The sequence below is a fragment of the Pseudorasbora parva genome, chromosome 21, assembly GCF_024679245.1.
Source record: "Pseudorasbora parva isolate DD20220531a chromosome 21, ASM2467924v1, whole genome shotgun sequence".
Classification (NCBI taxonomy): domain Eukaryota; kingdom Metazoa; phylum Chordata; class Actinopteri; order Cypriniformes; family Gobionidae; genus Pseudorasbora; species Pseudorasbora parva.
The window spans coordinates 29,608,163-29,896,520 of NC_090192.1; the positions used below are offsets into that span (position 1 = coordinate 29,608,163).

The following is a 288,358-nucleotide window of genomic DNA, read 5'->3' on the forward strand; positions in this document are numbered from 1 at the left end:
CGGGAAGAAGCTCGTTGTAGTCCAAACCGGCCATTTTGTAGGCAATAAACTGTCATAACTTTACAAGATAATATCTCAGTTCGCATTGAACTTTCAGCGCTGTAACTTTGCAGATACTGTTTATGCTCAAGCAGACACATTACACACTAACTAAATTTAAAAAAGTGAAATCGCATGCAACAACCCTTTTAACATTAGGCTATTTTGCTTTAGGCTATATGCTGTTTTTGTTGATTATCACATTATTTTTACACATGAGATCGCTCGTTTCTGCTTCTTTTTTCTTTTTTTTGATCTGGAGATACTGCATTTGTTCAGCAGATGCAAAATAGTGCTCTATATAACAGTAATAACACAGATAGCCGTAAACACTTGGCAAGAGTTCAAATGGGAAAATGCAACATAGAAGCAATTTTAGACCCTCACTGTTTAGAGTGCACTGTAAAAAATGAAATTGCCATTTGTCCAGTAAACAGTGCTTTTTGAATCCCATATATTAAGAATTGTTAATAACTGTGACTCTACATAAAAATACATGTTAGCTCAACAAAATTCTCCAAAATGTCACGCTACATATTAAACAAAGTTTTCTGGACAAACATTTTTGTGTTGAGCAGAAAACCTACGATCTAAATAGTTTGCGCATGCGTGATGAGCCAGAAAATCGCGCCGAAATGCACGGGGTTTCCTTCTCCATTTTGCAGGGGTAGCTCCTGGCTCGTTTTGAAGTTCGCTCGATCCTCCTGCCTTTTCAAGGATCTAATATTGCCATACTTCAGTTGGTAAGTATTAATATTACTTTTCATTTCATGCATGCAATGAATTGCATATTCTCAAGCGGACAGTGTTATTGTTAGACATACGATTGGTTGTGTATTGTTAAAAGGCGTGTGGCCTAACATTTTTAATGTTTGCCACTGCTCAGATAAAGATTAGCTCATTAAAGTTCTTAATGCAATAACGTTTCAATACAATAGCCAAGATAAAAAAAAACTGAAATTAGCGAGTAATATGTTTGTTTAGCACGAGTATTCAAGTCTTTTATTGTTAGTTGAGGTTCTTTTCTTTTTTTGTCTCTAGGTGGCGCTGATAAACTGATATACGTTGAACCGCGTTTGTGAGAGAGGAAGACAGCGGAGGGTGAGGTAAGAACGTGTTATGTGTTAATGTTTAATTTGTAAGCCGGGCACACAATGTATGGATATATAAACTATTATGTAATGTTAAATGTATTTTAGCCGTTTCAATGTGCATTTTCATCGTTACAAATCACACGCAGATGTATGTTTATGAGTGTGTTTAGAACGAAATATTTATTTATTTTTTAAACATTGAGAGCTATACATCATATGATTTTAAATATGGGGACAAAGAAAAAAAGTGTAGAATAAGACTATGCATAGCATTTTTTTGTTTATTTTATAATAATTTTAAATAATATAAGGTTGTGATGTTTACAATAGGTTCGAACTGATAATTTTCTATTTTCCAGAATGATCCAAATTGGATGTTGTTAGCATATTGTTGGATGCAACACTGAGGTATGCTGTATAAAGAAAGTTTCCACATTTGCACACTGTCTCACTGTCCACATATGTTTGTCTGCATGGAACTCAATTCTAAGAACATCCTTTATGCAGGACACTGCAATGGACAGCCTGAGTTCAAGATAGCATGTTGCTCTGCTCTGCCAAAGTGTCCTTTATATCAAAACGACTCTCCACCTGGTAAATAGTGCATTTAAGATCTTGAACAAACAAACTTGTTGAGAGCATCTATGCTGACATGTTTGTCTTTTATGCTGTTGACTTAACTGATTATCACCCTTTGATTCCATACAGTTTTGGAGAGCCTGTGTTTGTAACCCTGAGGACATATCTGCAGCACTGAATGCATATTTAATGGTATGTGGCAACTTTGTTTTTTAACTTATTTTTAATTTATTAATTAGATAATTGAAATTGATTCTTTTTGATAAACAGCCTTTTCTATTGTGAGTTGTCATATCCTCCACTGAAGCCCGGCGAGTCAGGCTTCCGGAAGTGCCTGAATCAGTAGACTCTCAACAATATACTTCAAGTGAAGCTACTAAGAGGACTTTGCAACCTGTCGGAGATCTCAGAACTGCCCAATGAAAGAGCAGTCTTGGATATTCAGTGGTCCAACTCCTGTGGTCACTTGATGAAACCAACAGCCTACCATCTCATCGTTTGGTACTAATAGTCTCAACACTTCTGAAGGGTCCTCCTGTAACAACAACGACTCATGAGTTTAATGTCTCGGGGAATAATTAACTCAAAAGGGATTTAATATTCAATATTCATGAATTTATGAATATGATTTGCCAGTTGTTCATTACGTATTAAAATTTTCCGATAGGGAAAATTGTTTAATTAAATACAAGTAACCCTTTATGAAATTGCTTGAAATTATCCTACTAAGTTTGTCCTGCAAATTAGTTATAGACTTTTCAAATCAATTCTCAATAATGGATTACTGCTTTACGAGCGCATGAGAAACATTAACTTTACTGATCAGGACAAGTTCAATATTTCAAATGGTCATACAGTTTACTTTACTAACATAGTAGCATAAGCAGTTAGGTAACGTTTAGATCGCAAGTTTCATTGACTTCGTGTATGTGGCAGAATAACAGATTCAACTCATTAAATGTCTTTTGAAGGTTTAATAAACACAGACTAAAAATAACACTACAATTCACACCGGAAGTACATACTAAATATGCATCAAGAGAGTAGAAGTATAGATATTAACGAAAGAATACATAAAAGAGAATAATGAATAGACTGAAGTTAGAGAGAGATAAAAGAGAGAGAGAGAGACAAAGAGAGAGGGAGAGAGAGAGACAAAGAGAGTGAGAGAGACAAAGAGAGTGGGGGAGGGTAAGAAACAGCTTTCCTTCAGTTCAACCAAATACGACCTTCACGGAGTTAATTTATCCCAACGGGAGAATAACACACCCTCTTTACAGCAGTAAGAAATAGAATACTTGCATTCTTTTTGGTTTCGTTTTGGCTTCTCGCTTGTGTGCATGTGTGTCTGCGTGTCCGGCGGTCCGGCGGTCCTTTCCGAGGTTGGGAGGGAAGCGGCTGTTTGCTTTAGCGATGCTTCGTGTTCTTGAAGATCGGATTGTAGAAGAGAAGATTTTTGGAAGAGATGAGGCCTGCTTGGAGGGCCTGCATTGGTGGCCTGGCTTGAGTGCCAGCCCCCCCCCCCCGTGGGTGTTGGCTCCCACAGGAGAGAGAGGAGAAGTGAACAGAGCGGAGTAAGAGAACAAGAAGAAGGAAGAGGCTGTCTTCACTGGTCTTTTAAGGTCTGGAAATAGTCCCACCCTCCAGGGTTAGACTTAACCAATGAGAGTGTTGGGATTTCCCGGCGGGAAATTCCTCAGCAGACTTTATTGCTCTTTGTTTGAAGGTTCGACTCAGTGGGTCTCTGAGTCTTCATACTATAATTAATGCAACAAACACACACTGCATTTTCTGAATAAGTGATATACATGGAAGTGTAAGTCGTGAAGTGAGCATTAATTTGATAGGAGACATGACATATATGAGGTTATCTGAACTAGTACTTTGTTAAGACACAGACAAAAAGATGCAAAATACCATACAGAAGAAACATTTTACAAAACAATTATGTGTTTACATATAATGTCCTGGGGTGCATGTTCATCTATAGATGGTTTGTCTATAATTTGAGGCAAAAGCTCTGTGTCTTAAGCTCTTTGTGTATAAGACTTTCTCCACATTCTTTCCGGTCGTAAAACATCTTATCAGATGGTTTCCAGGGTAGCTGTTGTGTTGGGGGAAGGTCTGTCCATCAGCACAACTTTCAAAGCATATTTGTTAAATGTAACTGGCGATTGTGTGTTTGATTCGCCTGAGTCGCTACATAATCCCCCCTTTCGCTAGTTGTTGTCCCTCCTATGGACAACAACGAGCGATATCAAAAGTTCAGGAAGATCAGACACACCATAGCCATGTTAGGCTCCAGTTGTTTGTGTCTCCTGAAGTGATGTTCGTTCCACGGCAGATAAGGCAGACAGTAGCCAGTTCAGGTCTCTGTGCTTGTGCAGCAGGTGTCGAGGCAGCAGGTGCCCTGACGGTGCGTCACCTGTCATCCAGAAGTCCGTTTGTGTGGTGCAGGTGTGCTGTGGGCTTTCTGCAGCCCTGGGTGGAACCATGTTCCTCGCAATGGCAAGTCAGTCCTTTAGGTCTCCTGCCTAGGAAGATGGACTGTGCATCTTGACACTTTTATGTCCTATGCTGACTAGGAACTTTTTAGAGGGTGCCTCGCATTGTGGCCAGGCTGGGTGCCTTCTGGTGATCCACTTTGGTTTCTCTGTTTCAAAGTTCAAAGTCATTGGGGTTTTGAGAATCCCTTCAGAGGCGGCCTTGTGTTCGTTTAAGGCCTTCTTTCTCAAATCACATGCATGACATAGTGTGGGGCTTGGCAGTATTGCCTACAAGGTGACTAACTGGTGTTGGAGGAGAAGGTTCTTGAAGCTGGTGTAAGGTTAGGCAGAGGGCTTGGGCTCCTCCCCCCCTTTGCGTTTGTGTGCAGGGCTGGAGGAGCTTGCGCTGCTGATGTGAAGTTCAGGAGAGTACGTCTTTCTTTTGAGGATTCATTTGCAGTTGGTGATCAGCAGTCCAGGTTGCTCTCTCAGTGCGATGCCCGAGGTTGGACCCGGTGTGATGATGTCTGGTGGTGGCTGGCCTCTGATTGTCTGGAGGCACAGGAGCATGATCACGGCCGCGTTTCTTAGGCATTTCCAGATCTGTTGCATGGCCTCAGTAGTGAAGTGGATGCCTCTGTCTGAGTTGATTCTCAGTGGCAATCTTGACAGGAAAAAGATGTGATTCATCAGGTGGTATGCCGTGGTCTGGGCGGTGTCGTTGGGTGCTGGTTGACACTCCACCCACTTGGTAAACTGGCACACCACTGTGAGAAAGTACTTTTTGCCTTTTGTGGACCTGGGCAGGGGTTCTACCCGGTCGATTTGTAGGTTTGACCATGGGAACGTGGTCCCTCTGTGTTGCAGTGGGGCTCTGTGGTTCGGGTTTGCTGGTTGGAACCGGCAGCGAACTAGCCCTTCTCTAACATACTCTGCCGCATCTTGATGCATCCCAGGCCCATATGCCACCTGTTTCAGTGTGTCATACGTGGCTCTGGTGCCGTGGTGTCCCGCACATGGTGTGTTGTGGGCGTACATTAGCATCACCCCCCTTTGCGACCGTGGCACTACAAGCTGTGGCGCTGTGTTGCCATCGGGTGCACACCAGAGAATGTTGTCCATAATACGCATCATGTGTCTGGAGTTATGTAGATGCTTGTGGCTAGAGTCATCAATGAGCTCATAGTCGGTGATAGGGTGGTTGGAGGGGTCTGAGAGGTGGTCAAGAATTGTCTTTATTGCAGTGTCAGAGGTTTGCATATCCGCAATATCGTTGTTGGAAATTTGCGGAGTTAGCGATAGCAGCTGCAAGGCCGGCATTGTAGCCGGTGTCGATCGCTTGCTGTGGGTTAGCACTGCAACAATGGGGCTGGATGTGGGGTTCGGGGGTGCCCACATGTCGCCGTGTGTTGTGTTTTTACTGATTGCATTGCACAGTGGTAGACTTTTGGTTGAGTTGTCTGCCCACAGTGCAGGGATACTGTTCGTTGTGATAACGTCATTCAGCTGTAGGTCATTCATGACCTGGGGGCAGACGGCATCAGAGTCTTTGGATAGCTGAAATGTGCAAAGTAGCGAACTTGAACTTGGCTTTGGGGCTGAGGCTGTGTTGTCACAGTGTGCCGCAGGGGGTCCCGTGGCCTTTGTGACCTGGCAGTTTGGCTCTGTGGGAGTTCCCGTGACCTCTGTGACTTGACAGTCTTGCTCAGACGGTGTGTGTGTCTGAAGGGGCAGAGGGTCACGCACCTGAGCCCAGACTTTCAGCTGTTTGAAGTCCAGTACGGGTTCGAAGCGGTCCAGCAGGTCTTTTCCGATGAGAAACGGATAAGTGTTCATAGGGGAGATATAGACTGGGTGTATCAGCCTCATAGGTCTAATTGTCAGGTGGATGGAAGCTACGTGCTTGAGCTGGATGTCGTTTTGGCTATACGACTGCACATTTAGCTTACAAGTGTGAAGGTTAAGGGTGCGATTTTTCCTCTGTGCTTCAAATCTGAGTCTTTCAAACAGTTGGGCGGATATAAGCGTGAGGTCGGAGCCAGTGTCAACTAGGGCTTCGAGCTTAAATTCCCTTTCCATAGTGATAGTCAGATAGAGTTTTCGAGCCATCCCCTTCTCGATTAGGTTTCCCAGGAGTCTTGGTGTGGGGACCTGTGTGTTGCTTGATAAGCCGTCTGGATATGTGTCAAGTGTCTCATTATGCGTGCAAACAATCAAAACAGCGCTTTTTGGTACATTGGGCTGCGCCATGATACTGTCTTGATTAGAGGCTGTTGCTGTCAGCTGTCGTGTGGGTGTGCTGCTGACATGTGGGGGTGCAACAGTTAGTACATTAGTCCGTGGTTGGGGAACAGTGTTCAGGATGGATGATTCAGTTGCAGGAAGGGCGGGAAGGTTGATTTCAGGTATCATGTCTAGTCGTGCTGTACCTGGTACGTCCTTCTTGTCTTCCTTGTGAGGTTTCTGTCGGAGGAGCTCTTTTAGGATCTTTATGAGCTCTGTAACTTCAGAAGCAGCTACACTTTCTTTGCCAGACGTGGGTTCAGGTCTGGGCCTACCATTGTCCCGTCGAGAGTGGCCTCTTCGCTGGCTTTTTGGGCGAGGCGGGTCCCAGGATCCTTCAGAGCGATCGCTCTGGTACCGTGGACGGTCGCCATTATAACCACGCTGCCCTCTGCTGGCTTGGAGTGGTTTGGACTCTCTGTTGACGGGTCGGTAACTGTGGTTCTGTTTGGCGCCCTCTAGGGTTAGCTCTGGGTGGTGCTCAGAGACAGAGCAGATGGTGGGCTGTTTTACAGTCTTTTCAGAAATGGTTTTCTGTTTGACGTAAGCTTTGTGAGCCAAGTCTCTTAACTGTTGCGTGCCCATGCTGCGCGGACACGCCAGCACCCCCAGGTGGTAACTGATGGTAGGGTGCAGGTTTCGGAGGAAAAGAGTTTTGAAGTTGATGTCCTCCTCCATGCCTGGGTCGTTACGTGCCCCGAAGTAGGCACGTCGCAGTCTGTTATAAAAGTTCTGTGAGGTCTCACGTCGAGCTTGCTTGAGGTCCATGGCAGTGATGAACCCCTGGTCTGACTCGGGATCGGAGTACTCACGAATTAGAGCTTGTCGTAGATGCCAGTAGTCCGCTTTGATGGCTTCTGGTTGTCGATCCAGAAAGCACCGTACGTCACGATTAGACGTTGCCCTGAGCAGGTACAGTCTGTCCCAGTTGTTCGCGTGAGCGACAGTTTGCAAGTAAAAGTCTATGTCTTTTAAGTATGCGTGGACGTCGTGTCCTCCTGCCGGGTCTGGGCTGAAGGTAGGAATATTTCTGGCCAGCTTGTCAAGGTTCTTTGAAGCTTCGTGGCTGTTGACCTTGACTTCCTGGAAGGGCGTCCTTTCCTTTGCTGCTGACGGGGATTCGTGGAGACTGGCGGGTGATCTTTTAAACAGGGGGCTGTCGTCCCCCCTCGTAGCTCTTGCTTCGTGGCTAAAATGTGCGGAGTAACTGGTCAGGGGAAACTGTGTGTTGTGTGTTTCCCCCTTCCGGTAACGTTGCACTATATATGATTGTCTCAGTTCTCTTTGCACCATGTCAAGTTCATTTTTGAGCTCGTGTCTTTGCTGGACGAGCTCGTCGATCTCGGCTTGTGCCGACTGCAAATGTTTTGCATAGACTTTAGCTTTAATGTCTCTGTCTTTAAGTTCATCAGTGGCTCTCTCCAGGAGGGATTCGCCACGCCGAAGCTTTTCGTCGAGGTGTTTCCTGGCGTCTTTCTCTGACTGTATTCGTCGGTCGGTGTCACGACGGAGCTCCTTCAGGGTCTTTTGAAGTCTTTCTATTTCTTTTCTTTGTTCTTTGTCTGTTTCGTCGTCTTTCTCTGTGTCTAGAAGCTGATCTAGACGAAGCTGGGTGAGGGCTTGGTCTCTCCGGGCCTCCCTGGCTTGAAGCTTTAGCGTTGCTGCCTCCTGTTCCAGGTTGTCGTAGCTCCCTTCGCTTAGACGTGCCTGTGCGATGAGGACGTGGGCGAGGCTTCCGAGGATCTTGGCCACTTCCTTGTTGGAGTAGCTCTGCGTGGGGTCGTGTGTCATCAGCTGGTCTAGCTCTGTGTCCAGTTGTCCCTGGTTCAGCTGCCCCAGACTTCCTTGACTGGTGGCCGTTAGCGCTTCCAGCCATGTCGTTAGGCGGTCCCACGGGACGGCAGGGCTGGGGGCACGGGACATTACTGCGAACGAGAGAAACACAGCACACACACACACACAGAGAGAGAGAGCCAATGCAAGCTTGTTCTAAGCTAACGGGCTATCGTATGGATAGCTGGGAATTTTGGCTAACTGATGTAGACAGTTAGATAATTAGACAATTCAGACAATTAGGTGGGCGGTAGCCCTGGTTGTCACTTGGTGAACTGCTGCTCGGTCGTCCCGGGACTATTTAATTCTCCTTGGGGTCTCTTGGTGAACTGAAAGAAACACAAACGTGATAGTCCAACAGTGAGGATAGGAAAGAGCACAGTGGAGACAAACACAAGATGAATTGGTCTGTAATGAAAGGAATGTCAGCGTGCGCGCCGGGAGTGTTAGGGAAATTAATTGGCTAAATGCTCAAGATATACTAAAATTCGGCTTGTACTATGGGTTATCCCATTTAGCTCATCCGGGGTGAATTGAGGTCGCTTAAGTGGAAGATTAAATATCAAGAGCGATTTAGAAAAAGGCAAAAGTTTCTGTCAAGTAGTGATAAAACAAAAAGCACCTTTGATACTGTTTGTAATTACCAGACTGAACTTTGTTCCCGATGGGAGGGGAAAAGAAAACTTTTGCAGAGAGAGAAAAAAAAAATTAATAATAATAAAAATAAAATAAAAAAATTAAAAAAAAATTAATAATAATAATTTTTAATTAAAAATTAATTAAAATTAAAAATTAAGATTAAAAATTGAAAATTAAAATTAAAATAAAGTTATAAATTAAATAAAAAAAAAATTGAGATAAAAAAATAAAAATTAGAAGCTCAACTTAATTCAAATTAAATTCAAAGCAAGTTTAAATGAAATTTAACTAAGCCTGTAAGGAAAATCAAATAAAAGAAAGCCAATCAAAAATCCTACCCTATAACGATTAATCTCTAAATGGGAGTTATCCAAATAAAAGAATTAATCAGGAAGGGCGTAGGGATTTAGTGTTGCGCTGACTTAACAGGGTATAGCCACACGGTGGCGTCCTTCCTTCCAATTGGACTGTCTGTGACTTAAACCTAATTTCACTTTGGGTTAGAGGAAGTTATGTTTCTTTTTAAACTTCAAATTCGAATAAGGGTGTTTAATCAGCGAGAAAAGAGATTTGGTTGTTGCTAGAAAAATTGTATAAATGAAACTGTGTACAACAGTAAGCAATAAACAATTTATAGGCTCAAACTTATTTTGTTAAGGCAGAATGAAATACGGAGAGTGAAACTATCCGAATTTATCCACACGATGGCGCTATTGCGCCCGCCCTAGACTAGAGTTAGTTAGGCGGAAATGCTCACCAGATGGCTTTGTCTGGTTCTAGAGTCGCCCTCTGGCGGGTTGCAAGCGGCGTTGCAATTCTTGAGTCGCCCTCTGGCGGTTTGCAAGCGGCGTTGCAATTCTTGAGTCGCCCTCTGGCGGTTTGCAAGCGGCGTTGCAATTCTTGAGTCGCCCTCTGGCGGTTTGCAAGCGGCGTTGCAATTTCTGGGTCGCCCTGGCGTTCTTCGCTTTACTGGCTCTTGCAAATCATTTACAAATGACTGGTGCTCTAGATGCACGTAACAAGACGGGTGAATGCAGGAATTTTCCGTCTGCCTATTCACGCATTTTACATGGACTCCAATAGACATTTATCAATATGGCTGACGGTTTTCAGCATCTCTGATTCAAATGTTTTAGGTCTCAAGTCTTTGGTTAGCTAAGCCAGACTTAAACCAGGAGTTATCGTTTATCTTAACGATATCATAATTATTCTGAGGCCCCTTATATTGTACAGGAGAGTCTCGTCCTGTCCCAATCTTCCGCACAGATAGAAACTTTTGTAGTTCAGATCAAGCGGGATAACGCAACGTACGTGTCTACAGACATCATCAAAATCTCATTATTTTGATGGAACACATAATATATTGCTCGAGTCAAATGTATGGATTTCCTACAATACATTCGTTTGGGAATCACGCGGATAACCCTATTGCGCCCACGGCTGCAGTTTTTTCGTTTCAAAATTGGATTTTTGTACCGTTCATATTTCCTTTAATATAATCCGGCTACTTCAACATTTCTCAGCATCTGTTTATGCCTGGGTTCGCTTTGCGCGTACCGTTCATAATTCACAAAACAAAACGAAACAAAAACGCGCGTGCAGGTTATTAATACCTCAAAAATACACAATGAATAGAATATGAATATCATTCACACATACACAAACGTTTGAAACTTGCCCGCATTCTCCACCAAATACATGTAACAACAACGACTCATGAGTTTAATGTCTCGGGGAATAATTAACTCAAAAGGGATTTAATATTCAATATTCATGAATTTATGAATATGATTTGCCAGTTGTTCATTACGTATTAAAATTTTCCGATAGGGAAAATTGTTTAATTAAATACAAGTAACCCTTTATGAAATTGCTTGAAATTATCCTACTAAGTTTGTCCTGCAAATTAGTTATAGACTTTTCAAATCAATTCTCAATAATGGATTACTGCTTTACGAGCGCATGAGAAACATTAACTTTACTGATCAGGACAAGTTCAATATTTCAAATGGTCATACAGTTTACTTTACTAACATAGTAGCATAAGCAGTTAGGTAACGTTTAGATCGCAAGTTTCATTGACTTCGTGTATGTGGCAGAATAACAGATTCAACTCATTAAATGTCTTTTGAAGGTTTAATAAACACAGACTAAAAATAACACTACAATTCACACCGGAAGTACATACTAAATATGCATCAAGAGAGTAGAAGTATAGATATTAACGAAAGAATACATAAAAGAGAATAATGAATAGACTGAAGTTAGAGAGAGATAAAAGAGAGAGAGAGAGACAAAGAGAGAGGGAGAGAGAGAGACAAAGAGAGTGAGAGAGACAAAGAGAGTGGGGGAGGGTAAGAAACAGCTTTCCTTCAGTTCAACCAAATACGACCTTCACGGAGTTAATTTATCCCAACGGGAGAATAACACACCCTCTTTACAGCAGTAAGAAATAGAATACTTGCATTCTTTTTGGTTTCGTTTTGGCTTCTCGCTTGTGTGCATGTGTGTCTGCGTGTCCGGCGGTCCGGCGGTCCTTTCCGAGGTTGGGAGGGAAGCGGCTGTTTGCTTTAGCGATGCTTCGTGTTCTTGAAGATCGGATTGTAGAAGAGAAGATTTTTGGAAGAGATGAGGCCTGCTTGGAGGGCCTGCATTGGTGGCCTGGCTTGAGTGCCAGCCCCCCCCCCCCCCCCCCGTGGGTGTTGGCTCCCACAGGAGAGAGAGGAGAAGTGAACAGAGCGGAGTAAGAGAACAAGAAGAAGGAAGAGGCTGTCTTCACTGGTCTTTTAAGGTCTGGAAATAGTCCCACCCTCCAGGGTTAGACTTAACCAATGAGAGTGTTGGGATTTCCCGGCGGGAAATTCCTCAGCAGACTTTATTGCTCTTTGTTTGAAGGTTCGACTCAGTGGGTCTCTGAGTCTTCATACTATAATTAATGCAACAAACACACACTGCATTTTCTGAATAAGTGATATACATGGAAGTGTAAGTCGTGAAGTGAGCATTAATTTGATAGGAGACATGACATATATGAGGTTATCTGAACTAGTACTTTGTTAAGACACAGACAAAAAGATGCAAAATACCATACAGAAGAAACATTTTACAAAACAATTATGTGTTTACATATAATGTCCTGGGGTGCATGTTCATCTATAGATGGTTTGTCTATAATTTGAGGCAAAAGCTCTGTGTCTTAAGCTCTTTGTGTATAAGACTTTCTCCACATTCTTTCCGGTCGTAAAACATCTTATCAGATGGTTTCCAGGGTAGCTGTTGTGTTGGGGGAAGGTCTGTCCATCAGCACAACTTTCAAAGCATATTTGTTAAATGTAACTGGCGATTGTGTGTTTGATTCGCCTGAGTCGCTACACTCCCACAACCCCACATTCTCTGTACAAAGGTATTATTTACAAACTGCTTAGAAATTGGCCTTTAACATTCCCCATACCAATTCTCTCATTTGATTTGAATTGTATTATTTATTGCATTAATACAAATGAATTGTTTATGAACAGGTTTTTGAGGAGTTTTTCCGAATCACCAACAAAGACCTTCTGGGAGACTTCATGGCAGCCATTGGCATGTACACACCAAAGCTCCTGAAACTTTACAGAGACAGAAAAGAGCTTTCGGACAGGACATGGATGCACTCCTAGAAATACTTCATGACAGGGTAAGTTCAATTTCAATGTTTTGATAGCTTGATCTGTGTTACTTTGGCTGATGATGAATAACATTTTTATACCTAAGCTATTTGGTTGTTTCTTTTGTATGTTTTTCTAGACAACAGACATAGATGATCACAGGAGGACTCCTGCTCTACAAGGCCTGCCTGTATTTCTTTGCGAGAACCCAGCCGAGCTATTCAAGAAGTGTAATGTACGTATCAGTCTTCAAAAGGCTTAAAGGGTTATTCCAAACATGTAAAGTCTGTCATAAATTACTTATCCTCTTGTCATTCCAAACCTGTAAGACTGTCATTAATTTTCAGAACACCAATGAAGATATTTGAAATGAAACCTGAGAGATTTCTGTCCCTCTATTGACAGTCTATGCAACTGTCACTTTTCAAGCCCCAAAAGGTAGTAAAAACATTGAAGTAGAGTAGACCATGTGACTCCAGGTGTTTAACCTCAGTTTTGTGAAGTGACATGAATAAGTGAAAAAAAAGTAATTTTTTTTTTTACATGCAGAGCAATTGCATCGCTAATCAAATTGAGGTTACGCCTCTGGAGTCAAATGGATTATTTTTATGTCTTTAATACCTTTCTGGGCCTTAAAAGTGGTTGTTGTATTGGCTGTCAATGGAGGGACAGAAATCATTCAGATTTCATTAAAAATATCTTAATTGCTGTTTTCAAGATAATGGAAAGTCTTACGGTTTGGATCAAACTAAAGGTGAGTAAATAATGACAGAATTTAATTTTTTGGGTGAATTAACCATTTAAAGTAGGGATGTCCAAACCTGCTCTTCTATGGCTCCTACCTACCTGGAAGTTTCTAGTAATCCTGTGGACCTTGATTATCTGGTTCAGATAAGTGTAGTTGGAGTTAAAGCTAAACTCATCAGCACAGTGACCCATAGAACAGGATTGGACACCCCTAGTTTAAACTCTCTCTCTTTGGTGTTTTCTGCTTATTTACTTGGTCATGCCATTCTTTGTGTTATCTGTCATATTATAATCTCCACTTGTGAATAAGGATTTCACATTATAAAACTATTTACCAATACAAAGTTTACAATTAGTGCATACAATTTATGTATTGCCAACCCCTCATCCCCACCCCCATCTTAATTAATTTTTTACAAAATTAACTAATTAAATTCTAAACTAAAATATATTTCTTATTGTGTTTGTGTCACAGGAAACAAAAGCGGTCTCTGTTGACATTTTCTATGTGCTGGACGATAACACCCAAACAACATCACCATTTATCAAGACTTTTGCTGTTGTACTGGAGGGGTTTGTTCTGGAAGAAGTTTTCCTATCCTAAGACGATCCAAAGACTGGTAACAAAATGGTTGTGCGTGAGGCAGAGTTGGACCAGTGTTTCCAGTTCTTTTAATGTTTTAAAAAAAAGTTTCATTTGAGACATTCAAAATAAAAAACAAGCATTGAAGTTTTGTACGGACTGTTTAAATGGACAGTTTTACTCAAAAGACACTGTATGAAAACTGTGCATTGCAGTGTTGTGGATACGTTTTTTTTATGTTTTTAATTACAGATTGCAAGCTCATTTACAATGAAACACTGCACTCATATTGATAAGCCATAAAATAGTGAAACTGTTTAGTGTAAAAAAAAAAAAAAAAGCATTTGTGTGAATATTATTTATGGATCTGGCATTGAGTGACCTGTTTATCTTTGCTTTGTCCTAAAGATATTTTAAGCAAATTTGGACAAGTGTTAATTAAAGGGTAAGTTTGGCCAAAAATAAAAACCCAAAAAGTCATTTACTCAACCTAGGTTGTTCCTGACTTGAATGTGTCTGTATTCTGTTGAACACAAATGAAGATATTTAGAAGAATGTTGGTAACCAGACAGTTAACAGTAGCCATTGACTGTACTCTACATAGTATTTCCCCCCCCCCTACTATGTAAGCCAATGGGTGCCGTCAACTGTCTGGTTACTAACATTCTTCAAAATATCTTCCTTTGTGTTCAACAGAAAACAGACACTTGCAAGTTTGGAACGACCTGCGTGTGGGTAAATGACAATTTTTTTCAATTTTGGGTGAACTATCCCTTTAGGAATTATTCTTTCCTGTAGCTTAAACAGTAAAGCGTGGCACTAGCAACGCCAATGCCATGGGTTCGATTCCCAGGGAAAGCAAGAACTGACAAAAATGTAAAATGTGTACCTTAAAATGCAATGTAAGTCGCTTTGGATAAAAGCGTCTGCCAAATGCATAAATGTAAATGTAAATTATATAACATTTCACTACATTCTTTTCAAATGTATGTACATGCATGTGCTTACAACTGAAATAAACGGATCAAAATAACTACATTTCTGTCATTTGTAAATAGATGTAAAGTCACTAAAATAATTATAGGAAGGATAGTGTGGTGACACTTTATTTTGCGTTCAGGAAACAGAAAAATATAAATTACCTCAACAACAGTAATTGTTGTTTCAGTTGCTGTGACAAGAATATTTTTATTAGCAAAATACGACTATCAATATTGCGTGAACAAACAAATTTATGTTGGCTGAACAAATGATCTTTACTGGGAAGAATTAAAAAATAATTGTTGGGACAACTCAAAAGTCTTACTGCATCAAGTTGCCTTACATTTTTACGTTTTCTCAACTATTTTTTTTTTACAGTGTGGTGCAAGGATGTCATCAAAACCCAGAAGACTAATTTGCCACTTTTTCCTGAGATTTTCCTATGGTTTTTTTAGAATTGGGTTTTCAATTTATGAGCAAAATAAAACGTGTGGTAAACATAACTTGACGATACCCACGAAACCAAAAAAATAATACAAAAATAGATTGAATCAGATATATTTTTGAAAATCGACTTGCTTTATTTTACTCATTAAAAAAGAAAATTCATTATAAAGCCCCATAAGAAAATCTTGAAGGAACCAGTGGTTATTCTGATGTTATACCTGCACCACTCTGTTTACCCAGCATGCTTCCTTCCACTAGTAAGACACTTAAAAAAAAAATGTTCCAGGAAGAACCAAAAAGGGGTTTTCAAAGCGCTGCCATAGAAAAACCCATTTTTGGTTCCCTGAACAACCATTTTGTAAAAGGTTCATTAAAGAACCATTTTTTTTCTAGCCATTATTGTCTAAAGAACCTTTCTGCACTACAAAGAACCTTTTGAGCAGTGGAAAGGTTCTTTAGATATTAAAAGATTAGTTTACTTCCAAATGAAAAATTCCTGATATTTTACTCACCCCCATCTCATCCAAGATGTTCATGTCTTTCTTTCTTCAGTCGAAAATAAATTACGTTTTATGAGGAAAACATCCCAGGATTTTTCTTCACATAATGGTTGTCAATGGCAACCAACTGTTTGAAGGTCCAAATCAATGCAGTTTCAAAGGGATTCAGAGTTTCTGCTCGATCCCAGACGAGGAATAGGGTCTTATCTAGCAAAACGATCGGCCATTTTACATTTAAAAATAAATAAATAAATAAATAAATATATATATATATATATATATATATATATATATATATATATATATATATATATATACTTTTTTAAACTAAATTGTTAATCTTGCGCTGCTTTGAGTTAGCCAGTGATTACGCAATCACTGAAATTTTTTTTTTTGAAGTGATCCTTTAAAGGTTCTCCATGGAACATACACCCCACCAAAGAACCTTTATTTTTAAGAGTGTAGAACAGATCAGATTACAAACAATGTCAAAAATAAATCCAATAAGAACTAGAGAATATTAGTTACTGGGGCCAACAGGTGTCATATGGATCCATTCCCCATGGTCTCATTTAAGCAGAATGAAATCTCTCTGTAGCAGGACATCTTTGGGGCGATTTTATGCATCATAGATTCAATTAACTGCTCATTCGAGACCTAATTCATTAGAAACATCCCCCTGACCAGCTGATAAGATGAGACAGCGGCAACACATTTCAATGCTTTGAATAATAAATTTAAATTATTTTACAGGAACTGCATGGGTTTCTTAGACTTTCATCAGACTACAAGATGATAATTCTTGACAAATAAGAGCATTAGAACGTCATGTATTTTGGTGCAGAGCTTGATGCAGGCACATGTAAACAAATGTAAACAAATCCGTTGTAATATCTTGCCTTCAGCAACAAATTTACTTTAAATTGCTAGATCTATAGCCAGAAGCAGTTACTCACATATACGGTAGTTAAAAATCCTCAACTTTGTTTGGACTTTGAAACAGTATTTTTTTGTCCTGAGTTTAATACTTATAAGTATCAAGATTAATTGCAGTTGCTATGGTGAGGAAATGACCCTACATATATTAATATGATTCATTCAGGCCACAACAGGACATTGTGATCCTAATTTAAAAAAGCATAGCAAAATCCATTACAGCCTTCTGTTACTGGAGAGATGGATATGTATGGACCAAGGGTTATACTGCCTTTGTTCTGTCAAGGACATGGATGACCTGCCTTGATTTCATAGATAATTTCTACAATAGGCGGTGCTGGACACTATAATGGATCCAGCCTCCAAAACTGATTTCCTTTAGGACAGCCGAGTCGTCTCTGTGACTCTAGAAATTAAGATCCTCTCAATAGATGTGCTCTGTGGTTTTCTTGTTTCCACTCCTAGTGTTTCGCGTTTTATTATTTAGTATTTCAGTCACTCATTTCTTCTTCTAGCCACAAGGTTTAAATTAAGAGTGAAATAAATGTATCCTCATATTAGACAGAGCTGTCTGGCATTTCTTTTTTGTTTTAAATATATCAACAACAAAGTGACCACTGTTTGTATTGTAAATCAATGGAGGGGGAAGATTACAAGTGAATAATGATTTAAATTTAGGTCTGTTCATGATACAAAAATATGTAAAATGCAAGCATTTGCAACAGCAAAAACGATATCATAGTGATATCATGCACATGGGCATTTGTATTACATGATGATCTATGCTCATGGTCTAAAGCGCATGGAGCAACTGTACTTAGGTCATGTACGAATTCACTATTCGCTATTTACATGATGGAATATAGACACCCTCAACCTAACTTAAGTAAATGTGATTATTGTCACGATTGGACAAATACGTATCCAATTTCATTCGTCATTACTGCAAATAGGTAATTCTGATACATGCAATGACTATTCATTATGACTTGTAGGTATTTTTATATTTACAGTGAGGCAAAAAAGCATTTAGTCAGCCACCAATTGTGCAAGTTCTCCCACTTAAAAAGATAAGAGAGGCCTGTCATTTTCATAGGTACACTTAAACTATGAGAGACCAGAATGAGAGAAAAAATCCAGAAAATCACATAAATAAAGATAATAAATATTTGGTCAAAAACAAAAGTTCAGGTCAATACTTTGTTATATACCCTTTGTTGGCAATGACAGGTTAAATGTTTTCTTTAAGTCTCCACAAGGTTTTTACACATTGTTGCTGGTAGTTTGGCCCATTCCTCCATGCAAATCTCCTCTAGAGCAGTGATGTTTTGGGGCTGTCGCTGGGAAACACGGATTTTCAAAGATTTTCTATGGGGTTGAGATCTGGAGCCTGCTAGGCCATTCCAGGACCTTGAAATGCTTCTTACGAAGCCACTCCTTTGTTGCCCAGGTGGAGTGTTTGGGATTATTGTCATGCTGAAAGACCCAGCCACAATGCAATCCAAATGCAGTAGCAAACTTCAGAAAGGGCCCAGACATGTACTGGCTTAATCAGGGGGACACATTGGGCACTGCAGTATTTGAGTCCCTGGTGGCATAGTGTTTTACTAATGGTAGCCTTTGTTACTTTGGTCCCAGCTCTCTGCAGGTCATTCACTAGGTCCCACCATGTGGTTCTGGGATTTTTGCTCACCGTTCTTGTGAACATTTTGATCCCACGAGTGGAGATCTTGCGATCCTCCCCAGATCGAGGGAGATTATCAGTGGTCTTGTTATCAGGTTGTGGACAGGTGTCTTTAATACTGATAACGAGTTCAAGCAGGTGCCATTAATACAGATAATGAGCTGTGGACAGAGGAGCCTCTTAAAGAAGAAGATGCAGGTCTGTGAGAGCCAGAAATATCGCTTTTTTGTAGGTGACCAAATACTTATTTTCCAGCATAATATGCAAATAAATTCTGTAAAAATCAGATTTTCTATCTCTCATAGCTGAAGTGTATCTATGATGAAAATTACAGGCCTCTCATCTTTTTTTAAGTGGGAGAACAGTTGGTGGCTGACTAAATACTTTTTTGCCCCACTGTGTGTACGCAATAATAATCTTTTACATAAATGTAAAATCCTTTAATTTTTCATGTCTGGCATGTTTGTGTGCTGCTGCGTGTCCCTGTATGTATACGATTATAGGCACATATTAATGCACCCTTGAGCATTAATGCGGCATTGACTTTTGTTGGTTTTTGTTGCATGTTTTTGTTGGTCAATGGCCAAAATCAGAAATCAGTCGATTTCAGTTGCCAAACAATGCACCTGAACACATTTCATTTTCAAACCAGCAGGCCCAAGGGCGTAGATAGGCACAAATGCATTTGCTATTCAAACAACGTGTCACAGGATGTGAAAATAATAACTGCGTCAGGCTGAAACTAGCAAAAAACACTTGCATTGCACATGGCATACACATCGGATTTGTGCCAGGTATATAATAAGGCCCATGGTGTTTCTTGACAAAGCAAAATCTCCAAAAATTTATTCGCTGGGTCGTGGACCAACATTTCCAACTACTAGCCTGGCATGCATAATACAGCCTTTTTAGTAATTTTCACTGATTTGTGTAAACAGGGATCATTTTGACACTGTTTTTAGTACATCATTATCGTGTAAACATACACTTATTCGCTTGATTTTACTACTTCAGATGTTGCGTCCAGATGTTGTGTCCCTACCATAACAGTTAAAACATGGATTGGAGGAAAAACTTGTAAATGGTGGGAAAAGAGTTGCCAGGATACTTTACAATATTTCTCATTATTTGTTTCACTGAGGAAAGAAAGTCACATGAGGTTTGGGACAGCATGAGGGTCAGTAAATGCGTTAGCTGCTTAAAGAAAGGCTTTTATTGTAAACTCAGTCGGTGGTTCAAACTCAAGCCCTTCTTAATTAGAAATGAATATGTATCCAAGTGCTCACTGGCAAGCTGCTAAAGTGTAGTCTCACTCAAACCGCGGGGCTATGGCATGGCAACCTAGGGGATGTTAATTTGCTGCCATGTTATGAGCCATGGCCAACTGCTGGGGCTGTCACCTTGGAAGGACAAAATGAACGATGATAAACAATGCAGGATTTATTCAGGTCAGTTTTACTTTAACCTTTTGACAGGAATACACACTGACATTTGTCTGTCATAATTTGAAACAGTTTTTTGTTTTGCTTTTTTTTCATTTAGCTGAATTCTAAAATAAAAAAATAATTATTATTTTAACACATTTTTTAAATATTTTAACAAGTAGAATGGGTTTCACTTTAACACATTTCAAAACATTACTTTTGCGTGTACAATTCTACTTTCATCAGTAAAATTTATGACGTTTAGAAGGAAAATGAAAAAAGTTTCAGAGTTCGCTGTTCATCCATATGTCCATGTCCAGAGGCAAAAACACAAGTATATCCATTTCTTACATCCTATATTGCTTCATTCTCTGCTGCCCATATACAGATGATCTATTGCTTATATATGGCCCTACTCATGCCGTTCCTGACACAAGGTGAAATTGGTCTTTGCCAACACATTTTGAACTCCATCTAAAGATAGAACCTCTGGCAATTTCAGAATGGTTGCAAACAGTAGAACTGAAATATCATTTTACAGTTTTCACCCCTATCAACATTCTCATTTTAAACCATATTTATGTTGTTCAGGCCATAGCATACTTTAGTTAAATAGGTCAATCTACATCTGAAACATATCTATTTTTCTGTGTTGTTAGATTATCTCAAAGTTTCTGCCCTTTAAAGGAATAGTTTATCCAAAAATGAAAATTACCCCATGATTTAATCACCATCATGCCATTCTAGTGACTTTCTTCTACTGCTCTTCCAAGCTTTATAATGCAGTGAAAGGGATTTTGAAGCCCCAAAAAGTGTATCCATCCATCCATCCATCCATCCATCCATCCATCCATCCATCCATCCATCCATCCATCCATCCATCCATCATAAAAGTACTCCATGTGACTCCAGCGAGTTAATAAAGGCCTTCTAAAGTGAAGTGATGCATTTTTTGTAAGAAAATATCCATATTTAAAACTAAAATAACTAGCTTCCGACAGACGGTTGTACGCATCGATTCATGGCCAAAGTGTAACCTCTGACCTGAGCAAAACAAAACACAGAATTAGAAATCTAAAATTAGATTTTTAATAGAGAAATGTCGGAGGATTTCGATTTAGAAGCTTGCAGCTTTAGTTTCTTGAAGCTTGAGTTTGTTGCCCATTGAACAACGAGGCGTGTCAAAGTGCTATTCCTACATTGGGTCAGGGGTTACTCTTTTCAACTTGCGTAGGCCTAGTTGCGGAAGCTAGTTATTTTAGTTTTTAAAAGTTTTAAATATGGTTAATTTTCTTACACAAATGCATCACTTTGCTTGAGAAGACCTTTATTAACCCCCTGGAGTGTGTGGATATCTTTTAGCATGGATGGAAGCACTTTTTTTAACTTCAAAATATCATCCTCTGTTCACTGCCATAATAAGTTCAGAAGAGCCAGGATATTATTTAATATATCTCATATTGTATTTGTCTGAAGGAATAAAGTCATATACACCTAGGATGGCTTGATGGGGAGTGAATAATGGGGTAATTTTCCTTTTTTGGGTGAACTATCCCTTTAAGATCAGCCACAGTCTGTCTAATTACAGAGAGACAAAGATAACCACCCTCCAATGACAAGAACATCCCTTTATTATCCCAGAGCTGTCCTTTGAAACACAGCTTTTAAATAATTAGACAGTGGCAAGTGCCTTTGATTCGACGGGAGCCGTCTCAAATGGGATAGTTAACCAAAGCTAATAACCCCACAACCTCTCCCGCGAGCCCGGGCTGAAGTCTCGGCAGGATTGGGGTGAAAAGGCAGCGAATCAAGTCGGTTAGAAATGAACAATTTTGACCCGCTGTCGTATCATGAGATCCCTTTGAGCAGAGACGAGAGCTAGAACAGATGATAAGCACAAAGGTTGGGAACTATCAATTCACACAGCACAGGGTTCCTTCAATTAAAAGTGTGTGCACTAGGTCTCTCCATGATATGACAGTCAGAAGACAACATTTGTAGAGCTAGACCAATTTAAAATGGACAGATGTAAACTTCTACATGTAACAACGATGTAAACATTGAAATAACCAGCAACCAGTTCAAAACAAAACAAATCCTTATTGGTTATATAGGAACCCATTTCCAAGTAGTGATTAAAATTAACAACAATGTATTTCTGTTTTAATAATTCTCTTTAATGTGCAACGTTTAGTTACAGCTCTTTAATTATAGATTTGATAGATTAGGGTAGACCCTGGATTCCTGATATCACTGCTACTCTTCGATGAGATAAAACACACAGAACAGCATTGTACACGTATTACTCATATAGGTTAATTAACATTGTGCTAGCAACTTGATAAAAATCACCTCATTTGATTTGGATACGCTCAGTGCAGACACCGTGATTGTGTGGTAACCTACATTAACTTACATCATTCATGTTGTAACCACATTCAATACCGTTAGGTATGCAACAGAACACAGAGTATAAAAAGTATGTATGTTTTCAGTTGTTCATTGTTGTTTGCGGGCAGTGAGTTATTCTCATTTATTAGCCTGTTCAGTTGTTAATTGATGGAATTTCAGACTGCCAGGCTCTCTGCGGTGTCTTTCTCCATCGCCTTTCCCCTCTCCCGCCAGGCTGTGAAGCCCTTGGCTCAAGGTGACCAGCAGCATCTGGGACAATTCACAGCCCTGAAATGACGCTTCAGAGAAATGCAATGATATGAAGGCGTGACACTTGGAGATGTGAGTAATTGTTGTATTGTTGCATGTCTGTAATTGCGTGCATTTCCTTTCCTCCTTCTGACTAGTCCATTCCATTTCTCTTTCTTTCCATAATGGCACTGTTACAATACACTGTAAAACATTTACAGTAAATAAGACGATTACTAAGAGTGTTTGCAAGAAAAAAAAAACCTTCTAAATCTCATGTTTGATTCAATGTTGTAATTATTTGTGAAATTTACTAGCATTTTCTGAGTGAAAATTGTTTTTACACCAGTGTTAAGTCTATGATAAAAAAATCTTACAAATACAGCTCTTTTTACTCTTCGCCCTGGGCGATTCTGAGGGGCTGAATTGCAAGCAAATCTTTAAAATGGTGAGACAGATTCAAATGAACACGTGAATTATTAATGTTTCGAATACACACGTCTGCCTCGTCATTCCATTGCATCTTTCTTAAAGCTGGATGAAGACTAGGCCCTCTTGACTTCTAAATGCATTTCATTTTTCACCACAGCTACCTGTGGCGTTGATATATTGCTGCTTATTTCTTCCAGGGGACGATACCCAGCCTCCCTTGATGTTTTTATATGCATGTATTGAATCATTTATCAACTCACAAGATCATTCAATAATACGCTTTTCAGAAACAGAGAAATAAGACTTTGCTGGGGTGATGATGATGATGATGATGATGACGATGATGGCTTTAGCCTGCCTCTCCTCATGCTTGGTTTTTTATGAAAATGAAATGTGTTGTTCTGCAGCAGGCCTCTTTTTTGATGTCAGTCACGGAACTGGGAGAAACATTATGAAAAAGTACAATTATCCTGTGGTACATAAATCTATCTGTGCACGCTGGCGGTATTGAAGATTAAATCACTGCTTCTGTGCTATGAACTGTAATATGGCAATAACAAACAAAAAAAGCTTGTGATGAAAAAATTTAAAGTTTCTCGATGTTTAGATTCTGAAATGCTCCTCACTCACCGCTTGAAAAGAGGGCTCCTTATCGGGAGATAACAAAAGCCTTACAGCATAATTACCCCAGCCTAGGTCACCTTGGGCGTTGCGAGAACACCGTGCGGTGGAGACAGCCGACATAATGAAATCCTAGAGTAAAGGACACTTTTTGGTAACACGTCCTCCCGTATAATCACTCCAGAGTTGCTTTAATGAGACGCTCATGACAACCCCAAATGAGCCTCATGAGCTCATAAACATTCAGATATTGTAGCTTAAATCCCAGTTGAAGGAAGTGTGGTTTCTCATTTCCTAGTTTCTTTTCTTTTCCATCCGTTGCACCATCCTTCTCTCGCTCTTTCACACTCTGGAGCATCACAAGTTTATTTTGAGGCACAGACAGATTTCCTCGTGGGTATGTGAGGTTCAGTATGCAGGTCAACAGACTTGATAGCAGTTGTCCAATGGCAACAGCAAAACTCTACCCTAAACCTGATCTTATGGGTGTCGGCAGACATTTTTTGGAAATTATTAAGGTAATGCTTCTTTCCGTCGTGTCGCAACTGCACACAGACAATCCCTGTTAAAAGCGGTCTAAAATATGCTGTGGGTCTGCATATAAAAGGCAGTGTTCAAAGAGTTATATCCGTCAGCCATCTAAAGAAGACAGCGGTTACAAAGGATTAACTGATGGTCCTTTGTAATTTATTAAAGTGTGAAGATCCTTGATGATGCTAATATTAGAGTATCATTCAGTTTGCTCTTCTTCAAAAGCCCGCTCATAGCAGCGAGAGGAGATTGGACATTAAACGACAGACAGAAGGGAATGTTAGAGCCTGAAAACCTCACTTATATAGCCCTGCTGTTTAAAATAAAAAATACCGGACAATATGTCTTAAGTGTTTACAAAATTGAGTATCATTGAGAATTACATAGTGTATAATACCAAATGTACTTCAAAATGAACACTTTGTATAGTTTAGTGTCTCAGTTTGACTTCTCTACTACAATCTTTGAAGAAAAAAAATCTTTCGTCCAATCCAATACATATAGTAATGTATTGCATTTTGTGGACTAAAGAGATAAGAGCGGCTAATCATTTACAGTTCTACATGTCCATTAATTCACTCATTCAAAATTTAGGATGGCATTTGACGGTTTCCCTCAATTACATTATTGCACTTAAAAAAATAAAAAATAAATTAAATACATTTTAAATAAATACAAAAAACGAAAAGAAATGAAACCCAGTAACATGGTTTGTGTTTCTGCTCGTGTTAAAGGCGTAGTAATTTTGTTGGTCAGTAGAAGCTTGTGGGCCAAATAGTTCATAATTGGCACATGGAAGGACAAGTTCACACCTCTGATTCCAAACTGGAAATTCGGCCCCATGTCATAGGTACAATAGGGCTGCTATGAACCACCCTGCTGCCTGGAACATGCACTAGATGGTCATCCTGTAGGTGTGTGGGGGCCCTATACCCACCATATACACTGTCACTTGGATGTCCCATACAGGGGAAGATGTTGCATAATTCAGCTGGTCCATATGACAGTGGGCTCTGGTAGACTGGCAGCTCAGGGTAGGAGTAGGGTCTATGCACCAAGCTGGACGCCCTCCTGACAGCTGCCACGTTTTGGAAAATCGCCTCCTTGTAGGTAGGAAGCCTAGTGGACTGGCTGTGTCTCAGCTTCTGACTTTTCCTGGTGTTTCGCCGGAAGGCGTGAAGGTAGGTGTGATCCATCGGTTGGGCGTAACACATGGTGTTCCTCACCCGTCCGTGTACATCCACACAAGGGAACAGGTCAGGTATAGCTACTCGTGAAGAGCCTGCGGCAGAGGGTCTGTCCCCCGGGAATCGGACTCTGTCGGGGCCCCAAGTGGCTTTCAGGAACGACGGTCTGCGATGAAGCTTCCTTTTCCCTATTAACGGTATGTCATCGAATGCAGGGTCAAAGTACGTTTTGACACAGGAATTACAAGCTGTGTCTGCCGCTACAAAAGGATTTTCACCGAAGGAAGAGGACAGGTGGTTTTCAGCAAAACTGTTTGCCTGGGTATGACACATTGATTGGTCTTTATAATCATGAAGCCCTCTCAGATCCATGGACTCCACTAAAATATTTTGAGGTCTCTTTTTCCTCCTGACAGCATCTGACAAATCATTGTGACAAGACATGTGTTGTTCGGTGTAGATGTCTCTATATGGAACAAAGGAAGATCTAGGATGGGCCAGGTCAGCTGGAGGATCATGCATGGCTAGATGAGGTGTGCTCAGACTGGATACAGGAAGCATACCGTCGTAGAGACCCCTGGTCCTGGCGGGAAGTGTGTAGCGCAGAGGAGTGGGCCGTGTTAAGACTCTGTGGTTTACCATCGGTGGTGGGCTAGTGGTTTTGGTGTGTTGCGTGAAAGGGGGAGTTATGGAACGCTGCATGTGAGGTATGTGGTTCTCTGTGATGTTAGTAATATATGAGAAGTGACCAGGGACTTTTTCAGTTGTGGTCACCAGTGGGATACGTGCTGGGAGGCTGCCGCCATGTCTGCTCCAGTTCTCAATGGTCTTGGTAGCGTTATCCAGTGAGTTCTCCACTTTGGCTGAGGAGACAATGTCCTTGGCTGTCTGCAGCATTTTCAGCATGTTGGCCTGGGCGTAATTGGCGGTGATATCTGGATTTTGTATGCTGGTAGATCTGCCAATGTCTTCGACTCCATTAAAGCAGCTGTATATGCCCTGAAATGTAAAGTGAATATGACTGTGTATTCCTACAGAGAAATGTTATTTTGTGGGTGTTTCACTATATTTATCTGCAGTATTTTTTTCCATTACAATGATTAATGTACCAGATTAAGTTTTTTTTTGTAAGAGACAAATATCAGTTCTTTGTTTCATGTCAAAGTTTATTGTGCCTCCTTATGGTGAATTATTTAATTATTTTTTACTAAAATAAGATGCTACCCAAATACCCATTTTAGTAAACAAGAAGCCTAAATACAACAGACTGTGCATTATGAATTGGGCTAGGTAAAAAAATATTTTACCATTGTAAAATGGTAAGATACGTAGCCCTAATTATCATTGCACTGTCTGAATCTAAAAAAAGACTTAATTAACAAGGCAAACTTACCCTGCTAATGGCCAGTAGAAAGTCCAAGTGATCAGACTTATGGACAGAGTGCCTCAATTTCCAGTAAAGTAGATGTTCCCAAGCAAAGACCAGCAGGCTGAGGCCCATGGCCACGAGCAACATGTAGAAAACACCTGCCATGTTGTCTATGTCTAGTTTAGAGCTCATGACCTCGTTTTTCTCATTCTGACATATTCCAGACAGCCATACTGTTTCCAGTCTCTGTGTGTCCCCTGCATGAAAGGAAACCAGGTCAGGAACAATGCCAGAAACAGTGGCAGTCAAAGACTACTCAACTATGACAGAAACAAATGGTTCTATACTAAGCAGATACTAACCACAAATGTGCTCTGCTCCAAAACCAAGTAATATCCTACCTGCTCGAAAACCGAATAATATCCTATCTAGGCATCATTTTAAGGCATCATCTGTGTACTCTCGATGTGAAAGCTGTTTCGAAAAATAACTACTTAGTTTGGGCAATATTGCATATATCAGGCTTAAGCATACAGTGCATATCGAAAATCATCATACCCTGTGAACATTTTCATCTTTTGTCATATTACACCCTTGAAAATAAAATAAATTAAGTCTAACTTTTTTTGAGCTGTAGGTACACATTATAACCCTCTGTGTCAAAGTGAAAATAACATTTTAAAACATTCTGGATTATTGAAAATGGAAAAAATAGAATAACAGAGTTGGAAATGTCATCAGTCCCCGATTTAATACTCTGTAGAGCCACATTTTGCTTTAATTACAGCTATTAAACTTTTTGGAAATGTCTTTACTAGCATAGCACACCTAGGTTGGGGAATATTTGCCCATTCTTCCTCGCAGAATTGCTTAGGTTAAGTTAAATTCTGTGGTAAGCAGCAATGGACTGCTCTCTTCAAGTCCATCCACAGATTTTCTATCAGATTTAAGCCTTGGCCACTCAAGGACATTCACCTTAATATCCTTAAGCCATTACGTGTTTGTGTTGGAAGGTGAAAAACCTGCCCATGTTTAACTGTCTAGCAGAGGGACGCAGGTTTTCCTCAAGAATTTGGACGTACTTGGCAACATCCACATTCCCATCAATCCTGACCAATCCGCTGAAGAGAAACACCCCCACAACATCATGCTGCCACCACCATGCTTCACAGTAGGTATGTGTTTTGGATGGTGTGCTGTGTTTCCTTTTCGCCAAACATAGAAAGAAAGAAGTCTTTCCTGAAAAAGCACCACACTCAGTCTCATTTGCACTATGCAAAAACACACCTGGAAGACTCTGATGCCATCTGGCATAAGGTGCTATGGTCTGATGAGACTAAAATTTACCTTTTTGCCTGAACTTCAAGCTCAAAGTTTGACGAAAAGCAAACACAGCACACCATCCAAAACACACCATATGTGAAGCATGGTGGTGGCAGAATGATGTTGTGGGGTGTTTCTATGTTTACAAAGCTATTAAAGACGTATCCAAAAATTTTAATGGCTGTGATTAAAGCAAAATGTGGCACTACAAAGCATTAAAGGGGGGTGAAATGCTGTTTCATGCATACTGAGCTTTTTACACTGTTAAAGACTTGGATTCCCATCCTAAACATAGACACAGTTTCAAAAACTAATGTTGGACGTTTGATGGAGTATTTCTGTGTCAAAAATACTCATTCCGGTTTCTCACAAATTTCGGAGAGTTTTATTCGAGTATGGCTCGACTTGACGTTAATAAGAGCGGAAGGTCCTTGTATGGGCCGTACGGGCTCTTCTCCCGGAAGGGTGCGTGCGCGTGACTAGAGGCGAGAGAGCAGATGCACACCCATAAACACTTTCTCAGCTGCAGATCCACTCGTCCGTGAACACTTATGTCGTTATAGTCCGGCCCGCGCTCCACTTTATTCCTATGGGTGACATCAAGCGACTTCTACGATTCAGCACAGCATTCTGGGAAGGCAGCGCTGCATTTGAACCGATTTGAACGCAGAAATGTCGATTTTGTGACGCGCTTCAGTCGCGTCACAAAAGTGGATCTCTATGGTCACTCCTGTCACAGGACTTCACCAAATCATACCAAAGAAGTGTGTTTTTGACGGAGCGGTTCCAGCGATAAAGGTTCGGTCCTGCTTTGGAAGCAGGCGGTGAGTAAAACTGCTTCAAATGTCTATGCTGTTGATCGTGTATAACGTTAGTTAATTTATTAATGGAGCATGCGATCTATGGTGTGTGTTTAAATACATTTGTTTAGCTGACCAATATAGGTGTCCGTTTGTTTATTGTAAAACCACCCAAACATAAACCTAGCGTTCTCACAAAGCGTGCCTCGTCATTCAAACGTGCTAACGGTTACTCCATTGTTGTTTTATGTATAACGTTACACTAGTCTGACGTGCAAAACCGTTTTGCTTGCTACTGCTAAGGTTAAGTCGCATACAATAGTCCATAAACCAAATCATATCCTCATAAACTGTGAGTAAACACACACAAATGTTGACAGGCCACTAAATACAGTACATACCACAGAGACGGACGTCCTGCTGTTGTTGCTTCTCCTGTTCAATTTATTTCAGCCTCCGGATCTGATTCTGGATCATATCTGTATTAGTTGTATCTGATTGAAAGCTATGGTTTATATAGGGTAGCGTTTTCTTCTCCACGCTTGAGGACGTCACCGCTTTGTTCGCGATCGTCATTCTTTAGCTCCGCCCACACGATACGCCTCCAGCCGCTCGTTTTTTTTCCGGAAAGACTTGGTACAGCCTATATTTCTTTTATAAATATAATAAAACTAAAGACTTTTCGGAGATATGAAGGATGCAATAATACTCTATAGGTACTCAAGATTGACTGAAACTGAGTGTTTCACCCCCCCTTTAAATCAGGGGAGTGATGACTTTTCAACCCTGTTATTCTAGGTTTTAAATAAAACTCCGGAATGTTTTAAAATGTTATTTTCACTTTGAGGATGAGCATTATGATTTGTACATAGCTCAAAAAAATTTTTTTCAAGGTTTAATGTGACAAAAGGTCAAGATTTCCACAGGGTATGATGACTTTCTATAGGCACTCTACATTGTGTCAAGCTTTTAAAAAATAAGTAGGAAAAGTAACAAATAAATAAATAAAATGCCACTAGCCATTAGTGTCTACTGTTCATTTGAGGTTTTCTTATGCCTGTAGTTTGTGCTGATATTTCATACCCTGTCAATTCTCAGCACACTGAGTTTTTTTTACAGTAAGAAGACAATGTTATAGCTTCCATGCTGGGGCAGAGGATATTAAGTGTGGACCAGTTCCGGTCCCCCAAGTGCAATTTACCATCTCCCAGGAACTGGAGGAGAGCCAGGTCTATGGGGCGCTTCCAGCGGGAGTCCTTCTGCAGAGCAATGCCGTAGCCTGTGGTAGCAAACACCTTCCCACTACCAATGGTGACCAGCTTGCAGCCCTCATCCTTGCCAGCCATATAATTAAGAACTGCTGCATCATATATGAAGGCATCCAACTTCCTACACAGAGGAGAGAGATGACCCCAAGGCAAATGGTTTAGTAATTACACGTAATTATGTCAAGTAAATAATTAGCTCTTGTTAATTTATACTCCCTTTTTTTCTTGACAAATGGTGGACTATACATTATTTATGCTTTACTGTTTCTCACCAGTGACCCTTAGATCTAACAAAATTGCTTCTAAATGATGCATATAATGACCAATGTAGTAAATCTCATTATACATAATTAACCAAACATTTCACTAACAGAAAAGTATATATTTTTTGGACATGTACTATGGTAGTACTTAGTATAATTTACAATACCATGTAAATTATACCACCATAGTGCCTTTTTGTTAGTGTTCAGAGCTCTTTCACATAACCAACCAACCACACACACACACACACACACACACACACACACACACACACACACACACACACACACACACAAAATGTTATTGCTGAAACTCACCCTGTCTTAAGGCTGTTGAGAGCTTCTTCCACACCCTTCTGGTTGTATTTTACCATGTGGGTGTGCATGTCAGGGTAATTGCTTCGAATGTTCCTCTCGGTGCTGCCGTTTGGGACTGTCCCAAAGCGAAAAGGAGGATAATGCTCTTGTGGTTTTTGAAACTGAAACAAAAATGAATAAATGGCATTTCAATTTTTTAGCTGAGGCAAATTGTGCGTTAACCTTAATAGTGTAGATCAACATAGATTACATGGACTTTACAAAGAATCACCTACTGCCTGGGTAGTTACTGACCTTGGAAAAGTAAATTGAAGTACAGATTTTTGTTTTTTATCCTTACTGATTCTTGCATTTGAAGATTTGGCAAGAGTTGACAATTTTTTTTATGAACATAAGGAATAAATCAATTTGCTGTGACCAAATTAGACCTAGACTTCAAACCTAGGCCCATTTATGTTCGATCTTGTTTTATTTATTTTTTTGTAAAAAAATTAAAACATAAGTAATAAACATCACAAAGTCAAACAAAAGCAAGAGCACCCTTGGTTGATATTAACATATTGGTGGAACAGATTTGGCAAATGTTCAAGAGCATATTTGTGTTTGCGCTCTGGAGAACGTCAAATATTCATACTGTTTTTGCAGCAGTGAGAAATTTAGCCAAACACTGAAATGTTTGTTGATCTCTTGAATGCAATGGCCAATCAGAATTGTTTAATTTAGTCAGTTTTGTTCAAGTGACATCTACATAAAAAATGTGAGATTCGAGATCACTCTCGAAATTGCAGAGATTGACAGTAGTGATAACCATACTACAAGACAAAGTTCAGGTAAATGCTCAAGTAAATTTCTCATTTGCATACTTTTATGGATTTCTATCACTTATAGTGTTTACTTATGAAAAATAATAAATCAATTAGTAAATATTAGTAATCACATGATTGTCTTTGAGACATGTGTCAGTAAACTTTGAAAGGTGCACATTTTCTAAAATTTAAATTAAACTTTTGTTGTGATGCAGAATTTTCTTCATTCATTGATGAGAAAAAAATTATTGGCCTATGAAAGACAATTGCCTAGTACCTGTAAAAAAAATAAAAAAAGTTGACAGATCTTCCCAGTATGATATTTCAAGTTTCATTTTAAAATCTTCTTGAATATTCAACATTCTAAATATATGTATTGGGTGTGACAAGGCCTTTCATTTCAACTCTCTCCCAGAACTCACTTTGTTTCTGCCATATATGCTCTTCTTACACAAAGAAAAACACATCAAAAGGTATCAAAATACAGCTCCACTGTCATACAGCTCATTTACAATTACATATAACTCACTTTTTTGTCACTAAGTCCAGACACGGTGTCAATGTACTGCTCTTGGATCATGAAGGCAGCTAAATTGGCTGTGTAGCTAGCGAGGAAGATGACGGCAAAGAAAGCCCAAACCAGGACCATAATTTTGCTAGTTGTGCCTTTGGGGTTTTCAATAGGAACAGAGTTGTTGAAGACGATTCCCCACAGGAGCCAGACAGACTTCCCAATGGTGAAGGTTGGACCCCCAGGGGCTATAAAAGAGATATAATATAAATTATAAAAATAAATAATAATTTATTTCTAATGATTTATATCGTCATTCAAATGCGCTAACGTTACTCTATTGTTGTTCTATGTATAACGTTACACTAGACTGACGTGCAAAACCATTTTGCTTGCTACTGCTAAGGTTAAGTCGCATACAATAGTCCATAAACCAAATCATGTATAGGCTTAGGAACAGCACTTAAAAATAAATAAAAATAATAATACTTTAATGCAAGCAGGTTTTAAATTGATCAATGCTGACCACAGGACATGTGTGAGTCCACCTATATGCTGTTCTGATAAATGCTGTTCTTTTGAACTTTCTATTCATCAAAGAATCCTAAATAAAATAAAAACTAAGCAACAAATCAAGATATTACAATGATTTATGAAGGATCATGTGATACTGAAGACTGGAAATATCATGCTGAAAATTCAGATTTTCATTGATAGGAATAATTTACATTTTAAATTATAAAACAGTAATTTTTAATATTGTAATTGTGAAAATATTTCACAATATTAGTGTTTTACTGTAATAAATGCAGCCTAGGTGGCATAAGATATTCACTCAAAAACTTTTGACTCATTCACTATTCTCATTTTCACTCACTCATTCACAAATATATATATATATATATATATATATATAATATATATATATATATATATATATATATATATATATTATATATATTTCTATAATACACAGTGTACATCATATATAACATGTTTTTTCGGCCATTTTGATTCAATTAGTCATAGATTAGTCTAAATGGGCAAAGAAATTATTTTCTAGCTCCACCTTGACATCAGTTCTTAATGTGGTTCTTGTATCTCTCACACAGCCACAGAAAAGCCAAGCAATCAATCAAAGTCAAATTAGCAAAGCGACAAACGTTAATTAAACCTCAGAAAAATGACCTTTTACACTAGAAGACAAGTACACACCCTGTCAGCCTGGTTTATGTGGATTGATTAGGCTGGTTCCACAACCATTCTTCCTCTCCTAGCTTTGTGCCTGATAGAGAAAAGACGTTTGAAAAACCAAGGCTGACCTTTGGCACTGACAAGGCTCCGGTTGTACCCAACAGGGCTGAAGTACTCAAAGACGAACACGGTGACTGCCACAACAGTCAGGCACATTACGAACATCATAACCCACACGGCTGGACTGTAAGGCTCTGTAAGACAGAAAGACCAAAACTCATCTGATTATCTGATTGAGGTCTTTTGTTGTTGTTTGTGATGTAAATGCTGTGCAATTAGCATAAATAATGAACAAATTAAAGTTCATCCAAGTCAAAATGCCTGTTTGTGTGGAGAGCTGGTGATTCAGTAGAAAATGTTTCTCCTGTCTAGGATTATTCTTGATTTAATCCAACAAAGGCATACAATTTTAATCTAATCACATTCTAATCAAATTCACCACTGGTAGGAAATATTTAACACCGCCTGCAAGGATCTCATAGACTGTGTAAGAATGTCCTTGGAAATAGATGGATAATGATGACTTCTCACCCAGGAAGGCAGAAGGTGAGACTGTTCCATTGCTTCTGGCCACCATAACACTAATCCCAGTCTCCACAAATGGCACTGAAAAGTCAACAATCTCTGACCGCTCCTCATTGATGGTAAGAGAGCCGATTGCCATATCTGCACGCTTGTAGAAGACCTTGAACAAGGAGAAAATGAGTGAAAACTTTAGAGCAGTCATCAGAAGCAAAGCAAAATAATGGAGGCCCAGAACTGCCCACAAATGAACATCATGCAATTTCAAGGTGAACATTCAAAATTTTGTTCTACGCTCAATAAAGAAACGACTTCTATGTCATTAAGAATCTAATTTCTATAAGTATGCAATATGCATGTGTGTAGCATGAATACAATCCTGGCATACTATATGCCATGCTGATGTTGTCTTGTACAGCTTTGCGGTTTTCATATGGGATAGATGTGCTTCAGAATTTCAGAGTAGGCTAAATGGGTATTTTTGCATATGCTTACTTACTACACATGGGACATACTACTTTTCGCATACTACATCCTAGAGAAGTAGACATATTTAGTCACACCTTTTTAGAGTTAGGGTCCAATTCTCGTTATTAACTAACTATTAACTGCGAAATCTGCCTCAATAAACTAGTTACTGCTTATTAATAGTTAGTAAGATTAGGTATTGGGTAGGATTAAGGGATGTAGAATATGGTCATGCAGAATAAGGCATCACTTTAAGTACTAATAAACAGCCAAAGCAACTAGTTAATCATGAGAATTGGACCATAAACTAAAGTGTTAACAGTGGGTTAATGCAAACTATAAACCTGACATAGTTTGAACTTTAAACAAAATTTGATTTCACAATTAAGACTTGTTGTTATTAGCCTCTGGTTTCCAGATTCCAATTTCGTCAAGGAATGGAAATGGCCATGAATCACCAGGTCTCATTATACATCTTTGCAAATAGCTAACATCGCAAATCATTGACAGATTTGTTTTGCCGCCACCCGCAATCAGGCTTATGAATGAAAATTCCTTATATCACACTCACGTCAGCCCGGAATTTCTGTCTTGCTATTATATAATAATTATTTATCTCATTTAATGATCTATTTCTCTCGCAATATGAAAAGCACTCAAGTCTTGTATGCGGAGCGTGGGTTCGCTATCTTTAAACTCATCAGCGTGTGAGCAGATGCAGGTGATGAGAACCGATCAGCAGCTGTGGAAGACACTAAACCACCGGATTAAGTGACACTACACGCAGCAGGAGGTCACAGGATGGAATGTGTCGAGATCGCTTTTAAAGCCAGTTATGCTCCCATGAATGCTCTTAACAACTTTAGCTGCAATATTTGGAGGTTTAAGGAGATCTGTTAAATACAGAAAGAAAACAGGGTGTGAGTAATTCTAGGAAAAACGCGTTGACACTGTCATAGGAAGCTGATTTATTTTTTTGTATCACACTGTAAGCCGTTTTATTTTTATATTCTCAGATGTTAATTTAGCTCATTTCCCATGAGCTCTGAACTGTTGACATGTTTGAAGTGTGAGTGCGTTTATGTGAGAAAAAGAGAGAAAGAGAGAATGTGCCATTTCATACCTCTCCAATCATCCCATTCCAGACGCCACGAACCATCTTGCCATGTTTCCCATTGGTGACCAGATAAAGGTCGTATGAAAACTTGATGGTGCGTGAGAGCTTCTTTAGTATGTCTATGCAGAAGCCTTTGCAGCAGAGTTTGGTGTAAGGCTCAGTGTGACCGGTTATACTGCACAAAAGATATATATATACACAAGTTAAACATTTAGTCAAATTTTTAATCTTTTTTTTTTTTGAGGTAATAGTTCACTTCGAAGTGAAAAATTGTTCCAAGCAAGTTGTATGCTATATTTCAAGCATTCAGAAGCCAAACGATAGTTTTATGTGAGAATTTATGTCAAAAAATTGTTACTACTAACATAAATAATAGTGCTTTAATGTCCTATTTGAAATTTGAATGAAAACTCAAAATCCAAATACCTGCAGAAGATCATATAGGTTTAAATAATGGCAAAACTTTATTTTGCGGTAACTAAATTTCCTTTAACCCATTTAGGAACCATAGTTTAAAAAGGTTAAGATTGACATGCTCCCACTGAACATTTGGTGAAGACAATCAAACACATGGTTCTAGGGCAAAACATATGGTGTGACACACATCTGAAAGAAAGATTACTGACAGAAAGAATAATTAATTATAACTGGAATAATATAGACACAGAGGTAAAATGGCATCTACAGTAGTGGCCAAAAGGAATATTTGTTTTTAATAACCCTACAAGTTTGATTAAACCATCAAAATAAGAGGACAATATTTCATATTTGTATGATATTTTAAATATGAGGGAAGAGCCAAACATTAAACTTGGTTATGGTATTTTATGGTATATATGATTTGGCAAAAAAGGCAACTATCACAGGTTTTATTATACCATGCAAAAAAAGCATACATCAACTACAGCATAATCAGTTATTAATATTATCTTGTTTCTCTGCATGTTTTAATAATTTCTTTGTATGACAGCCCAGTCAAAATTGTCCGTACAATTTGGCATGTTTCAATGTGTTATCACACATTAAAAACAAAAAAGAAAAGAAAAAATGACTTCAATATGCTTACAAAAAGCAAATAAACACTGCTCTCTTCAGCAAACTGCTGTGATTTAAAAACCCATAGCCCAGAATCTAAAGTAATGCTTGGTTGTGAGCATTCACAATAAAATGTTCAAAAAAAGCGATGGCCTCCATTAACCGTTAGATGCTGGAGGCACTGAGCAGAGAAACTCTGAGAGCAATAATGATACATCACCTCTAACCTCCCCCAGACCTCCTGCGTAATGAGCTGTACGGGGAGTGGATTTGGGGCGGAGGGCCGGCAATGCAGGGTGTGCAGCACTGGCAGCAACCATAACAAAGAAAGACAAATGAAGTGTTTGGAAAGATGAGAGTCTGCCTCTGCAAGCGATCTGGACATAACATAAACAAGCCTGTCTCTTTTCTAGCCTGTCTCACCACCTACAAACGGAGCTGGCGGTTTGGGTTAAGTGGGCTGTGAATTAAGGTTGAGACATTTAATCAGTCAAACAAACACAAACACACACGAAGCACAAGGGACAGAAGGACAAAGTGCATTAGTTTGGTGGTATAATGGACACAAACACCTCTGCTGGCTATGGAGCGCCAATCAATTATTTTTTCTTTAAACAAAGTTAATTACAGTACATTGAGTCCTATGGATCTTTCTTATTATTGTCAGTTATTGTAAAACCGCTGGATGAGAGATGTACAGTGGCTTGACCTATCTATTTCAGAAATGGGTGTAGCACATTGATCTGGTTGTGGTAGACTAATGCATTTCATATCCAAACACAGCGCCACATTAGTGCCACAGTCTGCTGACCTTGATATACATGGCATCATAAATGCCAGTGACTGCTGGTGCTCTGAGCTTTAGAAAGAGTATACCATATATAGAGGAGACCTAGTTCACACTACACCACCAAGTTTGGGTTCTGTACGTTTTTGAAAGAAGTCTCTTATGCTCAACATGGCTACTTTTTTTGTTTTCAAAAATACTGAATTTTTTAAAACATTTATTATTACCATTTAAAATATTTTGTCCTTTTTTTTAAAATGTAAATGAACATTTTATTTTTTACATGTAATTTATTCAAAAAATGAAGGTAACATTAACTCTCTCCCCGCCAGTGTTTAAAAAAAAAGTTGCCAGTCACTGGCAGTTTATTTTCTTTCATTTTCACAAAAATGTAATGGCCCATAGAATATTTTGTTTTATGAATATCTAAGCATGCAATATATCAAATGAAAGAGCTGACCCTCTTCTTTAAAAAAAAAAAAACTTTTATTCTAGGTTCATGCATTCATTTTTTTTAACCAACACTTTAGTACACTCAACACTCATAAAATAGCAACATTTTGAACAAAAATCTGAGAAAAACAAGTTTTTGTAAAAGACTGAATTTAGATCAGATTCAGAGCCATGATCGAAAACAGATGGAGTAGGTTTGGCGGGGAAAGAGTTAAATATTGATTTTGCGACCAGATTAATTCTATAAAACAACATCATGTAGGACGGTAGTATGTGCTGGATCTTGTCTTAAAGGGCACCTATTATGCCCTTTTTTACAAGATGTAAAATAAGTCTCAGGTGTTCCCTGTGAGGTTTTAGCTCAAAATAACCCACAGATAATTTTTTACAGCATTAAACGGTATCCCTTTCAATGCAAATGAGCTGGTGCCTCCGGCCCCCTTTTCAAGAAGAGGGCGGAGCTTCAAGAGCTCATGCTTCAGTGTCAAGACAATGTCACAACAGAAACAGTCAGTAGCGGTGTACAGTTCGAACCAGAGTCACAATAATGCCTTCTGAACAGATAGTTTTGTTTCATTACGGTTATAACTTATTTGTCATCTTGCTTTTATCCACTATTAGTACAAGCATGTTGTAGAGGACCCTGTCTGAATGATGGCCAAAACTTTACTGATGAGTTTTATTGTACTTCACACAAAAGATGATGAGGCATATCGTTCTGGAGACTGTAAGCTGGATCACGAACAGTTGGTACAAATCCATCCTTGAGAAAAAACTTTTTAGCAAAGCCTGCCTTGTATTGCCCCTCGTCCACAAAGCAGTCTGGAGTGTATGAAGCAGTAGCAGCATATCAAAGTGAAATATTGATATGAGTTTAGGTACATTTTGAGGTGCACTGCCTTCAAAAACAAAAGTAATCCACTGTGTCTTCGGTGGCTCAGATTTTGGGAGTAAATGATGACTGCTATGTACATTCTTATATCCAAAAACAAAACACTTAATTCGCTTGTGGGTTCTGAACTAAATTAAATCCACTGATTTATGTGGATTTAAAAAAAAAAACACTGGGTAGATTTTTATCATTATAGGGTGGTTATGTTCACATATTGCCAACACACATTTATGTTTAAAAGTGAATTTTACATAATAGGTGACCTTTAATGTATGGAAGTGATACATTAAGACAAAATTATGTAAAAATGTATGGAATAGTTGACCTGAAAATGAAAATTCTGTCATCATTTACTCACCCTCACGTTGTTGAACACAAAAGAAGATATTTTTAAGAATTTTGGTTACTAAACAGTAGCCATTGAACTCTATAGTAGGGAGAAAAATACTAGGTTAATGGACGTGAACTGTCTGGTTACCAACATTCTTTAAAACCTTTTATCAGGTTTGGAACAACTTGGGGGTGAGTAAATGTTGAAAACATTTTCATTTTGCATGAACTATCCCTTCAAGGAGAGAATTCTCAATATGCAAAGCCAGTGCTAGAGAAAACATGTGTTTGTGTAATTGGACTTTTGACGCGAAACCTCTGTGTTTGTCAAAATAAACCCTGGTCTCCCAAACCATATTTTGGTATAAACTTACTTTTAAATCCTTAGAAATAGTTTTCCCATTTGTATAAATGTCTAATTAACGTGTATAAAACACATTGGTAGACAAGACTTGGGAATCATTGTATAATAAATCCATAAATTCATTCCAACATAAAATTTACATTGTTAACTCAGGTCCAATTAAAAGCAGTTGTCACACTTTCCAGAACTTTCTGAACATGGGTGCCAATTAGCATGAAGGTGTGTGATGGGCCCAGAGCAGAACGTCACCATTACGGTTATTGATCATTGTTTCCCCTTCAGCCATCACACGCTCCCCAAGGGGTGATTACTCTGCTTTATGATTTATTTACACTCTCTCCTCTCAGCATGGAGCCATAATGAGCCTGTCATCTCTCTCTCTCTCTCTCTCTCTCTCTCTCTCTCTCTCTCTCTCTCTCTCTCTCTCTCTCTCTCTCTCTCTCTCTCTCTCTCTGCATGACACACTCCTCACTCATCATGTGTTACCACCAATTGAAGGAATCTGCTTTCATTTACCTGGAGGAACCAACTTTTGGAATTACACTATTTTACTGTTCATGTCTAGGAATTCTACCGACAAAGGAAAGCAAATTACTGTGATCAAGGATCACAAATGGCAAGTTTATGCCTAGGGCAAGGAGGGTTGAGGGATTAATTGCTGGAATGAGCAAAACAATTCCTAATAATAGGTTTGGGTCTTCAATCCATTGAGCTTCTGTTTAAATCATTAAGCCCTCTGGTAAATGAAGATGAGACTTGCTGGCATTCAATGAGAGCATGGAAATTAAGTAGCTGAGTTTGGGAGCCTCCAAGGTGCTTAAGTTGTTTCTCATTTCCATTTTTAGAAAGACTAAAAAAATTCAAGTAAGACTTTTTAACAGTCTTCTTTGCTATAAGGGGATGTTCTCATAAAAGAGGTAGAGTGCATCGCTGCTAGACAGGACTAAACCATTTTAAAGCCAACATATGTAACTAATCCAGTCTCAGCTTGACAGTAAATATATAGTGGATCTCATATGTATGTGTATGTATGTATACATTCATAGGTCTATGACAAATTACTCCAACTACCGCTTAAAGGGTTACTTCAGCGATTAGCATATGGCTTTGTATCAGTAGAAATCCTGGAGTATATGCAAATGATTGTGCTTTCCCCCCTCATATCCCCCTGAGACAAGAGATTTATGCATTATATTTCTGGAAAAATTCCTGCTATGATGGAAATTGATGATATTTGCATCGTAGGAGGAATGTTTGGCCAAAGGCTGAAGACTACAGCCAGCAGAGGGAGCCATTTCCGCATGTTTTGAACCCGCGCATGGGGGATGGAGATCACACTCAGAGCTCAGCTCAGCTACAGGCACTCATTTAAACGGAGCTATGGTGAGCAATGTAAGTCTTTTAACTTCTCAAATTAATTTCTATGAAAGTTAAAGGGATACTTCACCGTTTTTTCATATTAAACTATGTTATTCCCTTAACTAAGATGAGTTGATACATACCTCTGTCGTCTAAGTGCGTGCACTTAATCTCTCTGAGGCGGGGTGACATTCTGATAGCATTTAGCTTAGCACACTAATCACAGTTCATTCCTATGGAACCAAACAGAGATCAAGTTAGAAGCAACCAATCAACTCCACGTTTCCCCTATTTAAATACAGTTACACGAATAGTTGGACGATCAAGTATGGTGACACAAAATAAAACGTGGCGCTTTTTTAACCGAGTTAAAAAGGAGAACTATAATGTATGGCGGAATAGCACTTCTGAGAGTACTTCAACTCGGCGCAGTAAAAAGTCCCGGCCGAAACATCTTCCCTCACATCTCCCCCCTCCCTCTCTCATTTCCGTAAATAGAACCAACGTGACCTGCACGCCTGCATCAGTAGTAGTTTGAGCAGAGTTGACGAAGTACCAGTTTGTAGGAAGATAGTTTGAACAATCATGGTTATAATGTGCGTAGTAAGGGTTGTGAGAACAAGGCGAAGGTATTTAGTGCCGTCATGTTTCACCGATTTCGGCGGAAAGCTTGGTTAGCTGATTTGAACATTAATGCAACAACATCGCTGGAGATTCTGAAGAAATGGCGTGTTTGCTCCAAGCATGTCACACAGGCGGACTATACCTCCACAGGATTACGCCTAAAGGATTCTGCCACACCGACAATAATCAAAGCAAGAACACAACAAAGTGGATCATCACCTAACACTGTAAGTGTCCGTTTGCATGGTATTTGGTTGTCCTGAAGTGCAGGTGGCAGTAACCTTAGCTTATCAAACTGTTGTTTAACCTAGTAAACACAAGTAACTTTGCTGCGAAATCAGTGCGCTTGTGAGACAGGCAATACAGAGTTTTTGACTGTTTGATGCACTTGAGAAGTGAGCTCAGAAATAAAAATGAAGTATAAGCCTAAGCCCGTAGTGTAACGTTATAACTTAGTGTCACCAAATCAACAGGCACTGTGTCAGCTTTCCAAGTGATCTTAAGTAAAAGACAAAAGCCAATATTAGTATACTTTAACATAGCAACGTTTAATATTACAGATGGAACATTCACGAGAACATCATAAAAACAAACAAACAGATTTTATGAGATGAACCTCTCAATATAGAAACCTGCAACCGCAGTGAGAAAATAAACATAAAAACTCCCCTTACACTATAAGCTTTAATGTCAATATGGTAATATGTGAAATGCTCGGAGCAAACACGCCATTTCTTCAGAATCTCCAGCGATGTTGTTGCATTAATGTTCAAATCAGCTAACCAAGCTTTCTGCCGAAATCGGTGAAACATGACGGCACTAAATACCTTCGCCTTGTTCTCACAACCCTTTACTACGCACATTATAACCATGATTGTTCAAACTATCTTCCTACAAACTGGTACTTCGTCAACTCTGCTCAAACTACTACTGATGCAGGCGTGCAGGTCACGTTGGTTCTATTTACGGAAATGAGAGAGGGAGGGGGAGATGTGAGGGAAGATGTTTCGGCCGGGACTTTTTACTGCGCCGAGTTGAAGTACTCTCAGAAGTGCTATTCCGCCATACATTATAGTTCTCCTTTTTAACTCGGTTAAAAAAGCGCCACGTATTATTTTGTGTCACCATACTTGATCGTCCAACTATTCGTGTAACTGTATTTAAATAGGGGAAACGTGGAGTTGATTGGTTGCTTCTAACTTGATCTCTGTTTGGTTCCATAGGAATGAACTGTGATTAGTGTGCTAAGCTAAATGCTATCAGAATGTCACCCCGCCTCAGAGAGATTAAGTGCACGCACTCAGACGACAGAGGTATGTATCAACTCATCTTAGTTAAGGGAATAACATAGTTTAATATGAAAAAACGGTGAAGTATCCCTTTAAGCTTGCAAAGGCATGAACTGAAACGCGCCGGACTGAACTCGCGTTGTGAATGTATGCCGCGAGTGTAGTCGCGATTACCTCAGCTCTCATCATGAGATCTCATTCAGCTCATTTATCTCACTCCTGCAGTTAGTGCTCAGTGCTGTGATACTCGCGCGGTGACTCCCTCATTATACTGAACAGACACATTCAGTTTTTAATTGTAGTGGCTTCTCCAACTCAGTCACAGTAATCCAGTAGGTGGCTTTGGGATGGCCTCACAGGGCAGCGAAGCATTCTGGGAATTGTAGTCTTTCATCCCCATGAGACAAAATACCTTTTCTGTCTTTTCTCAGTCTAGAAGGCACCAAATTCAAAAATAATTTCACATTTCTACTACATTGATGACCCAGTTTAAATACAGATTCATCTTCCCAGTGCTGAAGTACCCCTTTAATTTCAGCACCTTTCTATTTCATGGCAGGGTTTTGTAGGTTCATTAAGCATCTGGGAACACTTCCAAACTTCTTTTTTTTTTGACGTGGATCACAAAAGGAAAACATCTGAAGAACCATTGCAATTTTACCACATAACAATGGTTCTATTACTAAAAAAATTTAGTTATTTATTTTTTAAAAAACACCAAAGAAGGCAGTTCTTTGGTGTTTTTTATCAGATCTTATAGCTTTGTACAAAGAATTTATTGTGTTATTCTCTGATAATCTTCAACATTAGTGAGCTGTTAACTTGAGAACTGCTACGACCAGTTCATTAAGTCAACGAGTTGCACTCAAGAATTTTTCCCTATTTCCTATTTCGGGTGAACTATCCCTTTAAATACTCCATTAAGATACTGTAATTAGCTTCATCTTAAACTCTCTACAAGCTCACAGACGCAACATCCCAATAAAGTGTGTAATATGCTTGCTGAACTATAACAAGTTGCATATGCTAAGTGAATCTGATGGCATATTGCTAAATGGGGATGTTTGCCAGGTTTGTGTAGGCTATATTAGACTTTTCTTTTTAATTAGCAATCTGTTCCTCCCCCCAGCTCTGCCGTCTAATATAAAAATATCAGGCAAATATTATATAAATCAGTGGTATGTACTATAGTTATAGAATGGACTGGATATTGTAGTATACTATTAAACGGTAGACGTTTGCAACTAAAGTTTAGTAAACCTCTTTCTCGGTTTCAAATGTTCTTGTTTGTGTTTTATATGGTGACTCATTCTTGAAAGTGAAAAGGTTGCTGCTGCTTTTTCTTATAATTATTAATGGGCACCTATTATCCTTGTACTAGGTACAATCCATCCAGTGGACACTCTTTATTGCTCACCTTAATAAGAGACAATTCATTTTAAAGATCAATGTAATCAAATAGAACATTTGCATGTGCAGCAGAAAGAGGATGATGTACTGTGGAGAGAGACTATGCTCTTTATGAAATTTTCTAGATCTCTCATAAACAACCCCATTTGATGAATACCTTCATAAACAACAGCAACAGATGTTGACCTTTTGAAGTCACATTCACAGGGGTACCTTTCAGTCCGGTTGGACTGCCGACGGCATGGCACAGTATTGCGCACACAAGTCCCTGTGGCAGGATCAACACTCTCCACAATGACGAAAGGCCTTTCCTCCAGCGTGGCCACGGTCAGATGGCGGTTGTCAGACACAGGCTCCAGGAAGCTGCCATAACGAGGCCATACAGGGTAGCGGACCTGTAGAATCCCTCCCTCGTAGTTTCCTACCTGTGGAGGGTTTCAGAAGAGGCTTAAATATGGATAAAACCTCATGAAATGAACAAAGGAAAGGTTAAAACACATACACAAGTCTGGTTTACTATCTTTGTGGAGACTCTCCATAGAAGTAATGTTTTTTATACTGTACAAACTGTATATTCTATCTCCTAACACTAACCCTACCCCTAAACCTACCCATCACAGGAAAGTTTCTGCATTTTTACATAAAAAAAAGAGAAAAAAAAGTTCTGTATGATTTATAAGCTTGTTTCCTCATGGGGACCTTAATTTAGGTAATATATAAAGTCAGAATTGTGAGTCATAAAGTCAGAATTGTGAGATATAAAGTCAGAATTGTGAGATATAAAGTCAGAATTGTGAGTCATAAAGTCAGAATTGTGAGATATAAAGTCAGAATTGTGAGTCATAAAGTCAGAATTGTGAGATATAAAGTCAGAATTGTGAGTCATAAAGCCTGAATTGTGAGATATAAAGTCAGAATTGTGAGATATAAAGTCAGAATTGTGAAATATAAAGTCAGAATTGCGTTATATAAAGTCAGAATTGTGAGTCATAAAGTCTGAATTGTGAGTCATAAAGTCAGAATTGTGAGATATAAAGTCAGAATTGTGAGTCATAAAGTCAGAATTGTGAGATATAAACTCAGAATTGTGAGTCATAAAGTCCGAATTGTGAGTCATAAAGTCAGAATTGTGAGATGTAAAGCCTGAATTGTGAGATATAAAGCCTGAATTGTGAGATATAAAGTCAGAATTGTGAGATATATATAGTCAGAATTGTGAGATTAAAAAGTCAGAATTGTGAGTCATAAAGTCAGAATTGTGAGATGTAAAGCCTGAATTGTGAGATATAAAGCCTGAATTGTGAGATATAAAGCCTGAATTGTGAGATATAAAGTCAGAATTGTGAGATATAAAGTCAGAATTGCGAGATATAAAGTCAGAATTGTGAGATATAAAGTCAGAATTGTGAGATATAAAGCCTGAATTGTGAGATATAAAGTCAGAATTGTGAGATATAAAGTCAGAATTGCGAGATATAAAGTCAGAATTGTGAGATATAAAGTCAGAATTGTGAGATATAAAGCCTGAATTGTGAGATATAAAGCCTGAATTGTGAGATATAAAGCCTGAATTGTGAGATGTAAAGCCTGAATTGTGAGATATAAAGCCTGAATTGTGAGATATAAAGCCTGAATTGTGAGATATAAAGCCTGAATTGTGAGATATAAAGTCAGAATTGTGAGTCATAAAGTCTGAATTGTGAGATATAAAGTCAGAATTGTGAGATGTAAAGCCTGAATTGTGAGATATAAAGCCTGAATTGTGAGATATAAAGCCTGAATTGTGAGATATAAAGTCAGAATTGTGAGATATAAAGCCTGAATTGTGAGATATAAAGCCTGAATTGTGAGATATAAAGCCTGAATTGTGAGATATAAAGCCTGAATTGTGAGATATAAAGCCTGAATTGTGAGATATAAAGCCTGAATTGTGAGATATAAAGTCTGAATTGTGAGATATAAAGTCAGAATTGTGAGATATAAAGTCTGAATTGTGAGATTTAAAGCCTGAATTGTGAGATATAAAGCCTGAATTGTGAGATATAAAGCCTGAATTGTGATATATAAAGCCTGAATTGTGAGATATAAAGCCTGAATTGTGAGATATAAAGTCTGAATTGTGAGATATAAAGCCTGAATTGTGAGATATAAAGCCTGAATTGTGAGATATAAAGCCTGAATTGTGAGATATAAAGTCAGAATTGTGAGATATAAAGTCAGAATTGTGAGATATAAAGTCAGAATTGTGAGATATAAAGTCTGAATTGTGAGATTTAAAGCCTGAATTGTGAGATATAAAGTCTGAATTGTGAGATATAAAGCCTGAATTGTGATATATAAAGCCTGAATTGTGAGATATAAAGCCTGAATTGTGAGATATAAAGCCTAAATTGTGAGATATAAAGCCTGAATTGTGAGATATAAAGTCAGAATTGTGAGATATAAAGCCTAAATTGTGAGATATAAAGTCAGAATTGTGAGATATAAAGCCTGAATTGTGAGATATAAAGTCAGAATTGTGAGATATAAAGCCTGAATTGTGAGATATAAAGTCAGAATTGCGAGATATAAAGTCAGAATTGTGAGATATAAAGTCAGAATTGCGAGATATAAAGTCAGAATTGTGAGATATAAAGTCAGAATTGTGAGATATAAAGTCTGAATTGTGAGATATAAAGCCTGAATTGTGAGATATAAAGCCTGAATTGTGAGATATAAAGCCTGAATTGTGAGATATAAAGCCTAAATTGTGAGATATAAAGCCTGAATTGTGAGATATAAAGCCTGAATTGTGAGATATAAAGCCTAAATTGTGAGATATAAAGCCTGAATTGTGAGATATAAAGTCAGAATTGCGAGATATAAAGTCAGAATTGTGAGATATAAAGTCAGAATTGCGAGATATAAAGTCAGAATTGTGAGATATAAAGTCAGAATTGTGAGATATAAAGTCTGAATTGTGAGAAATAAAGCCTGAATTGTGAGATATAAAGTCAGAATTGTGAGATATAAAGTCAGAATTGTGAGATATAAAGTCTGAATTGTGAGATATAAAGCCTGAATTGTGAGATATAAAGTCTGAATTGTGAGATATAAAGCCTGAATTGTGAGATATAAAGCCTGAATTGTGAGAAATAAAGCCTGAATTGTGAGATATAAAGCCTGAATTGTGAGATATAAAGCCTGAATTGTGAGATATAAAGTCAGAATTGCGAGATATAAAGTCAGAATTGTGAGATATAAAGTCAGAATTGCGAGATATAAAGTCAGAATTGTGAGATATAAAGTCAGAATTGTGAGATATAAAGCCTGAATTGTGAGATATAAAGCCTGAATTGTGAGAAATAAAGCCTGAATTGTGAGATATAAAGTTAAAATTGCGTGATATACAAATGACAGGAGTTATAATGGTGTCCTCACGGGTATGTTGTATTTATCATCTGCTGTTCAATACAATAATTTGTTTGTCGCACCATCATTGTGATGTATAATCAAATATCCCAAAGCTGTCTTATGTTTTTCTCATTTATGCCCTTATTTTTTAGATTTTCCCTCAGAAGATGAAATGAATTTGTAATAATGGTTAGAATTTATCCTACTTCAGTAATGAAGGTGTTGCAGAAAGCCGTAAATCTCCCAGGGCTCAGAGGCTCTTGGGGAATCTTTACGGAGCTGTTTGTAGACTGTGGAAAAGCCCTATTATCCAGAGAGAGCTCAAACCACTGGTCCAGCTCAGCTTAAAAGAGACTATGGAGAGTCTGTCTCAGGGCTGCCTCTGCAAAAAATTTCCAAGAATCCATGTGTCACACCCAATACCAAGGGGGGAGAAGTACGAACCTGCTGTCGACCTCTGTGACCCTCTTTTAAAGTTACATGAGAGAAGAACATACACTCCTCCATTTAAAATCTGCAGTCCATTAGCTAGGGTTATTATTACCTGACTGCTTCTTCAAGGTGTAACCTCTGCTACAAATTTTGAGCAACAATTTTAAGAAAAATGTAAAAGAGCTAAAGATGGATGCACTGTTGCATATCCTTTTAAGGCAAAAGACAGGAAAGCTCAGGAAAGTGTTGCCACTAATTGTGCAGCAGCTGTTTGACAGCCTTTCCCAAATGCAGCAGAGGCTTTTCAGCTTGGGAATTGTAATCCATGTTTGGTTATGGTATTAGCTGTGAGGGGAAGTGAGCGTGATAAGCCTCAGCAACAGGGATTTATTGAAGAATCATTCATAAACTTCAGCAGAACAAATAGATTCAATCTCTAGACTCCAGGTGTGGATAACATGACAGCCTGTTGGCACATCACATCTGATCATTAGCAATGACGACAAAAGCATTAAAGAACATTTTATTCGCACATTAAATGAAGACAGTGTCATAGAAATTGTTCTTTATGTATAAAGAATGAATCCAGACAAAGCCCAGCAGTTATTTCTGTCTATACCTGTTTTAGTGAGCACTTTCAGACCAGCAACTGAAATAGGCTGTGTAGTGAAAGTGAGAGGTATAGTAATTCAGCAGACTATAATGGTTGTAATAACAGGGTATTCTATTCTCGTTCTGAGGCGCAAACCAGATTTCGGTTGGAGTAGATATATGTTATTTGGAATAGCCTATTATGTTTTGCTGCCTAGCATATCTGGGATTCTTCAGCTGAGATTTTCAAAAGTCAATGTCTGTCCAAACCACTGATCCATATGAATAAAACCACTGGATAGATTTGCTACTGTTGTTGCTGTTATTTCTGCTTCTGCGCCTGAGCAAGTATGGGACTTGCTACTACCAATACATACACAACATGCTGCTGTGAGCAAGTAAGACATGCTGCTGCTGTAAAAAATAGCATACATGAATTACCCATAACAGATCTATAGAGGTGGAGCTGGGGAAGGTGAAGGGTTTCTTAAAGTGCCCCTATTATGGTTTTTTGAATATTCCCTTACATGCACGATAAATAAATAAAGTTATTGTCTCCCAAAAGAAAGAATCGACTCTGAACCGCCTAAACGAGTCTCTCACTGCATGATGTTCTGCATCACAGCATTTGACAATGCTATTCATTTTGTAAAAATATATATATTTATATTTTTGAGAATGTAAGTATGATGTTTTTGCATGCTTGCATTTAAGAGTACATCAAAGTCACTGCGTAGCCTACATTGTGACTAACGTTATATAAACATGCAATATTGTTGACGAAAAAAGACGAGTCTAAAATCACTGGTTTTGGTTTGGAAAAGAAGAGCGGTCGTGCGGTTTCACTAATTTAAATCCCCCAAACAGAGCTTTTCTGTGAAAAGAACCCGTACACTATCCGGTGTTTTACCTAAACATGTACAATCTGGCAACCGTATGCACGTGAGCTCTCTCTCGTGCGCGGATGATCTGAAAACACCAATAAACAAGAATCAATAAACAAGTAAGCTGCATTTCAGCAATCTCCATTTGAGATGTTTTGCTTAAAGTGTCATTCAGTCGGTCTGTGTTCTGTCAGGACGGTCAGAACTCACGAGCTGCTTCACTGAGCAACTGAACTTCTGTGAGCTGTGAACTGCTGAAATAAGCCAATCAGAGCAGAGCTCAACATTAATATTCATGACGCTTCCAAATAAGGCAAAAACATTACATCCTTGGGACAATTTCTAGGGTTGTAAATGGACCTGTAAAACTGTATCTGGACAATTTTTGGCCTTAAATAAACCACATATCCTCTATGTAGATATCAGAGAACAATTTAACATATTGTTTCAAATCATTCTAGGGCACCTTTAAGGACTTGGATCAGCCAGCACCATCTAGAGTTTCATGACAAAATTTTGTATTTGTTGACGTCAAAGGCGAGTGTTCTATCAAACTCTATATTTGTCAGAACCTAGCCAAATTAGACAGAAGATGCCATTGTTTTTGTTTACTTTTGGACAATAAATGCGTGTGATGTCCAATGCAAAACATCTCGGTCCTGAAGCAAAACCAATTTCCTTACATTTCCTTCAAAACGCACTAATAGCACAGATGCACAAGGAAGTTTTCCGAAAGCACTGTTTCCCAGTCTGATCTGTGTCATTTGGGCTTTGTCTGTCTTGGAGATACTATCATGGTACCAGCAGAGAAAAACAGTCTCTGTGCTGTCAGTATGCCTGCACTTTAAAAAAGGGAAGCAATGATTCATCTCGCTAATGACTTCAGCACACAACATGAGCAGGGTGTGCACAGCATGGGAAAGTGAGGTGGTGCAGAGAGTGTCAATGGGAGCGTGAGAGGGGCTACAGAGCAAGGTGACCAGATATAGATAAACTGTTATGTCACACAGAGGGGGGTCAGGTGAGCCATGAAGGCCAGAGGCGGGAGTTAAAACTAAAGACTAAAGAAAAAAAAATCTATCAAAACTTTTCAAAAATAACAAGCTCTTTGCGGCTCCTTCACACACAAATCTACTTGTCATGCACTTGTTGATTTGCTCCCACTAATTGTGCAGTTTATTTGCACACACTGTCTGTATTGTTTTAGTGCTTAATTTACTAAAGGAATTATGCAAATCAGCAATTGCACCTGCAAAAACACTATTTGCATGTCATGCTTAATAGAGCAAAAGCCAGCATACTATGCTGGAACTGCACAGTATTGCTCCACCAGTGCGATCCAGACACACGCAAAAGCACATGTTGACACAGTATGGCTGGATATATGCCCAATTATAATGGTTTTCTCCATCATTTGATCGTAATTTGATGAATTACTAGCTGCTGTCATTTCAATAGAAAATGTACCTAAACACCTCTTTTAAATTAAATTCCTACAAACAACAGCACAATGCTATTTTTGCCTGGCAAAAAGCAATGTTTTTTGTGAATAAGGCACAAAATGTACAATGAGCCTAATTTACATTTTACAATTTACACAAAGGAGTCTTGTTTGGGCTACCTAATTTAAATATTACATTTACATCGTAGCACATTTAACATCTGGATTTTTTAAATACCACACACAAGTGCCACAAAAAAGTTAATATAATCAAGCCCCTGAAATTTGCAGAAAACATTTACACCCTACTGTCAAAATGAGGTAACAAAATCTCTTTCAATTTAGTTGTCATCTACTAGCCATCAACAGTGAATTTTTTTAGTGCAGCTTTAGATGACAACACACATCTTCTAATATCCGTATCCTCTAATCCACCTAGAAGAGGGCATGATGACCGGATGTAAATTTGGATGTCATTTTGATCTCTGTTTATTCCTCTAATCTCTTTTTGTAGTCAGGTGGTGTTCACACATTGCCAGGTGGCCTACACATGTCCCTATCACAGAGGCCAAAGTGCTGGAGGGCTGGCCATGTGAGGAAGAAAGTGCTGTTTCAGAAAGCCAAGTGTAATTGCATCATGACCTGGTGTGGATGGTAATAAATGTTAAGGGATGAAGGAGTCTGTGAGGCAGGCGTTTCTGATCCTTTTTGTATAATAATTATTGTAAAATATTTGCTATTTATGTATAATTTTATAATAAGATATTTGCTGCCAATATCTTAAAAAAGTCATAAAATTATACATAATAATAATCATATGGTATTGTGTATGTGTGGTACTCTATGTGGTACTCTAATTCTAACTTTATTTGCCAGGAAATACAAAATTTTATGTTGACTTGACCTGTTCTGACTTGGATTACTATACCTTTTCTAACTGATCTGGCATTCGTTAAACATAACCTAAAATTCATAACTATGAAAAGTCTTAAACTTTCATTGAGAGGATAAAAACCACTGTACAATAAGACTTATAGAGTATTTAAGCTGTCCATCATTAGCAAAGCTTAATGACTATCCTAGGAAAACATGCTAAAACATGCTAGCAACAAGCTAATCATGATAACAACATCTTAATTCATGCTAGCAACATGGTAAAAAAATGTATAAACTTGCCAGCAATGTGTTAAAATAACATGTATGAAACATGCTTATCATTTTAGCCATGTGCCAAGTCATGTTAAAAACATGCTAATAATTTGAGCCATGTGCTAAGTCAGGGTTGCCAACTTTTATGTTCAGGTTGGAGTGAGATTTTTTTGGGGGGTGGGTGGGGAGTCTATTTCAAACTTAATTTAGTATCAATTCATATGTAGTATAGCTTACTGTACATAATAATAAGAAAAAAAATTGTTTGTTTTAGCACTATTTTAAACGTTTCTATTTGATACGGTCAAATTATATGTGCTTGCATTCATTAATATTCACTTGTGCGTGCTTATATTTATATTAGGATACCAAGTCCTAATATGATGCATAAGTTATTAAAGTTTTAAAATTGCACATTTAAAGAAATCTAGTGTTTGATCACATCTAAATATTTATTCAAATGCAAGACTGTTTTTGAGCAACTAGATTAGATACATGTATATTTATTAAAGAGCCATAAGGCACCTACTGGGTAATGGCATTTCAAATTAACATTATTATTTTTTAAGCAACAAAATGACTCTAATTTACCTCTTTGAATTAGAATTCTCTATTTTAACCTTAATTACTACACAAATTGAAATATAAATAATAAAAATATTACAAGAAATATATTTTAAGTGGTCATTAATTGACTATAATTATTGCACAAGTAGTATTTAATAGCCTACCAAAAGATCTCTTCAAAATATTCAATAAACATTATTGAACTAAAATATAGAACACTTATTTGATTGAAAAATAGTTACGGAGTATGGTCGCATTTGACCATCAATGAGTATTAGTTTGACCAATTAGTAATGAATACCTGAGGGCTAAATACAAGAATAACAATGTCAACAATGTTGCATCTCTATCACTCTCCATAATAAAACGAGCCAATGAATATGGCTGACTTAATAATCAATGCACACTAAGCAATCAATGTACTGCTTAACAAAACTTGCTGAAAACATCTGTAGAGTGAAACTGTTGTGTACCTTGTTGTTGTGTGTTAAGCCATTCAAATGCATTGACACCACGCTAGAAGTATTGAGCGCTCCATGTATCATGGGACTGTGAGCGCCGCCGGTAGATGAGAGCATGTTGCCACTCTGCTTTTCAATGCCTCTGACTTTAATTAGTGCATTAAAACTGAATAATAATAATAATAAAATCTATAGGCCTAACTTTGTTTAATATAAAAAGCAGATTTGGCAATTTAAGTTGGGCAGCGTGAGAGCGTGACACAGAGCCCGAAAGCGTGTGTCACGGCAAATGCGTGAGAGTTGGCAACCCTGGCTAAGTCATGTTAAAAACATACTTATCATGCTAACAGTATGTTAGCATTGTGTGAAATAATGATAAAACGTTATGGTGCGTTAAAGTCATGCTGTAAAGATCGTATTTTCAAGTTGCACGCACATGAGCGCCACCACAATATCATAAATATGAGTGGGAAGCTCTGGATTTTTTTTAAGCCCTGACCTTTATGAGTTGGAGGCATGTCAGTGAAAACCATGGTGTAGGGCAGTGGTTCTCAAACCTGTCCTAGGGACCCCTCACCATTGCACATTTTGCATGTTCCCTCATCAAACAAACCCAATTCAAGTCTTGCAGTCTCTACTAATGAGCTGATGATTTGAATCAGGTGTGTTAGATGAGGGAGACATGCAAAATGTGCACTGGTTGGGGGTCCCCAGGACAGGTTTGAGAACCACTGGTGTAGGGTACAACGGGGCTAAAGGCTCCACGGGGTAAAAGGCTCCTTTGATTTTATTTTGCTCTAAACCATTAGTGCACAAAATCTTGCCTCAGCCCTTTCAAAACATCCGCTTTTCCAAGATGCACGTGGAAATGTGTCTGATCTTTGATGGATCTCAGGCAGCAGTGCAAAGTTCTGCTAAATTCAGCAATTCTGCTAAAACAGTTGATGTGCTAAAACATGCTAGCATGTTAAAACATGTTAGCATGTTAAAACATACTAGCAACAAGCTACATAATGCAAGCAATATGCTAATTCATGCAAGCAGAACACAAATCAATGCTAGCAACATGTTCATTCATGTTAACAACATGCTAATTCATTCTAGCAAACTGTTAAAACATGCTATCAAAACATGCTAATTCATGCTACCAATGTGCTAAAACATGTTAGTTCATACTAGCAATGTTTTTCTTTCTCTTTTCACTTCACTAAATTTAAAGCGTATAAAACTTTTATACGGCTTTGTCAAGCCAACATCAAAGTTTGTCCCAACGATTTTTACTCTACTCTACTTTTTATTCTACTCTACGCTTTACTCTTTACACTAACACTCAAAAGTTTGGGTTCAGTAAGATTTTTTGTTTTTGGAAAAGAAAGTCTCTATGCTCACCAAGGTTGCATTTATTTGATTACAGATCTAGAAATCATTATTAAAACATGTTATCATGCTGTTCAAGAAACATTTCTTCTTATTATAAAAGCTGAAAACAGTTATGCATCTCTGAAAAAAAAGTTGTGTATTCCCTGGTATCTCGGCGTTACTAGCGCTTTGCTAGTGTCACTAAAGTTCAATGTAGTCACTTGACATGATTTATTATTATTATTATCCAGTCTTTATATTATGTGTTGTTACTCTAATGGGTGTCCAGCTAGACCGATATGCTTTCCAACCACTTACTTCTATAAGGAATAGATAAAACACTTTAGGAAACTGTATCTCTAGCTCTGTGTGTGTTCCCTATTCCAGCTTTGTATCTTAAACTCAAAAATGTTCAACATTATTACTATTATTGTTCCTTCTAATAATAAGACTAACCTTGTCCCAGTGTCTCTCTCGATCCAAAGCAATGATCACCATGGAAGGATTAGTGAGATAGCCATCAGCGTTGAAGGAGAGGTCCTTATGCTCCCATGACACATTTAACATATGTCTGTAAAACAAATTAGTAGCTTTAAATTAGTAAACCAAAAAAAGTAGATTAGAATTTTAAGTGACTGTACAATTGTCTGGATTTTATCCATCTCTGAAATGAGACAGAAGACTATTAGGCAGATAAAGGAAGACATTTCAAATACAAGCCTATAATTTTTTTCCCCCACAAATGAATATAAATCAAAGAGTACAGACACTAATACATTTACAGTATTCATTCTCTCTCTCTTTTAATCCTCTTTGTCTCATAGACCTGAACATTTTACTAAACGAATTGTTCACTTATAGAACCAGCCACTGGTGGAGCAGAACATGAGGCAGGATTTAACAATGTCATTCAATTTTACTTATGCACAGACTGCAGCAGCAGTTATCATTATATAGACATCATTGATAATTCATGATAATGGCTAAAATCATGACATGACTAACAACTATCAATAACAAAATCCTCAGAGGAACTTGAATACACCACTCTATATCCATCTTATCCACCTTCTCTGCGATTTATTGCTCCTTTGCAAAAAACAAAGCTCATAAAGAACTATTCAATTTCAGTTAGCCAAGAGATTGTATTGTATTAGACAAATATGCACACATTCTGAACATTCTGTTGCCATTAATTCACACTCTTGTCATTTCAAATGACTGTCAGTAAATAAAAACAACTCCACATCTATATTTTCATATAATGGCAGTGCAAAGTTCACCTGTCTGAAAATATGAAAAATTACCCATAAACCAATACATGACAAAAAGATGGAAACTCAAGATTATTAACCAATAATCTTCCTTTCCTGTGAATTTGACAACTGCTGAGATTTAATTATTGAGTCAATGAGTTGAACTCTGATTTTATGAAAATGAATTGATTCATTCAATGATCTGGTTCTCAAGTTCAACTCACTATTCACAACATGTAACAGTGATTCATGAGTTAACAACTTACATTAATTGCTCTTTTTTCATTATCGGTTTTCATTGTGAATTGAAAAGAACCATGTGAAAATACATGAAATAGCATGAGGGTAAACAAATGCAGTATGCCTTCTATTCAATCTTCATCCCCATCTTAACTCATCACCTCAGACCATCTTTCTAATATAGCGTTTTTCCAAGAAGAATACCTTCCTTCTTGCCATGCACCTGATGAATCCTTTGATACTGCCCAACTACTCACACGTCTGAAAAGCCAGTTCTTTAAAGATTTATAAACTGTCTTACGACAGACGTTTCTTTTTATGCCAGAGAAACAGGCAGACACCTGAACACCACCGAAGCCTGGGAACATTCCGGATGGAGAACCCAGTCACTCATGTGTCTCTGATACGCTTGATCACAGAAAGCTTGGAGAGGCAATTGGAACACTATTTAATGAGGACGGTGACTCCCAGGTGAACGGTAGATTTAACAAGGAAATCTGGAGAATCTCCTAGTCTCATTACAAGGGAGATAGACCACAAGAAAAAGCGCAAGAATGCAATGTTTTGTCTGGAAAGCTGTTTATGATGAAATCTCCAGCGGCCAGCTAAGCTGTGAGAATTAAAATTGTCAGGATTTTGAGGATTTTGGGAATTTGCCACCCACACTTTCCTGTTGAATTTGATGTGATCAACACATTTGACAAAAAATAGGGCAATTCTGGCCAAGGGAGGACTAAATATATGACAGCTTTATAAAACATTACTGGCAGTCAGAGTACTCCAGATATTCCAAAGGGATATCTATGATATGATATGATACAGTATAGTATATATATATATATATATATATATATATATATATATATATATATATATATATATATATATATATATATATATATATATATATATGATATTGATAAAGATTAATAAACCATAAACCATAACATTATTTATATATATATGACATGATATTGATAAAGATTAATAAACCATAATATTAGGAGATAATATAATATTAAATAAATAAAGGTCCATAAGTGAATACACTTTCAATGCATAACAAAGTAAATAACTTAAACTTTATCATTAGAAATGTGTAATTACAAATATATTTAAACACATGTACAACTGCAGTTCATTACACTTTATTTTAGTGTCCTTGTTACATGTACTTACATAGTAAATACAGTAAATGCATAATTAATTACATGCAACTAACTCTAAACCAAACCCTAATCCTGCCCTAAGCCTATAGCAAGAACATAAATATGACTCAGTACTGTCGAAAATCACTGTAACAATGACACCTTAAAATAAAGTGTAACCCCATATTCCAACAGAAGTAATTACTAAATTAGTTTACATATAAAGATGTACTCTAAAATCTAGAGTACTGTTCTTAAACTGCTTTTAAACTAAAAATAATTTTCACTTAATTGCAATTGACATGCAATTAAGTGTCTGAAACCATTCTGTACACACTCAAGTATATTATTTTAAAGTATATTATTTCTGTAAAAATAAGTTCTCTTTTTATATGCTAAAGTGCGAGAGACATGAGTTTTAAATCCTTATTTTAACAAACAATCTAAAGGTGCTTTTTCATTTACTAAACTTATCAATCTTAAAAAGTCTTACCTGAAGAGGGAATTGTTAGCATACGATTTGGCAGGACTATTGCAGTCACTGTGGCCATCAGGAAGGAATCCTCTGTTCTTGTGGAAACTGTACACCCCTTTTACTATGACCGCTACTCCTTCCCGAACCCTCTGGCGCAGTGTTTTCCTCCAGCGGTCTGTGATAATACTGATGACGCCCACTGGGAAACTGTCAGGAGGGGACGTTTCAGGGTTCCCCACAGCCAGACTGGGGATAACCCAGATGTATCCAGGCCCCAGAAGCCCCACATCAGAGGCCATCCTGAACAAGTACTGTGCCTCCTCGTGTGAACAGTACACTAGATATACCTGCGAGTCCACCTGCTGTAGTAGTCTACGTGTGCGGATGTCATTGGCCCCCACGGACATCTCAAAGCTCAGCACATCCTGCAGCTCCCACAGGAAGTAGCTGGTGTCCGTGAAGGAGCGAATGTAGTCCACAAAGTTCTCATAGCCAGGATACAAACTGGTGATCACCACAAAGTTACCCCAGTTGTACTCCTCCATCACTTTGAACATTGCATTTATTTGCTGCTCTATAGAAGCTCCCATCTGGAGAAAGGTAGAGCCATCAGCCTGCAGAATCAAGACAGAAGATAAAGGAAATAATTAATATGGGTACCACAAAGATATTACTTAAGGACACTACGGTTAAATGGACCTACGAAAATAACCAAACCCGAAGACATGTTACAATTAACATGCTAATAACTGAGGTAAAATATAAAACTATACATTCATACTGTATAATTTAACTAAATAATTTAAGCATTTTGGCAGTGTTGTGGAAGAATTAAAACATGCAAGTTCCCTTTTAGTCCAGTGTCATAGTAAAAAAAATACCATTACCAAGGTGATAAAAGTACCAAATTTTGCATGGTGTTTCCTTAGGATGTATGATGTAATTTTTGCCTAGGAGCCCTCGGAAAAAAAACTTTGTAACATGTCATATTATCATCATCAATTAAATATGCTTTAAAATACAGCGATTTTCAAGTTTCTGCACAAGATAAAGTGTCCAAATGAAGCAAATGAAACTTCCAATTAAGTTAAAATTGTATGTTTATTTATGTTTATGAACTTTTACATAACTAAACTAGGGTTGGGTGATGTCCCCTAAATTGGCAGTTGAAAATGTTTACAGTAAAACATCGTGATGGACGATAATATCTTCAAGACACTATATCTCTTAACATAAATACTATTTTCTACTTAAAAAATATAATTTTGTTATTTTATCAACCCAACTAATGATGCAGCCGCACATTCCAATAGGTTGCACGTAAGGGGGACAAAAGTAAAAGCTGGTGTTCAGCACAGCGGGTAGTGTAATTACTCCAATCCGCAGATTATTAAAACCAGATTAAGTGAATATGTTGATATTTCTGGCCAAAACATCACATTTTTAACATGGTCTATGGTTAAATATATTAGTCTTCTTTACGCACTCTTTGCAATCCGTTACAGAGCTATTACATTTTGATTTAGCATATTATTATTATTATTATTATACATTTTTATTTATAGGTGGCTTTCATGGCACTCAAGGACACCTTACAAAATCCACAAAAAACAATAAAGCTACAATATAGCAACAGACGACATTAAAATCACATAAAAGCCTGCCTAAACAAGTTGTCTGAGTGCGAGGAAGAACAAATGTAAGGGCAGAAGCTGATCTTAGAGTGCGGGGAGGTTTGTATAAATTACAGCAATTACAGCAATTACAGCAAAAAATTACAGACGGCAGCTTTAAACATTTGTGCTGCTTTTTTAATAATTCTGCCTTTACAGGGCTTTTTGAGGTTTTTTTTAGGTTTAAGGTGTCGTGGTACTCTATTTTACACATATCATTTTGAAGAGCTACTGGCCTGAGCACAAATGAACAAAAGTAAGCTTATTCAGTGGTTTTAAAAGGTCATTACCCTGAAAGTTTTATTTGAGAGAAAAAAAAAAGAAAAAAAAAACGTTTTTCATGAATTTTTTTTTAAACTAAATTTCCATATTTCAGCTGGGCTCCTAGGCTGAAATCATTTAGGAGGTCCTAAAGAAGCTTCATGTAAAATTTGGTGCTTTTATCACCTCGGTAACAGTATTATTTAATATGCGCACTACCCAACTGGAAAATTTAGCTCTTGTCTACTGACGTGCCATTAGCTCAGCTGTTTCTAAAGTGAAACTTTTCAATAACAAGCTTCATTTTCCTACGAAGTATAGTGCTGGATAGTTTTTCTATTCACATTATACTGCTTTAAGCTTTTAATACATCCTCTCTCATATTTATTGTTGGAAAGTTTGATTCATTACTGTGATTCATTTTTAACTAACCACTTTGATAGACTTTCCAAAACTACATAAAGAGGACGTTTTAAAGTCAATGTACAACACTGTGAAAAAATTGCTGCCTTCCATTTTAAAGTACAGTCAACTTAGATTTTTAATTTTAAAGTCATTTTAGATTTTTAAGTCATTTTCATTTCAAGTCAATAAATTACATTAAACGTATAAAAAAATATAAAATAACTTGCAAATAAGCCATGTGGAGCAGTTTTATGATGGATAGATGCACTTTTATGGACTTCAAAACAGACACAGCCGTTCACTACCATTATAATGCCTGGAAGAGCCAGGACATTTTTAATATAACGCTGATTGTATTCGTCTAAAAGAAGAATTTCATATACACCTATAGGATGACTTGAGTGAGTAAATCATGGGGTAATTTTAATTTGTTCAACTATTCATTTAACTTCTTTTGATGAGTTAAAGCAATGTAAAATAATGTTATTATAACTTACAGTCAGTTGAAATATTCACCATTTCTCTGAAAGAGCTGTTGAGCCAGGTAAATACAGATGTGATTGATTTATAAAATTAAATATTATATATAATAGGTATTTTTAAAATTTCATTAATATGTAAAATGTAGTCAATGTAGTTAGCAACTTTTTACAGATAAATGCAGCATTGGTAAGCAAAATACTTTTTCCAAAAAGATTAAAAAAACAAAACAAAAAACCTACTCTAAACTTTTGAACTGTAGAGTATGTACGTTTTAAATTGGCCAATGAATGAGCTTCTGATGGGAGCCATAACTCAGGCTGCACTATAATTGCTCTGCATTTCAGCTTTTATGGGTTGTACACACATACAGGAGATCCATAGTAACTCAATCATGGTACATGGGACTTTCTCATACCATTGAAATAACATGTATTACTGAGCAACATTAACCTTGAATACGTTCCAAAGTATGAGATACGAGAATTGGATTTTCAACGCAAAGACAATTCACTAGACTATTGATCCTATCTGTACCACAGCCACGCGTAGAAGACTTGATTTATTGCCTGACTTTCAACCATAATTTCTCTTTCTGTAATCCTATTGAATAGATTTACACTTGACACCTAATACTCGTTTATCCACGCAGCTGTTCAATATCATGCCGGTGTGATGTGCTCTTTGAAAAAAAAAAAAAATGCAATATTACATTTGCATATAAAAACGTGTGAATCACTACACTTAGCGTCAATATCAAGCCACGGTTTTGCACATAAAAAACTAAATGATCTATTATGTGTGTTTTTAATTTAACTTGCACTTAGTTAAATTCAAACAAGCAAGTGTCCTAATGCCCTACACTGCCAACCGCATTTACTTCCACCGCACAGCATGAGATGACTCAAAGGTACCGGAGGAGGTGGTGTCCAATTAAGTTCCAAAGTGAGAAAAATGGGTGTGGAGGTCTGGGAGTGTCAGGAGCCGAGAGACATTCTCCCAAGACTCCTGTCTGACTAAGAGCTTTCCCCTTCCCTGACAGACTGATCCGGTGTCCTTCAAATAACTTCTGTGGTTAAAGTAGGCTACCTCTTGGAGAGATAGAGGGCTTTCGGATGTCAGGTGAACTGGGACTCACCGGTCCTCCTCTGCAAGTTTTTTTTCCTTTAAGAAGTTATACAATCAACCAGACTCAGCTCAGCTCTCCTGCGATTAGCACTCAAGAGCCTCGGCAACACCATTTTGAAGTTATGCCATAGCAGTCAAAACATGCATTCAGTAAAATGGGACTATAGTAATAGGCCTTATGTGTGAACTTTGGGCATGAACTTTCCTTTGGCAAGTCACATGAGTTTCCATAGGTGCCATGCACCCTCAGTCACTTACGCAGACATGACCTTAAACCAGGGATTTCAACTCTGGCCCTCGAGGTCCACTTTCCTGAGTTTTGCTCCAATCCTAATCAAACACACCTGAACATGCTAATAAAGGTCTTTAGGATTTCTAGAAAGTAAAACTGCTTTAAGGCAATTCTCCATGTTTAACAACAACAACAACAACAACAAAAAAGGCAAAAAAGAAAAAACAATGGACAGAAAGGTGCAACTTCACGATATGCAAGGAATGGAGGAGAGGTTTCACTACACTGAATAAACTGCTTTTGCAGGAAAACAGCTTAGAATTTAATGACTCGACAGCCAATCACCAAATCTTCAACATGTTTGCCATTCTACATTAATTTAACCAGAAAAAAATGCTGTTTTATACGAAAAGTGACAGACAATTTAGTGACAGGGTAGGATTCAGTTTGAGGAACTTCTTATTGATTTCTATGGTATCCGCAAACAGTGATTGACTGTCCCACAAAAATTTAATGACGCCAAGGTTGTAATGTGATTGGCTATTAAGGCACACATGATCCAAGTTTGCTGTTACTCATTCTCCAATGGTAGAGCCACGGACCATCATATCTCCCAATAATAATAATACCATCTCTGCTAAAAAGTTATTGGCAGGTTAGTTTGATAAAGGTTGGAGCTGAGCAGGTAAGTGGACCACGTGGGCCAGAGTTAAGAACCACTGCCTTAAAGGTAATTTCTTTCAAGCAAAACTAAAGTCAATATTCTAAAAAATGTTTTTTTTTTTTTTTTTGTCCCTTCAATGAAAGTCAATTCTTCTGAATATCTTCTTTAGTGTTCCGCAGAAAAAAAGAAAGACATACAGGTTTGGAACGAGTAAATGATGAAAAAAGTATAATTTTGACTGACTTAACCCTTTAAAATATATTATAATATTATTTAATGTTTTCTGGAAGAAAAAAAAATCTAAATAAATGAATACATAAAATTTCATGCAATGTTCTTTATCCAGTGTCTGGAGCTGGCACACATTCACCAAAAAGGGAAGCTCTACCCCGATTGTAACGTGATATTTTAAGCTCACTTTATATATTTGACAAGGCACTTGGCCATTGACCATGTCCAATGCTACTGGGAATTCATGAAAAAATCCCATACCAGATGTTTGTGACCTACAGTCCAATCCCTAGAGCTAGAAAAAAATAATCAGCAACAGCTTATTCAATTGCATAGGATTTACATGTGCAATATACATTGGTTTGTCTTGCTGTAGCATGACCAGATTCAAGGAAAGTAGAACAGGATGTTGCATATCTCTGCCTCCGCCCTCCGAATGCCTATACAACAGGAATTGTATAATCACATTACATTTATATGATATGATATGCACGCAGTTCTCAAAGAAGCTTAAACAGATAATCCACAATCTGGAAATGTGGTATTAAATATGGTTCATTGCATTATGCAAATATTTCTTTGTGGCAATTTTTCTAATTTGATTGATATTTTATATGTTGAACCCTTACTTTGAAGTCTATTACTGAAGTCAGAATTAATCATTTTTTGTATTATAGTGTGCTGTCCAAAATATTAAACCTTTATTACATGAATGACAATTGGAAAAGATAAATATGAAGGATGCATGAGATTATTTTTAGGTTTTCCCTCAGTGCTCTTTAATAAAAATAAGAACATGGTCATTGGGCTGTTCAAAAGATTTGGAAAATTATTGCTCTATGGTTAAACTCCTGAAAAATGATTCCCTGCTTCATTTTATTCCAGTTCTTATACAATTATCTGACATTGGAGAAAAACGCATATTTTTGGCTTTCTGTTCCACTTTATACATCTTATCATCCATTTTTTCTGCACACCGTGCGAGTCTGAAAGGCATTTGTAAATGACAGCTGGGCGGGAAGGAGTAACTGGCATTGAAGATACTCATCTGTCCCATTAAATCAAGGGCTATTGTGTTTCTCATTTAAAGATATACATCTTTTGCCGGTCTGAAAGCGTAATGATTGTTTTACTGTACTTTTTTTCTTTGTGGATTTCAGATATCAGATGCTGCAAAATCCACACAGCGTGCACTAATAGAGAAAAAGCGAAACAACTGCACATGCCTTTAGTAATGCTTGTTCAAATTAATGGATTAGTCAACTAAAAATGTAGAGTTGAAAAGCAAACAATCTATGCGACCGTTTAGACCGCATTCTGTTTTTTCCTTAAACTTTTCCAATAGAGACTATTGGAATTTTTACTTTGTCATTTTTACTTCATTCAAACAAAGCTTAAGCTGCCACTAGACACTCAATAAACGTACACAAAATGCCTTCCCTGTAAAATTACAGTCATCATGAAAGTCTTTCGACCGGGAATGCACGTTCCCTTAAAATGTGCATTGATCAGCTGTAATTTTATATAATTTTATATTGATGTTATTCAGAAGTTTCCACACCTCAGTAATCAGTGGAAAATGGGACACAACTGTTGGGTGCCAGTTATACATCATAACACATATTGATTTTCACACCTCACAAAATCACTTTTCCACACATCTATTCAATAGCATATCAGTGCAGGGGACTCACTGGAAAACACAAACCACATGCACATGCTAACGTTTGTCACCCTCACAGCAGTTATTATAGACTCTCTGTGTCTAATAAGAACTGTGAGAACAACGTTCCTGAAATGACTTCACAGATACCCCTGATTAAATCTTGATTTGATATTTGAAATAAATATACAATGTTTTTATTTCATGCTGAGTTTTAACTGTACTCAGAGTGAAGCACAGGGGTGTCTGTTGCATTATCATAATTTTAATACATTTCTTGTTTATGCAAATGAATGAATGCTAATGTTATTGAGACTAACCACACGCCAGCATACAACTTAAGCTCAATAACATTACTGAACAGAATCTAATTCATGAAACACAATCAAAAAGTTGATTTTGCACGCATAATTACAGCATTTAATTACATTTTAATTACGTAACAAACACATTTCGGTGTAAATCATTACATTTTTGTGGGTAAATTGGTGCAATTTAGTTCAATGTGACCATTTTAATTCAAAAAGTTTTAGAAACAAATAAACAAACAAGCAAACAAACAAACACCTTTTGGTGTAAATCATTCACATTTTTTGGTGTATAAACGGAATGCAACAACGAATGATTTTGTTTTGTTTTTCAATAGGATTGTGTTTGTCAAAATTAAAATTATTTGTACAATTTATCCAATATAAGTTGTTGCACTGTAAAAATCATAAAAAGTTACACAAACATTACTTGTAAAATTGAATTGTGGCTGAAAAGATGTATGAATTATTTTCTGTGTAACAATTACACAATTTTCCATTGCATTGAATGTTTTATGTTTAAAAAGCTTTAAGGTAAAGTAAAAAAAAAAAAAAAAAGTACTTTTAGGTGATCCAAAGGTTCTTTATCTAGTTGCAAGGATAATCCTAACGTAGTAGATTAAGTGTTGAATTGTGATCTCAGGAAATTCCCATTTCTTATTAAACCTTGTTCCTTTCAACTAAAAGATCCCTAAGATCTCCCACTGCCACCTTTTCAATGCCAATCTTTACACTTACTTTATGTGGGATGACAACGGCAGAACCTCCACTGATGCCTACGATGGGGATGGACGTCTGAGAGGAGACAAAGTCTAAGATTTGTGCCACAGCTTCTGAGTCCACGTCATCTTCAAACACCACTCCGTGGAGGCTCTCTGCTGCCATAGTCTGACAGAGACGTGTGAGTAAAGCCCTGGGGTTAGTGTCATTCACCAGCACAGTGATGGGGTTCACTTCCAGGGGCATGTCTAGGAAGTTTTCCGGACTCAAACGGCCCTTGATCTCACTGTGGTGGGCCAAACCACTGAAAACCACAGCCACGTTGACCGAAGGAGGGCCAAAGAATGGACGTCCCCGGCAGGGAGGCACAACATTGAGTAACAGATGAAAGAAGAAGAGGAGTTGAAGAGAGGGACCCCAACACCCTTGAGGAGTGGCCATTTCAGCCTCCTAGAGCCTGAGAGACAGAAAGAGAACAAACACATAGTATTTCAGAAGTGTTACTTGTTTGCCAGTTTGTAAAATGTCAGACCTGTGTTCTCTCAAGGTTTACGTATCATTTAAAATATACACGGATTACACAGTTTTCTCAAATATATTAAGCAGAGCAACTGTTTTCAGCAGAAATGAGCACCAAATCAGCATATTAGAATGATTTCTGAAGGATCATGTGACACTGAAGACTAGAATAATTGCTGCTTAAAATTCAGCTTTGCCGTCACAGGAAGAAAGTTACCTTTAAAATATATTAAAAAGAAAACTACTATTATATTTCACAATATTACTGTATTTTTTATCAAATAAATGCAACCTAGATGAGCATAAGATACTTAAAAAATATTACAGACCCCAAACTTTTTAATCGTACAGTTACATTTTTATAGAGTAAGACTTGAAAATGAGCGACAGGCAGCAGTGATTATTTTGCAATATTGATTTCTGTGTGTTGGTCATGAGATGAAAATAGGACATGGGGTTGCACTGTTGTGAACAAGAGTGACATATAAAAAGTACTGCTGCAGAAATTCTTTGTGAAGAGGCAAATAAACACAAGAAGTAGGGAGTGATTAAAGAAAATAGATTTTTTTAATGATATTGAGGTTATAGGTTCATGGAAGAGATGAGTTTTCAGCCATCTTTTGAATATTGTCAGGGATTCTGCATTCTGGATGAAGGCTATTAAAATACAGTATATCCTGGCTCTTTCCAGTTTTACATTTTTTAACTGAGATTTATAAAACCGGCAAAAAAATCACATCCATTGGGGGTTAATAAAGTTTGAAGTGAAGCAATGCGTTTTTGTAAGAACACTATCCATAATTATAACTTTATAAGCACACACACAAAAAAAAAGATACAGTGTGGTCGTACATTTTTGTTACCTTACTCACACCTAAATGGTACATATTAGAACTTTAAAAGGTACATATCATAACTTTAAGAGTGTGTATTAGTAACTTAATGGTACATATTAGAACCCTTTTTGGTTTTGGGTACCGCCCCCAGTGAAAGCAACATACCATTTTTTCTGAACTTTAATCACTAGCTTCCAGTAACATCCCTCCATATGTTCACTAGAGAGAGAACCCCCTGGAGCCGTATGGACTACCTTTATGATGGATAGATGCGCTTGTTTGGGGCTTCAAAATCTCAGTTACTATTCAATCCCATTATAAAGCTTGGAAGAGCCAGGATATTTTTAAATATAACTCCGATTGTGTTTGGCTGAAAGAAGAAAGTCATGTACACCTAGGATGGCTTGAGGGTAAGTAAATTATGGGATCATTTTAATTTTGGGGTGAACTAACCCTTTAAATAAGTTAGGGTAATCTCAAAAACTTGTGGAATCACAGGTTAAATTTTAACATAAATGTAAGTTCATTCTAATTCATTTTATCGTACTGAAGACAAATGACAGGTATGCGATATGAAATTGTTGCCTCATGTAACATAAATAAAGAACAAGTGTGCTTTAATGTATAGTAATCCTCTGTTTAAAAACCATTCACGTGGTCTGAATGTCTATTTCTGTCACTCATAATCTCAGATTGCATGTGTTCTGGTTACAGTGTGCATGTGCCTTTGTGACAAAACAGGCCATTAGCAGGCTGAGTGGGAGGTTTACAATGAATCCAGCAGGGAATCACATCTAAACTCAGCTCTCAACACTTCACAGGGGCCCGTCCCTGATCTCCCAACCCACAGATGGTGTGGGTCATTGAAAGCTCACCTTTAGTGAATAAAAACAACAACTGATGAATGCTTGTTTATTTCAATTCACACCACTGCAAGTTTATGAACCACTGATATATTTACAGTGCACAGGTCTATAGCATATGTTGTTTGTCTTAATCTTAAATGACCGTAAAACCTTATAGTCTAGTAATTTCAAGGACAGGCCCCTTGGAGCGACCTCGGGTCAAGTGCATTACTGGTAACCATGGTGATAGAGCATGATAGTGACCTCAGTAACTCTCTAGTTTCTGGGTCGCAGCTACTTGGAAATGAACCAGCAACCTTTGGGCTGCCAGTGCTGAACTTTAACCATTAGGTTGCCGCCACACATCTAAGTGTGTTACAGTACACACAAATTAAACTGGCTTGTAAGAAAGAGCTAGGACTTTCTTTTCAACACAAAACTAAACCAGAATCTGATGAGATGCACTTGAATTAGAATCTTAAAGGTTAGCCCCATCCATCCATGCCAGCATCTTACAACTGTGACACCGCAGCCTATTAAACGATCAGAGCTCGCTGCTGGACCATGGACTATAATTACTATGCATGATAAATGCAACACACACTGTGATAACTATCATGTTCCTTAAAATGCTCCCATGAATACATCTGGCTGCTAATAAATCTAATTGCTACGTTAATGGTATATAATATGTTAAGAATGTGTGAGGATTTGCTTGTCCGCTTGTATGATTTTTACTGCATTGTTTTGCTCCTGACTTCATTAGCAGTGCTCCTCTCCCAATGTGGGACTTTCTGTACAAGTAGAAGACAGATGGTGAAGTTAAAATGGAGATACGCATCCCAATTGCAAAAATTGCATGAGAAACCAAACACTCAAAAAGAGTTAAAGCTGTCATGGTCTCTGTCCTCTCTCTTTCTTTCCCTCACTGTTTGCTTTTTTTTTTTTTTAAATCCTCATTAAAAAGACACTGTTCAAACTTCCCTTAATATTGGCAAAGCATCAATGAGCATATTTGTATGCTCGTAACTCAATGAAATCCTCACACTTACCCAAGCAGTGGAGTTAACATAGCAACAGCTGGGCGAGTTTCTAGGGAACACGACAGAGAGGAGTAAAAAAAAAAAAAAGTCTTTCATTTAAAAAATATACATAAGGTGTTTCTTCAACTAGGCACTTCTGGTCTTGTGGATTTGGTTAAAACACACTTTGCAAAAGCTCACTAGTTTATCTGTTTACTAACCATGTTAAAAAGTTAAAGGTGTCATGAACTGGCTTTTTTTCTTTATTTTATACTGTTGTCTGAGGTCAACTAATGATGTTCTTGTGGTTTTTACATTCAAAAACATCATAACTAATAAGTAATACGCTATTTTCTACACTAGTTTTGAGGCTGTTTGAACGCTGGGGTTTGATAGGTGTGCCGAAATGGAGACTTGAAAGTAAACGCCCAGGGCTAGGATTGGACAAGTTTTTCTTTTGTGTCTGCAAATCCAGCACCTGAGACTTGTTTATAAACGAGTCCACAGTGAAATGAGGCGAACACACGTATACGGTCTTCCCCACGTGAGGTGGAACTTAATTAAAAATAAATGAAGTTTCCCACATTCCTATTATTATAATCTGAAGGAAGCTTATGCAGTGACTGTGTTCTTCCACAATATCTTGCTATCTTCTTCCACATTGTTATTGCTGCTAGTGATCCGAACAGCTCCATGAGTCGGTGGGCGGGGTTACCGAATTAGATGTTCTGTAGAGGTGTGTTTCGTCGCGCAATGACGTAAGGATGAAGCACACCATCGTTTTCTGTGCCTGGTGTCTATAAAAGCTTTTCTTTGACAAAAAAAGGAAGTTTTTATATTTAAACTAAATAATATATTCTATATTTTCAAACTTAATTTGACAAAATAACATCATGACTGGAAATGATGCACAATAAAAAAATTCTGTTTACAATTACCTTCATTTTTCTTTGCTTTCATATTTCATCAAGGGTTATTATAGTTAAAGGTGCAATAGAGGGCATGCATGTGATGTCACCGTCGGAGGGAATGGCTGTGGTTACACCGACTGAGTGGCAAAAAGACTTTTAGTGTGAATAAAGCAGGAAAACAACACATCTAAAATGAGAGAGAAATCTGAGGTATATTTTTACAGACTGCCAAAAGCTACAGATAAAGAGAAGAAAATAGATCGCGATGGCAAGCAAAATGGCAAAACGTGGATTTATGGTTATCATTTTGTGTCAATATGTTGAATTTTGGGGTAAAATCATACCCTATATATGGTATTGTTATATATTGTATTGACAACTATTTACAATCTTGTCAATCAAATATTCTGCATGATTTGATGCTTTTAAATAAGCACCGACAAAAATGATATACGTTTTATGGATGGATGGATGGATGGATGGATGGATGGATGGATGGATGGATGGATGGATGGATGGATGGATGGATGGGTGGATGGATGGATGGGTGGATGGGTGGATGGGTGGATGGGTGGATGGGTGGTTAGGTGATAGATAGATAGATGATAGATAGATAGATAGATAGATAGATAGATAGATAGATAGATAGATAGATAGATAGATAGATAGATAGATAGATAGATAGATAGATAGATAGATAGATAGATAGATAAATAGATAGATAGATAGATAGATAGATAGATAGATAGATAAATAGATAGATAGATAGATAGATAGATAGATAGATAGATAGATAGATAGATAGATAGATAGATAGATAGATAGATAGATAGATAGATAGATAGATAGATAGATAGATAGATAGAAGTGATCACCTGGATTTTGATCTACCTATATTGTATTTTTATAAAGAGTTCACATGCGAAATTTCTTAATGTATTTCCCCGGCGTTGAAATCAGGCACATTTGAATGTCATGAAACACGATACCTGGTGCATATCAATATCCATGGATCACTGGATGTTGGGTAAGTTGTAAGGAACAGTATATGGAGTCCAAACTTTAGTTTTAACTGATAATCGTTTGTTTTACTCTAGTTTTCACAGTTTCCCCAATTCCATTCGTACAGCAGCTCTTCTGCCACCCAGTCCGTCTAACTTTACCCAGCTAGCTTTGAAAGTATACGATCTACCTGCAAATCGCCATCTAAAGCCACGCCTCCTCCAAAACACATGAACACTCTCACAAAACAGAAGCGAGACAACCAGAGACAATGTTACTAGATTACATCATGCATACAGAACATTTTACAGCACTACAATAACGAACATAAACTGTTAAACTGTTTGCCTGCCTGCTTTCTGCAGAGCATACGTGAACGTGCGGATGATGTATGTTGTCTGCGCGAACAGGCTGTGCAGTGTTAATCCTCATTTAATCATCATTTGACTTTTTTGTAAAAATGTAACAATTCATATTTTAGCATATCTTTTCATATTTTATAATGAAAAGAAAATGTAGGTCTTGGACTGAGACATTTGCAAAATAAGTAGCCTGGTGAAAAGTTTCCAAGACCCTTTTAATTGACCTTAATATAAGAAAGAGGAAAAAAAGTTTATCTGTATTAAATCTGTAAGTTTTAATAACAATCAACCTCTGGGACATAAGTGCCAATAGATGAAGAAACACCCCTATATTGGATGTCTTCAGTGAGGATGTGTGTGTTTGTTGGCCTGCTGCACGTGACACTGTGAACAGCAGTGAGACACCTGCAGCCTCGCTTTGATGACAGCAAATGGAACACACACACTCTCACTGACACACACAGTCAGGCTGCTGCACGATAATATATTCGCACTCTCGTTTTGAATCTGTTAGATCTGCTGTTGATGTGATCTTCTCATGTCCTTTTCAAGTCTTCAGATGTCTTTCAAAATGGACACTTTGATATGTGTTTGACCATAGAGCCCATGGACAATCACATCACACAGCTAGAGCATGTGTTCTTATTTCAAACAACTCAATAAAAGAAAGAAAATGAAAGAGTTCATCAATGTCAGACAAAAAAACAGCTATCAACCATTCGATTTAATGCCATTATTGGACTGGATTGGTTTCCTATTCTTAGCATTTGACTAAATATAAATACGTTTCCAGCATTCTATTACGAAATTATACAAAGACACAGAGTGTATATTTTTTTAGGATAGTGATCATGAGGTCTGTGATAATGCACAAGAGTGCCTGTGTTACTGTAAGGCACTTCCCAGGATTCACAGCATTACACGTAAACACGACTCATCGCAAAATTTAATCTGCACCTTCCATGAAGATAATCGCAGATAGAAATATTTTCAAAGTAAAACACCAGCTGTGGGTGCCAGCTGGCCACACGGCGTCTGATGAGTGAAGCTGATTAAAGCACAATGGCTTTTAATACATTTTACATCTACAACTACAACCTTAACATCCACCATTCTAGTTGAGTTTATTCACCATTATAGTTTAGACTATAAAACAAACTGAAGTGAATTTAACAAAAATGTAAGTCAACCTCCGCAACAAGAATGGACAAAAAAAAAAAATATTTTTTTGAATGCATCAAAACTATTTGTTTGGGCAGAAAAGTATAACAAAATAATGTTACAGTCACGTTTCCTGACAAAACAACTGCATAAAAAAAATCATCTGAAAATATTTAAATGACTGGGAAAAAAAACTGTTTATGTCCCATCCGGCACAACTTCAAACGGTTGTAGAGTGGGCTTCACTCCAACTACAAACTAGACATTTACTGAACTGAGCGCATTTGTAGTTAGACTGACATCTGCAACCATCAAAACTGACAACCAAAGAGCCGTGAAACATACATGGATTGTCATGCACAGCAGCCAGATGGTGTGTTATATTAGCACCGAATTAACATCTTGTGTTTTTTGTCGACGTATGTGTCTCGGAGGAAAAAATTCCACCACAAACAAGAGAGTTGTTAGCAAGTTTAAAGCTGAATTACATTTGGAGTTACACTATTGCTGCTATTTATAGCGAAGATCCCAAACACATTCTCACTTGAGTGATGTTAACTCACACAAAGCTAATTCCTAGTCTCAACGTGGCTTTCGATGATTGCTATGCCTGCTTTCTGGTCTTCAATCACACAGGAGAAGTGTAAGTTTCCCTTTTAAGCTACGACCACAAAGGTTGCGACAGAATCCCTCGTGTCCAGGCGTTACCATCTGCTTTAACTACCGTGTGATCAACCACTAAGAGACAAACTCAATGGACCGGAGACACATTCACACACAAACCTTATGAGGGAAATATTTAAGAAGTTACAAATCTTGCCTACACAAACCTCAAATTTAATCACAAATAAAGTTCCTTAAAACCTACAAAGGTACACCGCAACTGAATGTATCATTTTTACAGTGACGCGTATAGCGACTCTTTTAAAAACAGATCACATGCTTATTTAGTATTCCACACAAATCCACCGCATGCATACATTTTTAACAGTGATCCAAGGTGAGAGCTTGAAATGTCACGGTCGGAGCACGCATTAGTGTTTCCCCAAATCTGCATGTATCACATATCAGCTGACTTTTCCAAAACTCTGTGATCTCACCTGTTCATAATCACACAGGTTTCAGCAAGCCTGCTATAAAACAAAAACAGATTCTGACACTGAAATACAGATGGTAGTATCATCATTGCCAGCATTTGTAACCTGTGTGGCGGCGCAGACAGAATCGAATGTTAATAGTGATGTATTAGTCACACTCCAAACAGTTGTGATTGGACATTAACGGATGTGCTTTTCGGCAACAATCACTGGTTCAGTCTTATGAATGCTAAGAGAGGCCGGAGTGTCTGTAATAGATAAATCACAATAACATGTCAGACCTTTCGAGTAGGCTCTCGTTTTCTCTTGAGACAAAGCCACACACAACAAAAGATGATACTTGAGTGATAAATGGCTCACAATGTTTATGAATGTACATACTTTGAATCTATCTCGCTTTCTATCACTTCTAATCTATTTTGCATTATGACAACAAATTGAAATGTATGAATAAATAAATACGCACATACTGTACATATGTCAATGGTAAGCCTCATTTGGTCACTGTCACACACACACTTTACAGAACGTCACATTCCATTTGTGAGGAAAATAAATCATTGGAAAAACATCAAGACAGCCAGAAAATCAATTTCCCTTCTTTGACCTTGGCCAATCTCCTGTCTCCAATATGTATATTTGTTAAAACTTTAGAATACCGTTCCATCATTAATATATAGCTACACAGGAATAAATTAGCAATGCAATATTAACATTCTAGTAACCGCTATGAACTAACAAGGCACTCTGATTAATGAATTAGTAAGCAATAGCGCTCAGTTGAAGGAGCCAGTTCACTATTAGCCAATCAATATATTTTTTCCCATACATCCCAGAGTTCTACTAAGAACTACTATAGGGATTTATAATTAATGTGAATAATGCATAAATGTTTAATAACTCAAGCGTTACCACATCCTTCTAAAGCAATTACCAAATATTTGGAACAAAATTCTAAAGTGAAAATCATGGTAACCCACTAGTAATGACTGTAAGCTTTTGAGGTTTTTGTAAGGTATTAGATAGCAATTACATCTGATGGATTTGGTAACACTTGAGTCATTACTAGTGGGTTATAATGATCTTCACGTTAGAATATTGTTCAAATAATTGGTAATTGCTTTAGAAGGATGTAGTAACACTTGAGTAATTACTACCCAAAACCTAACAAAAACCTCAAAAGCTTACAGTGGCATAAGTCATTACTAGGGAGTTATCAAGCTTTTCATTTTGAATACTAAATAATCCAATTATTTAGTCATTCCTTTAGAAGGATGTCGAAACACCTGAGTCATTACTGAAAGGTTCAAATGATTTTAACTTTAGAATGAAGTATACATTAGGTATTATTGACATTAATTATGAACTTGTGTATATTAGCTATCTGGAAGGTATGAAAAAGGTAGTTATTGATTATCTAATAGCAAACAGAGTATTACTTACTAATTCATTAATCAGAGTTTCGTGTTAGTTAATAGTAGCTACTAGAATGTTAATATTGCGTTACTCATGTGTTCCTGTATAGTTATTCATTAATGATGGAACAGTATTTCTAAATACTTTATATACATTTATATCTTTTATATGTTAGCATGATTACTGAGTTTTGAAAAAAGCCTTCAATCCACCTTTGCTATAATTTTACTACAAATGTAGAGTTTGTAAAAAACAGGTGTTTTTTAACCCAATTCATCATGAATGACCCAGTTTCTCCCATTTTAATTGTGCGTTAATGAGTCCAGCATCAGACACAGACTGCAAGCTGATAGATGCACGCCTCTGACATTCCCAAAGCCAGTGCAGGTATGTGTGTCAGAAAGCATTCAGGTCTCCAAAACCTCATTCACTCTGTCGGTTACGCTTTCGAGGACTGTTTCTGCACTCCGTGAGCGAGCAGCCACAAGAAAGAGCTGCGCTCCACCTGTTAACTGTGGCAGCTTTAGCCCCGCAGGCATTCCCCCCGCCACGCACACAAGACCCAGAGACGGAAAGCTGCTCTTCATGCACAAAGGTCGAGCTACGCTGTACATTAGCTGTCAAAAGTGGATTGAATGAAAGGGAGTTTCCTTACCTGTGCCGTCTGGATGCATCCGAGCCCGACCCCAAGCTGTACATTTTTCAGCTGTGCGTCTCCTCCTCCTCTTGTTTCCTCTTCTCGCCTTTGCTTCCTCCTTTTGGCCTTTTCTATCTTTCGCACCGTCTCTCTCTCCTTCTCTCAACACTTGTGTGAGTCTACTTGTGTGGCAGCTGAAGACCCTGCTGTGGTGATGGCATTTCTCTCCCTCTCTCTCGCTCTTCCTGGCAAAGAGGGTCAAACTGAAGATGGTGTCAGTGACACGGTGAGGAAAGAGATGGAGAGAATTAGCGAGATATAGAGAGACAAGTGTCCAAAAAAAGAGGAGAAACAGCTGTTTGCAGCTTCGCCGGCTCGTGACGCCGATGAGAGACAGCTGGAGAGTTGCAGTTGTGATCTCTAACTGAGGAAAGGTGCGAGAGCAGGTGGGGAGCCGCGTGCGTGGCGGTGACTCCCTGCGCTCACGGATTTGCGTGCGAATGAGAGTTGGTGTCTTACTCTATAAATCTTGAATACATCTCACGTGGGTCTTGTTTACCTATGCTTAAAGTTGTGATATGCCTGTAGAATGTGAACTGGAAGCTGAAAAAAGTAAGTTTAAAAGTGCATCAGTCAAAAAAAGGGGAGTTTTTGGCATGGACTAACCCTTCATCCTCAATCAAACCGCTCATCCATAGCCTCCGTCCGCTCCATTGCGACCAACCTAGTTCTCCAACCTTGGGGAATAATCATGATGAAATGAGAAGGATGCTGGGAAGAGAGCACAGCTGATTAAAATAGATTCGAATGAAAGATTGGAGCCGTGTACGTGACCTTTTCCGTCTCTGGAGTTGTAGTCTGCTGATTTTTGGGAAGGAAGTCCATGAAGATGCTTCTTAATTAGTCGAAATGTGTTGCCTATCTTCAGAATCTTTTATATCCGCAGGTGCCGCCTTTAGATTTAGTCCGGTTTCCAAAAAGTTTGCAGCTCTTGTAGTGTTGGCTGAAAAAAGCATGAAAGCAATCCAGAATAAATACATGAATAAATACAAATTCACAAATGATGTTTGTCCAGTTTGTAGAGCAGATGTGCTGAGCGTCTCATCTGTTTGATGTGATCTGCCTTCTGCTCTCCAGACCACAGAACAAGCTTCTGATACCTAATCATGATGCTGTACAGATTTATCCTGCCACCCCCCCCTCCTTATTCTCTCATGCTTTTATTCTCTCTCTCTCTCTCTCTCTCTCTCTCTCTCTCTCTCTCCATCCCGAGCCCCTTTACACCATGTCTGTTTTTTACGTCCCTGTCCTGTTTGTTCTCTCTAACTCTATTACCCCTGCTTCTGTCTGTCTTTCCCACCGTCTTTGCCATTATCCTCCTGTCGCAATTTAAATGCTCTTTCTTTCAAGCTTCCCTGTCGTTCAGAGATGAGCAGGTCCAACAGGCAAGTTTCCTTGTCCTGTTGATTCTCTCTCTCTCTCTCTCTCTCTGTCTCTGACACTTCTAGTTGTCCTTCCACATCCTTCAACCTTGCCTGTCCTTCAGATCTGAGCTTTTTGCGAATGCTGTTTTATCCTATTTGTCAGACGGCTATTACCAAATCTATGCACGTTCTCCACACAAATGTTTGTTTTTCAATATCATTTGTTTAAATGTGAAGCAAATGACATTCCTATCCCCTAATCCTAGTAAACATACCTTTATGCAAACCTTCTCATAATATTAATATAATTTATTTTATAACACTTGTTTACCTGCAGAACTCCCGACAGCTGCCCAGTTCCGCCTGACAATGAACATTGGCTGGCATGCAAATGTTGGGGGCGTACATATTAATGATCCCAGCGATTGCCTCACAGTTGGCGTTATGTTGAGAATCGCTTGTTTTTCCGTGCCACGGCGTGGTGTTTTTCACAAACAAGATTTACATATGAAGAAGGAGGCAATGGTGTTTGAGACTCACTGTGACATGATTAATGAAAAAATTAATTCTAGGGCACCTTTAAATTGATCATAATAAGAAATGTTTCTTGAACACCAAATCAGCATATTAAAATTATTTGTGTATGATCATGTGACACTGAAGACTGGAGTAATGATGATGAAAATGCAACGTTCCAAACACATTAAATTACATTTTAAAAAATATATTCATTACGTTGTTTTAAATTGCAATGTTTCAAAATATTAATGACTTCACTATATATATATATATATATATATATATATATATATATATATATATATATATCTCATTTGTTTTTTTTAAATGCAGATTTTATGAGCATAAGACACTTCTTTCAAAAACATTTTAAATCGTACTGAACCCAGTGTGTTTGTGGTCCTGTTGTGGGGTTTCCCCAGAAAGATATAATACCAGTCATTTTTAACCTTGTGGGGACATTTATTTGGCCCCCATAATGTTCTCTGTGATGGGTAGGTTTAGGGGTAGGATTAGGGTAAAGGGATAGAGTGCACAGTGTGTACAGTATAAAAATCATTATGTCTATGGAAAGTTTGTACAGTATAAAAATCATTATGTCTATGATTGTCCCCATAAAACATGGAAAGTGTGTGCGTGGGGGCATGTTTTTGTGACACATGAGGACACAAATGTGTATAATGACATGGGTATGACATAGGTATTACAAGGAGAGGGTGAAATGAGGACATGGGCCATGTCCCCACTTTTCAAAATGCTTATAAATCATACAGGATGAGGTTTTTTTAGAAAGTAAAAATGCTGAATGTTTCCTGTGATGGGTAGGGGTAGGGGCAGTGTAAGGGGATAGAAAATACGGTTTGTACAGTATACAAACCATTACGGCTATGGAATGTCCCCATGTCACAAAAACAAAAGTGTGTGTGTGTGTGTTTGGACCCATGTGACTATTTACAGTGATTTCTTTAGCAGACAAAAGACTTAAAGATTAGGAATAAAACATAAGTGATTCACCCTGAGGCGAAAAGAACAAAGATGAAAGTGAGAAATAGTTAAATCAACTTTTTCTTACTTTCTTAGGAGTTAGCATATTAAAAAGATTCAATCTATTGGTTACGGAAGAGATATATCTTTAGAAATAACTGCAAGGGACTTGCTGCTTGGGTAGGTAGCAAGGAAAGACCTATGTCGGTCTAAAGAACATAATGTCTAAACGGAAAATGATCATTTTAAATTTTAAATTAGTTGAAAGATGAAAGCGGAAAGTTAATTTAAAAATTTGATTTGGTTTCATTTCATTAGTTAAAACTTTTGCTCACCTGACACCGCAAATTAAAGTTTCCAGAGACAGAACATTTCCACATATCTCATCTCTGCTGTAACCCATTCCAGGATTTGGTTTACCCATTCATGAGGGCCTTAAATGGCAGAACCCGTGTTTCAGTTGAAGTAGACTAAAAATATACATGTTCATCAGTGCTAAAAACACAGCCTCTCGTTCTTTGATTTTGACATATTTTAAACATGATGTCTTTTGCACCTGTACACCATGTGCAAAACTAAATATATACTACTCTGTTCATAAAAGATCAGCCGGGATGCTGTCATGTAACACAAATGTGTTTTTTTCACCACTAGAATGTTTTTTTTCCCTCCCTTTTTTGTCCCAGCTTTAAAGATCTCCTGTCTCCTCTCATTTTCCGTCTGCTCAAAAGGAACTCTCTAAATTGTCTAAATCACTTTGTGCACATTGCAGCTTTTAAGAAACTATAAATACCATGGTGCTATTTTAGACCAGGCCAGGTGATGAGGCATATGACAGGAGGAGAAACCAGTGTGACTCTTTAAACATGCTCCACCTAAACTGTGCAGAACATTGCAAGTGGCAAACTCATGCCACTTACAATGCATGATGGTCAGTCTTTAAGGGAAGCAAATGGATATACACACAGAGAGAACATTTTAGTTAAAATAGTACCTGGTGTATAATGTTTTTTGAAAGTGTATGACAGCAGTAGTACTTCTGGATGCTCATTTCTGCCTGGGACTCAAAAGTAACATATAAATTGTTAAATAAATTTACATAAAGAAATAAAGTTATATTGTGACATATTTACATTGTAAGATTTATAGTAGTCACATTTAGGGTAATAAAATTGCAATCCCAAGAAGAAGAAAAGAAATTGCAATTGCAAGATACAAAGTCCCACTACGAGATATAAAGTCACATTGTAAGATTTAAAGTCATTTTGTGAGATATAAAGTTTGTGAGGCTGAAAAATGGCGGGGAAAAAAATGTTTTTTTTTCCATTACACAACATAAAACAAACACTGCTCTCCCAAAAATGACTTTATGTGCTTTTTCTCAACTAAGCTTCTGATTGTCTATTCCAAAAAGAGAATATAAATTTGTCCTAGTTTGTCAATGTGACAACCAACGAGAGACAAAGAAGATAAGAGACAGCAGGTCACAGTTCTAGCACAAATCAACTAAAAGAGACAAAAAGAATGTCATTGGCATTTAAATCTAAAAACTCCAAAACTTGTTTCAAAAGCGTTTGAAAATCTTTTGTTGAAAAGTTTTCTTTAATGTGAAACATAAGATTGATTAAATTATCTTTACATTTTAAGATAATATATTCAGTCCTGTCTTATTAGTTATATCTCAAATTCTTAAATTATGTTTATCTTTATTGTGCTCATATATTTGTAGCCTATATAGTATAGTAATATAGTAAAGAAATATTGTGTAAGTGTGTGGCACTGAGTTGTAATTGGAACAACAGACTTTGTTGTAAAATTCATCTGCACTAGAAAGCTTTACTTGAATGTCAATACTGTTGATTGTTCACCTATAATGCATCCTGACAGCGTCTGAGAGAAATTAAACTCAGGCGAGTTATACTGTTCTTATCACAATATAGGGCTTTTTTTTAAAGCAATTTAATCAGCTATATGAGATAAATAATGTCCCTACAGAATAACTGCCTGAACTGTAATTGTGGTGAAATGGGTTATTGAGTTGTTTTGTGAATTACAACAGATAATGTGTGTAACAACACAAAATCTTTTGTTCAGTCACTTGTCAAAATAGGGGTTTTTCTCTGAGGAGTAAATTGAAATGCAGATGCTTTAGGTTCCCCAGGTTCAGCTGGTATTGTGCCAGATCCTGGGAAGAAAATGCTGTGCAGTCAAGTGTCCCCTTTGGGCTCAGGTGGAGGCTGCCTGTCCATCAGGTGTCTTGGCATCAGCAGCTAACGTGCCAAAGGCAGAAAACTGCCAGATTTACACTGCATCAGATGGACTGAAAGTGGAAAATAGCAACATTGTGGAAATATATAAATATTGCCTTGCATATAAATAAATCCAATCTTTCGTCTTTCATCTATGAAATGTGACATTTTAGATACTTTTTTGCTGCGCTGCTGGCTATTTTTAGATAGACTCACAAAAAATAGGAACGAAACGTGCAGCAGGGTTAACTTTGTTGTACTACTCCCCTGAGAAGCAACTGAAAGAAATCAAAAGAGTCTTGATTCTGACCGTAACTTTGCTTAAAGAGTTTAACATATGACATCTTATAAACAATATTAACAGATTAGATGGGTTTTAATCAGGTATACATTTGGATACGATCTCCTCATGATCTTCTCAAGTCTCAAATGCTCCATATGACAGCATAATATTTCAGTAACAACGAGAAAGTTATTTATAGTATGTAAATAAGCAATTGGACTAAGTCAAAAGTGTGATTTGACAAAAATGATACACACAGGACATAAATAGAGCTGATAAATTAGTCCAGGTCTGAAATTATAAACCATGTTTTGTATGGTGTACAAGGTTAGTAATTAGGGATAGTTCACCAAACTCATGCCATTCCAAAACTATTACATTCTTTATTTTGAGGCACACAAATCTTGATAAATGTCTTAAGTGCTTTATTTGTCCACACATTGGAAGTCATTGGGATCCAATTTTTTTTGGTTTCCAACAATACTTATACAGGTTTGGAACTTGAGTAAATTTATAAAGATATTTTTTGGGGTGAAGTATAAAAGTATGCAAAAAAGCACCACAAGTAGTCCATACAGCTTGAGCAGAGCACTGTATTTGATGCATGAACTAGCTACAGGGATCACATTTTGTTTTTGAAAAAACAAACGTACTTGCTGTTATACATGCCTTATCATACTTAGGGGGCTTCAACCTCCTGTTTTCATTTCAGACACATTGAAGTCCCCCTGAAATCAAACTGACTTTTACCAGTTTGTTAGTCTTACTGTTATCTATAAGCTAGTGTGCTCCAAAACAATGACAAACTTCGCATTTAGAAGATATAAGCATTACAGTCTCTCACTTCCATCAATACTGATCAACAATTTTGATGACATCATGCTGTGTTTCTCATCAGATTTTCTGTCCAATTGCTCTTTAGAATCCGAAGTATCCTACCCCCTGCATTATTATAGATGCTGAAGCTGCGGCTGAAATCGGTCATTTTTTCACACATTTACTATTTTCTGTGGTAAATGGCATATAGTGCACTATATAGGGATAGGGAACGATTCAGACAGTGCAAATATGTTTTCTGTTGAGGCGAACAAAGTTTCGCACATCCACAGCTCACACACAGTCTACTCCAGTCCAGAGACACGATAGTACAGAGCAGATCATACGCGTGAGACGGCACAGACCACAAAACTAAATAAAAAAACGCATAGGAACCAATTTAATTTTGCACAGAATGCTGTATTTCAAAGCAATATGGAGGAGATTAGGAGGAAATGCAGCTTTAGCAAGCTGAAAGGCTTTAGTCAAACTGTGATATAAATAAAATGCTATTGGCTGTTTTAAAAAGGGGGAGGAGCTGTTTGATAGCCCCACCCTGCCTTCCTGTTTCTGGGGAAATTATGCCAACAAACACTGAATAAGGCTGTGTGCTTCAAGGCACTTCAGTGGGCCTTTAAAGACAAAATTTAGATTTGTTTGTCAGACAGAACTTAAATTTGATATGTGATCTGTGATACATCTGTAATAGCTATCTGAAATTACTTTACTCAAAATCCTGTTTACTTCCTTTTACCTCCTTTTTAATTTCTGAGCAAGAATTAAAGGGTTAGTTCACCCAAAAATGAAAATTGTCATTAATTACATAACCTCATGTCTGTCGACACCCGTAAAACCTTTGTTCATCTTCGGAACACAAATGAAGATATTTTTGTTGAAATCCGATTAAAGGTCTCAATTGGCAGCAAGGACATTTCCTCTCTCAGGAGCCATAAAAGATGTTGTCAAAAAGTCAATCTCACTACATCTACAATAATTTTATGAAGCTACGAGAATATTTTTTGTGCAATTTTTTTTCTTTTCTTCTAAATAACAATGTAACGCAGTTCGTAGATGGGAACAAAGGAGGCGGGAACCAGCAAACATTCAACAACTTTTATTAAAACAAACAAAATGAAAGTAAACCACGGGCAGCCCCTACGGACGACTGCCCGCACACACATAAAACATAAACAAAACTCAACGTAAAGTCCAGGCCTGGTCCTCTCGTCCTTGACTGGTGTCACTCATCCTTATATGCCTCAGAGCTCCCTCATGAGAGGACTCGAGACCGGTGTGATTTGCAGGCGATGCTCCCTCCTCCTATGTCTCTCGCTCGTTCACCTACTCCCCCCCCCCCCCCCCCCCCCCCCCCGGCGGCCCAATCTTCGCGTCTCATGCGTCTGGTGTATGGACAGACGAGACGAGAGAAGCGAGAGACGGAGACCAAGCGAGAAAACTCTTTTCCGGTTCCCTGACACACTGCCGCTCGGTCCTCACTAGCCAAGAGGCTCTTTTTTGAGGTGCCATGGGATGGTGCTGGACGGCCTGATCCTCTTCCGCCCCCTGGCAGCCGGCGGTGTCTCCTCCGCTTGAGGGAGCCGGCAGCGAGCTCCACGATCCCTGCTCCTCCCCATTACGGCATAGGCAGCAGGCTCCAGCCCACGGTGAAAACTCCTCCGCTCCCTCCAGGACGGCTGCCACCCCACCTCAACCCAGGGGCACGGCAGCGAGCTCTCCATCCCACTGGTCTTCGCTTGCTCCAGCACCATCGCCTCGGGCAGCCACTCGTGGTCTTTCCTCATCCGCGCTGCCCGAATTCCTCAGCACCACGATCTCCCTCAGCCGTGAGGGCTCTTCGACAGCATGTCCCTGCTTGCTCCCGGGTTTCAGCACCAATGTAACGCAGTTCGTAGATGGGAAGAAAGGAGGCGGGAACCAGCGAACATTAAACAACTTTTATCAAACAAACAAAAAACTAAAGTAAACCTAGGCAGCCCCTAACGTATGACTGCCCGCACACACATAAAAAAACATACACAAAATTCCTTATATGTCTCCGAGCTCCCTCATGAGAGGACTAGAGACCGGTGTGACTCGCAGGTGATGCTCTTTCGCAATCAAGTCAGTCTCGCTAGCTCCTCCCATGTCTCTCGCTCGTTCACCTCGCCACAAACGACTTTACTCAATAAGTTCTTGTCTTCCTTCTGGGCCTCTAACTTGAACTCAAAATACCTCGCATGTGTGAGAATATGGCGTTTCTCATGGTTTCGGGCATCCAGGAAATGTGCACTTGAGCACCATTTTGGGCACTATGCCAAGACCAATAATTAATATAGAATTCAACAGCTTAGATTTTACAAGTCATCCTCTGCTTGTAAACAAAGTTCCTCGCTTCCAGGTCATGTGTGAGAACGCCAGCTCTACGTCTTATTACATGCACCAAAAACTATTCTTGTTGCTTCATAAAATGATTGTAGAACCACTGTAGTGAGATGGGCTTAACAACGTCTTTAGTGCCTTTGTGGGTCTTGAGAGAGAAAATGTCATTGCTGCCAAAGGAGGCCTTTCTGAGCCAACAAATTTCAACAAAAATATCTTAATTTGTGTTCCGAAGACGAACAAAGGTCTTATGGGTGGTGAAAACATGAGGGTAATTAATGACAAAATTTTCATTTTTGGGTGAACTAACCCTTTAAGATCACACACAAGACAAAATATATTCTTCTGAGCCAATTTAGCTCATGCTCTTTTAGGAGACTGATCCTAAAAGAAATCCTTAAAATTGTACCTGTCATCAATCAAATAACCCCAGGAAAACCAGCTGATCATCAGTGGAATTATCTTTCTGCCACCTATAGGCTTTGTCCTTTATGAAAATCATAAATGAAGATACATGACAATGAGTGACTTAAATGTACTATTCTTGATGTGAGTGCATATAGCCTCATTATTATCCAGAGATTCATTATAGTCATTACCCACACCTCTTCAGACAAAAGCACTACAAACAAACCTCATTTTCCCAGATTCTCATCATTAGTAGGGAACAGCTTACTAATAGATGCAAAATTATTATAGACATGTATTAGTTGTGTTCTTTGCAGTTTTTGAAGGACACTCAAGATTTACAGGGAACTTTTTATATTTTTATATCCACTCTAAAGCTCTGCCTTGCACTGTATGGTACAGGGGGAAAAAGGGTTTACATGTCAACACAAGTGCTCTTCTGTCTGTGAGAGAGAAATTCATTTGAGTACTCAATTCAGATTCAACCAGCTTCTCTAGAGACTGAAGCACATATTTCATGATCATCCTGTCTGAAAGAATTTGCACACACTGTATTGCCGCTCTGAGATGACATACAGGAGAAGAAAGAGCAGTATTCACCTGGGAGATAAAAGGAAAATCGACATCTTCAAGTGGTCTGCAAAGTAAGGAAACAAAGATCCCCAGCGGGACAAAATAACATGTAGGGTTGATCTGAACAGGAAAAAGAAGCATGAATGTATCTTTTGTCCTTATAAATATTAAATAGTCATGACTGTTCTGCACTCTGTACACACGCACTACCTGCTGGTCTAGTTTCCAAAAATAGGCCCTTAACGTGGTTTGACAAGTCCATTAAAACACAGCTGAATTAATTGCGAATTAATTATTAACAGCCAACTGTAACAGAGTTGATACTCTGACTTTAACACAGACAGAGGTTTTCACAGGGATTGGAAGGACAGAGGGATGGACAACTGAATAAGCTTAATGACCATAACGTTTGAAGTAGATCTTTCAGTGCTGGCCAGATGGCTGTCTGCAAGGTGGGATGAGTTTGACTCCATATGCGCAGCCACACCTGTGGACTATCTGTCTGATTTCTTTGGCTCAACACACTCTCAGCCAGAGATATAGTATCTAAACACCACGGCTTAGTGTGACATGTCTTATCTAACCGTTTGGACAATGTAGCTTGGTGTGAAGGGATATGCAAATGTGTCTGATAGGTCTAATATTTATCAAAGGACGAAATTTATGTTTTTAACATGAGCTATACTGGAGCACCATTTAAAGTAAAGAAAGAGACTCATGATGAATATTTCATTAGGGTATAAATATTATCTATGAAACAAAACATGAGAACACAGCTAATAAAATAATGGCCTGTTCCAGCTTTCATGGCAGTTACAAGATAAGCGGAAATACAGGATGCATGGAACAGTTGCATTCAGTTCATGAATAAAAGTTAACTTTTAAGTTAGCCTTTTTGTAAATGGACTGCATTTATATAGCGCTTTTATCCAAAGCGCTTTACATTTTTGCCTCACATTCACCCATTCATACACCGACGGCGATGTCAGCCATGCAAGGCGCCATCCAGCTCATCGGGAGCATGCTGGGGTTAGGTGTCTTGCTCATGGACACTTCGACACTTGGTCAGGTGGAACCGGGGATCGAACCACCAACCTTTCGGTTTGTAGACAATCTACATGAACCACTGAGCCACTGCCGCCCCTGAGCCACTTTTGTTGTTGCTCTTGCCAATATATTGTGTAAAACTATACACTGACTAAATTTAATTGTCAGAAGGTAGCATAAATTAGCCTAGAAATCTAGACTCACCCTAGCGGCAGCAAATCTAATTTGCCGTGAGTGTAGTCTAGCAACTCTCAATAGACTTCTGAGCTGGAAAAAACTAACTCTGGTCAGGCCAGTCACATCGTGTATAGAGTCGGTAGGCGGGCTTAACAATGACAGCAGAGTTGCGTGCTACTTGTAAACAAAGAAGCTGGCGAACGGCTGTCTTTCGAATCGGCTTTGGCTGTGACTCTGGAAGACTTGGAGTTAAGTTTTTTTTGAGAAAAGAACGGCACTGAAATCATTCTTAAGAAGGGAAGATGTGTTTTTGAGTTTTGCCGACCGGATACGGCGAAAGTTTAATCTATCAACTAGCTCTGCTTGTATTTTCTCTGGTTGGTTGTAGCGCTATCGAATTGCGTGCAGAGGGCGTTTGAAAGACAACCGTTTATCCCAGTGAGTTCCTAGACCCAACATCTTGATGTGGGTCTGATTTGTCAGGCTAAGTCTAAATGACTAAATTTGGCAAACCTTAAAAGTACAGAGTATGTTATTTCTGCAGCATTATCATGTTTTAAACAAGTTTCCCAATCACTGCTCCTCATCTGCCATTGGTTGACAAAAAGATAGTCCTGCCCCCAACACATGCCATTGGTTGAGCCAATTTTGCTATAAAAAAAAAAAACATGCACAGCACCAGTGCTTACACTTAGGGCGTTTTCACACCTGAAAGTCTGCACCAAGGTCCGAACCAAAGTTTGTGTTTTGATACATTGTACACAATTGGTTAGTTTTGGTTTGCTTTCACATTGCAGTTTTGCAAGCACACCAAAGAACTTTACATGACGCACTTGCGTCCTGTCGTCATCATCTATGTGGCCTGCATCTTAACATTGATTGGTTTGTTAGCGGACGTGGAGTAAGAAATCCACGTATGTGTTGTGGTGCTCACATGCACAGGCTAGAATGAAATTGTTGAATAAAGTCATTATTTTTGTTTGTTTTTTTGCACAAAAAGTATTCTTGTCTCTTCATAAAATTAAGACTGAACCACTGGAGTTGCATGGACTATTTCAACAATGTTTTTACTATACCTTTCTGGGCCTTGAAAGTGGTAATTAAATAGCTGTCTATGGAGGGTCAGAGAGCTCTTGGATTTCATCAAAAATATCTTAATTTGTGTTCCGAAGATGAACAAAGGTCCTACTACCCTAATGAATGACACGAGGGTGAGTAATTAATGAAAGAATTTTCATTTTGGGGTGAAGTATCCCTTTAAAATCTGCAAAGGTCATGATGCCACATGTAAAGTGCTGTAAAAATGGCTGTGCTTTTAAAAAGAGGAATATAAAGAGACATCTTCTCTGATAGGGTTTTACTGTGCAAACCGTTTTATAGCTAAAGCACAGCATACTGTCAGAACTGTACTCGGATGTTGGATGTCTAGTCAACCATTATACCCATCCCTAATGTGCGTGAGAGCAAAATACATTTTATTTCTAAGTTACCTAATTTTGTTTTGGAGGTCTCCTACAAAATGGTGTCTCCTGCAACAACATGCATCAAAGGTAATAAAAAAACAAAAACACTTTCATTTTCTCATAATATACATTGCACATCACCACAATTTTTAGTCTTTCTCAAATGAATTGTCAGGGGAATCAGTCTCTCTAAATCTCTCTTTTCTGCTTTGATTGGCCAGATGGCCATTTTTGAGCTGATGGGTTCATATTAATCATATTAATTCATATTAATTCCTATTAATATTAATCACGTTGTCAGCGTTCACTCAAACTGATTTGCTGAAATAAAACAGGGACAGTAATAGATGAACACCAGCCAATAAGATTGCCATTTGTGCATTAGTCCCGCCCCCCTACCGGAGAAACCACATATCTTCTGCTTGTTCTTAAAGCAGAACTAGGTAACTTTTCAACCTTCATAATATATTTTTTAAGACTCGTGATGATAAATCGACTTACAATAGGTTGAATGACACGTCTGCCATAGCCTGATGGGGTCTGTATCGTTTTTAATCGTACTTTTAAACTTCGGGTTTCGGGTAGTAACCCGAGAACAAAAAGAACTACAAAATTCGACTGCTTTACAGCATATACGTCACTTCCACCAACACCCACACTTCCTTACATTCAGACGTGCGAGCCCAACTTTGTTCGTCGGATAATTTAGTCATGTCCGAAGCAGCACAGACACATAAGAAATAAAAGGTTTTGTTGGAGGAAAGCAATAAGAGGAAACGAAAAAGTGATGGGATTAAAGGCAGGACGAGGATCAAAATGTGACCAGCGTTTGCTCGTCGGCGTGAGCTGAAGGAGGCGTGCCCGACCGATGCTGTCATGTTTGTTACGGTGAGCTACCACTCAAACATTGAACTGAAGTATCATATAGATTCTGTAAAACGGTAACCAATAGACTACTATACGCTGGCTTGTAAACGTGAGCATCGTGATTATTTGGCGTTTGAAAAAAATAAAACCCATGAAATTATATTCATATGACATGCTGAAGCATAAGCCACTGACTGTAACGTTACCTGGGATGAAGACATTTCACACGCGACGCCAGAAGAACTCGAAATCCTCTTGCAGTGTTCAGGGGAACTGTTAGTGCTTCACCGACCCGCGGGACGCTTTTATGAAGTTATTTGGCCCGCACCGCACCACTGTATATATTTTTACAACCCGCCCCGCACCCGCGACCATTAAATAGACATACGGGGTCCGCAGGTTATGAGACGAGCCACGCATCACTAGTTCAGGGCTATCAGGGTTGTCATGTCAACAAATGCACGCGCGATGGCATCCCCTGTTGTAGGATTACAGAGCTTACGACAGTAGTTGAGGACATTATTTTTTCCAAACTGTAGGGGGACCCCGAGAGCAAAAGTAGCCAAGTGGGGCTTTAAAAGCTGAATAATTCCAAAAAAACACTGTTATTTTGACAGGAAAATAGAACAAAGAATATTGTTTACATCATGTAGCGCATTGATTCCGTGTGGTATGAGAAACATATTGTGCGTCTTCACACTAGTAAAGTTATGGTATGTCAAATACAGGTACGCTGTGCATCCGTTGAGCTGAACTGAAATAGACAGATCGCTTGATGTAGAGCGAAACTCTGTTTCTCTGAGTGTTCAGTGAGTGAAATCTATATCATTAACTTATTCTTAGACTCTAACACACACTGGCGAGCAAAAAACCCAAGCATTTATTAGTCAATGGCTAAGATATTATTTAGTCGCCCAGAGTGAAGATTTACTCGCATTGTGGAGGGTTGTAGTGGGCCCACAGATGATTTGCAAAAGTATTTCAGTAAGATAGTAATAACATGAGTTAGCAGGTTAGCCAGTAACTTACACAATGTAAAACACAAAACTACGTATTTTGAAAATCCTCTAGATAATATAAAAAATTATTCATACTGCAGGTTATGATTCTGAGCAACAAGCTGGTTCAATTAAAATGGGTACTGACCCATCTTTTAAAATCAAGCATTTTGCGAATCCCCTGTTGAAGTCTTTGACTTTGACAAAAAAAGATTTTGAGAAGCAGTTGTCAATAAAATGACGTGTTTTTGGGTGAATAACGTACAACATAGACGAGCACCGAGTGACATAAAACCGTCACCCAGTGGGATTCGAAATACAGATGACTTGTTTTGGTAGTTCTGAGTCAATTCTTTAGCCTAGAAATCTAGACGCCCCCTAACGGCAGCAAATCTAATCTGCCGCGAGTCTAGCAAATCTCTCTCAATACCCTTCTGAGCTGTAAAAACCAAACTCTGGTCAGGCCAATCACATCGTGTATAGAGTCGGTGGGTGGGGCTTAACATTATGACGGCCGAGTTGCGCTTGTGTGCTGCTAGTAAACGCAGAAACTGGCAAACAGCGGTCTTTCGAATCAGCTTTGACTGCGACTCTGGAAGACTTGGAGTTAAGTTTTTCTATGAGAAAAGAACAAAGAACGGCACTGAAGTCATTCTTAAGAAGATCAGATGTATTTAGTTTTGCCGACCGGATACGCTGAAAGTTTAATCTACTAGCTCTGCTTCACGTTGGTTGTTTGTAGCTCTATCTAATTGCGTGCAGAGGGACTTTGAAAGACAACCGTTTATCCCGCCCCTCGGATTGAGCCCTGACAATGGTGAGTTTCCAGACCAAATATCTTGATGTGGGTCTGGCTTGTCAGGCTATCAATTCTTTACAACACAAGACAATAACTTTACAACTTTGCAGAATGTTTACATTCAAAAACAGCTAGCCTATATTAAATACTGCATGAAATGGAATTTTCAAAAAATAATGGGGCACTCTGATACATTTTTGACCTTTTTGACAGCAAACCCTGTTTAAGCTTATTATTATGAGGCAGGACACAACTAAAGGCCAACTGACCAGTCCAGAGGGAACTTCTGGTTACATCTGGTTCATGCATAAAATAATAATAAAAATAATAATAACTCATAACTCCTGTCTGACAGGTCCACTAATCCAGTATGTCGAGCATGTGTGCACATGCCTGTTCGCGACATTCTATTAGCTGCAAGGGTCCGCCATTTGTCTTAAAGTGACAGGGTCATTCACCCAGTACCTCGAAGAAAGGTGTGTCCTTATCATTCCGTATCAGAATGATGCTAGGAACAATACATGTGCAAGTCTGACAGTGTCACCAGAAGACACCATATCCATCCCCCCACGATACTGCATCTCATATCGTATGACAACATTTTGAGTTGTCAACACTTTAAGTTAACAATTAATTTGAAATAGGCAATGCTAAATGTAAAAAAAAACGCAAGGCAAGACTGGAACTGGACAGACTGTCCACATTTTTATAGAACTGTCAAATATAGATCCAAAGCAGTGGTCAGTTGCATAAACTGCATTTACATGTAATCATTAAACATAAGAATGATTACTTGGTTAACTGCTAGTTGGTCAAACTAGCTCTTAAGACACGGTCTTAACATAGTGGATATGTATGAAATTGGCCCCAGACATTCAGCCAGTTTAAAAAGCTGCGCTTTTATTTTGTTCTAAGCATAGATGTGTGAAGTATGCCCTCTGCAGTTCATGTTCAGTTCCATTTTTCAGAAAAATTAAATCCTAATTTTAAACCAAGATTATTCATAACATTGAAGGAAAATATGTACCATTAGCATTATTTTTAAAATGTTTTAAAGTGTACGTCACTTACATGACTATAACAACTTTTTGTCTGAAATAGTTAAATGTTTAGATTTGTTGAAAAAAAAAAAAAAAAAAAAACTATAACTTTACTGGATCTTTTTCTAGTTTTTATCTGATGTTGGCAGGCTCAAAATACCCAAATACTGAGTGTACCATCAATTTGGTTTCTTTCCAAATCAAGTAAAGGGCCTAGTTCAAATGAAATGTGATCAGATTTTAAATATTGGATTGGATAAATTCTTAAAAATTAGATGTTTTTCTTTAAAAAGGATTATGTAATCAAATTAGATCACATAATCCAGTCTTGGTTTTGATCTAAATCAAACATTCAGTATGTGTATTTCAGCTTTTTAGTAGGATTGGGATACCTAAGTAAGCTAAGCCTTTTAGCCTAAAGTAAAATAGCCCCCAAAACAGTAGTAGTCAATATAACAAAATAATATTACTTTTACTTATGTATCACTGTATATTAATTACGAGACACAATCATCAGATATGACCGGTCAAAATAGTTTCTAACAACTACATGTCTTGGGCCCTACTGTATTTGTTTGTATTTATTAATCGTAGTCAGATGAGGGTGTCTGACTGTTAAAAATGGAGGGAAAAAAAAGAAAAGAAAAAAAGTAGTGTTATTTACAAACACCAAACATGTGGCAACCAAACATGTAAAGTGTCCCAAATCTGACTGTACTTGTTCTTTACATAGTAGCCTGCATTGTGATATTAAGTTTACGGTAGATGGTAACCCAGATATGGCAAGTCTGGATCTCGATCAGGGTGATCAAATCTATTGTTCTGAAAAAACAGAACAAAAATCAAATGAAACTCATCTTGGATAGCAAAACATAGTTTCAACTTAATTCTGATCCACATTAAACTTTTTTGAACAACTGGCCCAGAGCTAAAGGGAAAGTGGTGGTGTAAGAATTTTATTTATTTATTTATTTTTTATGCTCGCGCATTCACTCTATCGCTATTTTAAATACACAGGGTTTTGAAAGCACACACAACCTAAAACCTATACATATTAACATGAAACAAGTGTCATAAATTTCTACTAACCTTATCCGTGCAAAGTTACAACTAATTTATCCTCAGCTTCTCTTGACGGCGTTAAACGCGACAACTTTCGCTAAATACGCGGAAGGATATGGGACCATTTTAAATAAAGATACGCCAGAAGAACCTCTTAAGATAGTCCTACAATTAAACTACGTGTTTGTATCTTTTTATTTATCTGATCTTTTTGGATGTCTTGTTAAATATCTCATTGTTATGTTAAATGTTCTAATAAAAAAAAAAAAAAAAAAAAAAAATTAAACTACGATTTAGACAATATCGCTCAAATACCACACATTTCTATGGAATAATTGTTAATAAAACACTTAAAATATATATATATATATTTTTTTTAAAATAAGAGGTTCTCATTCGGCATACTTTAAAATAGCCTACTCCGCTAGACTTGCATTAATTGTACTGCATTACACTATTTTACTGATGTATTTCACAAACCTGATTTATTTAAACTCTAACGTCAGTAATTAAAAGCTTTGTTTTAAAATGTTTCCTTATTTTGGATTTTTTTTTATTATTTATCTAAGAATTAATCTATCTCGTCCACAATAGCAAACCTCAGTGTGAGATTTTCAAGACCTAAAAGACAACAAACATTTCCCTCTAGTGGACATATAAAGAAAACACAACCTCTTGATTTCTCACTGATCTTTATTTAAAACCTGATGTGACAGCATGTTAGAAATGTCTGTTTGCTTGCAGTGTAAATCTGAAATATTACCATTATTTTTAATGTGACAAATTAAGCCACATTTTAATCTCCCATGTCTTTGGTGTTTGTCCCATATAAACGTAGTTTAATAACAATATTGGTCACAGATCAAGTGTATCACAATAATTAAGAATTCTAACAATGTAGTATCAAACTAAACAAATTATATACACAATACAAAGAGCTGTGTGTCTCAACCTTGACTTCTCTCTTAGCCCCTGAAAGTGTCTGAATAAAAGTATTAAAGAAAATTAAGCTGGTATTATTATCATTAAAGTCCATTTTGAAAGTGATCACAAAACAGGAAAGCTGTCTGTTTCTCCTGCTGGCTTGGTCCAAGTTCAGTAGCAAAAAGAGTCCTCCACGGGAAAATGCAGTACCATCAATACATTTACAAGACAGAAGAACTTGTACATATTTAAACAATGCAGAGCATTATAAAGGCTTAGCAACACTTAGAAACCTCTCTTGTACTTCTGCCCAGCAATCACAATTAGATATGGCCAGGATAGGAGGATGTGTTTTAAACAAACCAACATGGTGAACAAGTTTGGTCAAACACATAATATATCAAAGACTTCATGAGCCACAGTTCTTTAGCTTGTTCTAGTTTATTGTAAGACTGTGGTGGCTTTGAACACTAGCTCCTTGTTTAAATTGCATTGTGAGTGTGTATTGTAAGTACAGTAACTGCATTGATCTATGAAATCTTGCAGCTCGTCCGTGCGCAGTTCTGGGATGGGCTCAGTGGTGGATAGATGATTTTGGATTTTTTGGTTCCATTCCTTTTTTTAGCACTGCTTGCTATGACCGAGTAGGAACGTCCATGCATCATCCTGGCGTTGAGGCCGTTGGCCATGGAGAAGGACTTCAGATGGCTCTTTAAGGCAACAGGAAGTGGAAGTTTGTCCACAAGGTGCACTGGAGTGCAGGAAACAATAGAACGACAGCACAGGTCCTGCAGACTCAACACTAAGCAGAAAAAAGCAACATATTAAGGGCTGTAAAAATATCCCCAGTTTACAGGCATGGCAAAATAAAAGGCTAAAGGTAAATAAAATACTGCTCAAATTCAAAATTCATATGTAGAATTAGCAAGCAATCTATCATCATATGGTCTAAAAACTCTTTGTTTTACAAGGAAGAAGTAATGTAATAGAGACAAGAAGCTGTTTTATCAAATTGCTAGCCTTTTAAATAATCTGCAGTTAAAATAAACATGATGCTTTTATTCCATAAATGTTTTCATATCGCTTGACCTTGTTCCTGCAAGCATATTTCTAGCATAGACCAAAGCTATGATTATTAAAAAGAAATGTGCTGTGGGGGCGGCAGGCCGCTACACTGATATTTGAACATTGGGTGTCTCCGTTATGAGCAGTATAAAGTCTCTAAGCTTTGCATACTTCAGCTCTCTTAAGTGTTCATTTGGCCTATACATAATTGCAGCATTGGTCTGAGGAAAAAAAAACAAAAACATATGGCTGTTGCTTATGTGGTCATTCTCAGAAAAGGCTCTACTAAAGGGTCTGCGTTAATCTAAGACATGCATCATTTCATGACAAAAGCATTTATGGTAAAGCTTGTTTTAATTCCCTGAAAGAACATTTCCAACCTCAGCAACATAATGAGTCATAGATATGTTGATGAAAGTGGAGTGAAACGGTATTGTATTGGTATTGTAAAACGGTATCGTATTGCTATGAACCATTGACAGCTGTAGAGATTTAGTTGCATTTATGTTATTGTAAATGTAACTGACATTTATATAAGTGACATTTTTACTACAATAGTTATTAAGACATACATGCTCACTGTTTTTGGGTAATAGAAAAATAGAAAGTTCATATAATATTATATGATATAATATTATTATTTTTATTTGGGGCTAAATTGTAAACTATAAAACTATAAACATACTGTAATAATGAAAATGTTAACAGTTTCGTGGATATTCATAAAATGTATTGTCTTTTTAACCTTTACACCTGTAGTGTCTCCCCAAAATTACAAAAGTCCTTATGCCTCCTACAGAGGTCATACAAAATAAGTTTTGTAAACTCAGTGAAATTGTCCTGAATTTTTTATTAACAAGAAACAGAATACTTTTAAATACATCTGATAATTACAAAATATTGTCCCCTTTCGTCACCCTTTTGCTACCAAAACACCCCTGACACACCAAGCCATGGACTCCACTAGACCCCTGAATGTGTTAGCAGCAGATCCTTTAAGTCCTGTAAGTTGCGAGGTGGGGTCTCCATGGATCGGACTTGTTTGTTCAGCACATCTCACAGATGCTCGACTGGATTGAGATCGGGGGAATTTGGAGGGCAAGTGAACACCTCAAACTCATAATTGTGCTCCTCAAACCTTTTGTGGCAGGGCATATTATCCTGCTGAAAGAGGCCACAGCCACCAGAGAATACCGTTATCATGCGTGTACGTGGTCTGCAACAATGCTTAGGTAGGTGGTATGTTCGTGTCAAAGTAACATCCACATGGATGGCAGGACCCAAGGTTTCCCAGCAGAACATTACCCAAAGCATCAAACTGCCTCCACTGGATTGCCTTCTTCCCATAGTGCATCCTGGTGCCATGCATTCCCTAGTTAAGCGACACACAAGTACCCAGCCATGCACGTGATATAAAAGAAAACATAATTCATCAGACCAAGACACCTTCTTCCATTGCTCCGGGGTCTAGTTCTGATGCTCATGTGGCCACTGTTGGCGCTTTTGGCAGTGAACAGGAGTCAGCATGAGCACCCCGACTGGTCTGCGGCTATGCAGCCTCATATGCAACAAACTGCAAAGCACTGTGTATTCTGACACCTTTCTATCAGAACCAGCATTAACTTCGAGCAATTTGAGCTACAGTAGCTCGTCTGTTTGATCGGACCACACGGGCCAGCCTTCGCTCCCAAAATGCATCAATGAGCACCCATGACCCTGTCGCTGGTTCTCCACTGTTCCTTCCTTGGACACTTTTGATACATACTGACCACAGCAGACCGTGAACACCCCACCAAGAGCTGCAGTTTTGGAGATGCTCCTACCCAGTTTTCTAGCCGTCACAATTTGGCCTTTGTCAAACTTTTTTTTAATGCTTCTAACACATAAACTTTAAGGACAAAATATTCACTTGCTGCCTAATATATTATGTTAATAGCCATGTTAAATGGTCTCTTAATTTGAGTTGTATACAAATCCTGGGATGTCATTTTTAGCATGCACCAGGACTTAACTGTGAGAAATTCATATGAAACAAATGTCATAGTGACCAATTTCTGAGACACAGCTGAATAATGACCATATCATATATGTCTGAATGTAAATAAAAGCCCTATTATAAACAAATTATCTATTTTGTTTGTATGAAGCCTGACAATAGAGGCTTACCTTTATTGGGTTTCCAAAGTCTTTCCATACCATGCCTCATGAGCACAATTCGAGCCAGCTCAGTGAAGGATTCAGTAATGTTGAAGTTACAGAGAGGGCTGACCTCGAAGAATGTGACACCTAGTCGTTCTGCAAAGGCCTGGGCGTGTTCAGTTGTCACCTGCCGCTTATAGGCCAGGTGAAGCCTGTTTCCCACCAGGATCTTGGGAACACCTGGCGCATGCTAGGTAAAAATAACACAGTACATCAATTGTTATAAACAATGTCTTCACAACATTAATGGTTTCCTGATTTGTTTTATATTTATGTCAAGACAATCGCTATAATAATGAAGCAATTTTGAAACAATAGGCAGTGCACATCATCAGCTCCTTGTTATTGACACAGATTAGTTACAAAGCCTCTGTTATTATCAGTTATAATTGCACCAACAATAAGAATCATAACTGAGTTGCATAAATCAGCACATTTTCTAAACTCTATCTTAGCATCTTCTCAAGATGATTATCTTATGTTTTATTCAGATCTTCAATGAAATTCCAAAACCACTAGTATAACCTCATGTCTGTTTATATTCAATTCAGATTTAACAGGCTTATTACTATAGTAGTTTTCAGATTTGATTGATCTGATTTTACCTCATCAATCTCTTTAATCCATCTGTCGATGCCATCAAAAGACCACCGGTTTGAGATGTCATATACAAGGATAACACCCTGTTTGGAACAAAATGTATTAGTTAGACAGCACTGCATGGAATGGAAATCACGGTCAGTGAACACAATCCACAATCCTTCCTATTCACCGTGTCCAGCTAAAAATCTATAGGTCAAAAAAGAATCCATATCTAAACATGATCCAGAAGTGTAGGTGTTTTCTCTGGGCCAAGGCTCATTTAAAATGGACTGTGGCAAAGTATAAAACTGTTCTGTGGTCAGACGAATCAAAATTTGAAGTTCTTGGAACTTTTCTTCTTGGAAAACTGGGATGCCATGTCATCCGGACTAAAGAGGACAAGGACGACCCAAGTTGTTATCAGCGCTCAGTTCAGAAGCCTGCATCTCTGATGCTATTGGGCTGCATGGGTGTGTGTGGAATGGGCAGCGTACACATCTGGAAAGGCACCATCAATGCTGAAAGGTATCCAGGTTCTAGAACGAGATATGCTCCCATCCAGTTTTCTCTTTCCTTGCATTTTCCAACATGACAATGCCAGACCACATACTGCATCAATTACAACATCATGGCTGCATATAAGAAGGATCCGGGTACTGAAATGGCCAGCCTGCGGCGCATCATAAAGAGGAAATTGCGACAAAGAAGACCTAAGACAGTTGAGCAACTAGAAGCTTGTATTAGACTAGAATGGGGACAACATCCCTATTCCTAAATTTGAGCAACTTGTCTCCTCAGTCCCCAGACGTTTGCAGACTATTATAAAAAGAAGAGGGCATACCACACAGTGGTAAACAGGGCCTTGTCCCAACTTTTTTGAGGTGTGTTGATGCTGTGAAATTTAAAATCGACTTATTTTCCCCTTAAAATTATACATTTTCTCAGTTTAAACATTTTATATGTCATCTATGTCACATATTTCACATCATTGCATTCCGGTTCTATTCACAATTTGTAGTGTCCCGACTTTTTTGGAATCGGGTTTGTACCTAAACTTAAATGCACTTTCAATTAATAATGTAGAATTTGTTTAAGCTTTTGAGTTTGAATTAAATAAACATCTTCATCTGAGATGATGAGAAAAAAAAATGTTTTTCAAAGTCAATGTGGTACTGGAAGTACTATTAATTACCATCTGATATTGTATGTGACCAAAGTTGTTGGCAAAGAAGTTTATTATGTAATGTCAATAAAGAGTATGGCATTTCTCCAAGAGTTGCTGTTCTTAGGATATCTGTGTTTGCCAGAACAAGGAAATGTCATGTCAACAATACCAGTCTACCCCAATTTATATCATACCACACTTTCAACAGGAACTGCTGATCTTTGGGTGTGGTGTTTAACAACTGTCTGGGTACACTGGGATCTCAGAGATATTTAAAAGCCCATTTTCGAAAGTCTATTTATCCCTTGTATACAATGGGCTCCCATTTAACCTCGAGAACGGTGTCTGATAAAAAAAAAAACATTTTAAAATAAATAATTATTAATACTATAATTTAAAAAGGTACATTCAAATCTCAAACTCAAAAAAATGGTGACTGATAAAATAATTTCCAAATATATACCATTTAACAAATAATAATTATGAATGATATATTTTTAAAAGGATCAACAAATTATATTAAAATATATATATATATATATATATATATATATATATATATATATATATATATATATATATATATATTTTTTTTTAAATAAATAATTTTAAATAAATAAACACGTATAACATTTAAAAAATCTATATATATATATATATATATATATATTTTTTTTTTTTTTTTTTAACAAATTTTCCAAAGTGCTTTTTAATAATTTGTTTTGCGGTTATACCTGTGCTCCTCTGGAATATGAGCGGAATATGGTGCAGAATCTGCCTTGTCCTGAGGTGTCCCTGTAAAAACCACACAACACAGAGTGTCTGCATCACAAAGAACACATTCATCTTACTTCTGTTCATCAATACATCTGTAGCTATTGTCTTTCCCTTCGCCTGGTGACATGAGGAGCTTTCTGTGATTGGTGCCAGGGCAGCAGACTTTGAGTAGGAGCAGTGAAATGAATCATTCACCATCCAGGGCTGAGCGCAGCACCAAGATGTGCCAGTCATGTAGCAGCGGGTAGGACTGGTGTATCACAAACACTCCGCTCTAAAATGCTTCGTCTGTCAAGGCCAGATTATCAATAATTGATTCCAGACTCTTGCTCAGTTGTCTTGAAATGTGCCAGAATTTATAAAAAACTTGTAGGCATGGCTAGTGGGATTGGCTTGGCTGAATTTTTCACTGGAAGTGTATTGAGGAGCGCTGTTATTAACATAGCCAGACGTTCGGCATGTTCACTTCATATTTTGGAAACCAAAAGGACCTTATTGAGAGTACACAGGCATGATGGAATGGAAAGGGAAAACTTTAATCTCTCTTCATGCTCGGTTTGAGTTCAAGAAGATAACAGGAAGAAATCAAGCTGAAACCTAAATTTTGAACATTTTACCAGGAAAAATAACTGTGATGTAAAGCTACTCACCAAAGCTGGAGCTTGACTCTGCGTCCATCGAGAAGTATGGTGGTTGTCTTGTAGTCAATGCCTACAAGTGAAAAATAAATAAAATTACTTAAAGGTGAAGTGTGTAATTTATGCAACACTAGCATCACCAAGTGTAATTGTAAAAGTCACAGTTTCCTAAACACAATAAACAAGAAGAAAGCAATTTTAGAAAAGAAAACTCAGATTTCACCTTAAACTGTCAGAACAATTCTTATTCAATTATTCATTTTACACTACCATTCATGTTTTTGAAAGAAATTAATACTTTTAATAAGACAGGAAGCATTGCACTGATAAAAAGGGACAGTAAAGACATCAAAAGTAAAGACTTTTATAATATTTTAAAAAATGTATTGAACTTTCTATTCATCAAAGAATCCTGATAAAAAGGTTTCAGAAAATATTAAGCAGAACAACTGTTTTCAACATTGATAATAAGAAATGTTCTAAAATTTGCAAATTAGAATTTATGTAACACTGTAGACTGGGTACTGAAAAGGAATAAATGTACAAGAATAAATAATATTTTAAAATATATTAACATTAAAAACAGCTATTTTTAAATTAATATAAAATAATATTTCACAATAGTACTGTTTTTAGTGTATGATATTTTATTTTTAAATATGGCCTTTGTGTGTAAAAGTCTTCCTTCAAAAACAAACAAACAAAAATCTAACCAACAGTAGTGTACGTTCAACTGCCAAAGTGAAATGAAAGTACCACAAAGAGTGAAATTTTCTGCAAAGAAAAAAACATTGATGATGTAATTTTTAGTCCATGCAAAACTAATTTGCTGTGTCCGAAATCGTATACTTCCCTACTATGTTGTACGAAAAATAGTATGCCATTGCCAACAGAGTATATGTCAGAATACATTGTATGTAGGCCTATATGAGGACACTAACATTTTGATCAGAGTTATTCAACTAAATATGCAAATAAAATTAATTTATTAAGTCTTAATTAATTCCACAAACTATAATACTGGGCTGCATTTCCCGATAACGTTGTCTCTTAGCACGCTACGAAGACTCTAAAGGTATAACTTAATTGTGTATGTTAAGTTAAGTTATACCTTTAGAGTCTTTGTAGCTTTGTAGCGCGCTAAGAGACAACGTTATCTGGAAATGCAGCCCAGGGCAGTTACTTAGTTGTCCAAGTGAAAAGATGCCACTAAGATCCCATCTAAGATTCTACATAAAATTTAGATATTGATAACAGAGCAGAACAGGTTATAAAACATAGTTTGTTCAAATTCCTAGTATGAGTAAAAGTATGAGCAATAGGAATAACCTAACACCACTGCCCCACTTTAACTATACTTGGCCTTAACTGCTACATAACAAGATACTTATTGTGTTCATATTGTATTGCGAAACACTTTTGCTGACATTGAGGTGGGACCTGGGTAAAGTTAGGGACAGGTGTGGTGGTATATGAGTCAGTTTAAGATTAGGGTTAGGTGTAAGGGAAGAGTCAGCAGTGCAATTGTAAATGTAACTACACAAGTGAATTACAGATCTAATTACATTCAGGTATTTTTAAAAATGTAAGTACAATGTAAAAACATTTATGTACACAATAAGTGCATCGTATCATATGATTAATTAAAATATTTGTAGTTAAGGCCACCTAATATAAAGTGGGTCCAAAACCTCTAATAATCGAATAACTGCAAAAGGGAAAAGCAAGTGGTGAGAACAACTGTAGAGTGTTCCAGAGAGAGTTTGCATATTATGTTCAAATATAGACTGCATTCTTTTAGTCTTCAGCAATATTTCAGTTACTATGCCCCTCTTTTGATCATGAATTTGGGTGACAGCAACTATGATTAAGTGATTTCTGTTGTTATGAACATAACACTTGAGGAGGATGTCTGGGCTGAGATTGGAAAGCTTTAGTGTCACCTCCACAGGGGTTCCAGGTTCTACACACTGGCATTCTCAACACTCTTTCTCCTAGGGAATTTCAAAGCCTATCACACATTCCACTGCGATGAGAATGAAATCCAACACTGTGAAAATATACATGGAACAACTGGGAGATTCCATTAAGGTGACAGAAAGAGGTTTTAAAAACACCATGGCTGTCACTAAAGAATGGAATCAAATGAACCAAACACAATTCTAAGTCACCCTATGAACTGTGAGGTCACTCTTAGGGAATTAGAGCATATCAAAATGGTGAGGTACAACCCCCATGTTCTGTACATTAAAAATAAAGTATCAGGTATCAAGTCCTCCATGAAAATTGATGCATTCATTCTGTTTAAAATCAAAGGGACTATATCTATAAAATAGGGTCTTTTTTATGAACCGATTAAATCACAAGAAACAATCTTTTAGTCTATCCCCAGATTCGTTTCACATCTGATACACATGGAATCCAAATGTACCAGATGTAGCCTGGGTCTAGGCCGACATTGCTGTCGGAGTGCCGTTTTCAGTTGTTGATGAATAAACAGAACATTGTAGTGTGCATCCTATCCAATAAAGCGCAATGCGCTTTTTGCTTTGTTACTTTTGATATGAAACAAATTTTCAGATTAAAAGTTATGTCACTTTAATTAAGAAATTAAAATAATACCATTTTGGCACTCTTTAATGTGGCGTGAGATCGCTGTTGCTGCCGCTTCAGATCAAACAAAGGGGAAACGTGAAAACTGAACTAACCAGTAAGGTGAGTTAGCCACAACACAAAACAGAAGCAGAATATTAAAGCCAAAAAATATGGATCAATGCAACTTTTGATACTTTAACATGAAGTAAAACCACTAAAAGCTGTCCTTCTGCTGGAAAAAAGTCCTTGACTGCAAACAGCAACAGAAGTTATCTTATTATGCCATTAGATGGTGGCAAAGACTGTCTTTCATTACTTTTATATTGAAATGACTGAAACTTGTCAACACGGAGCAAGACACAACTGACAAATGCCTTGACTGGCACTGTCAGTGTCATTTATAAATATATGCACCATTTTTCATTTATTGTATTTTTTACTGTTCTTTAATTTTATGACAGACACCATTTAAATGTATGTTTTTAAAAAAAAGTAAAAATATAGTCATGTAATTATGATGTTAGTATTGTAACTTTATATAGTATTATAAAAAAAATCTGTTAATTTTAACCTTCAATATTATAGTAATGTAGTACCAAATAGTTTACAGCATTAGTTGAGTTTTTTTCTTTGAGAAAATCCACTACCTGATATCTAAAATAATTGATATTGAAATGAATCACAAGCTTGTGAATTAAAATCTAATTAGACCATGCAATTTGTATCAATACCCAGCCCTACTATATAAAACATAATAAATGCTTAGATTTATTGATTTGTGATGTATCAGCCTATTATTAATATGCTTCAAATATATCAATATCTCTGTCTACTGGTTTTTGATTAGGTCAGAGAAACATTCACTATATCATTTAATAAATGGTATCAGTTCTTTTTTTTTAAATGTTTTTGAAAGGCATTTTTATGCTCAACAAGACTGCAATTATTTTATTAAATATACAGTAAAATAATATTGTGAAATATTACAATTTAAAATAATTGTAATAATATTTTAATAATGTCATTTATTTATGTGATGGCAAAGCTGAATTTCAAATAGTAATTACTCCAGGGGTCACATGATCCTTCAGAAAACAATGGTATGCTGATTTAGTGGTCAAGAAACATTTATAATAATTATCAATGTTGAATAGAATAGGAAGGTAAAAAAAATGACAGCATCTAATAACAGTTATTGTAAAAACTTCACAGTCTTCACAGTCACTTTTGATTAATTTAATGTCTTTGCTGAATAAAAGTATTAATTAGCTGATTCTTCAACTAAAATACAAACATCAAATAAACATGATCAGCGCTTACATCTTATTTTCCACCACTAAATAAATCTTTTATCAAGCTTTTGATAAAAAGGCATATTGTGAATTATTTAATTCAATGTGATACAGTTAGATAAATATTGTATAACACCAGCTAGTACAATTTTTTTTCTTTATAAAAATGTCTGCCTGTAGGATGCAGTCTTCCTGTTTGTGTGGGCAAGCTCTGATTCATCCTGACAGATTTTTTCACACTAACTCTTTCTGTCTCCCCGCGCAATTACCCTGCTCTGCACCTCTCCTCACCTCCCTCACAACAACCAGCAGTGAGCCACAGACCTTTTCTGACGGGATGACACATACGCCAGATCAACGGGGAGTAAGTGGATGAGGATGAAGCCTCTGTGGATAATGGTGTTCAAAATCTAGAGCTCAGGAAGAAACAGTTATGCTAAGACTTACTGATCCATCCCCATGAAATCTGAAGTCATGAAATTATACACAAACCAAAAATACTGCGAGCTGCTTAGTGGCCTGTGGAGAGTGGAGAGAGACGTTGTGGCTGACCTGAAAATAACATCAAACAGATCGGCCAGAAATGAAAACAGCATAATTAAACTTGCATAGACCTTGGTTAGGGTAGACACCACATAGGGTAGACACCACATGAACAATCTTTTTACAAAATAGATCCACATGAGGTAAAGACTTAAGTCATATACCAATACATTTATATGAAATTATATTAAAATGTTTTATTATATTATGTAAATTAAAAATAAAATACTAAGTCATTGTAAATGCTGTAAGTGAATTTATGCATCACAACAGTAGGCCTACGATATATGTCGCAATGTAAAAATGTGACCATTTTGTGACGATATGTATTGTTGATGGAAGCGATATGATTTGCGATAGAGTTGTTTCATCCAAGGCTCAACCTGCAGTAGGCCTATAAAGTATAATTCACCCAAACACAAATTTACAAATGTACCAAAATGTAAACTCATCAAGTAGCTACTCACCATAATGTGGTTTATTGTTTAACTTCCAAACACAAATGATGATATTCTCTATGAAACCTGAGGGATTTCTGTCCATTAAGTCGATTATTTCTCTCAAACTTTTAAGGGGTAGTTCACCCAAAAATGAAATTTATGTCATTAATGACTCACCCTAATGTCGTTCCTCACCCATAAGACCATCTTCGGAACACAGTTTAAGATATTTTATATTTTTGTCCCAGAGCATATGCAGTCAATGCCCACTTTACTGTCAATGTCCAGAAAGCTAATAAAAACATCATCAAAGTAGTCCATATGGGACATCAGTTGGTTGATTAAAATCTCTTGAAGCATCGGAAATACATTTTGGTCCAAAAATATTAAAAATTGATCAATTGATTGAGTGAATTGATCAATGATTTGGATCGCCAATGTCACGTGATTTCAGCAGTTCGGATCGCGTGTCGAACTGCCAAACTGCTGAAAACACGTTACATTGGTGATCCAAATCATTGATCAATTCACTGATTCATGAACCGTTTTAATCTTTTTTGAGGAATACGGAAGAGAAGACCATGCTGAATAAAGTCAGTTTTTGATATTTTTGGACCAAAATTTATTTTTGATGCTTCACGAGATTCTAACCAACCAACTGATGTCACATATGCAGTGTTGGAGGAAGTACTGAATCTCAGTACTTAAGTAAAAGTACAAATAACCAGAGCCATATTTACTTAAGTAAAAGTAGAAGTACTACAACAACAATCCTACTTAAGTAAAAGTAAAAAAATACTTGATTTTAAATGTACTTTTAGTATTAAAAGTAAAAGTACTTGTATAACAATTTATTCTCTTAATGTCTATATTCTAATAATTAAAAAGAAGAAAACAGAATGGGCTGTGGCATTTTAATTAAGTTAGTTTTGGGTTAATGTAGGCTAATTGTGCGTATCATCTGTTGCCCAGTTTACATTCTGACTCACAATATCAGGGCGGTCTGCAGAGTTAAATATCAATGTTCAGAAGTAACATTTTCATCAGCTTTGATGTATTTAAATATTTATGAGGATTCATCTGAAATATAGGATATGCTTCAGCTTTCCTTTTATATTCTTAAATTTGATCAATAAATTAAATTAGAATAACGCTATATGGTTGTTAAATTAAATAATTTACACTGACAAATTACAACTGCATTTAAAAATGTTATGAGATTGTTTTAACTATATATTTTTAATACAATAAGAAACGTTGGAAAGAATGTTTAAACATGAAACTAAACCACCAGTAGGTGGCGGCAGGTCTTAATGAGTGAGTCATTGAGTCGGTTCGTTCAAACGGCTGATTCGTTCATGAATGAGGCAGTCATTTACGAACAGGTCATTGAATCTTTGATTCAACCGATTCATTCAAACGCTGAATCATACATTAACACACTATTGCTGTGAGATGCGTTGTGGTTCTGATCTTGGAAATATTTTCGCTGCTGTAATAGAACAAAAGCAGTTTATATTGCATCTAAAATGTAAGTGATTAATTTGAAGTCGGCGTTGGTTTGTTTCCATTTCTCCTCGAGAGGCTGCGCGATTGTCAACAACGCAACCGTCAGTTCATACATTAGCCTATTATTATCCATGAATTATCATGAACAAACCTTAATCTCGAGCCCTGGAACTGATCAGAAAATGTAATGAAAATGTAACGAAACGTAGAAATGTAGTGGAGTAGAAAGTAAAATATTTGCTGTAAAATGTAACGAAGTAAAATTAAAAAGTATGCACAATTGATTCTACTTAAGTAAAGTACAGATACATGAAAAATGTACTTAAGTAAAGTAAAGAAGTATTTGTACTTCGTTACATTCCACCACTGCACATATGGACTACTTTGATGATGTTTTTATTAGCTTTCTGGACATGGACAGTAAAGTGGGCATTGATTGCATATGCTCTGGGACTAAAATATAAAATATCTTAAACTGTGTTCCGATGATGAACGGAGGTCTTACGGGTGAGGAATGACATTATGGTGAGTCATTAATGACATAAATTTCATTTTTGGGTGAATTAACCCTTTAAAGATTAAAAAAAAAAAGTCAAAGGCGTCGTAAAAATAACTAATGGAGTGTCTAATTCAAATATAATTCTTCTAAAGAGACACGAACGATGGTTTATGGTGAACAGATTTACAACGACGCACATACCGTAGTAAACACGGACGTTCAAATGATTGTGTGATTCGCGAAAACAACATGACAATGAGTAAATTCAGAATTAAAATTCTTGTTTGAGCTAAACATTTACAGTTTGATAATAGTCAAAACGCTTTAGGCAAGTGACTCGTAGTCAAAACGCTTTGACTATTTTAAAACGCTTACTTGCGATTAGAACTGTGATGGTTTGCATAACGTGGGAGAGGCAGGACACCATGAGCACCAGTGAAGATCCTGACTGTATTGGAAGGAGTAATGTGTGAGGGGAAAAATGAAAGTTTACGGAGTTTCAGTGACTTTAAACGACGATATAATGTTGAATATAATGTATAATGATGCAGTGTGGGAATATTTATGGGTCCTAATAATAACAATACACAAATAATAATAATATTAGTATTTTAATAATAAGTTTAAAAAAATAGCCTAGTATAATATCCTAGTATTATATAGACCGGGTAATACCCTAACCCTAACCCTCTTGTCCAGGTATCATCAAGCTACGCCTTTGTTTTGAACAAGCGACCTCTAGCGCCGGAAAATGCATATTGTGGCTTTAAAATTAGATGTGATGTAAGACAATAAAACACAGAGACTCGACTGTTCTTCTTCCCCTCACAGCCTCATTTTCAATTGAGCAAAATTAAATATGCCGTCTACCCTGATTAAACTCCGCAGGCATTACATAACCTAAAACACATTGAGCAATACATCAGCCTGTATGTTATTTATAAGACGGTGGGATAAATGTTTCAGTGGCACACAGCTGATTTCTCTCCTGGTGAAGAACAGCTGCAAGGCTTCAATTGTCATTGTTCCTTTAAAACCAAGAGTCAACGCTCCCCTTTCATCGTTCAAACAAACAAATGGCTTGAGAGGTTCATGCAAGTGTTTAGATAAACATCAGAATGTTCCACTCCTTTATCGCCAGCAAAGCCTGGCTGCATCCTCATTCCCTTCAGCCGCATTTCGCTTAGCAGTCAGAGAGCAGAGTTACGTAAGAGCATTGGCTAGTAGTAATAATCTCTATAAACAGAAATTCCAACAGAGACTTCTGCTGGCAAGACTATTAGGCAAGAGCTCTCCCTGTCGAATCATAATGCAGTTTATCGACCGTGTACATGTATGCACTTATAAGGAATTTAGAGAGTTGCTCCCAAGGTTATGGTATTAAATAAAAACAAAAGTTATAGAATATGACAGAATAGGATGTAGAAAATGTTCTGAATCTGGTTCGCAACCAAAACAGCAAAAACCTCCAGCACTGGTCTATTAATTGCTTGCATAGTCAATGTCTTGGAATCTGTTTTCTAAGTATTACCACCCTGGCACGGCTATTTACTAGCCCTAAGGGATAATATTTTTTCTTGAGAGTATTGAAATAAATGTAGGATGAAGTCACTTTCACAGGCCTATGGTGGGGTATAAAATTTTCATCACTGTTGAGCTAGAAATTAGCAACTAGAAAAGAGTTTAAAGACAACATGAAAACTATTTGCTTAATGCACATCCCTGACCTTGTCGTGAATCAGTAATCAATGCACCTTATTTTTTATCAAAATCCTTATTTGTTGACATCAATTGTGAGGTTGTCCATTCTGGTTTAGAAAGTCAGCTTTTCACAATCCACAAAAGTTCTGCATGTTTGGAAATGTGACATTACAGAGGTAAAATGGGTTGCAAATGGCAAGTCATGTTGACTTAAAGATTATGTAGCAATAGTCCTGCTATTCAAGTTATTCAAAGGTTATTTAAAGACTTTTGTTCTAAAGATTTTAGTATTTTTTGTTCCTATAACCTGTTGCCCCTCTTCTAAAAGTGGCTGGCATTCCTTCCTCAGCTGCTTGGATAAATGAGTACACAACTGTGCAAGCCACCCAGATCTCAGTCAGCCTCTGACCCTAAATGAACAGGTTGGCCAGTTTTGCCAAGTCCACGTTTTCCACCGCAGAATTGGGCTACTTTGACAGTTTTTGTAGGCCGCAGGTTGGAGCAACCCCTCGTGACGTGACTTTAAACCCCACACTGTAAAAAATGTTGGTTGTTTTTTGTTGGTTTAACTTAAAAAAGTAAGTAACCTGGTTGCCTTAAAATTTTGAGTTTATTAAAAATTTAAAATTTGAGTTGATACAATGAAGGAAATTTGTTTAATAAATAGAAACTCAAAATATTATTGTATCTGAACCACATAAAAAAGTTTATTGAAATTAAAAATTTGGGTTGATACAATGAAGGAAATTTGTTTAATAAATAGAAACTCAAAATATTATAAAAAATGGATAAATCATGAAAATCATGAATCATGAAAATTTGGCATGTTTCACTCTATCATCAGAAATAAAACACACACAATTACCCAATATGCTTAAAAAATCTTTTAATAATATTTTAATAAAGGTTGTCGAATCTCAAAAAATGTTCATTGTATTAACTCAAAATTTCAATTTCAACGAACTCAAAATTTTAAGGCAACCAGGTAACTTTTTTTCTAAATAATTTTTTACAGTGGCAGGAAAACGGTTTATACTGGGGTATGCAAAGGGATAGTTTTCATTAGCAATCTGGTTTTGTTGTGAAGAATAGGCAACCCTGAAGTTAGCTGTTAATTTGGCTGTCAATTTACTCGCTTAAATCAGTCCAGTGTAATCTAAGCTGTTAAATGAGTCATTGTTCATCAGACCTGACTTTGACCAAATGCTTGCTGTGACAATAAAAATTGTGTACATGAAGCATATTGTTCCTCATATTCAAGCATGCATGGTGAAATAACAATAAAACCATTTTGGGTGGGCCTGTGATAGCATTGTGGAGAAGATATGAAAATTACCAAGAATCAATAAACCTAAAGGACCATTAAACTGAGCTGATTGCTAAGTGACATGCATGTCATTACATATGTGTAACTAAAGATGTTATGATTTGTTACTTATGTGATAGCAGGAACTCGCTTGTGTCACATAAAACAATGTTGTTGGTCTTTTAAACAAGATGCATGAAAATATGTTATTTAGCTGTGAAAGCCCAAGGGGGGATTCACTACAGTTGATTTTGTCCCCTGGGAAGAGTGTTCCAAAACAGGGAGGAACTCATAACTACAACTACTGAGCTGCAAATAAGAGCTGGGCAAGCCAGGGCTAGATGAGCAATGTGGTTTTAATGTTTAAAATATGTGACGTATTTACTGTAATAATACATTAAACATTTTAAATAAATGTAGAACAGGTGTACTTTAGTGGACTGTTGTTTTTAATTTGTATTATATTGACAAGATTTCTCGCAACAAAACATTTACAACAATTGATGCAGACATTGTAAGTACATGAACATTATGATATATGATAAAACATTTTGACAATCCTACAATCCAATGTGTCCAAGATAATAGATTCATCCGAAAATGCACAAACTGTCCAAGTTAGTCTCATTTGTACAGTACAGTGATTATAACTTACCCATGTTGTATCCATAGGGTGATTCACTGGACCCATCCTGTAGACTGGCCAGTATTTCCCCTTTCCCCACATCACTGTCTCCAACCAGCAGGAATTTTAGGAGGAAATCATAAGCTTTTGCTGGGCTACTCCTGTGGTTCATCTTCACATCAGCCCGATGACCCATTCTGGTACATCATGTAACTGTCCCTTGATGGACTTGCGTTAAATATCTCAAACCACCAGGTCCAAAACGGAACAAAATAGCTGTTAAAAAAACAGCCCTGCGTACTCTTTACTAGTCTTTTCTGCGTTTAAAATGTCATGTCCAGTACATCAATAAAGCTGTCCTATTGTTCAAAGATTCTGGTTGTGGATCCACTGATGCTGGTGCGTCACATTAGTAGGTAAATAAAGACCCTCGTATGTTTACAGTATTGTTAACATAAGGCAAGTGACTCGTAATATAAGCTGTTTATACTTGTAAAATAAATGTTAATCTTAATAAAGCACTCGTAATGTTTTTTTTTTTTTTTATCTTTCTATTTCAAGCAAACCTGGTCCATTGAGCTCTCTGGCACGATCCATCTCTTCTATCAGCCTCCCTAAACAGAAAAATGTAAGTTCATCCTTAGATTTTCCTTGATTGGTTCCCGTGTGGAGTTGCTAGGGCAGCTCTACTCCTTCATTGGACATTATGCGCGTCCGTTAAATCCCGTACACGCCCATTTAGTGTTGGAGAGTGTGTGGCCAATCTGCTGTTTTGATCCCATACGCGCTGATGGCAGATCAGCCCCCGTAAATTCACCCATTTAGGTTCTGTGGCGCGGACGGTGGCTCCGCTGATTCTGCGTCAGCTCTCCAGCGCGCTTCAAGCGCGTGCTCGGGTTTGTTGTTTTCCGGGGCACGAAGAATTACGTAGTGTTTTAAATGACGTAATTTTATTATTGTAGTTTCTTCAACTACAGGTTATTGTAGTTTATATCTTCTCCTTTTACAATCGCAGTACTTTATAATTAACATTATCTTTAAGATTGAGAATAAAGCAAAATAGCATTAATGCATGTTAATTTTTTTGTATATTTTTTACCATGATTTTATTTTTGCATCACCACTGTCCTTTGTTTTTTTTCTTGGATCTATTAGGTTTTCAGCCTTTACAAACACCTCATACAACACTATTATATATCTCACTATAACAAGCACGTTTATAATAAATCCACTATCATAACTACCTTATATATCCAAATGCTTACACATCAATATTTAGACAATTTAAAAAATAAATGTTTGTTTGTTTTATACATCCTCTCTATGGACCCCTGCATAAATATTATCTTATTTTATGACTTGTATCTGCTTGATGATGTATAATCCATACTAAAGAGAAAAACATGTTTCAGCATTGTGTTCTTGAGCAATATTGTGGAGCTGGAGCTCCACTGAGAACACATGCAATTTTCACCTTCCTAAAATAAAAATAAATAAATAAAAAAAGTCATTAATTATTTTAGATGATGATATATTAAACATGTATGTTACAGCTGTATATCTGATATCTAGCACATGCTAATGTTTTTTTATGCTGCAACAATACCAGTCATGTAATATGAATTCCACCATAAGCAAAAAGTGGCACAACACATTATTGTTTTCACTCCAATGCAATTAGCATTCAAAGCTTGCCACAAACTAAAATATACATGCACAAATGCTGCCCTCTAGTGTCCTAAAGACTATATTGACACAAATTCATAAATATTGCATATACAGTTTAGTTGTTGATCAAAATGGGTAATAACTTGTCTCTAAAGGTTTATAAAAATAAGAACTTATATTTTATTGTCTCAACCATAAAATTCACAGACAGATGATCACTTGATCACCATTATATTTTTGTTATAATTATTTGATTCTTCAGACAATTCAGACATTATCATGTGCAGTAATCATTATCAAAATGATTGCAGAACACAATCTCCTGAAGATAATTCTGATTAAAAGTCTCTGAATAATACATAATTAACTATAACCAGGGATTGGTATCCGCTGTCCTTCCTTGGCTTCAAAAAAGGTATATGAGAGTATAATATTGTCTACTCTTGCCATCCTGGGGTCTTCATCAAACTCTGGATCAATGTAGAAGAATACAGGCATGTCTACCTCCTCATGTGGGTTTAACCTCTGTTCCTCGAAACAGAAACACTGGTGGAAAAACAAAGCAATGTTTTAGAATTTATCACACTATTCAGTGAGCCAAGAAGGTAATACACAAATAGCCATACATTTCTGCATACAGATGTCAACCCTAACAAATAAATTGTTACATAAATGCACAGATTATTACAGTAATTTTAACATTGTTCCATTTAAATGCATCACATATTTACCTGTATCTTATTAAAATATTGTCCAGCTTCAAAAGGTACAACATTGTAGGTTGAAATGCCTATCACTGGTTTGTTTGTGGGATTCCGTGCCTTATAAAAAGCCAGCGCAGTTTCCCCTGGTACGACCTGGGAAAACATTCAATGTATTCAAACCCCTTTTTCACATCAATCCACACTCCATACACTATAATGACAAAGCATAAAAGAGATCTGGGACAACTTTGCAAATGTAATAAAAAGTAAAGACTTGAACAAGTACATTGCATAAGTATTCAAATCCTTAACTCAGTACTTAAAGCACCTGTACAGCCTCAAGTCTTTTTGGGTTTGATGGACAAGCATTGCACATATACATTTGCCGATTTTCTGCCATTCTTCTCATCAGATCCTCTCAAGCTCTGTCAGGTTGGAAGAGGATCCTTGTGGACAAACATTTTAAGGTTTCTCCGGAGATGTTCGATTGGGTTGAAGCCCAGGTTCTGGCAGGGCCATTCCATAAGTTGTCCATAAGCCACCATTGCATTGTCTTAGCTGTGTGCTTAGAGTCACTGTCCTATTGGAAGTTGACCTTCTGCCCAGTACAAGATTCTGAATGATCTGGATTAGGATTTCATTAAAATTTACTCTATATTTTGCTGCATTGAGCTTTCCTTCTACCCGAAGAGTCCCCCAGTCCCTATAACTGAAAAACACCCCCACAGCATGATGCTGCTACCACCACACTTTACTGCTGGGATGGCATTGTGCAGGTGATGAGCAGTGCCTGGTTTCCTCCATAAATTATGCTTAGAACTGAGGTTCATCAGACCAGATAATATTGTTTCTAACAGTTTGAGAGCCCTTTAGGTGCTTTTTTTGTGCTAATTCTAAATGGGTTTTACAGTGTCTACATCAGGGGTGTCCAACCCTGCTCCTGGAGAGCTACCATCCTGAAGATTTCAGTTCCAACTCACCTGTCGGTAATTATTTAGCACCCTGAACACCATGATTAGCTGGTTCAGGTGTGTTTGATTCAGGTTGGAGCTAAAATATGCAGGACGGTAGCTTTCCAGGACCAGGGTTGGACACCCCTGGTCTACATGGTTCTGTGAACCTACAATACAGCAGCTTTTGTTTGCAGTTTTCCCTAGATCTGTGTCCTGATGTAATCCTCTCTTTGAGCTCTACAGGCAGTTCCTTTGTCTTCATGGCTTGGTTTTTGAAAAAAATTAAAAAATAGTAATGTTTCCTAACTTTTGACCGGTACTGTATGCTGCATATAACAAAATTGATGTGTACATTTTAAAACAGAATAAAAAGTTGGTCATAAAAAAAAACTTAAATATACATAAAAATATCTTACGTAAATCTCTGACTGCTGTGGACGGAAGTTCCATTGCATGCTGGCGTGAGTGTCTGCATTGAAGGTTACTTTAATAATACGCTCCCTAATTGCCTTCATTGTCTCCACTTGCTCTGTGTCATGTCCAGCTACTGCTGTGCCTCCCAGCCCTGTTGCCTGAAGTAAGAGAGGAACATGTTATTGCAAGACAATTACTTTTGCTTGTCTTGTAAATACTTCTTGTTTTAAGATTTTTTAGAAATTTTGACTAGAAACAAGACAAAAATACAAAGTGAGAAAAGCATTTTTTTGCAGTGTAACACTTTAGAATAATGGTCATTAGTTAACATTAGTTAATGTATTAACTAACATGAAAAAACCATGAGCAGTTCATTTTTACTGTATTCGGATCGCCAATGTCACGTGATTTCAGCAGTTTTGCAGTTTGACACGCGATCCGAAACGTGAATCAAAATGCTGATTTATAACCATTTGAATCTTTATTTAAGGACTGAAAACAAGCACGGAAGAGAAGACAATGCTGAATAAAGTTGTAGTTTTTGTTATTTTTGGAATAAAATGTATTTTCGATGCTTCAAGAGATGGTAAATAACTAACTGATGTCACATCTGGACTTTGATGTTGTTTTTATTAGCTTTTGGACATGGCCAGTATAGTGTGCCTACACTTGCATTCGCTCTCAGACTAAATATAAAATATCTAAAGCCCTATTCGGACTGGATTAGTTTAACATGGGGACGTGGGGGTAAAGTAATTATTACCAGAGGTTCTCTGTGATTTTAGTCCCGTCCGAATGTGCAATCTCGGTAGTCATTACGGACAACGTCAGTAAAGATTACCGAGACTTTACCTTCTGTAAAAAGGTCTGGAAAAATGACCTTGGGTAATACTAATCCTGTTCGAATAGACCTGCTGTAAAAACGTATGGTAAAATTCCGTCATTTCCTGTTTAAAAGTAAAAAAAAGCGCATTTTGCGACCTTGGAGGCGCTTGAAGCATTCGGTTGCGTTGTAGGTGGTGGGACAAATCTGTGGAAAATGTCCAGTATTTTCCGCATATCATTTAAAGCAAAAAGAAGATCAAAAGCACTTATTAGAGGCACAACACATTTTAGCTCTAGGAAAGTGTCTATTACCAACATAATCCAATCAGAATCGTTAGACTGGACCTAACTGTTTATTAAAACACACATATATATTGGAGACGGAGTTCAGACTGGCGCTCAGGTTGTGTGTTTGCTCACGTTATAACGGTATAACGTCATACGCACATGACGTCAAGGAGGTGCGTAAAGCGAGTTACTCCTCCCATTTCTGCTAGTTTTACTGAGATGTCTTATCCCGTGCGAATTGGCCATTAATATTACAGACGTCCTGAGGTAAAATGACTTTACCCCCATGTCCCCATGTTAATCTAATCCCGTCCAAATAGGGCTTTAAAGTGTGTTCCGAAGATGAACGGAGGTCTTACGGGTGTGGAACCACATTAGGGTAAGTCGTTAATTACATACATTTCATTTTTAATTTAATTTCAAAAACCCTTTAACATTAACAAAGATAATTATAAGTGCAGTTCATTATTTGTTCATGTTGCCTAATGTAGTTAAGTAATGTTAACTAATGACCATTATTCTAAAGTGTTACCTAATACTATAAATCCACCAAAATGGCTTAGAGATTATCAATCTAATACTGACCTGACAGTACAGTCTGTAGAGTGGAACAGCAGCATATGACATGCCAATCATTCCCACTCCAGCGGCCGCAATATATGTCAGGATGGTTTTATTCCTATTCTTCCAGTCATCTTCCTGGCTCTGCTGTTTCCTCTTGTGAGTTTTAGCTCCTCGTGACTGGTTGAGGAATCGCTGTGGGGATCTTCTGAGGAAGAGCTGGCCGCTGGATGTGGCTAGTCCTCTGATGTAGCAGCAATCAATGCATAACCGGGTGCTAGAAAGCACTTGCTGTATATAGTGCTTTGCAGTGGACCCACGAAATAGTAATGGAAACAGCATAATCCTAGAATTGCAAGTGAAAACCCTTTAAGACAGGTGTCACCTGAAACACAAAACAAAGACAGACATGATCACTAAATGATGGATTACATTAGACAGACCATGTGAGTCAGTTCATAACTCAAATAAAGAAAGCCTTGGCCCTATCTGAATAGGTATCTTAATGAAAATAAAACACTATATTTAACAGACATATTTTAAGTAAATCAGTCTACCGTTCAAACTTTGGAATCTTTTTATTTTTTATTATACTTTTTTTTTTTATAACACTTTTAAAAAACTTAAAGTGAAGACTTGTATATTTGTTTTTCATATCATCAAAGTATGCAGAAAAACATCACGATTTCCACAGAAGTTTTACGCAGCAGCTCAACTGTTTTCAACATTGATAATCATAATAAATATTTCCTAAACACCAAATCATAATATTAGAATGATTTCTGAAGGATCGTGTGTGACTGAAGACTGGAGTAATGATGCTGAAAATTCAGTTTTGCCATCACACGAATACATTACATTTTAAAATACATTTAAATATAGTTTATTAGTTTATAATATAATAATTCATATTATTAATTATATTATATTAATTTATATAAATTTAAATTCCAGTAACGTTGCAATCATTATTTTATTTGCTACATTTGTTACATAAACTGACAATCAGTATTGTCGATCTAACAACACAAATATTTTTCTTAAATTATAATAGAATTTAAACCGACTGCTAACAAATTACACAGCATAGAGTTGTTACAGTACAACTTAAAACCATGCCGAATGGCGCATGCTAACATGCTCATCCATTCTGTTAAGCCAGCAATCAAGACATTCCCATTTCTGTGTATGATGATCCCTTAACTAAATATCTAATTAAAACGGCTTTAAAACATGCATTTCATACAGAAGATTCTAAAGCCTTACCTGACTCAAATGATGAAGGTAAGTGCATGAACACCCTTCAAAACCATGTTACAAAACATTCAACACTAACCTATTGGTGCAACAGATTCAAGTTCCCCGGGTACAGGTCGCTACTGCTAAAGTTCCGGCGGGTTCTGCAGAAAATGACTGTTGATTGAGGTAGGTAGGAGCATAGGTAGGAGTACTTGCTTGTTGCTAAGTGAAAATTTGATTATCACATTATACATATTATAATAACCATTTTAAATGCACCAGTTAAATTGTGGTACATTTTCAAAAAGCGTCGTAATCTCCTATTAAAAAGTTTCTTGGCGGTGCGAAGCGCAATCTCACGATGGACAGTCTTACATATATTTAAAAGTTACGTTTTTTCATCTTTAATGAGCAGAAATTTCTTAGTTTCTTGTGGCAATAATAACAACCAGTAGTGTTTTGTTCTGCCAAAAGTCTGCGGGTAATGTTAGATTTTGTACAGTATAAAAATGAATGTGGGTTGCTTGATCGTGATGCAATTATATTTTTCAGTTGAATTAAAAATATTTTCAAATGCTTGAAGTATTTTGTCTTGCTATGTGTTTGCAGCCTGTGCTTCATAGCCTGAGGATCTGTATGGTATTTGAACATGTTGTGTATTATTGACTAACACTAGGAATTGAAATATAATGTATTGATTAGTATTGATGACTATAAATGTAACACTGACGTCTGTGAAATTGTATGGGGTAAAAGGTCTTAACTGTCGGCCAATTTTTTTCTTTCATTTTTCTAAAAAAGAAAAAGAAAAGTCTAGTAGTATGGGTAGTATGGCCAGCAATGTTTCTGTGATGTTTCTCTCACTGTGAGTGTGACTGTGACAAAGCGCCTCCTCCTGGCCACTAGCTGAATGGCAGTGTTTAATCTTACTTCGCCTTTGATGGCATTCAAGGACCTGCATGGCTTTTGTATCCCTTAAAACTAATCCTTGGTAAGCACAATAACATATTTAAAAAAAAAAAAAAAAAAAAATCCCTGTAAAAATAATTTCAAAATGCCTTGCATATTTCTCTGCACCCTTGCTTCGTTTAGTATACCAGGATGCATGGATATGCAAATTGGTCCCCGTCTCCACTCAGTCGCACACCATCTCGGATTCTCGGACTATCAACTAGTAAACGCTACACAATAACACGTGGAAATATTAGTTTAATTCAGCAATACGAACAGATCTTTGTTACTTAGCATTGGTGTTGATTTATGAATTTGCACATGTTTGTCGTAAAGCATATTTTAAACAGCACACAGACATATAAATGACTTGACATTAAAAACTTGATTTTCACCCCAGGGCTTTAAGGCTTAGGGTCATTAAAGACACAATCCCCAGATTTCACAGAGAAGGTTTGATCCTAGTTCCAGTTTAAAAGGTATGTTTGAACTGTTTTAACTGAAAACAACTTGCACTAACATATTTTAAAGAATGCCAGTGCCTTTGTTTTGTCTCAAGAAGTACCTCAGGAATGTTTTTTTTTTTTTTTTTGTGAGGCATTTTTATTAAAGCTATTTAAATGTCTTGATTGAACTAAGGCTTAATCCTGGCTTTATCTAAGCCCTGTCTGTGAAACCAGGCCAATATGTAAGATTTTGGATTAAAATATCCAAAAAACACTAAAACAATGTTATATATTTTGTTGGCTTGTGCACTTAGATTATCCCAAATGTTTCTAACTATGTTAAAATCCAGAGAAAGCTGCTATTTTAACCAGTGTAACAGCCCGTGTCATTGTGTTGCATGTTAATGACATCATATCCGCTCTACTTTTGAATTAATTCATTTATTTAATTTTTGTCAAAAGACTGCTATTTTTTTTAAGTGGCTAACATAGCATGATCAGAAAGAGCTTTATTTGTAGTAACAGTAATACAGCATTTTCTCCACCATACATTATATTTTGTAATTAATTGCACGTCATTTAGTAACACAAGTCACCCAGCTTTTATTTATATAATATTCTATCTATTTTACTGCAGTGTGCAACAAGTGTCTCATACCAGCCATTATAGTAACGTTATATCTTTCAACACGCTCAAATTTATTTTTAGTATGGTTGTTTGTCAAGTATAACAGTAAAACAGCGCTGAGTTGCCCCACAATTTTAATTTGTCAAATAAATTGACCTGTATGAGTAGTAATTTAGCACTTGCGGCTGTTTCATTAGAATTAAATAGAATAATATGAATTTAAGTGCCCAAACATAACTGTAACAACGTTCAGGGAAGAAGGAGGTGGACATTAAATGTAACTTTAATCGCAAAATATGCATAAACAACAAAGTTAAAGTAGCAGTGACGTCCGACTGCGGTATATAAGCATAATCATTTATACCACAGTAACATTAATACAACTTTAATACATTAGCACACCCATTAATACTCCCATGATTCCACGCTCATTCACTCCGTCACCTTTGTTATTGGTTAAAATATTCTATAATTTAAAAATTGTGTGGGGGTTTTAGGCTGTGTGATCATTGATTTTTTTAATTTTATCTTTGAGTGTTTAAAACACAAACTGTTCTCAGTGACATATTAAAATGGGAATTTGTGAGTGGTGGTAAAAAAACATGTTTTTGTTCTCCGGACATTCAGACATTTCGTTTTTTATGGGCTTCTGTTTGTGTTATTTGTAATTTATATTTATATAGTTATACAAATCTAATTGATGTCTCATTTTTCTTTTCAGTTTTACATAGAGAGAGGACAGTGCTAGTCATTCAGTATCCCTGCATCAGAAATCATGCAGTCAGACTGACGTCCCCTCGTTCCACATCAGCCCGGTGTCAAGTTTTGAGCCTTCCTGCCTCAGGAGAGGCAGAATCATCATCAGCTGTGACAGCGCCGAGAGAGGTGAGGCAAACCATGTGACTGTGGGGTATCAGGACAGATTAGTGGATAGGTAGGAGTGTGTCTGTTACTGTCTGGGTAGATTGCTGTCTCTCGGTCATCGAGACTGACCTGATTTGAACCACCGTTCTCCCCAACCCAGTGATAACGTGGACTTTACAATACATCATCAGTTGCTTGTGGACCTGCAATGGCACTGCTTCCAGTGGAGGCAGAACACTTTGACGGGCTATCACTCCTCTACTGGTAGGAAATGCAATTATCTGGTTGTTATCTGGCTGAGTGACTTTAGATTAAGCAAATACTAATGCTTTTAAAGCTTATTTGTTGTCCGTTGTAGCCTCATTTGCTGCGCTTCTGTAGTTTGTGTTTCTGCTTGTTCGTCTGTGTTTAAAGCATGGGCATGGATGTTACATTTGCGTTGTAACATTTCAGCATATCCTACAATTCTGTTTACTAGTTTGTGCTGCTTTAATAATGCATATAAAATAGTTTTCAATGCTGAAGAGCTCATTAAAAATTGACTGTACCTTTCATAGTAAATACGGTCATTTAGAGTTCATCATCATCGTCATGGTTATGAACCGGCAGGAAGTGGAAAGTTAGAGCAAGACAGATAGGATGCACCCTGCCTGCATGTTTACGCTGTAGTCACTTGAGTGCACATCCTTACATGGCTTGAGCAAGGTAAGACAGATTAGGTAGAATTAAGTGATCAGTTTAATGCTGGATCTTTTGTAACACAATCGCACGCACGAACATCTGAGCTCTGTTTGTTCAGGGTGACTCGTTAAAGACAAATCCTTTTATTTCCCATAATGCTGTATAATTGCGTATATGAAAGTATGTGTAGGACAAAAGCATGCATAACCCTTCTGATAAACATGGCATATCCCGCGACCTGCCTTTTACAGTAAAGGACAGATCATCATTACACTGAATTAAGTCTAATTCTCATTTGTTGCTCTTAATGTTATCGTGATTAAAGTGCATTGTTTACAGTGCAGCAGAGGAGATAACAATTAAAACTAATTGCGGAAATGAGAATCAGGTTAAAAACAACACTAGTAAGAAGCATAAGAGTTTGTCCTTGACATCTTGTTCGGTTCACCGTGACCGCCACATGAACTCAACAAAACAAAAACAGCACTTTTGTCTGATATTACAAATGCTCGAGTTGAACTATCATCTGTTTAGTCTTGTAATGTTTCTCGTTTAGTACTGTATCAAAAAGAAGTACTGAAACATGACATATTTGACACCAAATACAAAAAATGTTTTTTGTATATATTATATTATATTGATTTTATACATTTATTGCACTCTAAAATCATAACTTGTATACTATGCCGCCCTATCTAATGCAGAACATAACAAATAATTATGAACCTGCTGTTTTAAAACTCAAAAACATACTTTTTTTCTGCAGTGTGTTTTTGCAGGGGTCTGACTGACCTCAAACAAACCCAACATTGGTACTGAACAGCAATCGCCTTTTCAAAAGAGCGTATGCATACTTAGTCCAACAGAAGGATAAAGCTTCAGTAATATCTGTTTACTTGGTTTTGATGATGTCAGATTCACATATCACATGATGCAAATTATAGGTCTGTTTTGTAAGTACTATTATTATATTTACACGTAGTTGTACATTATGTATGAAAAAAATTATATTTAAAGTAAATTTTAGCAACATTAGGGTTAAAAAGAATATAATTTGATGAGTATTTGTTTTATAAAAGAAATATATGTTTTACAGCTTTATTAACATCTCACTCAATGTCCTAGTTAGAGTCAAAACGTTATATTCTGTTGCATTGTCTGTTATGGGGATTAAATGCAATAGAGATCAGAAAGTCGTTTACCAGATTGGATACATACCCTCTTTCTATAAAGGATTTATCATTTGGCGCTTTCATTGTTTACCTACATGCTTGAGTGATTTTAATATAAACCCAAGCACAGTAACCTACTTCCTGTATAAGCATTATTATTATTATTATTTATTTTTTTGTGCCTGATACTGTGCCAATATTTCAACCGCTATTCTATTTACTGTAATACAAAAACAATGGTTTTCTTAGAAAAATTCCCTATGGTTTTGTCTGGGATTAATTCTATGTAAGGAGAAATGTCTTGACTGCATAATAATTTGTTTAATGAGTTACATTTTTTTCCTAGGGATAAAGTATGTTGATGAGATGTTAAAAAATGTAAATTCAAAGCTCACTTTGAATTTATACATATTCTATTTTTTGACGGATTTAACCATCTGAAGCCTGTGTCCATTACAGTACAGATTTAAAAATCCATTTTAACCATTACATCTAAACCCACTTTGGTAATATTTCCTTTATTCTTCCTTTATTTCTATATATGGATGTCCATTTTTTTGTTGCAATATTTACTCTTATCTTCTCCTGTAATGGACAGATGTGCAACTCTCTCTTGATATGCAACATTTCAGGGAAGAAAAGATTGGGAATGATTATATTCTTTTCTTTGGGATTTAATAGTTAATGCATCAGAGGGTCAACCGCATTATTACCATCCATTCAATAATCTGTATTTTTAAAACCAGTATGAAACAAAATGTGTGTGTGTGTGTGTTTGTGTGTGTTTGTGTGTGTGTGTTTGTGTGTGTGTGTTTTGTGATAATAGCTCTTGCACTGAAATTTAAGGGAATTTTTTTTCAGGACAATAATGGGGCCCCATGGCATCAACCGTGCCGTGGAGAGACTAGACTTCACAGACTGTAAAAAAGGACTTGGTGAGAACCACTGCACAATTTCTTTCAGTTTATAATACTATTCCTAATAAACTGGTTTATACTGCTTAATTTTTCAAGGCATTTAATGCACAATTTAATTTTTTTTGTTCTTTCACCCCCATATAAAGAATTAATCCAAAAAAATCTTGTTCTCAATTTGATAGGTGTGAAGATTATTGGGGGCTACAGGGAACAGAGCAGTGAAGAGTTTGGTATTTTCATTAAACGGGTTTTGCCAGGTGGTGTGGCGGCACAGGACGGTATGTTCTTTCTCCCAAAATCTCCAATGAATGTATTTACTTTGATTCTGGGAATGATGAATTATGATCCTTTCTGTCTTTCAGGGCGTCTTAAAGCAGGGGACCTCATTTTAGATGTTAACAACATGAATTTAGGAGGTGTTACAAATGAAAAGTAATGTATTGTGTGTTGGTTATTGATACGCTATATATTATAAGATGCCTTAAGTGTATATAAACAACTAACTCATGAGAAATGTGTGTTATTTTTATTTTATTATTATTAGGGCAGTGGAGGTTCTTCGCATGGCATCATCTACAAATCACATGTCTTTACTGATAGTACGTGACGACGCTTCCAGGTAAGATTTCTTTTAAAGTGGTCATGAACTGCATTTTTTCAACTTGTTATCAAAGTTTTTGACCCTCGTTCGAACACTCCATTTTGATAGTCGTGCTGCATTCAAGAATTGTAAGTCAACGCCCGCTACTATGATTAGGTAACCGTTTTGCATATTAAAATAATTTTCCAATGTTCCCAGTATTACACACATGGAATTTTTAAAAAATTTCCGCTGTTGAAAAATATATTGTTGCCAACAGTGTGAAACATTTATGCATATTACATAAACTTTATACAATTTGTTTGTGGTAAATAAAGTTTAAGTACCTAAAAGTTATCCCATTATTTATGACCAAGGATGACTTTTGGTGTTGGTGTTGTGTAAACGTAATTATGAATTAATGTATCATTGTTTGTTGCACTGTCCTTCCTGCTCACTGAAGCTTTTATTCTGGATTTCAGAGAATAGTTGAGATCAAAGCAATAACAAAAGCTGCATTCTATGTACTTTCTTCTGTATCCGATAATACAATGTATTAACTCCATAAATGCTGAAGCCAAGGAAAGCCGATCACAACTAACAACTATTCAGTTCGACTGCGACTCAAACGATATGTGAAAAGCAATAGTGACACATGGTAAAAACATTTTTACTCATGCTTGTGTGTTTTATTTTTAGTCTCTCTGAAAAGTCTCTTGTTTAAAAATGAATCTGCAGTAAAAAAAAAAAATAAAAAATAAATCCACGCTTTGTTAAAGGCTTACTGAAGTGCTTTGAAACGTGCAGCATTATTCAATGTGCCAACGTAATTTCCCCTGAAATGGCTTCAGCTGTTAGCAGCGCCTCCAATTTTTTGAAACAGCCAATAGCGTTTCGTTAATATACAGTTTAACTAGAGCCTTTCTGTTTGGTAAAGCCAGTTTCCGCTAACTGTTTATCATCATAATCTCCTCCATATCTCTTTGAAATGCAGAATTCTGTGCAGAATTCAAAGTAGTCCGATATGTTTTGTTGTCAGCGCCGACTTGTGCATATGATACGTGCTGCGCTCGTGTGTCTGTAGTCTAAATTTAGACCAGAGCCGTTGGTGTGTGTGCGCTGCTGCGGTGCGTGAAACTAATGTGAAAACAGACTTCATTCGCCTCAACTGAAAGCGTATTTACACTGAATTGTTTCATATCGCATATACAGTATAGTGTGCTATGTGCTTTTCGCCATGTAGCAATTAGTAATTGTGTGAACAACTGACCATTTCAGCCGCAGCTTCAGCAGCGTAGGGGGCGGGCTTTAGATTCTCGAGAGCATTTTGATTAGACAGAAGATTTGAAGAGAAGCTGAAGTCTGCGATGATGTCATCAAAATCTGTAATTAGTTTTAACGGAAGTTAGAGACTGTAAGTTTTGAATGCTTATATATCCTAAGTGCAAATTTTGTCATTGTTTTGGATCACATCAGCTTATTCATAACTTTAAGGCTAACATAGTCATACTCAAATCTAAAAAACTTCCATTTTGATTTCAGTGGGCCTTTAATGTTAGGATCACTAGGATATTCAAAGAGTCTCATTTTGTTGCTGGAGTAATCCTGTGTTTGTGTTTTTCTCATATTTACTACTACATGACGTGCAAAACGATGGGCAGGGCTAAAGAGTCAAAGCTGTAGAAGTAGGCATTGATCTTCTGCAGAGGCGGTCTTTCGTCACACTGACTTAATTATGTGACAAAATCTGAAACTAGTCTTTTTTTTGAGCTTGGTTTCAATAAAAACTGATTTTGGACTAACAAGGACACTGAGTTCTGAAACTTACGGGATATTTTTTATAGTACAATTACATTTGTGACAAGGAAATATGACAAGGAAAATGGGATTTTTCAATTCATGACCCCTTTAACAATTTTTAATGCATTTTTTTCTGATATTGATCTGTTTTATCAGTATTTGCATGTGTGTATTATGATCTGTTTTGTATTCAAAGATTTTAATTATATGGAGACAGAATATTGCTTACCAATGCCAAGTACACAATGTGCACTGTTGTACATCATATTCTTAATCCTATAAATGGATGAGTACAGATGAGTGTCTTGATTTTAAAAAATATCTAAAAATAGTCTTAATGCACTTAAGTACATTAAAGTCTTTAGCACTTTATTTACTTTATTTTGGGCACTTGTTGTAGTGTGGTGGCATTTTTCCCAGCACTAATTTCTTGTCTTTCTTATTTTTAATGAACTCCAAACATCAGTCAAGCTATTTAAAAAAGTTCTAATCAGGGTCATTAAAGCTGCTGTCCGTAACTTTTTCTGTACTCAAGATTTACAAAAAACGAATGAGAATGTACAACATGAATCAATTTTCCAAACCGTGTTTTTGTCTTAGCCTAAATAATTATGGTACACTTATAATAAGTGTTTATATTGGGACTATTTCAGACCGGTCTGGTAGGAACCACTGCGCAGGAGCACAGTCCCTGCGTCACTCACCATAGACATGAACAAAGAGAAGTAGCTCCGGCTACAATGTTCTGTTTGTTAACCTCTAGAGCGCAAAAAGTTACGGACTGCTTTACCTAAAACCAAAATAGTACATTTTAATAATGTTTCAATTGTTAACATTAGTTAACTTGAGCTATCAACAACTAATAGGCTATTTTTAACGCATTTAATAAATGTAATGTTAATTTCCACATTTACTAATACATTATAAATAATAAAAAAGGTTTTTATCATGAATAGAACTATATTGTATAGCTATATACTGTAACTAACATTGACTATTATTGACAATATTTTGCTCATTTTTTGTTTATGTTAGTTAATGCATTAAAACTATGTTAACAAATGAGACCTTATTGTTACCACTAAAACTATTAAAAACATTTCTGTTAATTGAAAAAAATTAAACTTAAAAAAAGCAAATGTCAAAAAATAATAACATAAAGCACATCATAAAATTATGAATAATTAAACAAAAATGAACATGAACATTTACCAAAAATTAAACTAAAGTTAACATGAAAACAAACAAAGTCAATACAACTAATTTTAAAACTAAAGTACACTACTTCTTAGGAGACTTGATCTATAACGTATAGAGTAATTCTGTACTAACATCAAGCTGCCACTCTGTGCTAAATATTTTTTGGAGGATACACGCTGAGTTTTGTTTTGTTTTGGCACTGTCTGTTTAGCCAGAGGTCTTGGTTTTGGGCAGTTGTCAAGTTCTTTCTTGTCTGTCTTAGTTTTAATCGAGCTGGCATTTTGCTGGTCACAGTGACTTCCTGATGAGCACTTTTGTACTCCCGACTGAACAGCTGTTGACGTATTTGGGCCGCAAGACTGTCATATGTGGCCTGAGTTAAACCAGCTGGGGTCAGGTTTAAATCTGTAACGGTGTTAAAGGATTACCCTCATAATTAATGGACAATCAATCACCTCAAACAAACTGTACAGTACACTGATTTTGGGAACATAATGTCAAGAATTTAAAGATTACTGCCTAGATCACATTTCTGGCTTGGAAACAGTCTGGCTCTTAACTTTGATTCCAATTTATCGGTGATTACTTCCGTAATCTAATTAAGTGCTTCTAAGCTGCTTTGTTGACTAATGAGGAAGTTGCATTTAATGGGAGTTGTCATATGAAATAACAAGCGACTGTCTTGTAAAATGTAGCTTGAGGGTTTAATAGGGGAGTGCTCATTGTTTAGTTTTTTTGGTGTATTTTAAAAACTAAAAATAATATCCTTCATCACTTTCCTTTAGAACAAGTACATTCATAAAAATGTAATGCATGATTTCACAGAAAGGAAAACCCACATAATGTTTACTCTCTGAACACCACAGTGAAATAAAAAAAAAAGTCTGTACAAAGGCCTCCTATTATGTACCACTGGAAAGTTACAGCTCCAGGAAAGGTGAATTTATATATGATTTTGTGTGTCTTTATGTGTTTATCATTAGGAGGGAATTTGCTGAACTCATGGAAAAATATGGCTCGAGCAATAGTACCAGTTCTGGATCAGACATCTCTGTTTCCACAGGTATTTTCCATTACGTCTATTACTATACTGCATTTCAGGAGTGAATGACTAATGTCTGACTTTGAGAGAATATTGAAATGGTGGACAAAAACAGCCTACAGTGTGCCAACTTGAAAAAAAAAAGTTTACAAGCATGCATCAGAATATTTACTATATTGTCAAAAGTGTTGGGACGCCTGAGGCTTTGGGCTTGCAGTCTCCACTCTAATTCAGGAGAGGTCAGGACTCTGTGCAGGCCAGTCAAGTTCCTCCACACCAAACTCACTCATTCATGTCTTTATGGACCTTGCTTTGTGCACTGATGCGCAGTCATGTTGGAACAGGAAAGGGCTATCACCAAACTGTTTCCACAAAGTTGGGAGCATGAAATTGTCCAAAATGTCTTAGTATGCTAAAGAAGCATTAAAAGTTCATTTCACTAGAACTAAGGGGCCAAGCCCAACCCCTAATAAACAACCCCACACCATATTCCACCAAACTTTACACTTGGCACAGTGCAGTCAGGCATGTACTATTCTCCTGGCAACCGGCAAACCCAGATTTGTCCATCGGATTGCCAAACAGAGAAGTGTGATTTGTCACACTAGAGTCCATAGTCCAGTGGCAGTGTTCTTTTCACCACTGCATCCGCCGCTTTGCATTGCACTTGGTGATATATAGCTTCGACGTAGCTCTCTACACACTGTTCTTGAGCCAATCTGAAAGCCACACAAAGTTTGGAGGCCTGTAGCTATTAACTCTATTAGCTATTGAAAGTTGCCGACTTTTGCACACTGCGCACCTCAGCAAGCGCTGACCCTGCTCATTTTTACTTTGCCTACCACTTTGTGGCTGAGTTGCTGTTGTTCCCAATTGCTTTACTTTGTTAAAATACCACTGTGGAATATTGAGTTGTAAGGAAATTTCACGAATGGGCTTATTGCACAGGTGGCAACCTATCACTATATCACACTTGAATTCACTGAGCTCCTGAGAGTTACCCATCCGTCACAATTTTTTGTAGAAGCGTCTGCATGCCTAGTTGCTTGATTTTATACACCTGCGGCCATGGAAGTAATTGAAAAACCTAAATTCATTGATTTGGAGGGGTGTCGCAATACTGTTGGCAATATAGTGTACTTGAACCAAAATGTATGGGTATGTACACTACTGTTCAAAAGTCAGTAATATTTCTTTAAAAGAAGTAAATGCCAAACAAATGCAGTTAAAAAAAAAAAAAACTTTCTATCCTAAGAAACCATTCCACAAAAATAGTGAGGAGCAAAACCTTTTTCAACTGTAATAATAAAGAATGTTACATGAGCAACAAATAAGACTAGAGTATTGGCTGCTGAAAATCCAGCTTTGACATCACAGTAATAAATTTAAAATATATTAAAATATATCAGTTATATTTAATTCTAATAACATGTTGTAATATTACTGTTTTTTACAGCCTTTGTGAGTATAAGAGACTTTTTTCAAAAACAATCTTTTCGACCCCAATCTTTTGAACAGTAGTGTCAAAATAAATAGATAAGAAAAATAAATGTGTTGGTTTTTTTTATTCTGAGTGCACTGGCATTGCTATTCTAGCATTCATTTGTTTCATTTTTAAGTGAAAGAGTAGCAGAAGTTAAGATTGAGAGTATTACAAATCAAATCTCTTGTCTTCAGGAAAGATGACCGACACTGCCTCCTCCTCATCATCTTCCAGGTCAACCAGTCCTCTGCTTCTGAGTCCTAAAGACCCAAACCCAGTATACACCACAGCCTGCATTACCTCCCAATCTCCACAAGTCTGCACGTGAGAACCAACAGACACACTGTAGATTTTATTTGGTGCTTTTGTGGGATCCTTTCAGATTTACTTAAAGGATCAGTTCCCTTCAAAATGAAAAAAATAATCCTGAAATTTTACTCACCCCCATCTCATCCAAGGTGTTCATGTCTTTCTTTCTTCAGTTGAAAAGATATTACGTATTTTGAGAAAAACATTTTTGGATCAATGGCAACCAAAATGTTGAAGGTCCAAATCAATGCAGTTTCAAAGGCCTTTTTTTAAATATCAGAACATTTTCATTTTCAAGTAAACTAATCCTTTAAAATAATTCTAGTAAACAAAACATATGACCAAATCCAGCAGCTTTTTCACACTATTTCAATTAATAGTGTCCTGATTGAAGAGTTTGAGCCTGAAAACACCTGACCTAGCTTGAGTGAAATCCCACAAAAGATTAATTTATGGTTATTGAAAAAAATAAATCACCTCAGGAGTCATTATTTCTGCTGTTGATCCAAGCCATTATGTTTACCTCAATTTCTCCAGAGACTGCATGATTCAGTTGATATGTGTTGCCAAAGGGACGGGATTAGGCTTGGTCATCAGGGGTGGAGCTAACCGTGCAGAGGGGCCAATGGTGTTCGTTCAGGAAATAATGCAAGGAAGCGACTGCCAAAAAGTATGTTTATTTATTATTATTGCTAAATTTAATAGCAATATTTTTTAATATTATAATATTGTTTGAGTTTAAGAAGAACCAAGTTAATGACAAAACTTAAAAAAAGAAAGAAAAAAAGTTTGATTCTTGGTTTGTGAAACTAGTAGGTGAAGTGAGATATATATATATATATATATATATATATATATATATATATATATATATATATATATATATATTTTTTTTTTTCATACTGATGATAAATAAAAAAAGTCACTTAAGAAAATATGAAGTTGTTCAACTTCATATTTTCTTAAGTGACATTTATGTGATAAAAGTCGAGCTACCCATCATTTCTCCTATATAACAGACTATTTTTATACTTTCTGTATAAATGTTTTTCTTTTTTACTTAAGGTTGTTATATTTCTCACAGATTCTGCTTGTTCTAAATCAGATACAGATAAAGTAAAACAGGAAAGATTATATATAGACTATATTATTATAGATATATATATATATATATATATATATATATATATATATATATATATATATATATATATATATATATATATATATATATATATATATATATATATATATATATATATATATATATATTCAGTATATATACATTTTTTGCTAAATAAAGTATATATATATATAAACTTTATTTAGCAAAAAATGCTGGGGGAAAAAAATCACATTTTCCACAAAAATAAAACAGTTTTTAACTTTGACAAAAGGAAATGTTTAATGAGCACAAATCTGCATTAAAAAATGATTTCTAATGAAGGATCATGAGACTGAAAATGGGGGTAATGATGCTAAAATTAATTGCCATCACAGGAATAAATTATTTTTAAAAATATATTACAATTTTAAAATTAAATATTTTTTTAAAATATTGCTGTTTTTACTATATTACCAAACATATGTCGCTTTAGTGAGCATATAGGAGAATTTTGAATATTAAAAGACAACTGTTTTGAATTGTCACCTTATTAATGTAAGGTGAAAGTAAAGTAAAATTAAGTAAAATGTTTTTCTTTGTGTGATTCTAGGATGGGAGACTAAAGGCCGGGGATCAGCTCATATCCATCAATAAGGAGTCACTCGTTGGAGTAACGCATGAAGAAGCCAAAACCATACTCACTCGAACGAAACTCAGGTTAAAACTCAGATTATGTCTATATGAACTCAGGGTTGAACAACTTCATATTTTCTTAAGTGACATTTATGTGATGAAAGTCGAGCTGCCCATCATTTCTCCTATATAACAGACTATTTTTATACTTTCTGTATTTTACTTAAGGTTGTTATATTTCTCACAGATTCTGCTCGTTCTAAATCAGATACAGATAAAGTAAAACAGTAAAGATTACATTTATATAAATGCATTCTATCTGGCTGCGTCTCTATTAATAGTGAAGCTGTGGGTTTTTAGTTACTAAGGCATATATGCTAGAACGTTTCAGTTTGTAAGCCACAGAACAGTGTTGACAGTACATTTCTGTGGAAATTAATGTTTCTGTGTGCACACAATCAGCACTTGATGGGCAAGCTTCTGCGTATGTGCATGTTACAGTGCAGCAGCGTATTAGTTTAGAACAGTGATTCACTTCTGTGTACAAGAAGCTGTTTAAAACATGCATTCACCCGATCAATTTTGAGCATCCAGATGTTATAATTAATCATATCTTGTGGAATTCTTTCTGAGTATGCATTTATTCATCATTTTTATTGTTTGGAAACAAAGTAAAAGTGGACTTCAAAGGTAATGTCAAGCTTAACGTGATAGTTTTATGGGATAGTTCACCCAAAATTGTTGTCTTTATTTACTCACCCTGAAGTTATTCCAAACCTGTATGAATTTCTTTCTTCTGCTGAACACAAAACATATTGTAAAGAATGTTGGTAACCAGACAGTTGATGGACCCCATTGACTTCCATAGTATTTTTATTCCTTCTATGGAAATCAATGGGGTCCATCAACTGTCTGATTACCAAAATTCTTCAAAATATCTTCTTTTGAAAAACACGTATACAGGTTTGGAACAACTTGAAGATGAGTAAGTAATGACCAAATTTAAATGTTTTTTTTTTGTTGGATGAACTATCCCTTTAAAGTCTACTAGTCTGTGCAACCCTTAAAGGGTTAGTGCACCCAAAAATTAAATTTATGTCATTAATGACTCACCCTTATGTCGTTCTACACCCGTAAGACCTCCGTTCATCTTCGGAACATACTTTAAGATATTTTATATTTAGTTCGAGAGATTCTGCCTCTCCATTGAAAACGTATGCACAGTATACTCTCCCTTTCCAGAAGGACCAGAAAGGGAATAAAAACATCAAGTAGTCCATATGTGGCATCTGTGGGTTAGTTAGAATCTCTTGAAGCATCAAAAATACATTTTGGTCCCAAAATAACAAAAACTACGACTTTATTCAGCATTGTCTTCACTTCCATGTTTGTTTTCAATCCTCAAACAAAGATTAGAACGGTAATGAATCAGCGTATGATTCATAACTGTTCAAATATTTGTTTGAGGATTAATTCAGCCTTTCCTGAATGACAATATAAGAAAAATATACATAATACATTATGAGAGTTTAGTTCTGTCCAAGAAGCATGCAGCTGGATGGTGAGAGACTGTAAGGTCATATGTTTACACGTGTCACTGTTTGTCCCTGCAGACCAGACCCTACAGTAGAGATAGCGTTTATCAGACGAAGGTCTTCATCAGGCTCCAGCAATGGACCACACAGCCCTATCTCCCTTCAACCTCCTTCCAGTACAGCCCCCCAACTCAGGCCCATTGGACTTGGGGGAGCAACTCTACCTGGAGGTCTTGTTCCCAAGATAGCCAACACCCCCAACTCTGGAAGTGAGACGTTGCCTTCTGTAGAACTTACTAAGGTAAGACATTAAACTGTGGCTCATTACAGTCTGGTAACAGAGACTTATTTCAGATCTGCTTCAGATAGTGTGGTCGATGTTTTCTTAAAGGCTTCAATTTCCTTTCAGGTACGACCAACAACAGGAAAACCTAATCTCACCCCTATGTCCTCACTTGAGAGTGCCTGCACCACAGTGGCCAACTCTGGTACTGCAACCTTGCATTCCCTCTTAAATTTAATACAAGATTGTGTCATAATGTAGATTATTCTAGAAAATTATCCAGAAGTAGTAGTTACAAATAGTAGTTAAAGTAAGTGGAAACACATGTCTGTGCAGTCTTTCACATTCTGATGCACTATGAATAGATCTAAAACTCATAAATAAGAAACATTCTGGCATAACCTGGATTAGGCTACCTGTTCAGCAGAAGTTTACAGTCATGTGCTGATGAGATGCTGTGTTTGTAACTCAAAATAATCCAGCTGGCATGGTTCTAAAAATGGATATTACCATCAACATGACATAACTCCAGGTGAAATCGAGGATACTGAACTCTGTTCAGGACAGAGTTTCATTTCATTGACGAGAACCTTAGATAAAGCTCCTCTCGGCTGCGATTTAGGGCAGATTTAACCAGCTGTACTGAACGACAAATATAAAATGAAGTACATTACTGTTTCCAAATGTTTCGGTATGTGCTTGGACTGACCTGAGAAGAGAGAAAAGAAAATGGTCTCTGATCTTTTGTCAGCTGTTTTCCACACTCATTGGGCATTATAGTAGAAGATTCAGAGCTGTTATCTTGGGAAAAGGACATTGCAGTAATTGGGTGCCAACAATTGTGCCCAACATAAACTAGAGAAAAACTTGTATTTTATAGTAATTGATGGTCCACCACTTTCAATTGTTCTACTTTAACCTGTTAACTGTCATCCCCCTTTTTGAAAATATACATGAAAATTCACTATCCAAACTTAAATGGTTACAATTCAAGAACGCTTTGAAATATAGCCATAAGTCTGGTCTCATTTTAAAGAAGACAGCCAGCAGAGTATTGCTCAAGTGAAATCAATCAGCGTATCGATTCATGATTGGGAGTCATCCAAATTTGTGAGGGCAACTGTCTGATATTTTTTTTAAAAGGGCTTTGAATTTTCAAGAAATCATTGTCAGGAAATAAATCCCTCTTCAAAAAAGATAAACAAATATGCGGATAATGAATGAGTGAACAATAAATAATAATGATAATGAGTTCCTGGTCAGAGCACATACCCATGAGCTCAGTAACACACCGTTATTCATCGTAAGAGGATTTGACAAGAGTGGCACAATTTTGAGAAAAGCATTGTGCTTTCTCTCCAGATCTGGTTGTGGTGGAGTTTATGGAGGGGAAAAAAACATCCTGTTCAAACAATATTAATTCCTGCTTGTACACAAAGCATTTATACAAGCCATCATTAGAGATAAATATAATGCCGCAATATTTGAATGAGTGTTTAACTGCTGAGTGCCTCAAAAATTATTTAGACTTTTTGGGCAATTAAGTAACACTTAGGCTACCATTAAAATGTTTATAATGTTTATATTAATGTGTCTTATGCTCACCAAGGCTGCATTTATTTAATGAAAATACAGTAAAATGGATATTGAGAAATAATATTATTATAATTTAAATAATTGTTTTGTATTTAATTTTTTTTAATGTAATTTATTAATTTTCAAAGTCTTCAATGTCACAATCCCTCAGAAATCATTTTAATATGCTGATATAATATGCTTGCTGAGGGTGCTCAAGAAAAACTTCTTGCTTAATATTTTTACTGATTTTAAATATATATTTAGTTGAAATATAACATTTTAAAATATTTTGTAATAGTATAAATGTCTTTACCTTATTTAATCTTTAATGCATATTTGTTGAATGGAATAAATCATTTCTTTTCTTTTTTTAAGTTCTTTCTTTTTTCTTTTCTTTTTTTTCTTTTCTTTTTTTTTTTAACTTACTGAACCTTAAATTTTATATATATATATATATATATATATATATATATATATATATATATATATATATATATATATATATATATATATATATATATATATATATATATATATATATATATATATATATATATATATATATATATATATATATGGGTATATATATATATACCCAAATACTTTTTTGGGCCACCACTGTGAGGAATCTACTCACATAAATTATACTCTCTTTGAGTTACATAAGAGTCTTACTAAAACATGTGATGTGCTTTACCAAAATCACAAACAGATGTTTTGCCAAAAAGCTTTTTTTGTGCAGTTTATCTTATTTGGATTCTCTTTCTCTTTACCCAGATGCAACCGCTGCCTGTAATCCCAGCAATACCTGCAGACCCTCGAAACCTCCAACCTCAACTCCCAGCTTTGAACTCAAGTCCGAGAAAATAGAGCAGGTCTCCATAATTTATATCCACTCAATTAGAGAATGACAGTATCTGTCAAAGTACAGAGTTACAGAAACATCTCATGTTTACGGCAAGGTCAAACGCTGGTCAACCCCCCGGCGGGCTTTAATGATTAGTTATCCATCAGTCTCAGTACTGTATTGATCTTTTTTGGTTTTACTATCATGTGTGGAGGGAGTTAATCCCACTGTTGAACAATATGTGCAGTTAGCGTGAAATCCCATATCCTCTTCTACTGTGGTATGCTGGGAAAATCAATAAAGACTGTGCCACAGCTTCAGTACAATACAGCACAGTCTGTAGATCTGTTGATATGGAAAACAGTCTAAAGCAATGGCAATTTTTAGAAAGCGTTCTACTTCAGAAGGTCATTTAAAATTAATATATATATATATATATATATATATATATATATATATATATATATATATATATATAAATATATTAGCATAAATGTGTGTGTGCGTGTGTGTGCGTGTGTGTGCGTGTGTGTGTGTGTGTGTGTATTAATACAAAGACATTGATGTGTGTGTGTGTGTGTGTGTGTGTGTGTGTGAGAGAGAGAGAGAGAGAGAGAGAGAGAGAGAGAGAGAGAGAGAGAGAGAGAGAGAGAGAGAGAGAGAGAGAGAGAGAGAGAGAGGCAGTGAGCACATGCTGGTGTAATGACATGCTCTAAAAGGCCAGTTGTTCTGTCCACAGACACTGGAGGTGCTGGGATTGAAGCCTACTGACTCTCAGGTCCTGACTTTGAGAGAAAGACTGCGTTTAAACCCAGGAGGGATAGTGGCTCATGGCGGTGAGAATAATTTCTGTCAGTCCTCATTATGTTGTAGTGGTTTATAGACTGATATCTTCTTTACTCTCCCTACTTGTGCAGTCCATTATTTCAAGTTTATTTTTATATATATGTTGTGTAACTGAACATATCTTCATAAGATTTTTTCCTACTGTTAGATTTTGAAACCGTGGCAAAGGAACTCTTTAAACTACCGTCTAAGTCTGACTCGGAACAGGAAGTAGCTAGATTGACATCAGATGATCTCACAGATTGTCCATCAAACCCTACAGTAAGTGCAAACCTTTTTTATTTCTTATTGCTGCAGAAACATGCATACTAAATAACTGATGAATTATAATTTATAATTTTCATTTGATTTAATATAATGTTTCATATATATGAAACATAGTGGGAAGGAAAACTTCCCAGAGATTCTCTATGGGGTTCAGGTCAGGAGAGTTGGCAGGCCAATCGAGCACAGTAATACCATGGTCAGTAAACCATTTACCAGTGGTTTTGGCACTGTGAGCAGGTGCCAGGTCGTGCTGAAAAAACAAATCTTCATCTCCATAAATCTCTTCATTCATCATTCATCTGAAAAGACATTCATCTCTTTTCAGCAGATGGAAGCATGAAGTGCTCCAAAATGTTCTGATCGCTATCTGCATTGACCCTGCCCTTGATAAAATACAGTGGACCAACACCAGCAGCTGACATGGCACCCCATCACTGACTGTGGGTACTTGACACTGGACTTCAGATATTTTGGCATTCTTCCTCCAGACTCTGGCACTTTGATTTCTGAATGACATGCAAAATTTGCTTTCATCCGAAAAAAGTACTTTGGACCACTGAGCAATAGTCCAGTGCTGCTTCTCTGTAGCCCAAAGTGGCTTGACCTGGGGAATGCGGCACCTGTAGCCCATTTCCTGGACACGCCTGTGCAAGGTGGCTCGGGATGTTTCTACTCCAGACTCAGTCCACTGCTTCCACAGGTCCCCCAAGGTCTGGATTCGGCCCTTCTCCACAATCTTCCTCAGGGTCCGGTCACCTCTTCTCGTTGTGCAGCGTTTTTTGCCACACTTTTTCCTTCCCACAGACTTCCCACTGAGGTGCCTTGATACAGCACTCTGGGAACAGCCTATTCGTTCAGAAATTTCTTTCTGTGTCTTACCCTCTCGCTTGAGGGTGTCAATGATGGCCTTCTGGACAGCAGTCAGGTCGGCAGTCTTACCCATGATTGCGGTTTTGAGTAATGAACCAGAATGGGAGTTTTTAAAAGCCTCAGGAATCTTTTGCAGGTGTTTAGAGTTAATTAGTTGATTCAGATGATTAGGTTAATAGCTCGTTTAGAGAACCTTTTGATGATATGCTTATTTTTTGAGATAGGAATTTTGGGTTTTCATGAGCTGAATGCCAAAATCATCAGTATTAAAACAATAAAAGACCTGAAGTATTTCAGTTGGTGTGCAATGAATCTAAAATATATGATTTAATTTTTATCATTACATTATGGAAAATAATGAACTTTATCACAATATGCAATTTTCTATGAATGATCATGTTTCATTATATAATAGAAAATAAAATACAAGAGAATAGAATAGATAAATGTCATGGCTGAATTATCACATTGTGGTAACAATTATTAAAACATTATTTATTATTTTACAAGCCATCATTATCAGACTCTGATGATCTGGATGAGATGGAGAGACTAAGAAAAGACCACATTGAGGCCTTGAGAGAGCTCCAGAGAATGCAGGTACCACTATGACAACAGTTTTAAACATTGTCACATGCTGGAATGTGTGACATTCAATCATGTGTTATTGAGTGAGGCTCTCATTAATCCTATTTGCTAGAATGAGTGAGCTAACTCTAATGCTGACTCATGCGAAGATCTCTGTTCTAACAGGATAAGCTTGCAGAATCCGAGAGCCTTAATCATAAGATGCAGCAGGAACTGACAAAAGTTAAACAGGTACGCAACTCATTCTTAGGCTTGTTTCGCACCGCAAGCAGCGCGTAAATGGCACACATTTATTTTAGTGCCCATATTAGCAGGTCACAGCATTAACACTGTATATGTGCACAGTGCAGTGCAAAAGCTTAGCTGCTAGAAGAGTTTGCAACTTAATTATCAACACAATCATTTTGCATTATAGACTTTTATGAGGCAATGTAAAATAATTAAGCAAGCTACTCGCCTATTTTTTTTTTTTTTTTTTTTTTTTTTAAATTGGTAGAGGTTTCACTTGTAACAACAGGCTCAACAGCACTTTCTATTCTAAAATCTAACAAAATCTTGTCAATTTAAGCAGTTTACAGCTACAACAAGTGTGAAACCGGCCTTTAACCTTATGTTTCTGAATTTCCATACATTCCATTGTTGTTGTTTTTTGACATTGTTCTTTATTCCATTGTCACTATACTGTGTTAGATTTGCCACAAGGGGGAGCTCTAGCCACATGTGCCATTATAGATGAAGAAGGTGCTCTGTACATAAAATGCTAAATGCTGAAACGGCATTATTTTCTCAGCAGCACTGTACAGAACTATAAAAATATATTCTATGAGCAATATCCAAATATCTATTTTCAGTGCATTGTGCTCACTACAGGAAGCTTAAAAACACCCACATTAGAACATCATGTGGGAGATGAAGTATGTAGGGCATTGAGGGATGGCAATCGGTGTTTGGAAATCGTTTTTTTTCCTATTAGTTATAAAGAAACAGGCTCCCGCTAGCCCTTTTGAGTTGTGTCTCAGAGCCTCAGAAGTGCCTGTTACGTAAACCCAAATCTAAAGAGCTCCAGGATTCTATGCATGATTAATTGGACTTTAATTGATTGAGAAGAGGTGTGCTTTTACCTTTCTAAGCAAACAGATTTTCATCTGTTCAAAAGTTTAGAGTCAGTAAGAAATTCATTATTTTATTCAGCACAGACCCATTCATTTGATCAAAAATGACAGCATGTATGTTACAAAAGATTTCTATTTCAAATAAATGCTGTTCTTTCCAACTTTCTTTTTAATCCTGCAAAAATGTATCATGATTTCAACGAAAATATTAAGCAACACAACTGTTATTGACATTGATAATAATAAGAAATTATTCTTGAGCGCCAAATCAGCATATTATAATTATTTCTGAAGGATCATGGGACATGAAGACTGTATTGGCTGCTAAAAATAATAAATTACATTTTAAAATATACAAAAATGCAAAACTGTTATTTTAAATGGTAAATGTATTACAGTTTTACTGTAGTTTTGATCGTGCAGTCTTGGTGTGCATAAGAAAGTTCTTTAAAAAGCATTCAAAATTGTATGAACCCCAGCTTTTGATAAAATGGGCAACAAATATCCACCTAACTGGCATTGAAAGAGGGACCGGAGTCATATCTATAGATCAGAATATCAGCTATATGGCTATTTTTTACTTCGGCCATTAAGCAACCACATAGCAACATTTGAAAAACACCTAAAACACGTGATGGATGTTTTGGGCAGGAGGCACCCCTCACATTTTCTTATAAAATGTAAAAACTAGTTTATAAGTATGGTATATGGTTTTTGGTGAACTATTAATGCCCCCGTATGGACCCTGCTGCTTTTCTCTTGCAAAGCCATTCAACTGCAATTTCACTTGTGGCTGACCTTATGAGATGATCTAAATAAAGAGGAAAATGCCATTATACTCTTTATCAAAGAGACACACTGAATGTTTGGTCAGCTGTTCGAGGCCCTGTGGCGTTTCAATTGGCGTCAGGGTCAATGCAACTTCTGTCTCCCCTTCCCAGAGTGCTTTGCTCCAGTCTGCGGAGTCAGTGCAGCTGCTCCCTCCTGGAGCACTACAGAGGGCTCAGTTCGTATCCAGTTCATCACGTTGGCGCGCTAATAGATATACTACGCTGCCCATGGTGTGAAACCAAGGCTTTTTAAAGCCCTCCATGTAACTTTGTTCGGTATTGCTGAATCCTTTCTGCTCTTTTCACCTCCACCCACACTTTACCTTCTATAGCTGCCATTAGAGTAACAGGTAGGCTGACGGGCTTTTCAGCATCGAAGCTGTGGGCTTTTAAGCCTCCTCTCTTGCAAGAAATGTGCAGGCAACATCACCGTCCACGCAGAGCACACTCGGCTACATTACAGTAAAACGTGCGGGGGCAGCCGTGACCAGTGTGAGGCGTGACTTGTCCATGTGGCCAATAACCATTTAAATCTTATCTATGAATCGTGCACTAGGGTTATAGATACGATAAAGAAATTGTTTTGGTTTTTAAAGAGCCCTGCTCTGCAAAAAAAAAAAATCTATAGGTACATCTCAGTCAGCTCCCTAGTTCAGTAGTCAAGGCACTGATCAAGGATTCAGCCATTTTAAAGGGATAGTTCATCTAATGATTGAATTAATCATGAAAATTAACCCAAGACTTACTCATCTCCAAGCCATCCTAGGTGTATATGACATTATTCTTTCAGACAAATACAATCAGAGTTTTATTAAAAAATGTCCTGTCTCATCTGAGCATTATGAGGGCAATGAATGGCAGCATAATACAAGCACAATCAGGCAGCACAATCTATATTGATTTTCCAAAATCTGAAGACCAAAAAAATGCATCCATCCATTATAAAAGTAATCCACGTGGCTCCGGGAGGTTAACAAAGATCTTTTGAAGCAAATCGATGGGTTTGTGTAAGAAAAATATCCATATTTAAAACTTTATCAAGTAAAATATATAGCTTTCACCAGACCTCCTTCCGTGTTCAACTTGCGAAGAAAGTGTAACGCCCCTCACAGTTCAAAATGTCCGACACCATCGTTGCGGCAGTTACACTTTTTCCGTAAGTTCGCTTCAGAAGGCTTTATTAACCCCCTGGAACTGTATGGTTTACTTTTATAATGAATGGATGCACTTTTTTGGTCTTCAAAGCTGCCATTCACTGCCATTATAATACTTGGAAGAGACAGGAAATTTTTTAACTGTATCAACTATATTCGTACAATAAAAGAAGAATGACATTCATATATAAAATTTTGGGTGAACTTTATAGCCCTTTAAGGGCTATCTCATTCCTAAAATCATACCAGTGCACTGGTAGTGACATGTTCGCTCCCTAAAAAGCATAGACGCTCACTGTCATAAATCACGTAAGCCAACTCACTACACTTTATAAAAAAAAAAAAAAAAAAAAAACATTATTTAAATATATTTTAGCATAAACATACATCGCTAGACAGGCAATGAACATAATCTAGCTAACATTTATAATTTATCCGTGGCTTAAATGTTTCTTATATGTAGAAAGCAAATTATTTACCATAATGTACTTTAAATAACATTAAAACATAACACGTATTAACATATTTATACATACACACAAATAAAATATAATATACACATTGGTGCAGACTAAAACTTTCAAATATAATATGGGAAACAACACTTTAGTTTATCATCTAAAGCTCTCACAAGTTACTTATTAGCTTGCATATTACTAGGATATTGGCTGTTTATTAGTATTTATAAAGCACATATTAATGCCTTATTCTGCATGACCTTATTCTACATCCCTTAGTCCTACCCAATTCCTGTTTTATTTAACTTTTATATAACTTTATTTTGAACTTTCAAAGCAGCACAACTGTTTTCAACATTGATAATAAGAAATGTTTCTTGAGCTCCAAATCAGCATAATAAATGATTTGTGTGTGTGTGTGTGTGTGTGTGTGTGTGTGTGTGTGTGTGTGTGTGTGTGTGTGTGTGTGTGTGTGTGTGTGTGTGTGTGTGTGTGTGTGTGTGTGTGTGTGTGTGTGTGTGTGTGTGTGTGTGTGTGTGTGTGTGTGTGTGTGTGTGTGTGTGTGAATATAATCATTTGGCACTATGGAAATATTTCTAACACTAGCTTCCGTTGTTCTTTGAATTCTTATTTTTTCCCAGCCTTGTTTTTTTTTCTGTTTCTCAGGGTTTCCGGGACATATTTATATGTCCCTTTGAATTCCACATTCTTTGAAAATTGCATTAACTGTAACCAATGCATACTCACTATAATAAGCTTCAGCTATTCTCCATAACTAATTGACGTTAAATGGATGTAAGTGCTCATTTATAATATGCCTCTCTGCTGGAAAAGAGTCAATGTAAGATTCATCATGTCTATTAAGTAAAATTCTTCTTTCAGTGGGCAATTATCTGTTAATATAAGTTATTCCTGGTGTTTGAAATAAGGTAATAGTGCTCATGATGAGTAAAATGTGTTTTCTAGTCTTACTCTAATAGGTCTGCAATATAAAAGTAACTCAGACATTTAAATCTTTGAGATTTAATTGTGAACTACCACACACTGTTCATTTTTAGAACCTCACAGTGTGATTTCCACATATTTCGTGTCACCTGTTCATTCTGATCATATCCCACAGCTTTATAATTACAATGGCCTGGTTACCTTTGCTTTGTCTGATGGCTATTGACCGATGGCATGCTGATAAGTATCCAATGTTGTTGTTTTTTTCATTAATAACAAAACATCTTTTTGATACCTGTATTATATAACAGCTTGTTTTACTGGTTCTCTTCTGCCAGTACCGATAGAAACTTGTTTGCACATGTCTTGTTTTTTTAACCCTCTTTCAACAAAACCAAATGTATAGGTTAAAAAAAGCAGAGCTGTGCTTTGTCATGCCGTGCGAAGTCATGGGGGAAGGAGGGGGGATGAGACTGTACAGGCATTTCTCTTCAAGTGCAATGAGTTTGTAATGTTAGGGGGAAGAGCCCCTGAGCATTGTAACGTCCTACTGTACATGCACTCTCAGCACTGCCGCTCTAAGTGGAACTTCACTGTTGCAGGAAGCAAAATCTGCAATGGAGGAGAGCCGATCCCTGCGGACCCGGATCCATCTGGCAGAGGCAGCTCAGAAACAAGCCAGAGGAATGGAGATGGACTACGAGGAGGTTATCCACCTCCTGGAGGCTGAGATAGCTGAAATGAAGTCTCAGAAAGCTGAGCAACCTGGCCGGGGCAAGGTATTCCTCTTTGAGAGTTTTATCCTTACCTTCTCCTTCACAATCCACATCCCCTGCACTGTCCCACTCCGGGTTTTTCCTCTCTCGTGTACTACAAAAAGTAGGTCACTGTTTGCTTTGTATTATTCAGTAACTGTGCTGATGTGCTGCGAAGGCTTTAACATGATCTTGCAGGGTGACGTGGGCTGATGAGGTTATTTTTGAAATCTCTGGCTAGCAACCTTGCATGTCTCCAGGATAAACTTTTATTTTATCACATCATTTATGTGTTTATTTTTGATTAAGTAGGATTATATTTTAGTTTTCTTCGTTTTTCAGTTGTTTGTGAAAAATATACGACTCTGTTTTTCTTACTTTAGCACACCCACTTTCAAGAATACGTTTAAAAGTATAAATAGCCCACTGTATAAAACACTGTACTGGCAACGCAGTTTACCATGCCCAGTAGTACATCTCCAAAGCGTGATTTTTTTTGTTTTTTTTGTTGTTGTTGCATTTTTAATTACAAATTTATGTTAGACAATTTCTGAATCCATGAATTTAAATATACAAAAACATTTTTTTAATATAACAACTCTAATGTTCACACAGGATGATCTACAAGATCTGAGAAAAAGGGTTCAAGTCCTTGAATGCCAGCTACGGAAGACTGAAACTGTAAAGAAGGACTTTGAAACCACTACGGGTAAACTCCTGCAGTTTGTGGAGGTGATGTATATTAATTTTCAATCAAGTTTGAAGGGATAGTTCACCCAAAAATGAAAATTAGCCCATGATTTACTCACCCTCAAGTCACCCTAGGTGTATATGAGATTCTTCTTTCAGACGGATACAGTCAGACTTAAATTTAAAAAAAGTCCTGGCTCTTATATATATAGTATTATAATGTGAATGAATGGCTGTTTCTGTATTAAAGTCCATAAAAGTATATCTATCCATCATGAAAATGATCCACAAGGTTCCAGGGGGTTAATTAAAGCCTTCTGAAGCAAAGCGATGAGTTTAAAATATCCATATTTAAAACTTTACAAACTGAAAAAATCTAGCGTAGGACGCAGGCGTAGCATAAGTTTTGGTTACAAACGCGGAAACGTAGAGCAAAACAAACCGTGGTTCTTGCGAGAACTAGTATATTCTCACCGAAGAGACCTACGTCATACTGGTGAGTATGGGATAATTTTCATTTTTGGTTTAACTATCCCTTTAACCAACTGCACTGCATAAATTTATACTCTATTATCCTAAAGATGTTTCACCATACAAATTGCTCATGTTGTTAAATTAATTAAATTAAATGACTTATATTAGAATATAACTTTATATGCTGATTTGTCAAAGAGCATCCACACCATGTCCAAATATAGTTTTTTCATTAAACCCAAAAAAGCTTGAGTGTCTGGAATGCTCTTCTGATGACAACCATCAATTTAGGCTTATATGAAGCGGGCAAATCTAGTCTAGGGTGACCAAACGGGACATGTCCTGTTTTCACGTCCTGCCCTGGCCCTAATGTAAAAAAGTTATATCAATACAGAGGAGGCATACTTTAAATGTATTGAAATTCATAAGGAATCTGAATAAACTTTGAGTATCTCATTGCCGGGAAGAGCGTCCTTGTTTTTGGTAATCAAAATATGGTCACCCTAATCTAGTCTCACAATCATAGTGCATCTACTTCATCAATCCAAGCATTTTTGCAAACAACACAGGCATTTAAAAAAAAGAATTCATATTGTTAACATAGAATGTGTAGTAGCCATTTCATTAGAGCACCTATGGGGAAAAAGAAAAATTCCCATAAATCAATTAGCACTCTGTTGGGCTGTGTAAATCATCCATTTGTCACAGAACTGTCCTAACGAAACCTGTGCTTTACATATTTTCACTGCTTAAGAATTTAATGGTACATATTCCAGAAGTAAATGAGGCGTAACCACCTGAGTCAGCCACACTGGATTTATTTAGTCATAAAACAAACAATACAATGACATTTATAGAAGACAGTAATATATAATTATGGGCTTGGACGTTGCATTGCACTTTTTATGGTTAATGGTACTTCAGTAACTCTTCGCCAGTGTAAAAGGACAATGGGCTTGTGCTGCTTCCACTCTGTACACATACAGCTTCTGCGCTGCCTTTTTTGCTTGTGCGTCCAGTTTAATTGTCTAATTCCATAATGGAAAGTAATTCGTTTAAAATAAATTAATAATTTTATTCTGCAACGGCACACTAAATTGATCAGAAGTTACTGTAAAGACTTGTAAAGATCTGTTTACTGTATAGTGGACATCATGCATCAGCTATGATTTTGATAGAGATTTTACTTTTATGGGAATGTGTTTGTATACCTATATACTGTATGATATCTGTAAAGCACTATTTATGAATATTAATATTAATAATAATATTAATTATTATTATTATTTTCTATTATTATTTCTATAAATAAGCATTATTATTATTACTGATTTAAAATATTTAACTTTGTGCTAGCCTAGTAATTATAATAATGATAATAATCATTTATAAATAGTTTGTTATTATCATAATTGCTATAAATAACCATTATAACTGTATTATTAAGTTATTACTATATTTTATATACATTATTATTATATTACTTTCAATTATGCACTAGTCTAATCACCTATATTTTTAAAACCCTTACAGGCTGTCCAAGGCTTCCTGTCTGAAAACCAAAGCGGTCCAAGAGGCTACAGGTAAGAACATTATTCTTGTACTTTAATACAGTCTTTTGTTAGGGCAGACCTAATGATTCAACCGAATCCTAATCTAATTTGGAGTATTCCCTACAGAAACCCTATACTTCGCTAGCAACAGGTGTGTAGAAAAGAATGATCTGATAATAAAGACCCTTTTGCTTTAGGGACCTTTACACAGTCATTAAAGTTTGCCTTTGATATTCTAGGAGGCTGTGTATTCACAAGTGTGTAAATGGTAACTTTTTTCCAGAGTGAGTTTTCTGCCTTCTTTTCTATTATAAGAGAGACTTTGGGGGCACAGACAGAAAGGGATAGTTAATGACTAGAGGTCAGTACAACACCTTCCTGTGGCAGTGATGTTGATTTGGTCCAATCAACATGGCCCCCTGCATGTTCAGCCCTTTTTTTTCCCCTAATGATCATCCCCACCAACCGAAGAGGCCACTGTGCCTTCGTCTATTAGGGCTAGAAAATTACACATGTCCTCATAAATCAAAATGAAGGCTGTCAGCAATTTGCAGCCCACAGTGTGTATAGGGTTTTCCTTTTTTTGAGAGAGGGTGCATGATGTTAAATGACCTGTTGAGCTTATACTGTACGTCACCTTGAATGCATCAGGCGAATAATTATATTAAGATAAATAAAATAAAGTACATTCGCATGTGTTTTCTCCGGCTGTTTCTTTTGTTTTGTTTTCAGTGCTCATGTTAACGAATTAGAACATTTAAGCTGCACACCAAGGCAGCAGAAGCGGAAGTGCCACGATTGTCTGCTTTTGCTGTGCTGTTCATGCCAAATTAAAGCCACAGCTCATTGTTCTTGGTCAAAATACATGTCAAGTTAACGAGAAAAAAAAAAAGTCACCATAAAATCATATAAGAAAGATGTGCTTCTCAGTCACCATATAAATGTGAGAAAAACATTACACAAAAACACTAGCCTGGATGCCAGCCAAACTTAGACCCCCCCACAATTTTTTTAGGTCGGGCAGTTCGGTCTGGCCTTGCTCCATAGAGGAGTGATTATCCCCGAACAGAAACTGTTCGGACCAATGAAATCATCAGGGTAGGCTTTAGACGATGATGGACAGAAAGGGGCTTGGATTATATTTGTTCAAATCTTAAACGGAGAGCTTGTTTGTATACAAATTCACCTTCACAATTTCTCTCAGAAATGATGATCATGTTGGGTAAGTACTCTGTGTATCATTAAATTATTTTATTTATTTACAACACTGGCAAAGATTGTGTATTCCAGCGCGTGCAGACAGGGTTGCCAACTACTAGCCCTAAACAATAGCTTCTCGGGGGGTTCTCCAGGGAAAAAATGGCGTTTGGGGGGTAAATGTGTGTTATTTTGGAAAGGTTGCCAGCTAAAATTCGCACTCATGAGTCTATATATCACATAATAGTCGCTTCAACACGCGGACATAAAAAACAACCCGCGGAAAAAACGCGGACTTGGCAACACAGCGCAGTGCAATGTGTCGCTTCGCTGCTCTGATTGGTTGTTCGTCTATCCAATTGATGTCTTTCCTGGTTCGGTTGAAACACGCCCCATAATCACAGCCCAATGGAGCAGTTTCAGACTCATATTCTGACTAGAATTGAGTATGACCACGTCAGGCTACAAAAACACATTACTATCAGGCAAAATTTGTATTCAAATTGTATTTTGTCCAAACCTCAAAAGCCTGTTGATCACACCTGGAGGTACAGTATTAACTTTAAAATTATTTGTATCATACAAGCTTCAAATATACAGCTTGTACACCGGTCAGGAATAACATGTGCTGTGGTATCTGGCACCAAGAACCTTAGCAACAGAACCTTAAAAGTTCTGTAAGTTGTGAGGCAGGGCCTCCATGGATCAGACTTGTTTGTTCAGCACATCCCACAGATACGCGATTGGATTGAGATCTGGGGAATTTGGAGGCCAACACATCAAAAATCATTGTCGACTCCTCAAACCATTCCTAAACCATTTTTTCTTTGTGGCGGGGCGCATTATCCTGCTAAAAGAGGCAACAGCCAACAGAGAATACTCTTTTCATTAAGGGTGTAGTGTACAAGTGTACATGGTCTGCAACGATGCTTAGGTAGGTAGTACATGTGTAACATCCACATGGATGGCAGGACCCAAGGTTTCCCAGCAGAACATTGCCCAAAGCATCACATTGCCTCTGCCAGCTTGCTTTCTTCCCATAGTGCATCCTGGTGCCATGTGTTACCCAGGTAAGCAACGCGCACACACCCGGCCATCCACGTGATGTAAAAGAAAACGTGATTCATCAGACCAGGCCACCTTCTTCCAATGCTCCATGGTCCAGTTCTGATGCTCAAGTGTCCACTGCTGGTGCTTTCAGCAGTGGACAGGGGTCAGCATGACTGGTATGCAGCTATGCAGCCCCACATGCAACAAACTGTGATGCACTGTGTATTCTGACACCTTTCTATCAGAACCAGCATTAACTTCTTAATTTGAGCTTAGATCGGTTATCTCATTGGTTAGATCGGACCACACGGGCCAGCCTTCGCTCCCCACGTGTATCAATGTGTATCCTTGGCCGCCCATCTTACCCATGCTCTGGTCATCTGGCCATCACACTTTGGCCCTTGTCATACTTACTCAAATCCTTCAAATACTGCCAAATATATCGCACCCACTAAAAGGTACCGTGATTTAGAGATAATCAGTGTTAATAAAGTGAAAATAAAGTAAAATAATTCTGTCAGAAGATCAGGATTATTGAGCTACACTAACAAACAGCTAATAAATTGCAATATTTCTAACAAAATATAACGTATTACTATGAAATGGCGTTCTACATGAATTAATGACACATTAATGTCTTTTTGTGTAATATATTTTCATTGAGTTTCTTTGTTTTCCAAGCAATTCATTACATTTCAATCAGACTGTAGCAAATCTTAAATGTTTTAAACAGTATAGTCCAATTCTTTGTAGTTCATGGCCCTTGTCAAACTTACTCAAATCCTTTCACTTGCCAATTTTTTCCTGCTTTTAACTTCTATCAACTTTGAGGACAAAATGTTCACTTGCTACCAAATATATCGCACCCACTAGCCGTGATGAAGAGATAATCAGTGTTATTCACTTTACTTGTTATGCCTGATTGGTGTGTATATATATGGTATGTGTGAGAGGGGAACACGGTCGCATCATAAATCAAAACATGTTACAGAAAGTATTTGCAGTACTCAAGTCGCTGTACAGCTGTGCGCTACAAGTGCTGCCAGTGTAAAAGAACAATCGGCTTGTGCTGCGTCCAACAGTTTCACAATATTATGATTATTACATTATTTTTTTATAAAATAAATGCAGCATTGGTGAGCATAAAAAAAAAAAACGTTTTTAAAAACATTTTAAAAAATCTTACTACCCCAAACTTTTGAACGGCAGTGAAAATAAAGTAAAATAGAGAAGATCATGATTATTGGGCTACACTAACAAACAGCTAATGCATTACAATATTTCTAACAAAATATAACATATTAAATGTCGTTCTACATGAATTAATCACACATTTATGCCTTTTTGTGTAATATATTTTCAATTAGTTTTTTTGTTTTCCAAGCAATTCATTAAGTTTCAACTCAGACTGTAGCAAATCTTAAATGTTTTAAACAGTCTAGTCCAATTCTTTGTAGTTCATGAACCGAAAGTGTGGTAGTTTCATAATATGTTTTCATAACACTGGTCCATTCATGTCAGTGGGTCTGAATCCCCTTCCCCAAAAATCCACCCTTCACTAGATGTCCTGCTGGGCTCTTCTTTTACACCAGTCTGCCCAGCATGCTCTGTTCATTTCAGGTCAAATGGAGTGCACTTTTCTACAGCTTTTATAACAAGTCGGCTGAAAATCACACAAGACTGACACAGTTTTCAACCTGAGATGTTTTTAAAAAAACAACAAAAAAACAATACACCATAAAATAAAATAAAAATGTATATATACACTGATCAAAAACATAAAAGCAATACTTTTTTTTGCCCCCAATTTTCATGAGCTGAACTAACAGATCTAAGACTGGTTCTATGTAAACAAAAGGCCTATTTCTCTTAAATATTTTTCACAAATTTGTCTAAATTTGTGTTCGTGAGCATTTCTCCTTTGCTGAGATAATCCATCCACCTCACAGGTGTGGCATATCAAGATGCTGATTAGACAGCATGATTATTGCACAGGTGTGCCTTAGGTTGGCCACAATAAAAGGCCACTCTAAAAAGTGTATTTATATCACACCTCACAATGCCACAGATGTCAAAAGTTTTAAGTGAGCATGCAATTGGCATGCTGACTGCAAGAATGTCCATGTGAATTAAATGTTCATTTCTCTACCATAAGCCGTCTCCAAAGGTGTTTTCAGAGAATTTGGCTGTACATCCAAACGGCCTCACAACCGCAGACCACATGTAACCACACCAGCCCAGGACCTCCACTTCCAGGACGACGGGCAAAAACAAAAGTGTTGCGTTTAGTTGCAGGATTAGTCTAGTAGTGTGTTAGGAGTAAGGTTAGGGTTAGTAAATAAAGTTGACATGCACTTGCAAAGCTACTCAGTAGAATGTCTGTTGGTGGATCATCAAAATCAAGTGTTTGCAGATATTAAACAGACAGTCTAATAGGTAGGTGCCGTGCTACTTATAGTCAACAGAATGTCTAAAGGGGACCATCAAAATAAAGTGTTTAGCGTAAGTTAGGTTAACGTTAATGTTAGTTTGTCAAAACGTCTGAAATGGCTTACAGCATCTTTATTTAAGCATTGCGGTCTTTGTCTTTCAGTTCTCCCAGCGATCTGAAGTTGGCCACACAGTCTCAGGCATCTCGAGGTGGGAAGAAACCACCCTGGACTGCATCTGCTCTTGCTGTGGAAGCTAAAGAACTAACTCATGCTGTCAGAAGCATTCTAAAGCTGGACTGTAAGTATACGGGCTTCTAATTTGTCAAACTGTCCAAATTAAAAACTTCTCCTTGTGTCCTTTTGTCTGACCCTCGTGTTGTTATCTGACCCTTAACCCACTCTGTCGCAGGGATGCAAACATGTCACCTCTCGTCGAAATTCGCCGTCATTATTATGATTCGTCTAGTTTTTGAAAATGGAAAGGGGGAGGTAACAGGGCTGAGTAAAAGTGAATGAGATCAACAGACTCGCGCCTTCTGAAGTTACTCATTCACGTGAGGTTGCTGTGCTGTGTGGTCATAAACGTTTTATTTGCATGCAATTGTATGCATTGCAGTGTAAAACAAGTCTTTTTATGCCTGAAACGCAGTCAGCAGCGAAGAGGCTGTTTCTGACTCATCCGCTTCTCCTTCTTGGGTTATATTTGGCGCTTTATTGGCCATGAACGGTTAAATATATTTGTATGTGTCAAAATGCCCATCTTTACAAGTATCTGTTAACAGTCATTTTTGGCTTAAATGAAAGTAAACGTAAACTGAGAAGGAAAATGCAAGTTACAGTATAATGAACCCAGAGCCATAGAGAAACATTAGACAGTCTCATTTTCCTGCTGTCTGTCATTCATATTAAACAAACAACAAAAGAGAGAAAATCTCTGTGCCCTTGACTAATCCACTTTTGTAACTTTAATCAGAGTAAATATATATTTAATTTTCACAATGAATACGATGCAGTGTTTTTTTTATATTGTTTTGTTTACTTTTTTGTCCTATTGCTTGTAATTACTTTCTAATCCTTCTAGTCTTCAGTGAGCTTGAGTTATTTTTTATTTAGGCTAGTAGTTTTTTTTTTTTGTGATACTGACATTGGTGACAAGAATTATGAAAGGTATGTGATATCAAAAATTATGATATCATAAAATCCTTATTTAAAGCAAAAAATAAATATATCATGATAAATAGCCTATTGTTCTCATTTATTGTGATTTCAATTCTGGTCATATCGCCCACTCCTAGCATCGCCATGACCTAAGCATCTGTTAAAGAAATGTTATGATATACTTTCAATATTTCAGTAATATGTCAAGCTTGGAAGGTTAATTAGCCTGACCCGGTCAGCTTTTATTTTGGTTTAAAGCTGTTGGTGTTATTTTCACTACTAACATTACTATTTTGCCAACCAATGCCACTTTTAACCACAACATAATAATAAAAACGTTTTTTTATGTACTTTTACACACAATATTTTGATTTGAAATTAACACCATCCTGTTTTTGTCACCTTTTTCACCCCTAATAAGTTCGAAGCCCTGCTGTCATGTATAAATGTATCTCTTCATTTAACAATTTGAGCTAAACTGTACTACTTGATGAGATGTTATCATTTATTATTGAAAAGTGGAAGCATAACTATTGTTGGGTATCGAACTCTGTACTTTTAAAGGATTAGTTCACCCAAAAATGAAATCGATGTCATTAATGACTCACCCTAATGTCGCTCGTTCCACACCCGTAAGACCTCCGTTCATCTTCAGAACACAGTTTAAAATATTTTATATTTAGTCCGACAGCGTATCTAAGTGTAGGCACACTATACTATACTGTCCAGCGTATTGATTCATGATTCGGATCACCAATGTCACGTGATTTCAGCAGATTGACACGCGATCCGAATCATGAATCAATACGCTGATTCATGACCGTTTTAATCTTTATTTGTGGTTTGAAAGGCAATGCTGAATAGTTTTTGTTATTTTTGGACCAAAATGTATTTTCGATGCTTCAAGTGTTTCTAACTAACTAACTAACTAACTAACTGATGTTACAGATGGACTTGATGTTTTTTCTTTGTATGATCTCATTTTTAACATGGCTTCTTGACTTGACTGGTTTACCTTAGGAGCCACATTCAGTCTGCTCATTTAGCCTTACACAAATGCATCTAATGACCTGTAGAGGTCAAAACATTGCCAGTCTTTCCATAATTCCGTCTCATTATGAGCCTCTTAAACCAAACACATTATATCGTCATTATGGCCAAGACACTGCTTATAGTTCAAATTTATAGAACCTATTCAGATCGCATTTATTATGGAACATCTTTCTCCTTTTCAGCAAACAGCCTAGTGGTCTACATTTAAGTTCATTTAATCTGCTTGTTTGTTGCTTTTATTTTCATATCCTGTCTCTTCAATTACATGTCATGTAAATGTTTTACATCTTATATATTATGTAATATTATATAACCTTCTTAATCATGAAATCTAAACCATTTAGAAGTGTATGAAAAAAATAGGTCAATCCGATAAGAAAACACAATACAAGGTGTATTTGCTGCTAATACAAACATTTTAGATCCGATTCACCTCACTGATGCAAACGTTGCCTGGATACAAAGCTGCTGGAAAACAATTGTCTATGTGTTTTGTCGCAATTGTATATAATTTTACTGGCTACACAACGATATACACGTTTAGAAATGTGTCCTTAGTAAAATTAAAGCTAAAATGTATTTTAGCTTTAATTTTATGTTGAAAGTTGATTTTTTTTTTCTTCTACACAACAATGATTGTTCATCTTGATTTGACTGACAGTGAATACTATCTTGTTGGCCTAGTTAAACTGATCCAGCTTGTCAAAACATTACTGATAGCAGTCCATCCAATGCGCAGTTCCTTAACAACAACAAGAGGCTGCCTTTTCTTTCTCAGGATTTTTTCCTGTGTCCAATACAGCTTCAAAAAACTCTGAGTCATAAAGTAGAATGTCAAGTATTGAAAAAGACCTGATATAGTGAGATTTAATAATAATACAGTCGGATAGTAATATTAACTGAAGTATCCTGTTCTTTGTATTTCAAGAAAGCTTGCTGATCGTATTCCTGTTTGCAGACCGGCATCATTTTCTTGCATTTTAAAGGAAACAGACTCGCTTCACAGACTCGCTGCAACTCAGACAAAACAGCATCTCTGGCCTCCTCGCATTTACTGAATGCATGGTCTTAATAATGAGGTGAATCAATAATGGACTTGTTTTTGCCTAAGCGCTTTTGAATTAATATTTTGTGCGGGGAATATTTTTGTGTATTTGAATAGTGAAATTGATTACATTATATACCTGAGAGTTCCACATTTTCAGGAATGAGGGCTCCAAATGTAATAATAATTAATCTGTGTGAATTTTAGTGCATGACACATCTTTCTTGATAGTGATACTGATAGTTCATCCAAAAATTCTGTCACCATTTACACGCCATTTTGTTCTAAACCTGTATTACTCAAGCCCCTTTCACACAGCATGTTCATCCCGGAAAATTACCAGAGTGCCTTCTGTGTGAACACAAACATGTCCCGGCATTTTGATCCTGGAATGGGGACCTAGTAACATTTCCGGGATCGGTCCCTGTTTAAACAAAAGCCTTATTCAATGGCATAAGGGGCAACTGTATGCGTTGTGCTAGTTTATGATAGAATCAAGAAAAAATTTCACAAGCATTATTTCTCAAGAGAGGAATGGTAGATCACAAGCAAACTTAAAGGGGTACTTCAGCGCTGGGAAGATTAATCTGTATTCGAATTGGGTCATTAATATAGTAGAAATGTGAAATTAATTTTGAATTTGGTGCCTTCTAGGCTGAGAAGAGACAAAAAAAATATTTTTATCTCATGATGAAAGACAACAATTCCCAGAATGCATTGCTTCATAGCCCTGTGAGGCCACTCCCAAAGCCGCCGCTATTGGAATACTGGATCACTTTTCCACCGCGTTCAGTTTTATAAAATCAGTTCAGTTAGAGAACAGACACTACAATTAAAAACTGAACGTGTCTGTTCAATATAAAGAGTGAGTCGCCGTGTGAGTGTCACAGCACAAACGCTGCAGGAGTCAGATTACATTCATCGTGATGAATGAGCTGAGGTAAGCGCGACCTCACTCATACATTTACAGCGTGTGTTCAGTCTGGCGTATTTTCAGTTCATGGCTTTGGAAGCTTAACTTATCTTTAAGGGATGTGTGTGAATGCACGCACCGATTCTGGGAAATCTCTGACGGTGTGAATGAACCAAAATCAAACATTCCTTGGACAAATACCGGGGCACAATATCAGGATATTTTCCGGAATCTCTGTGTGAAAGGGGCTTTACTTTCTTCTGTGGAACTCAAAGGATAATATTTTGAAGGTTTTCTTTTTCTTCTTTTTTTCCCACACAATGAAAGTCAATGGGGTCCAAAACAACATTGGATCCCATTGATTTTCATTGTATTATTTATTTAATGTTTAGAATATCTCCTTTTGGGTCCAACAGAAGAAAGCCATCCAGGTATTGAATGACACATAGTTGAATAAATGATTTTCCTCAGTGTACTATCCCTTTAAAGTTGTCATGAAATTGTAGATTTTTTGTTTCATATTTTGACATGTACCCGAGTGAAACGACTTCTCGGACAAGAAAGAAATTCAGGGCTTGATTGATTTTGTCCATCAGGGATGAATTAGATGGTTGTGGTTTGCTGTTGCTGTGACCTCATGTGAGTGGCAGGTTGTCCCGCCCTCAACCATCAGAGAAGAGATGAGATGTTGCTGCAAGAGGGAGGTGAATTATTTTGATTAAAGATTAGAAATGAACTGCACATAAATAATAATAATAATATTAATGATGTGCACGGATAACTAATTAATAACAAATACTGCAGTATTCCATAAAAGAATAAGAATAGTTTTTTTTGATTTTAAGATTCTAAAATTTGTCTATCCACCTAATTTTTCACGTAAGCGCAGGCCATTTGTAAATTGAATGTGTCTGGCTTCCAGTGTCATCCGCTTCCAGTTCTTTTCAGCTGTACGAAAAACCTTGTTATGCTGCTTGATATTTTTTTAATGTATTGGCGTAATTATGAACACACTGCTTTGTAGCTCAAATAATTTTACCATTTACAGCACCTTTTCTCGTTATTTCCCTACAGTGGCTTATGAATCGGAAATCTCTCACATTCACAGAAAATAGCTTACTTCCAAAAAATAAGGTGGATACAATATGATTTTACAAATGGGATCATTTAACAACTGTTAGTTGTTTTTACTTTTCTTTTGTTAAATTAAATTTCCAAGGTACCAAATGATGCACAAAAAAGTGGAGAGAGACGGACAGACTGTTGGATTAAGGGAAGAAAACTGAGGGATCAGCTGAGGGAGGGAAAAAGATCTAAAGTGATTGCCTAGGGGACAGAAAACGTGTTCCACACACCTGGCAGCATGTGACCTCTCAGTGATGCTCACGTTTTGCCTGAATGCTCCCCTGCGGGGAGGACGAGGCACGCTTTGAGTTGCACATGGAGGGCCACCTTCATCACACTGATTGAAACCAAAGAGAGCAACCTCAGCCTAGCACAGACACAGGCAGTGTTTTCCATGTGATGGATGTTCTTTCAGCCATGTGACGGGCTACGTACCACTCTGTGTCTCATCAATAAGATGGGGAGACATGTTTTGGAATCAATAAGGATTTATGATATAATTTAAAAGGATAGTTCGCCCGAAAATGACAATTTCCAGCATCTCTTCACCCTCATGTTGTTCCAAACCTGTATTATTATATATCTTCTATTACTAAAGAACGATGAAGGAAACATTTTTCGACATGTCTCGTTTTTTTGAGCGACAGAAAAAAGAAAGTGAAACAGGTTCGGATCGACGTGAGGATAAGTAAATGATGCCAGAATTTTCGTACTGTCCCTTTAATAGAGAAAAACATCAAATTAATTTAAAGAAAAGCTTCTTTTGCTCATCCCAATTATATCTGATGTACTGAGGAGTAATTTGAGGCAGCTGAAATTGTCTTTTCAGTATCATAGTGTTGATCTAGTGCAATCATTCACTCTTGCTTACTAGAGCAAGGCCTTTAGAAAACAAAGAGTTGATTGAATTAAAGAGGCATGTGATGAGCTATACTCTGTTACTATGTCCCAAAGGATTTGTGATCACTGTGGATGCATCAGAACACTCAATACAACAACAAAAAAAACAACTCCAATCTTAAAAAAAATAACCAAGCTGTACAATTGAAAGACTCAATTAAAATGATGGCCACTAGAAATTAGAGATGAATGCGAGTTTTAGAAAACATTCTGTTTATATTCCAGGAAATGACCATTGATTCTCAAGGCTGATAAAGATAACAAAAATTAGGGAAGATAAACCAAGGCTTAGATGCTTTTCATTATCCATAGTTACCCAGATAACAGGGAACATTCACAGAACTTACACTAACGTTTTGTAAAGGTTATCTAAACGTTAGAACTAAACGTTAGCTGGTGTGTATTTACAAATGCAATGCATATTAAGGCCAGAATTATCCCCAATAATTAGAAACGGCCAGATTGTCTCTGTTTGTTGGATTATTTAGAGTAGAAATGTTTGGTAACACTTTAATTTAGGGTCCAATTTTCACTATTAACTAGTTGTTTATTAGCATTCATATTACTAGGATATTGGTTGTTTATTAGTACTTATAAAGCAAATATTAATGCCTTATTCTGCATGACCATATTCTATATCATATTATATAAAAATGTAAACCTTTTTTAAGATTTACGCATTTCAGTTAATAGTAAAATTCCGTCAAATTTAATTGAATATTCAATTAAAGTATTATTCAATTTAATTTGAAGGCTTATATTTTTGTTTGTACCTAAACTTAACAACTTAACTTATTAGTAACTATTACTAAGCAGTAATTACGAGTTTATTGTGGTAAAATGGTAGTTTATTTTTTGTTGTCTAGCTGGCCTTCCAGCATGCACTATCAAACCCTTGCAACTGATCCAGAATGCAGTGCTGAGAGTGGTCTTTAACGAGCCGAAGAGAGCGCATGTCATGCCTCTCTTCATCAGACTGCACTGGTTGCCACTCGCATCAAATTCAAGTCACTGGTTCTCGCCTACTAAGTAACCACTGGCTCTGCACCAATATACCTAGACTCGCTTGTTCAGACTTACACACCCTCCAGAAGCTTGCGTTCTGCGAGTGAATGATGCCTCGTGGTTCCATCCAAAGGGGCATGAAATCTCTCTCACAGACCTTTTCCTGGACCGTTCCCACCTGGTATCATGACCTGCCCATCTCAATTCGTGCAGCTGAGTCTGTAGCCATTTTCAAAAAAAAATATCTCAAGACACATCTTTTCCAATTGCACCTGACCAATAAAGACTAGCACTTAACTATCCAATTAAATTTTCTGTTTGTTTGTCTTTAAAAAAAAATAATTGTTTGTGTACTGTGCTCGATTAACTGAGAATTCTTACAGCTCTTGCAGGTTGTTGCCCTTGTTTTTTTTCCGTTGCGTCTATTGCTCTCCCCTTTTTGTAAGTCTCTTTGGATAAAAGCATCTGCTAAATGATTAGCAGACGCGTTTAATCATTCTTAAATGATTAAATGTAAATGTAAATGTGAGAACTGGACCCTACACTAAAGTGTGACCAAAATGTTGAATAACCAACAGTGATAACCAGTAATGAAAACTACTAAACTTGAATCATTTCACAGTGTAGTTAATGTGATTGAATGTGATGAGACAAAATGTGATTGACATACCCATACAGTGTATATTTTAAAAATAGAAATATTATTTGCAATTAGTTGAAAAAAGGTTATTTTATAGAAATTCCTATTCTTCTTTTACTCTTTTCTTTTTTGTTATTCCCTCAAATCCATTTAAATCCTTTAATGTTTTAATTCCTTTTACTAAAAAGATGGTCACACTTTAGATTGTGGTCCAATTCTCAGTATGGAACAACTATTAACTACAGCTTTGCCTCAAAAAACTCCTTATTATTGCATATTAATAATAAGTAACAGTTGTCAAGTTTAGGTATTGAGGTATGTGGAAAATGGTCAGGCAGAATAAGTCATTAATATGTGCTTTATAAGTACTAATAAACAGTCAATATCTTAGTAATATGCATGTTAATAAGCATCTAGGTAATAGCGAGAATTGGACCCTAAACTAAAGTGTTACCAAAAAGTGTAATTGAAAAAGACAAAATTAAATACATAAATTACATAAAATTGGTTCCACCACCAATATTCAAGAAATGGCCTCTGACACAATGATAAATGGAACATTACTTTTTATTAGTGGAAAGGTAGACAACACACAATTTACTGTAAATTCCCATAGGCACTACAGAATATAGCTAGGGATATTTGTTTGTAGAAATTTGATAGCACATAAATTATTCTTTGGCCTTTCCTGTCAAAATGTTGATTGTGTATGAAATGTAGATGGTGGGATACTCTGTGTATTCTTTTCATCATCATTTTTTTCATAGTAAGATCATGTTCCTGATGAGAAATCCATTATAAAGTCATGTCAGGGCATTGTGTATGCCAGTGAACATACTGTCAATAGTACTTCCTGCACGTACAGAGGGAGTGTCAAGATCAAATTCTGCCAGGGATTTGTTACCATTTTTTTTTCTTGTTCTGTTTTTTTTTTTTTTTTGGTGGCATACTTGGGGGCATTTTGACCGGTCTCATTCAGCTCATATTCGTCTGCTCAAATTTTTTGACTAAGGTCCATTCAATAAAGCCTGAGTGCCGTACAAACATCAGTCCTCAATCGGAATCTAGCTTAAAAGCTTGGAAAATAAAAAGTGAATTTGAGGAAATGTGTTTGTATGTGGAAGGAGTTTTTATACCGAAATCCAAATTGTCATGGTCACTGGCATTTCAGGATCAAGAGGATCAGCGAGTAATGTTGCAAAGCCATATTTTAATTTTTTCATTTTGGCTTCAGACTTCTCCAGTATCTTGTTTGTTGTCCTCACATAGAGTAGATGTAACTGTTTTCTCTGTCCGTTTTTCTTCTTCTACAGGTTTACCTTATGGCTGGGATGAGGCATACACTGCAGATGGAGTGAAATACTACATTAAGTAAGTCCACTTCAATTATACAATTATACATGCTTGTGAATTGCATACATTCACAAAATTAGTTCCTTCGTTTCAGCTCCCTTTCCCAAAAGTAAATAACAGTTCTCATTTTTGAATGGTACTTCTTAAAGCGGGGGTGAAACACTCAGTTTCAGTCAATCTCATGTCAATCTTGAGTACCTATAGAGTAGTATTGCATCCTTCGTATCTCCGAAAAGTCTTTAGTTTTATTATATTTATAAAAGAAAGATAGGCTGTACCGAGTCTTTCCGGAAAAAAACGAGCAGCTGGAGGCGTATCGTGTGGGCGGAGCTAAAGAATGACGAGCGCGCACAAAGCGGTGACGTCCTCAAACGTGGAGAAGAAAACGCTACCCTAAATCAGATTCAACTAATACAGATATGATCCAGAATCAGATCCGGAGGCTGAAATAAATTGAACAGGAGAAACAGCAACAGCAGGACGTCCGTCTCTGTGGTATGTACTGTATTTAGTGGCCTGTCAACATTTGTGTGTGTTTACTCACAGTTTAAGAGGACATGATTTGGTTTATGGACTATTGTATGCGACTAAACCTTAGCAGTAGCAAGCAAAACGGTTTTGCACGTCAGACTAGTGTAACGTTATACATAGAACAACAATGGAGTAACCGTTAGCGCATTTGAATGACGAGGCACGCTTTGTGAGAACGCTAGGCTTATGTTTGGGTGGTTTTACAATAAACAAACTGACACCTATATTGGTCAGCTAAACAAATGTATTTAAACGCACACCATAGATCGCATGCTCCATTGATATATTAACTAACGTTATACACGATCGTGTTGTTTACTGATGTTTACTTATGCGACGATAGCCAACAGCATAGACATTTGAAGCAGTTTTACTCACCGCCTGCTTTTAAAGCACGACCGCGAACCTTTATCGTCACCGCTCCATCAAAAACACACTTCTTTGGTAACATTGTTGATTTCGTGAAGTCCTGTGACAGCAGTAACCGTGGAGATCCACTTTTGCGACACGACATCGGTTCAAATGCAGCGCTGCCTTCCCGGGATGTTATGCGGACGCGTTGAAGTCGCTTGATGTCACCCGTAGGAATAAAGTGGAGCGCGGTGTGACAGAAGTGTTGCACGGACGAGTGGATCTGCAGCTTGAGAGCAGTGTTTATGGGCGTGCATTTGCTCTTTTGCTCTAGTCACGCGCGCACCCTTCCGGGAGAAGAGCATCAAGCGGACCCATACTCGAAAAAACTCTCCGAAACTTGTGAGAAACCAGAAGGAGTATTTTTAACACAGAAATACTCCATCTAATGTCCAATGTAGTTTTTGAAACTTTGTCTATGTTTAGGATGGGAATCCAAGTCTTTAACAGTGTAAAAAGCTCAGTATGCATGAAACAGCATTTCACCCCCCCTTTAAGAGATAAACGGTTTGACCTACAGTACAAATTCTCAAAATATGCATTAAAAATAACCACACTACAACCAAATATTCTAAACAAAATGACACAAAAGTGCAGATATTGCTGTTGCGCTTCAAAAGCAGCAGACTCTTTGTATTATTGACTAAATGTAACCTCAACTCTAGAGACAAGAAACACATCTCCCCTTCCCAAGAGCATGTTCTTTTATTTGCATGACTTTCAAAACAGCCTAGTTCAATGTTGCAGACATCCATCACACTTTTGAGAGTTTTGATGTCGCACGCAACACCACACCCATCATTCCAGCATTCTCCATTACACACACACCAGCACCACAGCATTCACTCCATGCAAAATGTCCTGCATCTTTGTAGGTGTACTGTATGAACCATTCAAAAGTGAAATTCATACTTTTGTTCAGCGAGGATGCATTAAATTCACTGAGAGTAACAGTAAAGACTTTTGTAAATGATATTTCAAATAGTGTTCTTCATCAATGAATCCTTTAAAAAAATGCATGTTACCACAAAAATATTAAGCAGTACAACTAATTTCAACATAATAAGAAAGGTTTCTTAACTCTTTATACACCATTTGTGTATAATATAATACACAAATGGGTAGGTTTAGGGAAGGGATTGAGTTACGCGTTCAAAATGTGTCTGAATATGTGTGTTTGTCCGCAAGGTAAATGGATTTATAAACATACAATTTTTTTTTTTTTTTTTTAAATGCAGAATGTTTCTTGTGATGGGTAGGTTTAGGGTGTGTGTGTGTGTGTGTGTGTGTGTGTGTGTGTGTGTGTGTGTGTGTGTGTGTGTGTGTGTGTGTGTGTGTGTGTGTGTGTGTGTGTGTGTGTGATGGGTAGGTTTAGGGCGTGTGTGTGCGTGTGCGTGTGCGTGTGCGTGTGTGTGTGTGTGTGTGTGATGGGTTGGTTTAGGGGTAGGGGCAGTGTGTAGGGGATAGAATGTAACGGCGTTGATAAACACGCTAAAAAGCGATGTCATACATACGCCATTTCATGAGATCAGTCTGGGAATGGAGAAAAAATATTATCACTTTATAGCACCTCCGGTGGACGTTTCACCCAAAAAGTGCAGGTAAACGTACCTGGAGGTACATAATTCCTGTGTTGCAAAAATGTAGGCAGAGTCACGTATTTCCAATGAGCATGGGTTGTTCAAAAATCTATACTAACCCTAAAACTTTTAAATGGTAACTTCATTTTTTTAATCAAGATGTCATATTTCTTTTTTCCTCCAGTCATGAAACTCAGACAACATCATGGACGCACCCTGTAATGAGATCTCTGGGTCTGTCAGAACCAAGACTGAATGACCAAACCTTGAACTCTCCAGAATCCACAGCCTAGACTGATTCCGAAGACTGTGTGCCCTCTTCTGCTTCTTTCTGCTGAACTGTTTGGTTCAAAACAACAAAAAACAAGCCAGCGCATAAAAAAAGTGATGTGCATTATAAAATAATTCTCCACATTCATTAAATGAATCTACAGAGCCCCACACATTTTGCAAGGAGAAAAATATACATCGTCAGAATTCAGAATTCATTCCATGATTTACATATGTCCGCATGTCATGTGCAGAGCTCCGTAAGAATCTGACTTTCAACACTAACTGATATCTATACAACTGATTGAAACATGCAGCAAATACGCCAAAGCTTTTTGATGGTTTGAGAATCGAGATATGAGTTTGAGTGTCTGTCCACTGACATTTTAGGAGTTTCCCTCTCTCCAGTCTCTTTCTATTCTGCACCTTGACAAATACAATGGACAGACCCAATCTGTTTTTCGACTTTCAGAAAAAGACAAACGTAATTGCACTTGTTTGAAGTCAAAGGACGTGGCCTCTTGAGTGAAGCAGGAACTTTGGAAGAACACAGTGAGTTAATCAGGATGGACTGTTTCTGTGATGTTCGTTCAGTTTGGCTTGTGTTTGCTGCTGCTTTGATCCACTATTTGTAGATTTGTTGAAACAGGAATTTGGTTTCTTGTTCAGACTTCCTCGAACCACCTCTGCGACAGTTCTTCAGGAGTCATCGGACTGTTCTCTATAATTGATCTCCATATAAAGATGCATTTTTAATTCTGCTGATATCCTTAGTGGACTTTCTAGCTATTATACATATAACTGTGAAAGTGTCTTCTCTTGCATGTGCAATTAGTTCTGCGCTTCCATTAGAAATGTGAGTTTAACGTACCCTAAGCCTTATGTGTACAATTTCTTGGAAAATGACACAACATGGCACATTTGCTTTGTTGTGAACTCACTCTGCCTAACGGCATAAACTTAGCCTCAGAGATCTCTTTATGGTAGATCATGAAGAGTTATGTTTTTCCTTTAATGTGAATACTTTTGTGGTTGTATTAAAGATCAACTGATAAAAACCCATCCACATTTTTGTTTTGTTTTTGCCTTTTAAAAGAATATTAGCTGCATGTCTATTTCAGGTTGAGTGTGCACTTCACAAGCACTTCACACCCTAGGCGAGAAATATTGATTTTTTTATTTTATTTCTCCATGCCATGGCAGGTACTGTTATACAGTATAGATGCTTCTGCTCTTGCATCTCATATAAAAACAGTCATTTAAAGAAAAAAGCTTTTAATGATTAATAATAAACTATTACAGTAGCCTAAATACTGAACACTGTAATATACTCACTTCAAATTTATCAAATAAAAACACTGAGCAAAGCGAATCAAAATCATTTTGCAAATATCTTGAATTTTAAATTATAATGCATGGTTGCACTCATATTTGAACATTCGAAACCTCTGAATATATTTTGCTAATTTATTCCTTTATGTTATTTTGGAAAGTGTCATTCTCATTAAAGTGTCCTATTAAATGATAATAATAATTACCATAACAGCTATTCTGAAGCAGACCTTTCTATTACAGATGAGTTTTGATACGATGTGTCCTCTCTTAAAAGATTTCAAAAGATGACAGTGATGAATTAATCATTATAGAATAAGTATAGGTGTCTGTTTAGGTCTGCCTGCCTAACTAGTTGCAGTCTGTTTCCAATTTGTCAGACACGTTACAACATGTGGTTTAGTTGTTCCAAATTAGAGGAGGAGTGGCCAGTCATGGCCTACTTTTCTGAAAAGCAACGTCATGTCTGATTGCTTTAGCAACCAGTTACCAAGGTAACAAAAAGAAGAAAGACAAGTTCAATAGGAGTCTGACAGAAAAACCCATTTGCCTTTTTACGCTCAGGTTGACGTATTTAGAAAATTACTTGTATTTACTGTCCATTTGTATTCTGTGACCGCTTTAGTGTGTCATGCATATGGGTCAGATCTAAATTTTAAAGTTTGTCACATAATGTAGGCTGACTTTAAAAAGATAATATGCAAGCCATGTTGGATGACAGGAGAGGCGGTGGCTATTAGATTACGGGCATACTTTTTTAAGTTTAAATCACTAGTGGGAGCTTTTCATTTTTCCCATTTTAAAAGTGTTAACCGGGAGTTTAAACATTGTTTATGTGATCATGGTTGGAAAGAATGTGTCACACCGGTCTGTTCAGTTGATGCATCATTCTAACTATTATCATGTAGCCTAGCCTATGGAATTATGCTAAAGGAATTGAACATGTTTTTTTTAAGCCTCCCTCCCTTGATTATTGATTTTTTTTTTTTTGGCCTCCAAACGCTGACTGACTCACTACCTACCTTTTCCAAATAACTTGATACAATCATCCTTACCAAATGCAGTTTAAGCAAAAGGAAATTATTGTAGTAGCCAAGTTTTAATTATTTTGAACAAATGAATCTGGTCACCAAAATAAACTCAGACACAAAATAGTGGGATAGGTAACAACATTTAGATAGAAACGCTATAGAAAAGGTTTTTTTTCCGTTTACATTTTAAGAGTAAGCTATAATGGGCGTGTAATACTCTAATACATCTGTCATTCACATATGAGAGAACGAGTTGTGTTTGATAAGTTGATATATGCTTTTTTTCAGATGCAGTAAATAACAGTGTGAGCGATCTGTTCAGGCTAATCCACGCCCCTTTATTGGACTGTAAGCTTCGATTTTTCCACCGCGTGTATGTGCATGTGATGGGAACTTCACTTTCAGTGGCAGTTTCATGCCTTCAGTCTTCAGATTTCTTTACGCTGGTAAATTAAAGTTAGCATATTTTCCATAAATATTTAGCTGAACTTCACTCAACATCCCCTCATACTGTGTTGCCAGATTTTTCTAGAAACATAAGCAGCTTAGCCATGAAACAAGGTTTGAAAACGTTCACTTGTGCAAAGTAAATTAATGACTGACAAGTTGAGTAAATACACATATTTACTTAAACATTATTTAAATAATCTCATTACACATCATTGCCGTTTCTAACTTTTGTGACGCAGGCCCACCACATATTTTGACTCTTTTGGACAGTATATGGCGATTCTTTATCAGCTATATTAGCTGCACATACAAAAGGAGCTGCTTCGTTGCTGACAAACTATAGAGGACATTAGCTATTGTTAGAGGATTTAATTAAGCGTCTGCTTGTTTGTCACTTTAAGCTCTAGCTTGTTACAGCAGAATGGATTCTGATTAGCTGACAAGTTTTTTATCGTTCATCAGCTCAGCTGGATAAAATAATTCTATAAAGTGTTTCCAACTACATAGTCTTTATAGCTATAGGGGTTTGGTCTGAACCAAGCAAACCGAAGTGTGAACACACCCTAAATATCCACCTCATAAAGTATCCTGTTGCTATTCGGAGTAAGAAATAGCTGCAAATGATTCAGTCGTGACTTGTGAATCAAAATGAATCAAACTAAGCCACAACACAACGTAAACGCCACAGCACAATGGAAATGCTCCTGACCACTAGGGGGCTGCGGTAAAGTTAGTTCTCCTTGACATTGTTCTATAGATTTATAGTCTTATAAAGATATAAACACTATGATCAGATTTAAATGTGTAACTATTGTATATCGACATAAAATATAAATTCAAAATCACCTATATGCATTATAGCTGCATATTTATACTCGTGAACGCTTTTACTCGCTATTACAACCACAGATATGTATATACATATCTATGATTACAACGCTTGATGTCCAAGGGTACGTCTGCCAATTTTTGTTGTGTTGTGGCTTGATTCAGTTGTGTTGTGGCTTGAATTCGTTGTGTCGTGAACTTAGCCTATGTATGTGTTTTACATTTCGTTGTGTTGTGCACTCCCGGGCCACCGTAGTTGACCTCAAAAAAAAGTTATTCATTTGTGAATCTGGCGTCACTAGTTTTGAATCCAAACAGCTCATAGAAATATTGCTGAAATATTATCAAGGGACAATGATTCGCAGTTGGCCTCCATTGTCAGACAATGATTTAGTTTACTGGGGCACACACACAGCTGGTCACTGGGGCACCCGTTTCAGTGGGGGTCATGCCCCAGTAAAAAGGGTCTAGTGATGTCGTAACTTTGACCCTAAAATACTAAAATAATAATAATAATTAAAAAAAAGTAATATAAGCAATCTTTTTTATTTTTTTATTTTTTTATTTAATTTATTTAAGCCTTGGTTATAAATTTACATGTATTTGTTATCTATTTAGTAGACATTTTATCATAAGATAAATTATTTAAAAAATATATATCATAAGAGGATATGGCAACACAGTCTCTAACCTGCTATGGCTAGCAAGTGGAGCGAACGTGTGGCCCCGCCTCTGATTGTTTGACGTCACATGCCTCAGTCTTGACACATGGTGATGATCATCACATTTCCACACACACACACACACTCACGCACTTCAAGACACCTATGCCGGTGCTGTAGAGCAGGGTCTTTCACTTGTCGTTCTTAGACAAATGGTCGCTTGGTATATTTAGCTTTTCATTTCAGTTACATTTTTCACAAATACTTTTTGCACGGAATAAGAGAGATTATGTCCAGACCTCTCACAATGAATCCAGCTTTCCTACCTCCGCAAACTAACGGCGTTTTGAAGGCTCTCCTGGAAAAACCTCTGAAACTACCTGTGCAAGATGAAGGTGATCAAAGCTTTCTCTTTGAAACATTGAAGCATATTAAGAATAATCATTTTATTGATATTACTTTTGTCGGATTCCTGCTGTGATCTCTAGAATAAATAGCTATTAAAGATTTATTTTACTTTTAGTGTCTCTCTCATTAATGACTAAACTTAACTTTGAGAGGCATCACATAGCTAATATTAGTTGTTATGAATAATAATAATAAAATCCCTTTTGTAAAGTGAATAGAAAAGAAAACTGAAAACTTGTGAAACCAAGATAGTTAAATTAATGGAAACAGATTATTTTTATTATTATTATTCTTTTTAGAAGAACGCTCACTCAAAATTATAACTTTAAAAATGATTAATAAAGCACTTTCAAATCCATTTGAGCTATTCTATACATATGTTTACTAATAGTAATATTATTACAGGCTACGGAAAGGAGAGAGAGAAGGTGAAAAAGCTAGAAGAAGAGAGAAACACTCCACAGTCGGCTTTCTTAGGGCCAACGCTTTGGGACAAAACATTGTCTTATGATGGAGACAGCTTTCAGTTGGAGTATATGGACCTTGAGGAGTTCCTCTCTGAAAATGGCATCCCCTCCAGTCCCGCACAACATGAACAAAGCCTTCACCATCATCAGCAGCAGCAGCCGGCTTCAATGCCACAGGCCCCCCTCTCAGTCATGGACCTCAGCAGCCGGGCCATCACCTCCATCCACACGAGCATGGCTTCTCAGAACTGCCTTCACAGCCCGGGCAGACCAGGTACCCACAACAGCTTCTGTGTCCCACAATGTCACTTTAGACCCAGCAGTTTCACTCTATAGTTTAAAAATAACCATTTAAAATGATGTTAAGCTGGGTCGGATGTCACTAAACATGACAGTGTGTGGGTGGTTAATGACAGTATGCATTTTCGGTTTAGAGTGTCAGCTTTTGGAATATAGCTTTCCTCCTTATGATTGCTCTCTTTCTATTTATTGCCATAATCCTTTATTTTAAAATTCAAAGAACAAAGTTATTTATAAGCTTATAATTATATGATAAAATATAGATAACATCATAAATAGTATCCTTCGTACACACTGTGCTTTTCTAGTGACAGGCAAGACTGTATGAAGTTGTATTTTGAAAAACAAAGCCCATGAAAAATTCAAAAGGGCTTTGTGGAAAATTAGCAATGTCGAGCAGTGTTTTTTTTATGTTTTTTTTTCTTTCTTATACATGGACAAATATGTTCATCTGTGAATGGAAATTTCAGACTAGCCTATGTCATTTTCCACTGACTACAATTTGCAAACCGACGACTCTTTTCCTAGTCTGAGCTTTTGGTGTGCAACATCTAAAATTATGGAAAACTTCATGTAGCTATGTGTAATTTTGGAATTGCAGATTTAGTATCAGGAAAACCACTGATCTCTTGTTCAATTTGGTCTTTAAAAAATGTTTGAAAATTAATTTGATCAATTAATGGAACCCTAACATTGAATATCAATGGTGAATGATTGTCAATTTGGTAAAAATAAATAAATATTTAATTGATTATAGCAACTAAACTAAACAAAAAAACTAAAATTATTAATTGCAAGTTTAATTGTATTTGCCTTTTTGCTTAATTTGATTATTAATTACGATGAAATTTGTGTTGAAACTCTGAAAACATATAAAAGTTAATTAAAGTAAAAAAAGACCATACAATTTGCAAACTTATGAATCCTTTCATAGTCTGAAAAAACATCTAAACAGTTATATGAAAAACTTTAACTAATATTATTATTCAAAAAATCTGTTAAAATGGACACAGGATGAAAATATGAAATGCTTCCAGAAATTAAAGAGTTTTATTCTGCCACTAAAAAAAACAGGTCAGTGCTAATTCAAACATTTAACATGTTTTATTTTTGACCAAAAAAACTATGTACACACGAAAAAAGATTTTGGTGCCAGTGCTAGAGTTTTTGATTTGTTCTTGTGGTGCACCACCTAGTGGAATTAAATCTTCATGACAGCCTTTCCACCATGTGTTATAATAATACATTACACTTTTGCCATTGAGTCAACAACAAATCATTTTTTCCACCCTCTTATAGTGTTGCCTCCATCACGTAACACTCCAAGTCCTGTAGACCCTGAGACCATTCAGATACCAGTGAGCTACGAGCCCGATCCGGCAGACCTCGCTCTGTCCAGCGTCCCGGGCCAGGAGGTTTTCGACCCACGGAAATGCAAGTTCTCAGAAGAGGAGCTGAAGCCTCAGCCTATGATCAAGAAAGCACGCAAAATCTTCATTCCTGATGATATGAAGGTAACTTGGGTCAAGTTATTCAGCCTCCAAAAGTGTATGTTTTGGTCTCCCTTTGTCATTAACCAGCTGGGCAACAGGCTCTTGCTAAGAAGCTTATGTACGTTCATTCATCCATCGGTGGACTGGCCCACGTGATCCTCCTTTTTTCCTGGTATCGTTCCAGTTCTGCTGGGTTTGGGATTAAAGGATTTGCCTTTTTTTAATTTGTTCAAATAAAAGTGAATCCCTCCACAGCTTTGCAGAGTTAAATTGCTCAAAGCTGATTGCACGGAAGCAAATGCGTGAGAAAACGTACTGTCACAACGGTTGGTTTTCGCTCGTGCGTGCTCTGTTAATCATAAATAAGTATGGTATAATTTGTCATAATTATCTGTTTTTATCAGTCTGAATTTACTGATAATATACAGTATATACATACAAATATTTTCTTAAATATATTCATGTATGTGTGTGTATTCAAGTATACATATTAATTATATACAGCACACTTTTATTTTGAATTTGGAGAATTATAATTGTGATAAATCGATTTGACAGCACCATTTTTTAATGGAACCTGACAAAAAAACTTTTTAAAAAATGCATGTGGTTTTTGCTGAGTAATATAATTAATAAATCAGGCTTTTATTGCTCATATTATATGATATAGCAGAAAAAAACTCAAATTAATTCACAGGCCACACTTTGGTCCAGTTGCTGATATTAAGATGAAAAATAAGATGAATTCCTGTTTTTTAATGTAAATCAATGAGATTTCATAACAGTATAGCAGGCATAAAATATATGCAAATATCAGCTGTCACTTTATATCTCCCAAAAATGTGAGTAAGATACTATTTAAATGCTTATATTTATGATCAAAGCGCTGTGGTTTTTATTGTTGGGGCGAAACAGAAAAAGCAAAAAAAGCCTGAAGTATCATATTTAAGTGTGATCATGTTTATATCTTAGAGGCCTTATATCAAAAATGATACAACAGGGTTACTGTATAACCATAAGCATTAAGTAATCCGAGTAATATTGACGTAATGTAACTAGGCGCTCCTGTGTCTTCCCCACCCTTTTTGTCTGCATAATTTGAGCAGGATGACAAATACTGGGCACGGCGCAGAAAGAACAACATGGCCGCCAAGAGGTCACGGGACGCTCGGCGCCTAAAAGAAAATCAGATTGCCATCCGGGCTGGTTTCCTGGAGAAAGAGAACTCGGCTCTCCGTCAGGAAGTTGCCGACATACGGAAAGAGCTGGGGCGGTGCAAAAATATCTTAACCAAGTATGAAGCTCGACATGGCCCCCTGTGAGACTCCACGGAGGTGGAAGTCCTCCCATAACCGCGGCCTTCTGATCCGAAGGACAATATTCTTGGGTTAAGGTCCTCTCGGCCTGTTTTCCAGCCAGCCCTCACCTCGGTCTGTTCTTGGCACCTTAGAAGGCGTTTCGTCGTGTGGTTATTTTATACATCTAGTAGAGATTTCTCACTCTCTTTCTCAATGTGTTACCGCAAACACAAGCCATCATTGTTTGCCAACCATGTTACTTATGATTTTAGTGTGTTGTAGCATTTGTCCACAGACGTTTGCCTTGATTTGTCATAAAATTAGCAGTCAAATCTGAGCTAGCGGATCTTCTGCTGCTCCTACGGACTCACATGCTGTGTATGAGAGAGGAGGTACATGTGCTAAGCTGCTTCAGGCGTTTTAGGTTTCGTGTTTGTAAAGACATTATTCTCACAGACAGAACAGAATGTAGCAAGATTTGAAAGTTTGAAACAACTTCGTATGACCATAATTACTAAATATATGTATAGCCTATCCTTATTAGAACAGATAATCAAGTCGCTTACTGTATATTCTGAAGCGTAATGAAATAGGGAATGTCTGTGCCACATAGAGTGTGATTAAAATTTGCTGTGGCTTTTTTATGAACCAGTAGTTGTTCAGTTCAGTGTATGTGGTGAGTTGACATTCAGTTCAGTGAATATGAAAGATAAACTGGTGTTTAGGTTGATAACGGGCCCTTTTGATGCGTTTCCAGTTGTCATCACTGCAAATCTAGTAATTTTTTAAATATTTAAAAGTAGTTTTTTTTTTTAAACACACTTATTATGCTAAACTTTGTTATATATTGCTTTGGCAGATTCCAAATGTGGCATCTTGCTCTCTGCTGACTGCTGTTATCAATATCTCTCTCTTTTTTCCTCTTTTGGAAAGTCATGGAAAGGCTATTAGAGCAAATGCAAAAACTATAGACATTTACCTGACTATGACGACTTCCGCTTCTGAGAACACTGGAAATGTGAAAAGGGTTCATTTAGTTCAAAAGTCCACACTCGATATATATATTTGATTCGCTTTTATAGATCCAAACGTGTGCGAAGCTAATTTTGTTTAGGTGGAACTGCCTGTAGCAATAATGTCATCAGACTCAGCACAGAGCGTCATTTATTCTGCATAGCATGCTTTGAGTACAATCTGTGATGAAAGGAAAGCACACTGTACAAGATCTCAATTCCTTTATTGCTAACACAAAAGGGCAATCTGGTAGGCATATATAAAGTATATTAAAACGGATATGTTGCCTTTTGTTGGTGAGTTGTGAAATGAATGTAGATGTACGGTGTATTTTATTTCTATAACTCTTTACTATAGACCAAATGATATGAAATACAATAATATTGTCATATTGAAATTAAATGTTTTTACAAAGTTATTCTTGGTTTTGTACAGTATTTTCATATGAATTTCTGAATATAACCTATGTCATTTGATGTATACTGTATATTTATATATGCATCAAACTATATGAAAAAGTTCTACAGGTAACTAACTGTATGGGCATTAATATAATACATTTAGTACTATGAACTTTACATGTGATCAGTTTCTTTACCTTTTTGTCTGTTCTTATACAAGCATTTTACTATCATGTGCATCAATATCGAAATTTTTTTCATGTTTTCTTTTGTTGTTAAATTATATTGTCAGTACCTCTCATGTAATGGTTGTGATGTACAATCATGAAATATGATATTACTGTGTTTGCCAAACTTGGTAAAAGAACATTATTCTTGGCCACATAGAATGTTGTCAAGTATTGTGTATTTCAACAAGCAAAATGTCTTTTATATTAAATTACAGCATGTTTAAATTTTAACATTCTTTCTTCAGATGTTTATTTGACTCAAATATTTTAAATATGTTGTCTGTTGTGTTCCTTTTTGGTTCCTTTTTCTTGTTAATGAAAATAAAAAGCTTTTAAAAAGCTGATATTTGATGATGTTGCGTTTAATAAGTGAACTATAAATATGTTATATTATAAATATTTGAAGTCTTTCTTTAAACACATTGGCACAAGGATCTTATAAGGTGTTAATAATGGCAAATTACTAATACCCTAGTATGCACTAACGTGCCACTAGAGGGCAATGCCTATCCAAAAATGCATGTTTGATGTGTGTCTAAACCATAGACTGTAAAAAATAGTCTAAACCCTATAACAGATGTTGTTAAAGGGTTAGTTCACCCAAAAATTTAAATGACCCCATAATTTACTCACCCTCAAGTCATCCTGGGTGTATATCACATTCTTCTTTCAGACAAATAAAAGTTGAGTTATATTAAAAAAGTCCTGGCTAATTCAAGCTTTATAATGGCAGGGACTGTTGGTCTGTTTTTGAAGTCCATAAAAATGCATCTGCCCGTCAAATAACGTGCTCCACACGGCTCTGGGAGGTTAAAGGCCTTCTGAAGGAAATCGTTGCATCTGTGTAAGAAAAATATATATATTTAAAACGTTTTAATGAAAGTTCCGGCCGATCTCCTTCCATATTCAGTTCATGGAAAAAGTGTTGAAAGTGCTTCCATGTCGCATACGCATCTTGAACTCCGAGAAGGCACTTTCAACACTTTTCCACGAAAGGCGAACTTTAATTTAATTAATAAGTTAATAAGTTTTAATATGGTTTTTTTTTTTTTTACACAAATGCAATGATTTGCTTCAGAAACCCTTTATTAACCCCCCAGAGCCACGTGGAGCATGTTTTGACGAACAGATGGACAGATCCATTTTTATGGACTTCATAAACAGAGCAACAATTACTGCCATTATAAAGCTTGGATTAGACAACCTTTTTAACATAACTCTGATTGTATACGTCTGAAAGAAAAATGTTATATACACCTAGGATAACTTGAGGGTGAGTAAATCATGGTCTTATTGGGTAAACTATCTCTTTTAATGCTCCGTCATTAGTGTTACAAAATATTCTTATTCCTCTTTTATACACATCATTATTATCATCAGTGTCATCATCACCAACAGATATCAACATTGTAGATATATATTTGAAACGCATTATTTGATACTTCCCTGCACCATCAAGGCATTGACTCCACTAGTCCTTTAAGTTGCGAGGCAGGGCCTCTGTGGTTCGGACTTGTTTGTTCAGCACATCCCACAGATGCTCGACTGGATTGAGATCTGGGGGATTTGGAGGTCAAGTCAACACCTCAAACTCGTCGTTGTGCTTCTTAAACCATTCCTGAACCATTTTGCTTTGTGGCAGGGCGCATTATGCTTCTGAAAGAGCCCACAGCCACCAGGGAATACCGTTTCCATTAAAGGGTGTACATGGTCTGCTACAATGCTTATGTGGTACATGTCAAAGTAACATCCACATGGATGGCAGGACCCAAGGTTTCCCAGCAGAACATTACCCAAAGCATCACATTGCCTCTGCTGGCTTGCCTTTTTCCAATAGTGCATCCTGGTGCCATGTTCACCAGGTAAGCAACGCACACGTACCCTGCCATCCACATAATATAAAAGAAAACGTGATGGATCAGACCAGGCCACCTTCTTCCATTGCTCCGTGGTCCACTTCTGATGCTCATGTATCCACTGTTGGCATTTTTTGCAGTGGACAGGGGTCAGCATTGGCACCCTGACTGGTCCGCGGCTATGTACCCCCATACACAACAAACTGTGATGCACTGTGTATTCTGACACTTTTCTTTCAGAACCAGCATTAACTTCTTGAGCAATCTGAGCTAAAGTAGCTTATCTGTTTGATCGGACCACATGGGCCAGCCTTCACTCCCCACACATCAATGATCAATTAACAACCATTAACATCCACCAACATGTTCAGTGATGAAGAGATAATCAATGTTATTCACTTCACCTGTCATAATTTTATGCCTGATCGGTATATACAGTTAGACCAAGGTTTATTCAGACACCTTCAAGATTTTCTCACATTACTATATATTTCTCACAGTTTATTCGCTATAGTTTGGAAAAGCGTGATAAAATATGACAAGTTTAACTGTCAGAACATCTCAAACATCTTGAACAACCCCACACATAGTTGTATACAGTTGGACAGTTGTAACACCTAAATACATTTTTATAATCATCATATCATATTGATAATGTCAGATAACATTAACAGAATGGTATATAATGGATTACAATCAACCAATCAGCTGTCAGCTGTTAAATTTAAGTACACCGTTTGATAATACCAATTTAGGTCAAATTAACCAATAAACAAGCAATGGTTAATTTTGTTCAGTCTGTGGTTTAAAAGGTTGAATTAAAAATGAGAGAAAAAACATGGTCAGATTTAATTGTCCGAATTATTTTGATACTAAGTTTTTATCAATATGTACTGGTAGCCCACTGAATGAAGGATTTTTGCGCATAATATGTCAAAGTTTACTTTATTTTGCTATCCTCACTTACAAAAATGAACTATAGTGTCCTGCACCCACTAGTAAAAAATTATATCTGCTGTCTGAATAGTTTTTGGCTTGACTGTATACTGTGTCTGTATATATATATATAATTATGATAATAAACAATGTATATGAGATGAAGTAGGCCATACAGAAATATAGATATTAATTCCTTTCCAGAAAATATATTGCTAAGCAGTACATCCCTTTGACATGCATGCAAGCAGGCAGTCAACCCCCCCCCCCCCCCTCCCTCTCTCCCTCTCTCTCGCTTTCAACTTTTGCATGATGTAAAAAGAGCTTCCAGCATGACGATTACTACAGTCCTGCAATGACATGTGTTTAGAGCAGACCTCCGGTACGTGCTGCTTCTGGGTGTGGCCTAAACGTCCTCTTACTCGAGACAAACACAGATGACTTCCTGTGGGATTATGTGGCATTTATCAAATAGACTAGGAGTTATATAAAGCCATTTGTAAATGCAGAGGGAGCAGATTGGGATCTAACATTAATCCCAGCCTGCATTCAGCCTGGTTGCAATCCATCTGAAAGAAAGGACAGGCAACGGGAATTACAAGCCTTACACTGGTCACATCCTCCTCCACGCTCCATACCCTTGCTTACCCTCTCATGGCCAACACAGGATAACTGACCCTGGTCGACTGAGGGCTAGTGTTATGTACTTAAGCCCAATATAAATGAAAATCGACGTGTAGCCCACGGCTATGGTGCACGTCCGACACAGAAATATAAATCAGCCTTTACTCTTACCATGCTGATGCATGACACAAAAAGCACAATTACAAAAAAAAATATATTTGCTTTTATTCACCAATGTACTGTAGAGAATACATGAGTTTTATGAATGTTATATTAGTGAAAATATGAATTAAATCGCTTTTACCACTTGCTTGTCAAACAATTTGGTGAAAAATTTACACAAAAATACTTTAAAATTAATATTTAACTTTTTAAAAGAAAATTAACAATTATTATTATTATTACCATCATAAGTTAACAAGAACAAACAATTAACAACTTATAGAGCATTTATTAATCTACGTTAATGTTAATTTAGCATTAATGCACATAGTTAATGCACTGTCAACCAACATGAACATTAACTAACATTTTTTATTAACTTAGATACAAAATAATAAAGTTACGTAACTAAAATAATGTAACTGAAACGTAAGTAAATGCTTAATAAATAAATCGCTCATTGTTTGTTAATGTTAGTTAACTAATTTTAACAAATGAGGCCGTAATTTTGTGAAGTGGTACCTTTTTATTATTATTATACTTCATTAATAACGTTGCAGCAGCATTTGATTCCTGGGGAATACATATATAACAAAATGTACAGTATATACAGTAAGTTGCTTTGGGGGGGAAATGCATATGCCAAATGCAATGCATAGATGATGATTTATTATTTAACAACTGCATTCAGCAAGGTGGATTCATCAATGTCCATTGAATGATAACTTTTTTATTGTTTTTCCTGTGAAACAATTATTATATTATTGTAAATGTATCCTTTATAATATACCTAAGTTTACACATTTACAAACACGCACACATTCAAACTTCACAACAGACACATTCAAAATGTTTAAGGTATATACTTAGTTTTGTACACTACATGGGCAACATGTACGCTTTTGAAAAAGCTGCATAATCACAAGTCATTTTTATGGCAGACAACATTGTGACTGTACACGTGTCCACACATTAGCCCTGTTTAGGCATGCACGTGTGTCTTCTACTGTCCTCTATCCAGTGTCCAGAGGATAAAATAACTCCATTTCCATGATGAAATTGTCCACAATAAACTAATGAATGCAGATGGATGCTCTGAAACAGAGAAGAAAAGAGACTGTGCTTTATTGACTACGCCACCAGTGGCGAAATGCCGTTGGATGTGTCGTCAGTTTAAAGTCAAAGGGTCGTGTTACGTAATTCTAATGAAGAACGCTGTCTCTTTAAACTGATGTATGGAGATCAGGAGAACGACAGATTGTAAATAAAAAATATATAGTTAAAGAAAGGTCTTATAAGCAATCCTTGCACTTGTTGACCACAGAAAACGTTTGATATTTCAAATATAGTTTTTGGCAGTGTATTTTACAGTGACTATAAACAAAGATATCAGTTAAAAACGAGGAACAGGTTATGAGCAGAAAAATTGATATTATGTTATTGACATGTCAGCAGCAATGAACAGAACAGCCAAGATTGACATATGTGCTTAAGCATCCTTTATATAAAGCAATTAAAAAATGTTAATGGTTTGTTTGGTTGACTTTAATGGGTTCCTTATTCACATTTAGCAACTTTTTTTGATTACACATTAAGACCCCCCCCCCCCCCCCGGATTTTTAAATTGCTATCCTTTTATACAAAATCTAGACTTGTCTACACATTAGTTTAGACATGCTACACCTGTAGGTGTGCTGTAGTTTATTAGTCTGTCCAGCTGATCATGTGATCTGGGACAACAATGCATCTCAAAACAGAGTTTGTTTTTATCTGATTGGCTGTATAAATGATGGCTGCTGCATGCTTTATACCCTACTAGATACATTCAGATTAACACAAATTTATTTGAAGCCATTTGCACACAAAAGAGCAGATAATGTGCACTGAATGGATTAGTTGCATGTATAGTCCTGCTCTTAGTGTTAAATCAAAGTCACAACATAAGTTGTGACATTCGACCAACCAAAGAGGAATGGACACAAAATCTCCTTCGCATTTTACCATTCAGTTGAATTTTGCACAATATCATATTTACATAACCGTCTTATCTGGATAAATTAAAGCCCATAGTGCGTAAAACACTATATCGTCACTGGCCATTTTGGTTTGTATGTTTTTTAGGATGATGATGCAATAGTACAGACACTCGATGTTGCTTAAGTTAATCCCTATGCTACCGAATGTCTTCTTCCTGATAATCGTTATAAATTATGTGGAATTGATTCATGTCACATCATGTCATCCCCTTTGACAATCTGCCTAGAAAAGGAATAAGTATGTGAGTATTGTTTGCAAATAATATTTAGATAGAATTATGTCAAATGTAAAATGTCTTGACTTTTGCATCCTTAATAATGAATCACATAATAAATAATATTCAGAAATTGCACAAATGACATCACCTTCAACAAAAAAAATCAATGAGCATTAAATGGGTCACATTCAGGTCAGTGCGAAGGAATTGTATCTTACCTGTTTCAGTTTAAAGTAGGTTTAAATTGTGGCATTCATAAACTCTTAGAGGATTGAATATGTGTCCAAAAGTGAGGGGACAGACGTGATAAATTCACTCATCAGCAGACTGGATGGGTCAGACTAGCGTGCTCCTCTTCTCGCGCGTGTCAGGGGTCAGAGGTGTGAAGTTGGAGGAAGCCGTGTTGTTCTGCTCATTATAACGCGATGAGGCCGGGGAGTTTTGCATCACAACGAGCCGGATGGGAGACTGTTGCTGGGGGGCGGGGGGCTCGGAAACGTACTCCTTAGAAGGGTCTTTGCCCCGGCAGTCGTACAGGATGCAAGAGATGAGAAAGACCAGAAGCAAGATCACGTAGCTGGCGATGAGGATGATGAGGTTTAGAGTGACTGGATCAATCTCCAGGTAAAACTCCATGAGACCCATGGCGACGCTGCATCCCTGACTCCGCGCTCTGAGAGAAAAGTGGGCACCATGGACTCCCGTCGGGCTCTTCGGCTAAGCGTAGCAGGGATATTCTGACGAGCACCAGCAGGGCCCTGTGCAGAGATCAGAGTGGAGATGTTGCTCTGCCGCTCAAAGACTTTAATCCCTCCCCCTTCTATTCCACCAACCTTGAATTCCAGCAGCCAATGATTAAAAGCTGCTCACTTTAATAGCTTAAGCTGCCATTTTAATTTTGCCAACTGCACATTGCAAGATGGATTTGGCCAAATTATGTGGAAGCGGTGAAAGGGTGGAGTAGAGTTTTTAGCATGTCCCACGTGTCCTTTTGCCAGAAGCACGTCAATGTGGGATTTCACTAAGTATTGTGTAATGAACGACTTTTAGTTATGTCATTATAAATGGACCGTGACATAACACTCAAGCCAAAAAGCAGATTTAGTGTGTGGACTGTGGAATATTTTGGGAAAATGTAATAAGCATTTCCACCACTCATTTTTCTAGATTTTGTTTAATCAAGACATTTGTACATAATATATTTTTAATGGTTTTTATTTTGTATTTCAAGCATAATAGGAGTTTGAGACAGTGTTCATTAAAAGTGGCTACTACTTATGTTATGTCTTTATTAATGGACATGACAGAATACTGATGCCAAAAAGGCATATTTAATGCTGTTTTTTTGAAGGTTATTTGGGAAAATGAAAATGTAACACATCTTATATACTTTTAAGCATTTGGCATTCATCGTCTCGATACAATTTTGAATACCTTTTAATGGGTTGTTAATTATTTTTATCATTCAGTAGAGATTCATTAAAAAATAATGTGTGGAAATAAGCCTTGTGAAAATCAGTTACTTTGTTTTTTCATTTATTGACAACTCCCCATGTGTGTGCTGTGTCATCATGATGGTTACTGTAGTTCTACTGTAGTTCTCACTTGCACAAAAACAGAGTCGGTATTCCTCAAAATAAAAACAATAGAATGCAAACTCAGGATATCACAAAAACCAGCAATTAATAAATATGCTAAATATCACAAATATACTTTATGTCCTTAAAGGAGTAGTTCACTTTAAAATGAAAATTAGCCCATGATTTACTCACCCTCAAGCCACCCTAGGAGTATATGACTTTATTCTTTCTGATAAACAAAATCAAAGTTATATTATTAAATATCCTGATGGCCTTTATTAATGCCCTGGAGCCCCATAGAGTTAGCCTGGATGCCAGCCGAACTTAGCCCCACAGAAACTGTTCGGACCAATGAAATCATCAGGGCAGGCTTTAGACGATGACGGACAGATGATCAACAGTAACGTAATCATGCACGTCACCAAAGGGGCTTGGATTATATTTGTTCAAATCTTAAATGGAGAGCTTGTTTGTATATGCATACACCTTCACAATTTCTCTCAAAAATGATGATCAAGTACTCTGTGTATCATTAAATTCTTTTATTTATTTACAACACCGGCAAAGATCGTTTATTCCAGCACGTGCAGACAGGGTTGCCAAGTTTTTACAACAAAACCTGCCAACTACTAGCCCTAAACAATAGCTTCTCGGGGGGGTTCCCCAGAAAAAAAAAAGGTGTTTGGGGGGTAAAATGTGTGTTATTTTGGCAAGGTTGCCTGCTAAAATTCACACTCATGGGTCTATATATGATATAATAATCGCTTCAACAAGCGGACATAGAAAACAACTTGCGGGGGAAAAACGTGGACTTGGCAAGACAGTGCAGTTGAGCTCTGTTGACGTCGCTTTGTTGCTTTGATTGGTTGTAGGTCTATCCAATTGAGGTCTTTCCTGGTTCGGTTGAAACACACCCCATAATCACAGCCCAATGGAGCCGTTTCTGTCAGGGTTCTGCCCTGGCAGCTCTGTCTGTTTTGTCTTTGTTTAATGTTTCTATGTTTGTTTTGTGTCTTAGTACTTGGATCTGTCTCTCTCTGTGTTTGTCATGTGTTCCTCTTGTCCTACCTCCTTGTTTGCCGTTACCACGCCCCCTTGTTTAGTCTGGTCTAGTCCTCGTTTCACTAATTGTGCTCACCTGTTCCTCATGTGCTCTGGTCCCTTTATATTGTGCTACCTTCCCTCATGTCTTTGCTGGTTCGTTGTGTATGTTTGTGAGCGTTTGCTTGTGCGTACATGTCTCTAGCTCCTTGTCTAGCCTAGTCTAGCCTTTTCTAGTTTTAGTGTCTCCTGTTTTTCTAGCTTTGAATTTATTTTCAGTTTTTTTCTTTGTTCCTGAGTTTTTGAGTCTAGTGAAGGTTCTGTCTTTATTTTTGCTTGTTTTCTCCAGGTCTTAGTTTGGTATTTTTCTTCTAGCCTTATTGTTTAGTTTTCTGGGTTCTGATAGCTTACCTTTTTATTTTTTCTGTTTTCCACTTTTATTTTCTCAGTTCAGTCTTTTTATAGAGATTGGTTTTGTTTTATTTTTCTTCGTTTTCTAGCTCCAGTTTTTATTTTAAGTTTTTGTTTAATTTAGTCATAGTTCTTAGTTTGTCTGTTTCTTGTTGTCTTGTCTAGAGTCTTGTCGTGTGTGTGTGTCCTGTGTTGTTTTCTGTCCAGTGTTTTTTCCCTGGCTGCTGTCTCCACTGCCTGTCAGCCAAGACTCCTGCTTCTGTGAGAACATCAAGCCTCAGGTTCCTGCCTGGATTGGTCCACCATCGCCCAGCCTGGTGTTGCCTCACAAGCTGTCGTCTAGTTCATTGGCTCCCTGGACTGGTCTCAGTGGTCATCCTCCCCTACCTGTCGTCGTGGTGTCTGTCCCCTGCCCTGGTGTTTGGACTGTCACTCATCCACTACCCTATTGTGTCTGTTGATCTGTCTTGTTAATAAACTGTCCTTGTTCACTCTGCATCTGGGTCCTCCACTTCCTGATCCTTGACAGTTTCAGACTCATATTCTGACTAGAATTGAGTATGACCACGTCAGGCCACCATGGAGTACATTTATAATGGATGGATGTGCTTTTTTGTGCTTCAAACTCGACGGACCCTGTCACTGCCATTGTAAAGCTTGGAAGTGTCAGGATATTTACTGTATCAAAGGCACATGTAAGCTTTTTGGATTAAAATATCCAAAAACCAAAAGAACAATGTTATATATTTTGCTGACTTGTGAACTCACATTATCCCGCATGTTTCCAAGAATGTTTAAATCCAGAGAAATAAGCAATTTTAACCAGGACACGAACCGTGTGAGTCGCCTATCATTGACATCATATCCACGTTACCCTCAATGTCTGGTTTTATTTAGTAGAAACCATGGAAACACCAAAGACGCTTTAATACATTATGAGTTTTATTAGAAAGGTGAGCAACAGTTTGGATACATTAATTGACAGAAAACTAATCATTGTTATAGCTCAACACAGTTTGTTTTTCTTATTGTTTAATCTTGTTTTCTTGATTTGCAGCGAGAACCATGTTTTACCATGCCTAATATCGATCTTGCTTACTGCATTGTGCAACCAGTGTCTCATAGTAGCCCCAGCGCAAACTCAAAGAGTAGCATTATAACATAACTTTCAACACACTCAAACATATCTAATATGAAAAAACAGCAACAACGGCATAATAAAAGCTTTGTGGAATTCTCTGTCTTGGAGTACCTAACAAGGAGTCATCAAGTGAAACCAATCAAACCACAAGAGGCTTGATCATGGCCATAGTTTAAATTACTCTGTACGCAATTGCATAGTCCTTCAAACAATCTGGCCAATGAAACATTGCTTCTCTATCCATCATCGTGTTAAACCCACCAATAGCGCGCCAGGTGGATAAGCCAGTTTGTGATTGGTCCCCACCAATTTGTAACAGAAGCGGACAGAAAATGTACAGGTTTCCAGCCTGGGCTGCAGGGCGAAATCAAATCACTGGCAGATCAGGCTGGGTTTACCCATGCTGCGTTCCAGTTCATTTTTATTATGCCCTTCACTCGCTAACTTCCCTCCATCTTGTTCATTCGGATGTGCGTCATTGTGTAACCCCTTCTGTTCGGACTGGGACTCGAACCCGTGTCCGCCAGCATGAAAGTGCGATGCTCTAACAAGGAGGCTAAAGGCTGCAACCTCTTGCGTTGGTCGCTAGAGCGTCTCTTGAGGTCAGAGGAGTGAGATTTACTCGCACAGCAACTACTACTATCTGGTCTCTGTTACACTTGCTTACGTTGCATGAGTGTCCACTACTGGTGCAACCTTTGCAATGGACCGAACTTTCCGACTTTCTCACTTGGAATCCACTAAGTTGATTTATTATTATTATTTTTTTCTTTATGAAATTGTTTAATGCAGCATTCTGTAGTGTAGGAATATGTATATTCCAGCAGTGAGTCGACATAACAAATAATTCCAGAGACCCCCTCTCCGAAAACTGAACCGATCTTAAAACTAATCAAGGATGCCCCAACTGGACCAGAGACAACAGCTCTCCCTCTTTACCTGCGTTATCTCAAACCAGCACAAGGACAAGATGAGTCATGTGACATGTTTCCTCTTTGTTCTACAAGCATAACAGCGGTTAGAACCTCACAAAGAAGAAACTCATTTATTACCGACAGGCATAAATTCAAATCGTTATCGGGACACAGAGTCGCTAAGAGCTTTTCGAAGGCAACCCTGACACTATACAGGACACCTCATCATGCTCCTCCTTCCTTGACCCGCACATTTCAAAGGCTCTTTGAACATCACACAAAGACCTCACACCAATGCAGGCATGAGGAGTAAACTTAAACCATAGATTCAATAACATGAATTAATCCACCCAACGGCGACTTAAACATATAAGGTATTATGTATATTTTCATGTAACTTGTAGAGTTCCTATGGACAAGAGACATGTATTACATATGAATCTTTACTATCTCCTTCTCCCATCATGGGAATAGCAAGCAGTTTGATGTCTATGTGATGGACACCCTCCCACAACATCTCATTGGCCGGAGACGCCCCCAAGGTGGGACCTTGGGGCCCGTTTAAAACTCCCGGGCAACAAGATATCTTTGCTTTTTGTTTTGCTTCATGCTTTACTGAGTGCCATGGATTTGCGGTGACTTCTGCTTTGATCGTGCGGGCCTTCCCTGCCTGCACACAGCGTCCTCCGAGCTACCCAGAGCTCTTCATCATCACCACACACCAAAACTCCGTTTGAACCTTGCTGTAGAAATCTTCCTGGAGTCCGCGCAATGGCGCCACAGAGATGCCCGTCGTCACGTAGCAACCAGCTAACGCCATCCAGGATTCGGCTTTTCACTCCGCAAAACCAACTGTCCCTCTGACCACAACAACTGACTACCAGCCGAGTAATGCCGTGCTAAGAGGAACCCATGCTCACAGGAGCATTCAAACGCAAGTACATGACTTAATTCTGGCTGAACTGGTAAAAATTGTATCTAAGCGTGTAAGGTTGACCTGCTAGTATATTGATTCTCAGGTTGTGGTTAAGAAATCATTGGGACTTCACTCCTTTCCATTAACAAACATCCATTTCCCAGTAACTGTATGAATGTGTGTTTTCGTTAGTTTGTGTGTTTAGAATAGTTCAATAAACTTTTGTTTACCTTTTTCATATATACAAGTGTCTTTGGCTATGTGTTTATAAGTTACTACCTCAAACTGATCGATTGTGTTACCTAAGCTCACAAACAGTGAACATAATATTGATATTATTGCCGTTGTAATGGGTAATATCCCGATTTAAGATTGATAATGTACTCTAATTTCAACGTATCGCTGGACAAATAGCTGATAAAGTGTTAAATATTAATTTTGAATCATTTAATATGTATCACGGTTCCTTTCACTGTAATTCAATACCCCTTTGAGTTATTTTATCCGAATCAATTCCTTACAGTAGGTGTGTTTGGGTTTCAAGTGCTGATCTAAAAGTGGAGTGGTGCTGCGTTGCACTAGTGCATTCAGTGGACAAGGGAAGTTTATATGAACAGATTTTGACCGAGGGAGCAAGTCTACTTCATATGTACACTTCAGGCAGCTTCATATACCACAATGCAACACGATTGTATTGTAATGTCACCACATATCGCGTTTAATTTACCCCACCACAAACAACTCTATGATATTTAAAAAACATTTTTAAAACATTTAAAACCCAAGCACACCTTAAACAATTAAACAATTTTGTAAATTAAAAATAAATAAATAATAAATACACTCCATAGTGTACTTCCAAGTGTTCTTTCACACTTTCGATTGCCAAGACCAAACCCGAGTTCCTTTTTAAGCGGACTTGGGTATGGTTCGCGGGTGCGCACCCGAGTTCGGAAGACCACGTTTACATCATCCAAACGAACCGAACTCAGTCGAACCCGGGTGTGCGCACCAAAAGTGCTAGAGTGAAAGCACCCTAAGTGATCAAGGGCTTAGGACATTACAGTTCAGTCCATAGCAAATTTTACACCAGTAGTTTGCACTCATGTAACGTAAGCAATGACACACATCCGATTGAATGAGACGGAGGGATGTTAGCGAGTAAAGAGCATAACAAAAACGAACTGGAACCACTGGAACGCAGCATCAGTCTACTGGTTTGGTGGATTTCCGCGGGAAATTCAAGCATGTCTTTGTTTGCGTCAGTCAGGTCTGTATAGATAAAGAAAGAGCCATGCGCGTTTTCTTCAAGCTATCATGTATAGCCTTTTCTCACTGCAGCAGGAGTAATTTCATTACATTTTATCATTTTGATCGCTGATTGTAATCCAGAGAGGCCCAAATGACTTCGCAGTGACAACTGAAATTCACCCAAAAGATTAGACTGTAATGTGTTATGGGAATTGAAATCTACAGGTAATGCTTAAAGCGGGGGTGAAACACTCAGTTTCAGTCAATCTCATGTCAATCTTGAGTACCTATAGAGTATTATTGCATCCTTCATATCTCCGAAAAGTCTTTAGTTTTATTATACTTATTAAAGAAATATAGGCTGTACCGAGTCTTTCCGGAAAAAAACGAGCGGCTGGAGGCGTATCGTGTGGGCGGAGCTAAAGAATGACGAGCACACATAAAGCGGTGACGTCCTCAAGCGTGGAGAAAACTTTACTCTAATAAACCATAGCTATCAATCAGATTCAACTAATACAGATATGATCCAGAATCAGATCCGGAGGCTGAAATTAACTGAACAGGAGAAGCAACAACGGCAGGACGTCCGTCTCTGTGTATTTAGTGGCCTGTCAACATTTGTGTGTTTACTCGCAGTTTATGAGGACATGCTTTGGTTTATGGACTATTGTATGTGACTAAACCTTCGCAGTAGCAAGCAAAACAGTTTTGCACGTCAGACTAGTGTAACGTTATACATAGAACAACAATAGAGTAACCGTTAGCGCAATTGAATGACGAAGCATGCTTTGTGCGACGAGAGCCAACAACATAGACATTTGAAGCAGTTTTACTCACCGCCTGCTTCCAAAGCATGACCGGGAACCTTTATCGCTGGGACCGCTCCGTCAAAAACACACTTCTTTGGTAACATTGTTGATTTCGTGAAGTCCTGTGACAGCAGTGACCGTGAAGATCCACTTTTGCGACACGACTGAAGCGTGATGTCGTGACGCTTCTCGTCATTTCTGCGTTCAAATTGGTTCAAATGCAGCGCTGCCTTCCCGGAATGTTATGCGGATGCGTTGAAGTCGCTTGACGTCACCCGTAGGAATAAAGTGCGACAGAAGTGTTGCACGGACGAGTGGATCTGCAGCTTGAGAGCAGTGTTTAAGGGGCGTGTATTTCCTCTCTCGCCCCTCTAGTCACGCTCACGCGCACCCTTCCGGAAGAAGAGCCCATACGGCCCATACAAGGACCTTCCATACTCGAAAAAAACTCTCCGAAACTTGTGAGAAACCGGAAGGAGTATTTTTGACACAGAAATACTCCATCAAACGTCCAACTTCGTTTTTGAAACTTTGTCTATGTTAAGGATGGTAATCCAAGTCTTTAACAGTGTAAAAAGCTCCCCCCCCCCCCTTTAAACACTATACATAATGCTAATGCTGTTAACATTAGCAATTTAAGAACAGAGTATAACAATAATAATAAATTGCACGGTTTGGTGTTACATGAGCGATCGTTAGATTTAAAGGGTTAGTTCACCCAAAAATGTTTATCTGCTTACCCCCAGTGCATCCAACATGTAGGTGTGTCTGTTTCTTCAGTAGAACACTAATGAAGCTTTTTAAAGGGATAGTTCACTTTGAAATTAAATTTGGATATGTTTTAGCATGGGCATCCGAGACGTAGGAGTATTTGTTTCCCCAGTAGTTTCAATTTTGATCATTTTAGGTCAAACCGCTCTTGTCTGTGCGGTTTGTGTGAGAAAACGAACAGTATTTATATCGTTTTTACCTCTTGTACACCATAGGAAACGCACACACGTGCCCTCAGATCAGTTGGACGTAGTGGTGTACAAGAGGTAAAAACGATATAAATACTGTTCGTTTTCTCACACAAACCGCTCTTTTCGTGGCAGGCCATCAGTGTGTACTTACGATGGGGGATTGTTTAATTTGGACTTCTCTGTGTATGCTCTTTGAGGTGGTGACCATAGACCTGCATTATGTGAGGCACAGACAAGAACGGTTTGACCTAAAATGATCAAAATTGAAACTACTGGGGAAACAAATACTCCTACATCTCGGATGCCCATGAGGTAAGCTAAAACATATCAAAATTTAATTTCAAAATGAACTGTCCCTTAACTCCAACCGTTGCTGTGTGCCAGTCATATAATGGGGTGAAAGGCTATGTAACAAGTCTATGAGAGCAAAACAAACAAACAAACAAAACATGCTTAGGCAATGTACACAAAAACCTGCTACTTTTGACAACAGAGAAACCGAACAGTAGGCTATTTATGTTTTTTTTTTTTTTTACCTCAAATCCCGAAGAGTCTCATCAAGTTTTCCCATCCACTGTGACTTCCGTTAGGTGAGGTAAAAAACCGACGCGATCATAGACATAGTACATTATGCAGATCCTCATTCAACCGATCCGCGCAGGCACTAATAAGGAATATCCTACATCTATGATCGTGCTGGTTTTTGACCTCACCTAACGGAAGTCACAACAGATGGGAAAACTTGGTGAGACTCGTCAGGATATGAGGTAAAAAAACAAAAACAAATACTGTTTGGTTTCTCACAGAAACCGAACGGTTCGTGTCTTAACAAATCAATGTGTTGTCAGGAGTAGTAGGGTTTTTTGTGCACGTTTTCTAAGCATATTTGTTTGTTTGTTTGTTTTGCTCTCATAGACTTGTTACCTATTCACCATGACTGGCACACAGCAATGGTTGGAGTTAAAAATCTTCATTTGTGTTCTACTGAAGAAACAAAGACACCTAGCAGATAAACATCTAATTTTCATTTTGGGGTGAACTTACCCTTTAATCACAGTTGTAGTGCGATTTATTGTAATGTCTTGTTCCTAAAAGTGGCAGACATGTACTTACTTGTTCAGAGGACATTTTCTGAGGAAAATTATTATTTAGGTTATACACCAAGACGTAGAATCTTTAGATTCTGAAGTAGAGTATCCAGACACCAGTGTGGTGTTGTGTCGCACAGCAAACAACAAATAGGCTATTTCTCAAAACATTAGATTCATCCGCGCTGAGGAGCCGTGCCAATGCACAACTGGCATAGATGAATACTCCGCAAATAACTTCAATTGCATGTTTCAAACAAAAATGGTGTCACAGATGCAAAACTTACGGACTGTTTAACTGTTTAATAAGAAAGTTTAATAAGACTGTATGTATAAATAAATTACATATACTGTATGTATGTGTGTATGTATGCATACACACACACACACACGTCTGTTTCACTATCTTTGTGGGGACTCTCTATAGACGTAATGGTTTTTATACCGTACAAACCGTATTTTCTATCCCCTTACTCTGCCTCTGCCCCTAAACCTACCCATCACATGTAACATTCTGCATTTTTACATTCTCAAAAAAACTCATCCTGTATGATTTATAAGCTTTTTGAAAAGTGGGGACCGCTGGCTGGTTCCCACAATAGGTAATCTCAGGTTTTAATATCCTTATGGGGACATTTGGTCCCCACAATGTAATATAAATACACACACACACACACACACACACACACACACACACACACACACACACACACACACACACACACACACACACACACACACACACACACACACACATATATGCAGTATATAAATATATATATATATATATATATATATATATATATATATATATATATATATATATTTTATAGTTTTACATATCAATCAAAATTTACAATCAAAAGCTTAAACACAATTACAAGCCATGTATACTTTGAATGCTTATAAGTATAGCTTGATCAAAAGATTGACTAAAGGTACATGCCAAATATTAGATAGAATATTAGAACTTAGACTTCTGTCAGTATAAGTCAAGCATACTTAAGTGCAATTTTAGGTATATTTCTGAGAAGTATTTAAAAAGTAGACAAGTTTCATTTTTTTTTTAAGGTATACTAATAGAACACTATATATAATATATTACAAAAGTGAAAACATTTTTACAATATTGAAATAAGCCATTCTATCATGTTTCAACAATAAAAATAAAACTTTGATATTTGGTGGAACCCAAAGGTAATCCAAGGGTACAGTTTTATTTGACCTTCATGTTAATGGACGAGAAAGTAGAGTGCTTTTCTTCTTTTAATCTGGGTTTGCAACATCTGTATATTTATGTCTTGATCTGTCCATAAGCATCTATTACAGCTTACAGCTGTGCAGTGAACACTAGCACATACCACCTGCCCAAAGTTTTATAGTTTTTAACAAGGATTATATGTAAACGTACCAGATGGACTAAAAAATATAATTGAGGTCTTAAAAAAAAAGGTTATAGATGGAGGCCAGCAAACCATACATGACATGGCATAATCTGTCTAGAATCTCAATGAATGTGCTGCTCTGGTTTTTATGCATGTGATTTGAAGTCACCAATTTTCCATTCAAAGCATGTCTTTTTAAACATAAAGTATGTCATGCGAATAGTATAGTTTAATCAAAATCTGGGTATTTGAAATGAATATGTTTTCTGAGTCAATCTATTTCTGTAGAAACTGTAAACACATTGAATTGTATTTTAATGACAAATAGATTCAAATGAACACATTTCCAGTCATTCCAGAACATATTTTAATCAAAGCTATTCCTCCGACTCTCTACCAGGTCAGTCTGACTCTCCCACGATTTGTGTATTTTTCTTTTCTTTCTGCATCTTCTGCAAACTGCACTAAAGCCCAGAAGCAACAGTCCACTGATGAGAAGCAGAAGTCCCAGAATGGAGATGGTCGATCCGTGGGTGCTGAAACTGTAGGCTACCGCTGTGACTGCAACGCCAATAATCAGGAGAACCACGCCGAAAGGAAGGGTACAGCGAGAGCAGGACCCCTCTGCTCCTCCAGTGGCCGTCGCCAGCTCTACTCCATTAACCAGGGTTGAACCCTTCAGCGCAGAATGATCAGTGCTCATGGTCCAGTGAAAGGGGGCTTAATTCCCTTTTGGTTGGTTATTTTCCGGTTCCTGTTGCTCATTCAGTTTGTAGCATGTCTAAGGTCAAAAATTACCATAATAAAATAGTTTTGTAAATCTTTAGATTAAATAAATATCCCATCCATATATATATATATATATATATATATATATATATATATATATATATATATATATATATATATATATATATATATATATATATATATATATATATATATATATATATATATATTTAAATATTGATCATTTATATCCATACAAGCATTTTTCATATTGCACATTTGCACTAAAAATTATTTGTTTAATAATTTTTTTGCACTAAAAATGATTTGTTTAATAATATTTTGAATTCAATTTGGACAAAGGTAAATTTCAGAATGTGTGTTATTTCTGTATCTTTGTATTCTGTCTTTAGTTTTGTAGTTTATATATTGCATGAATCTGTACTGCAATTTTATGATTTATTGATGCCTCGATTTCCCCCGGGAGACTGATAAGGTCATATCCAAAAAATATAGGCAATTAAGAATGAAAAGTATATAGTCACATTGTTTAGAATTCTGATCACATTACATTTTAATTTTGCCTTGAAAAATAAGAACTAAATATACTTTTCAAAAGTTTGTGGTCAGTAGGATATTTAAATATAATTGTATTCAGCAATGATGCATCAATTGTGGCAGTAAAGACATTTATAATTTTCCAAAAATATATTTCAAATAAAAACTTTTCTTTTGAACATTTTTCTATTTATCAATGAATCTTAAAAAAAAGAACCTATCATAGTTTTTCTTAAAAATATTAAGCAGCAAAACTTCAGCAACAAATCCTCATATTAAAATGATTTCTGAAGGATCATGTGACACTGAAGACTGAAATATTTGTAAAAATATATTAATAGAAAACTTATTTTAAATGGAAATAATATTTCATAGTATTATTGTTTTATATTTTAATAAATTCAGCATAGGTGAGCATATGAAACTTCTTTCAAAAACATTTTAAAAATCTTACCACAAAACTATTGAATGCTAGTGTACATAGCGGATTTAAGAAGCTATATATAAAATAGAATAGTTTAATGCATTAATGTAAGAAGAGACTTACCATGAGATCAAGCATATGTGCCCTGGATTGGAAACCAGACTGAAATGAAGTATTTCTCCAATATGTTTCTCCTTGATATTTAACCCTCTACACACTGACAGCACGTATCCTTTGGAATCGTACAGAATCTTCCTGTGGTGGGTCAGTTTCTGTGCCACCAGGGTGCCATAGTATCCAAGGAACAAAAACAAATCCCTGCACCACAGCTGCAAGGCCACACACTCCCCTAGAATCCCTGGCCATGCCGTCAATTACAGACAGATGTTCCATGTTCTGTGACTCTTTCATCTTATTCCCACTCCCATAACTGGGTGCTGGGCTTGGTCTCTTGCTCATCTGCATTGTGATCTGTGTAGTGGTTGATGGAGTTAAGCAAGGAGGTTAGAAACTCTCTGAATCTCACATTTCGCAGAAAATAATTTGTCTGCTGCAAAGTCTTTAACTGGATTCATAAGGCTGTTTCAGTCTCTGGAGATATGCATGGGTTAAAGCTCCCTCGTGTGGTTATTTAGTGACTAACAGGGAAAGGAATTTATCCACAGGGAGGGAGTGGACCTAATTTAAAGGGGGAAATATTGAAATGGGTGTCATGACTTGGTAAAAGCATCATGTCATCATTTTTATCTAAGAGCAACGTGTAATGTTCCTAATTTTTACACCATTTGTCCTGTGAGGTACAAACTGCAAAATTTTAAATAAAAACTACATATTGTTAAGAAAGGATGAAATGACATTATTTGAGCAATACAGGACCTTCTCAAAAAATTAGCATATGGGATAAAAGTTCATTATTTTCCATAATGTAATGATACAAATTAAACTTTCATATATTTTAGATTCATTGCACACCAATTGAAATATTTCAGGCCTTTGTTGTTTTAATACTGATGATTTTGGCATACAGCTCATGAAAACCCAAAATTCTCAAAAAATTAGCATATCATGAAAAGGTTCTCTAAACGAACAATTAACCTAATCATCTGAATCAACTAATTAACTCTAAACACCTGCAAAAGATTCCTGAGGCTTTTAAAAACTCCCAGCACGGTTCATTACTCAAAACCGCAATCATGGGTAAGACCTGACCCTGTCCAGAACGCCATCATTGACACCCTCAAGCGAGAGGGTAAGACACAGAAAGACATTTCTGAATGAATAGGCTGTTCCCAGAGAGCTGTATCAAGGCACCTCAGGGGGAAGTCTCTAGGAAGGAAAAAGTGTGGCAAAAAACGCTGCACAACGAGAAGAGGTGACTGGACCCTGAGGAAGATTGTGGAGAAGGATCGATTCCAGACCTGTAGAAACATCCAGAGCCACCTTACACAGGCGTGTGCAGGAAATGGGCTACATGTGCCGCATTCCCCAGGTCAAGCCACTTTGGGCTACAGAGAAGCAGCACTGGACTGTTGCTCAGTGGTCCAAAGTACTTTTTTCGGATGAAAGCAAATTTTGCATGTAATTCGGAAATCAAGGTGCCAGAGTCTGGAGGAAGACTGGGGAGAAGGAAATGCCAAAATGCCTGAAGTCCAGTGTCAAGTACCCACAGTCAGTGATGGTCTGGGGTGCCATGTCAGCTGCTGGTGTTGGTCCACTGTGTTTTATCAAGGGCAGGGTCAATGCAGCTAGTTATCAGGAGATTTTGGAGCACTTCATGCTTCCATCTGCTGAAAAGCTTTATGGAGATTTGGTTTTACAGCACGACCTGGCACCTGCTCACAGTGCCAAAAACACTGGTAAATGGTTTACTGACCATGGTATTACTGTGCTCAATTGGCCTGCCAACTCTTCTGACCTGAAGCCCATAGAGAATCTGTGGGATATTGAAAGTTGAGAAACACAAGACCCAACAATCTGGATGAGCTTAAGGCCGCTATATCGAAGAATCCTGGGCCTCCAGAACACCTCAGCAGTGCCACAGGCTGATCGCCTCCATGCCACGCCGCATTGAAGCAGTCATTTCTGCAAAAGGATTCCCGACCAAGTATTGAGTGCATAACTGAACATAATTATTTGAAGGTTGACTTTTTTTCAAATTAAAAACACTTTTCTTTTATTAGTTGGATGAAATATGCTAATTTTTTGAGGAATTTTGGGTTTTCATGAGCTGTATGTCATGAAATCAGAATTAAAACAATAAAAGACCTGAAGTTTTCAGTTGGTGTGCAATGAATCTAAAATATATGAACGTTTAATTTTATAATTACATTATGGAAAATAATGAACTTTTATCACATATGCTATTTTTTTTAGAAGGACCTGTATATTTACTATTCAAATGTATTTTATTTTAAATTATTCCATGATTTACTCGCCCTCAAGCCATCTTAGGTATATATATATATATATATGTATATATATATATATATATATATGGCAGTGACTGGCAGCCCAAAATCTGAAGACCATAGTGCATCCCTCCATTATAAAAGTAATCCACATGGCTGCGGGGTTAATATTTTTAATAAAGAAAAATATTAAAAGTAAAGAAAAAAGTAAAATATCAGAAAAGCCTCTCGCTGTTCAAAGCGCATAGGCCATCGGAAGTAATACGCCGTGCCAGTTATGTACATGATACATAACTTAAGATATTTTACTTACACAAACCTATCAATTCGTTACAGAACGCCTTTATTAACACCGGCGCAATGTGTAGTACGTTTATGGTGGATGGATGGCTCTTTTTTTGGGTTTGAAATTTTTGCCATCAATGCCAGCTTGAAAGAGACAGGATATTTTAAATAGGCCTGACTCTGAATGTATTTGTCTGAAAGAAGAAGGTCACTAGGAAAAATAGAGGGTGAGTAAATTATAATTTTCATTTTTGGGTGAACTATCCCTTTAAGGTTTTTGTTTGTAGAATTGTTTTACAGTTATTTTGTAGTTAAAATTGGAATATAATGTAGGCTATAATACAATTAGCTTGTAGTTTGAATACTTTTATACTTGAATAAAACCATACCACATGAAACACATTTAATTTTTCCTTGACATAACTTTTTTCACATTGTATAGCTGTATTGTAGGATATTCATTATAAATAGGCTACAAAAACGGCTTAATTGGGGCTAGTCATCATGTTGTCTGGTGAAAATAGCTGAGATGTTCTTTGGTTACATCAACATGAAGATGAAGAACTGTTTATGTGAGATAATTGCAGTCCCTCATTTTCCTGGATAACTACATAAATATTTCCTGTCTTATCTTACACAGACAAGTACAAGAAATCTGAACAGGACGGGTTTCAAAGAAAATCGACATTTTTACGTCCATACAATCTTTAGCAAAACATAGGCTAGCAAAAAATTACTCCGTGGAACATAGTTTTATTGAAAAGAGATGAAAAGTGCGTATCTTCGAAGCAGATGACAGGGTTTCCTCACTTCCCTATGGCGAACAGAGATCATATCTGGTGAGTGTTGCAGAAATATGAAGCTTTTCTTCCTACATGCAGTCGCAGAAGTTCGACTTTTCACTGCGTCTGAGTGGAAGACACGTAACGGGAAGTTTTGAGTCTAGTTTCAGGTTTTTACGGGAAGAGGATGCAGATGTTCTGAGGATCCGCCGCGGTTCCTTGAGTCCAGAACCGGAGAACAAAGAGGTACATTCCCTCCTTTTCCAAACGAGTCCGTATTCAACGAAGCTGTCTACGCTGGACGTGAAAATGTGTAAACTTTACAGTGTACATCGCAACTGAAGTGTTTGCAGTGTAGGTGGAGTGTTAGGAAGAGGAGTAATTAAAGATGGATGCATGTGGGATATGAACTGTGTTGTGATGGGAAAATTGTGAGAAAATCACCTTATTTCGGAGCCACACCGAAAGCTGAAGTAATTTCTGTAGTGATTAAGGGAGTAGGCTAAATGTTTATCATGATTGTATTTGAAAGTCACTTTTATAGTCATACATACATTAAAGTACAGGCTACGAAAAGCTATTGAACATTTCTGCCGTTATTATGAAAAATTTAGTTAAAGTGAATTTAAATTTACCTTATGTGACAACATGCCCCAAAGCAGGAAATGCTGGCACACTTGAGTTCAGTTGTCACAATGGAAGCTGTCATTAAATAACCAGAAATAACCCACACACGTTTCCTTTAAATGTAAACCGTAAAACATGAAACAGCAAAATGGAAAAAGTAACATAAAAATAACTTTTATCATTGTTTTGGCCAACTAGAATATTTAATCATGGGAACATGGTCGGCTTAAACTTTGTTTATATCATTGTTTAATATTCTTTTTTCCCCCCATAATTTAATATTTTAATTAATATTTACATATTTGTTTAATATTAGGACAGAACAGAACTCACATTTTCTCTTAAACCATACAGCTAGCTGTTACTGGGATATAACCATAACCTGTTTGACAGCTCCATCATGTGACAACTACCGGCCTGCTCCCACTAGAAGGCTACTAAAACGTGAGCCAGATACAGTATGTGCTGAATGTGCATTAGTTATGTGTGCAGGCGCGATTATTTTGCCTTCATCTGTTTGGAACCACCAACAGGGACCTGTTCTGAGAAGTGACCTCAGGTCCAAAACATTACCCATGTTGTATTTTGGCATTTGTGTAATTTTCTGTAAAATTATCAGCATACAGTACACTAAACACTATTTTCTTGTGTGCTCAGAAATGGCTCAAGATGTCTTGTGAGACAGAGAAAAGTTGCCTACTGGCTCCACAGGAATTACAAACACCATATGGTTGCCACACAGCTAATGAGAAATATGAAATCCCAGGAATGGGAGAGGACAGGTACTGTAAGTGCTAACACACACACGCACACACATCTGATTCACTATCTGTATAATTTAGGGTCCCCATTAGTCAGTGTGCATTCAAGTGGAAGTCCCCACCGGAATAGAAAAACACGAACGCACGCACGCACGCACGCACGCACGCACGCACGCAGGCACGCACGCACGCACACACACACACACACACACACACACACACACACACAGTGTGCACATTATTTTTAGTTAATGAACTACTATTTGTTATTGTAATTGAATAATATCATAGGTTTAATAAAGTAAAACTGATTGAGTTGTCTTGTTGTATTCCTGCAGTGTTTTAGAGATGCTGAGCTACTCAAAATTCTCTGATCTGGAGACATGGCTGTGTATGCCCTCTAACTTGTTACCCAGGAGTCGGGATTCAGTTTGCTCCATGCTGCCACCATCCCCTGAGAATGACAATGGAGACACATACAAAGAAACCAGGTAATGTGTTTGTAAGAGAATTTTAAGACATGCTAGTTCCTGTTTCTTTGTTACAGACCAGTTTGATGGCATTTTAGTGTAGGCGTTTCAGTTTCAGCCAATTTTGATATCCAATCAGAAATCCTATGTTTGTGTGTTTAGAGTGTTAGCTTTGTCCTATGGATATGCAAAGTCATAATCTCCACTTTAATTTGAAATACACAATTTAATCTTTTGTGTAATTATCACAGTCTGAATTCTATATTTGACTACTGACAACCAATTACCTACACATTTTGGAAGTTCCAAGCCTCTCATACCATTATGTGGTATCTTTCTTCTCACATGTATGTCAAATAATTCCAGCTCAAATATCCATTGTGCTTATTTCTTTGTTAAGTAGTGTTTAATAACTGAGATTATGCACAGTTAGCTGGTCATTATCAAGAAAATAAAATGGACTGTTTCTAAATACTGGACTTGCCATACTGAATTAAATGTTATTTTATAAATACATTTCACTAGTTCACACTTACATCAAATTAAATAGAGTAAAGATTATGCGTATTTGGCGTGCTGTCCGGGGGAGGGCTCCGGGCTTGGAATGTGGCCCGAACTTCACTTATTATTTGAATTAACAAATTAATGTAGAATGAAGATACATGTAAAAAATTTAAATAAAGGGCTTATCATACAGCACAAGTGTTTTTTTGCTAGTTTCAGACCGCCGCAGTTATCATTTTCATGCACAGCACCCACGTTGTTTAAATAGCAAATGCATTCAAGCCCTTGTTCGCCCATGGCCGTGCACAAGGTGTGTTTAGATGCATTGTTACCGCGTTGCTATTTTGAGGCAACTAATTTGAATATTTTTAAATATTAAAAAGGATATCTCTCTCTGGAGAGCATCTTTCCGCTCACAAATTCTTCCATGTAAATAGCTAATCCGACATCCGCGAATTAAAGGGAATGGGAGATTAGACTCTGATTGGTTTATTGCAAGTTATGCCAAAAACACACCCTTGACTCATTAAGAGATTAGGTAAAGCTGTTTTGGACCGTGCGCCTAGCGTGCCAACTGTTTTTTTTTCTTCATCATTAAACTAGTAAAAGTGGATTCGGACATGCCCTAAGTACACCTGCACCATTCACTTCAGACCAAAATAGGGCCCAATGTCTTTATGTTTGACTTAGTGCAGTTGATAGAATGCAATTCGTGTAATGACCACATGATGTCATCGTTTACAAATAATTTACAGTCAGTGTTTGGCCCTTCTAGTAGAGCATTCTAGTAGAATTGTATATAGTATATATGAGTATGGACTAATTTTGTAAAGATTGCGATGGACATTCAAATGACTCTTAGTTCTCTCTAAACATTTCACTCTATATTAAACAACATCTGATCTGATTACTTTTAAGAATCCTATCAAACATGCTTGTTTTCTCTATACACACCTTTGAATGCATATTGAAACTATGAGCTGTTTAGAGAAGAGAGAATTACACAGTACGGGCCAACCTACTACTTGTTGAATCAATGTGGCTCTTGTGTGGTTTTCAATAGCCAATCAAAACCAATCATGTCTTCTCAGCTACCTTTTATGCGCCACTCTACACAAAAAGTGAATCACCAGAATACCCAAAGCCCATATGCTACAAGTAGGCACAAAAAAGCAATGCATACAATGACTAAGACCAGTTAATATTGCTTTAATCCTACCTCGGGTAAAAAAAGAAACACACTGCCATCCAACTTTATGTAATCAGGCTACATTCATAAGCCTCAGCAGAGCCATTTATTAAAAACAAAAAAGCCGGGTTTCATACTGTGATGGTGATATTACATCTCTCAGTGGAAACAAAGCATTCACTGGAAACCTCTTTTAACTTGCTACAGTTAATCAAGCCTCACAAAAGCAACATAGCCAACTCTACCATCAGATATGCTCTACACTTGACTCTTGACAGACTGATATGGCTTTTGTGTACGCGGCTGGCACTCTTTAGCTGAAGGTGCAATTTAATATTAATGCCGGGCACTGAACACTCATCGGGGCTGCTTGCTGGGTTTTTTTTTTTTAACAGGGGCCTTCTTTTTACCCCGGAGCGATTACGTTGTTGATTTGACTATGAAAAGGCTTTAGCTACGGGAAGTCCTGGGTTAAAACTGTGGCGTTAGATCTTGCAGGTGCATTCAAGTTAATATGCTGCTCAAGGCTCATACGAAATCACACGGAAAATCTGTAATAACTTGTTTTACATGAAGAGAAGGAGTCCATGAGGTTATCATGTTTGCAATGGAACGGATTGTTACGTTTTTGTTTAGAAGAAAAAAATCAGGATCCCACAAGAGAGGATCATGGAAATGCCAAAGCTATACCCTTCCAGATTCCAGGTAATGTTTGCAAACAGAAAAAGCTGTGTTTTTGTCATATTTTATTGAGCCTTCTATGAAATGTATTATTGCATGGATTTTTTAGTTCTGTTTGAATGTTCTCAAACTAAGAATTAAACTGTGCACATAATGTTGTCTATAACGCTTGATGTCCATAATGTAATGTTCACATTTTGTTCTCACACACATTTAATTCACTGCCTTTTCTGACATCCAGCTGAAAGCTGTAATTTTCTCAACATTGATTGGTATGGAAAAACCAGCGTGCTTCACTGCTGGTATGACACACTGTGTGGTACGGGGGAGCTAAATTGTGATCATGAAAACATCACGCTATGACAGCTAATTATAGTGGAATGACAGCAGAAATGAAATCTCTTTTGTTCCACAGGCCCCCGGAGAACGAGTCTAGCCATATGAGCCAGTGCCAGGAGAGGAAAACCCATCTATTGCCACCCTCTCCGCTCCTGCCAGTTTCAGCCTCCCCTCACTCCTCATCGCCCCTGCGGACCACCTCAACTCCACTGCCGAAGCCCACCGGAGACTCCTGTCATGGCGGCGTGAGTGTGAGGAAACGGCGGCGCCTGGCAGCCAGCCCCGGAGGACTGCACTGGGACGCATCAGGTATGCCAATCACAAACTGCATCCATTCATCACAGTATCAGATACCGCCTCATCTCCAAGGCTCTCTATATGTAGGATTGTGCCAGTGCTGTGGTTTGAAACTTTTCTGAGTGACTCAAAAATAGATGTGTAGAATTTCAGTGTTTGAACTCCTATATTTAAGTATGAGGAACCACATTTGGATGTCTTGCGGGTCTCGTTCGCTACGTTTCGCCAAGCATTGCTTGCAGTACTGTTTGTTTTTATTTACTTGATTGGCTGTTACATCTAATTTAATCAAGCAATTTGCACAGTTTGACACACATATTTGTGAAATTCGAGGGCAAAGGTTCTCTGCAAAATTAATGACTTGAGTAATCTAGCTAATTGCATTTGTCGGGAATGATACTCTCACTGTGTGTTTTGTTGCAATTACCATTAGCAAATGACTGATGCTGTGAAAAACTGTAGGTAAATAAAATGCTATTTTATTCACAACGTACAAGAAAAATTCTAAGGACATTTTGTTAACAATTCCATAGATATACAGTCAAACTAAAAATTATTCAGACACTGATTATGATATAATTTTTGCTAGTGGGCACAGGACACTATAGTTCATTATTGTAAGTTAGGATAGCAAAATAAATTAAACTGTGACATATTATACACAAAAATTCTTCATACAGTGGACTACCAGTAAAATGTATCAACTTGAGACCAAAACGATTGAGACACTTTGATCTGACCATGGCTTGCTTAAGATTTTTTTTCTTTAATTGCTAATGTGACCTTTTACACCACAGACTGAACAAAATGAAGCATTGCTTGGTAATTGGTTAATGGAACCTAAATTGGTATTTTCTAATTGTGTACTTAAATTTAACAGCTGACAGCTGATTGGTTGATTTGAATCCATTACATACCTTTTTATCAAAGTTGTCTGACATTATTAAAATGAATTTCTTCTGACAGTTTAACTCTTGAGTTCTTGTCATATTTTATTACCATTACAGAGAAAGTGAGAAAACTTTGAAAGTGTCTGAACATTTCCATTTGATCATTTTGTCAACATAATGGAAGTTATACTTTGAGTTTGACTATTCTCAATGTTACAATAAGTAAACATTTTTAAAATGTTAGACGAACATCCAACGAAAACGTTTCTGAAGAAAATGTTCCACGAACCTTGCCAAAGTTCTGAGAATGTTTCCTGTTTGCTGGGTTATTATCGCAAATCTTCAGACATGTCATGCTATTTTATATAATAGCGTAAGTGTTGCAATACGTACTACAAAACACATTCATATTGAAACAAAAAGAGATCAGAATCAGCAACTGAATCAAATTGTTGCACATTTTTCAATAACAAGGATATCCTACTGAACATATCACTGTATGTGTTTCATATTAGTGTTTTAACCAACCGCATTTTGGAGTTCATGCTGTTATGCTGCCAAATCATCAGAGGTGACTCTGTCATTAGCGCGCTTGTTGTGGAAATGACTCCTAATTGCAGGTTTATTTGTGGCAAAACCCTGCAGGCGCTATTCATTAGCGCTATCGCAATAGTAGTGGTGAACCTTACGGATGGCATAATGAGCAATTCATTTTACAAGGACTTGTCAGGGAAACCAACATTTTCTGGTACCTAGAGATGAAGAAGAGGCAGAGATATTTATTTAGTCACCCTCCAACCCCACATACCCTTCAAAAGAGTATTATCACTATCTTTAGGGGTGGCACAGAATGGCAGGAAACGACTTTTGTTGATGCCATAAACAGCTCTGCCTATCTCTGGAAGAGCGTATGACTGGTATGTAAACAGTGGAGGGTGCAACAGTACTGGGCACTTGGGAGAAAGTTAAAGAGTTTGTTCACCATAAAATGTTAATTCTGTCATCATTTACTCACCCTCATGTTGTTCCAACCCTGACTTTATTTCTTCCATTGAAGTTAGGCAGATTCTTCACACATTTCTCTGTACAATGTATAGATATAGCAATATAAAAGTATCGTAAAAAGGAGTCCATGCAACTTGTGAGCTATATTACAAGAATTCTGAAGAAAAGTCTTTAGGGTTGGAATAAGATGAGGATGTTTGGTGTCCTTACTATCTCTTTAAGAGTGTATGAGGCTGTGTTCAGAATACTAGCATACTACTATTACTGTTGTTAGTAAATAGTATGTATGAGCAGTATGCATACAAAATGTGCAAATTTTATGTATGAATGGAATAATGTATGAATAGAATAAATATGAAAAAAAGTAATGCCCAGGTAATCTACAAAATCTACTGTTCACTACTGTTTTTCAGAGGTGGTAAATGGAAACATGTAACATGTTGTGCATACTAGTGTTACAATATTATGGCAACAGTGTAGTAAAATAGATATATTAATCAAAAGTGACAGTGAAGACATTTATAATGTTGCAAAAGTTTTCTGTTTCAAAGAAATGCTGTTTTTTAACTTTATGTTCATCAATGGATCCTAACAAAAATTATGGTTTTCACAAAAAATATTAAGGAGCACAACTGTTTCCAACATTGATTATAGTAAAAAAAATTATTAGCACCAAATCAGCATATTATAATGATTTCTGATCATGTGACGCTAAAGACTGGAGTGATGATGCTGAAAATTCAGCTTTGCCATCACAGGAATAAATTGCACTTTGAAATATATTAGAATAGAACGCAGGTATTTTAAATTGTATTAAAGAGATAGTTGTGCTAAGTTTCATTTCAAAGATGAAAATTAGCCCATTATTTACTCACCCTGGGTGTATATGACATTCTTCTTTCAGATGAATAAAAGTTAAGTTATATTAAAAATGTCCTGGCTAATCCAAGCTTTATATTGGCAGTAATTGTTGCTCTGTTTTTTAAAGTCCATAAAAATGCATCTGTCTGTCAAATTACTGCTCCATACAGCTCTGGGAGATTAATAAAGGCCTTCTGAAGCAAATCGTTGCGTTTGTGTAAGAAAAAATATCCATATTTAAAACTTTTTGAATTAAAGTTCCGGCTGATCGCCATCCGTGGAAAAGTGTTCAAAGTGCCTTCTCAAGTCTTCTCAAGTGAGTTCGTATACGCGATGTCTGACAAGCGCAACTGGTCACGTAAGCCTTTGAACTGCAGAGGCACTTTCCAACACTTTTTCCATAAACTGAATACGGAAGGCGATCGGTCGAAACTTCATGTTTTAAATATGGATATTTGTCTTAAAAAAAGCGCATCAATTCACTTCCAAAGGTTTTTATTAACCTCCCAGAGCCGTGTGGAGCACGTTATTTGACAGACAGATGCATTTTTATAGACTTCTAAAACAGAGCAACAATTACTGCCATTATAAAGCTTGGATTAGTCGGGACTTTTTTTTTTAATATAACTCAACTTTTATTCGTCTGAATGAAGAATGTCATATATATGGAATGAATTTTGTGCCATAATTAAACAAATAAATCCATCATTTTGCAAACAAACACGATCTGCTTTGCAAAGGAAAACACGACTTGCAAACAAACAGTTCACGCTGATTTTCTCTCAAATGCAGTTCAGGCTGATTTTCTCACAAATGCAGTTCAGGCTGAGTTTCTTACAAATGCACTTTGTGTATATTTTCTCACAAACACAGTTTCTCACAAATGCAATTCTCTTCCAAAACAGCAGATTTCAGGCATGTAATAATTCACTCATTTTTGGGGGGAGGGGATAAGCCTTTTGGGACTATTCACAAACAATATTTGCATTAATTTGTGTTAAATATATTATTAGTCTCGAGATTCTTTGCCTTAGTGAATAAATACATCGAGCGGCTTATATACATCTGTATACCTTGCTGGTCTGGTGGTAGAATTTATGTTAACCGTGTCAAAGGTTTCTGGTTCTAATCCGCTCTTATCCAGTTTTTTTTCTTTTCTTCTTCATTAAAATCAAAGATATTCAATGATTGTATATTAAGAGCAGGGACACAGGGAATAGAGTGTCTCTCTCCGCAACGGCATTAAGCGATAGATTGGCTCGTCTGTGTGTGAAGGCTGTATGCACAAGCCAAAAGAGAACGCAAACCCCGCCTACTTTGTCAATTTGGCCCTTTCTAATTATTGGGGGGAACTTTTCCCCTTCAATGTCTATGGTGGTTACGACCCTGCAGAACAATACACCCACAATACTTTGAACAAAAATAGTTAAAATGGTATAGTTTTAACAGTGTTCATTAAAGTGCTAAATTTTATATTGCATCAGAGGTGAACTATAGTTGGCTGGGCTTGGTCCTTCTCCCCCATACACAGGGAAATGGTGACAGCAGAAAAAACAAATATTAATCATTCTGCTTATAATATATAGCCTACTCTGCTTAATATTTAATATTATATTAAGTTACCAGAGATTACCATATTTAACCTCTTACCATACCATAAGTTACCTCTTACCGTATTTAATGTGAGAGTAACATATACAAAACTAAATCTGTCTAAACTTTAATCCACAATACATATTGTTGCATTTTTGTATTGCAATATATTGTGACACGATACACCCTTACACTATTTTGATTGAATGTTCTCATTTGAATTGTATCATCAAATGTAGGCCTACAAATACTTTTAATATCCCGTTACACTACAGTGGATAAAGGGTATGAAGGATGGATGCTTGCATTTTAATGGGAAAAAACTAGCCCTAGCAAAAAAAATTCAGCCATAATGTCACTACTGATTTTGCACTTGTTGGTCACAATAATATCTATATATTTTTATGTTTTTTTGTTTTGTTTTTATGAAATAGGGCTGACAAAGTAAAAATCTCAAAATGATTAATAATAGATACAGTAAGACAGAAATACTGGCACCGGTTCTTCGCTCATTTTCGTCTGAAAACGTGTTTGAAAATCGTAAATTGACCCAAAGCGCCATCTGCTGTTCTGGTAGAGGAAGTTGCTCAACTACATTTGTGAGAAAATCAGCTCGAACTGCATTTGTGAGAAAATTAAGCTGAGAGATAGTAACAAACATGTATGCATTTATGTGGACTAGATTTGGTATTTGTTCAAAGGTTACATGCAATTTGTAGGATGTTTTGAATTTATTTGTGAAATATGCATGCTCACTCATTTATTTGCAAAACACAATACATATATTTGTTACTCCGCTGCGTTTTCGCTCAAACTGTTCTTTGTAATTGCACATTGCTTTCTGTTTGTTTGCGAGTTGAGTTTTCCTTTGCAAAGCAGATCGTGTTTGTTTGCAAAATGCTGGATTTGTTTGTTTAATTATGGCACAAATATCACTCCATACATATACATCTAGGATGACTTGAGGGTGATTAAATCATGGGCTAATTTTCATTTTTGGGTGAACAAACCCTATAATATTTCACAATATTACTTTTTAACTGTATTTTTTTGAATTGGTGAGCACATATTTTTTTAAATACTTCTAGAGCGCATACACATATGCTACACAAAATACAGCTGACTGTACACAAGTATACCATTCTGAACATACATGTGATCAAATGTCGGTTTGACGCAGGGTACTTTAGCATAGGAAACATGCTTTAATGAAAGTTTTTTTTTTTAAGTACAGTCTTTATCAGATTCCCATATTGGCAAAACATCAGCCTAGCCATTGTAAGGCTGATGGTAAACAACGATAGCATTTTCCACACCTTTGTTTGGTATGTTAAAGTGACTGTGTTTTCCATACTTAGATTCACCTTTGGGCTAAAAGTGAAAGGAATGAAAAGGAAAGTGGTGTTGATGTGATGCCGCTCTAGGGATTCTGGAATTGTTTCCACAGAAGTGTTCAGTACACATATTGGTGTCAGCAGGGGCGTCAGAATCAATATTTTATCCAAAGAGCTCCAATGGGTGCTGGGTGTTATCTTCCTTTAATGACACCATCGTGTGTAATAGAATGAGTGCTGTGGGAGGATTGTTTTCAGCCTCTGAGCTCTGTTTTTTACCTGGGGGCATGAGCCTTAATGTACTAAATGATACAATCAGCATTAGATAACCCCTCTGTACAGGGAACCGCTAAATGGCACAAGCCGGAAATTATGGGCTAAAGGGGTTGTCTGGGTAAAAGCAGTTAAGTTCACTCATTTGTCCTTTTATTCATTGTTTAGTTGGCATCACTTAAGTACGAAAAATCACTGATAATGTAATAACATGTACATTTCTGTAAAATGTATATTTTTATTAACCAACATAAACAAAGATGAATAAATACAGAAATAAATATATTGCTCATTGATCAGTTTTGTGCTAGTTTACTAATGTTAACAAATGAGACCTTATTAAAGAAATGTATACTTTAATTCAGGGATGCATTACTTTCTATTCATCAAACTATCCTGGAGGAAAAAAAAATCACAGTTTTCTCAAAAAAACATCAGCACTGTTTTCTACGTTAATAATAATAATAATAATAATAATAATAATAATAATAATAATGTTACTATTATTCTAATTTCTGAAGGATTATGTGACACTGAAGTAATGGCTGCTGAAAAATCTGAAAAACTTCATCACAGAAATAAATAAAATGTTTAAAATATATTAAAATGGAAAACAGTTATTTAATAGTTATTTGAAATTATAATAATATTTGATAATGTTACTGTTTTTTACTGTATGTTTTTATGAAATAACTTCAGCCTTTGGTGAGAAGAGACTACTTTCAAAATCAGTAAAAAATCATACAGACCCCAAACTTTTAATAACTAAATTTTTTAACAATTTTTTTTAATTAAAATCAAATTATCTTAATGGTACATTTTGCACTTTATATCAAGTGGCACATAATATGAATTTATATCATGTAATTTAATTAATTTTCTTACAAAATGAGTTACTTGTATTTTGATTTAAACCTGTGAAAAACTCATTAAAATAATTAGTTTATAATCATTTGAATGAATTCTTTGCATTTCTTAACTTTTATCTTAATGTTGTTTTTTAATAATAAGAATTTGTGAATTTTGTCACTGACATTCTTAGATTAAATGATGCACATTGATGACATTTTTGCGAGCAGTGCATTTCTAATTCAACTACCTGATCCGTCCAGTGGAGGTCACTACTGCACTTGAGCTTGTGCACAGAAATGAAGACAAGAGATGATTGAGTAGCAAAGGATAGACTTATTTCTGTTTTTCAACCCACAGCTCAATTGAATTTAATTCCTGCTTTTCTATACAGGACGTTTAGTGCAGTAGAAGCTTGGTCATTCTGTTCCAAAGCCTTTGTTCCTTTTCCTTTAAAATGTCATTTGTCTTTCAAACTGTAGCTGGTGATTAACCACACAGCCGTGTTTCAGCATTAAACGGAATTGGAGCCACTTTGTATTTAATGTCTGATGATTTGCGCTGGTGCTGAGGGTGAACATCACCATTACAGAAGACCAGGCTGTTCATTTTGTTCCTGATGTGTGGTTATTTTTGCTAACCTGATTTATTTATCTTCGACCACAGACGTTAAAGCTGCAGTGTGTAATACCTGAGTCACTAATATCACCACACAGGATTGCAAAAATAATGACCACACACTCCCCCATCTGTCATTGGTCCGTCAGACTTGTCATGCCATTGGTGAAGCAAATGTTGTTGTGTCAAGCTGTTACGGCTTTAATAATAAATAAAAAAACAAATAATTATTTTATATAATACTGCTTCTTGCATAATTTTCATTTAAAGAGTTTAGTTCAACCAAAAATGAAAATTCTGTCACTAATTACTCACCCTTAAGTCATTCCAAACCTTGTTTATCTTGGAATCCAGTGGCTCTGTTTTATAAAGCGATGCAAATGCTTTGTAACATAATTTACCACTTTATTTACAAAATATTAATCTCCAAGGTTATTATTGCAAAACTCTGGTCACTTGATAACATTTTGGGTAAACCACTTAGGTCACATCGATTACTTTTATGATGCATTTTCTACCTCTCTACTACTGATGCTAATATGAATACCTATACATGCATCTTTTATTTTATTTTTGCCTTGAAATGAAATATTCGCATTACTCATGGCATCGTTTGCAGGGATAAAATCCTCCATTTCATTGAATAATAATTTGATGTGTATTCTGTGTATCTGGTTACAATGAAAATGTGCTCAACGCGCTCGCTGCAGCTTCATCCGACACGCGGCAGAAATTAAAATATTAAGGTTGTAACGATACCCTCATTTCACGCTTCCATAAGTATCACAATACTGAACTCACAATATGACATTATTGCAGTTACTCCAAGACATATTTTAAAAGATTGGTCAAAAACTTAGTTTAAAATGCTAAATTTGGTATTACATTGGGGATGGAAATGAATAGGCTTGGACCTGGTGCTGGTAACCCAATGCACAGGACAATGGTGACACCAGAATAAAAATATTCATATTCATAATGCTGAAGCTGAAAATACTTAATTATTTTAGACGAATATGCTTGCACTTTGTTGCTGACTAGATATATTTAAAGTAATGTTGGCCACTTTTTACTGGTAACATAAAACATTTGGCATTATCAGGACCCACAAATAGTGCATTATTATACACTATATTCAACATTATAGTAGTACTAACTCTAAAACTCACAGTCATTTTTATATTGAGATAACTAAACAGTACAGAGGTCACTATCATTGATACATATTGTTGCATTTTTGTATTGTAATATTTTGTGACTTAATATATTGTTATACCCCTAAAAAATCTGTGCTCAAAAAGCTGAAAGAAGTCGGGCCATTTCTTTTTTGGAAATTTTAGTTTGGAAGTTTGGAAGTTTTATTGTTGTCATTGTAAACGTTCACTTTCCCAATGGCCAAGGAAGAGGAATCATAGATTGCGGGTCATATTCAGTGGTCAGACATCAACATAGTTTTTTTTCTATTTAAAAATGTATATTTATATTTATCTTTTTTTTTTTCAATGACAGCCAAAATCAAACCCCTAGAAGCTTGTGTAGAACAGTTTTGCTGTGGCTGTGTGCTGCTAATTCACAAGCCGACAAGCTATGAGAGTCATACTCGCAAAGTTTATGTTTATTATTAAACCAAACAAAATACAAAACTTCCAAAAATTATTTTATTGAGTGATAAGCAGTGGGTTTAATCAGTGACATCATTAATAGATTTTCGTCTTCTCATCACCCCCTCATCCTGCTTCCTTTGTGTTTTTTCACTAATGTGAGTTGCTATTACAATTTTCGATGCAGCATGAATCATCAAATGGCATCTACCATTTTTTACAATCACAACACGACAGAAAATCAAAACATTAAACTCACTAGCTGAAAGGCAGCGCTGTCCTCCCAATATGGAGAACTCAACCTGGCGTGACATCAGCTTCACATTCTCTATTGAAGCTAATTGATAAATTATTAATTTAAATAAATAAAAAGTTACGTACAATTAAAAAATATAATATTATTATTATTATTAATGAGTAAAACATGAAAAAAATATTTAATAATTAATCATTTTAAAATATTTTTTTTTATTTCTGTACAGTAGCAATGTAATTCAATTTCCCAACTAGCCTGCACATTATCAGCAAATATCTTGCTAAGCTTGCCTAGAATGGTTAATAGATGGGTCGTCCTCCTCTCAAGACACCCGATGACATGCTTTGTGAGTAGCGAGTACGTAGTATGGCCTTCCCGATGAATGAACAGACCAGTGACCTAGAGCCAGCACCTCTTTACCCTTTGCTTTTGAGGATGACGAAAATGGAACCCAAACAGTTGTCATGGCAACTGGGATCATTAGCACCAGCTGTGGTTTGTTTTAAGGTCCTAAGATTCTTCTCACGTCTTTAATTTAGTTGGACTCGATGTTAAATTACACTTATCAAATGCTTTACTCTCGACTGCGCTTGAAAGACAGCCCGCGGCTCTTCATCAGCGCGCCCTTGTGTCCATCCGTAGATGATTTTCAAACAAAAAGGGTAATTGGACAAATTGGATCACTCTTATAATTTGTGTTTTGATCACTTATTTGACTTTAAGGTCATTTGTAAAACCATTTTTTTTCAGGCTCATTTGATTTTTAAGTGTGCTCAGCACTGGAGTCTCGCTCAAGCTGTAGGAGGGTTTACGGATAGTGTCACTGCAGGTGATGTGATATAACAGCTTCCACAACACAGATATGCTTGGTATGAATCTATGCTGACATCAGACTGTTGGGATTAAATCTCAAACCTCTTTACTGACTCATCGGTGCGTCCTAGAAAGCTGAATATTGAGTAAAAATATAAAGATTCAACTACTAACAGGTATGAATATCTGAGTGCAACAAACAGGACCAGTTGGCACTAGAATATATTGTTTTAATAATGCCGTTTGCATGTCAGATATCAATATGGTGTGTGGAAATGCTGTGAACACATCAAAGCAGATGGTATGAGTATATGCGAGCTCATGATGTGAAAATAATGTCTAGCTGTGGTAGCCAGAACACCACAGGAATCTGTCATTAGGGACCAGTTGAAGGAACTTGATATGGTTCAGTTGGATACGTGACACACACAGACAACCGTCAGTTCAGGTTTCATTCTGCTACAGTCACTATATCGTTCCCATAGTGATGAGCTAACAAAGTTGAAGTCTATGTATTTGACAAGTGTGATTACATAAGCGTTTAAGGCTGTAGCGTGCAATCCAAACTTGGGCTGGCATCTGGGTAACTAATAATGAGAATCTTCATATGCTGAGGGAGTGAATTTCTCAATGGAACACACAGAAGTCCAGAAATTTGGTCTGGGAATTGTCTGTAATTATTTTCTGGTGTGGCTCATTAATCTTGGCAGTTAAGTATTAAAATGCCATTCTACTAGTATTACCATGGTTTTCTGGAACATATTAATACATGGTATTGTTGAAAATACCTTGGAGTGTTACATAAATATGGTAATCATTTAATATGAGATTATGATTTTTTTTTTTTTTTAAATATGGGCACGTATGTACTCTGTGGACTTTCAGAAAATCAACAAAAAATTTAGAAAAAGTTTAAAAAAGTTTATCTACACATTGTCATTTTGACCAAATTACATTATATGATAACATTTAGGGAATGTTTAATGGACTCATTTGTCTTGCTGCCATTTTATATATAATACTGAGGATGATTAAAATATGAATAATATATTCACATAAAATGAATTTGAAAAGTAGGAAAAACTAAATGATGATGGATTCCAAGTCCAAGGCTTTGTCCCAAATGGCACACTTCATATGCGCTTTCGGTTTTGTGAACTTGGCGCATGCCTGTTAAGTCCCCAAGACCTTAGGGTGTCCTGTTTGCCATTTTAGGCCTCAGAAGGGTGCTCGTGAGGGCCCCCTTTGCGGTCGATGCACTCTCAATGCACACTTTTGCCAAGCCCGACTGATGCGAGCTTTCCAGCGGACTTCTTCCTGACAGTCGAAGTGGCATTACTTCACGAAAGTGCGGACTCATAGGAAGACCGCAAGTGTTTAGAGTGCCATCTGGACAAGGCCCAAGAATGTTTCCAAGTCCTTTATATAACAAAAAGAAAAGAAATTCAAAAAAATCACCCCCTGCGGCATAAAAGTGTCTGTCTTTGAAAAAAACACACCCATATATCAAAGTATTACTCTCTGAAACCATCAGTGTACTTTTTGTTGTTCGGTTTGGCTTGTGTATTTTCCTTAGGGAGTTACTTCTGGATACATCTCCATCGTGTCATTTAACAAGTGCTGTACCAATAATATACCACATTTATGCATTTATTAATTTCGCTAATAATTTTCACAAATTGGCATCATATATCTGAGCTTGGTTATCAAAATGGTTAATGTTTTGACAGGACACCATTCAAATTTGTTAGAGATGCAAAACATAGTGGATTATAACATAGAATTCATGTTTATTTGAAGTCTGCTTCAGAGGAGGTTCTCTTCACAACAGTCTTTGAGGGGAAGACAATAACAGCGATGCCTTCATGCAGTTTTAATTGTAAGTGGAGGAGGCAGAACCATGCAGTAGCTCAATGAATGAAGAGCTAGAAATGCTGCCCACCAGCTGATTGTACAGGGAAACCAGAGAAACCTAGTGCCATACGGTGCACGTGTGTGTCTGTGTTTACATTATAAACCTTCAGTTTACAAGAACAGCTCTGTTAGATCTTTATGATACTTTTGTACTTTATAGTTTAATGTTACTTGATATGACTTCACCTATTTACTGACAACTTTTATTAATCTGTGGTACAATAGTTAGTCTTTTTTCCCCCCACTGTGTTCATTACGGTGATATGACTCACCAGAGAAGCAGTGGGAAGTTTAATCAGAGCAGTTCAAATGAGAATTGAGAGGAAGTGAGAGGATGGGCTATTTAAATAACGGCTACTAGTTATTGCAAAGTGGTTAGAATGGCCTAGTCATAATTTTTAATTCCTTGTTAAAGGGATTTCTCATTCATTTTTTTTACCAAATTTGTCCTTCCATGGTTTTCTACACTCAGAAAAAGAAGAAGGAAAAAAAAGTTTAGCGATACATTTAAGTTCTATGTATGTGAACAGCATAAAAAATGGCCATCCTTTTGGATTAACATGAATTAATAAATATATGTATATTTTTCAGTCATACATAACCGATACAGGCAAGAGGTGAAATTTCTGGACTCACAAATCGTGACATAGTTTATTATTACCTGAAAGTTATCATTGAAAGTCTTTGGGATGTGCTGGAGTAGACTTTATAGAGTGTTTGACTCTGGTATTGTCAGTACAAGATCTGGACTGACAAATGTGCATCACATTAAGTTTATCAGTTAATGTGTGTAATCCAAGCAGTTTGAAATTTTATATTGAAAAAAAAAAGAAGTAAATTTTATATATATTTATATATATATATATATATATATATATATATATATATATATATATATATATATATATATATATAATCTTAAATTTATATATCTTAGATATCCTAAATATATATATCTTAAATTTAGGTTTAAAAGATTTTTGGAGTGTACGACTCCTATATATTGAAACTACACACACTTCAAGATGTGTGTTCTTGTGAGGAGAGGTTTTGGCTCTGTTGTCATTCTCTAGTGTTTTCTTTCTCTCTGGGTGTCAGTTATCACCTGAGGTGTCTGTTTCTCTCTTTCAGGGTCAGTGCTGCGTGACCATGACCGAGGGGAGACGTCGTCACTGTCGGAAGTGAAGCGCTTCCCTCGGAATTCAGAGAGCCGTGTCCCAGAGCCTTGGTCGGATAGAGTGGCTCTTAGGAAGACCATATCCGTCGATGACCGCCTTCTCCAGCAAACGCCTAGTGAACATCACAGACTCCTCAGCCGACTAGAAAGGGGCAAGAAGAAACTCAGGAACATCAATGTGAGTGGTAAAGACGTCTCATATCACTGTCAAATAGAGGTTAGATGAATAATTCCACATTGGTCAAACTTCCAAATGTGCCCTTCGTTGCTTGTTTATTGAAATGTCTTGTTTGTTTACTTGCACATATTCTCGTGTTTAAGGACAGCTCTTAGCTTTATCCACCTTTGTAGGCGGATATTGATGTAGCACATACAGTGTTTTGACAGTTTCACAGCTGCTGCGTTATTGCTGTGAGGTTCTTCATAGACGTTCAGTTGTGTAACCGTTCAAAAAAGAGGTACGCTCGCCCAGAATTCATCCTGGAGTTTGATCATGGTTTTCTATTCAGCGAACACTCATCTGTCATCCTACACCAGTGAGTCAGTGCTTTGAGGACGCACAGCCTTGTAACCTTACATTAGGGACTTTTGCAGAACATGAATTTGATCTGCATACATTTGCCTTAGTTAAAAAGCTGCTACTGTGCATTTATGAGAATACTTTTATGTATACTGTTTAAATGTATATGTTAAGAGGGGATGGATAAAGAAGTGCTCATATTGTATGCTTTTTATATGATTACCGTAAATGACAATGGCCATGAATAACAATGAGATCTTTGCATTTCGATTTTCTCAGAATAAACGGATTAAACCAAACTTTACAATGTTTAAAACAAATTAACGTGTTAGACTTGTGAGATGCAGCATCAAGGATTTCAAGTTTGAGTCGGTTTCCAATAATATTCTCTATACAACGTCTTTAAAATGGAAAAAGAAAAACAAATTTTGATCTATCAGAAGTAGGATTCCTCTGGGGGTGTATGAAATTAAAATTAGAAAACCACCAAGATATCACCCATTAGATAAATGTATGTAATAAAACAGGTTTGCAAATGCATATTTTGCTTTACAAAGAAAATGTAAAATCCATCACATGGATTTTGTAAACATTTTGAGTTTTTATTTAAGTGAACTTTTATGTTTTTTTTTTTTTTCTGTTTATCATAATGTACCACCTGGCTTTAAATCTTTAAAACCAATTAAAAAATATATTTTTGAACTGGCTCATATACACAAATCGTTTGAACTAACTGATTCACTAAATTTAATCTACAGCATCATGGCTAATGTAGTTTTTCACAAAGGATCCTGCTGTTAAACACAATTATTTTACAAATAAGCTGAAATTACTAGAAAATACCATACCTGAATACTATGGAGTAGCAACCTTGCAGTTTCTCTATGGAGAAGTTTTTAATTTCAGAACCGGTCTGTTACACTGTATAGGGGGCACTTTTGAGCACATGCCCAAGCAAAAAAACTCTACAATAACTCAAGTTCCCATCAAGTGCTTTATAGACCATTTGGGAGCAGACTCCACAGTTTCGTGACTGCGGTTGTGTGCACATTGTGGTGGAGGAAAACAGATGAGATTCACGGAATAAGACAAAAAAAAGTACTATTTAAATAGACTGGAGTGATGAAACCTATGACAATTACACTAGTATTAAAGCAAGCATGAATTTTATGTAAACAATAGATGTACATAATATGTACATAGTTCATAGGATGCATAATGTATTAGCCCTACAGTTGCAGCAATACATTATATTTTAAACCTATAAAATTTTACATAAATAACATTTAAAGGGGTACTTCAGCGCTGGGAAGATGAATCTTGTATTTAAACTAGGTCATTAATGTAGTAGAAATGTGAAATTATTTTTTAATTGGGTGCTTTCTAGACTGAGAAAAGACAGAAAATGTACTTTTGTCTCATGGGGATGAAAGACTACAATTCCCAGAATGCTTCGCTGCCCTACGAGGCCACTCCCAAAGCCATCTACTGAATCACTGGATCACTTTCACTTTCCGACAGTGTTCATTTTCATAAAATCAGTTCAGTTAGAGAACAGATACTACAATGTATTACAATTGTCTGTTCAATATGTTAATTAGACGCTGAGGGAGTGTCACAGCGCACACGCTGCAAGAGTCAAATTACATACATTCCTGATTAGCTGAATGAGCTCTCATGATGAGAGCTGAGGTAAACGCGACTGTGCTCGCAGCATAAGATCACAGCGCATGTTCAGTCTGGCGCGTTTTCAGTTCATGCCTTTGGAAGCTTAAATTTCACAGGAATTAATTTGAAATTAAGTTGAAACACTTACTTTGCTCTTCATAGCTCCGTTTACATGAATGCCTGAGGCTGCAGCTGCTGAGCTGTGAGTACGATCTCCCATCCCCCATGTGCGAGTTGAAAACGTGAAAATGGCTCCCTCTGTTGGCTGTACTCTTTAGCCTTTGGCCAAAAAATCCACCGATGACTTAGATTGACGATATTTGCGTTATCGGAGGAATTTTTCCTCAAACTATTGTCTCAGGGGGCTATGAGGGAGGGGGAGCACAATCATTCGAATGTACTCCGGGGTTTCTACTGATACAAAGCCATATGCTAATCGCTGAAGTAACCCTTTAAACCTATAATATTTTATCTCACAATTCTGACTTTTTTTCTCACACTTGCAGGTTTATATTTCCCATTTCGGATTTTGATAAGTTTGGTGATATTTATATAATATTATACTATTATATCAGACAATTGTGAGTTTATATCAATTGTTGTTTATAGTCCAAACACCTAAAAAAAAAAAAATAGTATTTACTAGACAAGCTTAAGTAATTATCTTGTTTTGGGGAAAAAATAACAAAATAATCTGCCAGTGGGGTGAGAAAAATAATCTTACCCCACTGGCAGATTATTTTGCTCATTTTAAGCAAAACAAATACAAATAAAATGTTGAGTTATTTTTCCCCAAAACAAGACCATAATTTGTAATTGTAATTATAATGTTTCTTAATGTAATTTTTTGAAATTTTGACTAGAAACAAGACAAATACTAAGTAAGAAAAGCATTTTTTGCAGTGAATGTATGCTCCGCCCACAAAACACATCATTGCTGTTTGCAAACACGCAAATGGTCTATTTGTAACAATTTAGACGGAATATAAAAAATTAACAATGTATTGTTTTGTCACAAAACATCAATACTTTTTGGAAAAAGTAGATGTCGCTCTAGTAAAAAGATACATTTTGCAGCAACTTAGTCAATCACTCCCCAACATTGTTCGGTTGCAAAACAGAAATTATCCAGAAATTAGTATGCTGATAATTAGTATGCTGATAATTAGTATGCTGATAGTATGCTGATGAACAGAAAGGAAATATCATGAGCATTTTTTTTATTTAGATTTTATAATGCAATTAAACAATAACACTGTATAAATATTGTGAGGTATCAGACCCCTTTGCTTGTCAACAATGTTGAATATCAATATGGTGTGTGGAAATGCTGTGAACACATCAAAGCAGATGGTATGAGTATATGCGAGCTCATGATGTGAAAATAATGTCTAGCTGTGGTAGCCAGAACACCACAGGAATCTGTCATTAGGGACCAGTTGAAGGAACTTGATATGGTTCAGTTGGATACGTGACACACACAGACAACCGTCAGTTCAGGTTTCATTCTGCTACAGTCACTATATCGTTCCCACAGCAATGAATGAATGAAGTTGTATTCTTTTTGGTTTAAAGTCAGATTACGTAACGTTTTAAAAGTGTAGTATGTAAGATGCAATTGTGTTGACACCTTGGTTTCTTGGAGAATCTTTGAGTTGCATAACATGCAGAGATTTTCCTTGCTTGTTTGTGTGTTGTTTAGTGGAATGCAGGCGTCCAGTAATTGGTCTGATCTCAAAAAGAAAATTGATTGTGATTATTTTCTAGTGTGGTTAGTTTGGCTTGCATTTCTTCTTTAATTAGTTCATTTAGATCTCAGGAGATGTCATTAAACAAATGTTGGCCTACCACTGATATCATCTTGTGCGCACTGCAGTTTATATAATTTGTTTCAAGATGAGCTTTATATATTTGAGCTTGGTATTCACAATGGTTTAGATTTTGTCAGGGAACACATTAAAAATTTAAAGCATTTGGGGAAAAAGTGCTGGGAACAGTGTTCTGTGTTTGATAAATAGTGTATTGTATATTGGTTCATTTTTTTACATTAATGTAATATATTGTAATATATAAGTTCTTGCTTGCATAAAAGTTTTGACTAGTCTTAAAAGTTAGTCATCTAAACTTTATCATCAAGACTGCCCCTAAAATGGTAGATTGGTCAAATTAGAATTGGGAAAGAAAGACTTATTATACCCCCGTTGGGTATCTGCTAATTGGTAAAACTAGTTCTGAAAGAAACACTCCAATTTGTTTTGAAAATAGGCTTATTTTCCAAGTCCCTTAGAGATAACGGTTGAGTTTTACCATTTTGGATCCATTCAGCTGATCTCTGTATCTGGCAGTAGCACTTTTAGCATAGCTTAGCATACATCATTGAATCAAATTAGACAAAAATGACAAAATACTTTCAATATTTTTCCTATTTAAAATTGGACTCTTCTGTTGTTACATTGTGTACTAAGACCAACGGAAAATGAGAAATTGTGATTTTCTAGACCGATATTGCTAACACTCATTCCTGCGTAATAATTAAGGAACTTCGCTGCTGTACCATGAGTGACAGACATCACCCATATACTGTAAGATGCTCTATGTTACTACTTCCTTTTAACCATAAAGTACATTAAAATGCCCCTATTATAATATTTTAAGTTTAATATATATAGTAATAAATATATACAGTTACCATAACTATATTTCAGCTCCGTCCGGAGGCTTTCTAAAGCTCAGCGATTCTACACACTATAAAGACAACAACGATGACAATGATTTTACCATATAATTTTTGCGAAATGTATTATATGTATTTTTTGCCTAATCCTGCGTTGATCTCAGAGATTTGAGAAGTAATCATCAGTAAAATTACGTGTTTGTGGGAAGAAGTTCACGGGTGGACAACATACACCACGTGCATTATGCAAATGTTTTTGACAAAGAACCGTAACACAGTAGGATTCAAATAAGAAATGACTTGTTTAGGTGTTTCAGAGTCAATTCTTTATTTTGGGAGACAATACATTTATTTAGTGTGCACTTTCAACTTTACAACTTTGCAGAACGTTTACATTCAAAAACAGCTATATTGCACACTGCATGAAAGGGAATATTCGAAAAACCATAATAGGGCCACTTTAATCGTCTTTTTTGATTTTTCAATAGAAACCTAGAATCCTTATGGAAAGAGTTATGTGAAGATTTATCAAAAAAATCTCTGTTTGTCTTTGTGGTTTTGGAACGGCATGAGGTTGAGTAAATAATTATAGCATTTTTTTGTTTTGTGTGCACTCATCCTTTAGGTCCCTCCACCCTGGCTAACAACATAATAGGGATCAAGGCCCACTGATAATCTGCATATGTTATAAAGATTGAGTGGAAATTGACAGTCCAGCTGGAGATGATTTCCTACTAGTTTAGCTTAAACTTTAATATTTATACATTCCTAGCTCTCCTATAATTTCTTAACAATTGTTCCACGAAATTGCTCTGTGACCAAAAATATGAGAGAGTTGTGAGATAGTTAAGAGTGAGTTTGTTCTATTTTCAAACCATGGGCAGAATTTTTGTGTCACCCTGGTTTTTTACACCTTGCATGACATGATAAAGCAGTGCGAATTCTTGGGCCATTTTCAAAAAGAAGGATTTCTGAGAAGTGATGTGGATATTAAGAAAGAAAGAAAGAAAGAAAGAAAGAAAGAAAGAAAGAAAGAAAGAAAGAAAGAAAGTGTCCAGTCCACAACCTAAGTTCCGTTTTTTCATTCCCAGAATGCTTCTGGATGAGTTGTCAAACTTTATAGCCCTATGGCAGGAGAAAACACAGTTACACAGATATTCCAGAATTTTTCCCTGCTCACAGCTCAGGCATGACTGCATGGAAAATGTCAGTGGAGAGCTCCTTTGTTATGGTGAATAGTAAAGCCTTTAAAATCGAAATGTACCTGAAAGCGAGTCTGGAAGGACGTCTGCTGCACTTTTTGTGCAATTATGTTGCCAGGTTATGTCAATCACTCTTTAGCGCTGATGGCCATAACATTCAGGAGGCTAGGAGATTTGTTTCTATGCCTGTGTTATTGTGCAAGGCGTGATATTCTGACGTACTAAGAAAGTACAAATCAACTAATAAAATTGGTACCGATTCCATAAGAAAAACAACAATATGAATCAGTTAATGAGAATATTAGATATCCAGCAAACTGAAACCAATAAGCGCCTGCAACAATAGTCGCAACAATAATTTTGTGACTTTCACTATGAATTTTCATTGGGTTCCAAAAGCCATCCATCCATCCATCCATCCATCCATCCATCCATCCATCCATCCATCCATCCATCCATCCATCCATCCATCCATCCATCCATCCATCCATCCATCCATCCATCAATACAGCCATCCATCCATCCATCCATACATAAATCTATCAGCTTATTTTCTTATTGACCTAGTAATAATGCAGAATAATATTTCAAATGAATTTTTCATAAACATTTCTTTGTTTTAAATTCTTGAAAATCCTAAAAACAATCTGTTTAGTACGTTTTAAGGTCCCCCAGAATGAAAAATGTAATTAACCTTGCCATAGTGAAATGATAAGAGTTCAGTACATGAACATCATACACTGTGAGTCTCAAATACCATTGCCTTCTACTTCTTATGTAAATTTCGTGCATGAAAAACACCACGGAAAAATAAGTGATTCTCAACATAACGCCAACTGCTTTAATGATCCTGCAATCGCTGGGATCATTAAAGGAGTGATGAATTGAGAACTCAACTTTCCCTTGAGCCTTTGATATACAAAATGTCATGGTAATATAAGAATATCCTCTAATTTTCAGAGCTGAAAACTTCCTTGTTAGTCAAAGAAAAGCTTTTATAGACACCAGGCCCAGAAATTGGTCTTGTGCTTAAAGGGGGGGTGAAACACTCAGTTTCAGTCAATCTCATGTCAATCCTGAGTACCTATAGAGTAGTATTGCATCCTTCATATCTCCGAAAAGTCTTTAGTTTTATCATATTTATAAAAGAAATATAGGCTGTACCGAGTCTTTCCGGAAAAAACCGAGCGCCTGGAGGCGTATCGTGTGGGCGGAGCTAAAGAATGACGAGCGGTGACGTCCTCAAGCGTGGAGAAACCCATCTATCTCAGCTAATACAGATAATGATCCACAATCAAATCTGAGGGAAATAAATTGAACAGGAGAAACGGCAACATCAGGACGTCCGTCTCTGTGGTATGTAAGTTACTGTATTTAATGGCCTCTCCACATTTCTGTGTGTTTACTCGCAGAGTATGAGGACATGATTCGGTTTATGGACTATTGTATGCGACTAGACCTTAGAAGTAGCAAGCAAAACGGTTTTGCACGTCAGAATACTGTAACGTTATACAGAGAACAACAATGGAGTAACCGTTAGCGCATTTGAATGACGAAGCACGCGATCGTGTCGTTTACTGATGTTTACTCATGCGACGGTAGCCAATAGCAGAGACATTTGAAGCAGTTTAAGTTAACTCACCGTGGAAGCTTTATCGCTGGGACCGCTCCGTCAGAAACACACTTCTTTGGTATGATTTGGTAAAGTCCTGTGACAGCAGTGGCGTGTAAATCCATTTTGAGACGCAACTGAAACGATGTTGTGAAGCTTCCCGTCATTTCTGCGTTCAAATTGGTTCAAATGCAGCGCTGCCTTCCCGGAATGCTGTGCTGAAGAGTTGAAGTCGCTCGACGTCACCCATAGGAATAAAGTGGAGCGCGGCGCCGTTCACGGACGACTGGATCTGCAGCTGAGAGACTGTTTGCAGCGTGCTCTAGTCACGCGCGCGCGCACCCTACCGGGAGAAGAGCCCGTACGGCCCATACAAGGACCTTCCGCTCTTATTAACGTCAAATAGACCCATACTCGAAAAAAACTCGCCGAAACTTGTGAGAAACCGGAAGGAGTATTTTTGACACAGAAATACTCCATCAAACGTCCAACATTAGTTTTTGAAACTTTGTCTATGTTTAGGATGGGAATCCAAGTCTTTAACAGTGTAAAAAGCTCAGTATGCATGAAACAGCATTTCACCCCCCCTTTAATACTTACGTAATTGCACGACGAAACACCACCTCTACAGCACGTCTAATCCAGTAGCCCCGCCCACTGACTCATGGAGCTGATCGGCTCGATGTGCTAGCTGGTTTATCAACAATAAACATGCTGAGGAAGATAGCAAGATATTGTGCTATTCCTGGTTGAGGAAGAACACACCCGCTGCATAAGCTTCCTTCGGATCCTAATATTAGGAATGTGTGGGTGAACTTTTATTTTTTAATGAAGTTCCAGCTCACGTGGGGAAGACATGTTCACTTCATTTCACTGCGGAATCGTTTGTAAACAAATCTCCGGTCGATGCTGGATTTGGATCCGACAGGAATGGTGCAACACACTAATGTGAGTAAAACGTGTTTTTATTTGTAAAAGTATTGCATTGTTATAGATCATTTTGCTTATGTGTACGTGTCTTTAACATACCTTTAGCACACTGGACTCAGACACGTATAGGCCATTGTTCGCAAAGCCCTGCAGAACGATTAATCTCATAATATTCCGTTCTTAATCTGTGCTGTTGTCTGTCTGGACTTGACATTTGAAGGGAAGCGGTTCGCGCTTATATCGACTGATCTTCCAGGCCATGTGTTATATAATATATAAATGATCTCTGGCCCACGGTGAACGCCGGCAACTCCTCCACTCCCTCCAGGACGGCCGCCACCCCACCTCGACCCAGGGGCACGGTAGCGAGCTCTCCGTCCCACCGGTCTTCACTTACTCCACACCATTGCCACGGGCAGCCACTCGTGGTCCTTCTCCATCCATGCTGCCCGAACTCCTCAGCACCGCGATCCCCCTCAGCAGCGAGGGCTCTTCGACAGCATGTCCCTCCCTCCTCCCGGGCTTTGGCACCAATGTAACGGGGTTTGTAGATGGGAAGGAAGGAGGCGGGAACTGGCGAACATTCAACAACTTTTATTAAATAAATAAATAAAAGGAAAGTAACGTGGGCAGCTCCTCACTGCCCACCCGGATGACTGCCCGCACACACACAACAAAACGTAAACAAAACATAACATAAAATCCAGGCCTGGTCCTCTCTCGTCCTTGACTGGTGTCGCTCGTCTTTAAATGCCTCCAAACTCCCTCATGAGAGGACTTTAGACTGGTGTTGCTTGCAGGTGACGCTCTTTCGCAATCACGTCCCCGGTCTCGCTCACTCCTCCCATGTCTCTCGCTCGTTCACCTCGCCACATCTAGATAACGCAAGATGCAAGTACAGTAACAATAGAAAACTCCAAGTACCATGTATAATCAAAGCACCAGATAGTATACTGGTTTTGGTTTTATCAGAGGGAAAGAAGAGCGTTCGTGCGTGCGGTTGCCAGATTTCAGTAATTTAAATCCCCCAATCAGAGCTTTTCTGTGAAAAGAACACGTATACTATCTGCTGTTTTGCCTAAATATGTGCAATCTGCCAACCATATGCACGCGAACTCTCGCGCGCAGATGATCTGAAAACACCAATAAACAAGTAAGCTGCATTTTAGCTATTTCCATTTGAGATGTTCTGCTTAAAATGTGTCATTCAGTTGGTCTGTGTTCTGTCAGGACGGTCAGGACTCACGAGCCGCTTTGCAGAAAAATGAACTGCTGTGTGCTGTGAGCTGCTGAAATAAGCCAATCAGAGCAGAGCTCAACATTAATATTCATGACTCGTAGGTTGTAAATGGACCTGTAAAACTGTATCTGGACAATTTTTTCCCTTAAATAAACCACATGCCCTCTATGAAGATATCAGAGAACAATTTAACATATTGTTTCAACTCCTTTTAGGGCACCTTTAAATAATATTTAGAATCCTAGATTTCCAATCTGATCTCAGACTCTTTTGAACCCTGCTGTGTATTGCAGAGAAAAATCTGACAATGGATAGGTTGGGTGCTACAAACCGATGCAGCAATTTATTGCCCTTGGTTAAACACGTTACCATGGTGCTTGGTTAGTGCTGGTCTGAGGGTAAAGGTGCTCAAAGTGTACAATGTAATGTGATAGAAGTTCCAGAAGCTCATAAAAGCAATCATTCCAACAACTGGCTGCCAGGAATTGTTTCATCAGAAATCTCATGTGTTAATGCTTTTGGCGTCAGTGGGTAATTTACTCAAAATCTTTAGACAAAAGAACATCTTTGATAGATTGACCTGCTATAATTGTAAGTGAACGACCACTTGAACCTTCATTTATGCTATAGCATCTCCACGGGCATCTACACATGATTGCGTTATGGATTTCAATCGGTCCTGATTGATAATAGCATAGCCTGTCCTGGGGAACATTCATCTCCTTCAAGCATGCAAAAGGATAGTATGGAGCATCTCCTGCAGAGTTTATTTTACATTTCCAACCTCTTCAAGGTCAATAGATTGTACGCTATAACTCACCACCTTCCAACCCCTCCTTCTAGTGCCTCTAGTTCCTGTGCTCCAGCCCAGCAAAATGTCTACATTCCTACTAGGACTTTTCTGGGATGTTTACCTCCAGACTTCTCTCAGACGTTCTGTCCTCTCTCCCCTCCACTCCCCTCCTCCTGGTTGTGGCGGTCTCTGGCAGCGCCTGCTGGATTCCTGCATGTCTATCACTCTAATCAGGCGGCCAGACTCATTACAGAGTCCACTTAGTCAAGCACCGCCAAGAAGAGAACTTGCTTGCTGTCTAACGGGGGAGGGCTATTTTCTTTTCATTTGGATGGGGTGCAGTCTAGTTCGACAGACTTGCTTTCTGCAGATTTTAGAGTGCCCTATATGAACGTTTACTTCATTAAGAGACCATAAGGGGGCAAGCTTGCCCTCTCCTTGCCACGCTGAAGCCGTCTGTCTAGCCCAAGGTGATGAGCGTGGGTAGAAGACGTTGCAGAACAATTTCAAAGCTGTGTTGTACCCAAACGTCATAATAATGTGCAGCAGCCTAGTTTGAATCTCTGATTTCTTGTTTGTGTGGGTGGAATCAATTTAGCAGCACATTAAGAGGGAAAAGTAAATGTCAGGCTATCTTACTAAGTTATGGAGAGGAGAATTTTAAGCTGTGCATTTGATGGTCTTTCATAAATTATGAATGTAGTTCATCAGTTACCATAAAGTATATAAGCTATGTAAAATCCAAAATGATCAGTGAAAAGGCTTTTATTATGCATCACTTTCTAGTTTAATACTAAATTCATTTCCACTTAAATTTATACACTCAAAATTGCGCCTGAGCTCCACAAGTGTTGGTAAAACTTGATGATAATTTAATCCAGCATGATTTGAAAATGATCCAAAGAGCGTCTTGTGAAGAGAGAACATCTGGTCACATTATTAGTGGTCTAGAAATAGTGCAGAATCTTAAATATGATATTTTTTTTTTACTTTTTGTCATTGATTATTAAAACTATATAACTTTTATTTGCAGATTTACATGATAAAATAAATTTTCAATGTGATCTCAAGAGTTTTGCATTTTCAATTATGAATCTGTTTTTCTAATTCTTTTTCTATCTAATTTATTTCTTCCCTGAAATTGCAATACCACAACAATAAATATAATTTTTTCAAAACACTTTTGCGCAGCCGACAGCCATCATGTTGTAGCTAAACCGAAAAAACAACAACTAACCAACGCATTCATAGAGAGGGATTTTTCTGCTGAGGATGACTGTGTGTTCATTATATTCAGTAGACTGAATCAGTCCAGTAGAGTAAATTACATTGTATAACTCAAACCTGAGCACAGTGAGTGCCAGTCACAGGCCAGTCACAATTATCAAAGCTTATTGACTATTTAAACGTTATCATCCAACATGATGGCAAATAGGCATTCCAAATGATGTAAATCAAATTTACATACAGTAGTATAACAGTACTAAATTGATATTTTACACACGCGTCCCAAATTGTCTCTCAAAATCACATCTGCTGTCCTGCAACCGAGCACTAACCAGGTGGTCTGCATATAGAGCTGCATATAGTTTGAGCCCCGGCTATTAGTACTTTCTGCTTGTCTTCAGCGTTCTTTAGAGCATTTGCAGTAACGCTACATTCGCGGCAAATAGACGCAAGCTAAGTGTCATTACGTACTGAAGCTTTAGTAACAAAACCAACAGTTCAAAAACAAAAATATAAAAGTAAGGCGCCATGCATTTCGCCACCTTCATGCTCGCTATCGTTACCAGGTTAACAGCTGCTGCTTCGATGATGCAAACAAACCCCAGTACGGACCCAAATAATATAATATGAACACATTCCAGCGGGGGCAGGGGGAGCAATCGAACTCTGGTTCAGTCCAGGTAACCGAACCAAGTGTGAAAGCACCCGAATTCAATCGGTGAATTGATATGTTAGCCATTAAGAGGTTACCAATCTTTTTCTAGCCTATATCATCACTTTAAAAGTGTTTTCACACTTGCATAACAGCTTGTTGCAAAGCATGCTTCAATTATTGAAGCTTCAACCTGATAACTCAAGAATTGCCAGTAATCGTCATAAAGGGAACCCACGTTTTGCAAACCAGGTTGGTGCGTTCCCGCACCACAGCACCCTAATGAATAATGAAACGGCACAATTTGCTAATGTGTTGCTGAACGCCGGCACCATATGAAAGCCGGTTGACACCTAGACATATAAAATGGTTGCGCAGGCCATGAATTTCAGCAGTCACTTAATATTGCTGCCACAAGGGCTGCAAGCTGCCAGGACTGGGCTGCCAGGGGCATCACCACAGCCCCCTCTTCCTCCCAGACCAGAAGCGAGATCAGGGCTATGAATGCTAGCATTGCTCCCCTAATTGGGCCTGAGAGAGGTTTAACAACCATGCTACAGTTTACTCTACTGACAAATAGAAAAATAAAGGCCTTGTTCAAATTAGCACAGTGAAGTGAGAAGTTCTAGAAGCCCTTGACTGTCTTGGCTGTCAGCTCTGAGCTTGCCTAACCTAATCTACAGAAAGAGGTTATTTGAGTTCAGTTCAAGCTATTCACTTCATTCATTACGTCCAGAGGTGAAAACAGACTTCGGTTTCAGCCGAGTATGATCCCTTAAGCTCGCATGAGCAGGGTCAAGAAGCAGAAGACTCTGTGAGCAGTTCAGAGGGAAGATTAGATAAACCAGGCGTCAATAATTATCCTCTGGCTGCAAAGCAATTAGCATTTAAATGCCCTCCTGCTTACTATTCATTTTGATTGAGCCGTATATAAATTTGTCAAAGTGAATTATTGATTACAGTAATTTGAGGTCACACACCTACAGCTTCCTCATGGGCTGCAATTATACTGTAGCTGCGCTCATGCTAACTAATTTGTCCAATTAGCATGCTACCAAACACCATGCAGGTTCCTTGATCTGTATTGAGTTTTTTTTTTTAAATGTGTCACGGAAAACATTTATATTTATTCATGTATCAGATGCTTTTATCCAAATTGACTTGCAAATGAGGAATGCTACAACACAAGCGATACATCCTATATAATCCAACAGCCTTGCATTTCCTGTTGGCTGGTTCATGATTTGTTTGGGGACAAATAGATTTGACTGTGGTGACATTAATAATAGTGTACTTTTCAGTAACAAGATTCAATTTCCTATAAATAGCAATTTGTTTATGTCACATTGTGAACTTAGGTAGTAATCAAATGTGCAATCCTCAATGTTTCTCTCTCATATTATAAAAAGTCTGATTTATTTTAGTGAATCGATCCTTAAGAACTGTTCATGTAATTGAGCGTCTTTTTAAAACATAAACGCTTTTTTTATTTGTTATTCTTTGATGAATAGGATGTTCAAAAGAACAGCACTTATTTGAAATAGAAATCTTTTGTAACATTATAAATGTTTTTACTCTAATTTTTGATCGATTTCTTTTTTTTTAGAAACAAAATAATATAAAATTTTACTGACCCAAAACTTTTGAATGGTAGACAATATATACATGTATGTATATGTGTGTATATATATATATATATATATATATATATATATATATATATATATATATATATATATATATATATAATATATAATATATAAAGTGTACTAATACTGTGTTTGACCCCCTTTCGCCTTTACAACTGCCTTAATTCTACGTGGCCTTGATTCAAAAAGGTGCTGAAAGCATTCTTTAGAAATGTTGGCCCATATTGATAGGATAGCATCTTGCAGTTGATGGAGATTTTTGGGATGCACATCGACAGCACAAAGCTCCCGTTCCACCACATCCCAAAGATGCTCGATTGGGTTGAGATCTTGTGACTGTGGGGGAAATTTTAGTACAGTGAACTCAGTGTCATGTTCAAGAAACCAATTTGAAATGATTCGAGCTTTGTGACATTGTGCATTACCCTGCTGGAAGTAGCCATCAGAGGAGGGGGACCTGGGTGTCATAAAGGGATGGACATGCTCAGAAACAATGCTCAGGTAGGCTGTGGCAATTAAACGATGCCCAATTGGCACTAAGGGGCCTAAAGTGTGCTAAGAAAACATCCCCCACACCATTACACCACCACCCCCAGCCTGCACAGTGGTAACACATCATGATGGATCCATGTTCTCATTCTGTTTACGTCAAATTCTGACTCTACCATTTGAATGTCTCAACAGAATTTGAGACTCATCAGACCAAGCAACATTTTTCCAGTCTTCAACTGTCCAATTTTGGTGAGCTCATGCAAATTGTAGCCTCTTTTTCCTATTTGTAGTGGAGATGAGTGGTTCCCGCTGGGGTCTTCTGCTGTTGTAGCCCATACGCCTCAAGGTTGTGGGTGTTGCAACTTGCTACATACCTCGGTTGTAACGATTGCTTATTTCAGTCAAAGTTGCTCTTCTATCAGCTTGAATCAGTCGGCCCATTCTCCTCTGACCTCTAGCATCAACAAGGCTCTTTCGCCCACAGGACTGCCGCATAATGTTTTTCCCTTTTAATACCATTCTTTGTAAACCCTAGAAATGGTTATGCGTGAAAATCCCAGTAACTGATCAGATTGTGAAATACTTAGACCGGGCCGTCTGGCACCAACAACCATGCCACGCTCAAAATTCCTTAAATCCCATTTCTTTCCCATTCTGACATTCAGTTTGCAGTTAAGGAGATTGTCTTGACCAGGACCACACCCCTAAATGCATTAAAGCAACTGCCATGTGATTGGTTGATTAGATAATTGCATTAATGAGAAATTGAACAGGTGTTCCTTATAATCCTTTAGTTGAGTCTATATCCTAATTTGCTTATATAAAAAGTTGTATTTATGGCCTAACATTATATTAGGTGTACTTAACTACTATGTACTTACATCAAAAAACAAGTACAATGTCCTTATTGTTTTCATATTGAATTGCAAAACACTTTTGCTGTTTTTGAGATGGGATCTGGGTAAAGTTAGGAACAGGTGTGGTGGTATGGGTCAGTTTAAGGTAGGGTTAGATGTAAGGCAGTCAGCAGTGTAATTATAAATTGAGTTGCAGAAATTAATTATAAATGTAATTACATGTAAGAATGTAAAAATATACGTACAATGTAAAAACGTGTTTTAACTACAATAAGTGCATTGTAGTTCAGGCCACCTAATATAAAGTGGGTCTGTATTTACTGTTTTAAATGTATCTGCCAATGTTTAATGTTGTCGCCTTAAGTGAGATATAGTTGATATTCATACATTCAATATTAGCTTGTAGTTTAAACTATTTCAAAAGTGTATATTTTACTGTAGCTTTAGTATCTTGTAGCTTGAGAAGAAGAGTTTCCATCACTAGCTAAAATTGTTCTCACTGCTCATGTGAAAATGAACTAGGATGCACCAGTGGAGAGATTTAGAGGCAATGCTTGTTCGGTATTGTGAAAAGGAGAATTGCTGTGCTTTTTATTTGACATGTTTATGAAGGGAAATGGTAAAAGCCATCTATCTCAGAGTCTTCACTTGTAAGCTCACAAGACCAGATGTGTGTCCATCCAAGCAGATATTTTGGGCTGGTGAATGCTTCCGTTTCCTGTCTGTCAGTGTGTGAGATTCTAATGTGAGAGTGTTTGCTTCCAGCATTTATCTGTCCACCGTATATACACAGCTGCGACCCGTTTTTCTGCTGTGTGCCAGGATAGTGGAGGTGTCAGTTTAAGTACGAGCTTTTAGACTCCTGGTTTATTGCTGATACCTCATGAATAAATGTGCAGAGGTGTCATTTGAACTTTTACACATGATATGAATGAATGAACTCTGTCTGTGCTGTTTATGCCGTTAGTGCTTTTGAAGTTTTGTTCAATCTTCAGAGACCTGTTAACACTTGACAGTTGTTTGTTCACATTGAATTTACAGTTTGAACGTCTTGTTTCTTTAGTTTATTTTCAAGATCTGAGGTAGGGCTGCGCAATATATTGAAATGATTTAAATATCGCAAATGTACATGTCGCGATATGCATATCGCAACGGCATGCAATATCTAAATGATTTTTATGCTACTTCAACATTGTGAAAAAGTGTACGTTTTAGATTGACAAATAGCAGAGAACAGACTGGCCATACTTATGTGATTTGCTTAATGTTATTATACGTAATAACTTGCGAAAAACAACTCCTTGCTGTCTGACACACACACCGCAACATGCGTACAAGCCGCCCTTTTGAAAGCATGATTCCTTCAGTTCACTAAATACACACACAAACATAAATTAAACATAATTACATAACATAAAAAAAAAAAAAATGTTTTATTCATTTTTGCTAAAACACTACTGGTCACTTTTAAAAGTTGTAGTAATGCTTTCTTTTCCCAGAAAGAATGTGAAACTAAAATGGTGTCATTTCTCAGTTTTAATTTTTAAAAATATATAATTTAAATATATTTTGCACACTAATTGCAATATCGTATCGCATATCGAATATCACATTATTTAACAAGGTATTGCATATCACATTTTTCTTCAATATCGCACAGCCCTAATCTGAGGTGAATTATCCATTGTTAATTTCAGTATAAAAGTTACAATAATATTCAAACTCACATCTCTTTTAACATGAAATAAAGCACATAATCAATACCAGCAGAAATAGAAACCATTTCTAAAATACAGTTCCTGTCATGGAAAAGATATTGTGGCGTTTAGTTAGGACACGATGTAAGATGAACAAACTTTTATTAGAGCAGTGTTCCTTCAATGTCTGTTTTGCATTAGACAGAAACACAGCAGCAGTGCATTGTCTTGGTCTCTGTTCATTTTTTAAAGCAATTAAAGCCTTTCCAGGCTCATTCTACTCACACAGATTGACAGCTGTCACCCTTGGACTGTTGTATTAGCCCAGAAGGTCCACTGACATTAAAAAAACAGGCGCAGACAGGGGCAGCCCTATGTCTCGTTCCCGATAGTTCCTGAGTGTGACATTTCACCAAAATCAACAAGCTGTCGATAGCAATTCTCTCGATTAGAAATCTCAAAGCCGCTAAGCTCAAAGCGCCGGTCCGCTGGCATTTGCTGCTCTCAGACATTTTGCCATGTACACATTTTCACACAGTTCAAGATTGCTGTCATTTTTGCTGGATTTTGTTTGATCTGGTTGTTCAAGTCAGAAACATGGCCTTGGTGACTGCTGAGTTTGACTAAAGGCCCTTTATGGCAAGGCTACAGAGCCCCTAAATGGACACGGTGATGGGAAAAATATTAGACGGAAAGGAAAAAAATATTTCTATGCTCTTGTATTCTTTCACAAAAGTGTTGCATTCCCCCAAGAAACTTTGCGTTCCCCTCGCAAATCCTTTGCAACCCCTCCTAAAAACGTCTGCTTCCCGCAAGAACACTCTCAAAGATCTCAAAAGGTGTGTAAGTGAACACAGATCCTCAGGGGAACGCAAACATTTTGCGAGCTAATGCAAAGTTTTTCTGTGGAGCGCAAGAAATTTGCAAGACAATACAAGCACTCACTCGAAGTAATTGCTTTTATTTCTTGTAATTGCAACTTTGCTTTCCAAAGTCATATCATAATCATACTTTAGATCTCTCATTTGCAATTTTATATTTTACAGTATTGTGATTATAGTTCTCGTATTTGCTACTTTGTCACTTTTAATTTATGTCTGTTATATCATCATCATTGAGATACTAATATTAACATTTTGAATTCCCCTTTTATATTTATATTTTAAATGACGTGTCCTGTCATGACGACTTGCAGTTTGGCATAGTAATGGATATGACAATTTTGATATTTTTGGTCGGAATATCTGAATAGATCTGCTATGATGCTGCTGTTGGTTATTACTGTGGCTGCTGTTGCTGCTGTTGGGTCTGTTTCAGAGCAAGTATAGGACTTGCTATTGCCAATACATACACAACACGCTGCTGTGAGCAATTAAGACATGCCGCTGCTAAGTGATGGGCAGTAAGAATTTATATCACGGTATTTTTCAAAATGATGCCGGTTTTGCGGTATTTGACGGTATTTTTTCCCCATGCCTGACCGTGTGTTAACCCGTGTGTTGTAGAAAAATTCCACACTAGAGTTTATACAGGTTTACAAAGCTCCACAAAATGATGCTGTGGGGAGACAACAACCAATAAAACACAGACCTGCAACACACTCATTACAGACACATGAATATTCAAATATGACCACGGAGAGAAGAAAACTGAGTTGAGGGCACCTTGATAGAAACAACAACTGCCAAACGAGGGAGAAATGCAGAAGAACATTTAAAAGGTCTAAGGATATTTTCAGATATTTGAACAAACAACACATGACAATTTTACATCATTTTTTACTGTGTATTATAATAATCCTTCATAATGCCATTGCGTTCATGATCAGACGTACGACTGTATCACTGTCCTTATTTGCACAAATATTTCATTTTAGGAAGGCATGATTAAATATGTGAGCATACACAGTGCTGGTTGATGTTTAGAGCACTATAGAGTACATGAAATATGTCCATAAACAAACTTAAATGCACTTACTCCGGTCTGAATCTGATCTATGATCCACGTGATGAGTGGTGCTCCTCGCAGAAACCGCTCTCATGCGCCGTGTTTTTGAATTCTCCACTTTAATACCGCCTAGCACTACTGCTGCTGTTGAATAAAGCATACATGAATTACCCATTGAAAATTTATACAGGTGGAGCTGGGGAAGGTGCGGGTTTCTAAAGGTGTGCTGCATCTTCTACAGCAAATGCTGACCAAGTATTTGAAGGTTAAGCAGCAAGCTCATTGGCTACTGATAGAGCAGGAACCAATCATCTGTACCTTTTAGGGATCATGTGATTGCAAGCAGATGGGAGTTAGGTTCCTATCAGCCTGCACCATCTAGAGTTTCATGACAGAGCTTTGTATTTTTGTTTAGTTTTTGTCAATATATATATATATATATATATATATATATATATATATATATATATATATATATATATATATATATATATATATATATATATATATATATATATATATATATATATTTTTTTTTTTTATAATTTTATTTCAGCTGTAGTTTTAGTACATCAAGCTAAATGAATATTATAAATGTTATAATTAATGTCAATCAAATCTGACACAAATTATATAAGTTTAGCTTCTTTTGCTCAAATCACACTAAAATGCAATTTATTATCAGCCTGAGCTAATGTGCATGGAAGGCTTCATTTAAATATTATGATTTAAAACCTCTCAAACTTTAAAGTTTTAGCTGACCCAAAAATGAAAATTGTGTCATTAATTATTAATCACCCTATGTCGTTCCAAACCATTAAGACCTTCATACATCTTCAGATCACAAATGAAGATATTTTTGATGAAATACGAGAGGTTTCCACACATAGGCTGCAACGTTATTGCAACTTTCAAGGCCCAGATCCTTTCAATGACGTTGCAGCCTAGTAAAGACATCATTAAAATAGTCTTGTGTGTCTACAGCAAAATGTTAACTTTTGGGTGAACTAACCATTTATGATGATGTCTGTTTTTAATTTGAGCATGATGTGATATAATGTTGTTTAAGAAGAAGAGGTTAAACATCTATGCTGCCAGAAAAAGTTATTTGATATGGAATTGTTTGGGAATTGGATGTCAGTTTGTTTCACACAATTACACTCTTAATGATCATTGTCATTTATCTCCAGCAGATCTCATCAAGACTATGTGAGCAGCTAAGCCATGTTCATGTGGGACACACAGCCCCTTTTGGGGTATAGTCATGACTCTTCACACTGTGAGCTTTCTTAGGAAGTATGACTTCAGTCACAGACGCTGCTGGGTTTGGAATAGAACATTGTGTACCACACACTGTGTCAAATGTGTCATCCTCAATGGAAATTGATTTAGCTTGTTTTGAATATCACAAGTGAGTCACATCATATACTGTAAGATATGTTCTTTCAGTATGTGGAAATATGTTTTTTTTTTTACTTCAGTTTCAAGGCTGCTGAGTCTTTTGTCGATTTTAAACCTAAGAGCTGTCTGGACAGTGTAGCAAGTGTAATTTTCTCTTTATATCAATATTATATATAGTCAAGTTATTTTTGTGCAGATATTGATTGAAGGTGTATTTTTAACATCCAGGGGCAAAAGCACATCATTTCAGGTATTGCTCTCAGCCTCTCCAGATCTCCAGATCTCCAGATAATAATTGTATAATTGCTAATTTCTTTTTTTCAGCTATTTAAAGGCTGATTGCCTTGCATTCTTGTTTTGGATTCAAATTTAAGAACTGTGTGAAGGACTTTTGATATGAGGAAGCAGTCTCCTTTCTTTGTTTGAGAGTATTCATCTTCCATTTAATTTTTTACTTTTGTTTTTTAGAACACTCTTTACCTTACACTTTCCACAAGCAACCAATAGTTAAACTTTTCTATGATTTTGTTTGCATACTATTTATTTTAAAACCTATTGACATCAAAATAATTCTACGAGTCTTTTTAAAGTGCCCCATTATTCTATTTTAAAGAGGACTCCTACAACATGTTTATACCCACCCAATATACCCAAGGTCAAAAACACTTCTCATTTGCTCATAAAATACATTGCACATCACCTCATTGTTCAAAAAAGTGGTTCATTCAAAGAAACCGTTCCTTTCCGAGAGCCTACTCTGCTCTGATAGGTCAGATGGCCCAGACTGTTGTGATTGGTCTACCGCTTACTAGTTTCAGGCTCAGACGTGGCGTTGGCTCCCATGGACCATTGGCTGAACATTTGATGCACATGGCACACTTTTCTGGAAACACTTCAGGAGTTTTAAAGTCGTCATCTGGTTGAATTCTACAGTGGCTGCCTCAGCTGACTTGTTGCTTCGCTGCCTGATCAGACAATGACTTGCAAGTCGGCGTTTGTGCGTGAAAGCACTTCACAGAACGGATTTTGGAAAGACTTCTGAGGCAGTGTAACAGTTTAATGATCTACAGCAAAATAGAGAGAGCTTTGGTGAGCACTAAACAAATTACATTAGTAAGTTCTCGTTAGAAATGACATCAGAAGTGGAAAATGTTGGCCAAAAATGTTCATTTACACACAAACTGACCAGCAAACACAAATTTCAGATGGCATCTTTTTTCCCTAACTGAGCTGTCATAGAATGGAACGCGCTGGATTCTGGGATATCAAAGGCAGCGAAGGATACATCTATGCTGCCTTCAAAACGCGATCAGATGAAGGTCGTGAAGCTAATATTAGATTTTAACTTGTCTTAATGCATTCCTACCTTGAAATGTCTTGAAATGTGTCCTCCGAAAGAAGCATTTTCCAGGTTTCAGACGCATCCAGGATGTCTGCAAGACGTGTGTGTTGCATTCTTTAACGGTCCGCCTGGAAACAAAGGCTGTGACGCCAAACTCCCTCGTGGAAGACGAATGCAAGTCTAGTTTACAACTGTGACAATGAGTGCTTACCAGGATCAACTGTATGCTGGATTTTCAAAAGTATGTGAGGTCCACAGCTCCATTGTTGCAGTAAACTTGCGCAAAGTTATTGAATGAATAATTTATAGATGCACGTCGCCGGTCTGTTATTGCAGGGACATCAACTTTACATTTTCACGCAAGACAAAACAAACTGTGATTGGTTGCTTTTCATGTCAGTTAAACGTCCTCTGGGGCAGTCCTTGGCCAATAAAAGCTGTGAAAAAGTCCAGACCTTCTGCCATTTGTATGAAGGTCTGGCTACGTGAGACAGCACATGTCGGATATTAAACGCTCATTACCTTATCTGAATTTCAGCTCCAGGTCTTTCTCAGCGTTTTATACACAGTGACACCAACAGTAACAATGGCATTGATTTTACAGTATGAGTTCCGTTGCAAGTCCTCATCCTTTTTAAAATGCTTGCAAAGTGGATTTGCAGTGCTGAAAACAGTGTTTTCTCGACATGTCAACAACACAAGCCAAATTCTCAGCTACAACTACAGTGTGTGAGGGTGGGTTAAATTAAAAGTTGTTCACGGGCAGCCAATAAAAACCATAGGCAGGCATTATGGACTTCCTTCTGACTCATTTCGACAGTTCAGAATCGATTCTTTTTTTTAGGAGACTTTATTTGTCATTAAAAAGGTAATATTAGGAACACTAATAGGGGCACTTCTATATTGACCCAAAAATTACACAGTACAAAATCAGTAATGCAGTAAAAGTTATTAATAGCTTTCCTTTTCACCTTTTTTTACATTAATAGGCAACAAATCCACAGGTGTCATGATGGTTGCAGACATGAAGCTGAACACAGCCTTTGTTACTAGTCCATTCATTTCCATCTGTTTGACCAATTTATGCAGATTTGGGGAGATTTTTACAAGAAAACATGAATTTCATAATGTTCTTTCTTTATATTATCAGCTCATTACATAAAACGGACAACATTACAATCACGTTGACTTTTATTTTAGTAAGTTATTCAGTATTCTATTTTTCGTATTTTGTATGTTTTGGTTTTGTTTTTATTGTTGTATTGCTGATCCTCTAAATGTTTTGCCTCCCTTGTCTCCTCTAAAGAAACATCCCTGCTGTGTTTATTATTACATAATATAACAAAGGCATGTGAAAAACATAAAGTACTGTGCGCTGTAACAGGTCAGGCATAATTGTGCGAATCAATTTTGCTTTCTTCACCTATAGTAATACTAATGAGTCACTTTACTTTGGGTGAGTTTCATGTATTGGTAGCTGATGTGGACAGGTTTCAGCACCAGTGCTACATGGCATTAGATGTCAGATGAAAGAATATGCATATCTACAGAAAGGTAATTTTCAAAACATATTCTCGAAAGTTGCTATGACAACAGTGAGACTGCCATTCCCAACCGTGAGGACAACAGAAGTGGTAACAGAGGGTTTTTTCTGGTTACAGAAGGGCTTTGGTGTCTGCATTGATTACACTGTAATTAGAAAATAGAATATTTCTATTTGGCATTGTGTTAGTAGAGAGTGTTAATATCATTAACCCGCCTTACGTAAGCAACGAGGGGCCACATTTATACATCTGTTTTACGCATTGGTTTGTCTTCTGTGGAATTCTAGAGCAGTATTTCAGTCACTTTATTTTCATGCATTTTTGTCGTGTTGCATTTATTTGACTTGTGGGCAATGAAATGCTTATACAGTCTAGTATTAGTTTGGAAAAGTTTGTAATTACGTAACATATGATTTATTTTCTAAGCATACACAATTTTTAAACAACACTTTTTGAGATTTTAAAATGGTATGTTGATTATTAATGTATAAATAATGGCTAAAATACTATTTTTTTGTTCATTTGATGCAGAGTCTTGGAGTCACTGGCAGATACGAAACCCATAAAAAGTAAGTGGTTTTTGTTAACATACTTTACCTTCCAAAACTCCATGCAATTGGCAGAAATGAAAAGGGAAAAGATAAAAGCAATGAACAGATGTTAAACGGTGCTATCAAACCCAGAAATACATTGATGTTTCAGTGTATAAACTAAGTATAACTACATGCCTGATAAGCTTGGTATAAACTCTTCTATTATTCTTAATATTATGTATTATTTACTATTCTTGTTATTATTTCTATTGAAAGGCAATTTCTGGTTTGGCAAGGTTCCCATTTCAGAATTAAGATATAAGAAGGTCTTGTTATCTGTCCAGCATGGAATAAGTTTAGAACATTTATTCTTTTTGCCTTTTATTATTCTGTTATCCTTGGTGATTCACACTGCAATCTAATAAAAATGCAGAGGAGCAATTTTCTATAGGCTATAGGTAGTCCAATCATTATATGAATCCATGGGGGGGTTGTTAAGAGATAGACACCATCACGCAGGAGCAGCCAATATCCGAGAATTCTATACGCTCTATTATTAGAACATAATTGTCTGTTATGGTCACCTGCTCAGATGGACCTTTCTGAAGGTTTGCTTTGTGACATCTCAACTTGACTTAACTATATGTTGCAGTTGATTTGTAAACATTGTGGACTTCATAAGTTAACAAAATGAATGGTACCATATTATGATACGATGGTTGCAATCTTCAATTCATTTTTGCAGTGAATTCTCTATATAATACCAAGAAACGGTGTTTAATAGCTGTGGTGGTGTCTGTCATTCCTTTTGATGCATTTTTATTTTTACAGTCATGCATTGTATTCAGTGCTACACTACAATACATTTTCTACAACCAAAAGAGACTCTAATGAGGTTTTTAAGCCCCTGACTTGTCGGTTTGTTTGGGTAATAGTCTGTTTGCATGCACACGTTTAATAGCTGCAAAGGGGAACTGTTCTGAATGCTTCCTCCTTGGTGAGAAACTGTGGTGCCTGCAGTCTGAATCAGTGGAGCCCATGGTATCCATTAAGAAATATGGCACTAGTAGTGTTGCCATGGAGATCAACTCAATGGAAGCTGCGTTTAAGCCTCAGGAAGACATAATCGAGTGCTTTGCCTTTCATTCCAGAGATATGCACTGCAACTGTGTGGTGGTGATATATGTTGTTTTGGCAATTTAATCCTTTAAATTATTTCAACTTTATTACAAAGACATTTGACCTAAAAGGAAAAATCTGTCAGCATGTACTCATCCTCATGTCTTTCCAAACCCATATGATCTTTTTCACCCCTTTGTATCGCAAAAGTAGTAGTTTAGATGAATGTTTAAGCTGCTCTTATCCATGCAATGAATGTGGATGGGGCTCAACAAAAGCCTCATAAAGTAGTCCATACAACTTAATGTAATATATTTCTAGACTTCTGAAGCCACAGACTGAAAAGTTATTATTCACTGGAAATCTGGCTTGACAGTTGTGGTCACCATTCACTTACATTGTATAGACAACTACTTTTGTGTTCCATGGAGAAAAGAAAGTCATACTGTTAAAAAAAGACATCAGAGTGAGTAAATAATGGCAGAACTTAAATTCACCATGAAATTAAAATTGACGATTCTTGTTTTATAAGGAATATTGCAATATTTATCATAAATGATGATTTACCCATGCTCATCATTATTTATATATCTTTTAAAAATGTACATGTCCTCACACTCAAAACCTCAACAAAATCTCTTCTCTGAAGGGCCAGACAACCAGTCACTCACATGAGATTGCACAAAGTCCCTCCCTAAAATGTTTTCTTGTTTGAGAAGTTGTTTAGGTTGAAATATGAACTCGCATATACAACACATAGTGATGAAAAGACTAGGGATATCACTTTTTCCAGAATGCGTCCGATACGATACTTTTCATTTTAGTACTTGCCGATACAGAGTACCGATACCTATATTTTCATTTCATTTTTAATTTGTACAAATATTGGTCAGAGAAACCAAAAGAATATAAATCAAATTAGTTGGTTTAGCAAATCTAAATTTCTATCAGTTATTTTCATACTTAATTATGCCTGTGACTTTCACTGTTCATATTATTATTGTCATATTATTGTCATAGTATTATTATCATATTTTATCTTACAATTTAATAGCACAGTAAATAAGAGCTGCTCCATTAGGGCTCAGTCACAAGCAGTGAGTCATTTTTATTTTCACTTTGTCTTTTGTTGTTAACATTGATAACAAATACAGCTGTAGATTTATTAGGCTGCTGTCACTTTAAGAGTGGCACGATTCCAAAATACTGTTACAAACACTTTTTTCCTTGCAAAAACAAACTGTGCAAAAACAAAGATTGTGGCCAAAACTGGTACTGCAATCACTTTCAAATGACTACAGAGCGGTGCCTCCCTCTCTCTCTCCTGACTCGAGGTTGCCAGATAGGCTGCAGGATCCAGCAGGTACGTTTGTAGCTGCAGCTGTGGTAAATAGAGCAGATCTGGCAACCTGTATGCGGGAACACTACTGACTTTGTGATTGGTAGATGGTGGAGGGCGGAGCTTCAGGCCAATACACAAGTCAACATCAACATCAGTTGAGGGCTGCAACAACAACTTTAAAATGACAATATCCGGGTCGGACTACTGTTGTCGGTAATATAAGTATTTGAAATTAACATGATTTCTTAATGTTTAGTGACATATCAGGGCCATTTTAGGATTAATTGAAATACATTTCTTGCATACAGTTCCTTTAAGACATAACTGACTCATGTTTCACAAGGATACTTGCCAATGCGGGCATTTTGACTTAATTTTCTGTGAATTTGTTCATTCACACACAAGATGAATCTCGATTTAATAGGCTATTCGCGCGCTGTCTGAGGCAGCTTTCAGGGCTCGCACTTTAGATGTTTGTGCACAGAAAACTTCTTGAAAAACTCTGTGAATACTGGTTGCCTTCCTGTAATAATGTAGGGAATCACTCTTTATACATAAATCAAACAGTTCATGTTTTTACTTGCACGTGTGATAAACTAGAATTGAGTTTTAAGTCTGACAGTATTTTGACCAAACATAAGAAAAAAATCAACTCTGATGGCTCTGATATTCTCCGACATATAGCGTAAGTGTGCTTCCGATGACCCGAGTTCGATTTCCAGCTCAAAGTCTTTTGCTGATCCTGTTTCCCCTCTCTTCGCCCTTGCTCACCTGTCTGTACTGTCCTATCCAATAAAAGCATAAAAAGGCCAAAAGTATAATTGCAGTATAAAAAAGTAGTTTAAAAAAAGAACTACAAATGGCTTCAAATACCAAAATAAAAGTTTGAACGTCACAATAATCTATTGGTTTCCTATGACAATGATAACATCAGGGCCAGTTGTCAGCTGCTTTATTTATGCTCGGTCAGTCGAGACACTCTCTGGCTCAGTTCTCACTGATCGATGTACCCCGCTCGTGACACCAGAGACTTTAAAGTGACACAACATTTCTTTTGATGTCTGAATTTTGTGCCCAGAAAAGAAGAGTCTAGGTTGTTCTTAGGATAAGTTGTACTTTTACTGACACAAGTCGTTCTGGATTAGAGTTTGAAATATATATAAAATCAGGCTGACTCACACAGAAATCCATGTTGCCCACACATAGAGGTAATACTTGAGTTTAAGGAGGGTTATATAAAGATCTCTATAATGTTTATACAAGCTTCAAACGACACTTGTTTTATTATGCTAAAGGATTTGATTCCTTAATCATGTGCCAGTAGTTCAGCTTAACAAATTCAGGTGAAAAAACAAAAAACATAAACTACTTCATTTAAAGGGATAGTTCACCCAAGAATTTTAATTAATCGTTTACTCACCCTCAAGTTGTTCCAACCCTGTATACATTTCTTTATTCTGCTGAATACAAAATATTATATTTTCAGGAATGTTGGTAACCAAACAGTTGATGGACCACATAAACTTCCATAATAGGATAAAAATACTATGGAAGTCAATGGGGTCCATCAGCTGTCTGGTTACCAACATTCTTCAAAATATCTTCTTTTGTGTTCAACGGAAGAAAGAAACTCAGGTTTGAAACAACTTAAGGGTCAGTAAGAAATGACAACGTTAATTTTTGGACGAACTACCCCTTTGACAAAAATCACAGTTGCAGCTAAACTAAAGTATTAGCAAACTGTGTTGCTTGTCATGTAGTGGGTGGCTTCGACTTAAAGTTGCTTAAAGGGACGAAAATTCTGTGGGTCGGCGCTTGAGACACTTTGGCAGTGTTTTTCTGACAAATTGGAAGTTTTTCCAGTTGAGACTCTTTGCTTGCTATTATCACAAATTAGGTGTTACTAATATCTTATTTCACATATACTGTTGTTGGTTTCTGTATTGTTTTTAAATAAAAATGACAATACAGTGTAAAGTATTTGTCCTGGCTCTTGATTTAAATTATTTTGTGCCATTATTATGCTTCGTCTTGTCATCTGATCACGTTGTATAAGCAGATTGTGGCAGTTGGTCAGTGTTGTATTGTCCCACATCTCCTGCACTGTGATTGGATGGATGTGACAGTGATGAGCGCTACGTTTTAACCAAAGTTAAATGATTTTCAACTCTCACGACCAGTAAAAAAACACTTTGAGCGTTCAGCGCTTGAGTGTAGAATAGACACTCAGCACCTAGCGTTTTAAAAACACGGTGCTCCTAGCGTTTTAAAAACATGGTGCTCCCATTGAAAAAAACTTGAAAAATACACGAGCTGCTTCGCTGTGGGAAAAGTTTGGCTTGTTCAGAGTACATCACAGTCACTTCTTAGCCTACATTGTGACTACGTTATTTAAACATGCAATATCGTTGAAGAAAAAAGACAAGTCTAAAATGTAGACTGAATGACACTTTAAGCAGAACATCTCAAATGGAGATTGCTAAAATGCAGCTTACTTGTTTATTGGTGTTTTCAGTTTATCCGCTCGAGAGAGAGAGCTCGCATGCATATGGTTGCCAGATTGGACATGTTTAGGTAAAACACCGGATAGTATCTGTGTTTTTTTTACAGAAAAGCTCTGATTGGGGGATTAAAATGACTGAAATCTGGCAACCGCAAGCATGCAAGCTCTTTCTCGCGCACGGATGATCTGAAAAAACAAATAAACAAGTAGGCTGCATTATATCAATCTCCATTTGAGACGTTCTGCTTAAAGTGTCATTCAGTCGGTCTGTGTTCTGTCACGACTCTGCTTCGCTTAACAGCTGAACTTCTGTGAGCTGCTGACATAAACCAATCAGAGCAGAGCTCAACATTAATATTCATGACCCTTGAAGGACCCTATAAGGCAAAAAAACAGAACATTAAATCCTAGGGACAATTTATAGGGTTGTAAATGGACCTGTAAAACTGTATCTTGACAGTGTTTGCCCTTAAATAAACCACATGCCCTCTATGTAGATATCAGAGAATAATTTAGCATATTGTTTCAACTCATTCTATGGCACCTTTAATTTTTTTGGGTAGACTATACATTTAAAGTGCTCATTTCATTCAAGCTAAACATTTGATTTGCATTGCATTCACTGGAATCAAGCCCTTAGCTTTGCTAGTGCGATACTCTAGCTGTAAGCTACACAAACATCATTCATTTATAAAATCTCACAGCCAGTTCTGATTCTTCACTTTCCAAATTCTTGGAGCATGATTTTGGATCTGTCTAGTGTCCACTTCCCAGTTCTTCCATTCATTGCAGTAGCTGTTTCAAAACGAATTGCTGTCCTACATATGGTATGCTCTTGGCCAGTGGAATCAGCGCATGCTATCATAGATTTGACTGGCAGTAATATATAATTTTTTTTGTTGTTGTTGACAAAATGCTAATAGAAACCAGGCCTCTGAGTCCATGCCCCTGATGAGATGTGTGTCTCAGAGCTGTTGTCGTGGCCTTTGTTTTGCCTGCCATACAAATGGAACACTTAGCCTTGAGCTGCGGAGAGGAGCTGTGCACAAAAGCCTGCTGAGAAGAGAGCGCTTGCTCTTTCACGCCGTCGTGACTTGGTATACTGCCTTCTGATTGGCTATGTGCTCACCCATCTCATAGCCCCCCTTCAGCAGGTTTCTTCTTGTCTTTCCATAAGAAATATCTGGAAGCAGCTGTAATACGAGATGACTAGATCAGGTTGGGGATGACATGAGTTTAGAAGTGGTTTTGTGATAACTACAACTATACATGAAGTTCCATGAGTACTCTACAAGATGTTTCTGCTTCAAGCTAAAGAAATGGAGAAAAAAGGGTGTATTTTTATCTCCTTTTAATACTCTCCATCTACATCACTGGTTCTACCTGTTGTGATACCCTCCTTTTGTATTTTTAGTCATCCTACACCTCTGCTTATATACTATTTCTAGCTGTCCTGGTTTCCTCTTTGTTTCTTTCTAGTATCACTTTTACCTTCCTCTTGATTTTAGAAAGAAACTAAGCTCTTTTTAACGGAGCCACTACATGTTGACAGAGCTATTTGTCCTGCTTTTGTAAATTTGTTTCTTTTTCCCAATGCTGCCAAACATGAGAAATTGATTTTATAAAGCGTAATGTTGCAAGGAGGGATTCCTGTAGGCCACTGGATGCAGTCGCAATTCACAAAAGTAGCAGTAAACATTCAAGAAATACTACTTTATTCATTTATTTAGTTCTTATCAGAAATTGCCATGGGCTGAGATGGTCCACAATGATGCTGTATTTTTTTTCCTCTAATACCCTTCCCTTATACTGATAGGAACCGACAACATGGGCATCTCACTGTACCATTAGTGTCGGTTTTCATTAAGCTGGTGTCCCCTGATTGGTTGCATGCAAGACCATGAGAGCTTTGCTTTTAAGCTGCAACTATGAAAACAGCTTTGTTCTGCCCTCATGGAAAATGTTCTTCTAAATTTTTTGCTATTATAAATGAATTGTTTTGACACAGTTCGCTCTTAAAGAGACAGACTCCATATCCCCGTTGCTCTATTCCAAGTGTAATTTCAGCATATATACTACAAGTATTGCATGTTTTATTTGTTTAAAGGGTAACACTTTATTTTAGGGTTCCGTTATTAACTATAAGCATGCATATTACTAGCATATCGGCAGTTTATTAGTACTAAAGCACATATTAATGCCTTATTCTACATGACTTATTCTACATCCCTTAATCCTACCCAATACCTAAACTTAAATGCTACAAAAACTGCCTTACTAACTATTAATAAGGAGTAAATTAGGAGTTTATTGAGGCAAAAGTCATAGTTAATAATAGTGAATGAATATTTGTTCCCCATACTAAATTGTTAGCGTTTAAAGCCCTTGTTGAGGGTTGGTGTGATTCAGCTGTGTCTGGAATAGCTTTTTCTTAGTATTTAATTATATTAACTATATATTACACAGCTCTGTGGAATACTTGATTCTTGGTCAATCCATCCAGCGGTATGTTATCCTTTAAAAAAACAACCGGTAAAAACTGATAACACAGGCTCATCTGGTAACTGTAGTGAGTGCTTTATGCTAGTTAGGAATGTTTATTTCTATTGCGTGTGGTGAGCTAATAAAATCTTAAAACTCAAATCAATATTTTGTGTTGAGTTATTTAAAGGGTTACTTCACTGCTTTTTCATATTAAACTATGTTATTCCCTTAACTAAAACGAGTTGATACATACCTCTCTCGTCTCAGTGCGTGCACGTAATCTCTCTGACGCGCGGTGATGATCTGATAGCATTTAGCTTAGCCCACTAAGCCCAGTTCATTCACTATGGTACCAAACAGAGATCAAGTTAGAAGTACCAAACACCTCCATCTTTTCCCTATTTAAATACAGTTACACGAATAGTTGAACGATCAAGTATGGTGACAAAATAAAACGTGGTACTTCTCTAATCGGATTAAAAAGGACATCTTTCCTCACATCTTTCCTCACACCTCCCCCTCAACCTTTCATTTCTGTCAATGAGGGAAGATGTTTCGGCCAGGACTTTTTTTATTGCGCCGAGCCGAAGTACTCTCAGAAGTGCTATTCCGCCATACATTATAGTTCTCCTTTTTAATCCGATTAGAAACGCGCCACGCTTTATTTTGTCACCATACTTGATCATTCAACTACTCGTGTAACTGTATTTAAATAGGGAAAACGTGGAGGTGTTTGGTACTTCTAACTTGATCTCTGTTTGGTACCATAGTGAATGAACTGGGCTTAGTGGGCTAAGCTAAATGCTATCAGATCATCCCCGCATGTCAGAGAGATAAAGAGCACACACTGAGATGAGAGAGGTATGTATCAACTCATTTAAGTTAAGGGAATAACATAGTTTAATATGAAAAGGCAGTGATATCCCTTTAAACACACAGTTTCTGGCAATCTCATGTTAATCTTGAGTACCTATAGAGTTGTATTGCATCCTTCATATCTTTGAAGAGTCTTTCGTTTTATCATTTTTATAAAAGACAGATTTGCTGTGCCGATTCTTTACGAAAACAGCCGAGCTCGTGCAGGCGTGCAGTAGGCGGTGCTAAAGAGTACCTCACAAGCACACACACACTTATGATGCACACACACAAAATACATCATGCCTTTATTCCTAGATAACTATCGATTCACTATACATTTGTGTTGTTTACATTATATGCACCTACGCGCCTATTGCCAACAAAACAGACATTTGATACAGTTTTGACTCGTAACCAGGAACAAACAAACACACTTGCAGAACTCCGTTGCTGCTCCGGAAAAACAAACTGCATCCACTGTTTCATTAATACTGGGTTATCTGAGAAGCTGAACAAGTTTATTTTCCCCTCACAACTATAAACACACTTCTTTAGTGACATATGTTGATTTTGTGGTCTAAATTACAGCGGTGCTGATGGCTCCCATAACCCAAATGTAGCTCATTAATGATGCACGCACTCAGCCAGGAGAAGTGCCCATACAAGGAATTCCACCCTTTTAGACATAATACATGACCACACTCTGAATAAAAATGCTGTCTGAAACTTGTTTGAATCCTGAAGGAGTGTATTTGGAAATTAAATGCTCCGTCATACGTCTAACTATTTTTTTGCAATTTTGGCCATGTTTACCCCGTAAATACAACTCCTTAACAGTGTAAATAAGTCCGAATTCAGAATGAAATAGCATCAGACCCCCCCTTTAATTATGCCATCCAGTATCACAAATGCAGCTGCTGCCCTTTTGAGATGATTGTTAGTATACTGTAATGAATTATAAAAAATAAAACGGGGACAACTTTAAAACAGTTTAATCCTAAATAAATATCTCTTATCCCCATATTTTTTATGTGGTGAAATACCATATAATAGTATGGAGTATGACTGTAACGAATCCCTTAAATGCCGGTCTAGTTTCAACTTGCCGCATGCTAGCAACTACTTTCTCCATGGAAGCTTTGCATTGAAAGAGCTAATAAAATATTTTGACTCAGATCAATATTTCATGTCTAATTATTTGACATGACAAGGCAAGTAGCTGTACAACAAGCGGGATAATGTACAACATCCAGCCGGTAGTTATAGGAGAATAAACCCTTCAGAAAGTGATTATATTATATTATATTATATTATATTATATTATATTATATTATATTATATTATATTATATTATATTATATTATATTATATTATATTATATTAAATTAATTATATTATATTATATTATATTATATTATATTATATTATATTATATTATATTATATTATATTATATTTATTATATTATATACACTGAAAAATGAGTTTATATGATTCAGATTTTATTCTGAAATTACTAGTAACTGCCACAAAAATATTTGCAAAGAAGTTACAGTAACTTACCTAAGTTACTTAGCATCAACTATTAACCGTGTTTTTTAGGCACTTGGTAACTTTTGTTGTTTCCAATTAGCATAACCTAATAAAAGAATTGAGAGGCAGGTTGAAGAACCCAGTAAACTGCAGCATCTGTGGCCGCACGTCACAAGTGTTGTGTAAGATAATGAACAATGAAGCTGTCTTTCATGTTGGCATATATTCAGCTTTAATAAAGAACACAGACCTAAATCTCTGTTGCAGCAATTTTGCATTCTCCTTTTTCCATCACCTTATTGTTTTTACCTTCACCTTCTGTCTCTACTACATTTGTCTTTGAAGGTCTTGTTTTCTTCTCAAGATTTTGATTGAATTATATCAGGATGTTATTTATGTGGTTACACTTGAAAGCTGGGTGAGAGTATAGTAGGAAAATGCGTCCTGTCTGTCACTTAGCTATCAGTCCATTTGGTCATGAATCATCTCCTTCTTTACTCATAATTGTCTTTATCTCCAGCTGGAATGGTTGAGTAACCTCACCTCAGCTGCAACAAGGGGATTGGTCACCAGCGTACTTCTACAACTGTGGTGAAGGACTGCCATTAGCACCTCTGTGTTCAGTGAGCATTTTGCATGAGAAACAAATGGCCTGAGCTGTTTTCTGAAAATTAAAGCATTCATTAATATGCAAGTAGATAGAGAGATAATAAGCCATATTAGTATAATATTCCTGTTTCCCCAGGGGCCCACACGACTGTAGATGTAGAGTAGAATTACAATGAATCTGAGCACATTTGACCTTTTTTTGTAGTGTAATTCAGATTTCATCTTTTAAAGCATATATTACTTCTTAGACTCTTCGAAACAACCTCCACCAGTTAATGGAACTGTAATTTTCCATTGGCCATTGGAGACCATACAAATCAGGGCATGCATTTGTGCACTAGGGCACTAAACAAACAGTCAAGCATTTCAGCTATTAAGTCAGTATTAATGGATTAAAAGCATTACATGCAGTGATTGAGCACTAACCTAAGGGTCTTCACAAATACAAAATCAAAACAAAAAAAACAAAAAAACAATTCCACTATGCTCTGATGACTATTATAACAACATCAACAACAATGGAAAATTACCGTAGGAAATCTTCTAGTTTGATATGTGGCAGTTAAGTTGTGCATCATGTATTTTACCCTCTGGGCATATCTTATATTGATGATAGCCACAAATACATTTTCATCAGATTTGTGATTCATGTTTATTGGCTCTTCCAAAACCTAGTGAACCTTTTTATTGCTGCCTACATAGGCAGCTGCTTTTAAGAAACATCATAAGTGGCTTATTTGGAACATAAATTATATTGTAGTATTTAATTTAATATGGTTTAATATCAACTGAATAAATTATAAGTTATTTTTATAAGTGATACATGATTTAATATAACATTTTATTATTGTTATATATCAAACTTATAAATGATAAAAAAGTTAATTTTATTTATATGATTATAGCATATATTTGTTTAAAAATACAAACAATTTTTGTATTTTAGTATTAGTATTTTTAAATAAATACATGTAATACATTTTTAGTAAATATATGATATAATTATATACATTTAATTATAAGATAAATGTATTTTTTTAAATAATTTATAAATTTGATAATAAACACTATGAAAGTAAATATTAAAATATGTATCATGTATAAAATTAACATTTATTAATTTATGAATTAGTTTTTAAACCATATGTAATGAAATACTAAAATATATATAATTTATTGAATTCAAGCTGTTTAATGTTGTCATATATTAATTGGCTTTAATAAAAACCCTAAATCTCTGAGCTGAATGCTTTTACTGTTAAGATTCAGCCATTTTCAAATCACCTTTTTCCATCACCTTTTATTGACACTTTGGCCCCACTTTAACTTAGGTGACCTTAAAGGAACTGTATGTAAGAAATGTATTTAAATGTATCATAAAATGGCCCTGATATGTCACTAGACATTAAGAAATTATGTTAATTTCATGTTAACTTATATCACTGACAACAGTAGTCCGGCCAGGATACTGTGATTTAAACGTTGTTGTTGCAGCCCTCAACTGATGTTGATGTTGGCATGTTGTGTTTTAGCCTGAAGCTCCGCCCTCCCCCTATCGACCAAACACAAAGTCAGTAGTTTTTCAGCATCCGGGTTGCCAGATCTGCTCTAGTTACCACAGCTGCAGCTACAAACGTTCCTGTTGGATCATTCAGTGTATCTGGGTACCTCGAGTCAGTGGGGAGGGGGAGGGATATACACCGCTCTGCAGTCATTTGAAAGTGATTGCAGTACTAGTTTTGGCAACAATCTTACATACACTTCCTTTAACTACTATGGTTTTTACATCAAAAAGTAAGTACAATGTACGTATTATGTTCATATTGTATTGTGAAACACTTTTGCTGATATTGAGGTGGGATCTGGGTAAAGTTAGGGACAGGTGTGGTGGTATGAGTCAGTTTAAGGGTAGAGTTAGGTCTAAGGGAAGAGTCAGCAGTGTAATTGTACACAAATTATTTACAGATGTAATTACATGCAGGTTTTTACATTTGTTTTAGTACAATGTAAAAACATATTTGATGCATTGCATCAAATGATTAATTAAAATGTTAGTACATAGTAGTTAAGGCCACCTAATATAAAGTGGGTCCAATGATTTTCAGAAATTAACAGTAAAAGCAAATAATTTTTATAATGTGTTTTATTTTTTTATTTCTACGAATAGTCATAGAAATTTTGTCTCACTGAGGTTTGTATGTGGGGGTTTATGACCATCTGTTTTCCAAGAATCTGATGAAAACTGATGAAGTGGTGGCTAGTTGAGCTCAATAACAAATGCACCCAGAAGGGGTGAAACATAATCTTAATAATTATGCTGCCTACCTTTTGGAACAGTCCTTATGTGATGTTTTAAAATACTGTGTAGGTAGACAACTCACTAAGGGCTTGAAATAACAAATGGGCGTCAAATCACCTGTGGATCCTGCTCATGTCCACTCCTGACAGTCAGAACGCCAGACTGTTGTTGTGTTGAGGGATTAGATGCCTGTTTCTGCAGATAAGAGAGAGAATGAGAACTGGAGTGATTATGAGAAAAGAACAACAGGTTCCCCCCCCCACCCCCCACACACACACACACTAAACCCCATCTCTTGCACAGCGTGCTCTGGGCATGCTCAGTGGAATCTCGCTTTAAACGCTGTGTGCTTTTGTTGTCTGTGTGTCGCTCATCCTAGAGCCTGCAGAATGCCCCTCTCTCCCCCTCCCTTTCTCTCTCTCTCTCCCTCCCTCCCCCCACTCCATCTCCTCTTCTCTTTCCTCTCACCGCACATTAGCCTGCCAACACCGCGGCGAGATGCGCGTGAAGAGGAGAGCTCCGGTGAACACCTGGTACTCCGGGCAACTCCAGAGCAGGGGTGTCTGTTTTGACCTTTTCCCTCTTCCTGTGCCTTGAATCCGACACTGTCCCATATCTTACTGGGCTTTCTCTCATCAGATCTGAGAGTAGGATCTCCCGACTGGCTCAGAGACTCAACCAGAGGCAGAACGATGCTGCGTTGATTAAGGATTTCAGACCCCTCTTCCTCCTCTCTGGCTCTCCTGGGAGTTCCCAGAGTCTGGACAGGTGAGTTCAGCATCTCTTTCGCTCTCGCTGTACTCTCGTCCGTCCGCAGTCACTCACTCCAAGTGTACTCTTCCATCCTCTTCGTCCTCACAGTGCGATTCCCGTCTCCAGTGTTGCTAAAATTACCCGACACCCCCCCGCTGTTTCCCACAGGTGCTCCTCAGTCATCGTGGAAGCTGCATTTTCCTTTTTTAATGGCTTAATTGGATTCAAGGCATAACCTTAGAGCACCGCTTCGATTCGACCACTCACTTTGCTCGCTCAATTACTCACTGGTGTCAGAGGCTTCACTCTAGCACTGCAGAGTGCATTATTATTAGTGCTATGAGTGGGTGTTTGCACGCTCAAAACTGCGCACAAGAAGGGAAAAAAACAGGACACTACCTTAATGTCATGTCTGACAGGATTATAGACTGCTGGGATGAAAAATACCACATAGATGCCCTACGGTTCCACGCCTTTAAAGGAGATTGTCAATTAAGGACAATTTTGATGTTTTTTTTTTTTTTTTTGAAGAATGAAGTTGTTGAAAGAACAGCTTTGGGCTTTTAATTCTCATTTTTGTTTTCACATCTCTTTTTGCTCTCATGCCCTTAGCATGTTCAGACAATGCATACTCGTGCCAGATGTTTTGACAAATGGAACGGTTATATTTTTTATTGGCATTTATATGAATAGGTTTTGCACGTCATGGAGAGATTGTTGGTAAAGGTGCTACTCATCTGTGACATAACCTGCAGTAAACGCAGATCAAAAATCTTCAGAACAGTCTAAAGAATATTATTTCACAAATATTTGTGTCCATTTATGAATGCATCAAAACAACTATTACCCATGTTGTGCCCTTTTTAATTTTTTTTTAAATTTAATTAGGACATTCTCTATAGCTACTATAAATTCATTGTCTGGGTCTACTGTTATTCTTGGCTTAATTTATTAATTTCCTGGAGTATTTCATTATACTTTAAGAAGACTGAGGATATCCTTGACAACCAGACTATGACTTGAAAGTGAGAGACATTCTGGCTGTCATTGTTAATAAAATTGTCTGGTCCATTTGTTTTGAGCAATATCTGTTTTGACATTGACTATTAATGGCTTGAAATTAATCTGTCAGATTTTTAAAGATAAATCATTTTGATGGAATGCAATTTATGTCTGCGAAGTCTCTTAAGCTCACCAAAACTGCATTTATTTGATAAAAAAAAATACTGTAAATGGTCATATTGTAACATTTTATTACAATTTAAATTTTAATATAACAACCTTTACACCAGTCTTTTAGTGTCATATGATCCTTCGGAAATCATTCCAGTATGCTGATTTTGTTATCAATGTTGTAAACAGTGCTGATTGATATTTTGATTAGATTTTGTAACATTATAAATGTCTTTACTGCCACTTTTGATCAATTTAATGCACCCTTTCTGAATGAAAATCTTAATTACTTAAAAAAACTTTTGAACAATATTGCAGATATAAAAAAGGTTAATTTAGATGTAATATATTAGACTTTTTCTAAAAAAGAAAAAACCTCTATATGCAGTTATTTTGCAGGTATCTTTTGCTTGAGCTGAAGCACTAATGACTATCCAGTGGCCATCTGTCACTGAGGCACTGCTGACTCAGATGTTAGTCATAAATACCGAAACACATGCTAAGAATTTGTTTCGATTGCAGACTCTTAACAACACTGATGCAACAGGCATCACACCTAAATGTGTTTTGTCTGTTCTCTTTCCCTTCTCGACTCCACAGGAACTTCTCCATTAGTATGACACAACAGATGCAGAACCTGCAGCTGACGCAGAGTAAGAAGGGGGCGGGTCCCGCCTCCCCCAATGCTGCCAAGCGTCTCTACCGCAACCTCTCCGAGAAGTTTAAAGGGAGCCACTCCTCTTTTGAGGATGCCTACTTTTTTGGCCGATCCGACCGTATCCGCAAAGCATCAGTGAGTATTTTTCAGACTGCACTCTGTGGCTATTAAACATCCAGCTTAAAGAACCCTAATGGGTATTTTCAATAATTAACAATTTGTCTTGTAATAAAAAGCTCACATTAGCTGACATTAGACGATATATATATATATATATATATATATATATATATATATATATATATATATAGTACTGTAGAATCAATTGAATCAATTGATGTTAACATTCACTTGATATTACACATGATGTTTTGAGCTGGAATGACATTTCGGGTGCTCATGAGACCGTTAACGCTGTGCCGTGCTCTCAGAACTTTCACAAATGTCACTGATTATATAGAGTTAGATCTAGCAATCATCTTGTTGACTCAAGTGCCCGAATGCATCCTTCACCCTTGCTGCCTCCATATGTTTTCATACAAAGATCCAACTCATAGCTGAAGTGGAGAAGCTCTTATTATCTTAATGTAGTGTTCTTTGCTTAATATTCGCTTAAACAGCCCCAATTACATTTTTCTACCTCCACTGCATTCTTTAAGGAGCTGGTCATTTTTATGTCCACCCTCTGTTCTCTGTTGTATGCCTGGTTACAGATATATGCTGGTAACTGAAAAGTGGGGGGCAAACCCCTGAGCAGTTTAAAACAGGCAGTCTGTGCCCTTTTTTTGTTATCTGAGCTGTTTGTATGTGAAAATCTGATGTTTTTTTGTTGTTGTTGTTGTTGTATTTTTTTCCAATGACAGTTGCAGAATCATAGCTTGAAATCCATAAACATGGCTATGTAGTGCACTGCAAAAAATTATTTGTTCAAGTATCATAATCAGTCTGTTTAAATGAGACAAAATTTGTTTTCCATTTGTAAAAGCAAATTCAGTGTCAAATGGTCGTTATCCAGCAATATGCTAATTTGGTGCTCAAGAAACATCATTATCAATCTTGAAAGCAGTTGCATTGCTTAATACACTACTGGTCAAGTTTTTGGAAGGCAAGATTTTTTTATGTTTTTAAAAGAAGTCTCTTCTGCGTACCATGGCTACATTTATTTAATCCAAAATACAGCAAAAATAGTAATATTGTGAAATGTTTTTAAAATTTAAAATAATTTATTCCTGTGATGCAAAGCTAAATTTCCAGCATCATTACTCCAGTCTTCAGTGTCACATGATCCTTCAGAAATCAGTCTAATATGCTGCTTTGCTGCTCAAGAAACATTTATTATTATTGTTAATGTTGAAAACAGTTGTGTATTTTTTCCCAGAATTATCTGAAGAACTGAAAGTACAAGAGAACAGCATTTATCTGAAATATAAAGCTTTTGCAACATTATAAATGTCTATACTGCCACTTTTAAGCAAATTGCTGCTAAATGTATATTCATTTCTTTAAGCCACCCCTTCTTGTATTACCGTTTTTTTTTTTTTTACGGTAATACAATGTTGCAAAATCTTTCTATTTCAGCTCAATAATGTTCTTTTGAACATTATATTCATCAAATAATCCTAATACAAATTTATTTACACAACTGTTTTCAGCAAGGATCATGTGACACTGAAGACTGGAGTAATGATGCTGGAAATTCAGCTTTGCATCACAGAAATAAATTACATTTTAAAATATATTCAAATAGAAACGTTTTTTTCTTTCTTTTTTTCTTTTTTTCCTTCAAATAAATGCAGCCTTGGTGATCATTAGAGACTTTTTCTAAAAACATAAAAAAAATCAGTCCAAAAACTTTTTTTTCCTCTGTATTTTGTGGAGTATTTTCAGGATTATTTGGACGAATATAACGTTCAAAAGAACCGCATTTGTTTGTAATAGAATGTGTTTTTTAATAATGTAAATTTATTAACTGTCACTTTTGATCAGTTTAATGCATCCTTGCGGAATTAAATGTTGAATTTCTCCTCACAGAACATTCAGAGCAGTGACGCTCTGTTCGAGGCTGTTGAACAGCAGGACCTGGATGCCGTGCAGATCCTGCTGTTTCAGTACACAGCTGATGAACTGGACCTCAACACCCCCAACAGTGAAGGCCTGACACCTCTGGATATCTCCATTATGACTAACAACGTTCCCATAGCCAAGTTGCTGCTCAAAGCTGGAGGGAAGGAGAGCCCTCACTGTGAGTATGCATATTTACCAATGACAAGCTTCAAACAGTCAATTCCCTCAATGTGTCTAAAGAGTTACTTGTGACTAAAGTGTTTCCTAATGTTAAAAAGACACTAAACGATACTTTAAATTTCAAGTTTAAATGGAGTAAATCTGTTAATTAGTCTAGTATACTAGTCCTTAACAAAAATGTGACATGGTAACCACGGTTTTCACTAAAAGGCCATAGTTAGTACAGGTATTGTCCTCACCACACATTCTGATGAAAATTAAACATTTGAAAATGCTAGCATTTCAATTTTATATTTGATTAATTTATCTATACATTATCACAGTTATATATTTCTATTTATCTCAGTTTATTCGCTATAGTTTCGAAAATGGTAATAAAATATAACAAAAACTCTGAGTTAAACTGTCAGAGTAAATTAATGTTGATAATGTCGGATAACTTTGATAGAACATAATGTAATGGATTACAATCAACCAATCAGCTGTTAAATTTAAGTACATAATTAGATAATACCAATTTAGGTCAAATTACCAAGCAATGGTTAATTTGGTTCAGTCTGTGGTGTAAAAGGTCACAATAGCAATTAAAGAAAAAACTCGTTAGCAAAACATGGTCAGGTCAAAGTTTCTAAATCATTTTAGTCCCAACTTTTTATAAATTTTACTGGTAGTCCACTGTATGAAGACATGTAATATGCCAAAGTTTACTTTGTTTTGCTATCCTCACTTACGTAAATGAACTATAGTGTCCTGCACATATATGCAGGTCCTTCTCAAAAAATTAGCATATGTGATAAAAGTTCATTATTTTCCATAATGTAATGATAAAAATTAAACTTTCATATATTTTAGATTCATTGCACACCAACTGAAATATGCTATTTTTTTGAGATAGGAATTTTGGGTTTTCAAGACCTGAAATATTTCAGTTGGTGTGAGAAGGAGCTGTATATATACAGTAAGGAAAATAAGTATTTGAACACCCTGCTATTTTGCAAGTTCTCCCACTTGGAAATCATGAAGGTGTCTGAAATTCTCATCATAGGTGCATGTCCACTGTGAGAGACATAATCCAAAAAAGAAATCCTGAAATCACAATATATGATTATTTAACGATTTATTGGTATGGTACAGCTGGAAATAAGTATTTGAACACCTGTCTATCAGCTAGAATTCTGAGCCTCAAAGACCTGTTAGTCTGCCTTTAAAATGTCCACCTCCACTCCATTTATTATTCTAAATTAGATGCACCTGTTTGAGGTTGTTGGCTGCATAAAGACAACTACTAACATGGCCAAGACCAAAGAGCTGTCCAAAAGACACTAGAAACACTAGAAACAAAATTGTACACTTCCACAAGGCTGGAAAAGGCTACGGGGAAATTGCCAAGCAGCTTGGTGAAAAAGGGTGCACTGTTGGAGCAATCATTAGAAAATGGAAGAAGCTAAACATGACGGTCAATCTCCCTCGGACTGGGGCTCCATGCAAGATCTCGTCTCATGGGGTCTCAATGATCCTAAGGAAGGGGAGAAATCAGCCCAGAACTACACAGGAGGAGCTGGTCAATGACCTGAAAAGAGCTGGGACCACCATTTCCAAGGTTACTGTTGGTAATACACTAAGACGTCATGGTTTGAAATCATGGCATGGAAGGTTCCCCTGCTTGATTTTTTATTTATTTATTTTTTAGATTATGTCTCTCACAGTGGACACACACCTACAATGACAATTTCAGACCCGTCCATGATTTCCAAGGGGGAGAACTTGCAAAATAGTAGGGTGTTCAAATACTTATTTTCCTCACTGTATACATACAAATAATGTACAATTCAGTTTATATTATTTTATACTATGGGGCTGTTGAATGCTGTGATGAATGCTGGGGCTGTGATGTTCATATCACTTTTCCAAATGATTTCAGTTATTTTGAATGTCTTTACAGCCAACAACCGCAAAATAACCAATATCCATAATGGCACACATGACCAAGCAAATAAACATAACAAACAAAAAAAAACAAAAAGACAAATTATGTACTTGTTTTTTGCAACAAAATTAAGTTTTGTTACTATTTTTCTCCCATTCTCTCTCTCTCTCTCTCTCTCTCTCTCTCTCTCTCTCTCTCTCTCTCTCTCTCTCTCTCTCTCTCTCTCTCTCTCTCTCTCTCTCTCTCTCTCACACACACACACACACACACTTGCACAGAAAAATGTTGAATGCGCTGCTCTGAGGATTTTATCAAGAAAATAGTTTAGCAACATAATAGCTACATGATATTTCTCACTGATGAGGTAATAACGATGCTGTTCTTGAAGCAGATAAATATACAGTTTTGCTATTGGTAGAAAATGTGCTGCCGAACACTGTTTAGAGATGCACACTGGCTCAGGTAATTCACACATTCTTAATCTCTCTCTCTCTCTCTATCTAATAACTGCTTCAGTCTGCTATCAATGGCTCAAGCCTCCATTTCTGGCTCAAGCCTCTCTTTCTAGCTCTAAAATGATGCTTTGGAATTAGCAACAGAGGCTTGGGATTAGATGCGCAAGAAATTAGTCCTATACACAAGAGCGTTTTAAGTAACAAAAACCGGATAAATGTCTTGAAATAAAAGATCTGAACAATGTATTGTAACTGTATTGTATTGTATTATTCTCAACCTCAGACGTCACATCCACAGACCATTGGCTGAACATTTGATGCATATGGGACACTTTTCTGGAATCACGTCAGTTTCACTTAAGTGTCGAAGTCCTCATCTGACTGGTTGAATTCTACAGTATGTCTGTGAGACGTGTGTGTTGCATTCTTTAACGGTCCACCTGGAAACAAATGCTGTGACTCAAACTTCCCCTTGTTGGGGAAGAATGACGTTTAATTCAGTCAGTCCTCTTGGGCGGTCCTTGACCAACGAAAGCCCAGACCTTATGCCGTCAGCCTGAAGGTCTGGCTATGCGAGACTACTGTAGTATAAGCAGAATAAATGACTCTGGTCAGTTGGATTATTAGAAAATAATGTATTTATATTAACATATTGATTTTAGAGTTGTAGCAGGAACCGTAATTGTTTAATATTGGCTGAAAATATGATTGCTATTGGCATCATTTTTGCTACTACTTTTGAATTTTGTTACTTCTGTGTGCATTGCTTATCATCACATCTTCATCCCTAAGGAATAGAAATGCATTCTATGTGGTTACCTCATCATCAAAAGGTTTTTCTTGCGTCACATGCTTCTGTTTAGCTGTGGCAACCAAAAGCAGATGCTCTATAATTGGACAAGCTGTTTAGATTGAAGCTGACAATAAACAGACGGAGCCAATGTGAGTGTTTGACACTTTGCTTTAGGGGCTCAAGTAATAATCGCCTTTAAGTACGAATACTAGAATAAACTTTTCCATGAAAGCTGCCATAAGCACTCATAATTCTGCTTTAAACATCTAATGACAACTGTCGCAACCACCGAGTTAACAAATTATGCTCATTGTGTAATATTTTGGAAATAACATTGTGCAGTGCCACATAATCTACTACATATAATGAAAGATTATTGACGTCATTCTAGAATTTGTTAAGCGTACCAAGCTATTTTTGCGACAAGCCGAGTATGTTTTTAATGCATCGAGAACAGATCTGTTACAAATATCTGCACCCATTGCCCTTGGATTAATCAATAGTATATTCAGTCCTTTTGGCAACAGTAGAACAGGTGTTTCTTACCTTGAACACCATGGAAAAAAAGTCCCTCCAGTCCCGAGCACTCAGTGCAATCATGAAAAAGCCGAATGTTGTCTGAGACCAAACAGGGAGCACTGTGCTGCAGTCGGAGCGGGGCCGGGGTGGGGTAGACAGCACACGGCATCCCTCAGAAAAATCTTAACAAGGTTTGTCGTTTAATAGTTTAACTTTTCCAATGATGCATGTAACGGGGGGCAATTATACTAAGTGATTTATTGTACCCAGGCTGCAGTTAAATTTCAAAACATTTCATCATGGCACAATCCAATCCTTGTAAACAAACAGAAAATAAACATTGCCGTATTTTCCCCTCCTGGGCTTTCGCATTATATTTATGTCGGGCCAGAAGTGCCAAGTAAATCAATCAGCTTGAGGCCTGACAGTTTGGAGGTCCGACCGAAGGCTGAAGTTAAAGCATGTTTATGGGCAGGACTGGGGCCCGTAATGCCTAAATTTAGGCCCGTCCCAGAGCCCGACAATGCCAACTGTGTGTGACAGCGCAATATCGGCCGACTCGCCCATTAATTTATAGTTTGTTCAATTAACCGCGCATAGTAGCCAGATGTCAATCTTCAGAGCACAGGAAATTGCACCTCAAGACTGCTAATATGGCTGTCTTTTCCACTGCGCCGTGGACCCCCGTGTAAGAGCGGCTAGGCTAGGCCCCCTTTTTTCCAAGTTGACAACACGCACTTTATCATCTCCCCCGGAGAGCTCCCGTCTCCAGGGGTTCGGGCTGGGTCAGTGAAAGAGGGTTTCTTCAGCCATGTATTTATTTGTTTATTTTGCTGTCATGGTCTATGACTAAGGCTCTGAAAGAAAATGCAGCAGTATTCACAGCCTACAAAGAGGACTGGTCAGGCAGTATTCGTTTTACCATGACAAATCTATATGGCCAAACACAGTCCTGTGTGTTCCAGACGACCGTACATTAATCCACACCTCTTCCCTCCACCCCGCACGGCTGACTTCATATGCCGCTATGCTGACACAAGCAGTGTGAGCTTGGAGATTTAATGGTAGTGTAATGGGCTTCCTGTCTTTTCAATCATGACTTTTATTTTTGGTTTATGCAAGTTTGAGATACATTTGATCAGTCTGTTACTGCTGTCTTTTTCACAATATAGTTTAGATCGTAAACAGTTATGTAGATGAATGTGCTTGAGGCCAGCAAAAACTATTGTATCACGCACCGCCTACTTCTAACAGATATTTTTCAAACAGCATTAACTGATGTAGTCATATGCGCATGATCTTGTTTTTAGAGTGCAGAGATTTACATTTCAAGAATTAAAAATCCCGTTCATTGTCTCCATAGATTTAGTCTCAAATTGATTTTTAGCATTACAATATAAACCCTTCAAGAACACCATGAACTTAGAGGTTGTTGAATGATGATTTACTGCCCTTCAAAAGCTACATTTATATTGTAACAAAATATTTCTCTTTCAAAAAAATGCTGTTCTTTTGAAATGTCTGTTTATCTGAGAATCCATAAAAATGTATTACAGATTGCAACAAATTGTTAAAAAACAAAACTGCTTTCAGCGTTGATAATAATAAAAAATGTTTTTTGAGCACCAAATCAGCACATTAAATGATTTCTGAATGATCATGTGAGGCTGAAGGCTGGAGTAATGGCTGCATAAAATTCAGCTTTGCCATCTAATAATAAGTTTTTTAAGTTAAATTGACTGCTATTATAGTATTATATTATATTATATACAGTAGTACTGTTTTTCTTGTATTTTTATTAATTAAATAAATACAGTATTGAAGATCTTACCAACTTTTTAATGGTAGATGCTTCTTTTGAAGACATAACTGTGAATTCATATTTTAAATATAAATATAAAAAATAGCCATATACATGTTAAATAACGTAACTATATTGCAGTTTTGTGTTTCTTGTTTGGAAGTTTATGTAGCTTTTATTTTGTGGCTTTGTTTGTCTTTTGACTGTTCAATCCCACTTTCTTTTTTGTGCAAGCTTTTTGTTTTGTTTTTTAATTTTAGTAATTTCGTGTTATTGGTCACTGGTTTATTGTTTTATGTCTGTCTGTCTCTGTAGCCGTTGAGTATGTTTTTTTTATGGTCTTGTTGGCCTATTTTTGTAATTTTGGGTGATGTTTATATTTAGTCAATTTCATGTTCTTTGTAATCCACTATCTGTCATCTATTTTCTTCCCTTGGTCATGCTTTGTTTGATTTTTTTTTTGTTTTGTTCATGTTTTCAGTGGTTTAAAATTGTATGATGTCTTGTTAGCGTCTTTGTTATTGTCCCATAATCCCCAAGAGATAACGGCTGCTCCCTACACTCTTAAAATGCTTGTTTTAAGTTTTGGAATAAACTTAAAATATAGTTTTTGTTCTTAGTCATTAATTATATGCTGTAGTTTTTGTATTCAGTTTATGTCAATCCTAATTTTCATGGAATTAAGTCTTTATAAATAAATTCAAGGACATAACCTAGTACATGTTTTCAATATTTGTTCTTCCAACCAAAGTTTGTAATGTGATTTGCCTTGGAGCTGGTGGGTTTGGTTCAAGACAACTCTCAATTGAAGAATATTTTTACTGATAATATTGGAAATAAACAGAAACATTTCTTCCAGAACCAAGGCTGATGAAAAAGTTGGCGACTAGTTTTGTGCTCCATTGTTTGAGAGCTTAAATGTGCCATTTATTTTCACTTCATAGCATAGAAACAGTTTGAAAAAAGACGTTGTGACTTGTTTACACCTCACCTTCAAACTGAAATGCAAGGTTATACTCAAGCTTATAAAAATCACACTGAAGGGAATCAATGGAAAGTCTTATTAACAGACCCCTCTCTGTTGTGTTTCAGTTGTCAGTTTGGACAGCAGAGATGCCCATCTCTCAGCGCTGGTGCAGGAAGCCCAAAGGAGAGCCAATGAACTGTCCACCCAGGTGATGAGAGAGAGTCTCAGCCTAGAAACGTCTGACAAGGAAAAACAGCTCAAAGCTTGGGAGTGGAGATGCAAACTCTATAAGCGCATGCGCACAGGATTCGAGCATGCACGTAAGTTGCCTCCAGTACCTAACCTTTCAAAAAAAGGTCATTCATATGCTATGCTACAATATACTCATTGAACTGGCCTTTATTTTCAATCGGTCCTCCTGTCTAATCTATCAGCATCTCAGCTGAAAGGTCATCGATTCCCATATCGGCCAAACCTGTTCACTTTATTAGAGTGGTAAGACTCTGCAAGCAAGCCACTATGATTATTTGTCCCACAGAGATTAATCTCAGGCTGATTGTCCTGAAATGACTCTTGAGCTGCCAACACACACAATAGTGCCCCTTCTGTCATATTGATTACTTGTTATATCAGGCGAGTTTCGTTGGCTTCTTTTTGTAAGCAACCTCAAATGAAGGCAGCTTTGATAAATCAGTGATGTTTGGTCACAGAAACTCTTATAGATTGCAGAGAAGCACTCACAGGTATCTATGAAAATTATTTCTGGAAACACAAGGGCACATTTTCTGTTCTCTGTGCTTTGAGTTACAAGTAAAAAATGAAGGTGCTAACAAGGAGATGGAGCCACATAGCGCTTGCAAGTACATCTAAATGGATGTTAGGGCAGCCAAACGACAGCTAGAATCATGTTTGTAGAAGGTTTGTTATATTTGTGTAAACCCTGAATTCTTGTAAACTGCTATATATAGTCAAACCAAAATGTATTCAGACTCCTTCAACATTTTCTCACATTATCACAGTTTATTCGCTATAGTTTCGAAAATGGTAATAAAATATGACAAGAACTCAGAGTTAAACTGTGCCAGAACAAATTTATCTTGTTCATCTCTAATAACTTTGATTGAAAGGTATGTAATGTATTAAAACCACCAATCAGCTGTCACTTGTTAAATTTAAGTACACAATTTTAATCTTCCTTATCCCTTTCAATCTGGCTTTTGGACAGGGTTGGTAAAAAGGACTAATGCCCTGCTATTTTGTGCTGATTCTGGTTGTCTTCCTGGTCTTATCATGCTTGACTTAACAGCTGCCTTTGAAACTGTATCTTATCATATACTTACCGCTCAGCTATCTGCTATCGACGTCATGAGTAGTGCTTTGTCTTGGATTTATATCATATCCCACTGATAGAAAATTTTGTATTACTATTCATAACTTAAATGTTCTCCGTGTTCTCTCTTAGGGTGTTCCTCAAGGCTCTTTTCTTGGACCACTTTTGTTTAATATTTTGTGTAATATCTGTTACCTCTTGCTCACATTATCCATACTCATGGTCTCAGCTATCATTGTTATGCTGATGACTTTCAAATTTACAGCTCAGTCTCTGCTCTTCCCCCATTAAAATCTGGTTACATAGAAACTTCCTTAAATTGAACAACAATAATCCAGAGGTTGCTATTTTTGGTCCACCATCACTTTTAATGTATGGCTCGACCCTCTGTGTGGTGTTTATATTTGTGTTATTCAGCCAGTGTTCATGGGTCTGGTGGACCCGCTGCAATTTGGGTTTTTTAATTCAACACAATCAAAAATTGTATGTTAAAATACTCAATAGATGTTTACTTCATCCCAATTACAAGCAATATAAACAGCATGTATGGTTAATATTTTATCTTTACCTTTGTTAGATCACATTTAAGAATTGCAACCTCGTGTGGTAATGGGGGTAGAAACAAAACTCACTCTTGCACTCTCTCACACTTACACACAATCACTTTCTCACATGCGCACACGCGCGCACACACGCACACACGCACGCACGCACGCACTCACCCACGCACGCACACACGCACACGCACACACACACACACACACACACACACACACACACACACACACACACACACACACACACACACACGTTGGTCTGTGGTTTACAGGGACTCTCCATATGCGTAATGGTTTTTATACTGTACAAACCGTTTTTTCTATCCCTTTACACTGCCCCTACCCCTAAACCTACCCATCACTGGAAACATTCTGCATTTTTACTTTCTCAAAAAAACATAACTTAGTATGTTTTTAAAGCTATTTGAATTATAAGGACATTTGAAACCACATTTATAGTGTAATACCAGTGTAATACCCATGTAGTTATACAAATTTGTGTCCTCATAAACCACATAAACAGGCGCACACACACACACACACACACACACACACACACACACACACACACACACACACACACACACACACACACACACACACACACACACACACACACACACACACACACACACACATTTAAGTTGTCATTTAAAATGTGTTCTGGTATATTCCTCACAGAAAATGAGCCAAGGCCAATGAGTCTCAGTTTGAAAAAAAAAAATAATTGTATCATTTTTCTTTTGATAAAAAATTGAAACAGGTCCAACAAACCCGAACACCATACAAGGGTTAAAATAAGCCTGAATTGAGTCTACCTATTGATGGGGCCACATTAATTCCATCTCACACTGTTAAAAATATGGGTGCAACATTTGTCTCATCGCTTACATTTCAAGCTCATATAAGTTCTATTACCAAGACTGCATACTAAAAACAGATATTTTCTTACAGTATTTCCAACCCTCCTCTGTTTAGTGTTCTGCTGTTTTTGTTTTTTTTTTTTTTTTTTTTTTTACAGTATATTTGTATGTGTATATATCTACGTTCTATATTGATGCTGTGTATGTGTTATTTCTTATACAGTGAACTTGAGCTTGGGAAAGGCGCTATGTAAATAAAATGTATTATTATTAATTAGATAATACCAGTTTAGGTCAACTAAACCAGTTCAGTCAAACTGACTGAGATGCTCAAACAAAGCAGATGATGTTTTGATATTAACACAGTTTACACTTTTTTATTATCATTTAATTATCAACAATATATGTTCCCCCTCCTTAAATGTACAGTGCAAAGGGTCTCTTACGATGGTTTAAAACACAGTTCCTGGAGTTCTGCAGAGTTTAGCTCCAAATTAAACAAACCTGAATCCTGATAATCAAGGCTAATCAAGGTCTCCATGATTATAAAAGCTGCGTCCCAATTTGCATATTATCCATCCTAAATAGTATTCAAAATTAGAATGAGTATGTCCCAAATCGTAGTATGTTGAAATTAGTATTCCAAAGATACCCAGATGATCTACTTTTTACGTTTAGAATCTGAAGTGCAGATCCGTGCACACTCTAACGTTTAATATTGCCCACCACCCATTGCGCGTTAGATAAAGTGGTTTGAGGGATTAAAAATCAGTATCTAACCTGATTCTAAATGTATTCAGTGTGCTAGCCACGTTACATTTAACCTGTGAACTTTTGTAAAGATACGTTTGGACATTAACTTTTAAATGCATCACTATGCAAATTGCAAACACATGAGGAGAGTTTTCACAACTGGTAGATCAACGTGCTATACATTTTTTACGAATCTGTAGGAAAGTAAATTAAATTGAATGTGGAGAATTTTAACTGTGACAAGATGATTGACAGGGCAGTTTAAACGGTGACAGGGTGCATGTTATTAAGCGACAGAGCTGTCCATTAAAAGTACGTTATTTTTCTTCTCCACAAAAACAGTATATAGTTTTAGGGCAGAGTATAAGTAGGCGAATTGGGATGCAGCGTGAAAGCATCCAGGCAGGTGAATTGGAGCTGGATGGAGCTAAGCTCTCCAGGAGTCTGAGACCACTGGTGTATTATTTGCTAGCGAGATGCTATGTAACCTTTAACCTGGCTCTTTCAGGACCGCCGGAGGCTCCGTTGACAGTGCGTCTGAGTGTGACCGGCAGCACATCTCTCACTGTTAGCTTTCAGGAACCTGCCAGCATGAATTCAGCTGTGGTGACTAAATACAAAGGTCAGTGCAGCCTTAATGTGCGTTTGTCTGTATTACATACACATACACCAGACTGCCTTGAGAAAGGCATTTTATTTTATAGATTTTTCTAAACAACAAAAAACTATTTAGTATGGGGAACACATATTCACTATTAACTACAAATTTTACCTCAATAAACTCCTAATTTACTGCTTAGTAAATAGTTAGTAAGGTTAGTATAGTAAGTTTAGCTATTGGGTAGAAATAAGGGATGTAGAATATGGTCATGCAGAATAAGGCATCAATATGTGTTTTATAAGTATTGCATGCTAATAAGCAAACAATTAATAGCAAGAAATCAACCCTAAAATATATTTTGACTAAAATACACACTATAATTACACATCTCCAAGACCAAATTAAATTAAACTAAATGAAATTACAAAAGATTACATTGAAATGACATTAAATTACATTAAAGTTCTTGGTACAGTGTCTGTTTTTGTTTGTTTAAACACAGGGTTTGTTCGCAGTCTTCATTTAACATTCCACATAACAGTATCTACACTGTATAAAAGGGGTTGAGAAGGGATGTTTTATTACTTTTATGAATAATTACACATAATCATTTTCAACAGCTAATACAACAGGTGACAAACCTGCTTTAAATGAGGGGTTCAGTCATATTTAGGGATTTGAATATTATAGAGACTTGGAGATGGGATCTTTTAAACATAGACACATGGATAAGTGAGCAACCACTTGTACCCTCTTAACAACCACCCAGGAGTGCCCTAGCCACCACCTAGAGCACCTCTGCATGGACAAATACCACTCACATTGTCAGATATAAATAGTAGTACATGAAGTATCTTTAACTGTATTAGATAAATATTTAATTTATTCTGTAACCTCATCATTGTCCTGTTTTGGTCTGTCCTATTTGGTTTCATTAGATTCCACTCATCTATTGATGTTTTTTGTCATTTAATTGTTTATTATTTGTGATGACGTGCATTGCAGTGGAATGGAGCTGTCTGAAGGACTTCTCTTTGTTAGCCGGAGAGCTGATCCTTGAGAATCTGCAGTCTCTGAAATGCACAATAACTGGTCTCACCACGGTAAGCTGAAATCACTGTGCAACCTTTACTGTGAACCGGAGGTAGATGTGCTGAGTCACATTCAGTTGTGTGAACTTGAAATGTTTTCTCAGAACATCACATTGTTTAATCTAACATGCACTTGCTTTCACAAACACAAAGAATATTTTCTGTTCATTTATTGAAATGAAAAGAAAACTTGTCTAAAAGGAATTTTTTTAGGGGGAAAAAAAAGCACCTTTTCGGTTTAGTAAATAATTAGTTAATGCACTATTTAATTTGAAATGATCTTTTTATATTCTTTATATTTTTTATGTATGTATCATGTACTTTCTTTTAGATAAATATGACTTAACAGTATTTATTAAAACAAAAAAATTATATTATAAATAGTGGCAAAAGTAATATATCTGTCCAGGAAAAATATACGTACATCTTCACCTTTTATTCAATTAATATACCGTATATAAAATATATATATATATATATATATATATATATATATATATATATATATATATATATATATATATATATATATATATATATATATATATATATATATTGTAAGCATATTGCGTAGTTTTGCTTGGAGTTAAAAAATATTATATTATTATATTATATTAAAAAAAACTGTAATTGTAGTATTTTTGTTAGGTAAATACCATAATCAAGTTTAACGTTTTGCTCTACCGTCATATTTAAAATGTTTGTATAATTTTTGATGGTTTACTCGAACACAGTGTCATTAAAAACAAATTTCCCTCCAGACATCATGTTTGGCCACTACTCTACTCTACATGTAAATGTAAATACATTAAATAATTTGAAATAATAGTTATTTATAAGACTAACCTGCATCGTTCGAAAACTATTTAAAAAGGGACGAGAATCTTTACTTACAATTTTGGAAAAATATAAATATAAGTAGTTTTATTGTATAAATGGTACGTAGTATTTTCGTAATAGAAGTTCAGATACCTGAAGTGTAGAATATGGGACATAACCAGTCAATGGTCATAGCTTTCCTTATGCAATGGAAGGAGAGGCACTTTTAGACTTTGATGCTGGATGACAAACTACTTCTTCAATTCATACGCTATACAGTAGATTACGTAGTGCATAATGTGCAGTGCGTCTTTTGTGAAACGACTTGAGACTGGACTTGGATTAGGAATCTGAGACTTGTGAGCATGTCTGCTGTGAATTATGAGTTATGTCCACAGAACTCCCCTGGTAGCACAGCTTGTTGATATTGTGTGGTGAAACCTGTCCTGGGAAACATGATTTTTAAGATATTTTTCTTGTTTGTTACAGGGTAGACAGTACTATGTTCAAGTCTCCGCCTGCAATATGAAGGGCTGGGGTCCGGCACAACTCTCTCAACCTCCCTCTGCTGTTCCTTCCAGTAAGTTCTGCAAAGCAGTCACATTTGTGCAAAAAAGAGAGTTTCTAAAAAGAACTGATATATAAATAATAATAATTCATACTATAGATCCAAACATCGTTGCCTGAAATGTACTCGAAACCTTGTGCTCTGCGTCAGCTGTGTTTTGTGCTTTTAGTTCACATATCATGTCGTCAAAAAGAGAGAAACAGGAGAACATCCTTGGATGTAAGACTGCGCTATTATTTAACATCACGATTTCCACTCTCCCTTCCTCCTTTAATACTCTGAATCTGGCCTTGAGTTTCCTCTTTCAAATCAGTGCTGCAAAGAAAAAACTACCTGTGTCATCAGGAGTCACAAGCTTTGCTTCAGTAACAAATCCAGCATTATTCCTAATACAGATGCAGAAAAATGAAATAAAAAAAATATTTGAAGGCGAATTTACCATTATTCTGTACTTACCATGTAGAATGCCTTAGTTTTTACCCTCTTTAATACATTGCACACACTCTCGTCCATGTGTCGCTATTCCGTAAGTGCCGTCAACAACATTTCACCAAAGTTGTGGATGATTTTAGTCGAATTTAGTTCTAGACTGTAGGCTTTAGTTCTAGAGTACTGTTCTGTAGACTACCATTATTAGACAAGCTTTTACTCTTATTTTAATGACTGAATTAAATTAAATGTCATTTTCTTTTATATCTAGAGCATATCACAGTGCTAAAATTGAGTTTTGTGTGATGTCTCTCCATGTTAGACTGGAAAGACTGCGATGGCAGAGAGAGCAGGAGGAGAGGTCACATTGAGGCCATGGAGAGACTGTTACAGCAGGTTCGAGCCACACACCAGCACTACTGCTGTGGAGGTACACACACACATTGTTTTTTATATTTTATGGGGACATTCCATAGACATATTGAATACTGTTCAAACTGTATGTCCCATCTACTACCCCTACTCCTACCCCTAAACATACTTATCACAGAAAACGTTCAGCATTTTTAGCTTTTGAAAATAAATCATTTGAATGATTTATGAGCTGTTTTCCTCATGGAGACCAAAAAAAACAAGGACAAGGATTTCGGATGTTGCTCTCTTTCTGTGGACATTTTGTCCCCATAGTATAGGTATTCCTGGATTCCTGGAAGGTGAAGAATGAAAAAGATACTGCTGAAAATTTTGCTTTGCTATTACAATAATACATTACATTTTTAAATATTCAAATAAAAAAACAGTTAATCAGATTTTTAGTATTTCACAATATTACCAGTTTCACTGTAATTTAAAAAAATAAAATGCAAACCTGGTGAGCATTAGAGTGTTCTTAAAAAAACAACCCCAATTAATTGCATGGTATTTTTTTAAAAACATTTTTCCGTTTTATGAGTTTGGATTGATAGAAAAAAATACAATCGGAATCTTGGAATCCCCTTGTTTTAATGTCACATAATTATTATGCCTGATATTAAACTTGTCCTCTTGCTTTCCGAACAATATAAACACTGTAGTGAGTTAGTTGCCACAGTAGCGTAGGTGTATTTAATCAAAATGTCTATAATATCTCCGCTTGCCGTGGTACTTTTCATAAATTGACATTCTGCTTGCATGCCTTTTGGCCTTGTATAAAACCCACACTTTAATTAACTAACTATTAGAAATGTCAAAATGTATATATTAATTAGATTGAAGTTATGTGTGTAAATATATTATTGACTTGGTGTGTGTGCATATATGTAATATACAGTAAATATCCATTAAAATTGCCTGCATAATTCCTGAATCAGAACAGAATGTTCTGATGGAACCAGATGACTTCATCCTCATGATCTCTGTTTTTTGCTCTGCTGGTGCTCTTTTATTTGCTGTCTTTATTGTTTTTGTTTTCCGATGTCTGTCTCTCATAATGCTCTCGCTTATTCTCATCGTATTTTTCTCTCTCCCTTCCACCCATCTGCCCACTCACCAGAAATCCCTCCTTCCCATCATCCTCTCGTCTTCTAAGTCCGCACTTCTTCCAGTAGATTAACTCTGTATTAAAGTGACGAAATGAAGCATGGTCAAAGTGTTTTGACTCAAGTATGGCCATCAAGAGCAGTATGAATACGCTCTCTCAGCATTCCTGCCACCCGCCCTCCTACGCCTCTTCACATGAGGAGCAAGGCAGTCGTGGAGTACGTGTAAATAAATAATGTTTTAATACATTTATCCATTTTAGATTTTAAAATCTATGTGTCAAACATGTCGTCCATATAGTGCAGCACTGTAAATCACAGGGCTCAAGCCCAGACACCTTTAAAACGAGACAGGTTGGACATAGCGCGAAGAGTAGACGGTCTGCTTTGGCCTCAGGCCCACTTTCTATCCCAGAGGCCGGCTGCTGAGGTATAGAAGAACGCTGTTCCTGGTGCTGACAGCATTGCGCTGCTCACAAACAGCAACTTCATTAGGCAGCTATGCAGTTGGCCACAAGCAAGAGGGGGGGTGAGCAAAAAAAAAAAACAGCATCACTCATCTGTTTAGAAGTCAACACTAATGATGTCAGAGCGATGGCTGCCAGCGTTGCAAATGAATTTATACAGGGGAATTGATTCTATTAGAAAAGACACTGTATGAGAGTTTTTATTGATGTGAAAAGCACAAAAACTGCACAAAAAAGATGCTTTAACACAAAAAAAGAAATTCTACACACAAACTATGCACAAATAACTCATCTGTCTCTGCCTGTTTTTGTTGGTTTTTTGTTTGTTTTGTTACATATCCTTAAAACTTATGACTAATTAATTATTTTGTTTACAAGAGTATTTGGGAATTTATCATTTAATGTCCAATGTTTTACAAATTCCACAATTAATCTCTTCTAAGCTCATCCATATTTGATATGTAAATACATGCAGAGTGGGATTGATCCTATGAGTTTTCAGTGCATAGTGATAATTAGACTCTTTATTAGAGAATTAATTTTGAATAGTTAACTCCAGTTAAAATAGTCCAATTAAAAATATCTTGTTTGTTTTTCTTACACCACTGGCAAGTAAAATGTTTAACCATACATCTTGTAATATATTTTATATACAAGAAAGATACACTAATTTCTGAAAACATTCTTTTGTGTCTTATGCAGGTTCTTTTATTCAAACCAGCTTAGTTAAAGGTAGAGTAGGCAATTTCGGTGAGGCTAGCAATAGTTGTTTCACTTTATTTTAAAGGTGCAGTGTGTAGTATTTATGAGGATCTATTAAAAAGCAATGCAATATAATATGCATAACTCTGTTTTCGGTGGTGTATAAAGACCTTACATAATGAACACCACAAGTCCCCTTACAGTGAAGTCGCCATTTTGCAGCTTCATATTTCTACAGTAGCCCTAAATAGACAAACTGCTCTACAGAGAGCTATCTATTATCTGTTGTCTCAGATGACATCTTTGTCCTGTGTCGGCCACCGTATAGCTTCTCTATGTGCTTCAATAGGGAGGGGGGATCGGAGAGCCGTGGGCCGTTGCAGTTCGCCACCTTACTGCTAGATGCTATTAAAATTTACACAGTGCACGTTTAATATGTTCCTGTCACAGTATAATTATACATTTAAATACTGAGTAATAATAATTAACTACATGTACTTACCTTAGGGTTAGGGTAGGTTTAGGGTTTGGTTTAGGGTTAGTTGCGTGTAATTATGCATAATTTATTGTTATCACTTCAGTAAATACATGTAACGTGTAACAAGGACATATTAAAATATGTATTACTCCAATAGCAAGCAAGCTTTGACATCATAAGATCCCACCCTTCCTTCAGAGCGCTTTCCGAAGCCATGCCCCCTTCAAAACATGTGCACAGCCAGAGCAGAGTTTGCAAAGTGTCACGAGAGACGTTAATAACGTGTTAATAACACATTAATGCAATATTCATTTTAACGGCACTCATTTTATTAACACACGCATTTTCAGTTTGATTCGTGGTGTAGCCCGTAGTTGAAGTAATTGAGATCAGCCATAGACGTAAAGGATGCAGCAGCAAACATTAATAGGGAAAGGGTAGTAATAGGGTACTAATTTGTCCAACTAGTCTTGCTTTTCTAATTCAAATTGAACCGATCTACCATTTTATGTAACTGATTTTAAAAAGTAAGGACGAGTCTTAAAGAAATAAATTAGATGACTTACTTTTAAGACTAGTCTAAGTGGTTTATGCAACCGGCCCCAGGTCGAAAGAAAAGTGCGTTTTTCACTAAGCACATTCTCTGCACTCCAAGCGCGATGCACTGAAACTCACTCTCCCTCATATCCAAGGTAAATCATTAACACCATCACCACTTACAGTACACGTGTTTTACTGAAAAAAATACATTACAATTGGCTAAAACGAATACGCAGGTTACTTTTCTGAACAAGAGCGCTCCCAAGTATGTGTTTCTCACACTGTCCATTTGAATTGCGGCACAATTCGGTGCACACACACACAAAATACCGGCAGTTTAATAGGGAACGCGCATCTCTTAAAGAGGCCACACTATATTCCTACTCGTGGAATATGGACCTCCTCTAGGGATGGTGTGGTACTGGTGCGCTCCCAGGTCCGCATGACAGCTTTTCACATTGCAATTTTTCATACAAACTGTACCCTGTTCTGAATTAAACTGCCAGTGTAAAAACTCCTTTTATTTATATTCTTAAAATTAGAGAAATCCCTGCTTATTCAGCATTTTTTCAGCTTAGGCTTAAGAGACATGAACTAATTCTTTGAAAAACATGTCTAGTCTTCATGCTCTGAGTATGGTTTCACTAATAATAAACCTACATTTGCATAAAGCATGCCTATTTGTCCATGCCCATGTTGATTAAAAAAAATTGAAACATTAATTTAAGGTACATTTTAGAACTGATAAAAATGTGTGATTAAATTGCGATTAATCACGAGTTAACTCATGGCGATAATCGATTAATCACGGTTAAATATTTTAAACGATTGAAAGCCCTAATTTAGACCTATTATATAATTGATTTGCTATCAGGATGTGAAGAGAGTTTTAACCAGTATAACAAAAAGTGTTTATGAAAAACATTGCCTGCCCTACCTTTAGATGAGGAATGTAACAAATCACCGTAACAGCCAACAAGTTGAAACAATGCCGAGTTTAAAATGTAAGCTAGAGTTAATGCACAAGCTAGGGCAGAAATTAAATAATGAGAGAGAGAGAGAGAGAGAGAGAGAGAGAGAGAGAGAGAGAGAGAGAGAGAGAGAGAGAGAGAGAGAGAGAGAGAGAGAGAGAGAGAGAGAGAGAGCATTTATAGATATTTACTGGAGAACAAGACAAAAATACAAAAACATTTTTTATTTTTTTTTGCACAGTATGTGTGTACATTATATGTCCCAATAAGCACACATGCTGGCAGAGTCTATGTATTTATCCAGGTTATTTTTAGAGCAACGGTGTTCGAAAATAAATCTGCAAAATTAATCAGCACCGGTACAATGACACTACTATAAAAACCGCTTCGAAAAAAAAATGCAGCTCGTTTAAGCAGAGGTTATCTTAATTTATGATGTGTATATGTGGAGCTGAGAGGTTGCTCTCAAGCCGAGGGGTGTGTGTGTGTGCGTTGTGCACACAGCTCCCAGTGTTCCTGCATGAGACACAGCAACACCCACACGCACAACGCGATTGCTCACACGCAAACCTCCGCACTCTGTCCCGGCTATGTAAGCGCTTTCTGTCAGCGAAAGCTTGGAAAGTCTGGCCACGAACGTTATGGATGATCCCGCTCGCTCTCGTATGTTGAAAAGGGTCCGTTGACCCCCGCTAAATTAGTTAGAAAATGAAGAATGCTACCAGCGCTCGCCGCCTCTCCAACTCTCGCTCACTTCATTTCATGGTTGCACTCACTGTGCGGTAGTCAGATGGATTGCCAAGTCATTAATCAAAGGTGATCCGTTTTTTTTTTTTTTTTTTTTTGCTTTCATAAATGAAAAGGCATTTCTTTATTTATTTAGTGTGACAGTTTGGCGGCACAGGAGGCCAATGCACTCATGTCTTATAATCTGCTTGTCAAAGCCAGTTAACCTTCTGAGGGAGAAATAAATACGAATTCTGTGCTTAACTTATCAACACGTGCTACTGCAGCGCTGGTTCTATTTGCAATTTTGCAGAGACTGGAAACTACTGCTGAACTTAACATAAAAAATGTTAAGACGGATATAATGTGCTTTCAAAGTGGATAATTATGTTCTCACTCCAACTTGTTGTGATACAAAAGTTGTGGTTGACATCCAAACCTTGTAGTCTGCTGTTGATATTCCAGTGAATGTAATCAAATTTGACTCTTTTTCAGTAGGGACGTAATTGTCCTGAGATTCCAGTAAGACACGTTGTGGTTGTGAGGTTACGTTATGTAGATATCTTGCCAAGCAGGAAACAATCAGTGTGCATTTAATCACGTACTGTTAACAGTCGCCACTGGAGGGTCAAAGGGGCCAAGGGTTAATCTTCTTATGGGACTTGTAAGACACATTATTCCTTGAGGGTTTTGATAGTGATTTTCAAGCGGAAAAAATCTGCCTTGCTACCTCCCTTTCATGCCCCTCTGATGGAGACACAGAGACTAGGGCTAGCGTGATTGCTCTCACAGTGACTCGCTCGCTTTGACGGCCACTTTCACGTTGTAAACAGCTTCTCAGCCAAACGGATTGTTCCGTCTACCCTGCTGTTTACACGGGGGGCAATTACGTGACGCTTAATTTCATGAAAACAGGGACGTCTGAAGATTGGCATCGCTGAAATGTGGGCCGATATGGCTGCGCTTGAAGCGGGAGATACGCAGCTAAAATGTTCCAGATAACATGTTTGTCGGTGGCCTGACTCCCCCACTCCCCCTCTCACACCCCTGAGGCCCTTACACGCTGTCTGTCTTTAAAGTTCCCTAAGTTTATTCCAGCATGTTTTTCATTTTGCTCTTCACAATGTTTGATATTTTTGTGTCTTGTTGAAACCCCAAAGGCTTCGAGTATTTTAAAACAGTTCTGAAATGTACATTTCCAAAAGGATGACCAAAACGACATAATCCAGTGATAAACTGTAGGATGAATTTTCTAAACAACTAATCAATCTTAAGGAAGCCAGAATGAATCCATGAGCCCACACGCTTTCAACAGGGTAACTTGCACACAAACAGGATGATTATTCACAGTTTTTCCATTGTATGTCTCTCAAACTATCTTCAGTCTCACATGTTAATCTACCAAGTCTGGGTATTTTGTTGTTTTCACCTGTTTGTTTATCTCTACTTATCATTTTTTAAACTTTTTTCCCCTCTCCAGACACATCAAAGTTGCAGAATCCAAGTCGAAAACAGTCAGTGTCCCGGAGCCTGAAACACCTTTTTCACTCCTCTACTAAATTTGTCAAGAGTCTCAAAAGGTGGTATGAAAATATTGCAGAAAATAGCTGGCACTATCCACAAATAGGCTACGCATTGGTGTCACGTTATTTTTATTAAAGCATTAGAGACATAAATGGTTACCGTTGTATTTATGTGTTTTTAGATATGTGCATGACAGTAGTTTGTTTTGCACATATCAAGGGCCAGATTTACTAAGAAGGGCAAACCCTCTTTTGGCATTAAAAACTATATTGGGGCCATAATTTACCACCCCAAAATTTGTTTAGTAGATCACGTGCAGTAGATCATGTGTTAATTTGTGCGTTGTCAGTAGATCATGTGCAGAACTTTTCACTCCCATCTGCGCTTTTTTGGAATTACGCTCTCATGGTAATTTGCCATGTAGTAAATCTGGCCCCAAATGTTATAAAATGGTGTATTTTTTTTACCTCAGTACCTCAGAGGGCTTCTCAACTGAATCAAACCATTAAAATCATGAAATTGCATCATTTTATAATAATCTTTTGATTGTTTAATTAACTGTTTATAATGCATAATTATATTTGTTTATAATTAACTGTGATATTAAATTAACTGTCAAATCATTTTTAATTGGTAACTTAAGCAAACCGATATAATGATAGTATTGTATTGCTTTATTGTAGTGCTCATTTGTATGTGGCTTTGGATAATGGTGTCTGCTAAATGGAATATTTGGTTTGCCCCCGACAACGTTGACAATCAATATTATCTAAACATTTAAAATCGCACTGATGTTAAGAATCACTGACTATTTGCTGCAATAAAAAAAAGCACTTTTTTGAGTTTTTGTACTCTATTCTTGGAAAGTGCCAGGAATTATAGAATTCACATATAGCTGAAAATGCTGAATTCTTCATGTTCTGAATAGGTTCTCTTGGCTGTTTTTTTTCTTTCTCCAGGGGAGTTTATATAGCATCAGTATTTTACCATAAGGACAGTCTGCTAGTGACTAATGAGGATCAGATCCCCATAGTGGAGGTGGACGACTCATACAGCAGCTCCCTCATGCAGGACTTTCTGTGGTTCACCAAGGTATGTAAAAACATACAGTCAACCGCGACATTAAGCAGCAGAGAGGTCAGCACGGAGATACTGCACTAAAGCAACGTGCTTTTTATTAATGCTGAACTGAAACATACATTTTCTATGTTTTTGTAACACATCTCCTTGACAAGGGTCAATATTTTTGTTGGTTTCTTCCAAATGCAGCCTGCGGTCAGCTTAGCGTCCTAAATATATTCTGTCAAAGTGAACAGTCACCGCACTTTTGACGTTAGACCGCGCGTTTGTAATTAGCCCATCATTACAAGGCTAAAGTGGTGTGATGCAAGAAGCAGAGACAGTGTTAGCAGAATATAGCTCTTTGTTTGATGGCCAAATACTTCTAGATTTTATGGTGAGATTGGAGGTAAAGTTATACTCATGGAACGAGCCTCGCAGCATTTCAAGCGCTCATGTCCACATCCAAATGTTTATTTTACAACTTGTCTCCTAATATGCAGCTAGAAAATGAAAGTTTGTCAAGGCACATTTTGATGTTGGCTTGATAAACCTTGTCTTGAAGTTGAAAATAGTTTGAAGGTTAAACGGTCACATAAACAGGCTGGCACATAGATGGTCTCTTCTGTAAGAGACTTTTCTGTTGTAAGCACCTTATTCTGGAGTGCATATTGTCTGTTGCGCTTTTTGTTTCCGCATGGTAAAATAAGTAGTCAACTGAGACGCCTATAACTAGCCCAGTAGAGATTGTTTCATCACTGAAAACAAAGATGCACAGATTTTGAATGATGTCAAGGAATTAAGGAAATTGCTTCCTCCAACTTCACAAGTGTGCGTGTGTTTATTTTGCAGCTGTCCTGTATGTGGGAGGACGTCCGGTGGCTGAGACAGAGCCTGGCAGTCTCCACCTCTTCCTCTTCCACTCTGCAGTCCAGACAGAAGATGCTGGCGGCCGCGGGCCAACTGCAGGTTTGCCAGCCCGTGATGAGCCTTACTAACAATTTATTAGTATAATGGGATTGAAATTGAAATTGAGTGGGATAATCCCTTATGAGGGATTCTGAGCAGAGTGTGTGTCTGTGTTTGCGTTTGAGCATATTTTATATTGCATAATAATTATTCTGGCAAATGTGCTCTACGTAACCTATTATTTATCAGACATTTTTTTATTTATTTTTTTATTTTTAATTTTTTAGAGAATTACACATTGAGAGAACATTCATACATTCTTAGTGCTTGGTCCTTTTGTCAGGAATTTTACTTTTTTACTGTCATAAATCAAAAACATAATGACATATAAAGAGGGTAGACATACAGGCAGAGAACAAACGTCCTTTTCACAGCTTGTTTAATCCTTGTCTATTAGAATCTTCTGGGCACTCACAACTTGGGCCGAGTCCACTATGAGCCCATTAAAGATCGTCATGGGAATGTGCTGCTTGTTACAGTAAGAGAGATGGACAGCTTCTATTCCTTTTTCAATGGGAAGTGGATGCAGGTATCCAAACTGCAGAGTCAGAGGAAGTCTCTGTCTACTCCCGAGGAACCATATGCCCTGGACATCCTCCTCATAACCATACAGGTGAACACAGCTCTGTCTTGCCCTACAGACATTTAAAGATACCTTAAATCGTGTACTATTGATTTTTTTTTTCTTCAGAGAAGGAATCTAATTTAAAATGGTATTTTGATTATAGGACATTCTGGCCTATCAGAGACGGAGTCAGCACCGGCTGTCCTCTGGGCTTTATCTGGGTTACCTAAAGCTCAGCAGCTCTGTGGATCAGATCAAAGTTCTGGTTCCTCAACGTATGCCCAACATGCTCTGTCACACCAAGATACGAGACAACTGGAATGTTTCAAGGTTAGCTTAGAGTGTTCTCAACATGTTATTGACTTACACTTACAACTATTTTCTTATTGCGTTTTTCTCTGTAAAAAGAGGTGTCAAACTCATTTTTGGTCATGGACTTAATAGTGTACTTATTTAGAGTGCGTATACATTTCTGATGTTGTTGTTATAGGGGCAAAAAACTTCCATATTCTGTAAAACAGGTTCCACCACTTCCGGTTCAAGTCTTTTGTACGTGCTTCATTAAAGGGTTAGTTCACCCAAAAAGGAAAATTCTGTCATTAATGACTCACCCTAATGTCGTTCCACACCCCTAAGACCTCCGTTCATCTTCAGAACACTGTTTAAGATATTTTATATTTATTCAGAGAGCTTTTCTGTTCCTTCAGTGAAAGTGTATGCACACTATACTGTCCATGTCCAGAAAGGTAATAAAAACATCATTAAAGTAGACCATATGTGACATCAGTTGGTCCAAAAATAACAAAAACTACGACTTTATTCAGCATTGTCTTCTCTTCCATGTTTGTTTTTAATCTGCAAACAAAGATTAGAATGTTATAATTCAGTGTATAGATTTATCATTCGGATCGGGTGTCAAACTGCTGAAATCAAGTTTGGTGATCCAAATTCTGAATCAATACGCTGATTCATAACCGTTCAATCTTTGTTTGCAGATTGAAAACAAACACTGAAGAGAAGACAATGCTGAATAAAGTCAGCAATAGTAGTTTTCGATGCTTTCGGTGTATTTTCGATGCTTCGAGAGATTCTAATGAACCAACTGATGTCACATATGGACTACTTTGATGATGTTTTTAATACCTTTCTGGACATGGACAGTATAGTGTGCATACACTTTCATTGAAGGAACAGAAAAGATCTCGGACTAAAATGTATAAAATATCTTAAACTGTGTTCCGAAGATGAACGTCTTCCAGGTGTGTGGAACAACATTAGGAAGAGTCATTAATGACATAATTTACATTTTTGGGTGAACTAACCCTTTAAATATAGAGCTGTTTTACTCAAGATACCTTCAAATGAGCTACCAAAGATGAGCATAACTGATGTCTGTCACATAAGCAGACTGATATATAAATGTCTTTTATTGAAACAAATTTTCACACTAGCATTGGGATATTAAAGTAAATCACCAAAAATAACAATAACTAGCTAGGTTAGCTGTCAGTTCATATTGCTGTTAACTTTTTCTCCAATAGGCGGATGCGACAAGACCTGTTTTCTTGTTTGCTCATGTGACGTTTAACATTAAGCCTATTGTCATGATGAAAAATGCTAATTTGTGCAATTTAAAAGAAAGTCTGTTTGATATGCAACACAACACAGTTTGATATGCAACACAACAAAAGCGAGTTTATTTGTCCTGCTTTAGGGAAAATGTTATATTCTGAATATTATGCTAATATAGAAAATGACTGTGAATGCCTCAGCATATTTTTTTGCAGTTCAAAAAAAGTTATCTGGAACATTTTTGGTTCTTAAAATCTTCTCAAATTTTTTTTTTCATCTTAAAAATATTGAAGAAAAAAGACCCTAGGTCTTGAAATCATTAGACAGAGACGGCATAACTAAAGCATGTATTCAAAGCCTGAAATAAAAGCGTATAATGATTTTACGTATAACGTTTTTTTGTTTATTAATTTATCGTTTTTTACCAAAATACCAGCAAATAAATATTGCACAAAGCAAATAAAAAAAAAAGCAAATATCTTGATGCAATATTAAAGTGTCATGCAATCTAATGAATGTTATTGATTCCGACATGCAGTTTTTAACCTTTTATATCAGTGAAACAAGCTAATATTTCTCACTGGTGAAGCAAATACGAGCTCTCCACAATGAGTGTACCTGAGAAGATTGAAATATGCCTGAACTCCGTGTCGGGCTCCCCCTCACCACAGGCTTACATAGTTTCTTGACACCACCATTTTTTACAGTCAAAACAAAACTGCTATTTGTTTTTGTTCGGTAAAGGAGCTATTTATTTATTTTCATCTCGGGTCATGGTGTTGACCTTGGTAGGTAGCTAGAGACAGGGAGAGTATTATCCTGCAGTTCTGTGTGGTAGTAAAACTAAATTTACTACGAGGCCGGACTGTGGAAGTCAGTGGGAGGTTCACACAGGATGATGCCCACTCACGCCTCGAGGAAAACCTCTGGAGCAAAGAAATTCTCTTTTTTTCCACCATTCGACCCCCTAGACACTAGCCTTGAGGGTGTCCTTGAGACTAAGACCAAAATGCTCTATTTTGCCTTGTCATCTTACCTGTGTACCATAAACTGATGCTTGAAAAAGTTGTTGTGAAATTTAGAGAGAGTTAAATGAATTTGGCCTCATTGTAAAAATCGAGTTTTCTCTATTATTTTCCAAGGTGATCATTTTAAATTCTCTCTGCAATAATTTCAAAATACATAAGTGTTGTCACTTTCCTTTTATTATTAGACATTTAACTACTTAGATTTTCTTTGTGTAGAATGTTCGGATTAAAAGGTTTTTAGTGGTTGTTCAGAAGCATCTCACCAAAACTTACTCTCAATATTAGACCAAACATGCCATCCCAGTAGCCTTTGGAAACCTCTGTCGAGGGCACTTCTGGAAACAGAAGAGCTGTGTGTATGTTGACTGAATGCTGTCTCTTCCCACCCAGGGATGAGTGGGAATGGCTGCAGTCACTGTCGTCTGGCCCTGTGGAGGTGGAAAGAGCAGACCAGGCTACAGACTGCCTCCTCTTCTCTGAGCTCCAGACGGCCATTAAGAGTCTGCTGCACCATATCAATCTACATCTTCACCAGGTACTGCAGTCTAAAGGACACCTCTGTGGTAACTTAAGCACCTCAATAATTAAACAAAGTAAACATTGTTAAAGGCACAATATGGAATATTTTTGGATTAAAATATCCAAAAATGCACTAGAACAATGTTATATATTTTGTTAACTTGTGTACATTATCCCAAATGTTTCCAACAATGTTGAAATCCAGAGAAATAAGCAATTTTAATCAGGACAGAGGCCGTGTCCATGCATCATATCCACGTTACCCTCGATTTCCGTTTTTTTGTTTTTGTTTGTAGAAACCATGAAAACACCAACAATGCTTTAATATATTATGGGTTTTACAGGTGAGCAACTGTTTGGATGCATTCATTGACAAAAAACTAATCATTGTTATATAGCTCAGCAAAGTTAGTTGTTCTTATTGTTAAATCTTGTTTTCCTGTTTTACCACGAGTACGTTTTACCAGGCCTAATATCGATAGCTTCCTGCAGTGTGCTCAAGTGTCTCATAGTAGTGCCGAGCGAACGCATAGAGTAGCATTATAACATAACTTTCAACACACTCAAATGTATCTAATATGATAAAACAGCGCTGCGTTACCCCACACACACATGAGCGGAAGAAGCGGAAGCGGATGTCTGCAGCATATTAAAAGCTCCACTGCTCTCGAGCCGTGTATTACGTTCGTTTCTCATTAGCAGTTGCTCCAGTGGCCCCGTTCCGCTCCAACAGCTTTAAGTCTCACCCTGATTTATAATACAGTAACTTTTCTGCCCGAGTCCTGTCTTATTATTTTCGACCGGCTGTAGAGGTGAGGAGTCTGTACTACAACTCTATTGATTGATCAAGCTATGCCTTTGTTTTGAATAATTGTTTAGAAAATGACATATTGTGCCTTTAATATAATTAAATTTTAAAATGATTAAAATAGCTTAAATAGTTATTTGGTTAAATGAATTTGAAAAACGTGGGCTGTTTGAAAGGAGAGATTTCAATTTAACGCTCATGTAAACCTTCAGTAGTTTGAATAATTTGTGATCAATAGCAGCATTCATGAATGGATGGATGATGGATGGATGGATAGATGGACAGATTGATAGATATATGTATAGATAGAGAAACTAACAGACATACTATAGATAATCTTCCCGATATTTGTCAGAATAACTTTATTTTTTGTCTGTACTACTTTATATATATACACACACATACACACACAACACACACACACACACACACACACACACACACACACACACACACACACACACACACACACACACACACACACACACACACACACACACACACACTTCTAGAAGGAGAAGAATCTGTAAAGTAATACAGACAAAAAATAAAGTTATTCTGACAAATATTGGGAAGAGTATCTACAGTGTGTGTGTGTGTATATATATATATATATATATATATATATATATATATATATATACAGTATATAGTTTTGTAATTGTTGCTACTTTGTTACGGCAGAACATTGTTACCCTCTAAACCCCATGGGTTAAAATCGTGCATGTGTCTGTGTGTCCCACACAGGCCAAGCACTTCCGTCTCTACACACACGAGGTGCTGGAGCTGGGTCACAATGTGTCCTTTCTTCTGCTGCTGCCTGCCTCAGACGACGTTTGCTCTGCCCCGGGACAGACCAACCCCTACACACCACACTCGGGGTTCCTCAACCTCCCTCTTCAAATGTTTGAGCTCGGTACACTGGCTTCTGTTTCAACCCCTACAATATTAGCTCAGTTGGCCTTATAAAAATCCACAGATTCCTCCCCCTTCTGCCCCCAGTCACACTCCCTTAGGACCTCTAGTAAATCAAGCAGACACACACACACACATGCAGACACCAGCGGGGTGGCGGTGCGCACCACGGCTAGCCAAACAGACACCCACCCCCCCTCGCTGAGCCCAGACTGTGTAAAATAAGGAAAGGTTAAACAAGTAATCAATATTGTAATCCAATAAAATGTGTTTTAAAGAATGGCGGATCATTTTCATTCAAATAGCAGGGTTTGTTTTCAGACGAGAAGGCAAATCGTGTGCTTGTATGCTTAGCAGTGGTGCCAGTTAGAACACTTAGTAGCTTATTCAGCTGCTGTTGTGGGGAGAGTTTCAAACAACTTTTTAAACGTTATACTGTGAGGTAGTTTCAGCCCAAACACCATACACTTGTAAACCACCCACAGTTTCCATTACAAAAACGTCTTTTAAAAAGATTCGTCAGTGCTTTTTGGGACATTAATGATAACCTTCCTAGGGTCTCAATTTCATGCAGCACACCACCCAGTGAAGTCAATTTCAGAAATGCAATAACATCTCACTACGGTTGCCTCTTTATAAGACCGTGTCAATTACTAACTATAGTATTCTTATTTTTATTTTGTCTCCCTGTGCAGTTCACTTCTGCTCATATAAGGAGAAATTTATCAGTCTTTATTGCCGGCTGTCATCGGTGCTGGACCTGGACGCTCTAATTACCCAGCAGGCTTTTAGAGAGGCTATCACTGACTCAGAGGTGTCCACAGCAAAACAGAGACAGCAGCACATATTGGACTACATTCAGGTATGTGGCAGTGGGGCTAAAAAGACCCTCTGTGAAGGATAATGTGATTTTTTTTTTTTTTTTATTTAATCGCTTCCCAATGTATATGATGAAGATTTATCTTTGCAAGTTATAATTTATTTTTCACATAATATAATTTAGTATTATATTGAATATTGCAGCAAAACAAAGTTTAAACAAGTGTCCTTTCTTTTTTTTCTTTTTTTTCCTTTTTTTTTACACAAATTATAAAGTGCTGTTTAAAGGCCTAGATGCATAATTATAATTAAACAAAAACAAAAATAGTTGGTCACCTTATAATAATAATAATAAGTTTTATTTATATAGCGCCTTTCCAGAGCTCAAGGACACTTTACAATAAACAAACAACAATAAAGCCAATTGACAAACAGAGTAGACAGAACAACAGTTGGCAATTGAGAGTGCAAGTACAATAATTGAGAAATCGGAGTGAAAAAAATAAATAAAACAATTCTAAGACCTATAACATTCAGAAAAGAGGTGTGTTTTGAGCATGGATTTGAATTCAGAGATAGTGGCAACAAAACGGAGTGATCGGGGTAGAGAGTTCCATAATTTGGGTGCTATTACACTGAATGATCTGCCCCCCATTGAAGCAAGGCGATGCCGAGGGACAACGAGAAAGTTGGAATCAGCAGATCGTAGAGAGCGAGTAGGGCTGAAGGGGAGAAGCAAGTTACAGAGGTAAGGGGGAGCAAGGCAGTGCAGAGACTTAAAAGTGAGAAGAAGAATTTTGAATTTAATATGGTAAGACACAGGAAGCCAGTGAAGATCATGCAGAATTGGGGAAATATGAGCAGAACGTTTGGTGTGGGTGAGCAGTCTGGCAGCAGAGTTCTGAATATATTGTAATTTGGAAATGGAGCTAGCTGGTAGGCCAATGAAAAGTGCATTGCAGTAATCAAGACGTGATGTGACAAACGCATGGATGAGTGTTTCAGCATCAGAGATACTGATAAAGCGACAGAGCTGAGCGATGCGACGTAGATGAAAGAATGCTAATTTAGTGACGGAATTAATGTGAGAGTGGAAAGATAAAGAAGAATCAAAAATTACACCAAGATTTTTAACAGTAGTAGATGGTTTGATAAGAGTGCCAGCAGTCTCACAGGTGAAGTTGGTAGGAATTTTATTAGTGAGTGATGAAGGTCCAGTGAAAATAATCTCAGTTTTGTCCATGTTGAGTTTTAGAAAATTTGAATGAAGCCAATCTTTTATTTCATGTACACAAGCAGAGATTTTGTCAGTTGTGAATGATAAAGTGGATGTACAGGTAGTGTATAATTGAATGTCATCAGCGTAAAAATGATAGTTAAAACCATGACGGCGTAGGATCTCACCAAGAGTTATTATATAGATTATAAATAATAATGGCCCAAGAACGGATCCCTGAGGGACACCTTGCTTCAGGGGGACAGTGGGTGAGCGGAAATTCTGAAGAGAAACGTAGAACAGTCTGTCAGAGAGATAGGAGGAGAACCAAGAAAGAGCAGCACCAGAAATTCCCACATCCGAAAGGCGCAGAATGAGTAGTTGATGGGAGATGGTATCAAAGGCAGAGCTAAGGTCAAGCAGCAAAAGCATAGACAGAGAACCAGAATCACCAGAGAGAAACAAATCATTCAGTACCTTATGCAAATGTTTTTGATTTAGCAGAATATTTTTGTCTGCAATTTAAGTAAATACTTGTTCTGGTACGTTTTGTTTTATAAAATGTATTTATAATATATATTAAACAATATTATTCAGTATTGTGTTTAATAACACATTATTTAAAGTTTATTTTTATAAAACTTATAAAGTAGTATAAAAAGTCCTAGACTATATATAAAATATAACAATTAATTTGTCACCATCTGAAAATTCTTTTGATATAGGAGTATCTTTTTGGATGACATATAAGTATATTCCATGTATATTTTGTCCTTGCTTGTTCCACAGTACAAAAGGAGTTTATATATTATAAATTATAATATATTTTTACATGAAATTATTCAGTAATATATTAAATATTGATTGAGCCACACAATTTACAAACAAGCTTCTTTTTATAAAAAGTGTTGGTACTGTATAAAGGCCTGGGCTCATAAATATAATATTTGTCACCATCTGCAAATTCTTTTGATATAAAAAATTTTTGGGGGGCGATGTTTAAGTATATCCTTTGTGGCAAGTAGTCGAGGCCGAGGGACTGCGAGAGCGGAGCTAGGCCGGTGGCGTGATGATAATGAACCCCACCGGCCTCGTCCCATTCTCACGGTCCCTCTGCCCCAACTGCTTGACGCATACTTGTTCAAGCTACTACCTTGTAGCATTTTCTGCTAATTTCTTCACTTAGCTTTTCATAAGCTGCATCTCAAATAGCTATTTTGTAATATCTGTATTATTTTGCATTTAGTTTGATGTCATGGAGCTATACTGCAAGTTAATCTCCACTGGTAAAAACAGTAAAATTGTGAAAAAGAAGTAAAAAAAACTGTAAAAATTACAATAAATTATTTTTATATAATTTAAAATGTAATTTATCCCTGTATCAAAGCTGAATTTCCAGCATCATTACTCCAGTCTGGAGTAATGATCCTTCAGATATCATTCTAATATGATGATTTGGTGCTCAAGTAACATTTCTTATTATTATCAAGTTAAAAACAGCTGTGCTGCTTAATATTTTTTTAAATGATTTTACTGATTCCAAACTTTTGAATGGTGTTGTATGTAATCATTTCAGGGATGCAGAGCAATGACTTAATGGGCCAGAACGATTTTGCAGCATTTAGCAACAAACAGGTGTTTAGGATAGTCCTATGGTGTTTTCTGCTATTTACAGTTTTGTACGCTACCTGAAATGATTCTTTACTGCTTCATTCCTTTTTATTAGCCACATTCGTGTTGTTTCAATTACAACTTTTAGGAATACGTCATGCATGTTTTAGTCCTGAGAATCATGTTTATTCCCAGCCACTTGGGAGTGTTGAAAACATCAAACTACAAAAACAATTTAAACTAATAATCCAATTAGGATAGTTTATTGATGTCATAAAGCATAACTACTAGACGTATAAACTGTAAAACAAGTTGTTTTTCTTGTGTCGAAATTTCAATAACAGCTCAGCAGACTCTCTCACAATTCGACTTGAAAGGAAGGCGTGTGTTAAGTGTGCCGGTCTGAAATAATCCCTCTCCGCCACCCCGGTCTGGACTATTAATTGAGATTGACCACAAAACCACAAGTGTTTGTGTGATGTCAGGTCCAAGAGGCGCTGGAAAAAAGCGGCGCACTGACCACAGATTACACAGCGCCTAAGAGCGACGAGGGGAAAAAATAATACCGATCAATGAGTGTGACTGCATGACTGTGAGTGCGGCTGAGCAATGTGGCATCAATTAGCGTGAAAACCTTAATGTTCCAGAAGGCGGCAAACGAGAAAGGGCCACGTCTGTCAAAGTGCCATGGCTCTGGAAAGTGCTTTGCGCTTCGCTTTCGTGCGAGAGGGCAGGTTTATATCGCTGTGAGGTCCTGTCAAAAAGCTAACGGACAGACCGCGAAACACGCGTTTCAGATGCATGTGGCGAGATGTGTCATCGAGATGGAGCTTGCATGACGCTCAAATTTACTGAGTAGTCTCAAGTTTTTGCCTTTAAGTCGGCAGATTTACAAGTTTGATCCGAGTAAAATAAGTTTAAATTAATCTGATAATACTTTTTTTGTGCGATGCACCTTTTTGGCTGTAGAAGTTCTGGTTTTAGTTCAGATTTTGCTGTGGACATTCACACACGGTTTCACAGACAATGTTTAAGCCTAGTCCCAGGCTAAAATGCATGTTTGAGCTGTTTTAACTGAAAGCAATTTGCACTGGCATATCTTAAAATATGTCAGTGCCATTGTTTTGTCTCAAGATGCGCACACTAAGGCATATTTATAAAAGCTACTTAAAGGATTAGTTCACTTCAAAATGAAAATGGACTGATAATTTACTCACCTTCATGCCATCCAAGATGTTCATGTATTTCTTTCTTCAGTCAAATAAAATCAGTTTTAAAAATTTTCTTTACATAAAGGTTTTCAATTTCAACCACAGGTTGAAGGTCCACACCAACGTAGTTTCAAAGGGCTCTGCACGATCCCATCCGTGAAGTAGAAACCATTGGTCATTGAAAAAAAAATAAAAAAATTTTTTAAAAATACTTTTTAACCTCAAATGTGTAACTTCTATGTTGGTCTTCTTCGCTGCTTATGCCGGTCACATCAGTGTTAAAACGAACGTGCAAAGACAACATCAGACGTCTTTTACAAATATAAAGGTACATCAACGATGTCGGACAATTTTAAAGTTGGAGGTGAACGTGAGATGGTGTTTTTCAGCACTGTGTCGGTACTTCCACACACATCATGGCCTTGACCTTTCCGACGTGATCACGTCATATGCAGTGAAGAAGAACAACACAGAAGTCTCACATTTGAAGTTAAAAAATAAATAAATGTTAGTTGTTGTTTTTTTTTTAAATGACCAATCGTTTCACTAGATAAGACCCTATTCTTCAGCTGGGATCGTGCAGAACCCTCTGAAGCCTTCGAAGCCCTTTGAAACTGCATTGATTTGGACCTTTAACCCGTTGGTTGCCATTGAAATACATTAAATGGAATAAAATCCTGGAATGTTTTCCTAAAAAAAAAATATTTTCAACTGAAGAAAGACATAACCATCTTGGATGAGATGGGGGGTGATTAAATTATCAGGAAACTTCCTTTTGAAGTGAACGAATGCTTTAAACATCCTAATTAAACTAAGCTCTATAGACACATTCACACCAAGAAGGATAACTATAAAGATAATTAAATTAGTGTCCACAATTAGTGTCCACAATTAGTGTGGATTCTGATTGGCTGTCAGTGTTTTTATCGTTCATCAGCTGGTTTAAAAGCGATTCCAACAATATTGCTTCTCCGTGCCGTTATCGTTATAGCTGTAGTGTGAACTTTGCTATTCTTTGATACTGAGAATTTTTTTAGAATGATATCTTTGTCGCTATCTTTTATAGTTATCGTTCTTGGTGTGAACCTGCCATAATTTAAACCCTGTCTGTGAAACCAGGCCTAACTGTTGAACCAACAGTGTATTAAAGTTGTTTATCAAGTGAATACAAAATTGTTAACATGGAAAATTGCCTGTTAGTTTCAAAATATCTATTGAATTTGAACGTTTTCATGCTCTTCACATCCAGTAATTCACTACACAAAACAAATAATATTATTTCTCATTGAAACTAAACCTGAGTCGTGTTTTCTTCTACTGTGCTGTTTTGTTTATAATTTATACCAGGATGGAGGGCTATCAAGTAGCATAATCTAATATTGTAATATTTTTCGCCAAATATTTCACCTTAAAATACTGTTGCATTTGCACAGCATTTGACGCATATAAAAACGGGAATTATTTTCTCATTCCTTTTAATGGCCAGGCCTATTCATTTTGCTGTCTTAAATATGCATGATTATATGGTCAGTTGCCTTTTATTATTTCCAACATTATTTTCCCCTGCTGCAGACGACCCTATCAGAACAGACCGGTGATTCATTTTTGGATTGAGAGCAGGTACAATAGAGCACTGGGTGTGATATAAGCCACACTACTTATTTATTCTTATTTTCCCCTAATTTGATGCAATATTTCCCAGCCAGAAGCATCAGCCAAACATTTATTAGTTAAAGTAGTCTATTTCAAAACCCATATTATTGCCCTTGTCATACTGGAGTCCCCTCTTTGTCGTTAGAAGCCCGGCATATTTTCCAAAGGAGTCATCCTGTGGTGTCAAGGCTCATTCCCATAAGCTGGATCTCTCATGGCATTTGCTAGAAAGAGCTCAGATTGCATTTTTTTTTTTTTCATCTACCCTGCTGCATT

The 288,358-nt window shown here is 37.0% G+C and overlaps 7 protein-coding genes and 1 long non-coding RNA gene across 26 annotated transcripts in view; 4 read left to right on the top strand and 4 right to left on the bottom strand.

Annotated features, from left to right (window-relative positions):
- Window positions 1–441: 441 nt before the first annotated feature.
- On the top strand, window positions 442–2,238 carry LOC137055834 (uncharacterized). 2 transcript variants are annotated; one of them, XR_010900095.1, is made up of 4 exons: window positions 442–1,541; window positions 1,641–1,727; window positions 1,842–1,904; window positions 1,983–2,238. It is a non-coding gene; the product is annotated as an uncharacterized lncRNA (long non-coding RNA). The 2 variants fall into 2 exon arrangements; XR_010900094.1 differs by having other exon boundaries at window positions 442–1,727.
- A 17,749-nt stretch (window positions 2,239–19,987) lies between these two features.
- Window positions 19,988–92,050, bottom strand: grin2cb (glutamate receptor, ionotropic, N-methyl D-aspartate 2Cb). Of its 8 annotated transcripts, none has more exons than XM_067429459.1 (15): window positions 75,679–76,061; window positions 75,511–75,581; window positions 74,863–75,089; window positions 65,055–65,493; window positions 57,290–57,885; window positions 54,609–54,723; window positions 44,089–44,300; window positions 35,339–35,507; window positions 33,757–33,910; window positions 33,294–33,419; window positions 31,990–32,219; window positions 30,655–30,815; window positions 30,007–30,194; window positions 26,707–26,939; window positions 19,988–26,312 (listed from the first exon to the last, which is right to left on the bottom strand). In XM_067429459.1, exons 4-15 carry the CDS (start codon window positions 65,475–65,477, stop codon window positions 24,933–24,935), a joined length of 3,987 nt encoding a protein of 1,328 aa, XP_067285560.1. In that variant the 5' UTR covers window positions 65,478–65,493; window positions 74,863–75,089; window positions 75,511–75,581; window positions 75,679–76,061; the 3' UTR covers window positions 19,988–24,932. The 8 variants fall into 8 exon arrangements, with proteins under 8 accessions (XP_067285560.1, XP_067285559.1, XP_067285555.1 ...); XM_067429458.1 differs by having other exon boundaries at window positions 74,863–75,107; XM_067429454.1 differs by adding an exon at window positions 91,960–92,045 and having other exon boundaries at window positions 74,863–75,847.
- Window positions 92,051–92,607: 557 nt separating this feature from the next.
- Window positions 92,608–110,425, bottom strand: rab40b (RAB40B, member RAS oncogene family). The gene is made up of 6 exons (XM_067429178.1): window positions 109,823–110,425; window positions 99,295–99,355; window positions 98,602–98,662; window positions 96,726–96,803; window positions 96,088–96,310; window positions 92,608–93,658 (listed from the first exon to the last, which is right to left on the bottom strand). Exons 1-6 carry the CDS (start codon window positions 109,986–109,988, stop codon window positions 93,387–93,389), a joined length of 861 nt encoding a protein of 286 aa, XP_067285279.1. The 5' UTR covers window positions 109,989–110,425; the 3' UTR covers window positions 92,608–93,386.
- Window positions 110,426–111,624: 1,199 nt separating this feature from the next.
- cox11 (cytochrome c oxidase assembly homolog 11 (yeast)) lies at window positions 111,625–116,634 on the bottom strand. Of its 2 annotated transcripts, none has more exons than XM_067429180.1 (5): window positions 116,542–116,634; window positions 115,230–115,590; window positions 113,534–113,689; window positions 112,192–112,317; window positions 111,625–112,006 (listed from the first exon to the last, which is right to left on the bottom strand). In XM_067429180.1, exons 2-5 carry the CDS (start codon window positions 115,545–115,547, stop codon window positions 111,824–111,826), a joined length of 783 nt encoding a protein of 260 aa, XP_067285281.1. In that variant the 5' UTR covers window positions 115,548–115,590; window positions 116,542–116,634; the 3' UTR covers window positions 111,625–111,823. The 2 variants fall into 2 exon arrangements, with proteins under 2 accessions (XP_067285281.1, XP_067285280.1); XM_067429179.1 differs by having other exon boundaries at window positions 111,626–112,006; window positions 116,472–116,602.
- stxbp4 (syntaxin binding protein 4) lies at window positions 116,578–162,765 on the top strand. 5 transcript variants are annotated; one of them, XM_067429173.1, is made up of 24 exons: window positions 116,578–116,630; window positions 119,191–119,403; window positions 119,494–119,597; window positions 122,048–122,121; window positions 122,286–122,381; window positions 122,466–122,535; window positions 122,648–122,722; window positions 126,667–126,746; window positions 128,403–128,532; window positions 129,055–129,187; window positions 130,233–130,339; window positions 131,869–132,091; window positions 132,200–132,278; window positions 134,429–134,526; window positions 135,238–135,334; window positions 135,493–135,605; window positions 136,992–137,081; window positions 137,235–137,300; window positions 142,171–142,347; window positions 142,939–143,055; window positions 145,021–145,070; window positions 149,881–150,017; window positions 158,872–158,929; window positions 161,618–162,765. In XM_067429173.1, exons 3-24 carry the CDS (start codon window positions 119,542–119,544, stop codon window positions 161,724–161,726), a joined length of 2,235 nt encoding a protein of 744 aa, XP_067285274.1. In that variant the 5' UTR covers window positions 116,578–116,630; window positions 119,191–119,403; window positions 119,494–119,541; the 3' UTR covers window positions 161,727–162,765. The 5 variants fall into 5 exon arrangements, with proteins under 5 accessions (XP_067285274.1, XP_067285273.1, XP_067285276.1 ...); XM_067429172.1 differs by having other exon boundaries at window positions 119,191–119,354; XM_067429175.1 differs by lacking the exon at window positions 119,494–119,597 and having other exon boundaries at window positions 119,191–119,354.
- Window positions 162,766–166,130: 3,365 nt separating this feature from the next.
- On the top strand, window positions 166,131–171,968 carry hlfb (HLF transcription factor, PAR bZIP family member b). 2 transcript variants are annotated; one of them, XM_067430068.1, is made up of 4 exons: window positions 166,131–166,401; window positions 166,820–167,155; window positions 168,481–168,695; window positions 169,778–171,968. In XM_067430068.1, the coding sequence occupies exons 1-4, from the start codon at window positions 166,296–166,298 to the stop codon at window positions 169,994–169,996; spliced, it is 876 nt and encodes a 291-aa protein (XP_067286169.1). In that variant the 5' UTR covers window positions 166,131–166,295; the 3' UTR covers window positions 169,997–171,968. The 2 variants fall into 2 exon arrangements, with proteins under 2 accessions (XP_067286169.1, XP_067286170.1); XM_067430069.1 differs by having other exon boundaries at window positions 169,781–171,968.
- Window positions 171,969–175,829: 3,861 nt separating this feature from the next.
- Window positions 175,830–178,232, bottom strand: si:ch73-256g18.2 (small integral membrane protein 36). Its single transcript, XM_067430414.1, has 2 exons — window positions 177,668–178,232; window positions 175,830–176,290 (listed from the first exon to the last, which is right to left on the bottom strand). Exon 1 carries the CDS (start codon window positions 178,092–178,094, stop codon window positions 177,786–177,788), a length of 309 nt encoding a protein of 102 aa, XP_067286515.1. The 5' UTR covers window positions 178,095–178,232; the 3' UTR covers window positions 175,830–176,290; window positions 177,668–177,785.
- Window positions 178,233–194,048: 15,816 nt separating this feature from the next.
- The window catches only part of ankfn1a (ankyrin repeat and fibronectin type III domain containing 1a), a 97,599-nt gene continuing 3,289 nt past the window's right edge, over window positions 194,049–288,358 (top strand). Inside the window, exons 1-23 of one of the 5 annotated variants that reach the window (XM_067430135.1) lie at window positions 194,049–194,190; window positions 194,298–194,379; window positions 195,418–195,542; window positions 195,860–196,012; window positions 198,781–199,013; window positions 212,140–212,363; window positions 236,164–236,201; window positions 249,551–249,679; window positions 251,438–251,630; window positions 253,527–253,737; window positions 260,327–260,521; window positions 264,213–264,326; window positions 265,311–265,408; window positions 266,705–266,795; window positions 267,535–267,642; window positions 274,094–274,193; window positions 275,097–275,229; window positions 276,049–276,165; window positions 276,563–276,778; window positions 276,894–277,060; window positions 279,721–279,865; window positions 281,405–281,573; window positions 282,268–282,434. In XM_067430135.1, coding sequence (XP_067286236.1) covers window positions 194,144–194,190; window positions 194,298–194,379; window positions 195,418–195,542; window positions 195,860–196,012; window positions 198,781–199,013; window positions 212,140–212,363; window positions 236,164–236,201; window positions 249,551–249,679; window positions 251,438–251,630; window positions 253,527–253,737; window positions 260,327–260,521; window positions 264,213–264,326; window positions 265,311–265,408; window positions 266,705–266,795; window positions 267,535–267,642; window positions 274,094–274,193; window positions 275,097–275,229; window positions 276,049–276,165; window positions 276,563–276,778; window positions 276,894–277,060; window positions 279,721–279,865; window positions 281,405–281,573; window positions 282,268–282,434 — 3,255 coding nt within the window. In that variant the 5' untranslated portion in view covers window positions 194,049–194,143. Of the gene's footprint in view, window positions 194,380–195,417; window positions 195,543–195,859; window positions 196,013–198,780; window positions 199,014–212,139; window positions 212,364–236,163; window positions 236,202–249,389; window positions 249,680–251,437; window positions 251,631–253,526; window positions 253,738–260,326; window positions 260,522–264,212; window positions 264,327–265,310; window positions 265,409–266,704; window positions 266,796–267,534; window positions 267,643–274,093; window positions 274,194–275,096; window positions 275,230–276,048; window positions 276,166–276,562; window positions 276,779–276,893; window positions 277,061–279,720; window positions 279,866–281,404; window positions 281,574–282,267; window positions 282,435–288,358 lie in introns of those variants that run through there. The other 4 variants (XM_067430134.1, XM_067430136.1, XM_067430137.1 and 1 more) reach the window with 4 other exon arrangements.

Bases quoted from the DNA above. Each gene is read 5' to 3' on its own strand.
- grin2cb (XM_067429454.1), bottom strand. From the start codon at position 65,477: ATGGCCACTCCTCAAGGGTGTTGGGGTCCCTCTCTTCAACTCCTCTTC. The intron at 57,886-65,054 runs GTAAGTGTAAAG...TTGATTCTGCAG, and splicing joins CCGTTGTCATCCCACATAAA to GCTGATGGCTCTACCTTTCT. The intron at 54,724-57,289 runs GTAAGACTTTTT...TTTGTTTTACAG, and splicing joins GCTAACAATTCCCTCTTCAG to ACATATGTTAAATGTGTCAT.
- rab40b (XM_067429178.1), bottom strand. From the start codon at position 109,988: ATGGGTCATCGGGCTGATGTGAAGATGAACCACAGGAGTAGCCCAGCA. The intron at 99,356-109,822 runs GTAAGTTATAAT...TTTCACTTGTAG, and splicing joins ACCCTATGGATACAACATGG to GCATTGACTACAAGACAACC. The intron at 98,663-99,294 runs GTGAGTAGCTTT...TGGTTTTTACAG, and splicing joins AGAGTCAAGCTCCAGCTTTG to GGACACCTCAGGACAAGGCA.
- cox11 (XM_067429180.1), bottom strand. From the start codon at position 115,547: ATGCTGTTTCCATTACTATTTCGTGGGTCCACTGCAAAGCACTATATA. The intron at 113,690-115,229 runs GTCAGTATTAGA...CTCTTACTTCAG, and splicing joins TCTACAGACTGTACTGTCAG to GCAACAGGGCTGGGAGGCAC. The intron at 112,007-112,191 runs GTAAATATGTGA...TTTTTCCACCAG, and splicing joins AATATTTTAATAAGATACAG to TGTTTCTGTTTCGAGGAACA.
- stxbp4 (XM_067429173.1), top strand. From the start codon at position 119,542: ATGGCACTGCTTCCAGTGGAGGCAGAACACTTTGACGGGCTATCACTC. The intron at 119,598-122,047 runs GTAGGAAATGCA...ATTTTTTTTCAG, and splicing joins GGGCTATCACTCCTCTACTG to GACAATAATGGGGCCCCATG. The intron at 122,382-122,465 runs GTATGTTCTTTC...TCTGTCTTTCAG, and splicing joins TGGTGTGGCGGCACAGGACG to GGCGTCTTAAAGCAGGGGAC.
- hlfb (XM_067430068.1), top strand. From the start codon at position 166,296: ATGTCCAGACCTCTCACAATGAATCCAGCTTTCCTACCTCCGCAAACT. The intron at 166,402-166,819 runs GTGATCAAAGCT...ATATTATTACAG, and splicing joins ACTACCTGTGCAAGATGAAG to GCTACGGAAAGGAGAGAGAG. The intron at 167,156-168,480 runs GTACCCACAACA...ACCCTCTTATAG, and splicing joins TCACAGCCCGGGCAGACCAG to TGTTGCCTCCATCACGTAAC.
- si:ch73-256g18.2 (XM_067430414.1), bottom strand. From the start codon at position 178,094: ATGGGTCTCATGGAGTTTTACCTGGAGATTGATCCAGTCACTCTAAAC.